General features: G+C 39.6%; 1 protein-coding gene, 1 non-coding gene and 1 pseudogene across 3 annotated transcripts; all 3 read left to right on the forward strand.

Moving 5' to 3' along the window:
- The first annotated feature begins 1,896 nt into the window (after positions 1 to 1,896).
- TRPM6 (transient receptor potential cation channel subfamily M member 6) lies at positions 1,897 to 197,485 on the forward strand. Of its 2 annotated transcripts, none has more exons than XM_023544743.2 (40): positions 1,897 to 2,516; positions 60,146 to 60,225; positions 63,788 to 63,826; positions 76,046 to 76,223; positions 79,202 to 79,415; positions 82,818 to 82,942; positions 89,025 to 89,196; positions 92,209 to 92,377; positions 94,247 to 94,370; positions 98,270 to 98,342; positions 98,463 to 98,563; positions 101,644 to 101,778; positions 102,798 to 102,851; positions 105,460 to 105,600; positions 108,342 to 108,443; positions 110,043 to 110,320; positions 111,617 to 111,845; positions 117,867 to 118,019; positions 134,766 to 134,912; positions 138,252 to 138,380; positions 140,031 to 140,282; positions 141,831 to 142,005; positions 142,510 to 142,624; positions 145,665 to 145,858; positions 150,755 to 150,887; positions 158,726 to 159,873; positions 160,055 to 160,167; positions 161,578 to 161,701; positions 165,470 to 165,561; positions 167,087 to 167,145; positions 167,602 to 167,664; positions 169,152 to 169,177; positions 173,334 to 173,384; positions 175,091 to 175,156; positions 177,571 to 177,857; positions 178,143 to 178,225; positions 179,242 to 179,447; positions 184,256 to 184,307; positions 190,131 to 190,237; positions 193,107 to 197,485. In XM_023544743.2, exons 1-40 carry the CDS (start codon positions 2,508 to 2,510, stop codon positions 193,238 to 193,240), a joined length of 6,132 nt encoding a protein of 2,043 aa, XP_023400511.1. In that variant the 5' UTR covers positions 1,897 to 2,507; the 3' UTR covers positions 193,241 to 197,485. The 2 variants fall into 2 exon arrangements, with proteins under 2 accessions (XP_023400511.1, XP_010585809.1); XM_010587507.3 differs by lacking the exon at positions 1,897 to 2,516 and adding an exon at positions 33,772 to 33,853.
- LOC100659803 (translationally-controlled tumor protein-like) lies at positions 11,729 to 29,787 on the forward strand (annotated as a pseudogene).
- On the forward strand, positions 93,087 to 93,158 carry TRNAW-CCA (transfer RNA tryptophan (anticodon CCA)). Its single transcript has one exon. It is a non-coding gene; the product is annotated as a tRNA-Trp (tRNA).
- Positions 197,486 to 241,945: the final 44,460 nt, after the last annotated feature.

A 241,945-nucleotide genomic window follows, 5' to 3' on the forward strand; every position in this document is an offset into this window, starting at 1 on the left:
TCTTGGTCCATGTACAGATTCCTCATGAACAAAATTAAGTGTTCCAGAATTCCCATTCTTCACAATGTTATTCCTAATTTGTTATGATCCACTCAGTAAATGCATTTGCATAGTCAATAAAACACAGGTAAACATCCTTCCGGTATTCTCTGCTTTCAGCCAGGGTCCATCTGACATCAGCAGTTATATCCCTGGTTTCACATCCCCTTCTAAATCTGGCTTAAATTTCTGGCAGTTCCCTGTCGATATACTGCTGCAGCGGCTTTTGAATGATCTTCAGCAAAATTTTACCACATTTGGTTGGATCACCTTTCTTGGGAATAGGCATAAACATGGACGCCTTTCAGTCAGTTGGCCAGGTACCTGTCTTCTAAATTTATTGGCGTAGATGAGTGAGCACCTCAGTGCTGCATCCGTCTGTTGAAACATTTCAGTGGATATTCCATCAATTCTTGGAGCCTTGTTTTTTGCCAATGCCTTCAGTGCAGCTTGGACTTCTTCCTTTAGTACCATCGGTTCCTGATTGTATGTTACCTCCTGAAATGGTTGAATATTGACCAATTCTTTTTGGTATAGTGACTCTGTGTATTCCTTCCATTTTCTTTTGATGATTCCTGCATCGTTTAATATTTTGCCTATAGAATCTATCAGTATTACAACTCGAGGCTTGAATTTTTTCTTCAGTTCTTTCAGCTTTAGAAATGCTGAGCGTGTTCTTCCCTTTTGGTTTTCTATCTCTAGGTCTTTGCACATGTCATCATAACACTTTACTTTGTCTTCTCGAGTCACCCTTTGAAATCTGCTCAGCTCTTTTACTTCATCATTTTTTCCTTTTGCTTTGGCTACTTGATGTTCAAGAGCAAGTTTCAGAGTCTCTTCTGACATTCATTTTGGTCTTTTCTTTCTCTCCTGTCTTTTCAATGACCTTCATGTGTGATGTCCTTGATGTCGTTCTACAACTTGTCTGGTCTTCGGTCATTAGTGTTCAACGTGTCAAATTGATTCTTGAGATGGCTTCTAAGTTCAGGTGGAATATACTCAAGTTGTACTTTGGTGTGCTTAAGATGATCATGCAGTAGTTAAAAAAAAAAACAACCCATTGTCGTTGAGCTGATTTCAACTTATGGCATCCCTCTAGGACAGAGTAAGACTGCCCCATAGGGTTTCCAAGGAATAGCTGGTGGCTTTGAACTGCTGACTTTTTGGTTAGCAGCTGAACTCTTAACCACTATACCACTGGGGTTCCAAGTAGTAGTTAGTATGATAAAAATTGTTTAGAGAAAAAAGAATAACACTTTGATGTCTTTCTAGAGCCTCAAAGTTGTTGTCAGTTGCCATCCAATGACCTCCAACTCAGTATGATCTTAGGTATTACAGAAGTAAAAGTTGCCTGGTCTTGTACCATCTTCATGATTGTTGGTATGGTTGAGTCCATTGTTGTGGTAATTGTAGAGGCGAGTTAACCAATAAGCATGGCACACACTAGCTTATAGTAAGCAAGGTATGCACGAGCTTAATTGTGCTTCTGTGTCAATCTGTAGTGCACATTTTTGATGTGGTGAGAAACAGGTGAAATTGTGCAGTATAGATTAGTAAGTAAGCACAAGTAAGCCCATGCATACTTTACTTATTGGGTAAATGTCCCTGGGTTATTGTGTTAAACCATCTCATGGAGGGTTTCCCTAGCTTTCACTGACCCTGTACTTTACCAAACAGGATGTCCTTTTCTATTAAGTGCTCTTTCATGACAATGTGTCCAATGTAAGCCAGCCAAAGTCTCACCATCATCGCTTCTATGCAGCATTCAAAATTATGTTCTTCTCATTTTTCCATGCTGCTTGTTTCCAGAACAGGGAGAACTGATTTCAAAAGGGAACCAAAGTTTTTAGGCCTTAGCATGATTAGGAATAGAAACAGGGCTGGGAGAACAGAGATGCTGTAAATGTTATTTATAAAACTTGGGAATTTTAACATGAAAGATCTGAACAATAATCCATATTTTAACTTGGAGCACAGAAAGTAAAAGTAAAATCTTTTTTAACAATAGTTTAGTAACAGCAGCCTCTAAAACAGTTTGCAGGGATTCTGAATACAGCTTTAAAACATAGATGTTGAATTCAGTGTGCTAAATGCCAGCTCAGCAGGTAACAATGTGTTTCCAAAGCACAAGCCCAGGGTTGATAAACTGGTCTCCCTGCAGCTGGAGGACTCAAACAGATGACGACAAGGGTGTTAATCATTTCCCTTCCAGGCAATCTTAGCCACAAGTTCCTGCTAAAAGTGAAATCACCCCTCTGGTTTATGTTTAAAAACTTTTCACCCAGTTCATGCTGCAATTACTCCCTTCTAGGCTAAGCACGTGGAAATCTGCGGGGCAATTCTGTTTTCAGCACCAATTCCATTTATAGCTCCCATAAGCCGGGGTTTATCTGATAGTGCGGTGGATGGAAACTTCAGGATAAAGTTAAATGGCTGAAGGTTGAGTGGAGCTTGTGCTGGCTGTGGTTATGAACAGGGTAAGTGAACAAGCCTCTGAGTTGCTCTTACGTTTATTTTCTCTTTTCCTGGATTTTATACACCATGAAGTGTAGCAGGCATAATCTTACAATTGCAGTCAACCTTTTAGATTTGTTTGGTGTTTGTTTTTAAGTGATCCTAGGCCAGAGAGCAAGAGGTTAAAATGCATAGTTAAGCATACAGGACAAAATTGCTTGAGTTTCCTCTTGGAAAAATCATTTTATTAATTCAACAGCTTTTTTGGTTAACTGAGCTGTTACCGAAGTGTCCTCATGCACTGAGGTAATGTTGGACTGTTCAGTAAATGGACTGAGACATTTTTATATAAATGAAAAGACATGAATAATTTTGATTATTGGGAATAGCCAAGCTAGAAAGTAAATGAAGCATTTGGAGGCAGACATAAAATATCCAATACTTCTGGTTCTAATAGAGATATTGTGCGTTTCTGTTTGCAAGGTAATTTTTTCTTGTTTCTTGAAATCTATTTGAGATAGTTTTATAAACAAAAGCTAGATTGCTTTTCAATGATTTTCTTGCTTGAAAAAGAAAATGATATTTGGGGAAAAAGAAGGACTTTCATTATGAAGAAGGCTGATTTTTTTTCTTGCTCATTTCAAGTAAAATATTATTTCAAAAACAAATTCCAGATTTCTCTTTTTTGATACCTGGAACAATCCTGGGCACATAGGTGATGGTTTGGAAATAGCTGTTGATCATTTCTCTTTTGTAACGTTGCCCCAATATTAATGGATCTCTCATGACATATTCTAGTTGCATGTATAAATGCTCATTAAGTACTAGGTCAGTGATGAATCAAAAAGGAAGCAGAAGACAGAGTCTTTACCTGAAGGAAATTTAAACTCACATCTTTGAATTCATATGAATCAAATGGTTTGCTTTTGGAGAACTTTAATTCAAACTTTTCTCTAATTGTTTAAAAAATTGTCGGGATGACATGCTTTTCACAACGACATTGCTCATCAGTGTCAAATTCTGAAAATCACCGAATGCTAATGAACAGGGTCGTGGTTAAATATCATGGAATACTACATCACCCAGGAAAAAGAATGCGGTGAATCTATGTTTATCAACATAAACCAGTCTAAGTTATATTGGTAAATAATAAAAAAAGTTTTAAAAAATAATAAGTATAGTATATTTCACTTTTGTACAAATAAAGGTGAGTATCTACATTTACTATGTTTGCAGGAATATTCACCAAACCATTTACTGTGACTATTTTTGGAAGCTAGATGAGAAAGTTTACTTTCTACCTTGTAAACACTGGGATTTAATTGGCAGGGACTTTATTTGGAGCCCTGGTGGCTCACTGGTTAAAGCACTTGACTCTAAACTGAAAAGGTTAGCAGTTTGAACCCACGAGCCGTTCGTTCCATGGCAGAAAGATTGGCAGTCTGCTTCCGTAAAGATTTGCAGCCTTGGAAACCACATGGGACAGTTGTACTCTGTCCTACAGGGTGGCTATGAGTCAGAATTGACTCGATGGCAGGAGGTTGTTGTATTTACTACTGAATCCTCAGTGTGTATACCAGTATCTGCCACATAACAGACACACAAAAAAATAGTGTTGAATGAATGAATAGATAGATTTTTGTAATTTTTTTTTTATTGAACTTTAGATGAAGGTTTACAGAACGAACTAGTTTCTCATCAAACAGTACACATATTGTTATATGACATTGGTTAACAACTCCACAACAGGTCAATACTCTCTGTTCCCAACCCTGGGTTCCCTATTACCAGCTGTCCTGTTCTCTCCTACCTTCCAGTCCCTGCCCCAGAGCTGGTGCACCCTTTTAGTCTTCTTTTGTTCCATGGCCCTGTTCAATCTTTGGCTGAAGGGTGAACCTCAGGACTGGCCTCATTACTGAGCTGAAAGTGTGTCCGGGGGCCACACTCTCAGGGTTTTTCCAGTCTCTGTCAGGCCAGCAATTTGGTCTTTCTTTTTGAGTTAGACTTTTGTTCTACATTTTTCTCCAGCTCTGCCTGGGACCCTCTATTTTGATCCATATCAGAGAATTCAGTGGTGGTAGCCGGGCACCATCTAGTTGTACTGGACCCAGTCTGGTGGAGGCCATGATAGATGTGGTCATTAGTGCTTTGGACTAACCTTTCCCTTATGTCTTTAGTTTTCTTCATTCTTCCTTGCTCCTGAAGGGGTGAGACCAGTGGAGTATCCTAGATGGTTGCTCAGAGGCTCTTAAGACCCTGGATGATACTCACCAAAGTAGAATGTAGAACGTATTCTTTATAAACTGTATGTCAATTGAGCTAGATGTTCCCTGAGACCATGGTCCCCACAGCCCTCAGCCCAGTAATTCGGTCCCTCAGGGAGTTTGGATGTGTCTATGGAGCTACCATGGGCTTGCCTTGTATAGGTTGTGCTGGCTTCCCCAGGATTGTGTACTGTCTTACCGCTCACCAAAGTTACCACTTGTCTATTGTCTAGTAAATGTTTTCCGTCCCCACCCCTCCCCTCGCAACCATCAAATACTGTTTCTTTTTGTATGTAAACCTTTTCATGAGTTTTTACAGTAGTCGTCTCAGACAATATTTGTCCTTTTGCGGTTGGCTTATTTCACTCACCATAATGTCCTCCAGATGCATCCATGTTATGAGATGCTTCACAGATTCATCATTGTTCTTTAGCGCTGTGTAATACTCCATTGCCTGTATGTAACACAGTTTGTTTATCCATTCATCTGTTGATGGGCATCCAGGTTGTTTACATCTTTTTGCTATTGTGAACAATGTTGCAATGAACATGGGTGTACATATATCTATTCATGTGACAATTTATTTCTCTAGGATATAGTCCTAGGAGTGGGATTGCTTGATTAAATGGTATTTCTATTTCTAGCTTTCTAAGGAACTGCCATATCGTTTTCTGAAAAGGTTGTATCATTTTGTATTCCCACGAGCAGTGTGTAAGAGTTCCGACCTGCCCACATCCTCTCCAACACTTGTTATTTTCTGTTTTATTGATTCGTGTCAGGAATGCTGGGGTGAGATGGTATCTCATTGTGGTTTTGATTTGCATTTCTGTGATGGCTAGAGACCGTGAGCATTTCCTCATGTGTCTGTTGGCCACTTGAATGTCTTCTTTGGTGAAGTGTCTGTTCATTTCCTTTGCCCATTTTTTAATTGGATTATTTGTCTTTTGTTGTAGAGGTGTTGGATTTTCTTGTAGATTTTGGAGATTAGATCTTTCTCTGATTTGTAATAGCCAAAAATTTTTCCCAGTCTGTAGGTTCTGTTTTTACTCTTTTGACGAAGTCTTTTGATGAGCATAAGTGTTTAATTTTTAGAAGATCCTGGTTCTCTAGCTTATCCTCTGGAGCTCTTGTGTTGTTGGTTGTGGTTTGTATCCTGTTAATGCTGTGTATTAAGTCCTCTAGTGTTGATCCTATTTTTTCTTCTATGAACTTCATGGTTTTTGGCTTTATATTTAGGTCTTTGATCCGCTTTGAGTTAGTTTTTGTACATGGTTTGAGGTATGGGTCCTGTTTCATCTTTTTGCAGATGGACACCCAGTTTTGCCAGCACCATTTGTTAAAAAGACTGTCTTTTCCCCATTTGATGGACTTTGGGCCCTTGTCAAAGATCAGGTGACCATAGGTGGATGGATTTACAGCTGGGTTCTCAATTCCATTCCATTGGTCAGTGTATCTATCGTACCCGTACCAGGCTGTTTTGACTACCTTAGCTGTATAGTAGGTTCTGAGGTCAGGTAGTGCATTCTCCTTCAATAATGCTTTATTTGTCTGGGGCTTCTTCCCTTTCCATATAAAGTTAATGATCAGTTTTTCCATCTCTTTAAAGAATGCTCTTGGTATTTGGATTGGTACTGTATTATATTTGTAAATCGCTTTGGGTAGAACTGTCATTTTCACAATGTTGAGTCTACCTATCCATGAGCATGGTATGTTTTTTCCATTTATGTAGATATCTTTTGGTTTCTTGCAGTAGTGTTTTGTAGTTTTCTTTGTATAGGTCTTTTATATCCATGGTTAGATTTATTCCCAAGTATTTTATTTTTTTAGGGGCTGTTATAAACGGCACTGTTTTCCTAATGTCCTTTTCATTGTTCTCTTTATTGGTGTATAGGAATCCAACTGATTTTTGTATGTTTCTCTTGTGTTGTGCAACTCTCCTGAATCTTTCTATTAGTTCCAGCAGTTTTCTCGTGGAGTCTTTTGGATTTCCTAAGTATAGTACCATATCATCTGCAAATAGGGATAGTTTAACTTCTTCATTACCAATTTGGATGCCCTTTATTTCTCTTTCTTGCCTTATTGCTCTAGTTAAGACTTCCAAGACAATTTTAAATACCCAAAACCCAGTGCCATCAATAGGAGTGGTGATAAAGGGCATCCTTGTCTTGTTACTGTTCTCAAGAGGAATGTTTTCAGCCTCTCTCCATTGAGAACAATGTCGGCCATTTGTTTTGCATAGATACCCTTTATTATGTTGAGAAATTTCCCTTCTATACCTATTTTATTGAGAGTTTTTATTAGGAATGGGTGTTGGACTTCGTCGAATGCCTTTTCTGTGTTGATTGAGATGATCATGTGATTCTTTTCTTTCCTTTTACTTATTTGGTGGATTACACTGATTGATTTTCCTATGTTGAACCATCGTTGCATACCTGGTATGAATCCTACTTGGTCATGGTGTATTATTTTTTGATATGATGCTGAATTCTATTGGCTAGAATTTTGTTCAGAATTTTTGCATCTATATTCATGAGAGACACTGGTCTGTAATTTTCTTTTTTTTTGTGGTGTCTCTGCCTGGTTTTGGTATCAGGGTTATGCTAGCTTCATAGAATGAATTTGGAAGTGTGACTTCCTTTTCTATGTTCTGAAATACTTTCAGTAGCACTGGTGTAAGCTCTTCTCTGAATGTCTGGTAGAATTCGCCAGTAAAGCCATCTGTGGCAGGGCTTTTTTTTGTTGTTGTTGTTTGGATTTTTTTTTTATTACCTTGTCAATCTCTTCTCTTCTTATGGATCTGTTCAGATCTTCAACATCATTTTGTGTTAGTTTGGGTAGGTCTTGTGTTTCTGGAAATTTGTCCATTTCCTCTAGGTTTTCAAATTTGTTGGAGTACAGTTTTTCATAGTACTCTGTTATTATCCTTTTTCTTTCATTTGGGTCTGTTGTAATGTCTCCCATTTCATTCCTTATTTGGATTTTTTGCGTTCTCTCCTGTTTTTCTTTTGTCAGTTTGGCCAGTGGTTTGTCGATTTTGTTGATCCTTTCAAAAAATCAACTTTTGGTTTTGTTGATTCTTTCTATTGTTTTTCCATTCTCTATTTCATTTATTTCTTCTCTGATCTTTATTATTTCCTTTCTTCTGGTGGCTGTGGGCTTCTTTTGCTATTCTCTTTCTATTTGTTCAAGCTGTGTAACTAATGTTTTGACTTTGTTCCTTTCTTCTTTTTTGATGTGTGCATCTAGTGCTATAAATTGACCTATGAGAACTGCCTTTGCTGTGTCCCAAAGGTTTTGGAATGATGTGTTTTCATTCTCATTTCATTCTAGGAAATTTTTTTATTCCATCTATGATTTCTTCTATTACCCAGTGGTTTTTAAGCGTTATTCAGCTTCCATGTAATTGACTTTTTTTTCTTACTCTTCCTGTTCTTAATTTCTACTTTGATGGCATTGTGGTCAGAGAAGATACTTTGTATTATCTCAATGTTTTGGATTTTGTTGAGGGTTGCTCTGTGGCCTACAATGTGGTCTATTCTGGAGAACGTTCCATGTGCATTGGAAAAGAATGTGTACTTTGCAGCTTTTGGGTGGAGTGTTCTGTATATGTCTATGAGATCAAGTTGGCTGATTGTGCTCTTTAGCTCTTCTGTATCTTTGTTGAGTTTCTAGATGTTCTGTTGTTTACTGAGAGTGGTGTGTTGAAGTCTCCTACTCTAATTATGGAACTGTCAATTTCTGTTTTCAGTGCTGTTAGAGTTTGTTTTATGTATTTTGGAGCCCTGTCATTCGGTGCATACATGTTTATTATGGTTAAGTCTTCATGACGGATCATCTCTTTAGTCATTATATAGTGCCCTTCTTTGTCTTTTATGGTGGATTTTGTTTTAAAGTCTATCTTATCTGAGATTAGTATTGCCACTCCTGCTCTTTTTTGGTAGTTATTGGCTTGATATATTTTTTCCATCCTTTGATTTTTAATAAATTTACATCTTTGTTTCTGAGGTGTGTCTTTTGTAGACAGCATATTGCTTGATCCAGTTTTTTAATCCATTCTGTCACTGTGTCTCTTTATGGGTGCATTTAGGCCATTTACATTCAGTGTAATTATTGATAGGTGGGCGTTTATTGCTGTCATTTTGTAGTGCTTTTTTTTTTTTTGTGGTGCTGACATTTTCTTTGTTCCTCTTACTCTCCTGTGCTGAGTTTCTTTTGTTTGTGTTTTTTTTTTTTTTTTCATTTCTTTTGTTTTTGTAGATTTTGTTTTTATTGAGACTTTATGTTTTTCATCTTTATTTTGATGAGTAGATTTGTTAAGTTTCTTTGTGGTTACCTTGAAATTTACCCTTATCTTCCTCAGTTTGAACTAGTTTATTATTACCTGGTATTGCTTTGCCTTCCTCTCCATTAGAAAGTTCTATACCTATCCCGCTTATTCCCTTTTTTATTGTTCTGATGGTGTTGTCATTTACAGCATAACCTTTCTGGTTCCCTGTTGCAATTGTTTTGGTTTTGGATAGTCCTTGAGAATTCATTTCCTAGGTTGGTATGTGGCTGGTACAGTGTCGTGTCCTAGATTCAGGCTCTGGTCTGATGTTGTTTGTTCTCAGAACAAAGGACTCACTTTAATAATTCTTGTAAGTTTTGTTTGGTTTTTACATATTCCCTTAATTTCTGTTTATCTGGAAATGTCCTAATTTCACCATCATGTTTGAATGAAAGTTTTGCAGGATACATTATTCTTGGTTTGCAATTTTTTTCTTTCAGTGTTTTATATATGTCATCCCATTTCCTTCTTGCCTGCATGGTTTCTGCCAAATAATCAGAGCTTAGTCTTATTTTTTCTCCTCTGTATGTGACTTTTTGTTTTGCTGGAGTTGCTTGCAGGAGTTTTTTTTTTTTGTCTTTGGTTTTAGGGAGTGTGATTATGATTATGGTGTTTGTTTTTTGGTGTCTATCTTATACAGAGTTCATTGAGCTTCTCAGATGGTCAGCTTTTCATCGTTCATGATATTAGTGAAATTTTCTGTCAGCAATTCTTCAATGATCCTCTCTGTGTTTTCCATTTTCTCTCCCTGTTCTGGATCTCTGTCCACTCACAAATTTTTGCTTTTGAGTGTATCCCACATAATTCTCAGGATTTCTTCATTTTTCTTTGTTCTTTTTTTCTGATTTTTCCTCAAAGTTGTATCCAAGTGTTTGTCTTCAATTTCACTGATTCTGTCTCCTATCATTTCAGACCTGCTCCTCAGCCCTTCTGTGACACTGTCCATTTCTGAAATCTTGTTGTTCGTCTTTTGGATTTCTAATTTTTCTTTTTGAATGATTTCTAGTTGTGAATTTATTCTGGCATTTTGTTCCTGTATTATTTTCCTGAATTGTTCCATCTTTTGTCTGTATTTTCCATGAATTTGTCTGCATTTTCCATAAATTTGTCTATTTTTTTCCTCTTTTTTGTCTGGTTTTTGCTTCAACTCTTGGATTGCTCTGAATATTAAAGATTTGAATTCCCTATCAGGTAGTTCTAGTGCCTTTTCTTCTACTGGGAAGTGATCTGGTGTTTTATTTTGGACACCTACTGGAACCATCCTGTCCTGTTTTTTTTGTATGTTTTGATATGGTCTGCTGTCTTTGGGGCATTCAGTAATTATTTTGTTTCTAGATTGTAGATTTGTTTGTTAATCCTGCTTTTTATTTTTTTATGTCTGAGCAGGCAGGCTGTGTGTTCTTTGTTGTTTGCTCATCTGTAGTCACGGTACTTTTCACCTCCTTGTCCAATGGGTAGGGCCAGTCATTCAACTATGGTGCAGCAGGGCAGAGCCAGATGAAGGGGAGGGGCTGAGATGGGTTGTTTGTGGCATGTACTAGGGACAACAAAGTGGGTCAGGAATCCGTGCTGGGCAGTTTCCAGTAGGTTGCTCCTGTGCCGCTCAGGGATGTGATGCTCAGTGCACAGTACAGGTATGTAGGAAAGAGGAGGGATGTTGTGATGTGTGAAGCTGATGGGGCATGGGAAATAGGAGAGAGAGGAGAGAGAAGCAGGAGCCAAGAACAAACGAGGAAACAAATAAAGAAAAAAAAAAAAAAGAATGCTAAGGGAGCTTGTCGAAATGGAGAGATGAGAAACTGAGAAATGGAGAAAAGAAAAAAAGAAAAGAAAAAGAGGAAAAGAAAGAAAAAAAATAACTAGATGAAAATTTGGAAAAGAACCCCCCCCCAGGAGTCCGGTGGGCTGCTTGTAGTGGAGAAGCGGCTCCCAGGCTGTGCAGTATAGCGTGGCTAGAGGGGATGTAGATGTCACATGCACCAGGTTTTCAGCAGACAGGAAAAGAAGATAAGTGTAGAGAGAGGAGAACTGAGAAAGGGAAAGATAGAAAGGGAAAAAGGGAGAGAAAAGAGAAAAAAAAAGAGGGGGAAAAAAAAAGAAACGCCCCCCAGGGAACCCACCTCTGTGACTGCACAGTTTGGGGGTGTGGCTCCTAAGCTGCGCAGTGCAGCCCAGCTAGAAGGGGCTCCCAAGCTGCCAAAAGAAAAAGAAAACAAAGAAACAAAGCAAGACAAGGGAAAAAAAGCCCCAGAGCTCCCACAACCGCGGTGTCGCAGGCCAGGGGAGTGGTTCCCCAGTTAAGTGTGGCTTCACAGCCTTTCGGGAAGAAGCAAAGATGGCACATGGAGCCAGGTGTTCCAGAAAAAGGAGGGTGAGGTGGTAGGAAGCACAGAAGAAACCAAAAGAGAGGGAAAGAACCCACACCAGCTCAGGGTCCCGGCCAGTGTGGGCAGGGCAAATCTAAGCAGCCTGAGGCCAAAGCAGTTTTCTTCAGGCCAAGAGACTACAGCCGGAGGGAAGCAGAGGAGGGGGGTGTTGGGAGGAAGGGGGTTAGGAAAGCATATATCACTGGTTACCAGGTGCACTGTCTCCTGCTGGGAGCTTCGTGAAGCTCCTTCTCCTACTCCCTGTCCACTGATCTCCGATGTGGGTGGGGCGAATCCAAGTGGCAGGGTTGCTGCACTTCCTGGCCTCCCGAGCCACTGCAGCCAGCCAGGAAGCTCAGAGGTACAGCAGTGGGGACGAATAGGGGGTGGGAAAGTGTGTATCGCTGGTTACTGGGTGCTCTGTCTCCTGCTGGGGGTTGCTCGAAGCTGCATTCCCGTACTCCCTGTTTGCCAATCCCTGACAGGGGTCCAAGATGGTGGATCCGTGCTGCGTTAGCTGATGGCTGAGTTCTTTATCTCTTCTTTTGACACTTCAGGTTCCAGGAATGACATTTGACTCTGTTTTACCTAGTTTTTCGGGTCTTTGCTGTGGAGGGACAGTGTGGTGCTTCTGTCTATGGTGCCATGATGGCCAGAAGTGTATAATTTTTTTATTATTGTAAAAATATATATAACACAACATTTGCCAATTCAACATTTTTCAGGTGTGCAATTTAGAGATGTCACCTATATTAATTACTTTGTGCAACCGTCACCTACAATCGTTGCCAAATTTCCCATCAATTTCTGTAATATTTACATTTTAAAAAATTAGCATGGGTAATTTATAAGCAGATACAATCCACAAAAATACCTTACTTTTCAAACTATAAAGATGATTTAGAAAAACTTTAAAAGCCTCTAATCCCCCTTCCTTCCAAATTACCTCCTTTTCTTTCTCACTTTTTGCAATGCTTTCCCTTTCCCTGTCTTTTCTAGCTATTTTTAGTTCAACAGAAATGAAAAGGTTATGGAGGCTGTGCTCACTCAAGATTTTCTCTCTAGGCTTCTTACCTTGGGTTTGATGTCCATCCTCAGGAGTCCATCTAGCATTTCAGATTGCTACTATCTTTTTATATCCAATTTGAAGGTAAATACGAGAGAATACAGGCCGCACCCTATGACCCTGTATGTCTCCACTCATACATAGTAGGAATGTGATTTTGTTGCTGGGTATTCTTTCTGCAAACATTTGTGCAGGTCTTAATGGTGGTGTACTACTGTAACCCCTGTCCCTAGACCAAGAACTATGGTATACGATAGGAACTCAATACATGTTTGTATTCAGTACATTAATTAGGGCTTGACTATGGCATATAATCTCTGTGTACGCTGGTGGTTAGAATTGGTTCCAAGGTGGATGGTAGGAGACTGTATCAGTTTTAGATTCTGTTCTCACCTGAGATTCTTTGGATTGCCAATGACTGAATATCTGACTAAAACTAAAACTGGCAGAAGTAAAAGGGGCATTTATTGACTCAAATAGCAATTTGACAGTGGACTAGGTTTGAGAAATAGGAAGACACTGTGCTCAAAATGATTTCTCTATCTGCCTTGTTGTTAGGTGCTGTCAATTCATTTTCACCTCATAGTGGTCTCATGTGACAGAGGAGAGCTGCCTTATAAGGCTGTCTTAGCTGTAGAGTGGTTGGGTGGGTTTCAACTGCCAACTTTTACAGTTAAAGCCAAGAACTTAACTGTTTGTGCCAGCAGGACTCCTATCTATCTATCTCTCTCTTATTCTGTTCTCAGACAGGCTTTCTCCTCGAGATCATAAAACAGCCACCAGAATCTCCAGGAACCATGTTCTTTCAGATTCAAATTCAGCAGAGAAGAGTGAAAACCTTTGCCGAGGCAGTCTGAGTAAACCAAACCATGAGACACTCTGAGTAGACAGGTACCAGCTGTGGCCGAGATGAGAATGTGCTGGTTTCTTGAGTTTCTAGGGCCAAGGGTAAAGCTTCAAGCAGAGCAAGTAGAGTGAGGGTCGTGAGGGGAGGATCCCCAAATAAAAATCAAGGCTGTTGCCTTAACAGAGAAGAATTGATGTCTTGTAGTCAGGTAATGAATGTCAAACACAAAAGAAGATAATTATTTCATTCGCTTCATTTCTACTGTATTTAAATATGAATAAGTTACATATAAGAAGCCCTGGTGGCAAAATGGTTAAACTCCGGGCTGCTAACTGAAAGGTTAGAGGTTTGAACCCACCAGCTGCTCCATGGGAGAAAAGTCCTGGCAATCTGCTCCTATAAAGTTTTCAGCCTAGGAAACACTATATGGCAGTTCTACTCTGTCATATAGTGTCACCATGAGTCAGAATCCTACTGGACGGCACACAACAACAACAAAAGTTGTATATGCAAGAACTCATTCAACTCTAACTCCCTAAAGATGTACGTGCAGATAGCAATTGTTAAGAAGGAGACAGATGGGAAGATGGAGGGAGGAGATTACCTGAATTGATTGAAGCCAGAATCCTGGCCTAGAGCAGTGCTTCTCAAACTCTGCTCCATATTAAAATTATTTGGGAATAATCCTGATTCCAAGGGAGAGAATTATGACAGCATATGCAAAAATTTTTTCAAACTCTTTAGAAATCATAATTGTTGGTGGTAGTATTAGAATTGTTATTCTGAGATGGTTGCATGTGTTTGTGGAATACAATAAATTCAGATATGAATTCAGAATAATGAACAGATATTGAATTCCTCATCTTCTCTGTTCTTGAGTACCAGGATTCTTGGTGTGGTTGGAAAAAATACAGATTTAATATAAAAGAAGTTAAATAAAAATCTTTAGTTCATAATTAGAATTGGGAATTTAACTATGAACTCACAAGGCATTTTATCTCTGTACTGAAAAGGTGTAAAAATAATGGCCAACACATTATAAGCACCTGTGGCACCCAGATTTTTTCAAGACTATTTTCCAGTAAAATAATAAAATAAACCAGGGCTTCTTGGAGAGATAGCTGATTCCAGGTTTGAACCAAGGAATTTATAAGAAATTCCTGGGATATCGTGACATAGTAGATAGTAAGGAAGCTATCAAAGACTACAAGGATTATTTTAAAAGGACAAAGGACTCGGGAAACAATGTCAAGAGGCTCCCACTGGCTGAAGATGGGGCAGATTGAGTTTCAATAATGATAAGAATTATAGTAGATTGTGTATTCATTACCTATTGCAAATTACTTCAAAATTTAGGAACCTAAAGCCACAAACATTATTATATTACACAGTTCCTGAGTGTCAGGAATTTGGATTAGATTAGCTCTGTAGTTCTGTTTCAGGGTCTCTCACAAGATTGCAGTCAGGCTTTTAGCTGGGGCTACATTCATCTGAATCTGGGTCTGAAAGATTTGCTTCCAAGCTCACTCATGTAGCTGTTGTCAGGAGGTTTCAGTTCCTCACCATGTGGGCCTCTCCACAGGGCTGCTTACAACAATAGCTTATCTAGAGTGACTTATGAGAGAGGGAGAGAAAGACAGAGAGAGAGAAAAGGAGAGAGATAGAGGGAAGGAGAGAGAAAAAGAGAGAGAGTGTGTCTCAGTCATCTAATGCTGCTGTAACAGAAATATTACAAGTGGATGACTTTAACAGAGGGAAGTTTATTCTCTCACAGTCCAGTAGGCTAGAAGTTCGAATTCAGGTCTCCAGCACCAGGGGAAGGCTTTCTGTCACTGTCAGCTCTGGAGGAAGGTCCTTGTCATACATCAGTCTTCCCTTGATCTGGGAGCATCTCAGTGCAGGAACCTCAGGTCCAAAGGATGCACTCTGCTCCAGGCACTGCTTTCTTAGTGGTATGAGGTTCCCCATGTCTCTCTGCTTGCTTCTCTCTTTTATATCTCTATTTAATATTGTAAATCTCATCCATCTCATTACATCATAGAGGTACGATTTACAACACATAGGGAAATCATACCAGATGACAAAATTGTAGATGATCATACAATACTAGGGATCATGACCTAGCCAAGTTGACAGATATTTTGGGGGAACACAATTCAATCCATGACAAAGAGATTGAGAACAATGAGAGAGTGCCCAAGACGGAAGCTGCAATCTTTTATAACCTAATCTCAGAAGTGACATACCATTACTTCTGCAGTATCCTGTTGTTCACACAGACCAACTCTGGTACAATGTGGGAAGGGACTATAGAAGGGTGTGAATACCAGAAGGCAGGGAACATTAGGCACCATCTTGGAGGCTGGTTCCCATAGTCTGAAACCTATCCAATATGCTTAAATCTTTGAGTTCACAATAATATTAAAAAATACAAAAACAAAAATAAACCAAACTAGTTAGGCTCCTTCTGAGGATGACAGGGAACTAATACATTATTTTGAAAACTGAGGAAATAATCAAGTTTTTCCTACACAGACTATAGCATCGGGCAACCCAATAGTAGATAAGAGAATGTTTTTGCTTACAAAATTACCTCAGCTAGTAAGTAAAAATGAAATAATAGGGTCGGAATTTTATTATAACTGCCAGTAATTAATGGATATAAAAATTGAACATCAAATTTTGCTATCTGCCTTGAGCATTGTGCTTTTTTAAAGAACTATCTATATGGGATCAAACTGACAGCAGCAACTTAAAAGATTACATAGGACCTTTGTTTGGGGGGGCAGTGCATTTATGTTCATGGGGGAGGAACAACCCAGAAGAAGAGGGTGAGAATGGTTGCACAACTAGAAGAATATAATCGATGTCACTGAATTGTAGATGTAGAAGTTGTTGAATTGGTGTATGTTCTGCTGTGTATATTTTCGACAACAGCAGCACAAATAAAATAATCTAAGAAATTGCTGACAATGAAGAACAAAAACAATTACACGACTCCTGATGAAAGAACACACCATCACTTAGATCTTGCCAAAGGGACTGAACCGCAATCTGATCAAGCCTCTATCTTCAGCTGTCAGTTTGCAGGAAAAGAGGTCAGAGGAAGATGTTAAACTATACCATGAGTATGCAGTCAGCAAAATTCAGACTGGTGGAAAGTATAGGTCAAATGGCCTGGATTACTCAACAGAAAATTCTAAGTAAAGAAAGGGATGGAGGAGGGCCCTGTAGATTAAAAAAGACATAAAAGATTGACTACAGCAGCTGGGGATAAATAACTTGGTTGACTAAAAAAAATGAAATGGTTAAAGTCAGGAGAGTGGAAGAAAAAGATTATTATAAAAGTCAGGATAGTGATTCTTCCTGGAGGGAGGGACAGGGCTATGACTGAGGTGGAGCGTGTGGAGGGGTTTGAATGGCTGACAAATTTCTATTTCTTGACTTAGTAAGTGGTGACAGGGGCAATCACTCTAATAAATCCCTAAGACATTCATTTGCTTTGCGTGGTTTCTGTCTCTGTATTTTATTTTATAGTTAAAGATGTGAAAGACGGTTATTTCTGATGATAATACATGAATGTGGTAAAATATGTAGAAGTGGAAACAGACAATGAAAAGTTAGTCTTCCTCCCAACCCATCTGCCAGTCTCAAATTTTCTGCAGAGATAGCCACTGTTACCTGTTTCTTGTGTATCTGTCCAGAGAGACCCCGTGCATATTAAAACACACATGTACGTATGTAGATACATACATGCATATATATATATATATATATATATATATATAAATTCCCTCTCCCTTTTTAAAAGCATAAATGATAGAATACCAGGCACATGTTCTGCCCTTTGCTTATTTCACTAAATATTTTATTTCAGAGATTTTTCTCTACCACATAGGGCAAAATTGCACAAAAATTACAAAATCAGTCCATATTTCTAGGCTATAATCAACATATTTTAACCTGTAAATAGCAGTTGGCACAAACAGTTAAGCACTGGAGTACTAGCTGAAAGGTTGGAGGTTCAAACCCACCCAGAGGCGCCTCAGAAGACAGGCCTGGTGATTTGCTTCTGAAGGTCACAGCGTCGAAAACCCTATGGAATGCAGTTCTACTTTGCACACATGGGGTCGCTATGAGTAGGAATCTACCTGAGTGTGGCTAACAAGAACAACAAATAGCAGTTTAAATATTCTAAGGATATACTCAATTAAGTCAGTGGATATATTTCTAATTTCTTAATGTGCAGATATCATTCATATTGATTTTGAAGGTGCATATTTCTCATGAAGTTCAAAATGTATACATTCTTTTTCTCACCTGAACTTTCAGCCTAAACAAACCTGCTCACTCTTTGATTCAGACAAGATCACCAGGGGGGAAGGGCGGCTTGCAGAGTTAGCTAAGTGCTTTTTCAGCACTTCCCTCTATGAACTTAGCAGAGAGATTTTATGGCAAGTGTTAAAACAACACACAGGTGACTAACCTTTGTGCTTCTTAGTTGATCACGGTCTGTTTATGATGATAATTTGGCTTAAAGGAGACAGGTTTACAGAAATCCACAGCCTTTAAATTCTAATTTTGGGTTAGTAAATGTTTTCTAGAAACCCTGGTGGTGTAGTGGTTAACTGCTACAGCTGCTAACCAAAGCGTCGGCAGTTCGAATCCGCCAGGCACTCCTTGGAAACTCTATGGGGCAGTTCTACTCTGTCCTATAGGGTCGCTATGAGTCGGAATTGACTGGACGGCACTGGGTTTTTGGTTAAATGTTTTCTAGGCGTCAGATAATATTATGTTAAAAATTTTTGTTTGGTCAAGTGTTTTAACTATCTCTTTACTTCCTTTAACACTTTACAGTCTCTTAAGTAGTATTTGGAGCCCTGGTGGTGCAGTGGTTAAGAGCTACAGCTAATAACCAAAAGGTCAGCAGTTCGAATCCACCAACCGCTCACTGGAAACCCTATGGGGCAGTTCCACTCTGTCTTGTAGGGTCACTATGAGTTGGAATCAAATCAATGGCAATGGGTTTGTTTGGATTTGGTTAAGTAGTAGTTATCAAATACTTCAACATGGGGTCACCATGATTTGGCATTGACTCGACAGCAACTGGTTTGGCTTTTGGTTTACCATAGAGTTAGAGTCCCTGAGTGGTGCAAACAGTTAATGCACTCAACTGCTAACCAAAGAAAAGGCCAATGGTTTGAGTTCATCCAGAAGCACCTCAGAAGAAAGGCCTGGTAACCTATTTCAAAAAAATCAGTCATCGACAACCCTACTCTGACACACATGGAGTCACCGTGAATTGGAGTCAATTCGATAGTAACTGGCTTACCACGGAGTTAGCAATACTCAGTGCCATTGGGTACCGACAAAGACAGTACAAAGGCAGAGAGAGTGTTATGGATTGAATTGTGTCTCCTCAAAATGTGTGTGAACTTGGCTAGGCTATGATTCCCAGTATTGTGTGATTGTTCACCATTTTGTCATCTGATATGATTTTCCTACGTGTTGTAAATCCTACCTCTGCGATGTTAATAAGGCAGGATTGGAGGCAGTTATGTTAACAAGGCAGTACTCAATCTATAAGATTTGGTTTTATCTTGAGTCAATCTCTTTTGAAATATAAAAGAGAGATGTGAGCAGAGAGACAGGGGTACCTCATGCCACCAAGAATAAAGAAGCAGGAGGGGAGTATTTCCTTTGGACCCAGGGTCCCTGTGCTGAGAAACTCCTAGAGCAGGAGAAGATGGGTGACAAGGACCTTCCCCTAGAGCTGACAGACAGAAAAAGCCTTCTCCTTGAGCTGGTGCCCTTAAATCAGACTTCTAGCCACTTAGAATGTGAAAGAATAAATTTCTCTTTGTTAAAGCCATCTATTTGTGGTATTTCTGTTATAGCAGCACTGGATAACCAAGACAAAGAGTTTACAGTCTTGCTGGGAATGCAAGCTATATACACATACGAAACAGCTGGTAATCAAGGTGGTATTATATATGCCTTGTGATTTGGTGACACAAAAGCCACAGTGTATGTAAAACATTTATAACTCTGTGCCATACATATAAATACACATGCATGCTAAATGATGTGGCAAGATGATAACTAAAAAACTGGCAAGATGCAGTGTGGAAAGTATATGAAGGGACAATAAGTCAAAAGCAGTTGAAAGAAGAGGCCAATCTGGTTGTCAGGCAAGACTCTATGCTGCAGAAAGTTCTGGAGCTGAGTTTTTCTTTTTCTTTTGCAATAGTTACAGACTCACAGGATGCAGCAAAAATACTACAGAGAGTTCTCATGTGCTCACATCCAGCTTCCCCAGTGGTACCTCTTATGTAACTATAGCACAATATCAAAGCTAGGACATTGATATTGGCACAATGTACATATTTTACGCATATTTCACCAGCATTGCACGAACACATTAGCGTGAAGTTGAGTTTTGATAATCAAATTCAACAGACAAAAGGAAAGAGTATAAACTGGTGAAAACCAGCCAACTCCTCAGTTGCCATTGAGTTGATTCTGATGTTCATGGTGACCTCGTGTGTGTCAGAGTGTAACTGTGCTCCATAGGATTTTCGATGGCTGATTTTTTGGAAGTAAATCACCAGGACTTTGTTCTAAGGCTCCTCTGGATGGACTCTAACCGCCAACTTTTTGTTTAGCAGCTGAGCGTGTTAACCATTTCTACCACCACTAAGAACCAAACTAAAGAAAGATCAGAGAAAAAGCAAAGCCTCACAGCGAGAAGCCACTCGAAGTATTCTCTTCTATGATTCTTCCAACTCTTAGCCACTGTGTATTTAAAAAAAACCTGCTGCCGTTGAGTTGATTCCGACTCATAGCGACCCTATAGGACAGAGTAGAACTGCCCTGTAGAGTTTCCAAGGAGCGCCTGGCAGATTCAAGCTGCTGACCCTTTGGTTAACAGCCATAGCACTTAGCCACTACGCCACCAGGATTTCCTGCCACTACATAAAAAAAAAAAAAAAAAATCCTGGGTAAATTTACCACATTACTTTCCTCACCAGGGGTCGGCTTGTTGCTGCCTCTTCGCAAATATCACCCAAGTACTCCTGTTCTATTATTTTGATAATCTCGACAGTATCCCTCCTAGAAATAATTTGTTTTCTCTAAGCTAGTTTGTTAATAACTTGCTTGGAAGCCAGAACAGACTTTCCTGTGGAAACTGTGGTACATAGGTTATGGATTCCCTGGCCTATCTCCAGACCTATGTATCTCATAGTGTAACTAATGTCTGTACATTGTTTGAAATTGTTAGACATGGTGGTGGTAGGGCTGGCAAAGAAGAAGAAGGGCTCTAGGGGGTGAGAAGAGGAGGATTTCGGCTTGGGGGCTCTATGCTATGTCTGATAGACTCTTAATAGCTGCTATATACGGTGAGTAATACTGAAAGAACTCCCCCTCCCCCTTTTTTGATACTATTAATTCCCCAAGGTAAAAAAAAAAAAAACTTGCCTAATTCAGGTAGTCACCCATTTTACTAGCAGTTCTTGCAGGAGATAACATAGGGAGTATAGGACAGGCAGCCGATGAGAACTGGGTAGTTAAATACTAAAGAGAGCTTCTAGAGGGAAATACACCAAAATAATGATAGTGGTTATCTGTAGGTGGTGGGACTACTGATGATTCATATTCTTTCTCTCTCTCATTCTTTTTTCCCTTGTACCTTGGTGAATTCTCCATTCCCTACTCAGAAAAATAAGAGTGCTTCTAGAATAAAAGAGATGCATCCGAGTTTTTGAAGCAGTTCCTGAGTATGGTTATAAGGAGAGGAAGTGGAATTGTGTGCTCCTTTTTTTTTTTTAAGGTAAGAGGTGAGGTGGTGTCTAGGTCCAGCAGTCTCATGTAAGAGACTTTAGTGTTCACACAGACACACGTGTGTGTGGGCACACACACACGCATGCACACCTGCTATGAGGGCCTGGTTTGTTTGGCTGAAGATTCAAAACTTAACATAAAAATCATTTGCCTTCCTGTCCGCCCTGACTCATAGTGACCTCACAAGTGTCAGAGTAGAATTGTACTCCATAGGGTTTTTAATGGCTGAGTTTTTGAAAGTAGACTGCCAGGCCTTTCTTCTGAAGCACCTCTAGGTAGACTTGAACTGCCAACCTTCCAGTTAGCAGCCGAGCATATTAACCATTTGCACCAACCAGGAACTCCAAAACTTAACAGAAGAGAGGTACTTAACACTGAGAAGGAAGATGCATCCTTTTCTTAGGTTTCCTAGCGGGGTGGGAAGCTGCCATTCTCACCTTCAGAAGAGACCCTGCCAGAGCGGAGAAAAGAGCCCAATTCCTGCTTGGCCACAAATCTTTTAAATCCTGGGTTTACATCACCATTCTGGAAAAATGTATACAGAAAATCTCATATTCCAACTCTCCTAGTTCTTGAACTTAACCTGGTATGAGCAAGGACTTGTGTTTTTTATTTCCACTACGCAATTACCACTTTGTAAAATACAGGTAGACTGTCTTACCACGGGGTTCTGTTCTGACCGCTTCATCATAAGTCAGTTCTGATGTAAGTGGAATACTTTTTTTTTTTTTTCTTTAGTTTTTATTATTATTGCCTTTTACTGGCAGTATCTTTATAAATCCAATTTTTATTTGTCCTTGGGGGTTGCAAACATTATATCTGAGAATGATAACGTCAACAAATTACACACTGCAGCATTGTACGTAGTACATATTACTAACGATAAGATTAAAGAAAAGACATTTGTTAAGTGTTGTTCATCATAACTCGAATACATTGTAAGTTGGGGACAACCTGTAAGGTAAAACCCGCGAAAGCTGGAACCTGTGTAAGGTGGAAACCTATCAGAGAAGGAAAACGCAAATATTCTCCACTAAAATGAGTGATAGAAAAGTGGTAAGACGGCACCCTGTCAAAGGTGAAAAACTTGTGAGACAGCGAAAACCAAGGCAGTCTCATTGAGTTCTGGCTCTCACAGGTTTCACTGTATTTTAGGTAAATATGATACTATTACATATTTCCTGTTTCTCCTGGTAGATATAATCATGCTGGCGTAAGCATGCTAATGACATAAAAGCTAAGGAATGCTTCAGCTTGCTTATTCTTCGTGCTTTTTTAAAATAAGGAACACTGAGTCCCAGAGAATTTAGATGCTTAGCAATTTGCGTCTGGCTATTTCCTGATACTTTTAAAGTGAGAGAGGGTGATTTGGAGCATGTATGATGCTGTATTAAAGAATATAAGAGAATAAGGCTGCTACTTGTATGTTATTTGCTTGAATAAACGTTTTTGCAGGCTGGCCCATGTAAATGTTGGGTGTTACCAAAACAAAAAAGAAGTAGTTCCTTTCTTCAGGGCATGAAATCTAGTAAAAACAAAACAAAAATCGATGAAAAGATTTAAGTGAATATCCCTTCTGCGATTGCACCAAGGGAAGTCTACAGTATTCAGAGAGAGTGCCGTAATTGTGAAGAGCCTCATGGCTGAGTGGGTGTAGGAAAGGGTGGGGGTGACATGACATGTAGGATGACTATGTAATCATGATATTTTGGGAGTAAAGTGTTGTTATTATTAATCACTGACTCATGGTGACCTCATGTATAACAGAACAAAATGTTGCCGGGCTTGCGTCATCTTCACGTTTGAGTCCATTTTTGTGTAATGCCTTCCAACCTAGGGGATTCATCTTTCAGCACTATATCTGACCATATTCTGTTGTGATCCATAGGGTTTTCACTAGCTAATTTTTGGAAGTAGGTCACTAGGCCTTTTTCCCTCTTCTGTCTTAGTCTGGAAAGTCTGCCGAAATCTGTCCACCATGGGTGACCCTGCTCGCATTTGAAATATTGGTGGCATAGCTTCCAGCATCATTGCAACCCACAAGCCATCACAGCATGACAAACAGATGGACCGGTAGTGGTGAGAATAAAATAGGGTGCTATGAATAATTAGGTGTATGCAAGAGACATAAACTGGGTCTCTTTTGGACAAACAGAAAGTTACGGTGCCACTAGCTAAAAGATGGGACTCAGGAGAATTTCCATCAACCTAACCGGTAGGGAAGGATGGTAGAAAACTGACAGGAGCACCACAGGAGAAAAGATGTTAAAACTGGGCAGTTAGTGGGCACTGTCTTCCTATTTACACTTGCATGATCACGAGGCAGTTCTGTGGCAGGCTTTAATGAGTTAAGATGAGTAGGCAAGAGTAAACAAGATGGAGGGTCATTAGAGAAGTAGACCCTTTTCATTTGGGAGATTGTTAGTCTTTCAGGATTCCTCTTTCCGGGAGGGGCCTGGGCAATAAAGATTGGACACTGGCAGCTGACGAGAGCGTAGTGGAGCCTGGAATGTCATGTCTAGGAGGTGCCACATAGATTTAGCACATTAGTTGATAATTCTATCTGCTATGAGACCTGACTTTCTTTACTTAGAAATTAAAGCTATTTTTTTCCTCCTCCTAGTTCCACAGGGATTTTATGATTCATAGAATAATAAATGCCGTGAATTCGGAGCTCCATCGGAGGAAGGATCTGGAGTTAGTTCAAGGCGCTTATAGTGGCAAAAGTTTTTGGACATGTTCAAGAAATTGCATACAAAATGGGTCATATGTGCTTACAAAACAGTATGCAGACGAAGAGTCAGGAAGAGGAATGTATACTCTGCTTTGGGGCCTAGACATAGAATCATCAGGCCTTCATGTGCTTATGAAAATGCAGGCTATGTCTTTGTGCCCCTACTGGGAAAGGTCAATGTGCAACTTCATTCATTATGATAATAGATTCCGTGATGAAATGCACATAGAATTACTCTCACTCTTATGTTTTTGCTCTTTCTTCATTTATCTTGCTCTTCATAAGTGTAGACAAACTAGTACACATATCTCCTTGACAAAGAGGAGACTGGCATCGTTGGTGTGTGTTCAGTTACACAGCTATAATCCAGTTGCTGTCGGTCAATTCTGATAGTGACCCCAGGTGTGTCAGAGTAGAACTGTGCTCTACAGGGTTTTCAATGGATCATATTTCAAAAGTAGATCACCAGGCTTTTCTTCCCAGGTGCCTCTGGATGGATTCAAATTGTCAACTTCTCAGTTAGTAGCTGAATGTTTAACCTGTTGTACTAACCGGGGACTCCTTAAACTGCTATAACCAAAACAAAGTTATCTAAACTGCATGGTTAAGAAGCATCAGGCTATTCAATGCAATACATTAATCATAAAACATTAAAAAAAAAAAAAAGCACTGGTGCTAAACTTTTGGCTCAAAGAGTGGGACTGTGATGTACACGTTTTATTCAGGAAGAACAAATGAGCAGAAAAAGTGGAATATGGAAATTTCAGCTATTCATCTAAGTCATCCCAAGATAAGTGAGATTCTAATTAATTAAAAAAATTCTAAAATAATAGGATCATATTACACAACACTAGGAAAAAAACAAAAAGAGGAAAACATTTCTTTAAAACATTTTTTCAACATAGTGTTTTGGTGTAGTTGTACTCATACAGTACAGTATTCCAGCTCCTTTATTTACTTGTTTATTTTTGCTTTGCATTATCCTCATTGTGCTAACAACTACATAATTGTCTGTCTAATAATTTCCTTAATTACTCCCCTAATGATAGACTTTAAGTTCATTTCTAAGTTATTATATGGCGTAATTTTGATACAAATATCTTATTACATAAATTTGCATCATATAATATATAGGTTTTTGTGTTTTGGCAAGTTCTAGATGTGTTCTCCCTGGGTCACAGGGTTATGACGTCTTTAATGGCAGACAACGTTTTATTCTTAGATTAGTACAATAGTCCCCATTTTACCAGAACCTAAAATGGCTTAATAGATTTTATGGTTGAATAACCAATTCTGAATTTAATATCTACCTAATTTTTTTCTCAAAAAAGTTTGAATTATTATACCTTCAAGTATATTAGAGAAATCCATGGGTATCTATACCATCAAGTAAACCACATGGCATTTGTTTAGAAAACCATGTAATCTAAAGATCCCATCAGTTCTGGAAGGGTACAGGTTCTTTTGCTCAGCAGACATCTTATTGTGCTGACAGTTAGAAAAAAGTTTAGAAATGCTTTCACTAAAGTAAAGTTTTAAAAAATGAAAAGCTAGCAAAATAAAACCACATTAATAAAAGGAGTCTAGGTTATTTTGGATAGGAACATTTATGTGTAGGAAAGGCCCTGGGCCTTTGGAGTCAGACCTCTGCCACTTACCCACTCTGTGACCCTGGGCAAGCATTTGACTTTTCTAAAACTCAGTTTTTCTTATAAAATGGGTGAGAATAATGTGCTCAATAAAAATAAGACATTTAGGCTTTTCTATCCACTCCTCTGCCCACCCCGCCTTGTGTCATTCCAGCTTCTTCATGCTTGCTTTGAGCTCCAAACTTGATCTTGAGCACATCTAGATGAGATGAGATGAGATGAGATGGGATGGGATGGGATGGGATGGGATGGAATGGGATGGGATGGGATGAGATGAGATGAAAGTTCGCCAACATTTACAAGACCTGGGAGATGGAGAAAGGCTCTGCCTGGATGTGAAGGGGAAGATAGATCTGCAGGACAGATGGTAACTTTGGTAACTCCCTCCTTGGTGGAAATGCCTCCATTGAATGTCACGAGGGTGAAGGTACCCAGAGCATAGCAATCATTGGTCAACACCAGTTATGAATTATCACTTGCAGGAAATCAGCTTCACAAAAGAAATCAACAAAAAGTGCACCAAAGATTACATGAAATCAATCAAGGCAAACTTGAAGAAGAGAGATCAGAAAGAGAGGTAAAATCTTCTATGATGGGCACTACAGAACAAATCAAACACATCCTTGATAATTTCGAAAAGTACCAGTTCTTTATTGGTGAAAACATGAATCCAGGTGGTGTGGTTGTTCTGCTGGAATACTGTGAGGATGGTGTGATCTCATATAGGATTTTTTTTAAGGATGGTTTAGAAATGGAGAAATGTTAACAAATTCGGCCATTACTTGGGATGTATTACCTGTCACCCTAACTAGCTGCTGCTTTTCATCCACACACCAACAAGATTTAGGCAAACGGGACTGGTGTCATCTTGAGCTCTTCATTTATTTTGACCTTAATTAATTACTTCTATTGTGCTTTAGGTGAAGGTTTACAGGACAAATTAGTTTCTCATTAAACAACACACATCTTGTTTTGTGACATTGGTTGCTGTCTTGTTACGTAGTGCTGCTATAACAGAAATACCACAAGTGGATGGCTTTAACAAAGAGAAATTTACTTCTTCACAGTAAAGTAGGCTAAAAGTCCAAATTCAAGGTGTCAGCTCCAGGGGAAGTCTCTCTCTCTGTCGGTCTTCTCGTCAATGTGCCCCTGGACTAGGAGCTTCTCTGCACAGGGACCCAGGTCCAAAGGACTCGCTCTGCTCCTGGCACTGCTTTCTTTGGGGTATAATGTCCCCCTCTTTGCTCGCTTCCCTTTCCTTTTTATCTCTTGAGAAAGAAAAAGGGGTAAAGGACATACCACAGGGAAACTCCCTTTACATTGGATCAGGGTTGTGACCTGGGTAAGGGTGTTACAATCCCACCCTAATCCTCTTTAACATAAAATTACAATCACAAAATGGAGGACAACCACGCAATACTGGAAATCATGCCCAGCCAGATTGATACACACATTTTTTGGGGGACATAATTCAATCCATGACAGTTGCTAATCCTGTGACATGTCATGTGTCAACACTCTCCCCTTCTTGACCTTCGGTTCCTTGTTTCCATTTGTCCAGCTTTCTTTATTTTGACCTTAATTTAATTGGAGTGGAGGCTTTCATTTTTAAGGAAAAAAAATGTGTAGGATGCCTAAAACTAAAATGCATTTAAACTCACACACACACAAAATAAGACATTTAGCAAAGTACCTGGCACAAAGTGAATGCCCAATAAGTGATAATTTCTTCTTTCTCTCATTCATGGCACACATTGATAATGTAAAGAGTATTTCAAGAAGAATATTACAATATTTTAAAAGACTTGCATTTTAGTTCAATGGACTGTATGTATTATTTCTGTAAATTCCTGTGAGGTTATGCTGATTTCAAAATAAAAAGTTGGGAAAAATTGCTAGAGACATGAATCAGGAGTGAAGGGATCAAAGAGTTGATTCCTTCTGGTTAAAGTTCACTTAACCCTTTCCATCTCTCAGTTTTCACACCTGAAATGGAGAAGTCCAATTCTATAGCCCACTAGAGCACTTGTTCTGTGAATAAACAACTGTGGCTCACCCTCTAGGGAGGACATTGTATCCATTGCGTTTTGACCAATGGAATGTTAATGGGGGAGCAGCTTAGGGTGAACCTGAAAGTCACGGAGTTGGGCCCTGACATATTGGTAAGTCACCCTTTTGTTCTGTTTGGGATAAGGTACATGAATTCCTGTGCCTTCAGACAGCTGTTTAACAGGGACCCCAGTTTACATACTGTCATCTTAGGGATTCTAAGCAGGGACCCCCCTCTTCTAAATCTTCTCCTCCCCTCCTAAAACCTCTGCTTCTTGCATGTCTTCTCACTCCAGAGCTGCATATTGTATATTCTTGGAAGTGGTTTGACTCTACCAAGGATGGTTTGAATTTGCAATAGCCACTTTGGGAAACTGGGTTCCCATTTGCTTTGTCTTTTTTTTCATATTTGTTTACTATCTTTTGTATTACTGTTTTGTGTTGTGCTGTTCAAAAGTGTTGCTTGTAATAAGAAGGAGAATCACAGGGTAAAACACAGGCGTAGGCTTTATACGCCTGTTCTTCTAGCTGGCCTTACAGACTGGTGAGTTTGTGATTCTCACCGAACTGGCATCCACCTGGATGAATGTTGCTGTGAGTCATCTATAAAACCGGAGGAGGTTCTTCTTCTGTCTTGATTTTTGGTCATGAGAGCTTGGTTTTGTCCAGAGAGAGTGTTCTGTCTGGTTTTCCACCTGCGGGGGGCACAGTTGTCAGGTTTGCCTTCCAAAGTGGCCAACCGTTAGATTGGGGGCACGAGAACCTTTACAGCTATACAGACCTGTGTTCAAATATTTGCTGGGTTCACATCTTAATAGCTGTGTGACTGTTGATGCTCTCAATGAGAATTTCTGACTTTCAGTTAACTCTCACAGAGTTTGAGGAAAAAAAACGAAGAAAAAGATAATACATTAACTTTTTAATTTATCTATTGCTGCACAACACATAACCCCAAACTTAGTGACTTAAAAAAAGCATCAATTTATTATTTCTCATGATTCTAAGGGCTGACCCTTGCTCAGGTCACATCTCTGATCCAATGCAAACAAATTTTCCTGGGATGTAGCCTGTACCACCTTTTATCTTACAAGAGATAAAAGGAAAGGGAAGCAAGCAGAGAGTTGGGGACCTCATACCACCAAGAAAGAAGCGCCAGGAGCAGAGCGTGTCTTTTGGACTTGGAGTTGATTTAAGACTTTTGCTATGATATGATCGGGTGAATGTATCTTACATGTGGCAAGGGCATGAATTTTGGGGGACCAAACGGTAGAGTGTCATGGATTGAATTGTGTCCCCCCAAAATATGTGTCAACTTGGTTAGGCCATGATTCCCAGCATTAAGTGGTTGTCTTCCATTTTCTGATTTTCCTGTGTTTTACAAATCATAATCTCTGCCTGTGGTTAAAAAGGATTAGGGTGGGATGCAGCACCCTTGCTCAGGTCACATCCCTGATCCAATGTAAAGGGCGTTTCCCTGAGGTATGACCTGTACCACCTTTTATCTTACAAGTCGTCTTAGTTATCTAGCGCTGCTATAACAGAAATACCATAAGTGGATGGCTTTAACAAATTTAAGTTTATTCTCTCACAGCCTAGTAAACTAGAAGTCCAAATTCAGAGTGTCAGCTCCAGGGAAAGGCCTTCTCTCTCCGTCAGCTCTGGAGGAAGGTCCTTGTCATCAATCTTCCCCTGGATTAGGAACTTCTCCAAGCAGGAACCCTGGGTCCAAAGGACATGCTCTGCTCCTGGCACTGCTTTCTTGGTGGTATAAGGTTCCCAACTCTCTACTTCCCTTTCCTTTTATGTCTTATAAGATAAAAGGTGGTACAGGCCACACCCCAGGGAAACTTCCTTTTCGTTGGACCAGGGATGTGACCTGAGCAAGGGTGTTATATCCCACCCTAATCCTCTTTAACCACAGGCAGAGATAATAGCACACAGGAAAATCACAAAATGGAGGACAACCACACAATACTGGGAATCATGTTGACACATATTTTTGGGGGGCACAATTCAATCCATGACACAAGAGATAAAAGGAAAGGGAAGCAAGCAGAGAGTTGAGAACCTCATACTACCAAGAAAGAAGCACTGGGAGCAGAGCGCGTCTTTTGGACCTGGGGTTCCTGAGCGAAGAAGCTCCTAGTCCAGGAAACGTTAGATGACAAGGACCTTCCTCCAGAGCTGATAGAGAGAGAAAGCCTTCCCCTGGAGGTGATGTGCTGAATTTAGACTTCTAGCCTACTAGACTGTGAGAAAATAAATTTCTGTTTGTTAAAGCCATCCACTTCTGGTATTTCTGTTATAGCAGCCCTAGATAACTAAGACAGTCTGAAAACAAACAGTTACAAAGGAATGGATTGGGAGAGCTGAATTTCATCCTTCATTAATTGCAATGCACCCTTGTCTGAATATATGTATGTATATGTGTACATATATACATCTCTTTAAACTACCCCCACTTGTGGAACACCCTCTAGGCCTGTCATAATTTCTATTTCTTTCAGAATACCACTGTGTTTATTTTGCTCCCTTTTTGCCCCTGAAAGGAAAGTAGTGGTGACCCAAGTGAGGGCCACGAAGGAGAGATAGTAATATGCTAGAGTAGTGACGGGTTGGACAAGAAGATTCCCTATGGTGTGGTTTTCTCTTCTCGGTGCAAGAAATAATTTTTCCTGGGCTAAACAGAGAGGCCAGGAAGTATTACTGTGCAAAACCCCCAGCAACCTTCATTCTCCTCTAAGAAAGGAAACCAAAACCATATCCAAATCCAAGCTTGAAACAATTTGCTCCAGGAGAATAATGCACGTATTAAAAATACTCCTTAGTGACCTCTAGTTATTAGGACTCATTAAGGTCTTCATACATTAAAAAAAAAAAAAAAAGTTTATCACACCCATTTTCTCAGCTGAAAAGTTAGCTGGTCATCTCCATTTCCAAATCAATAGGTTTACCTTAAAAGTTGATGCAATATCTTAAGACCTTGTTTGATCAGTATTCAGCCAGTGACAATGCCTACATGACCTATTGGAAGGCTGGAAGACCTAAAAGACCAGGGGGAAAAAAGAGGTCAGAGAAAGGAGAAGAAAATACAGGAGAAAAGAATGGGAAGTAGAAGAAAGGGATGAGAGGGTAGCAACTGAGAAAACAAAGCACTGTTTATGCTGATAAAGGTTACCAGTAGTGCCCCAGGTACTGTCTCAATTTAGATTGTTCATCTTCCTCCTACAAATTTGCAGGCTGGACAATGTCGTATTCATCTTTGTATTTCCAGTGCCCGGCAGGATGCCTGACGAACAGTCTGTGCTCAGGAAATATTTGTTGACCTGAATCAAACCACACTAGACTACTAATGAACATTCTAAAATTTAAATTTCATGGCTAGTCTCTGGGCATAGATCAGAAGACTTTTAGAGACAAGATTTTTAATTCATTGAGATATTTGTGAAAGATACAGATTCCTGGGGGGGGGGGTCCCATCCCAGAAATTCAGGTACTAGAGGTCTGCGGTTAGTGAGTGGGGTGGGTGGGGCCTGGAAATCTGACTTTTAATAAATACCTTGAGTGTTGCTGAAGCAGCTTGGGAACCAACCAAACGAAACCAAACCAGTTGCCTTCAAGGCGGTTCCTGCCCAGTTGTACTTTGATACACTTGGGGATTGGGAACCAAAGTCCGCTTATAAACTAGCACATCAGAAGCTTTAATCCTTTCATGAAGAGTGGACCATATAGATCCCACCTGTATTTCCCACCTCTCGGGTTTATTTGTAAAGTACTATACCACTGACAGTACATGCTGCTGGCAGGAGGGCGTCTGTGTAACTGAAATGGAAGAAACAGGCGTGTGCTGCAAAATTAGTTTTTACAGGGGGTATTGTATGAAGTGCTAAATCAATTGTTTTTTTTTTAAGGTAAAATGTGGATTTTTAAAAATCTTGATGTGTGACACATGTATTCCTCTGGACTCTAGTGGTAGAGTTAGGGGGACACGTATGTCCCTCTGGACTCTGAGGGTAGAATTTTTAGGATGAGGCCAGAAAAAACTCCACATTACCTACCAAAAATTCAGACATACTCAATGATTCAGCATGAATTCCATTAACAAGAAAACATTATATAAACAAAAAATTAAACAGAAAAAGTGATTCATCCATGAAGGGCTTAAGTTCTGGAATTACCCTCTTATTTTGGCTCTATGTACCTTAAAGCTTGATCTGAAAAGAAGCTATGTCCATCCTAATATGTAGATTTAACAAAGAGATAAGCTAGAGGATGGTAGTCACAGTGGACCAAGAGTCTGAAGAATCTTGGGTTCCAAATGTCCAGTCTTCTTGGTGGGTTTGCAGATTTCTAAGAGCTCTCCTGACAGTGCTCCTAGTCCTGTGAAAGACCAACAGGTCACGGAGACATAGGGAGAACACAAATTAGAAGATTACTTGCCTTAGAGGAACTTCTGAGCCTGTAAACTATTTACAGATTGTCAGCTTTTTGAAGGGGATGGTCAAAGGGAGGAATGGCGATTAAATGTGTTCATAGAAAAACAACATCAACAAAATGCCAATACACATCAGATGTTCAAATTTTTTTAAAATAATTTATTTTATTTTTGATATTGTTGAGAATATACAAAGTAGGACATAAACATGTATGATTCAATGACATTGATTACATTCTTTGAGTTGTGCATCCATTCTCACCCTCCTTTCAAATTTTCTAATAAATAAAGAAATACCCATTAAAACCACATTGAGAAATTGGGGGGGAGGGGCTGTTAACTGTATCTGCAAATGGTAGCTCACCGGGCAGAAGGTTCAGGGTGGACCGATGGGGAAGTTCTTATTTTTAAGTCAGTGTCAGGAATGAATAAGTAGCATTGTTATTTACAACACTTGTAATAATGCCAGCATCATCTGTCCACATGCTTTGTGCCACCTGTGCCCATATACAGGGATCCACCCATCATCACTAACCACAGCCTTAATCATTACTGCCTAGCCCAGAAATCCCAACTGAAAAAACCAGAAATAATAAAAACATTTGTATGGTGCTTTAAAGGACATTTTGGAACACCGATGGCATAGCGATAGAGCTGTGGATGCTAACCAAAAGGTTGGCAGTTCAAATCCACCAGCCACTTCTTGGAAACCCCATGGGGCAGTTCTACTCTGTCCAATAGGGTGGCTGTTAGTCAGAATCGACTTGCCGGCAACAGATTTTAAAGCACGTTAAACAATTTCATTTGTCCAGGACAACCCCTTAATGGAAGTGGGTTTATCCAACATCGTGGAGATGCCCAGTATCTCTTAGGTGGTACAAGCAGTGCCGTGAACTTATGTCCACACGCCGCTACACTGACTCAGCCAAGAACGCAGTATCATAAAAATATCTGATGATGGTAAACACCTCATTTGATCCTCAAAATACTCCTTTTGTCTAAGTAAGTTCAGAACTGCTGCCTTTCTTCACAGGAGGTGACTGAGACCAAAAGGTACCGTAACAAATCCACAGGCTGTAAAAGGCAGTGTGTGGAGTTGGTGCCCAGGTCTTCTGACTCCACAAGTCAAAAGCTCAGACAAGTTTTTGGTATTGGGGCCTGCAAGTCAAGAATAAAAGCAAACATGCTGTGGAGGGCCCACAGGTACGCTTAGGGGCCCTAAGGCGATTCCACAGATCTGAGCCCAGGGACCCAGGTGGCTTTGGATGGTACTGGACATGCAACTATCCAACTAGTACCCAGAATAGCTAGCACTTACAAAACCGGCTTTAAGTCTTCTAGTCTCCACCCAAAGATAAAGATCACATCTGAGGTTTCAGCCAACATGGGGCGCTTTATTAAGGGCAGGTCTCACAAGCCTGTTCTAGGAGCTGGAATCGGGCCAGTGAGGGGGTGGTGTCAGCGGAAACCTAACGGGGCCGGGGGTTCAGCCTGTGGTGATGAGGAAACATTGCGGGAGAAGAGGTCCGCTCGCGGCCGGCGACGTGGGAGTCCAGACGAGGCGCGAGTCGGGAGCCGGGCTGAGAGTAGGTGGTAGTTCTGAGCGGCCAGGGACACGTCTCTCCGGCCGCCCGCGGCTGCAGGTCACAGGGGCGGGGACGCGAGCGAGCTGGGCATCGCGGTTGTGGGCGGCGGCAGAAGTGCCCGGGCTGCTACCTGCACCCCTGCGCCTGCCTGCGCACCGGGCAGCGGAGTCCAGAACGATGAGAATGCACATCAAGGTAAACTCAGCCGCTTTCCGCTCCATCCCCTTTCTCAGCGCCGCCTAGACCCCCAGCCTCCAGTCTTCCGTGTTGGCTTCTCCAGACTGCTGGCGCCGAGCACAGCAGGTGGCTCTGGGGGCCTGGAGAGGGAGGGTGCCCCACGGCCGGGCCGCTGGGACAGAGCAGGGAAAGCTTGGGAAAGAAGGGACTTGAGGGAGAGGAGTAAAGATTCTGGCGCTGCCTTAGTCTCTTATAAGACCGGCAAACGTCAAAGTGGCTATCACTTACCTATTTAGTCTGAACTTGCACACATTGTATGTGAATAAGAAATACCATTTATTGAGCACATTGCATTTCAAGCGTTGTACAGGATGCTTGACAAACACTAGCTCATTTTTGCATAGTCTGGTTAAGGGCACACTCTCTGGAGCCAGATGCCTGAAATAGTTTCCCAGCTCCATCACTTACCTATTAGCTGAGGTCTTGGGCAAGTTTCTTAACTTCTGTGCTTCTCCTTCCTCATCTGGAAAGTGAAATGGCTGCTATAATTTGAGGATTAGATAAAATGCTGTAGGCCATGCACTTAGAATAACGCCTAACGTATTTAGCAGGTTCTAATTAAAAGTTTTTTTTTTTAAATTAAAAGTAAGTCAGAATTGACTGCAACTAACAACAAGAAGAAGAGTTTGCTGTTGTTTTTGGGTGGTGAAAACATTTAACAGCATGGGTGCCTTGGAAGAAAGCCCTGGCAATCTACTTTTGAAAAACCAGCCATTGAAAACCCTGTGGAACACAGTTCTACTGTGATACACGTGGGTTCGCCATGAGTCGGAGTTGACTCTATTGGCAACTGGTTTTTAACTGCTGTTATTATTTCATTGTTATTTCATCTTTACAATAACCCTATGATGTCTAAGTATCACCCCCCTCTTCCTTGGTTTAACCCAGAAACCCAGGTTTACAGGTGTGGAAATGGAGCTGAGGGAGGAAATCAGAGTTAAGATTTGAACCCAGGTCAGTGCTTTAAAACACTAAAGAGCATAGATGTTCTGTTCACACATATGCTTTTGATCATGTGTCTCTAGGGAGAAGGTGCATCACCCTTAACTGCCAAAGTGGGAAATGGTTCTTCAATGTCTTTTCCTCTGTAGACAAGTTTGGATGTTTTGTTTTGCATCTGCTTTGGATTTGTCAATGAGCAAGAACGGGTGCTCTGTTAAAAATAAAAGCAAAGATATTTATTGAAGGTTCAAGACAGTTGAAACTGGGGACACACTTGATCTCACACAATGAAACCAAATGCTCCAAAATGGTGGAGTCACAGAGGCATTTTTATGAGGTAAAATACAACATTCTTTTTTTTCTTTTTATTGTACTTTAAATGAAAGTTTACAGAGTAAAATAATTTCTCATTAAATAATACACATATTGTTTTGTGACCTTGGTTGCCAACCCTAGGACATGTCAACACTCTCCCCTTCTTGGCTTTGGATTCCCTGTTACCAGTTTTCCTGTCCCCTCCTGCCTTCTCCTCCTTGCCCCTGAGCTGGTGTCCCCATTTAGTCTCATTTTGTTTTATGGGCCTGTCTAATCTTTGGCTGAAGGGTGAACCTCAGGAGTGACTTCAGTACTGAGTTAAAAGGGTGTCCGGGGGCCATACTCTTGTGGTTTCTCTAGTCTCTGTCAGACCAGTAATTCTGGTCTTTCTTTTTGAGTTAAAATTTTGTTCTACATTTTTCTCCAGCTCTGTCCAGAATCCTCTATTGTGATTCCTGTCAGAGCAGTCAGTGGTGGTAGCCAGGCACCATCTAGTTGTGCTGGATTCAGGCTGGTTGAGGCTGTGGTAGTTGTGGTCCATTAGTTATTTGGACTAATCTTTCCCTTGTGTCTTTGGTTTTCTTCATTATCCCTTGCTCCAGACTGGTTGGGACCAGTAGAGTATCTTAGATGGCCACTCACAAGTGTTTAAGATGCCAGACGCTACTCACCAAAGTAGAATGTAGAATATTTTCTTTATAAACTACGTTATACCAGTTTAGTTAGGTGTCTCCCAAGACCATGGCCCCCAGCCCTCAGTGCAGTAATTCAGTCCCTCAGAGAGTTTGGATATGTCTATGAAACTTCCATGACCTTGCCTTGTCAAGTTGTGCTGACTTCTCAAGCATTGTATACTGTCTTACTCTTCACCGAAGTTATTTCTTATCTATTGTCTAGCTAGTGTTTTCTCTCCCCACCCCTCCTCTCCCTGTTAACCATGGCAGATTGTTTCTTTTTGTGTGTGAACTTTTTCATGAGTTTTTATTGTCCTTTTGTGATTGACTTATTTCACTCCGCGTAATACCCTATAGACTCTTCCATGTTGTAAGATGTTTCACAGATTCATCACTGTTCTTTATGGTTTCGTAGTATTTCATTGTGTGTATGTGTATCCAACATTTGTTATATTCTGTTTTTTTGATTCATGCCACTAATGTCAGGGTGAGATGGTTTCTCATTGTAGTTTTGATTTGTATTTCTCTAATGGCTAGTATTCTTGAGTATTTCCTCATGTGTCTGTTAGCTGCCTGAATGTCTTCTTTGGTGAAGTGTCTGTTTGTATCCTTCGCCCATCTTTTAATTGTATTGTTTGTCTTTTTGTTGTGGAGGTGTGGGATTTTACTATAGATTTTATAAATTAGATCTTTGTCAGATATATCATGTTGTTGTTAAGTGCCATCGAGTTGGTTCTGACTCATAGCTACCCTATGTACAAAAGAACGAAACACTGCCCAGTCCTGCACCATCCTCACAATTGTCGTTATGCTTGAGCCCATTGCTGCTTAATCCATTTCATCGAGGATCTTCCTCTTTTTCGCTGACCCTCTATTTTACCAAGTGTGGTGTCCTCCTCCAGGGACTGATCCCTTCTGGTAACATGTCCAAAGTATGTGAGACATAGTCACACCATCATTGCTTCTAAGGAGCATTGTGGTTGTACTTCTTCCAGGACAGATTTGTTTGTTCTTTTGGCAGTCCATGTTATATTCAATATTCTTCACCAACACCATGATTCAAAGGTATCAAGTCTTTGGCCTTCCCTATGTTATAACTGATTTTTTTCCTCCAGTCTGTAGGTTTTCTTTTTACTCTTTTTGTGAAGTCTTTTGATAAGCATAAGTTTTTAACTTTTAGAATATCCCAGTTATCTGGCTTATCTTCTGGTGTTTGTATATTGTTAGTTATGGTTTGTATTCTGTTTATCCCGTGTATTAGGGCCTCTAGCATTGACCCTATTTTGTCTTCTATGATCTTTATAGTTTTTGGTTTTATATTTAGGTCTTTGATCGATTTCAAAATTGTTTTTATGTATGGTGTGAGGTATGGATCCTGTTTCATTTTTTTTACACATGGACATCTAGTTTTGCCAGCATTATTTGTTAGAAAGACTGTCTTTTCCCCATTTAATGGAATTTGGGCATTTGTTCAAGATCAGGTGACCATAGGTGGATGGATTTATATCTGGGTTCTCGATTCTGTTCCATTGGTCATTGCATCTGTCATTGTACCAGTACCAGGCTGTTTTGACTAGTGTATCTGTATAGTAGATTGTGAGGTCAGGTAATATGAGTCCTCCTACTTTCTTCTTTTTCTTCAATAGTGCTTTACTTATCCGTGGCCTCTTTCTTTTCCGTATAAAGTTAATGATTAGTTTTTCCATCTTGTTAAAGAATGCTGTTGGTATTTGAATTGGGATTGCATTGTCTTTGTAGCTGGCTTTGGGTAAAATTGACATTTTCACAATGTTGAGTCTACCTATCCATGAGGATGGTATGTTTTTCCATTTATGTAGGTCTCTTTTGGCTTCTTGCAGTAGTGTTTTGTAGTTTTCTTTGTATAGGTCTTTTATGACCCTGGTAAGATTTATTCCTAAGTATGTTATTTTTTTAGGGACTATTGTAAATGGTGTTGCTTTCCTGATTTCCTTTTCGTAGTTCTGTTTATTGGTGTACAGGAATCCAACTGATTTTTGTATGTTCATCTTGTATTCTGCTACTCTGGTTAATCTTTCTGTTAGTTAAAATACAACATTCTGATTGGAAGTTGCAAGATTAGGTAAGCAAGAGGTGGGACAATTTCAACGGGGAGGAGCTTTACAGTGATTGGTTGGAAACACAAATGTGGGCTATTTGGATTGGTTAGTTTAAATACATGACCTAGGGGTGTTTTACAGGGTAGTCACAAGGTAATTATCTTAGAACATTTCTGAGGGCTTCTGAGGGGATTCCTTGATGCAAGAGTTTCCCTTAGGAATGTTCTTTCAGTATCCTTAGTTTAACCACAGAGAAAAATGTTTCCTTTGTTATGTACTTTTAAGTCTATCCAAGAGTTTGACAGTTGCAGGGGAAATCTTTTGTTATGTGCTTAAGTCTGACTAAAGTTTTGACTGTGGCAGGGGAAGTAAAAGGAGCTCAGACTTGGGCGAATCATTCTGATAAGATTCAGGTGCCTCAATTTTGGAACTCTCACACAGATTCTTCCATGACTTATAAAGCATTAGATGTTTTGGCTCAATTGGCATCCATTATCTCATCTGGGTTTGGCTGTAATAATCTGTTTGGCTGTTTCTTTGCCTTCCCACCGGGGGTTGTAGACCATTTTAGATGGGACTCAGCATGAGCTTCCTTTTTTGGCCCAAGACTGGGGACTAGTACCCTGGATATTTATTAAATTTGTCTTGATAGATAAGAATAGCAACCCCTGTTATTGAAATGAATAGCATCTTGAGTTGATTGTAGCCCAGAGGAAAGGGAAAAGAACCATGCAATATATTGATGACTTGCCACAATTTTTGGTCTCATTTTGCCCATTTTCAGTTCTCTAACTAATTTTGGGACAAGATCTCTATACCAAAACTATCAAGCATTTAGTAAACACTGTACCTGAATGTCTTGCCTCTTTCTTTTCTCATTGGGTTTTATTTTATCTTTAAAAAAATTTTTTTTTAAATAACTGTTTTTTAGGTCATGGATTTTAAGTATAGGCTAAAGAGCCCAAACAATCTCAGAGTGACTTTCATCACACTTTTGGAACAATCTGACAGTGTTGGAACTGAAAGTGGCTGTCCTACCTGTAACATTGTTATTTCTTTGTATCACATCAGAGTTCTACACGGTAACTCTTTCAGGTAAAAAAAAGCTAACTGTTAAGTAACATATACTGATGTGGATCTCAGTATTTTTCTTTTCACTTTTATTGAAGTTTTAAATACATACAGCTTATAGTCAAATAATTCCGTAAGATTTATTACTAAAAACAGTAGAATCTTCCATTATTTCCTGCTTTTCATTTCCTTTAGCTAGTATTTATTCATGTCTCTAAATAGTACTTATATTGCTCCTCCTTGATTTTTTCAGGTTCAATCATCATATATTGACTTTCCAGCATGGAACATAAGGCTTTAGTTTTCATTACCTTCCCGTTCCTGCCACTCATATGCATCTTCTTGCTCCTTCCATCCATCCTTGGAGTATAGTCATCTCATACTTTTTGGCTATATTAATATTTTATTAGGTCAACATTATTATGCCTTCTGAAACACGAATAAGAATTGGGTTATGTAGTATTCTATGCTTACTTTCCCTTTCTTTTGTTTTTCTTGGAATTGTCTTTATGCGGGTGTGCAGAATTTACTATGGAGTTTTTACTTATTCAACCCCAAATTCTTCATCAGGTGTCTGAACCTCCTCTCAAGATGTTCCAGTGGGATAGCTGTTTTAATCAGTATTACCTTCTTGAATACAGGTTTTCTGGGGCCTTTTGACCTGCTTAGCCAGTCTGGACTGGTTCCCCTTGATGTTTAATGCACAGATGTTATTTTGGGGTCCCTCTTCTCTATCATCTTGGGCATTCCTATTGTCTCTCTGCTGTATTGGATCGTATTTCCTATATTATATGTCACTATGAGTCGGAATCGACTCAGCGGCACTGGGTGTTTTACTCTTTCTTGTTTTCTTCCATCATTTTGGTGAAGCACATACTCCAGTAGCTTTCTGAGAAAGGGTGCATGTAAGGTAACTTGAACTGATATATTCTTAAAGCACGTTATCCTTTGTCTTAGTTATCTAGTGCTGTTATAACAGATATAACCACAAATGGTGGCTTTAACAAGGAGAAATTTATTTTCTCTCAGTTTAAGAGACTGTTGTTGTTGTGTGTCATTAAGTCCATAGATGCCCTGGTGGCACAGTGGTTAAAGTGCTCACGGGCGAACCAAAAGGTCAGCAGTTTGAACTCACCAGCGCTCCTCAGGAGAAAGATGTGGCAGTCTGTTTCTGTAAAGATTTACAATCTCAGAAGGCTGTAAATGAGGCAGTTCTACTCTGTCCTACAGAGTCACTATGAGTCACAATTGACTCAACAGCAGTGGTTTTTTATTTATTTTTTTTTATGTGACAGAATAGAATTACCCCATAGGGTTTCCTAGGCTATAATCTTTATGGGAGCAGGAGTAGGTCACCAGGTCTTTTCTCCTGCAGAGCTGCTGGTAGATTCAAACCACCAACCTTTTGGTTAGTAGGCAAAGGCTTAATTGTGCCACCAGGGGTCCTATAAATCAGAATTTAGGGCATCAGCTGTAAAAGACTTTATTTCTATGTCAGCTCTGTCCTTGTCTCTTTTCAGCTTCTATCCCCCTCGGTTCCCTGGAGATCTTCAAGTGGTGTGGCACCTATCTTCCCCCATTTGTGTTTCCTTGCTTCCGTGCCTAATCTGTTTTTATATCTCAAAAACGATTAGCTTAAGACACACCCTACACTGATATGACTTTATTAATATAACAGAGAAAACTCTATTCCCGAATGGGATTATATCCGCAGGTATAAAGGTTAGTTTTCTAACACGTTTTTTTGAGGGGAGGGCACAGTTTGATCCCTAAAATCCTTCCAGATTTTTTTCTTAAAATATTTCCACTGTTGTTGTTAAAACAAACAAACAAACAAAAAAATCAAACCCATTGCCGTTAAGTCATAGTTAGCTGTTGTCAAATTGGCCCCTGACTCATAGTGACCCAATGCACAACAGAATGAAAACTACGTGGTCCTATTTCATCCCCATGATTGGTTGCAGATCAGACAGTTGTGATCCACAGGATTTTCATTGGCTGATTTTTGGAAGTAGATCACCAGGCCTCTCTTCCTAGTCCATCTTAGACTGGACGCTTCAGATTTTTTTTTCCTTAAGAGATTTCCACTAATGATACACAAATATTTTCTTGTAAGTAATTCAAATGCTACAAATAGAAATTCAAACAGAAAATTCCTTCAACGCCTTATCCACCATTCCCTCCAATCCAGATGTAATCAATCTGTTATTAGTATGCAGTATATTATTTAGGTGTACACAAAACCTTGGTGGCATAGAGGTTAAGAGCTATGGCTGCTAACCAGAGAATCAGCAGTTCAAATCTACCAGGTGCTCCTTGGAAACTCTATGAGGCGGTTTTACTCTGTCCTACAGGGTTGTTATGAGTCGGAATTGACTCGACAGCAATGGGCTTGGTTAAGAAAACAAAAAACCAGACCCATTGCCACCAGGGTTTCCGGTCTTGGTTATGGGTGTGTATTTATTATTATAATTTATATACAAGTGGAATCATACTGTATATATATTGATGTGTAACTATACACTTAATAGTTTTTGGAGATCTTTCCATGTCAATTCTTATTGATGGCTTCTTGAATAATATGTTCAGATGAGTTGGACCAATCAAGAGTATGCACACAGTATTTGAAAACAGTTTTCGTTAACTATGCCACCTTTAGGAGTCCCTGGGTGGTGCAAATGTTTAAGCTCTCAACTGGTAGCCACTAAAGGTTGGCGGTTCAAACCCACCCAGCGATGCCTCAGAATATAGGCTTGGTTGGTGATCTGCTTCTGAAAGGTCACAGCCTTGAAAATCCTATGGAGCACAGTTCTGCTCTGATATACATGAGGTCTCCCTGAGTTGGAAAGAATCTCACAGCTACTAAAAACAATACCACCACCTTTGCACTGTCCTCTTCATGACCAATCACTCTTTAAATTCATTAGACCAATACATATTTATTGAATGCCAAGCTCTGTTCCAGGACCTAGGAATAGACAGTGAATGAAACATATTTTATTTTTGAGGTAGAGCAGGATGGTGAGATCCTTCACAATGATGGAATTGAGCTCAGCTGCAGCTTTAATTTAGCTTTTTGGTTCCTCTCCTAGAGTACCAGTGCCAGTGTGTTAGAGCAGAACTGTGCTCCATACTGTTCTCAGTGGCTAATATTTTGGGCAGTTCTATTCTGCTGTATAGGGTCACTGTGAGTCAGAATTGACTTGATGGCAATGGGTTTGTTTAGGAAACCCTGCTGGTGTAGTGGTTAAGAGGTACAGCTCCTAACAAAAACATTGGCAGTTCAAATCCACCAGCTGCTTCTTGGAAACTCTGTGGGGCAGTTCTGCTCTGTCCTATAGGGTTGCTATGAGTTGGAAACAACTTGATGGCAATGGGTTTAAAAAATATATATATTTTGGAGTAGACCACTAGGCCTTTCTTCTGAGGTATCTCTGAGTGGACTTGAGCCTCCACCCCTTTTGTTTAGAAGTTGAATGCTTAACATTTTCACTACCCAAGACCCCTGTCCTACAGTATAGGCATCATACAATCAAGTTTCTCTTTCTCTGTGTAAAATCATAAGCCCCATATTTTGCATGCCCCAGATCAACAGAGCCATAGACTTGAGATATAGAAATAGATTTTCACAGAAACACCTTATAATGAGATTTGTCCTACACTTTGAATATGGTGATTGTGTCTTATTTCAGCTGGAATTCAACTTTTGCCTGGCATCCATAACTTTTGCCCTTTTCTAGGGTGGATGAAGGGAGTGGCAGTGAACTGCTCCTGGGAACTGTCTTCTGACTGACTTGGTAACATGGCTTTTACCAGGTGCTCTTGCTAGAGGCAGCCAAAATTTTCCATTCCTCTTGATGGTGACATGAGTGTTGTTGTTTCCATTGAAGTGGTCATTTAGTTTGCCTCTGAGGCTAGATTCTTTCTTAGGGTTTTCAAGAGAACATAACTTTTTTCTTCAAGAGCTGCCCAGTCCACTTTGTTTTGAAAAGAGGAAATTTACTTGGTAGCAGAAGACAAATATCTTCCCCAGCGCTGGTTTACCTGCATTTTCCCTGTGGGCGTGTTTGGTTTATAGCCTAAGCCTGACTGGGAAGGGTCATCTGCCCCTTCCTGGCTTTGGATCTGGTTGAAATAGTTTGGGACTGAATGGAGGTCTGGATTCTGACTGTGCAATATTTTCATGGGCGAGATCAGCCTGGTGAATTTGACCGTTCACCATTCTTCCACCACTCCCTAAATTCTGTGGCTGTCTTTCAGAATTTCATTCCAGGAAGACTCAAAGTCCACTGGGGTGAATGACCTGAATGACTAAATTCTCACCTCACTTACTGGTTGTGGACTGGAAGATTCTTACATTTTGTGTGTGTGTGTGTGTGTGTGTGTGCGCAACTATCGCCACTATTTATTTTCAAAAACTTTGCATGCTCCGAACAGAAACTGTACAGATGGTCATTTTTGACTTGAGCAGACCACATGGCCAGGGAAGGAAACATCCCCGCTGGCCAGAAACTTGTGATTCCTGGAGCATATAGTTGGGTAACCTATGGGAAAATGCATTGCCTCTTAGGGAATTCTTTTCCTCTCTGCTTGTGTGCAAATTTGACATTCTCTTCACCTTCCCTAGTGTCTGGTTGTGTTGGGATACCAACCAGAAGGACCCTCTCAAGTTGCCCACAAATCAAAGAAATTTGGGTGAGGTCACAACTTTTTGCTTGTGATCAAAAGATTATAGGGTCTGGAAATCGTATGACATATTTCGGCTGTCCTATTCTTTCCTTTCTCACTGCTTTCCCTCAGCTGGAACCTGAAAAAGGATCAGGGTGTGCTAATTAAAAAAACCCATTGCAGTCGAGTCAATTCCACCTCACGGCGACCCTGTGTGTTACAGAGTAGGACTGCTCCATAGTGTTTTCTTGGCTGTAATCTTATGGAAGCCCATTACAGGCCTTTCTTTCCTCGGTGCTGCTGGGTGGGTTTGAACCAACCAGCCTTTAGGTTAGGAGTTGAGTGCAAATGACTTGTGCCACCCAGGGGCCTCAGCTCTCTAGACATATTAGCAGGGGGGTGAGAAGAGTAGTAACAGGAACCACCGCCACCACCACCACCACCACTACCAGTTGCTGTTGAGTCTATTGGCATTCATAGTGTTACCAATCACCAATCTGACACAAAGAGTCCTTGTCTCTTCCCTAGTAAGAATACACTCAAAAGACAAACTTTATCTTCAGCAAGCTTTATTTCACTTGAGTCAAGCAAAAGGAGTCAGTGGGGTCTAAGTTTCTCCAAAAGATTGACTCAAAAAGGAAAGTGAGGCTAGGGCTTACATGGGTTCAGTGGAGACAACAGAGTAATGAATATTTAGTGGGCTTCTTTCAAGGGGTGGGTACTTCTCAAAATGGCGGTGTATGCTAATTAGGTTGTGCACTCATTTGGAATCCAATGTAGAACCCTCTGATATTCAAGATGGAGTCCTCTCGGCAGCCCTTGGCATCACTTATTATGGGATATAGCACAAGCACACTGATCTTTGGCACTACATCGCCACCTCTGGAGGGCTAAGAAAGGTTAAACAGCGAAACAGTGGTCACATTTTGTTCTTCTGCACATGTGTAGCCTGTAAAGGGGGGAAGGGACTAGAAAAACACTAAGAAGGAGATAGCAAAAAGTTGTTTCAACCTTATCTCATGTTGACAGGGTATGGTTCCTGTTTACCCAGCTTCTAGATAGTAATCTTTTAACAGCTCTTTTGTTCCCCCAGCGCAGTTAACCCTATCTATCTCAATAGTGACCCCATGTGTTTTGAATGGCTGGCTTTTTGAAAGTAGATCACCAGGCCTTCCTTCAAAGGCACCTCCGAGTGCACTCCAACTTCCAACTTTTGGTTAGCAGTGGAGCAACTTAACTGTTTTTACCATCCAGGAACTCCAGTAAAAGGAATCAAGAGCCAGAAAACCCTGTTCTACCCTCTTCTGGCCTCAGGCAAATCACCTCGGTTTCCTTATCTGTACAACAAATAAACCCCAAAACCAAACCTGTTGCTGTCAAGTCGATTCCAACTCATAATGACCCTATAGGACAGAGTAGAACTGCCCCATGAAGTTTCCAAGGAGTGGCTGGTGGATTCAAACTGACGACCAAATTTTTGGTTAGCAGCTACAGCTCTTAACCAAATCAAATAGTCACCTTTTTCTAAGAACCGTGAATCTGTTTGAGCCAGAGATTCCTTTGGGAATTGGAGGAAAGCAAAAAATCAGAGTTTCATACATTCAGACCAGCACGGGAATCCAGCCTGATGGGGACTAAGGCAAACTGGTTAGTGGAAGTTCTGCCTACCCTTAAATTGGCTGCCAACCCTCAGGCACACCAGCCTTTTGTGGGGTGCAGGCCCAGTGTTACATGATTCTGTTTTTTCAAAAAAATACAAAAGTACAGATTCTTTTTGTATGTGAAATTCCTTAGTTTTTATATTTTGTTACATTTCAAAAGATTTTTAAAAACACCGCGTGGGCTGAACAAAACTCATTTGTGGCATGCTTTCTGCCTATGGACTGTTATTTATTTTTATTTGTAATTTTTGTTTTCTGCTCTGGACTTTCTTCCCTCCCTCCCTTCCTTTCTTTTCTTTCTTCCTCCCCCACTTCATTCCTTCCTGTTCCCCCCTCTTTTAAAAAGAATTAAAAGCTCTATCAAAATCTAATTCACACGTCATGCATTTCACTTATTTAAAGTGTTCAATTCAATGGCTTTCAGTACATTCACAGAGTTGGGATTCCTTCACCACAATCAATTTTATAGCATTTTCTTTACCCCCGCCAAAAAACTCCACTTCCGTCAGCTGACATCCCTCAGACTACCATCCCCACCAGCCATAGGCCGTAGGTTAGTAAATCACTTTCTGTCTCTATGGACAGAAATACCATGTATTAGTACTTAATTTTTTTTGTGATTGAAGAATATTCTTTTGTATGGATATACTCCATTTTGTTTATCCATTCTTTAGTAGATGGACATTTGGATTGTTTCCACTTTTTGGTTATTATAAATAATACTGCCATAAACATTCATATACAATGTTAAAAACCTAAATGCTCAGAGAAACATCAAAAATTAGTGTAACAGAGTATTGTGAGTAGATGTGATTTGAACTGGGCAGTGTCAACCTGAAGGTATTGGGAAAGCACTCTGAAGAAGGGATAGTGAAGGCATGTTATGTAGGTGGGTTGGGAAGGGTAGTTTCCTGAAGGTCATTGTAATTCTCCAAAGGAGCTCAATGCCTAAGGCAAAACATCTCTGCTAAGCTGTAGAGCCCTGGTGGCTCAGTGGTTAAGAGCTTGGCTACTAATGAGAAGGTTGGCAGTTCTAACCTACTAGCTGTTCCTTGGGATTGCTAGGGAGCAGTTCCACTTGGCGGCAATGGGTTTTAGGCAAACAGTTCTTTAAAGGCTCAAGGTTCAAAAGGGCAAATGGCCTGGGTGGGTCACCCCCACTCCATGGACCCAGAAATCTGGATTTTAGGAGAATTAAATGGTTTTATATGGATATGTGTTTTTATTTTTATTGGGCATATACCTAGGAGTGGAATTACTGGATTATATAGTAACTCTGTGATTACTATACATATTGTTTATTATATAGTAACTCTATGTTTGGAAACCCTGGTGGAGTAGTGGTTAAGAGTTTGGTTGCTAACCAAAAGGTTGGCAGTTTGAATCCACCAGGTGCTCCCTGGAAACCCTATGAGGCAGTTCTACTCTGTCCTATGGGGTTGCCATGAGTTGGAATCGACTTGATGGCAATGGTTTAAAGACACTGCCACACTGTTTCCCAGAGTGGCTGCACCATTTTACAGTCTCACCAGCAATGTATGATAGTTCCAGTTTCTTCACATTGCATCAATTTCATTTCATAGCGACCCCCTAGGACAGAGTAAAACTGCCCCATAGGGTTTCCAAGGAGTGGCTGGTGAATTCAAACTGCCAACCTTTTGGTTAGCAGCCAAGCTCTTAACCACTGTGCCACCAGGGCTCCATAGTCATCCTAGTGGGTATGAAAAAGTATCTCACTGTGGTTTTGATTTGCATTTCTCTACTGATTAATGATGTTGAGCATCTTTTCATGTGCTTATTAGCCATGTGTATCTCTACTTTGGAGAACTGCTCAGATCCTTTGTGTGGCTCTTTTTTTTGGGTACAGCTCCTGAGGTTTTTCTTCTGAAAAATACACATACTCACCTCTATGCAAAAGCTAGTATGTAATTTCTAGGGGTTTGTGACCCTCCTGACTTATGTGTCTGAGGATACCTACAGAGGGCGTGGTATGTGGCAGGCATTTGCTTGATCAGGAAAGTGATTTGTAAAGCCTGAAACACCTGACAGCTTCAGGGATTGGTGTTAGTGCAAGTTCTGAGGGTACGTGGTGGTGAAGTGAAGTGGTTAAAGACATGGGCGGGAGTCAGGTTGCCTGTGTTGCAATCCTAGTGTCACTTATGAGCTGTTTTGTCTTTAGGTAAATTGCCCTACCCTTCTAAGACTCCATATGCTCATTTGTAAAAAGGGGATACTAACAGCACCTAGGGAGCCCTGGTGGCACAGTCGTTATACTCTCAGTTGCTAACTGAAAGGTTGACGGTTCGAACCTACCCAGCGGCTCTGAGAGAGAAAGACCTGGCAGTCTTCTCCCATAAAGATTATTGCCTAGAAAACCTTATGCGGCAGTTCTTCTATGAGTCAAAATCAATTCGATGGCACCCAACAACAACAACAATAACAGCACCTACTTCATAGGTGCTCTCCTGTGGATTAAATAAGTTAACATAAGCAAAGTGCTTTGCATTGTGTGGGCACATAGAAAGTTCTCAATCGATTGTTAAGCCGCTATTTATATTGTTTTTTACAGAATATGTCAGTGGTCTTTGAAAATGAAAACCCCTTCCTTCTTCCTGAAAAGATAGATATTCTCTACTGCCCTTTTAAAGGCAATGAGGTTTTTGTAAACTGAATTTTGTAATCTTCTCAGAGAAGAGAATTTCTTCCAGGGCAGATTTGCTTGTTTAAACAAGTCCATAGGGTACTTTACAGATCCTTGGCCTGGGTCAGTTAATCCTCTCTAACCTTTGTCCCCACTGTCTGTGTCTGCTTTCGAGTGGCTTAAGAAAACAAAATAAAATGACAAAACAAACAAACAAAAGACCCCTCAGTCTTTGTTCTTTTCTGGCCTAGAGAGTTTCAGCATTCTACACCGGCAGTTTTGCTCTTTGATCCGAAGGTCAAGGAAGTAGATATTATTGGAATAAACTAGAGAAGATTGTCCAAAGTCTTAAAATTTAAAATCCTTGTAACATTAGCTAGAGTTTTTAGAATAGCTTGAAGAAAGGCAAACTAGGAGGGAATCCTGAAGTGGTGAAAACTTTACAGGTTGGATCTTTATCTTGAAAGGGGCTTAGAGGCCAGCCATAGGCTCAGGTTTGGGTCTTTTGCGCTTCTTACACTCACTGCTCTTAAGGAAACCACATTCTTGAGAAGCCACCCTTATAGAGGTTAAATTTCAGACTAAAATTGCAGAATTGCATTTTGCTCCCTAGGAGCTTCAGGTGAGCAAATACCTGAGTGTGAGGAGGAGGGGCTATTTATCCTGAGGGAATCCTTCAGATACTTCTCTGTGAGGTCTTCTCAGAGTCAGAATCTCTGCTTTAACTAAAGGGAAGAACTGCTGTCAGGGCTAGGCTGAGAGCTTCTGAGAGATACCGGAATTACATTATTTTGTCCCTTTTGTTCTCTGACCTACAGACAAGGATGTTTTTTGTACCTGGGTTTGCAACTGAAGGTGGCTAGGATAAAATGTCACTCCTTATAAACACAAAATTATCATGAAATGTTAATGAGCACTTGAATGACACATTCTTAAAAAAAGAAAAGCTTTTTTTTGGGCGGTGTTTTTTGTTTAATCCCTCTTTTATAATTGCCTTTTTGGGTCATTTCAAGGTCTCTTCCTTAGAATATATTTTTTCTCATTTTACAAAATCAGAAGAAATTAAATACGTAAGAAACATCTTAATAATCACAACTCAGTACAAACGGAAGTCTATCCTGTAGTATGGCTCCTCAGTGACTTAGAGAAAGGCATTGTGGGGCAGCAATGCTCCCCTTTCCTTCCTGAATTGCACTGAAAATACAGTCAGCCTCTAACAGCATTGGAACTTCGAAAATCAAGTAACGGCAAGAAGTAGAAATTGGGACAGAAAAGGAGGGTGACAATGGTTGCACACCTCCAAGAATGTAATCAATGTCACTAAATGGTAAATGTAGAAACTGTTGAATTGGTGTATGTTTTGCTGTGTATATTCTCAACAACAACAACAAATTAATAAAATTTAGAAGAAAATAGAAACTGGGGATTTTTATTCTACCAAGTGATAAACCAGACTAGGAAGGCCCGTGATCTACTTCTGAAATATCAGCCAATAAAAACCCTTTGGGACCCAACGGTCCAATCGCGTTGTGCATGGGGTCGCCATGACTCTGGGTTGGACTTAACGGCAGCTAACAACAATAACGACAACAATCTAATTTATTCACAGACTCTTGGTCCTGACTGAATTCTGAATCTCAACTTCTTGGACCTCCCTTTTTCTATAAAAATACCTTTTTCCTTTCAGAATTTTAGGGGAATTAAGTTATTCAGGATGTGAGTTTTTCTTTTTGAACAAAAAATGGTTTGCTTTTGTTGTTAGTTGCTGTCATCTTCAACTCACGTGACCGCATATACAACAGAAGGAAATATTGCCCAGTCTTGTGCCATCTTCACAATTGTTAGTGTGCTTGAGTCCATTGTTGCAGCCACTGTGTATTTTGAGTGCCTTCAAACATAGGGGCTTATCTTCCAGCTCTGTATCAGACAACATTCTGTTGTGATCCACAGGGTTTTCATTGGCTAATTGTCAGAAGTAGATTGTCAGGCCTTTCTCTCTGGTCTGTCTTAGTCTGGAAGCTCTGCTGAAACCTGTCCACCATGGGTGACCCTACTGGTATTTGAATACCAGTAGCATTTAGCATAGCTTCCGGCATCATAGCAACAAGCCAGCTGCCACCGTATGACAAAATGACAGCTTAAAGTAAGATAAAAATCTTGCAGATCTCTATCTTTTAAGTTAAAAATCTTAGAGTGAGATAAAAATCTTAATTTACCTTAAAGATGAAAAGTCTTAAATTAAGATGAAAGACTTAGAGTAGGGCACATTCTCAGTTGATAATTTAGTGGAATTTTCTTGGAAAAGAATCTCCCAAAATTGCATCCTGTGGAAACAAGTTTGTGATACCCTCGGAGGTGATACTTGGTCAAATGTATTTGGGGAATGCTGGATAGTGTATCCCTTCTGTATAGTCATAATACTTGCAACATGCTTATGTGGTCACAACATATGTTCTTTTCTCCCATGTGATATCTTTGTTATATAGAATACACTTTAGAAATCACTAGTAAAATGCTCACGTATGTGCCCAAAACTCACTATGGGTTGGAATCAACTCCATAGCAATGTTTTTTTTTTTTTTTTTTTGCTTGTTTTGGTGCCCAGAACTCAGCTAGGCACCGGGGATACTACACTGAATACAACAGTTCCCACCTTCGGGACTTGAAGTATAGTGGGTCTAAGAAGGTTATGACACTAGAGTCTGTTGGGGTGAGTGCAGAAGGCTCGGAGGTCTTATGGAAGGAGATTCTGATTCAGGCTTGAGAGGTTCCGGAAAAGTCTTCTGGAAGATATGAAGTCTAAATTGGTGAGCAGAGGGGGATGGAGAGTGTTCTAGGCAGAGACAAGAGTGTGTATGAAGACCTAGAGGTGAATTCAGAGAGCTCAAAGTTGTTCATTGGTTTTAGAATGCAGAGTCTAAGGTACAGAGGGGCAAGAGATGAAGGAGAAGGAGCAGTGGCCAGGTTGTTCACTCAGTAAATATTTAATGGGCAGCCAAAATGTGGTAGGCTGTGGGCTGTAAACCTTGTGAAGGACTTTCAAACTTCACCCTGAAGACAGTGGAGAACCATTGAAAAGTTTTAGGTGAGATTGACTTAATCTCTCTCCACTTTAAGAATAGGCATAGTCTAGAGCCTGTAATAAATTGTAGAGAATGGATGGGAGAAGGGAAAATTGGAGGCAGAAAGACTACATGGGAGGCAATCCAGGCAAGAATAATGGTGACTTTAACTAAACAAAACCAACCAAACTCATTGCCATTGAGTTGATTCCAACTCACAGTGACACTATAGGATAGAGGAGAATTGCCCTATAGGGTTTTCAAGACTGTAATCTTTACAGGAGCAAACTGCCACATCTTTCTCCCATGGAGCTTCTGGGAGGTTCAAACCATCAGCTTTTCAGTTAGCAGCCAAGCACTTTAACCACTGCACCACCAGTGTGCCTTAACTTTAGCTAGGGTAATGGTAATATAGCTGCAGAGAGTTGGCAGATGCAAGAGATAATTAAGAGAATCAGTAGGCCTTGGTGATTTATTAAATGGGAAGTAAGGATGGGGAGGAACCAATGATGCTCTAGTTTCTCACTTGGACACCTGGGTATTTGGGAAGCACTTTGGACATATAGGAAGGGGAACAGGGTTTGGTGGGGGAAATGAAGAGTACAGATTTGAATAGGTTAAATTTGAACGAAGACTCTCTTGTTTCTTATTAAACCTGGTAAGATAGATAGAGCAGGTTTTATATACCCAGTCATCAGATGAGTCGGATGAATTGCTGATAGTCAGTGGGCAGTAAGAACATCAACCCAGTCCTCCAACTCCTCTGTCTCTTTTCTCTCTACTATCATCTGCTACTTCTCATATAAAAAGTGGCTTTTGTAGAAATAGAATCAGAGAACCAGAACACTCTGCTTCCTTTGGTTGAGGTCTTCTAGCCTTCAGTTGTCTTTGTAGCTGCTCAATATTCACGTGTTTTCAAAGTTCTAAAGATAATTTTTAACTTCTGAAAATCAAAGCCATTTTGAATGCTTAAGGAGATTGGTCTTTTGGCAATGACACTTTTTATTTTACTTCTTGTTATTATTTTTAAATTGAAGGAGATTGGTCATTATGAAATCTTTTCGGAAGGAAGGAGTGTAAATTAAAAAAGAGAGACAAAACTGTAGTTTCCTAAAGCAATTGAAATGCATTACACTCAGTGTATTCTCTAATGTTTAAAAGTTGCTAATAACTCATACTTTGTGGTGGGCTTGTAAATTGGTATAATCTCTATGGAGGGGATCATGGCAATATCTGAGTTGATCTAGATATTTCATTTCTAGGTACTTATTCTACAGATACACATGCACTTGGAAGCTATACTGTATGTATGTTTCTTAAGAAGAGAAACTATTTAAATATACATCCATAGGTGATTGACTAAATAAATGGTACGGCTTTCATACAAAAAGGAACACTGGGCAGCCCCTGAAAGAATGAAGCTGCTCTATGTGTACAGATATGTAAGGATATCCAAGTTATTGATAAATGAAGAAAAGAAGCAAGATGTAGAACAACTTGCATAATATGCCTTGATTTATGTTTTTTTTTTTTAGTATATATGCTTATGTATATTGAATATACCATGACTGCCAAAAGAATGAACTTGAAGTTCATTCTTTTGTCTTGGAAGAAGTACAGCCAAGATGCTCCTTAGAAACAAGGATGGCTAGACTATGTCTCACAGACTTTGGATGTGTTATCAGGAGGTATCAGTCCCTGGAGAAGGACCTCATGCTTGGTAAAGCAGAGGGTCAGTGAAAAAGAGGAAGAACCTCAACGAGATGGACTGGCACAGTGGCTTCAATAGTGGGCTCAAGCATAACAAAGATTGTGAGGATGGCAGGACTGGGCAGTGCTTTGTTCTGTTCTACACAGGGTCGCTATGTAGGGTCAAACTGACTTGAGGGCACTTAACGACAACAACATGTTTATCTATGCATAGAATATCTTTGGAAGACTACCCAACAAACTGTAACAGAGATTAGCTTTTGGGGAAGGAAACTGGGCGGCAGGAATATAGGGATAAAAAAGGAGGCAGATTTAACTTTTCCCTGTATCATCTGTTGTACCTTGTGGATTCTGTGCCGTTTACAGCATTACTTTTTCTAAAAAAAAAAAAAGTTGCCAGGGCCTGGTTTGGCATGTTCCAGGAGTGAAGGCTTAGAATACAAGAGCTAAGTGCAGCATTTTAATGAAATAACACTGTTTGCTATGTGGCAATTCGGCACACAGTTGCAAAGGGTTTACATGATGTGATTACGATTAGCTTTTTTTAAGGGTGGAGTATCTATTTCTAGGTGCAGCTAAAAGTGCTGATGAACATTTACAGCTGGAAATTACTCTAATAACCTCTGGAGTCATTCACCCAGGGAGAGCAAATTTTCTCTAGTTTGCTGGTAGAGATTATTTACAGGCTAGAGATAAAGGCAAATTTATCCTGTTCTCGTTCCTTCCTGCCCTCCCTTTCTCCTTTCCTCAGTTCCTTCTTCCCGTCTTTTATCCCTCACTCCGTTCCTTTCATTACACCTGGCCCTGACTTATACAATTGTCCAGTGATCTTTAATTACATTTGCTCTTAACCTTCACCCCAAATTTCTCTTTCCTCAGTGTAGATTTCTGCAGAGCCACATATTCTGAGGCATGTGTTGCAAAGGTCTGTTTATTATAGAAGTCTCTGGAATGTTGTATTGCAGTTTTCTCCATAGGGTGTCCAGTGGGATATTAATAGGTGTGTTCCCTACCTACCTTCCACCATCCATCTGCCAGCTTGTTGTACTGTGGTGGCTTGTGTGTTGCCATGTTGCTGGAAGCTATGCTGTTGGTATTTCAAATACCAGGAGTGTCACCCATGGTGGACAAGTCTCAGCGGAGCTTCCAGACTAAGACAGACTGGGAAGAAAAGCCTGGTGACCTACTTCTGAAAATTAGCCAGTGAAAACCTTAAGAATCATAACAGAATATTGTTTGATATAGTGCTGGAAGATAAGCCCCCTAGGTTGGAAGGCACTCAAAATACACAATGGCTGCAACAATGGACTCAGGCATACAAATGATCATGAAGATGGCACAGCACCAGGCAATGTTTTGTTCTGTTGTACATGGGGTCACCATGAGTCGAAGCCAATTTGATGGCAATGAACAACAACAACATGTACCTTAAGTTTAGTGGACCCTTTTTTGAGAGAACTTTTCATATGATTTGTAATGCATAGGACATTTTTTTTTTTTTGGGTGGGTAGGACGTACTTTTTACTGGGTGGTTTTTTAGGACATACTTGGGGAAATGTGCCTTACCATGCTGTCGTAATATTGCCAAGTGCTGGTGATGAAACGGGTGCTCTGAATGCACGTACGTATTTCATCTCCTACCTTCCTTTCTCTCTCTGGGTCAAAGGGGCGAAGAAGCTTTGTTTTGGGGAACTCTGAGGTTTGCAGACTTCAAAACTAAATGGACTGCTACGCTCTGTAAAACACAGAAAGGGCCTTGGGCAAAATTACCAAGAAGGAAAAGTTTGTCATCCATCCTTGGCTGTCCACATCATTTCCTCTAGCTCCCCTGGGCCTCTAAATCCATTTCCATTCTCTCTTGCATCTTCACTCTTTGACTTTTCATTGACTTTTCCATTGTCTACAAAATCCTGGGTTTCTCTACATAAAATAAACTTTCTCTCAACTTTGCCTCTACAATCTAGTGTATAAGAGCTCTGGCACTGGAATTAAATGGAACCCACTCCTTCTCTGTAAAGGTGATAGTAATTCTACCAGTCACAGAGGTGTGAATATTACTTTAGTTGAAACACAGGGAGCACAGCCCTTGGCATATATTAAAGGGTAACTTAATGTTAGCTCTTTTATTTTTGATAACCATAAAATAAATAAAACAAAATCTTAATTTGTTGTTGAGTCGGAATCGATTTGATGGCAACGGATTTGTTTTTTTTTGTTGTTTTCAATATTTATTTTTCCGAGAATATCCTCACACTAGTTCTCGGGTGATGAAAATGGTTTGTGCTTGTGCTACTAGTTGAGAGGTTGGCGGTTTGAACCCACCCAGTTGCACAGTGAAAGAAAGTCCTGGCAATTTGCTTCCATAAAGATTACAGCCAAGAAAAGCCTATGGAGCAGTTCTCCTCTGCATTCCTGGGGTCACCATGAGTAGTCATTGGCTCGACAGCAATGGATGTTTTGGTTTTATTCTTTCACTAGCTGCCGCCTCTGCTTTACAGTTTATTTTCTGAATCCCTCTCAACCTGCTCGCCAAGAGGGAATCTGTTATCTGAAAACTCTAAGAAGCCCCATTGTAGAAATACTTTGGCTAGGGAAGGGATTCATTTATGCTTAGCTACTGTTCCTGGTGGGTAGTGGTTAAGTGCTACGGCTGCTAATCAAAGGGTCGCAGGGAGTTCGAATCCGCCAGGCGCTCCTTGGAAACTCTATGGGGCAGTTCTACTCTGTCTACAGGGTCGCTATAAGTCGGAATGGACTCGACGGCACTGGGTTTGGTTGGTTTTGGTACTGTTGGAAGACGAGTCTTTGGACATTTCTTTGCAATTCCACGCTTTCCACAGGCCTAGGACTGGATGTAAAATCTGATTATGTTGTAGAGTGACACACTGAGGCTGGGACCAGCACTGCGTTTCCCTTCTGCCTTTACTTCCGCCAAATACCAACGATTGAAAAACAACCCCCAGAGCACCGGGTATATAAAGACTGCACTGTCCACGGTAGATGCAGATATGGCATAATCTCGCCACCTCCAACTGCCACCATTGCCAGCACAACTCGCTGCTGCAAGTGGCAGAGGCTGGTGCCTTGGATCTTGGCTCCACATAAATGTGGGCTATCGAATCAGAACCAGCAGACATTTGGTGTCTGTTGAATTGGACACGGGAGTCTCACGGACGGTATATCAAAAAGGACACTAGCACGAGGTAGAACAAAGGGTAACAGTTCTAAATTGAGCACAGTTTGAAACCCTTGCAAATTAAGGTTGCTTTTTTTTTCCCCGCAGTTTTGAGATAAGAGATGGGGGTTGCAGGAGAAAAGCTTCTATGTTCTTGTTATGGCACAGGCTTCCTGTTTACACCTCTGGAGGGAAAACTGTATACATGGGCTCCTGAAGTTCTATTTTAAGTTTGTCCATTTTGTTGCTTGTTCAGCACTCACTGGGTTGGGCCCTGGGGCAACGGTGATGACTGGCAGGGGCCTGTAGCGTCTGGGGTCAGGGGGGAAAGTGGGTTGGAAAAAGTAATTTGTAGTATGCGAGGCACTATGGGTAGGGATATTTGGAGGTCAGGAGGTATTTTCTATGGAAAAAAAAAATCAAAGTTAAGTTCCCAGGCTACTAACAGAAAGCTAATTTTTACCTTTGATATTATCAATAGTAATAATAATAAAACCCAAAATCAAACCTGTTGCCATTGAGTCGATTTCGACTCATAGCAACCCTGTAGTAAGAATAGCTAAGCCTCAGTGAGCCTTAGTAGGTCCCAGACAGAATTCTAAGCCTTTAATTTACCTAATGCTTTTAATAACCCTACCCCTTACCTGTTGCCTGTTGCCATTGAGTTGATTCTGACTCACAGCGACCCTATAGGACAGAGTAGAACTGCCCCATAGGATTTCCAAGGAGTGCCTGGTGGATTTGAACTGCCGATCTTTTGGTTAGCAGCTGTAGGCCTTAACCACCATGTCACCAGGATTTCCTTAACAACTCTAGGAGGTAGTAGTGGTGGTTTAGTGGTAGAATTCTTGCCCTCCATACAGAAGACCTGGGTTCAATTCCTAGCCGATGCATCTCGTGTGCAGCTACCACTTGTTTGTTAGTGAAGGCGTTTGTGTTGCTCTGATGTTGAATAGGTTTAAGTAGAGTTTTCAGACTAGGAAGAAAAGCCTGGCAATCTACTTTTGGAAAACCAGCCAATGAAAACTCAATGGATTACACTAGTTTGATATGCAACTGATCCTGGGGATGGCGCAGGACTGGGCAGCCTTTTGTTCTGTTGTGCTTGGGGTCACCATGAATCAGGGAGACTCAAGGCAGCTGACAACAACATGAGGTAGTATTACTATCTCTGTTTTTATAGATCCAGAAACAGGCATGAAGAAGTTAAGCAAACTGCCCGGGTAGTGCTCCCTGCAGAGTCAGCTATCCATCCTTTTAAAAGAAGGGAGTGGTTAAACACGGCTTGCTTAATTTGTGTGTATAAACCCATTGGCATCGAGTCGATTCCAACTTGTAGCAACCCTGTAGGACAGAACTGTCCATAGGGTTTCCAAAGCTGTACATCTTTATGGAAGCTGCCTGCTACATCTTTCTCCTGCAGAGCGGCTGGTGGGTGTGAACCACCGACCTTTCAGTTAGCAGTTGAGCACTTAACCACTGCACTACCAAGGCTCCTAGTTTGTACATATAAGCTCCTAAATTAGCAACCCTTTTTGGCTCTGTATTTAATGGTTAATCAGTACACGTGAAGCTTAATGATACCGGTTTCTTATCTGTTTCCTTCTTTTTACTCTAAGTTCCTTGAGAGCAGAAACTGTGTTTACCAATTTTTATAAGACTTATTAATTCCCAGACAGAATCTAAGCCTTTAGTTTATATAATGCTTTCAACAGCTCTGTGAGGTAGTATTGGTGGTTCAGGGGTAGAATTCTTGCCTTCCATACCGGAGACCTGGGTTCAATTCACGCCCTGTCCTGTGGAGATGTTTCCAAAGTATTTGTTGAATGAATTAGTGGATTCCGATTATTTCCTCACTGACGGTGAAGACTCTTTGAGGACATACCAACTTCCCTGTAGCACATTCCCAGTGCTTTCCAAAACATGAGGTACTTAGTAAATGTTTGGAGAAAGAATGCACAATTGAAATTATTAAAGTTTTTGAATAGTGGATGGGTCTGGCTTACCAGTTCTAAAAGATTGTCATTTCTTGTAATAAATGGACTTTAAAAGGCCACTGTCCATTTAGTTCATTAGTTCTAAATGCCGTTGACTCTGGATTTTTCCAAGTTTATCTGCTTTCAGTGCTTTGCCAATTTAGTAAATGTTCTGAAATACATATAAAAGCTGCTGAACATGCAAAAGGGGCAAGTGAGTAGAATGGTTTACAATGGCTCTGATTTTGATCCGGGAAGTTTTTCTTGTTTATAGATAACGACTTTAAATGCACAGGAACCAGTCAATCTCTGTGGGTGTTTTTGTTTTGTTTAGTTTTATCCTGTCTTTTGTTTAACAGGATTTGGACCCTGATTATATACTGTTCAGTGGTAGGATTCTCGCCTTCCATGGGGGAGACCTAGGTTTCATTACTGGCCAAGGCACCTCATGTGCAGCTACCACCCATCTGTCAGTGGAAGCTTGCATGTTGCTAGGATGCTGAATAGATTTTAGTGGAGCTTCTAGACTAACATGAACTAGGAAGAAAGGCCCAGTGATCTTCTTCTGAGAAATCAGCCAGTGACAAGCCCTGTGGATTATAGTGGTCCAATCCGCAACTGATCATGTGGATGACGCAGGACCATAGTATATCATTCTGTTGGGCATGGGGTCAGGGGCTGACTTGATGGCAGCTCACAACAGCGGTGGTTCAGTAGTGAACAGGGTTATGCTTAGTGTTGGTTCATATCCACAGTAGTTTAATGTTGAAGTATGCAAAGGATTTCATTAAAAGTGGCCTCGTTTGTAATTACCTAGGGACCTGAGGAAAGTGTGATAATGAAGTTTCACAGCTGGATTTGTCACACGTTTTCTGTCCCAGTGCCCTTCCATCAGTGTTACAATAGGAAGAGGTGTCCAAGAGTGAGGTCCAGACTCCTTTGCACCAACAAGGAGTTTGAACCCCCCCTCGTAGATTCTACACCTCCCTTTCATCTCTGTTCTAATGCACATGTGTGTGTAAAGTTATAACCACACTTACATCCTTATACCATGTGGAGTAAAAACGTTTTCATTTTAAGAGAAGTCCAAGGTCATTAGTCGTTTGGGTATTCTTGTGCAGGGGTGGATTACCCAGTAAGTAAGGTAAGCATGGCCTTACTTGTGCATACTTGCTAACCTGTAGTGAACAGTTTCATATGTTTTTCATGAGTGAAACTGTTCACTACAGATTAGTAAGTGCGCATAAGTAAGGCCATGTTTACCTTGCTTACTGGGTAGTCCGTCTCTGTCAGGGATTATAAATTTGGAAAGAGGCTTTGATTCTATAGGAAGGTGCTGTGGGGTTGGGAGAGAGACAGATGCCAGCTGTATTGAGAGGCAGAATCCTTGATGAGGTGAAAAAATGTGAAAGTGTTCACTAGTGATTAATAAGTAAGCACAAGTAAGGCTGTGCTTACCTTGCTTATTGGATAATCTGCCCCTGTTACTGTGGATTCTGGGTCCTCTGCTTCTAGACTTGCAGTATGGCTTATGGAAGAGCTTGGCTATTACCTGAGTTTATACAACGGGAGAGATTTTGTTAGGAGGAGGACTGAGAACCAGCGTCCACCTTGGAATTAGGGACAGTCATAAACTGCAACGTGAAGCAACAACTGTCAGTGGTGAGCTAAGTTTACAGAACGTGTATTGACTCTTGCTGGGGTGGCATCTCTCCTCTGACACTGTCCAGCTTCCTTTGGAATCTTAGCCAAAGTGGGATTTTATGTGTGCAAACTTTGAAGTTTTGGGAGTTTGAAATTCACTCAGGATTATGGTGCAAGATATGAGAGTAGCTGTTAGCAGATCTAAGGGGGCACATCATTTGTATCTTTACTTTCTTGCAAGGATGTGTGCTTGGAGGCATTTTGTCACTTAAGGTGAGATTATGGTCAAATTATCTTTGGGAATATGTTTAAGTTCTCATTTGGCTTATTCTTGCCTATTTATCTGTAATACCCATCGCAGTTGAGTCGATTCCGACTCATAGTGACCCTATAGGACAAAGTAGAGCTGCCCCATAGAGTTTCCAAGATGCGCCTGGTCAAACTGCTGACCTTTTGGTTAGCTGTAGCTCTTATCAGTATCTGTGAAAGAATGTTAAGGTTGAGGTTGTTAAGGTTGGCCTTAGTATTTTAATCAGAGGCTATATTTCAATACATTTTGCCTATCTGAGCCACTGTGGTTGCATTGCCTTTTCACTTAATTAAGATATTAAAATAATGACACTTTCTGTTTAGTCCCAGAAATCCTGGATTGAAGGAGTATTTGACAAGAGAGAATGCAACAAAGTCATACCCAGCTCAAAAGACCCTCACAGGTACAATATTTTTTTATTTATTTATTGTGCTTTAAGTGAAAGTTTACAGATCAAGTCAGTCTCTCATACAAAAACTTATATATACCTTGCTATTTTTTTTTTTTTTATAGCTGCTCTCCCCCTAATGAGAAAACACGCTCCTCCTTTCTACCCTGTATTCCCTGTTTCCATTCAACCAGCTCCTATTCCACTCTGCCTTCTCATCTCCCTTCCAGACAGGAACTGCCCACATAGTCTTATGTGTCTACCTGAGCCAAGAAGCTCATTCCTCACCACTATCATTTTCTGTTTCATAGTCCAGTCCAATGCCTATCTGAAGAGTTGGCTTTGGAATGGTTCCAATCTTGGGCTAATAGAAGGTCCAGGCACCATGACCTCTGAGGTCCCCGTAGTCTCAGACCATTAAGTCTGGTCTTTTTATGAGAATTTGAGGGTTGTATCACACTCTTCTCCTGCTCCATCAGGGATTCTCTGTTGTGTCCCTTGTCAGGGCAGTCATCGGTTGTAGCCAGGCACCATCTAGTTCTTCTGGGCACAGGCTGATGTAGTCTCTGGTTTATGTGGCCCTTTCTGGGCTCATATTGATCTTGTGACTTTGGTGTTTTTCATTCTCCTTTGGGTTGAGACCAATTGATGCATCTTAGATGGCTGCTTGCTAGTGTTTAAGACCCCAGAGGCCACTCACCAAAGTGGGATGCAGAATGTTTTCTTAGTTCCTTTTGTTATGCCAGTTGACCCAGATGTTCCCTGAAACCATGGTCCACAGACACCCCGTTCCTGCTACACTGGCCTTCGAAGCATTCAGTTGTATTCAGGAAACTTCTTTGCTTTTGGTTTAGTCCAGTTGTACTGACCTCTCCTGTATTGTACAAGTAAAATTTTTAATTTAAAAAAAAAATTTTGTTTTTTTTTTTAAAAGCAGGATTCTTTGGGGGACTGTTTGTGGAAACCTAGTTAGAGATATGACTGGTGAGAGTTTTTTTAATAAAAATAGTTGATTTACCTTTAGTCAATTTTTTTTCCTCTTTTTATTAAAGTAATACATTATCATTGTAGAAAATTTGTTAAGAACAGGGACCTTGTCATTTGGCACTTCACTTTCACCTCAGTGTCTATGACAGTGCGTGGCACATAGTAGGTGCCTGAGAAATATCTGTTGAATTAATGAAGGAGGAAACAGTCAGTCATAATTTCATCACCCGATGGAGGTGCTGTTAACACTGTGGTGTATTTCATCCCAGGCTTTTCTCTTTGATGCACTTGTTCCTCTTGCTGGGGGTGGGGGGCATGACATCAGGGAAATATTGAGGGCTACATACATTCTGTGAGATTTGGGCAAATAATTTACAGCTTCTGAGGGCTAACAATTATTGTGAATGTTTCTTATCCACCACTAAATTGTCTGTGGATCTGATGGCTACTTGGGATACTTTAGGATATTGTGCTCAGATTATACCAACAGTTGATTTTAGTTCCATTTTTCTCCCACGTGTTTTTCGTATGAGCAGATAACCAAAAACCAAAAAACCCAAACCCAGTGCTATCAAGTCGATTCCAACTCATAGCGACCCTATAGGACAGAGCAGAACTGCCCTGTAGAGTTTCCAAGGAGCGCCTAGAGGATCTGAACTGCTGACCCTTTGGTTAGCAGCCGTAGAACTTAACCACTACGCCACCAGGGTTTCCATGAACAGATAAAGGGCAGCAAAATGGGATGATTTGAGTTTGAGTCCTCTGAGTTCTTGGCAACCCTTTGGACTCTCTACTTGGAGAACAAAGTTCAAAAATGCAGCCAGTGAAAGATAGGGGAAGAAAGGTCTATGGAAAATTCCCCAGAGTAATCAGGTCCACGAAATTAAGATTGAGTGGCATGGTCCTTGCCAAAAAAAAAAAAAAAAAAAATTACTAAATACAAAGGAAAGGAAAAATGAACAGCAATATTCTAATTAGGGGAACCACTCTATTTTTATATTTATTGAGCATTTGGTCTTATACTCATTTGCAGTTTAGAAATTACAACCTGATGATTATCAGGGGTAGCTTCATGGGGTCCTTGAAATTCTAGTCCTTTGGGGATGATTAAAACAGAGTGCTCCTTCCCTTTGTTAAATATTTACTAGTCCCACCCTCATTGAATTACCTATGGTTTGTAAGCCCTGTGATTAGAAATTCTCATTTTACCTGTTTACAAAATGTTTATGGAATGCCAAGGTAACCTTGTTTTTTTCCCTTCATCTTTTATGACACTTTGTAATGTCATGATGGCTGCAATGGAAAGCAGATTGAGTCCACGTAGCTCCTTCTGCTTCTGTAAATGGAAAATCAGCTTTGCAACTACCTTGAACCTCATGAAAAGGATAAACTTCAGGTCATTAGCCTGTAGACTCTAGGAGAATATCAATGATCGTAATTCCATGAATAATCAAAGATATAGTAGTCTCTGTTTCTTGTGGGATCATAAAAAAGTTAATATATGACTGTTGTTATTCTTCCTACACTAGCTTTTTCCTTAGATCCTGCTAAGATTCTCAAAAATCTGGCTGTCATGGAGTTTTCTTTATGGTACACAGTTAAAGGGATACAAATTTATCTCTTTTGCTAATGTTTTTTGATTGATTCTTTTGTAGCTCCTAACCAGAAACAAATCTGCTAGATTCTGTGATAATTTCCTTTTTCTTTTCATTTTCAACTTGTTAAAGTGAAGCTTCTGGGGAAAGAGATTCCCAAAAGGCTGGCACGGGAAGGAAAAGTGAAAGGCCTGAATACTCATTTCTGAATAATTTAGAATAACGTGAAGTGATGACCCTTTGTTCCATTACATTAACTAGACTTCTCTGTTAAAATTTCTTCACACCTGAGATATAATTAGTGATATAATATTAACCCCCTACAGCCAGAAGTTTCTTCTGAATCATAAAAAAGAAAGATTACTAAGGATAATAATTATAATCATATCAACTGCCCCTTGTATTGGTAGTATTTTATGGTTTAATTGCTTTTATATATATTTCTTACTTGACTCTCAAGAATTCTGTTATTACCGTAATTTGATACTAGTAATAGCTAGCATTATCATACACACTACAATGTATCAGGAACTGTAAGATACTTTATATATATTATCTCAGATAATCCTTTTAGTAACCTTACCAAAAAGAAAAAAAAAACCAAGCCCGTTGCCGTCTAGTTAATTCCAACTTATAGCGACTCTATAAGACAGAGTTGAGCAGCCCCAAAGGGTTTCCAAGGAGCAGCTGGTAGATTAGAACTGCTGACCTTTTGGTTAGCGGCCATAGCTCTTAAGCACTGCAACACCAGGGGATTGTTTAATCAATGAGATTGGAATCCAGGTATTGTGGTTTCAAACTCAGTATTCTGTTCATTAGATCATAGTTGCTACGGTGTAATTACGTTTGGTAAATAATACGTGGAAATATTTGGGAAATGATATATGAGTACTCTGCAAACCTTGATTTCCAGACCACAGAAGACAACAGATATTTATTGTATAAATATCACATATGTCAGTAAACTAACCAAGATTTTTATTTCATTAATTTAGATGTACTGGAGAGTGCCAGGTCTGCCAGAATTTAGTCAGGTAAGACTTAGATAAATACTGTTACCTTTGTTTTTTAGGCAAGGTCTTTAAACCTAATTGAGACAGCTTCTTCACATCTTGAATGGACTCAATGAATGGGCTTTATGAATTCATTCTATTCACCGTTTCAAGGGAAGTTTTAAAAAAGAAATGTGAATTTTTTTGGAGGAGCGTGTTTATTTGAATGTAAGGATTACTTGAATTACTGAGCCATAAATGGCTACAAGACTTTGGCAAGAGCTTCTACAAATGGAAACACTTGCAAAGCATTAGTCATTAGAATATCATATTCTGTTTGGGTATTGAATATGCTTCATGTACATGCAATGCCGTGTTTGAGCTATGACTTGCAAGTGATGTGAATGCATACTGAGTTTATAAGTAAAGATAATTCTTTAGTGTAATACATATTTAAACAGTGACTTGCCTTTTAAGCTATGTATTTGTATCTGGATTTTACCTTTCTGGTTTTTGTTGTTGTTATTGTTAAGTGCCATTGAGTCGGTTCTGACTTGTAGCGATCCTATGTACAACAGAACGAAACACTGCCCTGTCCTGTACCATGTTCACAGTTGTTGTTATGCTTGAGCCCATTGTTGCAGCCACTGTGTCAATCCATCTCCTTGAGGACCTTCCTGTTTTTTGCCGTCCCTGTACTCTACCAAACATGATGTCCTTCTCCAGGGACTGATCCCTCTTGGCAACATGTCCAAAGTATGTAAGACACAGTCTCGCCATCCTTGCTTCTAAGGAGCATTCTGGCTGTACTTCTTCCAGGACAGATTTGTTCATTCTTTTGGCAGTCTACGGTATATTCAATATTCTTTGCCAACACCACAATTCAAAGGCGTCAGTTCTTCTTCGATCTTCCTTTTTCACTGTCCAGCTTTCACATGCATATGATGTGATTGAAAATACCATGACTTGGGTCAGGCGCACCTTAGTCTTCAAGGTGACACCTTTGCTTTTCAACACTTTAAAGAGGTCTTTTGCAGCAGATTTGCCCAATGCAATGCGTCTTTTGATTTCTTGACTGCTGCTTCCATGGGTGTTGATTGAGGATCCAAGTCAAATGAAATCCTTGACAACTGCAATCTTTTCTCCGTTTATCATGATGTTGCTTATTGGTCCAGTTGTGAGGATTTTTTCTGTTTTTTAACAGGAGGGAAATGAAGTTTCCTTAATTCTAATCATAGCCTGAAGTTTACGTTATGGATTGAACAAGTACAAAATTTATTTTTGTAAAAAATTTTCAAATTCCAAAGTTGAGCAATTCATGGTGAGAGGAAAACATAATCCATAGATATGGGAGGAGAGGGATAGGGTGTCTGGGGGAAGAGGCCCCACTTGGCTGATCTTTCTGTTTTCCCTTCAAATTCTTTTTTCTTTCTTTTTAGCAATTATTTAAAAATTTGTTAAAATCCCAAGCAAAAATGAAAATATGTTGAAAAGAAGTGAAAAGGTGTCATTTACTCCTCCTGTTTCCTACCTTGTTCTCCAGAATCTGCCCCTGTCAAAATCTTCCTAATCTCATGATTTTAGAGATAACAAATGTGAACAAATACAGGAAAAGTCATCTATTTTTCATACTATCTGGAATTAAGGAACTGTTGAAACTTGTATTTTTCATACCTAGCTAGGACCTAGTTTTATTTTTTCAATATGGAGAGCCTGATACAAGTTACTGAGCAGTGCTTTTTCATTTTTGTCTATTTATGATGCCCTCTTTGTCATATACCAAGTTCCCGTCAGCCTATGGCCCTGTTTCTGAGCTAGCTTTTCAGTATCATTGATCTGTTTGTCCATGTCTGTCAAACATTGCTCTGTTTAATTAGTACAGCTTTGTCATATATTTTAATAGGGCAAGTTCTCTATGCTTTATTCTTCAAAAAAAAAAAAAATTTAATTGACTCATTTGGACACTTCTATACCCATGTGATTTTAAGAATTTGTTTGTCAAGTTCCCAGAAAAATCCTCCTGGAATCTTGGTGGTGCTTTTACTAAATTTATAAAATAATTTGGGAGATAGTTGATATCTTTATAAATTCAAATCTCACAGTAAGCTTTAGTTCTTGTTGCTGTTTGCTGCCATCAAGTCAGCAGCCCCCGACTCATGGCAACCCTGGATCGTTGTTATCTGTTGGGTTTTTCATTGGCTGACTTTCAGAAGTAGATCAGCAACCCTTTCTTCGTGTCTGTTTTAGTCTAGAAGCTCTGCTGAAACCTGCTCAGCATCATAGCAACTTGGAAGCCTCCACTGATAGAATGGTGATATCTGTGCTTGGGGTGCATTGGCTGGGAATCAAACCTGGGTCTTCCACATGGAAGGCGAGTATTTGTTAGAGATGTATAATTTGGGCATTCCGAAAGTTATAACTAAAGAGATGAATGTGGAATCTTTTTTTTTTTTTTTAAATATGTGAGTGATCTTTCTATGTGATTACCTTGCTACAATTTAATGAACTGGTAAAAAAAAAAAAAAAAGAAACTGTGTTGACTCATACCAAGTGGATTAGACTAGAAGAGCGCTTAGAGCAAAGTAAATTCAAACTGAACAACAGACCTATCAAAGAGTAGTGAGTTATTGCTCCAGGTGTGAATTTTGGTTGCCTCAATGTACGTTTTGTTTCGAAAAGGCCACAGCCAGATGAATCATTATTTACTTGCATTTTGTGAACAGGTGTGTTTTCATTTTGAAGAGTGATTCTCATTCCAAAAGTTGATACGATTACACATTTCCCATCAGTAGATCTTGACTTCGTGTATTCTGTATATTAGGGATTACTTTTCCTTCTTTTGAGGTTAAGATCCCTTTTATTATGGAACCCCAGTATAGTTCTCCATATTCTGAATTCTTGTTTTCTCTTCATCCTGTTTTCTTGACCCTGTAGGACAGAGTAGAGCTGCCCCATAAAGTTTCCAAGGAGCACTTGGTGGATTCGAACTGCCGACCTTTTGGTTAGCATTTGTAGCACTTAACCACTATGCCACCAGGGTTTCCTCTTGAGTATTACCCTCCCCCCCAAAAAAACAAAAAACCAAACCCAGTGCAGTCGAGTCAATTTCGACTCATGGCGACCCTAAAGGACAGAGTAGAACTGCCCCATAGAGTTTCCAAGGAGCGCCTGGTGGATTCGAACTGCCGATCTCTTGGTTAGCAGCCATAGCACTTAACCATTATGCCACCAGGGTTTCCATTTTGAACATGTTTTTATGTTACTTTTTACACACTCTGAGGTTTTTGTCACCTGTGTTTGTTCTGTCTCTCCAAAGAGACTGTGAACTATAGAATTTTTATCTCCCTTGTAAGTCCTTCCTGTGTGCTGTCTTCCTGTGTGCCGATAAGTATCATTGACCTACTGGTTATCTCTTTGAGGAGTGGGTTGTAGACAGTGGGGGTCGCTACATTTTCCAAGTTACATAATGAAAGAGAAGGAAAGGACATTAGAAACCACCTTGTTTTTTGGTATGAGCTTCAGTGACAAATGTTTAAAATGAGAGTGAGATAAACCTAGCTAGAATTTATAAAACTGCAGATATTTTTCCTTCTACATTTTCAGGCATTTTTCTAAAATGCACGTGTTATTTTTAGAACAAGAAAAATATTAAAACATTTTAAGACAAAGGGTACCTAAACCACTGTCATTTTTGGATTTAAGCGTCATAAGTCACTTTGAGCCTCTGATTAAAGTTATGAAGCCTGTCCAAAGAAAATCCATATTCAAATTTCTATGCTTGCTCTTTAAACAATGTCCTGGTCCACAGTTCCCCATCTGAATAGTAACTCGTGCAAAGGCCTCCCTGTTTATCTTTTTATTTTCTAAATCTATTTACTTGACAGTAAACATATCCAATGAGAAGCAAAAAGGCAAGGAAATCCAGGAAAGAACGAGAGTTCTGTTTCCAAAAAGTTCCAAAGAGGCAATAAACTCACATACATTTGAGTACATGATTGAGAAATGTGGCTGACTCTAGTAACAGTGAATTGTAGCTGACAAACGGAGGTTCCAGAAGAAAACAGCTGAAGTGCAGGCAGGCTAGACCATAAAAAAGGGAGGAACCAGTCATCTAGGAAGCAATGTGGCCTAGCATAGGAGCACTGGATGGGGACAATGGCACAACTCCACCAGAATCTCCATGTCCTGAACTGTTGTTAGGTGCTATTTAGACTCATATGACCCCATGTGACAGCACAGGACTGCCTCATAGGGTTTTATGGCAGCAGGTTGCTAGATCTTTCTTCCATGGAGCCACTGGATGAGTTCGAACTGCCAACCTTTTGGTTAGCAGTTGAGTGCTTAACCATTGTGCAACCATGGCTCCTTTCCTCAACTGTCTATTTTTACTGATTTCAGTTACCCTCCAGAAACTTTGCTGGACTACACACAGACTCTCAACATATTCTCTAGAATGTTGGCTTCCAAACTGGAATGAATAAATCCCAGGGAGTTCAAAAAACAATCCACTGGGTTCCTGGAAAAGAAGTTAGAATTTCTATTTCTATTTTTTTATGTATTTGTTTTTTGGAGGCCTGGTGGTATAGTGGTTAAGAGCTCGGCTGCTAACCAAAAGGTCAGCAGTTCAAATCTACCAGCCACTCCTTGGAAACCCTATGGGACAGTTCTACTCTGTCCTGTAGGGTTGCTATGACTTGGAACCGACTCGATGGCACCTAATGACAACAACTTTTTTTATCTAAAAAATAATTAAAATTTAACTAATATTTTTTTAATTTCACATAGTTCAATAATAAGAAGTATACAGAAGTGTATAGTGAAAAAATCTCCCTCCCACTCCTGCCCCTAATCAGCCCAGTCCTTCCTTTGTACATGGTTCCCACTGTTACTTGTTTTTGTGATTGCTCTCAGAGTTTTTTATACAGATATAAGCAAATAGAAAAATACATATTTTTCTCTTTGTTTTCCACAAATGGTTAATGGTAGAATGGCTTTTTCTCCTAACCGTATCCTTTAGAGATCTTTCCATAACAGGGCATAGAGAGCTCTACTTGCTTTTTTACAGAATATGGATGTATTCTTAGAAGGGAGGATGGCAAGACTTGGTCTCACATACTTTAGACATGTTATTAGGATGGACCAGTCCCTGGAACAGGTATAGTGCTTGGTAAAGCAAAAGGTCAGCAAAATAAAGGAAGATCCTCAAAGAGATGGATTGACACATTGGCTGCAACAATGGCTCAAACATAGCAACTATTGTGAGGATGGTGCAGGACTGGGCAGTATTTCATCCTGTTGTACATAGAGTTGATATGAGTTGGAACCAACCAGACGGCACCTAACAACCACAACAACATGGATATGTCATAAATTATTTAGCTGGTTCCGTATTGATGGACATTTAGATTATTTGCAACCTGTTGCAATTATTTAAATGTTACTATGAATAACTATGGGCCTATGTAATTTCACTTGTAGCTTGACTAATATTTAATATGTGGATTGACATTAATATGTGACATAAATAGAAATATACTGGGGTGTGTGCTCCAAAGATTTTTGCTGTTAACGGAGGGTATTTATACATTTTATTGTGAACCCCATAATTAAAAATCTGGCGATATACACCCCAATACATGTATCATATGTATATTTATTTTAAAAACCATATAAATAGGGCACTGGGTTGGGGTAGTAATATATTACATACATTATAAAAACCAAAAAAAGAGGTATAAAAAGATTAGGTAATATGATCAACATTAAAAATATTTTATTTCAGTAGCAAATGAAACCCTTTGCCCCTTCCAAGATAATATTATTTACAAGGACATGGAAAATCTAATGACATTTCACCTCGTAATGTGGCTTACAGAGAACTGATATGAGGAGTAGGAAGGAGAAGTGTGGGTTCTGCTATTTTCTTATTGTTTGATTGTGCTTGTATTCTTAGTGTTCCATCTTGTGGTTTCTTTTTGGGAAGCTTTATAAATTGCTTTTCCAGTTTTAGGGCTACTTTAGTTGAAACAAGATAATATAATCTCTATATTCATGTAATAGTCACATGTAATTCATGATATGCTGGAAGCACTTGAGTTCATGAGGACAACATTGTCAACCTGTCTCTTCCTGAAGTCCGTCATTGAGACAACTGAGGGTACCTTTTTCAATCTCTGTTAGTAGAAGTTTAATTTCGTGCTCATTTTAAAGAAAACAATATGATGGGAGTTCTAATATTTTCTTGCCTTATGCCAGTGAGTTTCCAGGTATCCCTAACTTTGGGGATCACTGCTTCAGGGTATTTAGTGGAGTCTTGTTACTGATTTTATGTCTACTTGTGTGTTGTGAGGAGCCCTGGTGGTATAGTGGTTAAAAGCTTGGCTACTAACCAAAAGGTTGGCAGTTTGAATCCACCAGGCATTCCTTGGAAACACTATGGGGCAGTTCACTCTGTCCTATAGGGTTGCTATAAGTTGGAATTAACTTGATGACAGGGTTTTGGTATATTGTGTGTGTGTGTGTGTACGTTCATGTGGTGCGGTGGGTCACTTTTGTGTGGCCTTTCTTGATATGGTCTCACAACTCCCACCCACATGACTTGGTGGGACTGTGCAAATAAGGAAATTGTTAGTTTTGTGATAGGTTTAAAAGAGATCCAATTTAGAGAGAAGGGAGGATTCCACCACCACCAAGGAAGAACAGCCAAGAGCAGAGCATGTCCTTTGGACTCATAATCCCTGTACTGGGAAACTACTGGAACAAGGAGACTGAGGGAGAGAGACAGAGACAGAGACAGAGAGAGCTGTAACACTGAAGACGGTGAGAATTGGTGGCAGAGAAATGGCGGCAGGAGAGGTCGGCAGGAAGGGCCTGCAGGAGACAGCATGGTGAGCCTCCTGGCCTACGGAGCAAGAAAGCTGAATGCCTGTGGCAAGGAGGCTTGCTGGCAGAGTAGGGTACTTCTGGGCAATTGATGGAGCTAGGTTTCCTGACCCACAGAACTAGAACTGAATGCTTTCAGGCTGAGGCTTACTGGCAGAGTGGGGTGCCTCTGGGCTAAAAGAGCTTCATAACACTTGCCTGAGCAGGGCAGAGGCTGAGGGCCGGAGAGAGGTATGCCTGTGAGCAGGGCTGCGAAGAGGCTGTCCTGACGGAAGAACTGTATCCTCAGTGTTCCTGAACCTGTATTTTAACCTGTTACTTCCCTAATGAACTCCATAATCATGAGTATTGTCTGTGAGTTCTGTGTGGCCATTGGAATGAATTATCAAACCCAGCAGAGAAGCAGAGAGTGCCGTGGGATGTCAGTTAATGGCAGAATTGGTAAAGATGGCAGAGAGAGGAGCCATGTCTGACCTCTGCCTCATAGAAATCAACCCTGGGCTGTGGATCTTGATTCTCTTTTCCCCTTGTGAAGTTAGAGGAGGTCAGATGCTGCCCCCATGCCATTTTTACAACTTGTTTTATCAATTACTGAGAGAGAAATAATTTAAGTCTTCAAGTATAATTTTGGATTTATCTGTTTCTTCTTTCAGTTCTATCAGTTTTACTTTGTGCATTCAGTTTTTTGGTGCATGCACATATAGGACTGTTATGTCTGCTTGGTGACTTGGCCTTTTTATAATGTAATATCCCTCTTCATTCCCTGGTAACATTTCTTGTTCTGAAGTCTACTTTCATATTGACATAGCCACTCCAGCTTTTTTTTAATTGATTGCATGGGATATTTTTCCATTGTTTTAATCAGTATATGTCTTTACATTTAAAGTGGGTTTCCCTTGAGCAACATATGGTTGGGACTTGTTTTCTTCTTATCCAATTTGACAATTTCTATCTTTTAATTGGTATGTTCAAATCATTTACGTTTAATGTAAAATATTGATATGGTTGGATTTAAGTCTACCATTTATTGTTTTCTGATTTTCCCTTTCTTTTATCCCTCTATTATCCCTTTCCTGCTTTATTTTGCATTATTTTATCTACTAACTTTGAATCGACTCAACGGCAACTTTCTTTTTTTTGGTATTAACTTTTTTGCTGTGTCTCTCGTATTCTTTTTTAGTAGTAGCTCCAGGGATTACAATATACATACCTAATTTTTACTACTTAGGAGTTAATATTTTACCACTTCAAGTAAAATGTAAAAGTCTTACAAACATATTGGTTCCTTTACCCTCCCCCCTTTATAATTATCTTATGTATTATATTAACATATGTTGAAATCTTCACAAGTTACAATTTTTGGTTTCCATAGTCATATATATTTTATAGAACTTTAGAGGAGAAAAACAGTTTTTTATATTTACCTAGATATTTAACAACTCTGTTGTTCTTCTTTCATATCTGAAGTTTCAAGGTATCATTTTTTTTTCAGCCAGAACTTCATTTAGTATTTGTTTTAGAACATGTCTGCTGGTGATAAATGCTTTTAGTTTTTCTTTTTCCTTTTAGTTTTTCTTCATCTTAGAATGTTTATATTCTGCCTTACTCCTGAAGGATAATTTCACAATATAGAATTCTGGTTTGGCAGTTCTTTTTCTTCTTCAACACTTTAAAGACATTGTTCCACTGACTTTGGCCTTTGTGATTTCTGAGAAGAAATCTACAGTCATTCAAATCCTTGTTCCCCTATATATAATGTGTCATTCTTCTCTAGTTGGTTACAAAACTTTTTTATCTTTATTTTTCAGCAGTTTAATATTGTTGTTTCTGGTTGTGGTGTTCTTTGAGTTTATCCTGTTTGGGGCTTGCTGAGCTTCTTGAATCTGTAAATATATCACCATATTTGGGAAGTTTTTGGTCCTATTTCTTAAAATATATTTTCTTCAAATATTTATTCTTTCTCCTTTCCTCCTGGGACTCCAGTGACACAAATGCTAGACCTTTTGATATTGTCCCACAGGTCCCTGAGGCTCTGGGTACCTTTTCAATATTTTCTTCACTCTGCTCTTCAGATAGGATTATTACTACTGATTTATTTTCAAGTTTACTGATGTTTTCTTGTATCATTTTCATTCTGCTATTGAGGTCATCCAGTGAATATTTTTATTTCAAATATTGTACTTTTTAGTTCTAAAATTTCCACTTTTAAAAATAGTTTCTAGCTCCCTATTGGGCATTAACATCTTGTCACTAATTTCAAGTGTGTTTACTTTTACTTCATGGAGTGTGGTTATAATAACCCCCTCCCCCCAAAAAAAAACCCAGTGCCATTGAGTCAATTCCAACTCATAGCGACCCTATAGGACAGAGTAGAACTGCCCTGTAGAGTTTCCAAGGAACGCCTGGCAGATTTATATGGGTTATAATAGTTGCTTTAAAGTCTCTATAATTCTAATTTTTCAGGGTTGGCATCTGTTGATCATATTTTCCACTGAGAACTGGTCACATTTTTATTTCTTTCTTTCCTTTTTTTTTTTTTTGTAGATTGAGTAATTTGTATTGTGTCTTGGACATTTTGTCTGGGTTCTTTTAAAACGTTCTGGAAAATATTAATTTTCTTTGTTTTAGCTGAAAATCAACCCAGTTAGATTTCTACCACAGGTTCTAATCTTTTCTGAGTGGGAGTTCCAATCTTAGTTTAGTTTTAAAGCCTTTGCTGAACTGACTTGGGTCTTTCCTGAACATATGCTACTCAGAGGTTATTCTGAGACTTGAACAGAAGTTTACATCTGTCTTCAGTATTCAACGTCTTTGTTACACTGCTCTGGGTCTGTCTCATGCATGTGCAATTTAGTAGTGAGCTTGAGACTTGTGTGGATTTATACACAAATTAGGGCATCACCTTTTCAAGCTCTCTTCTCTCTGGAATTCTCATATTCTCTGCGATCTGTAGGGCTCCCCGTTTTTGTTTCTTCTTTGCAGAATGATGGGGTTTTTCTCAGTTTTAGCTGCCTATGCAACCACTTCTGTGCAACTCTGTGACTATGATCTAACCTCAGGGAAAAGCTAGGAGACAAAAACGAGTAAACAAAAACAGGGATCTCCTATATTCTGCACACTGTGTTGTTTCTGATGTGTGCTGTCAAGTCAGTTCTGACTCATAGTGACCCTATAGAACTGTCCCATATAGTTTCCTAGGCTGTAATGTTTACAGGAGCAAATAGCCAGTTTTTTTTTTTTTTCTCCCATGGAGCTACTAGTGGGTTCCAACTGCCAACTTTTCTATCAGCAGCCAAGTGCTTAACTGTTGCACCACCAGGGCATAGTGACCCTTTTCCTCATTCCTCTGCCTCAAAAGATGAACTTTTTATTGGAGTTTTAGCCTCTTGTGCCACCACTGCACAGTTCCATGACTGCATTCCACCCTTAGGTTAAAGTTGTTAGAGAAAAGAGAGAAAGAAAGAAGGAAGGGAGGGAAGGAGGGAGGAGAAATGGAAGGAAGGAAGGGAAAGAGGGAGGGAGGGAGGGAAGGATGGAGGAAGGAAGGAAGGAAGAAAAGTAGAAAAGAAAACCCAACAAATTCACTCCTGTACCTAGGTGCCTTCTCTAAATTTTTACTCTTTTCCACTGTCTGCCTATTTTTGTATACTTTTTGGAGTCCTCAGGTAGTTGCCTTTTTTTGTACTTTGAAATGAGATTTTAGTTGTAACCATCAGGAGATACAGGCTATAGTGGACTTACTTCCTCTTGGCCAGAAAAGGTAGCTTGGACTCTTTAGTTCATATAATATGTTTTTGACTTTAGAAATGACAAGAGATTATGAAACACCAACTTACATCAGTTTTCTTTTATATATCATGCTACATGTTACTGAAAAAACCCGTATAATAACAATATTAGAGACAATTTGAAAAGAAAAAAAAAAAGTCAGGAAAGGCCACACCTAATTTTTGACTGTGTTAATGTGCCACACTTCATTAAATAATTACTATAATGAAAAGTAGGTTGTTTTTTATTTCTTTATTATAGTTAGTATTATAATAAATATAAGCTTGGATATAGGCTTTTGTGGTTATTGAATTGTTTCTGAATTTCTAGGATTGGTGATTCTGGATTAGAAGGCAGGAATATATTAACTATTAGTTTGACTTGTCATTGTACTTTAAATATATTAAACAAGTTTTTGTGTCTTCAGGGGTATATGAATGTGTTAATATCCCTTTGGTCTTATCAATATCTGTAACATCCACTTTAATGTTATAGTTTCAAATTATTTAGCTGAAATTATTCACTGTACTTCAAAATTCCATTAATTCACAATTCTAGCAAGGGCAAACATTTTCCTTTGTAATTATTTATTATTTGTTTCTCCTTTACCCTGAATCATTTACAACGTTGGATAAGCTCTTTGTAACAGGTATATAATCTGACATAATTTGACTCAAATAATTTCCCAGTCTGCAAATATATCATTTTTCATTGAACAAATTTCAATTTTTCACTGAATATAATAGATGTTTTAAAGTATTTTATATTTAAATCTCAGTTTTTCCTTATATCTTCTAATATGAGAAATTATCACACTTTCACAAAAATAGTGAGTATAATATGATCTTTTCTGTTAGTTTTTACATAGTTTTAAGGTTTCATCTTTTAATTTGCTTTGTTTTTTTTTTAGTTTATTTTGTTGTATAGCATAACTTATGAGTACTTATTAAATATTTTTCAAAATTGTTAATCCTATGCAAGAACATATATTAAGTCTGTCTTCAAAAGCTTGTTACTTATATTAAATTATTATATAATTTATGCTTATAGTCGAAGTCTCTTTCACATTTCCATTGAATTCTATTTTTACATATATGTGCAATTTTTGTTTTTGGTCTTTTCAAAATTAAAGTTTATACACAAACATGTTTTTGGCATTTTTTTTAGTGAAGTTATTCCTACTGGAATTTCTAGCAGAGTGGTTAAAATCTCTGTGTCTGGAGCCAGAATTCTGTCTCTGAATCTTGGCTTTATCCATTATGAGCACTGTGACCCTGGGAAAGTCACTTAACCTCTCTAACCCTCTATTTTTCATCTATTAAGTATATATGTATGAATTAAATATATTAAATATGTAAATTAAACATTTAAATATATATTTCACTTAAAAACAAATCCAATGCCGTCAAGTCAATTCCGACTCATAGTGACCCTATAGGACAGAGTAGAACTGACCCATAGAGTTATTAAATATAAATAAACACATAGGTATAAATTTTAATGTGACTTTTAAAAATTGTTAATCTCTGTGATCTATACATTGCCTTAGAAAAATGTAGAACAATTGCATCTGTATTCTATTCTGAAATTGGTTTTTCTCCTGAATTTAAGGTGTTACTGTGGGCGATTGATTGGAGACCATAATGGAGTAGATTATTCCTGGACCATCTCAGCTGCCAATAGTGATGAAAATGAACAATGGTCTGTTGAAAAGCACACAACAAAAAGCCCTACAGATACCTTTGGCACTATTAAGTTCCAAGATGGAGAACATACCTACCATTCCAAGGTTTGCGTTTGTGAATAATCCAAATTGTTTTGCTGATATTTAACAAAGGATAGCCTCCAAACGTGTTAGGATCTCCAAATGTAGATAATCGATTGACTTGGTTTGCAAATGTGGTCAAAGTTATTGTGTCTGAGGGCCACTGTGCCTTTCCCAGATGTGGTGTGATCACCTCTTTATTTGACTGGCCTCTTTTGGCAAGCTTATACCCTCTGCAGAAGAGAATGGCCTATTGTCCTTCAAACAGTTGTAATAAAATGTAATGAGACTGTCTTTTTTAAGGAATGCAAAAAACTTGAGGAGTGTGGTTTTAGCTGAAGCATGACTATAGCAGTTACTTGTAACTAGTGGCTGAACACACCTCCTGTGTCCTCGGTAGAGGCTATTTTGGAAAGGAAATGGGAGAATTTCTTTCTGTACCTACTGAATGATAGCACTTGGCCTTTCTGGTCCAGTTTCTCTACTGTCCTTAAAACACATACTAATTTTACTTGCGATTGACATAATATTAAAACGTATTTTCTCTTGAGCATGTTAACCACCTGCTGCCTTATTAGAATAGAGATGGATTTTCATGGGGGTAACTGCAGGTGGATCCCACCTTACAAAAGCTTGGAATCAGCTGTGCCATGGAATGTGACCATCAATTGAATGGGATTGAAACGATAGTTCCTAATAGTACAATCCTGATACAACTTTACAGTAATCTGCAATCCCAGTTATTAACCCTCTTACATTTAACTTCATGTGTTGATGTTTTCTCTCATTGACAGGAAAACTGCCCTCGTTCCCCACTGCAGTCATTTTTGGGAGTTGGCCCTTAAAGACTCCTGGATGTAATTTTTTCATTCAGTTTTAGTCTTCTCCCTTTTTCTTCTGTGCTTATTCATAATCATCTCCATTCACTCACGGCTTCATTCATTCAATAGATCTTTATTGGGTGCCCACACTTTGCTATCCCCCAAGGAGCATAAAATGTTCCATGTGCCGATGTTGCTTACAGTCTAGTGGAGAAACAGGAAACAAATACACAATTGTCACAGAGGGTGATGATTATGAAAAGGGAATACGTTATGCTTTGAATGGATGAAGAGGGTAACTCCTTTTTTGGGTGGTGGTGGGTCATATCAAGGAAGTCATCTGAAAATAGGGACAGCTAAGCTGAGATCTGAAAGACGAACAAGGCATATCGTGTCTCGTGAGGCAAAGGAGTAAGACCATTCTAGGCATAAGGAATAGCTTGTACAAAGGTCAAGGGAGAATTTGATTTATTGAGGAGAACTGAAAATACGGTTAGACAAATCCCTTGATCATTTACATGTTTTTATGCTTAGCATTAGGCTTCCTGTTACAACCAGTGTACCTGAGGGCATTTTATTTAATCCTGCAGAAGACAAGAGGCTATCCTTCATACTTAGATGCAGAATTGCACTTCAGATTTACTTCATATTTATATTGAGCTGTGGGAAAGTTTGTAAGAGCTATATTTTCTCCCTCCACCCCATTCCTCTTCTAGGTTCCCCCCTACCCCGACCTTATTCCACAAGGGAAATGAGGCGACTCTTTGTCAGTAAGATTCAGTCTTAGGGAGTTGGTTTTAAAGGAGGTAGGGAGGAAAGAATGAATCATTTACCTTGACTGTAGTCTTTGCTTGGCTTCTGACACAAGCTATTGTGTAGTAGAAAAGACTCTAGTGTTGATATTTAGTTCATCAAGGTTGCATATCCTGAAATCTGAAGGAGGGAGAAATGTCTTCTAGGACTAAAAGGACATATAGTTGAAAGAGAGGGGCCACTGGGGGAATAGTTGAGATAAAGAGAAGGTACTAAAGAAGAGCTTCCTCCTCTGCCCTCCTCGAGTTTATTATTTGGAGCAACATAAACCATGTCACGGGGGTCACCTTGTATTTTTTCCTACTAGTTAATATTTAGTAAAGCCCGGGTGGCTTAGTTTCCTCACTTGCAAATTGAATCCTGGGTATCCTTAGAGTCTTTCTGTCTCTCACTTTCTGTGATAGCTGCATCATCCATCACCATGTTCAGGAATTCTAATATTTTAAATATGAAATAAAGGGAATATGTTTCAAGAAGTTCAGAGATGAGTGAAAAATTGCTCTATGTTCTGTAAAATAACGTGGTAATTCTTATGATGACCTCTACCTGTGATTATTTTTGGCATAGTTTTATGACTCATGGTTTTTTGTTGACCTTATTTCTTGCTGTAAATCAGATTTACCCTTGTTATTGGTTGGCATAGGCTTGAGGAAGCAAAATCATCTCGACAAGATTTGAATGGTCCCTAGGTGGCTGCATCTGCTGGAAAGACAAAAGTCAATCATACAATAGAATGCAAACGTTTCAGGGAATCCCTGTTGGTTTGAATTTCCCTCATTACTTGTTTCTTTTGGTTGCATTACTAGTCAGAAAAGACTGTTTTGTGAAAAATACTTATTTTGGGGGAAAAAAAGATTTTCAGCGGGGTATGGGTAGATTTTATGGGTAGAATATAAAACTTAACAGTAAATTTGCTGTGCATGTTCCTTAATCTTGTTCCTTAATTGAAATTGTGTGAATGCGTGAAATGGTCAAATACATTAAGAGCCGTAGCATTTATAAAAATGCCCCATTTCACCTATTTCTTAAAGCTCCTTATTAGCGGGTTTACTGAAATAGAGAGTTTTGCCAGTTGTTTGAAGTATTTCTGCCTCACTTCAGACCCCCTGGAGAGCACTGGTGGACCAACCTTGAAAACCAGAGGAAACCTTCCTGCAGTGACTTGTAATTCCCAGAAGGAACTTAAAGGGGTGTGGGATCCTTTAAAAGTAAATATTTCTATTATATGAAGAACAGTTTTTAAAGAGATCTCAGTCACTTCCTTCCAAGTTTGGGCCATTTCACTTGTACTGCTGTGTGCTTGTTGTTTCTATACCTGGCATACATTTGTCTTTATTTTATGTTCATGTATATGTACCTGTCTTCCAGTATATTAGAACTTCTTATGATACCAAGTTGGATCATCTGTTACATTTAATGTTGAAAGAGTGGAAGATGGAACTTCCAAAGCTGGTGATCTCTGTCCATGGGGGTATCCAGAACTTTAAGATGCCCTCCAAACTTAAAGAGATATTCAGCCAAGGTTTGGTCAAAGCTGCAGAGACCACGGGAGCATGGATACTGACTGAAGGCATTAATACCGGTAACATACACTCTTGTGTCTTTTTTTTTTTTTTTTTAATTTATTGTGCTTTAAGTAAAAGTTTACAAATTGAGTCAGACTCTGATACAAAAATTTATAAACACCTTGCTATATACTCCTAATTGCTCTCCCCCTAATGAGACAGCGCACTCCTTCCCTCCTCTATTTCTTTTCATGTCTATTCGGCCATCTTCTGACCCTCTCTACCCTCTCACCTCCCCTTCAGACAGGCAGTGCCAACGTAGTCTTATGTGTCTACTTGAACCAAGAAGCTCATTCTTCACCAGTATCATTGTCTATCCCACAGTCTAGTCCAATCCTTGTCTGAAGAGTTAGCTTTAGGAATGGTTCCTGTCTTGGGCCACCAAAGACACAGGGTAATTATGAGCCAAGAGACAGAAAGGGCCACATAAACCAGAGTCTACATCAGCCTGAGACCAGAAGAACTAGATGGTGCCCGGCTATAACCGATGACTACCCTGACAGGGAACACAACAAGGAACTCCTGAGGGAGCAGAAGAACGGTGGGATGCAGACCCCAAATTCTCATAAAAAGACCAGACTTAATGGTCTGACTGAGACTAGAGTGACCCCGGAGGTCATGGTCCCCAGAGCCTCTGTTAGCCCAGGACAGGGATCATGTTTTTTTGTTGTTGTTATTCCCTCTTTCTAAACTGTGAATAAGGCAAAGTGACACTTAATCCCTTCTCTTCAGCACTCCCAAGAGATGTGGTTTGTGAGGGAGAAACATGAAAAGCCCAGCGAATAGAAAATAAACCCAGAAGAATCGTAGACATTTCCTGGAGTGTGTTCTTACCATTGTCACTGGGTGAACTTCTGACAAAGATGAATGGTCTTTCATGAGATTCAGGCTACCCTGAGGCTATAAAAAAAAAAAAAATAAGGGGCATTAATTCCGTACAACTGTGTAACATGTGTGGGCTTGGGCATTAGCTAAAGTTACATAGTCATTGTCAAGTTCTCAGACATTGGAAATCAGTGATGTGTGTAAAAATTGCATTGAGTGTACTGGGCACGAGCAGGTAATTACATTTTTGATGTATATATATTTTTGAACTACATAATTGCCAGTACACTCAATGTCTCTATTTGCTTGTTGCTGACTCTCTTTTATACCCCTTGAAATTCGCTTCAAGAACTTCATCTAGTGGAATCTTAACTTCTAACCTTAGTCTTTTGCATTGGTGTTTATGAACTGGCTGCACATTAGAATGCTGATTAGGAAATTGATTAGATTCTTGGAGGGTGGAGCTCCAGAAGAATGTCTAATGTGCAGCCAGGGTTGAGAATGGTGACTCCACAAATCTTCTCTAAGCAATCAGTTATTAACTTTGTAGTTTTCCATTTTCCCTCTTTTTTTGGTTTTTCCTTTTTTAATTCTGTCTTAGTTATCTAAAAAAACTAGTGAGGCTATAAAAGAAATACCACGAGTGGACGGCTTTAACAAACAGAAATTTATTCTTTCACAGCCTAGGAAGCTAGAAGCCTGAATTCAGGGCACCAGCTCCAGGGAAAGGCTTTCTCTCTCTCTGTTGGCTCTGGGGGAAGGCCCTTGTCGTCAATCTTCCCCTGATCCGGGATCTTCTCAGTGCAGGGACGCTGGGTCCAAAGGATGTGCGCCCCTCCTCGTTCTTCATTCTTGGTGGTAGGAGGTCCCTCTGTCCCTTTGCTTGCTTCTTTCTTTTATATCTCAAAAGAGACTAACTCAAGATACAACTTAACCCTGTAGATTGACTCCTGCCTCATTAACATAGCTGCCTCTAATCCTCCTCCTTAATGTCATAGAGATTAGAATTTACGACACAGAGGAAAAACACATCAGATCACAAAATGGAGAACAAATGCACAGTACCGGAAATCATGGCCTAGCCACGTTGACACATTTTGGGGGGACACAATTCAATCCATAACAGACGTCCTGGCTAATGCCTCCTATTCAATTCTTTCCATCCTTTAGATCTGCATTAGATGCCATCAAACCTGTGAAGCATCCTCTAAATATCTCAACTGGAAGTGCTTACTTTTTATTTTTGAATTTCTATAGTGTATATTGTTTGCAGCACTTGTAAGATGTTTATACACACTGAAACCTGTGAGAGCCGGAACTTGACTGGGCTGCCATGTTTTTCTGGATCTCGCAAGTTTTTCACCTTTGATGAGGTTCAGTCTTACCACTTTTCTATTGCTTGTTTTAGTGGAAAATATTTGAGTTTTCCTTCTCTGACAGGTTTCTACTTTACACAGGTTCCAGCTTTCTGAGGTTTTATTGTATTGCCTGACAGGTTGGGAGGAGCCTGTGTAGTAGCCCTCTTATCTGGTTTTGAGCTAGAGGGCAGACTTTAGCACTTGGCAACACATTCTGATTTAACAGATAATTCCTCTGAAGCCTGACTGAAAAGGAATGAAGGAAGCAGATGACTGAAAAAAACCAAGTAAAATGAAACCTAGGGATTTGGCCTGGAGTAGTTCATTTTGTACCTTTTATTGAGATAATTATTGTTTCACATTCTTGGAAGGAAATGAGTGTGGCAGAGTTCTAAGTCCATCGTATACTACTTTTATTTCTGGTAGTAGAAGGAAGGGGAGGTAGGGAAAGTTCACATAGTTTAGAAAAAGGTAAACTTAGGCAAGGCTTTTTCTTTGACTGACTAACTGCATTCCATACTTTAACTTACTTATTACTTTTTTGTCTGTTTTTTTACTTTTAAGTTAGGGACAACCAAGGAATACAAATACAATAGTGTGAAGACGATTGAAATAGCTCCTATGAATCAAAGAAATGGGAAATGGCAAATCCCTGGGGCTTCGTTAACCAAAACTCAAGGTCTGACCTGATTCAACCACAACTCTGTAGGGCCTGGTTGCTCAAGGAGTGGTCCATGGGCCAGCATTGTCAGCATCACCTGGGAGCTTGTTGGAAATGCAGAATCTCAGGTCCCACCCCAGACTTGGGGAGTCAGAATCTGCATTTTAACATCATCCCTTCAAAGAAGCAAGGGACACATCTCGAGGATATTTTGCTGGGACAGTGAAGATTAGGGGAAAAAATACTGAGGACATTTATGATGTCAAGGCTGGCCTTGCTCAGGAGGGACAATACTCAGGATATTCTGGTCAGGGAAAAGAAGAGTCAGAGCTCAGTTTGTAGGCAGAAAATGCCCAAAAGGAGGGGAGTATTTTCCAGGTAGAAAGGTCAGTAATAAAAGAAAGAGGTGCTAAGAGAGAGTAGAGGTAGACAAGTTATCAGAAACTAAGGCTTCTGTGCTAGCATTTTCCCTAAGACTGGCCTTTTGTATATACTTGCTTATTTGTCTTTCTGGCAGCCACTGTGTTTTGCATGATTTGTGAGTTAAAGTTTGACTTCTAAACTGATTTTCACAGGAGTGTCCAAGCATGTTGGGGATGCCCTGAAAGCCCATTCCTCCCAATCCTTGCGAAAAATCTGGACAGTTGGAATCCCTCCTTGGGGTGTCATTGAGAACCAGAGAGATCTTATTGGAAAAGATGTAAGTAGACAATTCTTTCACAATCAATGGAAATGAACCTATATTCGACTGCCAACTTAACACTGCACCTGAATGTCTCGTAAACATCTCAAATGTAATATAGGTAGCCCTTGACTTACGACGGGGTTCCGTTCCAAGGACTCTACCGTAAGTCGGTTCTGATATAAGTAAAATATTTTTTTTTTTTAGTTTTTATTATTATTGCCTTTATTGTCAGTATCTTTATAAATCTGATCTTTATTTGTCTTTGGGGGTTGGAAACATTACATATAAGCTTAAATATATATTTTAACACATACATGCATATGCACATAAAAAAATACACAAATCTTAAAAATCTACTCTAACAATGAAAAAGAGTTAGACAGTGTTGGCATTTGGTCAGTTGCGGTAATAACTCTACTGTGGAAGGTTCTGGATCATCTGGATTGTCTCTGGGAATGGGGATGGAACTGCTAGTCAGAAAATTGGTGAGAGTTGTCTGTAGGGTCCTTTTCTTTTTTTCTTTTCATATTTCACGATAATATCTCACTGCTTTCTGAATCTTTCTGTTGACTTTAACAAAGCAATCAGTGTTTAAGTCCATGTTTTCAAGCAACTAAAGCCCCTGATTTAGTTTAGAAAAAAATCCAGTTGCTCCTTTTACTGTAAAATTTTTTGACAACTTCTTCCTCTTCCTCATTATTTCTTTCTTTTTCAGCATTTCTATCCTCTCCAAAATCCAGTAAGTCCTGTTCTGTCAATTCCCCTTCTTTGTAATCTATGAGCTGTTCCACATTGATGATATCAAGTTCTAAATTCAGCATTCTTGCCATATGGACAGTTTTTCCACCAGTCTCTTCCATCATATTATCCTGATCAAATGCTTGGAGCATGTTCACATAACTCAGCAATATTTTCCATATCCCCTACATACATTTCCCTGTACCTTCCTCTCAGAAAGATATACCAATGATAGGATGTACAAAAAAAAAATGGCAAAAAGGAAGGTTGTAAGTGTGGTTCTTCGTAACTCGAATACGTGGTAAGTCGGGAGTACCTGTATGTCTAAAACCAAGCTCCTAACTTCCTACTACCTTCCTTACCCCATCTTAGAAAATGGCAATCCCCTCCTGTGGTTGCTTAGGCCAGGAACCTTGGAGTAATCTTGAAATGATCTCTTCATCTCACACCTCAAACATTATCCATCAGCAAGTAACGTCAGCTCCATTATTAAAATATATCCGGAGTCTGACTTCTTCTCATCACCTCCACTGCTACTGAGGAAGTCCAAGCCACCATTATCTGTCACCTGGATGATTGTAATAGCCTTCCCAATGTTCACCTTTGTCTCCTATACAGTGTGTTCTCAGCATAGTAGCCAGAATGACTCCTCGAAAACATAAGTCAGATTGTGTCACTCCTCTGTACAAAACTTTTCAATGGCTTCTGTTTTGCTTGGAGCGAAAACCAAGGTTCTTGCAATGGCCTATGTGTAGTAAAGCAGGGGACATTAGGGATTTACTCCTGTTTACTTACTTATTGATTCCTTGACCCTATCTGTTACTATAAAGGGAATGGACTTTTCTAAAATGAATAGTGATGCATTAATTTTTCTTTTTAATGCTAACATTTTTTTAATAAAAAAAAATCAGATATTACAAAAGGTACACAGAAGATAGCCACAGTTTATACATTTTGGTGTGTGATCATTATTGAGTTTTTTATTAATACCACAAGTGCATGGCTTTAACAAACAGAAATTTATTCTCTCAGTTTAGGAGGCTAAAAAAAAATCAGGGTGTTGGCTCTAGGGAAGGCTTTCTCTCTCTGACTGCTGTGGGAGAAGGTCTTTGTCAATCTTCTCCTGGGTCTAGGAGGTTCTTTGTGCATGCAGGAACCCTGGGTCCAAAGGAGAAACTCAGCTCCAGACTTTTCTTTCTTTGTTGTAGTAGGTCTTTCCCTCTCTCCATGCTTCTCTTGCCTTTGATCTCTTGTAAGATAAAAGGCAAAGCAGGCCACATCCCAGGGAAGTTCACCTTACATTAGATCAGGGCTGTGACCTGAGTAAAAGTGTTGCATCCCACCTTAATCCTCATTAGCATGTCAGTATAAGTCAGAATCAACTATGGCAACAGGTTTGTTTTTTTTCTGTTTTTAGTCCTATTTCATTAACTTAATGGACAGCTCACTCCCAAATGGGACCATCAATGCAGGCATAAACCAAAAAGAAAAAAACCAAACCTATTGTACAGGCCAGGAAGCTGTCGTCCATATTTCTTGGCAGAGACAAGTGAGCACCTCCAGCACTGCACCAGTTTGTTGAAACATCTCAATTGATATTCCATCAATTCCTGGAGACTTGTTTTTTGCCAATGCCTTCAGAGCAGCTTGGACTTCTTCCTTCAGTACCATCAGTTCCTGATCATATGCCACTTCTTTAAATGGTTGAACATTGACTAATTCTTTTTGGTATAATGACGCTGTGTATTCCTTCCATCTTCTTTTGATGCTTCCTGCGTCATTTAATATTTTCCCCATAGAATCCTTCACTATTGCAACTTGAGGCTTGAATTTTTTCTTCAGTTTTTTCAGCTTGAGATACGCCGAGTGTGTTCTTTCCTTTTGTTTTTCCATCTCCAGCTGTTTGCACATGTCATTATAATACTTTGTCTTCTCGAGAGGCCCTTTGAAATCTTCTGTTCAGTTCTTTTACTTCATCAATTCTTCCTTTTGGTTTAGCTGCTTGACGTTCGAGAGCAAGTTTCAGAGTCTCCTCTGTCATCCATCTTGGTGTTTCTTTCTTTCCTGTCTTTTCAATGACCTCTTGCTTTCTTTATGTATGATGTCCTTCCACAACTCATCTGGTCTTCTGTCACTAGCGTTCAATGCATCACATCTATTCTTCAGGTGGTCTCTAAGTTCAGATGGGATGTACTCAAGGTCATATTTTGGATCTTGTGGACTTGCTCTGATTTTCTTCAGTTTCAGCTTGAACTTAAATATGAGCGATTGATGTTCTCTTCCACAGTCGGCCCCTGGCCTTGTTCTGACTGATGATATTGTGCTCTTCCATCGCCTCTGGCATAGTGGTTAAGTGCTACAACTGCTAACCAAGAGGTCAGCAGTTCAAATCCGCCAGGCGCTCCTTGGAAACTCTATGGGGCAGTTCTACTCTGTCCTATGGGGTCGCTATGAGTCACTACGAATCGACTCGACGGCAGTAGGTTTTTCTTTCCACAGATGTAGTCAGTTTGATTTCTGTGTGTTCCATCTGGCAAGGTCCATGTGTACAGTCACCGTTTATGTTGGTGAAAGAAGGTATTTGCAATGAAGAAGTCGTTGGTCTTGTAAAATTCTATCATTCGATCTCAGGCATTGTTTCTATCACCAAGGCCATATTTCCCAACTACTGATCCTTCTTATTTGTTTCCAGCTTTCGCATTCCAATTGCCAGTAATTATCAATGCATCTTGATTGCATGTTTGATCAATTTCAGACTGCAGCAGCTGATAAAAATCTTCTATTTCTTCATCTTTGGCCCTAGTGGTTGGTGCATAAATTTGAATAATAGTTGTATTAACTGGTCTTCCTCATAGGCATATGGATATTATCCTATCACTGACAGCGTTGTACTTCAGGATAGATCTTGAAATGTTCTTTTTGACGATGAATGCAACTCCATTCCTCTTAAAATTGTCCTTCCCAGCATAGTAGACTATATGATTGTCTGATTCAAAATGGCCAACACCAGTCCATTTCAGTTCACTAATGACTAGGATATCGATGTTTATGCATTCCATTTCATTTTTGACTATTTCCAATTTTCCTTGATTCATACTTCATACATTCCAGGTTCCGATTATTAATGGATGTTTGCAGCTGTTTCTTATTTTGAGTTGTGCCACATCAGCATATGAAGGTCCCGAAAGCTTTATTCCATCCACATCATGAAGGTCGACTCTACTTTGAGGAGGCAGCTCTTCCCCAGTCATCTTTTGAGTGCCTTCCCACCTGGGGGGCTCATCTTCCAGCACTATATCAGACAGCGTTCCACTACTATTCATAAGGATTTCACCGGCTAAAGCTTCTCAGAAGTAGACTGCCGGGTCCTTCTTCCTACTTTGTCTTAGTCTGGAAGCTTAGCTGAAATGTGTCCTCCGTGGATGATCCTGCTGGTATCTGAATACTGGTGGTACAGCTTCCAGCATCACAGCAACATGCAAGGCTCCGTAGTATGATGTGGCGCCAACTGACTGGAAGAGATCCGTATTTATGCCTATTCCCAAGAAAGGTTATCCGACCAAATGTGGAAATTATAGAACAATGTCATTAATATCACAAGCAAGCAAAATTTTGCTGAAGCTCATTCAAAAATGGCTGCGGTAGTATATTGACAGGGAACTGTCAGAAATTCAGGCTGGTTTCAGAAGAGAACGTGGAACCAGAGTTATCATTGCTGATGTCAGATTGATCCTGGCTGAAAGCAGAGAATACCAGAAGGATGTTTGCCTGTGTTTTATTGACTATGCAAAGATATTCGACTGTGTGGATCATAATAAATAATGGATAACATTGGGAAGAATGGGAATTCCAGAACACTTAATTGTGCTCATGAGGAACCTTTACATAGAGCAAGAGGCAGTTGTTTGGACAGAACAAGGGGATACTGATTGGTTTAAAGTCAGGAAAGTTGTGCATCAGGGTTGTATTCTTTCACCATAACTATTCGATCTGTATGTTGAGCAAATAATCTGAGAAGCTGGACTATATAAAGAAGAATGGGGCATCAGGATTGGAGGAAGACTTATTAACAACTTGTGTTATGCAGATGACACAACCTTGTTTGCTGAAAGTGAAGAGGATGTGAAGCACTTACTAATGAAGATCAAAGACCACAGCCTTCAGTACGGATTGCACCTCAACATAAAGAAAACAAAAATCCTCACAATTGGACCAATGAGCAACATCACGATAAATGGAGAAAAGATTGAAGTTGTCAAGGATTTCATTTTACTTGGATCCACAATCAACAGCCATGGAAGCAGCAGTCAAGAAATCAAAAGACTCAGTGCATTGGGTAAATCTGCTGCAAAGGACCTCTTTAAAGTGTTGAGGAGCAAAGATGTCACCTTGAAGACTAAGGTGCGTCTGACCCAAGCCATGGTATTTTCGATCGCATCATATGCATGTGAAAGCTGGACAATGAATAAGGAAGACCGAAGAAGAATTGACGCCTTTGAATTGTGGTGTTGGTGAAGAATATTGAATATACCATGGACTGCCAAAAGAATGAACAGGTCTGTCTTGGAAGAAGTACAGCCGGAATGCTCCTTAGAAGCCAGGATGGCGAGACTGTGTCTTACATACTTTGGGCATGTTGTCAGGAGAGATGAGTCCCTGGAGAAGGACATCATGCTTGGCAGAGTACAGGGTCAGCAGAAAAGAGGAACACCCTCAACAAGGTGGATTGACACAGTGGCTGCAACAATGAACTCAAGCATAACAACGATTGTAAGGATGGCTCAGGACTGGGCAGTGTTTTGTTCTGGTATGCATAGGGTCACTATGAATTGGAACTGGCTCGACGGCGCCTAACAACAGCAACAACATTGTAGAGGCTAGGATTTACAACACATCACAAAATGGAGGACAACTACACAATACTGGAAATCATGGCCTAGCCAAATTGACACATATTTTTGGGGTGCGCAATTTAATCTATGACATGTAATAAAAAAAATTATGTGTGTAAATAGAATGTTGATAGAAATTTACTGCTACAAACCTGCTTCTTTAGCTTAACTACTTATCATAGTATTTCTCCATGGGTTTTGTTGAACTTGTATAGTGAGTCTATAGCTGTAGCTGCTGTGGGCAATAGCTACTATGTACTACTCATGCATAGTAGGACCACATATCGATTCATTGAAAATTATACAAAAAGTAACCTGATCCCTCACTACAGATAGTTTGAGAAGCACTGCTCTAAGGAATAAGTATTATTTTTTTAACCTCTACAGTCTAGAGAGAGGCCTTGGGAGCAGTTCAGCCTGGAGAGTGATTTCGAGTTCTGACCTCCTTTGTCCTTGCTGTCTCTCAGGTGTTGTGCTTGTACCAGACTCTGGGCAACCCCCTCAGCAAGCTCACCACACTCAACAGCATGCACACACACTTCATCTTGTCTGATGATGGGACTGTGGGCAAGTATGGAAATGAAATGAAGCTCAGGAGGAATCTGGAAAAATATCTGTCTCTGCAGAAAATACACAGCCGTGAGTACCATTGGAACTCAGTCAACATGTCCTGCCTGGGGGAGTATGGGGCGGGGGAGCGGGGACTGCTGTGAGCAAGGTGCTCCACTGACATCTGTACAGACTGCTGCTAGCTGCGGTTGAGTTGGACCCTGACTCATAGTAACCTCATGTACAGTAGAAAGAAATGCTGCTTGGTCTTGCACCATCCCCATGCTCTGTTGCAAATTGGACTTGTCATCCATAAGGCTTTCACTGGCTGATTTTCATAAGTAGATTGTAAGGCCTTTCATCCTGGTCTGTCTTAGTCTGGAAGCTCCACTGAAACGTGTCCAGCATCATAAAAACAGGCAAACCTCCACTGACAGATGGGTGGTGGCTGCACTTGAGGTGCACTGGGAATCAAATGTGAGTTTGCCACATGGAAGGTGAGAATTATACCACTGAACCACCAATGCTCCCAAGTCAGCCCCTGTCCTAAAGCAGTCAGAGAGATTAAGTTAACATGGGTGAACACAAGCCAGAAGAGGACAGATTATATAAGGCGGTGCAGAATTGTGGTGATGTTGTGAGAGAGGAAAGTCTTTGAGTGACAATATAGCCAGGGGAGGAAGGTCCTTGTCATCAATTTTCCCTTGGTCTGGGAGCATCTCAGCGCAGAAACGTCAGGTCCAAAGGATGTGCTCTGCTTCCGACACTGCTTTCTTGGTGGTATGAGGTCCCCATGTCTTTCTGCTCACTCGTCTCTTTTATATCTGAAAAGAGATTGGCTTAAGACACTATCTAATCTTATAGATCTTATCACTATAACTGCTGCTAATCCATTTTATTACATCATAGTGATAGAATTTACAACACATGGGGAAATCACATCGGATGATAAAATGGTAAGACAATTATACAGTCATATAAGGGAATCGTGATCTAGCCAAGTTGACAGATATTTTGGGGGGACACAATTCAATCCATGACGTAACCTTTATTGGGAGCCCTCGTGGCACAATGGTCAAGTGTTTGTCTGCTAACCAAGAGGCTGGCAGTTTGAATCCACCAGCTGCTCCCTGGAAACCCTATGGGGCAGTTCTACTCTGTCATATTGGGTCACTATGAATCCACTTGTTGGCAACGAGTTTAACCTTTATTGACAGTGTTAACCACAGGAATTGCTCAGGGATCTATGCAGCACTGTTATGTAAGCCCAGGGAGCAAAGTCTTTGTCTTTCTTATTTCCTGCTAACTCCCTCTCATTGAATGAATGAAAGGAACTCTGATGTTGCGTATAGCCGCAGGTGACGTTTCTACTTTCAAAGACCTTGACGTTTAAGGTTTAGCTGGAAGATTTATGGAGGTGATTCCAGCAGATTGGTAACACTTATTGATCTAAGAAGAACTGATAAAAATTAGCAAAACAGTAAATTAACTACACATACACACACACACACACACACACGAAGAAAGAAAAGGAAAAAGAAGCTCCCGACAAAGGCAAAATACTTATGTATCAAAGCTGATTTTATACAAACGGCGCATTAAGGAGATTTACTACTATAGTCCCACCACGTGCCTATCAGTTTGTGGTACTGTGATGGCTTGCATGTTGCTATGATGCTGGAAACTATGCCACTGGTATTTTAAATATCCATAATGGACAGGTTTCAGTAGAGCTTCCAGAATACAGAGATTAGGAAGAAAGGTCTGGAGATTTACTTTTGAAAATTAGCCAGTGAAAACCCTATGGATTGCAACATATTATGTATTATTTGATACGTGCTGGAACCCTAGGTTGAAAGACGTTCAAAATACACAGTGACCACAAACGATGATCATAAAGATGGCACAGGACTGGGCAATGTTTTGTTCTGTTGTAAGGGGGTTCCCATGATTCAGAGCTAACTTGACAGCAACTAACGACAACTAACTACCTTGTTTATATTTGTCTCTGAAGTGGTCTAAAGGGATTTACACTGGTAGAATGAAAACACTTAAATATTTTGATGGTTTCTTTCATTTCTTTCAACGTGGCCAGGGGAAGTGCTCAGATTAAAGATTGTGAAGAGATACTTTTTTTTTTTCCTTTTCTGTTTTGGTTTTATTAGGAAGCCAGGCTTCTTAGAGTCCCTGGCAGACATTTGATGTTGGCAGAGGATACTTACAAAAAGAAGACTCATATCGTAAAGTTGCTATATGACTCCCTGGCTTCAGACTTTTGGAAATGTGACCAATGTTGCCTCCTGTTGTGTTTTTTTTTTTTTTTTTTTAAGAATGACTCCATAGTATTTTGTTTCCTTTTTTGCCTGCTTTCCTTTAGTAAAGTTATATAAAATCATGATGAGAAACTCTAACAGTGAAGAATGGGAGAGATGAACAAATGAAAGCCCTTGAGGGTTACCCATCCCTTCTTGTTCTTACACAACCACAATTAAATTTTATTGAATTACCAAAAGTTTGATTCTTTTTGTTTATGAGCGACGGATACCCTGGATCCATTTTAACAGGCTGTTTACTTTTAGATATATTTGAAAAATTCCTTAATGAAAAGTTAAAATTTTGTATTTCGGAGTCCCTGGGTGGTGCAAATGGTTAAGCACTCGGCTATTAACCAAAAGGTTGGCAGTTCAAATCCACCCAGAGGTCACTCTGAAGAAAGGCCTGGTGATCACCTTCCAAAAGATCACAGCCATTGAAAACCTTATGGAGCACAGCCTACTCTGCATACGTGGGGTCACCGTGAGTCAGAATTTACTTGATGGCAACTAGTACTTATATTTTAAAGTTTATTGAAAGCTTTTAACTACTTTTTATCAGGTAAAAGCTTGAAGATACTCATACTATATTTATCCCACATTTTGTTTGAAATCCAAGCTCTTCACTAGGTCTTAAAGTAAGGAAGCCCAGGTAAATAAGAGCGTCACGCTAGGGCGAGTAATGAGCATGTATGGTAACTGAAAGACTTGCGTCTGGAAATCACAACAAGGGATCGGCTGACATAGGAATCCTGTTTAATACTGTGGTATCGTTTGTGATCTGAAACAGGTACAAGGCAAGGTGTGCCCGTGGTGGGTCTGGTGGTGGAAGGAGGCCCCAACGTGATCCTCTCAGTGTGGGAAACTGTGAAGGACAATGACCCAGTGGTGGTGTGCGAAGGCACAGGCCGAGCCGCTGACCTCCTGGCCTTCACCCACAAACACTTAGTGGATGAAGGGTGAGTTGTTGCCTCCCTATTTTTGAAATCATTCCTGTATTTTAGTTCTTTAAGCTGAGGCTGGAAGTCATTTTTCAGTGACTTTTGTATTTGTTAACCAACACCACAATGTTCTCCAGCGATGAGAGTTGCTGCTTCCTTAGCTGAAGAATGACCTGCCTTTAACAGGGAAGGTTCAGCCCCATCAGAGCTGGGAGAAAGAAGCAGCGCTGGGGGGAGGGAGGCAGGAGGGGCCCATGCACTTGCACTTGGCTATTGTAACTGAAACAGCCCTGCAGTGAGTGAGGGGACCAGTGTGGGCCCCAGGTCACCTTCATTTGCCATTTAAAAAAATAGCAATAATTGCTGTATTTATTTCTTCCAAATTTGAAGGTAATTGATATCCTGGCCCTGTATAGCCTATGTTGTGCTTATTTGAGGTTTTAATTATTTTCCCTTTTCAAATAAGAAGGTAGTTTTTCTCTAGCCATCCCTATATCCAGTGTGATTCTTCTAGTTTCGTATTTCTACTGTGTAAATAAATACACCCGTTGCCGTCATGTCGATTCTGACCCATAGTGACCCTATAGGACAGAGTAGAACTGCCCCCACAAGGTTTCTAAGCAGTGGCTAGTGGATTCCAACTGCCAACTTTTTGGTTAGCAGCCATTGCTCTTAACCACTATGCCACCAGGGCTCCAAATAAATATAGTCCCTTACAGCTAAGAAGGACCTTGTGGCGCAAGGGTAGCGCGTCTGACTCCAGATCAGAAGGCTGCGTGTTCGAATCACGTCGAGGTCATGGATTTTTTGGAAACCCTGGTGGTGCCGTGGTTAGGTGCTACGGTCAGCAGTTCAAATCTACCAGGCCCTCCTTGGAAACTCTACAGGGCAGTTCTACTCTGTCCTATAGGGTCACTATGAGTCAGAATTAACTCAACTCCAGTGGGTTAAGAGCTAAGATGCTAACCTCACTGATTTACTTAATAGACACTCAGTCACTGCGTATGTTATAACTGCTCTGGGGATCCTTTCCTCCTGATTTCTTTCTCTTTTGTGACCTTAGCCCTCTGCTTCCTCCCTGCTGCCCCTTTGCCTATCCTTTCGCACTTCTACCCATCCTAAAGCCACCCTGGATGTTTAGCTCTTAAATGTTTTGGGGTCTCATCTTTTTGAGAATATGTTGCCCCTAATTTCTGAGGATTCACAGTCCTCCCCACCCCCAAATGTCAGCCTCATAAATGTATAGAGATCAAAGTTTATTAGGGGTTACCAGGGGCGGGAGGGAGGAGGGAGGGGGAGTCATTATTTAGGAAACACTGAGTTTCTGTTTACGTGGATGGAAAACTTGACAACAGACACCGATGATGGTTGTGCGACATGATTCATGTAATTGGTGTCACTGAATTATACATGTAAATAATGTGGAATTTGGCAAATATGATGTTACATATTTTTAACAACAGTTAGCAAAAAAAAAGGGCCCTGGCCCAGTGTCCCTCTTTTTGGGGTTCTGGAAGATCACCCTTGGTGGTGCAGTGATTAAGAGCTACGACTGCTAACCAAGAGGTCAGCACTTTGAATCCACAGGCGCTCCTTGGAAACCCTGCAGAGCAGTTCTGCTGTATCCTGTAGGGTCGCTAGGAGTCAGAATGGACACGACGGCAATGGCTTTGGTTTTATGGGTTTCTGGAAGACCATGCCATTCTCACTTTGAAATCCAGCGTCTTCCAGTGCCACTGCTTCTTTTTGTTCACCTACTCTCTTGGCAGAACTGACTGTAGAAACCTTCTAAGTCAGGTGGGGCGGGTGGGTTTTCTCGTACTGCTGTTGCTGGCTTCTCCCCGTCTTTGGGTTATGTCCAATCACGGGCATCTTTCTCTCTCCTAGGACTCTACGTCCTCAGGTGAAGCAGGAGATCATCCACATGATTCAGAACGCTTTCAACTTTAGCCTGAAACAGTCCAAGCACCTCTTTCAGATTCTAATGGAGTGTATGGCGCACAGGGATTCTGTGAGTAGGATGAGTGCATGCTTTAGGTGACTTTAAAAAATGCTGATTTTCAACAATTGTAATATTTTTATTTATTTTTACAATGTTTTTAAAACATCGACTGCTTCATTCTTAACTTGATTGTATGTAATTCTACTGAACCTGACCCTTAGTCGAGTACACTTGGCATCTTACTGCCAGCTTCCTAGTTTTCAGATCCCAGGGTCTACCTGGGAAAAAGCACGGAGATAAAATAACATAGCAGTGTTGCCGAAGAGCGAGCACATTTAGTGAAGAGCACACATAAACATTTTTAGTGGGTAAGCGAGCAGCTCTATGTCTTAAGTGAACTCAAGTCTGTTGGGTTAGATGCCATACATCATAGTATCCTGAGTAAATGCTGCAGGAGGTCGTTGGGGAGACAACTGGACAATGGGAAGTGTGAGAATATACCCTGAGACAGAAAATGGAGTCTGCAAACTGTGGGCTCCAAACATAATATAGATTAAAGGGAAAGTTTTTAGTGTTTTAGGGCACTTTGATCAAAGCACTTTTCATCAGTGATTTGGATAAAAGTTTGTTGATGATATGACCAGAAAACTTTGGCTGAATGTGATCTTTCCAGAATTTGAAGGCTGGATCAAATTATGTAAGATTTTTGATAGTATTTAAGTACCTGGTCTTAAAAATCCAACTGCACAAGTCTAAACTAGAGAAAACGTGGCTAAACACGAAGATAAGCCAAAAAGTATTGCTACTAGGGCTCCAGTTTGTACATGCACAGGTTTATTCCAAAAAAAATGTGATTAAACATGTTGCTTTGGAGGCAGACAAGTTCTTTCAGTAATACGCTTGTCTTAGTTATGTTATTGTTCAGTGCTGTCGAGTCAGTTCTAACTCATAGTGATTCTATGTACAACAAAACGAAATACTGCCTGGTCCTGTGCCATCCTACAATTGTTGTTATGCTTGAGCCCATTGTTGCAGCTACCGTGTCAATCCATCTTGTTGAGGGTCTTCCTCTTTTTTGCTGGCTGTCTAATTTACCAAGTATGATGTCCTTCTTCAGGAACCGATACCTCCTGATAACATGTCCACAGTACGTGAGACAGAGTCTCACCATCCTTATTTCCAAGAAGCATTCTGGCTTATTTCTTCCAAGACAGATTTGTTCATTTTTCCGGCAACAGAGGAAACCCTGGTGGCATAGTTGTTCAGTGCTACAACTGCCAACATAAAGGTCGGCAGTTCGAATCCACCAGGCACTCCTTGGAAACTCTATGGGGCATTTCTACTCTGTCCTCTAGAGTCACTATGAGTCAGAATCAACTCGACAGCAATGGGTTTGGTTTTTTGGTTTTCTGGCAGCAGAAGTATACTTTTTGTGCCATGAGAGGAAAAAAAAAAGAAAACGATTTTGAGGTCAGGGCTAATATCAAATTTTTAACAAAGTTTGGTGGACATCTTCCCAAATCATTGAAGCTTTGCAAAGTTTATGGGCATGCTGCCCCACATAAAATTACAGATTTTAGGCAGGTCAAGCATTTTAAGGAAGGCTGGAAAGACCACAAAGGTGAGCCAAGAGAGGGAAGACTGCCCAGAAGGCTATGGCAACTGTTTTTTTGGATTCCAAAGAGGGTAATCTTGACAGACTTCCTCAAAAGACACAGGACAATCACGGGGGCTTATTTTGAAGTTGTTTTAAGAAAATTGAAAACTGCATTGTGAGAAAAAGGCCAGGGAATTTGTGCTGAGGAGTTTTTTTCCATCGTGACAATGCACCTGGTCATTTTTCCATGGTAACATGGGCTGTCCTATAAGAATTTCGTTGGGAAACCTTACCCCATCCACCCTATAGTCCTAATCTTACCCATTCAGACTTCTTTTTGTCCCCCAAACTCAAAGAACATTTAAAAGGAACACGATTCGAGTCCCTCGAGGATGCCAAAACTGCCATTTTGATGTGGCGTAAATTGAAGAGCACACAATCCTTCGGGTGAAGGATTAGAAAGATGAAAACACCGCCTTCAGAAGTGTATAGACCTAGAGGGAGGATATGTTGAGAAACAATAGCTTCACATTATGATATTTTTGTTTAATAAAGATTTCTATGATTTTGTAGCAGTACTTCTGGACTTACCCTCGTATATGTGAAAAACTATTTGAAATTTTAGTTGACCTAATAACATCAATAATAACCATATTTACAATTGGCAGTGTGTTTTCCAATGTATTTTTTTCCCCTGAAATAGCCCCATAAATTCAATATGACAGTGGTTGTTTATTTAAGTTTCAGAGATGACGAAGCTGAAGCCCAGAGAATTTAAATAATTAGCCCAGGATCACGCAGTTAAGAAATGATAGAACTGGAAATTGAACTCAGAGATCAAGTTTTATACTCAATTCACTACACTTCCCGTTTCCCAGAATATTCAGTAAGTTAAGGAAAGGACAGATTGGAGAGTTCTCCTTTTTGTTTGTCCCTTCCTGTCATCAAGTGGAGTAATCAATGATGTAATTAATGGAGTAGTTAATCAAGAGGGGGTAGAGAAGGTAGCACAGGTTTCGAGTATTACAGGAATTAGGTTCCTAGCTCCCGTACAGTTGAGGATTGATTCTACTCCTGTGCATGGAAGGGCTGTTGGGTGAAGGGAACAGCATGCAAGGTTGTAGAAACGTGGTTTTATACCTGTATAGGAGATTCCTCAGGGGAGTCTCCTCGTTTTGTAGATGTGGAGATTGAGATTGAGATGCCTTCAAACATGTACCAGAGTCTGCATGTTAGTAACATACTTGGGACTAGAATTGACCACTCTTGGCTCTTTTTGTTAAGCCAGCTCCCTTTACTGTATAAAATACATTTTCCTTTGGAAAGATTGAGATATCTTGGTTTATAGCAGGTGGTTTTTTAAAATAAAAAACAAAGTCCTTAGCTTCTTGGATCAAGTAGACACATGAGACTATGTGGGCAGCTCCTGTCTGGAGGGGAGATGAGAAGATAGAGGGGCACAGAAGCTGGCTGAATGGACACAAAAATATAGGGTGGAGAGAAGGACTGTGCTGTCTCATTAGGGGGAAAGCAACTAGGACTATATAACAAGGTGTATATAAATTTTTTGTATGAGCGACTGACTTGATTTGTAAACTTTCACTTAAAGCACAACAAAAATTAAAAAAATAAATAAAGTCCTTATTGTCTTAAAAAATCAGTTGCATGCCAGGGTTCACAGGACACTTTTGACATCATAAGGATCATCTGTGCTACCCATCGTACTTGCTCATTGTCCCACTTGTGTCATGACAAATCCTTGAGCGTTCATTTCTCATTAAAAAGGCAAAAATCTTAGTTTCTAAGGCTAGGTGAACAGAAGGGTCTTATTTGGTATGCCTTTAGAATGAGAAGTGATTTTATTGACTTTAGGAATTCACACTGGTGTTCTTTTCATTATAGCACATGCATAGTAAATTAACATGTTAGAATCCATTAATTTTTTATTTATTTTCCCCAAGTGCCCATACTTCTTTATTACCCTGTTCTAAAAGTTTTCTTTTATACACCCTCCTCAAAAAAAAACAAAAACAAAAACCCAAACCCATTGCCACGGAGTCGATTCCCACTCACAGAAACCCTGTAGGGCAGAGTAGCACCATCCCGTAGGGTTTCCAAGGAGCGACTGGTGGATTTGAACTGCCACCCTTCTGGTCAGCAGCTGTAGCTCTTAACCACTGTACCACCAGGGCTTCTTTCTCTTGTATAGGTGAAAACAATTTTTTTTTTTTAACTCTATGTCATTTTTCACATTAATGAAAAGTGTTTTCCTCAATTCATTAGCTCAGTAGCGAATTCTATGAATACTTTTGAAAGATTTTCTTTGCTGGGTCTCCCAAATGTATGGCGTTCTGTTTTTCAATTATTACAGATTACCATATTTGATGCCGATTCTGAGGAGCAACAAGACCTAGATTTAGCAATCCTAACAGCTCTATTGAAGGGTAAGTGTTTGAATAGGGTTACAGTTGTTTCTCACTTCCTCTTTCCACATTCAATGGCACTTTGTGTTTTTAAGTAGATATTTTGAATGTAATACATATTTGTTCTTTCTTTCATTCTAGGCACAAATTTATCAGCATCAGAACAATTGAATCTGGCAATGGCCTGGGACCGAATGGACATTGCCAAGAAGCAGATTCTAATTTATGGACAACATTGGAAGGTACAGTGAAAACTAAGTTACTTGGAAAAAAATATTTTGTCACTCTTCGGACATAGATTGGACTGGACAATGGGTTGGAGAGGGATGCTGGTAAGGAGTGAGCTTATTGGATCAGGTGGCCACTTGAGACTATGTCGGCCTCTCCTGCCTGGAGGGGAGATGAGAGGGTGGAGGGGGTTAGAAGCTGGCGAAATGGACACGAAAAGAGAGAGTGGAGGGAGAGAACGGGCTGTCTCTCATTAGGGGGAGAGTAATTGGGAGTGTGTAGCAAGGTGTTTATGGGTTTTTGTGTGAGACACTGACTTGATTTGTAAACTTTCACTTAAAGCACAATAAAAATTATTAAAAAAATATTTTGTGTCTTGGTTTGTTAGGAAGGAGCAAAAGAGAAGATTGGGGGAGATATTGATTGATTTGGGAAAGGCTGTGGAGTAGCATCTGGGTGGCTGGGCGCCTAAAGGCGCCTAGGGACAGATAAAACACTTTTCTCATCCACTTTGCTCCCTGAAAACACTTTTTTCTCTGGCCCTTCCGCCTAATTAAAGCTGAAAAATGGAGATTGGGGGAAAGACAGAATGGAGGGATTTTTAAAATTTATTTGAATGGGAGGATTTTTATATTGTTATTTAGGACTTCATGTTTATCTTATTTTTTATATTTAAAAGTAATAAGTGCTCATAACAGAAATTGACAAAAACAGAGAAAAGAAGAAAGATATTCCATAGTGCTAATGATAATAACTATCAACATTTCATTAAAAAATATATAGTTGTGACTATATACCACAGGTCTACTACTCTGGCCTATAGGGTTGCTATGAGTCGGAATCGAATCGACTGCATTGGTTTTTTTTTTTTTTTTAATTAAAAAAATGAATTATTATTATTTTGGGGTCAAAGTAATACATGCACATTTTTTAAAACATCCAAATGTGCTAAAGGACTACAAAAAAAAAAAAAAAAAAAAAAACCACAGGCACTCTCTGTCCTGCTGCACCCAAAAGCCTAACACTTTTGATATATATATATATATATATTTTTTTTTTTTTTTTACTGCTCTAACATTTATAAATCTCCATAGTTCTAAATAATAAGTCACGTTGCTGTCTTCTGGTTCACCAGTCTTAAAGATCCCTCAACATTTTTGTCTTGTGCTGGCCTGCTACAACCTGGATCTGTTGCCTTCTATTCCTGGTGCTTGTCAGTCATCCATGAATCTCCTGTCATTATCTTGGGAATTCTTTTGCCTGCTTCGTCTGCTGGAACTCCTGTTTTCCCTATCTCATATCTTTTTCTTCATTTTCAAGGCGAGCATCCTTGAGTAACTTTTTGAGGAAGGAGGTATGGGAGATAAATATTTTGAGATGTCTAAAAGTATTTTTTCAAGAATGAGAATAATTTTCCTTCAGAAGTTTGAATCCTTGGCTCCCAGAGCCTAGCATTGCTGTTTTCTGATCTTTTGTGTGTGACCATTTTTTTTGTTCCTTCTCTGGAAATTTTTAGAATATTCTTTTTGTTCAGTGTTTGGAGATTTCACAATAATGGGTGTTGTTGTGAGTCTGCTTCTATCCATTATGCTGGACACATGATTTCAATTTGGCATCATGTGTTTCTATTTATGGAATTTCCTTTTCTCTTCTCTCTGTTGCCTTTCTGAAATTCCTCTTATTTGAATGTTGGACCTTATGGACTACTCTAATTTTCTTATCTTTCTTCTCTCAACTTCCGTATCTTTTCTTTGGTAGGTTTTCTCAACTTTCATTTTCCAGCCTTCTATAGAGTTTTTCATTCCTGGTAGCATACTATTAATTTCTAAGAGCAATTTTTTTCTCTGATTGTCCAAACCCCTCTTTTTTTTTTTTTTTAATAGCATCCTGGATACAGTATTTTTTTTTTTTTTTTGTAACCTCTCTGTGGATATTAATGATAGATAGCTCCTTTGAAGCTTTCTTTTTCATGTATTGATGGCTCCTTCCTAGTTGAGATTTTTTTTTGGTCTGTTTGTTTTGGTGTTCATTATGTAAGGGTGGAGGTTAGAAGGCTCATTAGAAGTTCTGATCCTATAGGTGGAGCTTGACAACTTCGAGCTTCACAGAAGGAGGATCTAGCTGCCATTTGCTGGTGGGACACTAATGTCATCATAAAAACCCACATATCTTTTATATTGGTTACATTACCAGAAAAGATTCTTCTAATTCTCTGCCTCGAATGTAAATTGACTTGCTGCTGGGGTTATGGGAATGAAGTGGGGAAAGGCAACTGGGAAGGTTTCAACATTGAGGCTCAGCATGTATTTATTTCATCCTGGTGCTCCTATGTTGGAAACCCTGGTGGCGTAGTGGTTAAGTGCTATGACTGCTAGCCAAAAGGTTGGCAGTTTGAATCCACCAGGTGCTCCTTGGAAACTCTATGGGGCAGTTCTACTCTGTCCTATAGGGTTGCTATGAGTTGGAATTTACTTGGCGACTGTGGGTTTGGTGCTCCTAGGATTTTGTGGTATAGATCTGATTTGTTCTTCATTTTTTCAATTTTCAGTATTCGGAATTCTGGGGTCTGTTAAGTCAATCACCATTGACCACCTGCTTTCCAACTTCCAAAATGTTGTTCTGTGTCTCCACTCTTGTTCTCTTTGGCCTTGTGGAGCAATTAAAAACAAAATCCTTTTACTGCAGTTTAGTGGAGTTTTGGATAGGAGTAAAATAAGATTATTGTGTTCAATTTACCATTTTTACCCAGAAGTAAGGTACAGTTTTAGTGGAAACAATGTTAAGCTAAGAAAAGAAACCTTGGATTTTTATTAGTATTGCATTAAACCTGTAATTTAGGAAGCACTGAAATCTTTGCAATAGTCAGTCTTCTCATCCAAGGACATGGGATGGTTCTTCATTTATTTAAGATATTTTTATGACTTCGAGTTCACTTTTTTTTTTGCTTTTTTCCTCATCTTGCACGTTTCTTAGTAAGATTGTATTGTATATATATTTCATTTAAGTATTTTTGAACTTAAACACATGAAATTCTTAAGTAATTTCAACTTTCTGAATTCTCTTTATGTCTCTTATTTATTTCTGCCCTCTGAAGCCTGGCTCACTGGAACAAGCAATGCTGGATGCTTTAGTGATGGATCGGGTAGATTTTGTGAAACTCTTAATAGAATACGGGGTGAACCTCCATCGCTTTCTTACCATCCCCCGACTGGAAGAGCTCTATAATACTGTGAGTATTGAAACATATCATCATTTCATCAGTCAGCTCCCTGAAGATTCGTTTACTAATTAGCTTAAGATTTCGCTGTCTCCTTCAATGTTCATGTACTAAAACAGTTTATAGAGAGAGAGACTTCCCGATCCAAGAAGAAACATTCTTATCAATTCTATTTTATCCTATGGTCATTTCTAAACTAAGAAAATATAGTAAGATATAATTACAGTCCAAGATGTAAATTAGCACAAATGGCTTTTATGGAGTTATTGAAAGCATATCAACCTAAGTCCACTTCTGAAATTCTCTTCCTGCAAATATCCTATGCAAACTCTGTTGAAACTAGACTTGCTTAATAATTGTGAAAACACCAATTGCTCAAGCCATGCACCCTACTTGAAATGTCTTCGCTTTTAGTTTCCTTGAATTTTGCCTTTTATTCAAAGACCTATTCAAGTCCTGTCTTCTTGTTTACCCAGTTATCTCCCTATAGTACTAATTAGTTGTAACTGTTTTCAAGGATACGCATCTTCATATTATTGGTTTTTTAGTGTAAGTACCCAGTCTCTTCTATTAGATTGTAAACACCCTAAGAAGAAAGGGCTTATATTGCTATTGAGTTCTTTAGAGGCCTGATTGAATATAGCAAGTGTTCAATAAATATTTGTTTTTAGAATGGAATGGTATGATAGGATAGATTAGGCCAGAAACTTCATATGTGATAAAGCATAATTATAAATTACATGAAATTTGTTTCTGCCTCTTGCCATATAAATTTCATTGAGTTCTTGTCTCTCTCTCTCTCTCTCTCTCACACCCGCACACACATACACACACATTTTGCTTTGAAAATATTTCAATCTAATTACGTCTCTTGGGAAATACCTTTCTTAGAGTCAATTGGCTTAAACTTCATTGCTAAAGATGTTGATGAAAAATTTCAGTATCTCGGTTACTTATACATACTGAAATAATTTTTTTCCCCTTAGCACATGGTAATTGAAGGGGATAATTCTTCCTTTTGTTTATTGCAGAAACAAGGACCTACTAATATGCTCTTACATCATCTTGTCCGAGATGTAAAACAGGTAACCTAATTACAATGGTGTGGTGAGAATTTCTTTGTGTGTTGCTTTAGCTTTGTGATAGAGGCGTTACCAGATTTTGATTTGTAAAATATAGATCTGGATTTTTCTAGTGAATTACCCTCTTTACCTATGACTCTCAATCATTTCTTTACCAAACCACACTTTTATATTTTTTCCTCTTCATTTTTTTTAATAGTGCTGAAGATTTGATCCACCAAATAGGTGACATTAGTTAATAATTATTTCCTCTAAAAAAAATCAATTGGAGACACACAAAACTGCCAATCAGAATTTCATTTCAGCATGATACCACTTTACCACCACTGATGATAATAAAACCAGCTGAAAACAAAGAAACTTGGTGATTCTGTTTTCTTTTTTGGAGGACAAATACATGATTTCCATTGTTAGCATTGTTTTAAACATTGGCGGTAACTTGGGACTTTATCAATTTTTTTTAGTCTAAGCATTGTTCTAGGGAGTCAGGATAGAGCTCATTCTATACTGTCACTAATATTTTGTTCATGGTGTTCTCATTAAGCATTGAGTTAGATTACACTTAAAATATAATTCTTTGATCTCCCATTAGTTATCCAAACTTTGCAAGTTTAACAGACTTTGTGCTTAATTCCTTCTCTTTTAATTACCAAGAACTTTTATTCACATCGACAGAAAATTGAGAGTGCTTTTTGTTTGTCACCATGCTTAAAACCCAGCCATGGCACATTTTACAAAGTTTTTCCTCCAGCAGTTCTTGAAACGGTCATCTTTCTGAAGTCTAATATTTGATGGAAACAGTGTGGGCTTTCTGCATGTGTTGACTTGGTGAGGGAGCCAGAGTCACAGGACTGAAGAGGAAGACATTTAATTGGCAAATTCAAACCCACTGAATTCTGCCTCATAGCTACCCTACAGGACAGAATTGAACTGCCTCATAGGGTTTCCAAGGAGCGTCTGGTGGATTCAAACTGCCCACATTTTGGTTAGCAGCAGTAACTGTTAACTACTACACCACCAGGTTTTCCAGTTGGCAAACTAGTAGTAAGCAAAAGTGTCCATGCTGATGAAGCCAACAACTAATAGGTTCTTGCCGAGCAGACTGGCAAATTGAAGTCAGCCAGACTTGGAGTTGGAAGAACAGAAAGGTTTATTCACAGTTTGCAAACTGGGAGGCAGGCAGGGTCTCACGACCTAAGGCTGCCAGCTCCCTGAGCTAAGACAGATTTGCTTCTTATACAGGGAGTGACATACATATTCATGAACAGTGAGGGAAGGATCTTCAGTCTTGTGATGCATGCTCAGTCTGCATAATTTTTGTGTATGAGTTTTTGTGCACAGCTTTAAAAATACTGCACACAGCCCTAAAAAAATGGTGAGGGCTTGCTGCTGCCGTCCAGGAAAGTTGTATAGTGGGTAAATTTGGAGTTGGCGTGCCTGTGCCTTGGCATCCTGCTAGGAGAAGAGAGGAAACCTGGGGAATCAACCAGCCGTGGTGAAGTGTTGAAAAAGTTTTAACAAAATGTAACAAGAGTAGACTTTTCTGAAAAATAGCTATTATGGTATGGTCAGTAACCCTCTGCCACGTTCACTGAGGTAAATTTAGTTTGAGTTCACTTATATCAAAATGAATTTCCTCAAATTATTTCCTTAAACTTTGATTCTTTCACAATAAAAACAGAAAAAGGAATGAAATAGGTCGAATATATAAGACCGTTGTTTTTGGTGTTCCTTGAAAAAAGTTAATTCGAATGTGAAAAAGGAAAATGAAATGAATCACACACACGTATGCACGTATACAAAACATTTCTTGTTCAAAGCTTAGTTTGCATTATTCACAAGTTATTCATTTCAGAGACTGTGTTCAGCACTCTATGTACTTATAAAAAATTTACCGGGAAGTAGACAATTACAAAGAGGTAGGAAGGTAGGTTTTAAGGGGCCAGAATAATTTTCATTTAGACTAAGACCCTCTCACTTGGAAATCTACAACTCACCCCTCCTACCAACAGTAATATTAGTCTTGGCACAGGCTCAGGGTTTGGTGTCTCATTTGGCTCTGCCATTTGATGTTCCTATTTCTCTTTGTTCTACTTCCTTCCATATTCTTCTTTTACATATAATGTGGGCAACACAGGGAAAAGTGTTAGAACTATGTCAGTGAAGACTAAGGCTAATGATTTAACCCAGTGTTCGTTTCGAATCGTATATATCCAAGTATATCCTTCAGTGATTTTTTTTCTGTTGTAGTAGTTATATTATTTCCAGGTAAAAAATAAGCTTTTAAACTACATTTAAATGTATTTTATTTTAGATTTGTATACGTATATGTGTAAGCATGAGAGAGAGAGCAAGTACATAAGCAGATAACACAGACTCATTCTTTGTCTATGAAACTAAAAAAATCTAAATTAAGGATAAGTCTTTTTTTATTGGGACAAGTGTTTTATATCAATAACTGGTCATATTACTTGATCAATTTGTAAGTATGATTGAAAAATGAATCTACTCTTTGAGGTTGATTTGGTTACATGCTAACATCATGGTGAAAAAGATAGAGAAAAAGAATTGAAAGTTATAATTTGTGACATTTTTGTTGTTGTTGTTGCAGAATACCCTTCTCTCAGGGTACAAAATCACACTGATTGACATTGGATTGGTAATAGAATACCTCATTGGTGGAGCATATCGGAGCAGCTACACTCGAAAAAATTTCAGAGCCCTGTACAACAACCTCTATAGAAAACGCAAGGTAATGTCAATGAAGTAAAATGAAGGATAATTAGGATTTGTAGTTTTACACAAAATGGTTTGAGGAAGTTCAGATAGGATTAGCTTCTAAAATGGACTTTCTGCTCATCAACATTTATTATCTGGTATGTATAAAAAAAAAATTTTTTTTTTATGTATAAAGTACTGTGCTAAGTGTTGTGTGCTGATCTTAGATGGACATAAAGATCAGAAGTTTAGAAACTAGAAGAAACAGATTTATGAGTAACTTGCCATAGTACAATATGTATTACGGCAATAAAAAATGTGTTATATTAAAATACATGCTATATGAACGGCAATGGGTATATGATATATGCGTTATATTGATAGATATAATACGTGCTGTATTGACTAGAAGTAATGTGAGAAGAGAGACGAGAGGCAGATGCAACCAATTCTTTTTTCTTTCTTCTTTTTTTTTGTTTTTAAAGATACAGAGGTTAAAATTTTCATAGGATGAGATGTATAAAACACAATATTCCACAGTCTGGGGTTGACAAATTCGGGGTAATTGTGCAGAGATTATATTGGAAGATGCATGCAGAATGTACTTAAAATATATATTATACATATTTTATTTTCCATCATAGATTTTAAAGTCTAGAAATATAAAATTAAAATGGCTGGTTATTAGATTAGCAGAGATAACATTAGTCTTTTCTTAAAACTGCTGTTACAGACCAGTAACCAGAAAAGACTTATTCTTATTAGAGGACAGGGAAGTATTAGAAACGTAGTTTGGGGGCATTTTTGGTTGGGGAGGAGCATGAGCAGTGAAAGGCATGGTGATGTGGACATCAGTGGGTTTTTGCAGTGACCAGGAGACCTGTGTTGCAGAAGAAGAGGAACTCAGAGGGTTGTTAGAGACGAGGTGGAGAGGTAGTTTGTGCTAAGACCACATGAAGAGTCTAGAATACCAAGCCAGTTTTGACCCTTTATTTGTAAAGAATCAGATGAAGTGAAAACCAAACTTGGCTTTAGGGAATGAACAAACAAAACAAAACTAAAGGTAACTCAAAATCACAAAGAAAATATTCTTTACTAAGATTTCAAAGGCATAGGGATACACTTATGGAGATACCAGCTACTTCATTTAAACAAAATAACCATTGCAATGAGATTACCAGTGGCAGGTGGCAAGTATGAAGACTGACTGTGGCCACGGTGAGTGCCCAGTGGGGAGGTTGTTAGCGATGTTACCTTAGGGACCTTTGTAGAAATGATCCATCAGTATTAAATGACCCATTTCTGTGGTTCTTTTCAATGGAAGGAGTACAGAGATATTGTATTTCATAGAACACAAGACTGTAGTAGTTATGAGTACATGGTTTGGAGTCAGAGAGATCTCAGTTTGAATCCTAGTTTTGCTAATTAGTAGCTCTGTAACTGGATCAAGAAACTTAACCTCTCTAGGTGTCAATTTCTTCATCTATAAAATGGGAATATTAATACCCCCTCTCTAAATTTGCCAGCAGGATTAAATAATACCCCGGAGCCCATATTGCTGCTACATAGAGGGTATAGAATAGCTGTTAGAGATGATAGTTATTATGGTTATTACAATAATGATACGATTAGCTTTATATCATACTGCTGTTGTTGTTGTTAGGTGCTGTCAAGTTGGTTTCAACTCATAGAGACCCTATAGGGCAGAGTAGAACTGCCCCATAGGGTTTCCAAGGAGTGGCTGGTGTATTTGAACTGCTGACCGTTTGGTTAGCAGCCAAGCTCTTAACCACTATGCCACTCATACTATTACTACTACTATTAATTTGGGTATTATCTTTAAAAAGTCTTGATCCCATTACTTCTGTGTCTAATTTTTATCCATAAGACACAAACCAGAAATAAATAAAGCAATACAAAGCTTATGGTTTGGTATCATACATTTTTACCTTAGTCCTTTTAAGAATGCTTCCTTTTTTGTTTCTCATTGATGAGAACTTCATGATGAAAACTGAAAAAAAAAAAAAAAAAAAACCCAAACCCACTGCCATCGAATCGATTCCAACTCATACAGACCCTATCCCACAGACCCTATAGGACAGAGTAAAACTGCCCCATAGGGTTCCCAAGGCCGTAATCTTTATGGAAGCAGACTGCCATATCTTTCTCCCATGGAGCAGTTAGTGGGTTTGAACTCCTGACCTTTCAATTACCAGCTGAGTGCTTTAACCACAGCACCACCATAGCAGTGAATTATGTTGCCATTGCCCCCATCCACTGGAATTCTAGTGGATATATTATGTAACAGCCGGAAAAGTTCCAGTAACTTTCCAACTTAACCTTAACCTTGGAGCTGTTTGTGGATAGGGACTTTTTCTTATCTGTGCTGTGAATCTTTATTGCCTATTCTGAACTTTTTCCAGGTATAAAACTTCCATTGATTCCAATGGAATTTCCACATAGAGAAAGACTGCAGACCTATAACAGAAAACAAGACAGCGTGCTCTCTTAGATGTTAGGAAATTGCAGTGTACTAAATAAGGAGACTCTTGTTAGGTGAACTTTCCTCCAGGGAGATTAATTACTAATCATGGATGAGAGACAGAAATGTCAGATATTTGGTAGGACACAACATCATATTTAGTTTTCTTTATTGTCTAGTAATGCAATGTTGATTGCTACCACTGTAATTTTCTTTTACCATTTTTGTTTTATAAAAAGTAAAATAACAATGTATGCCAGAGAGTGACCAGCTTTGCTCAAATCCTTTCCCAGCCCTCCCTTCAGCGGAGCTGCTCCTCAGGAAATGGAAACGAGTCTGTGGAAAGCACGTTGCATTCCCAATTCATTAGAACGGCCCAGCCTTACAAACTCAAGGTACCATTTACTTGTTTTTAGACTTGAAAATAGCATTGGTTTTGTACACTGAGACTGTTTCTTCATTTAAAGTTGGATAATGAGAGGTACAAATAGAGGGACCATTTACAAGTACCATAAAGAAATGGTGCAAGTAAAGAGCATAACACAGCTGTCCTCTAACAGCAATGAGCAAAGGCTCAGGACAGAGCACTGGCAACTACATGATTGCCTGGGCTTGTACTTCAGCCTCTCTCCCTTGTTTCTTCCTCCACCGTGTCCCAAGAGTGACTCAGGAAGGCAGTCCATGGGCTGGTAGCAGAAAATGTAATCATTAATCCAATTCCCGTAGCTGTTGAATCTTTTCCAACTCACAGCTATCCTATAAGACAGAGTAGAACTGCCCCTTAAGGTTTCCAAGGAGTGGCTGGTGGATTTGAATTGCTGACCTTTTGGTTAGCAGCCAAGCCACCAGGGCTCCATTAGTGCAATACCACACCTTTGTTCCCCTTTTCCCTTCTTCACCTCTCCCTCCAACTGACCTTTTGTATCTTCTTTTTGCCTCTTTGAGCCTTTCTTGAAATTAATTTTAGCCTGATGTTAATGTTACAGGTATGACAATCCAAGTATATTTATGTGTATGTGTGTGAGAGCAAGGTTGTGATTCCCTTTCTCCCCATGTATCCTCAAGTCCGCCTTCGTCTAGGGATGAATGCTTTTGCTCAAGAGTTTCCATGTAAATGGCTACTATGTTGGCCTAGAGGAATGTTTTCCATAGTTCTGGGTTTCAAGTATATTTTATAAATTCACTCTTGGCCATCATCAATGAATGTAAATTCCTTTTATTTAAAGAAATGGAAGAAACTTATGATAATTTTTACTGTAACTCCTTTAATTCCAAATAATAATTATTAAATATTTGTTATTTGCCAGGCATTATGCTAAATACTTGATTGAATTTGGGAGGTGAGTTGGTAGGGAAAGAAATAGTGACAACTGGGAAATGATCCAACCCACTTCTTCAAAGTAATAATTCTAATGCAAAATGGTGAGCATTAAAATACGAAGTGTTATAGACGTACATGGGGAGTTAGAGAATGGCATTTGGGCTCAACTGAAAAGGGTGGGTTTACCAGGTGGAGAATATAATTTTATTATTATATCATCATTACTAGAGGAATAGAATCAGAATAAAGGAGCTCAAAACCTATCCATTTGGATGTGTATGGGCAATACTAGTGGCATTTTTCTAAAGGGAAGGTAATGAATCTGTTTGCTAAGGTAAGGTTAGAGACTTTTATAGTTTTCATTTATCCAGCTGATTGTTATTTCTACCTGTTCTCTTGAGTACCGTAAGGGACACTATTTTAACTTATGTTAAATGAACTGAAGGCATCTCAGCTTAGGGACACTGCATCTATTATATGCAACAAAGAATAGGTTACCTTAAAAGGTCTAAATTTTGTTTGCTAGTTTATAAAGTCTTATTATTATTTCCATCTCTGTTTAGCATTGATTAAAAAAAAATATCTCTAAGGCACCTGTTGTGTTTCATTAGGTAAGTAGAACCATCATACATCTGCTTATTTGGAAACTCATCCCTACTTTATTTTCTAATAGGAAAAGTCTGTTGCACTTCATAAATCAAGGAAGAAGTCAAAAGAACAAAACCTGTCAGAGGACCCCGAGGCTGCTGGCTTTACTTACCCTTACAATGACCTGCTGGTTTGGGCTGTGCTCATGAAAAGGCAGAAGATGGCCATGTTCTTCTGGCAACATGGCGAGGAGGCCACAGTTAAGGCCGTGATTGCTTGTAAACTGTACCGAGCAATGGCCCATGAAGCTAAGGAGAGCAACATGGTGGATGATGCCTCTGAAGAGTTGAAAAATTACTCAAAGTAGGAGTTCTCCCTTCACTTCATAGTAAACATCGACAGTTCTTAGAATGGTTAGAAGCTTTTATCTCACCTTAGAACTTACAAGATGAGTGGGCTTAAAGCTGTGCATTTCATGGACTTTCCTGTTAAGAGGGTTTAAGTGTTTTAGGAAACCCTGGTGGCGTAGTGGTTAAGTACTATGGCTGCTAACCAAGAGGTCAGCAGTTCGAATCCATCAGGCGCTCCTTGGAAACTCTGTGGGGCAGTTCTGCTCTGTCCTATAGGGTCGCTATGAGTCAGAATCGACTTGATGGCAGTGGGTTTGGCTTTTTTTTTGTTTAAGTGTTTTGAAGAGCTTTGTGGAATAAAGGGAAAAGAGGTATCCTTCAAGTTAAGAAACTTGGGTGCTAGTTCCAGTATAGCTGTTTACCATTTGGGCAAGTCAGCTGATCTTTCTGGGCTAAGGCTGCCTGACTATGAAATGTTCAATTGAAGATATTGAAAGTCCCTCACGACTCCCAAATTCTTTGACACTAAGTAAAACGTGCTGTTTACTTTAAGTATCTCAGGTGAGTTAAAACAAAGAAACAAATAAATAAATAAATGCATTGTATTGAGGAACCAGAGAGTGATGGTGGAGACAGAAAAGTTTTTGATTATTAAATTTAGAAATATTGGTGATTTTTAAAATTTTTCTTAATAGTGAGAAAACAAGGGAAGCTGAGTTAATGGAAACTAATGTATAATTTTGATAAAAAGAAAAACAAACTCCAAAAAATGATAATATCTACTTTTCAGAGGAAATACCTTCCTGAAACATCATAAAATCAGAAACCTGAGGGTGTTCTCAGGTCTGGCGTCTTCCTAAGTTGTTTACAGATTTTGTAAAATCTTCAAAATCTATCATATTTTTAAAAATCTTCGGGCGGGGGGGCGGGGAACTGGTTCCACAATTTTCCTTAATTGCTTGTTCAGACTTTGAACAGTCTTTTCTGCCAAGAAATTCTTTATTGAGTCTTATCAAGGAGTCCCAAACCAAGATATGTATAGCTCATTGTATTGTGTGGCGTGGCTTCTTCCCATGAATAGCTCAAGTACTTCTGGTGAAAAGCAAATTCTCTGTACTCCAGCATATATCCTCTAGTCCTTCAGGAAATTAAGAACAGCTGAGAGGCAATCCCCCTAAAATAACTTCTGTAAAACTGAGATTATTAAATTGCTGTTTGCTCTTTTTTTTTTTTTTTATCAAGGCTCACATCTAATCTTTGAGAATGTTTCTGGAGCTCTCACCTGTATTGATTTTCTCTATCATTACAGACAGTTTGGCCAGCTTGCCCTGGACATGTTGGAGAAAGCATTCAAGCAGAATGAGCAAATGGCCATGAAGATGTTGACATATGAACTCAAGAACTGGAGCAATGCTACTTGCTTGAAACTGGCTGTGTCTGGAGGATTGCGACCCTTTGTCTCACATACTTGTACCCAAATGCTACTGACAGACATGTGGATGGGGTGCCTAAAAATGAGGAAGCACTCTTGGTTAAAGGTAAATTTACTTGCCTTATGGAGTTTAATTTTAGTTTAGTTTGAAGGTGTATACCCTTGAGCTCCATTTTTTACTTGTTCTAGAAGTATATCTTCAGGCAAACCAATTAGTATCTCTGATTCTCACAGATGAGTTGGGGTCCTTACCTGTGGAACCTCTGACAACTACTTTGTCTCCTGCTACTGTAGTTTCAGAGCCCTGGTGGCATAGTGGTTAAGAACTTGGCTGCTAACCAAAAGGTCGGCAGTTCGAATCTATTAGCTGCTCTTTGGAAACCCTATGGGGCAGTTCTACTCTGTCATGTAGGATCACTATGATTTGGAGTCGACTCGATGGCAACAAATACTGCAGTTTCTTTTTGAAAACAGGGATAATCATATCTGTTCTGTCCACCCGAAAAGCATATTCAAGTGGAGGTGTTCAGAAGATGTAAAAAGCATATACAAGCATGCAAGTTTTTGTTATTTCCAAACTCCTTTGGCCCTGATAATGACCACAACAGTAACTGAGACTTTTTAGTGGAATTTTTTCTCAGCTTAGGAATACTAACAGATATTAAACTAAATAAAATTAATTTTGGTTGTTCTGCTCATCCAATGTGTTGTTTCAGAGAATACGTGACTGTTTTATAAGGCTCCCTTCACACACGTTTGTTCACACCACTAACCATCTCCGAGGCCCCTATTTCATTATAGTGCAACCTCGTTCCTTACTCTTGAATAATCGAGAGTAATTTAGTTAACCACTAAGGACATTTAATTTTTGACATCAAACCTAAACTTAAAGCTTTAGGGTAGGGTTGAGCCTAAAAAGCACATGTAATTATGAAACAAAATAAAAGGGAATAAAGCATAAGTATTAAGGGGTTTATTTTATATTTTAATATAATTCTCCCTCAAAGAAAAAAAACCAAAAAACCAAACCATCTAGTTGACTCTGACTCATGGTGACCACATGTGTGTTAGAGTAGAATTGTGCTCCATAGGGTTTTCAATGGCTGATTTTTTCAGAAGTAGATCCCCAAGCCTTTCTTCTGAGGTGTCTATGGGTGGAATCACACTGTCAACCTTCCTGTTAGCAGTCCAGCTCTTAACTAGTTGCACCACTCACCGAAAAACACCAAACCCATCGCCGTCACGTTGATTCTGACTCATAGTGACCGCACAGGGTTTCCAAGGCTGTAAATCTTTATAGAAACAGACTGTCACATCTTTCTCCCACAGAGTGGCTCGTGGCTCTGAACCACTGATCTTTTGGTTAGCAGCCAAGTGCCTTAACCACTGCGCCATCATGGCTCCTTTGCACCGCTCAGGGACTTGTTTTTCTCCCTAGAGTTCCCGAAAGTACAAGGTATCCCATACAAATGACTATTCTTAAAGATACATTTTTGATGCACACTCTTTAGAAGGCCCCCCAAAATAAAGATAACAAACTATAAAATATATGAGTTTGCACATTTTAATTTCCACTAATTAAATAACAGAAACAAGAGAAATGTCAATGATTATCTCATGTAGATACCTCTTTAACAAAGTATCAAAAAAAAAAATAGCACTAAATTTTTTCCAGAAGTAGTTCACCTTTAGTCTGTTTCTATTGCAGCCTTGGAGATGATGAAGCAGAGATGTGAATGGGTTCACTTCGAACTACACAAGCTCTGGCAATAAAAAAAAAAAAAAAATTAAATGCTCAGGGAGTGAGATGAGTATAAATAGCTGACAGTTTGAGAAATAACTTTCCCCATGGTCTTGCCCTCTACGTATTTTAGTTTGCTATTGAAGAAAGCAAGAGGTCATTAAACAGAAAGGAAAGAAAGAAAAGACCAAAATGGATGTCAGAAGAGACTCTGAAACTGGCTCTTGAAAGTCAAATAGCTAAAGCAAATGGAAGAAATGATGAAGTAAAAGAGCTGAACAGAAGATTTCAAAGGGTGGCTTGAGAAGACAAAGTATTATAATGACACACACAAAGACTTAGAGTTAGGAAACCAAAAGGGAAGAACATGCTTGGCATTCGTCAAGCTGAAAGAACTGAAGAAAAAGTTCAAGCCTTGAGTTGAAGGATTCCATTGAACACAGGAAACATCAAAAGAAGATGGAAGGAATACACAGAGTCACTATACCAAAAAGAATTGGTCGACGTTCAACCATTTCAGGAGGTAGCATATGATCAGGAACTGATGGTACTAAAGGAAGAGATCCAAGCTGCGCAGAAAACATTGGCAAAAAACAAGGTTTCAGGAACTGACAGAATACCAATTGAAATGTTTCAACAAACAAATGCAGCATTGAAAGTGCTTACTCATGTATGTCAAGAAATTTAGAAGACAGCTTCCTGGCCATCCAACTGGAAGAGATCCATATTTATGCCTATTCCCAAGAAAGGTGATCCAACTGAATTCAGAAATATCGAACAATATCATTAATACCACATGCAAGCAAAATTTTGGTGAAAATCATTCAAAAGTGGCTGCAGCAGTACATCAACAGGGAACTGCCAGAAATTCAAACCAGATTCAGAAGAGAACGTGGAACGAGGGATATCATTGTTGACGTCAGATGGACCCTGAAAGCAGAGAATACCAGAAGGATGTTTGCCTGTGTTTTATGGACTATGCAAAGGCATTTGACTGTGTGGATCATAACAAATTATGGATAAATTGTGAAGAATGGGAATTCCAGAACACTTAATTGTACTCATAAGGAACCTGTACATAGATCAAGAGGCAGTCATGTGAACAGATCAAGGGGATATTCCATGGTTTGAAGTCAGGAAAGGTGTGCATAAGGTTGTATCCTTTTACCGTACTCATTCAATCTGTATGCTGAGCAAATAATTTGAGAAGCTGAACTATATGAGGAAGAACAGGGTATCAGGATTGGAGGAAGACTCATTAACAACCTGCGTGCCTTATGCAGATGACACAGCCTTGCTTGTGGAAAGTGAGGAGGACTTTAAGCACTTACTGACGAAGATCAATGACCGCAGCCTTCATTATGCTTCAACATAAAGCAAAAATCCTCACAACTGGACCTCTAAGTAATCTCATGATAAGTGGAGAAAAGATCGAAGTCGTCAAGAATTTCATTTTATTTGGATCTACAATCAACAGCCCTGGAAGCAGCAGTCAAGAAATTAAAAGACGCATTGCTTTGGGCAAAGCTGCTTAAAGACTTCTTTAAGTGTTAAAAAGCAAAGATGTCACCTTGAAGACTAAGGTGTGCCTGACGGAAGCTATGGTGCTTTCAATCGCCTCATATGTGAAAGCTGGACTATGAATAAGGAAGCCCAAAGAAGAATTGACATCTTTGAATTGTGGTGTTGGCAAAGAATATTGAATATATCATGGACTGCCAAAAGAATGAACAAATCTGTCTTGGAAGAAGTGCAACCAGAATGCTCCTTAGAAGCAAGGATGGTTAGACTATGCCTAACATACTTTGGACATGTTGTCAGGAGGTATCAGTCTCTAGAGGAGGACATCATGCTTCGTAAAGTAGAGGGTCAGCAAAAAACAGGAAGACCCTCAATGAGGTGGATTGACACAGTGGCTGCAACAATGGGCTCAAGCATATCAGTGATTGTGACGATGGCCCAAGACCGAGCAGTGTTTCGTTCTGTTGTAAATGGGGTTGCTATGAGTTGGAACGGACTTGATGGCACCTAACAAATTAAGAAGTTAATGACTTCTTGCTCCCCGTATGTTGTTATTAGCTGCTATCATGGTGGTTCCATGCACAACAGCCCTTATACCAAAAAAGAGACTTAAGTGAAGCAAGATAAAATGATTTGCCCCAAAATATAGAAGTGAGTTAGTAAAGTAGGCTGGATGTAGGTGATCTGAGCTTAATGCCTCTGAGCTGTAGTAAGCCACGTTATTTTCCAGTTTTTTAGATCCTAACTCATCAGTGCTGGTATTGTGACTTTTGGGACCACATTAGCAAATAATTGTTGAGATGTCCTGGTTAGACTAATTCCAAGTGGATGGACACTGGAGGAAGACCATATAGGATTATGTGAATAGGAAACTCATTAAACTGCTTTTAGGATAATAGGCTCTAAGTTATCTCTTAGAAATGGAATATTGATGTCATTGTTTCTCAAGTCATTTGTTCTGCAGTGGGCAAGGGCAACAAAATGTGAGGCCTCATCAGGAAGTGGATTAGGAATGAATTAGTGTAATATTATCACTGTGTGTGCTAACTGTGATGTTTCTAGACCTAGAAGATCACATGTGTTTTGGGTTTTACATCTGAAAAGAAAACAACATACAATCCCATATCAGAACTGGAGAAAGTGCAGAGAACTTTCCCAGGAGATCAAGCTTTAAAATAAAACTATAAAAGGCCATTTCAGCATGAAAAAAAACAAAGATTAACAAGGCTATAACTTTGGTTTATTTAATCATGAATGGTATATAACCAAAAAAACCAAACCCAGTGCCGTCGAGTCAATTCCGACTCATAGGGACCCTATAGGACAGAGTAGAACTGCCCCATAGAGTTTCCAAGGAGTGCCTGGCAGATTTGAACTGCCAGCCCTTTGGTTAGCAGCCTTAGCACTTAACCACTACGCCAGCAGGGTTTCCAAATGGTATATAGTTAGGTTTAATCCTATTTTTGTTCACTAAATTCCAGAACACTAACGTCTATAAGGAATCAATTTGATGGCAACAAGGTTTTTTTTTTTTTTCTTTTTGTAACAGTTTTATTGAGATACAATTCACATACAGTTTGTCCATTTAAAGTGTACAATTCAATGGTTTTTAGTATACTCATTGAGTTGTATAACCATATTGGTTTGGTTTTAAGGTCTATGAGAGAGGTGTGTCTAGCAAGTTGATTTTTACAGCATTTAGTAAATCTTTTGAACCTTTCACCTTGGAAGGCCATACAAGTTGAACATAAAAATTCTTTTCAAAAGAGTACACATAAATTCATGAATGATAGCAATGCAATGATAAAATTGTGGATGCCTGAATCTATACCTTCCTTGAGCTTGACTGGCAGAGAAAATATTTGTGTAGGATGGGAAATGACTCTAACAGAATGTGACATTTGGTATGTTTTTATAGTAATTTTAAAATATGGAAAAATTTTAGTGTGTATTATGTGATATCCATAGTAACTACTAAATGGCTTTTAAAAATTATTAAATCAATATGCTTCAATTTTTTTTAATACGTTAGCAATATCTCAATATTGAAAAAATACTTCTTGCTGCCTTTTTTTTGGTACCCCTAGGGATAAATAATAACAGTGTGGTATACATATTTTTTAAACTTTTAAATGAATATATGTAAGTGCATATATCTGGGTTTTTTAATTTTATTTTTTTACAAAAAATGAGTTACGTTCTTCGTATGATTCTATAGCTTGTTTTTTTTCCCCCACTGAACAATATATCTTGAATACTTTTTTTTTTATTATATTCAACATTGTTTTTGTCTTTTTAATGCTTGCATAGTATTTCATATTGCATAGTTGTCTCACACCAGCTGTCCCTCTGTTGATGGACATTTAGGTTGATGCCAGTTTTTTGCTATTACAAATAGCTCTGCAGCGAACATCCCTCTTCACATTTGCTGGTTCTGATGATCTTTTCTGAGAGAGAAACTTCTATAACTGGAATTGTCATTGTTAAGATGCCGTCCAGTTGGTTCTGACTCATAGTGACCCTGTGTATAACAGAATGAAACACTGCCTGGTCCTGTGCCATCCTCAAAATCGTTGTTAAGCTTGAGCCCATTGTTGTAACCACTGTGTCAATCCATCTCATTGAGGGTCTTCTTCTTTTTTCAGATCCTCTACTTTACAAGCATGATGACCTTCTTAAACTGCTAGAAGAATGAAAAATAACTGGAATTACTAAGTCAAAAATTTTGTGTAGAATTGGGGTAGGAACTGAATTGAGGATGAGCTTGACATTTTGTATACACTTAACATTTTAATTTTGTTACTTGAAAGATATTTGTGCTTTATGTAACCTGTACTATTTATTTTGCTTTGCTTTCTTTTACAGATCATCATAAGTATTCTTTTACCGCCCACCATTTTGACATTGGAATTTAAAAGCAAAGCTGAGATGTCACATATTCCGCAGTCTCAGGACTACCAATTTACACGGTATTATGGTGACCAGAACCCCAGCAGTACCAAAGAAAGTGCTTGTGTGGTTAGTACAGCATTATTATGTCTTACATGTAATGTCACCGTGAACTGAGTTTTCATAATATTAATTGCACTGGAACACACCCATACATGGAATTTGTTTATATGGCAATCTGTTAAATGAAAATTTCTGCTAACAGTGTTTCAGTCCAGCGATGACAGATGATCCCGGAGTTATACAGTTTTTTAAGATGCCTTCTGAATCAAACATTTAGTTCTCTTCTGTATAAATTTAGCTACGTAATACTGTTGTCTAAACTAAAATTATGCAGAAGAGAACTAAATGTTTGATTCAGATGGCATTTAAAAAATGTTATGCAATACTATCGTCCTCCCATGTGTCTGTCAGTTTGTTGTACTGCGGGGGCTTGCGTGTTGCTGTGATGCTGGAAGCTATGCCATTGGTATTCAGATACCAGCAGGGTTACCCATGGAGGACAGGTTTCAGCTGAGCTTCCAGACTAAGACAGACTAGGAAAAGGACCCTTCAGTCTACTTCTGCAAAGAATGCTAGTGAAAACCTTATGAATTGCAGTGGAACATTGTCTGATATAGCGCTGGAAGATGAGCCCCTAGGTTGGAAGGCACTCAGAAGATGACTGGGGAAGAGCTGCCTCTTCCAATTAGAGTTGACCTTAATGACGTGGATGGAGTAAAGCTTTCAGGACCCTCATTTCCTGATGTGGCATGACTCACAATGAGAAGAAACAACTGCAAACATCCACTAATAATCGGAACCTGGAAATCATCAAAAATGAAGTGGAATGCATAAAGATTGATATCCTAGGCACTAATGAGCTGAAATGGACTGGTATTGGCCATTTTGAATTGGAAAATCATGTAGTCTACTATGCTGGGAATGACAACTCGAAGAGGAATGGTGTTGCGTTCACCATCAAAAAGAATATTTCAAGATCTATCCTGAAGTACAGTGCTGTCAGTGATAGGATAATATCCATACACCTACAAGGAAGACCAGTTAATAAAACTATTATTCAAATTTGTGCACCAACCACTAATACCAAACACGAATAAATTGGAGATTTTTATCAGCTTCTGCAGTCTGAAATTGATCGAACATGCCATCAGGATGCATCGATAATTACTGGTGATTGGAAAGCGAAGGTTAGAAACAAAGAAGAAGGATCAGTAGTTGGAAAATATGGCCTTGGTGATGGAAACAATACCAGAGATCGAATGATAGAATTTTGCAAGACCAACAACTTCTTCTTTGCAAATACCTTTTTTTACCAACATAAATGGCAACTATACACATGGACCTCACCAGATGGAACACACAGGAATCAAACTGACTACATCTGTGGAAAGAGATGAAGGAAAATCTCAATATCATCAGTCAGAACAAGGCCAGGGGTGGACTCTGGAACAGACCATCAACTGCTCATATGCAAGTTCAAGCTGGATCTGAAGAAAATCAGAACAAGTCCACGAAAGCCAAAATACGACCTCGAGTATATCTCAGCTGAATTTAGAGACCATCTCAAGAATAGATTTGACTCATTGAACACTAATGACCAAAGACCAGACGGGTTGTGGAATGACATCAAGGACATCATACATGAAGAAAGCAAGAGGTTATTGAAAAGACATGAAAGAAAGAAAAGACCAGCATGGATGTCAGAGGAGACTCTGAAACTTGCTCTCAAACGTCGAGCAGCTAAAGCAAGAGGAAGAAATGATGAAGTAAAAGAACTGAAGATTTCAAAGGGCATCTCGAGAAGACAAAGTAAAGTATTATAGTGACATGCGCAAGGAGTTGGAGATAGAAAGCCAAAAAGGAAAAACATGCTTGGCGTTTCTCAAGCTGAAAGAACTGAAGAAAAAATTCAAGCCCCAAGTTGCAATAATGAACGATTCTACGGGGAAAATATTAAATGACTCAGGAAGCATCAAAAGAAGATAGAAGGAACATAAACCAGAGACTATGTCAGCCTGAGACCAGAAGAACTAGATGGTGCCCGGATACAACAAATGACTGCTCTGACAGGGAACACAACAGAGAGCCCCTGAGGAAGCAGGAGCGCAGTGGGATGCAGACCCCAAATTCTTATAAAAAGACCAGACTTAGTGATCTGACTGAGACTAGAAGGACCCCAAAAGTCATGGTCCCCAGACCTTCTGTTAGCCCAAGACAGGAACCATTCCCAAAGCCAACTCTTCAGATAGGGATTGGTCTGGGCTTTGGGATAGAAAATGATACTAGTGATGAATGAGCATCTTGGATCAAGCAGACGCAAGAGACTATGTGGGTAGCTCCTGTCTGGAGGGGAGATGAGAGGGCAGAGGGGGTCAGAAGCTGGCCAAATGGACATGAATACAGACAGTAGAGGGAAGGAGTGTGCTGTCTCATTAGAGCGAGAGCGACTAGGAGTGTATAGCAAGGTGTATATAAGTTTTTGTATGAAAGACTGACTTGGTTTGTAAACTTTCACTTAAAGCACAATAAAAAAAATCTGTGTATATGTTAAAAAAGGTGGAAGGAATACACAGAGCCATTATACCGAAAAGAATTAGTTGATGTTCAGCCATATCAAGAGGTAGCATGTGATCACGAACCGAAGGTACTGAAGGAAGAAGTCCAAGCTACACTGAAGGCTTTGGCAAGAAACAAGGCTTCAGGCATTGCTAGAATATCAATTGAGAAGTTTCAACAAATGGATGCATCGCTGGAAGTGCTCATTCATCTATGCCAAGAAATATGGAAGACAGCTTTCTGGCCAACTGACTGGAAGAGATCCATATTTATGCCTATTCCCAAGAAAGGTGATCCAACCGAATGTGGAAATTATAGAACAATATCATTAATATCACATGCAAGCAAAATTTTGCTGAAGATCATTCAAAAGTGGCTGCAGCAGAATATCGCCAGGAAACTGCCAGAAATTCAGGCCGGTTTCAGAAGAGGACGTGGAACCAGGGATATCATTGCTGATGGATGTCAGATGGATCCTGGCTGAAAACAGAATACCAGAAAGATGTTTACCTGTGATCATAACAAATTATGGATAACGTTGCGAAGAATGGGAATACCAGAGCGCTTAATTTTGCTCGTGAGGAACCTGTACATGGATCAAGAGGCAGCTGTTCAGACAGAACAAGGGGATACTGAGTGGTATAAAGTAAGGAAGGTGTGTGTCAGGGTTGTATCCTTTCAATCTGTACGCTGTGCAAATAATCCGAGAAGCTGGACTATATGAAGAATAGGGCATCAGGATTGGAGAAAGACTCATTAACAACCTGCATTATGCAGATGACATAACTTTGCTTACTGAAAGTGAAGAGGACTTGAAGCACTTACTAATGAAGATCAAAGACCACAGCCTTCAGTATGGATTACACCTCAACATAAAGAAAACAAAAGTCCTCTTAACTGGACCAATTAGTAACATCACAATAAATGGAGAAATGATTGAAGTTGTCAAGAATTTCATTTTACTTGAATCCACAATCAACACCCATGGAAGCAGCATTCAAGAAATCAAAAGACTCATTGCACTGGACAAATCTGCTGCAAAGGACTTCTTTAAAGTGTTGAAGAGCAAAGGTGTCTCCTTGAAGACTAAGGGGTGCCTGACCCAAGCTATGGGGTATTTTCAATTGCATCATATGCATGTGAAAGCTGGGCAATGAATAAGGAAGACTGAGGAAGAATTGACACCTTTGAATTGTGGTGTTGGCAAAGAATATTGAATATATCATGGACTGCCAAAAGAACGAACAAATCTGTCTTGGAAGGAGTACAACCAGAATGTTCCTTAGAAGCAAGGATAGCAAGACTGTGCCTTACATAATTTGGTCATGTTGTCAGGAGGGATGAGTTCCTGGAGAAGGACATCATGCTTGGTAGAGCACAGGGTCAGCAGAAAAGAGGAAGACCCTCAACGAGATGGATTGACACAGTGGCAGCAACAATGGACTCAAGCATAACGACGATTGTGAGGATGGCTCAGGACCGGGTAGTGTTTCATTCTGTTGCGCATGGGGTCGCTATGAGTCAGAACCGACTTGATGGCACCTAACGACAACAAGAATACTATGGTCAGACTTAGCATGTACAGTAGACCTTATTAACCCCATACGTGATTAAGCAAAATATTCTAAAGCCAAAATAAAAAACAGCTGCTCACCTCTCTATTTTCCTTGTGACTAGTAGAATAAATAGACTCTACTTCTATGAGTCGGAATTGACTCAATGGCAGTGGGTTTGATTTTGGTTTACTTCTCTCAAGTAACGATCAGAAATGCCTCATATTCTTAAAATATTTATTCACAAAGGTACAGGTTTGGAATTTGTATTGATTTTTGTTGGCCTACTCTACAAATCTGCTCACTTGTTGAATCCAGTGGCTCTGAATACTTTTACTTGAGTTTCAAGATTGAGTCTCTTTTATAGGTAACTTGAGCTACTTCTCTTGCAGCCCATCTTCACTTGAAGAGTTTCCAACATGCTGTGGGTGTATTCTTTGCTTTTTATGCCTCAGCTTGGATTATTTCTTATGAAGTTGTCATTTACAGTCAGGTGTAGTAAATATCTTTTTTGGTACTTACTAATTTTTTTTTTTGTAATGTGTTTACCTGGTTTTGGTATCAGGGAGATGGCGGCTTCATAGAATGAGTTGGGTAGTATTCCGTCATTTTCTATACTTTGAAATACCTTTAGTAGTAGTGGTGTTATCTCTTCTCTGAAAGTTTGGTAGAACTCTGCAGTATAGCCATCCGGGCCAGGGCTTTTTTTTTAGGGGGGGGGCAGTTTTTTGATTTCCGTTTCAATCTCTTTTTTTGTTATGGGTCTATTTAGTTGTTCTACTTCTGATTGTGTTAGTTTAGGTAGGTAGTGTTTTTCCAGGAATTCATCCATTTCTTCTAGGTTTGCAAATTTGTTAGAGAACAATTTTTTGTAATAATCTGATATGATTCTTTTAATTTCAGTTGGGTCTGTTGTGATGTGGCCCTTCTCATTTCTTATTCAGGTTATCTGTTTCCTGTATTTCTTTAGTCAGTCTAGCCAATGGTTTATCAATTTTGTTAATTTTTTCAAAGAACCAGCTTTTGGCTTTGTTAATTCTTTCAATTGTTTTTCTGTTCTCTAATTCATTTAGTTCAGCTCTAATTTTTATTATTTGTTTTCTTCTGGTGCCTGATGGATTCTTTTGTTGCTCACTTTCTATTTGTTCAAGTTGTAGGGACATTTCTCTGATTTTGGCTCTTTCTTCTTTTTGTATGTGTGCATTTATTGATATAAATTGGCCTCTGAGCACTGCTTTTGCTGTGTCCCAGAGGTTTTGATAGGAAGTATTTTCATTCTTGTTGCATTCTATGAATTTCCTTATTCCCTCCTTAATGTCTTCTATAACCCAGTCTTTTTTCAGGAGGGTATTGTTCATTTTCCAAGTATTTGATTTCTTTTCCCTAGTTTTTCTGTTATTGATTTCTAGTTTTATTGCCTTGTGGTCTGAGAAGATGCTTTGTAATATTTCAATGTTTTGGATTCTGCAAAGGTTTGTTTTATGACCTAATATGTGGTCTATTCTAGAGAATGTTCCATGCGCGCTAGAAAAAAAAGTATACTTTGTAGCAGTTGGGTGGAGAGTTCTGTATAAGTCAATGAGGTCAAGTTGGTTGATCGTTGTAATTAGGTCTTCCGCGTCTCTATTGAGCTTCTTACTGGATGTCCTGTCCTTCTCCGAAAGTGGTGTGTTGAAGTCTCCTACTATAAATGTGGAGGTGTCTATCTCACTTTTCAGTTCTGTTAAAATTTGATTTATGTATCTTGCAGCCCTGTCATTGGGTGCATAAATATTTAATATGGTTGTATCTTCCTGATCAATTGTCCCTTTTATCATTATGTAGTGTCCTTCTTTATCCTTTGTGGTGGATTTAAGTTTAAAGTCCATTTTGTCAGAAATTAATATTGCTACTCCTCTTCTTTTTTGCTTATTGTTTGCTTGATATATTTTTTTCCATCCTTTGAATTTTAGTTTGTTTGTGTCTCTAAGTCTAAGGTGTGTCTCTTGTAGGCAGCGTATAGACGGATCGTGTTTCTTTATCCAGTCTGAGACTCTCTGTCTCTTTATTGGTGCACTTAGTCCATTTACATTCAGCGTAACTATAGATAAGTGTTCAGTGTTGTCATTTTGATGCCTTTTTATGTGTGTTGTTGACAATTTCATTTTTCCACTTACTTTTTTGTGCTGAGACGTTTTTCTTTGTAAATTGTGAGATCCTCATTTTCATAGTATTTGACTTTATGTTTGTTGAGTCGTTACGTTTTTCTTGGCTTTTATTTTTAGTTATGGAGTTCTTATACCTCTTTGTGGTTACCTCAATATTTACCCCTATTTTTCTAAGTAAAAACCTAACTTGTATTGTCCTATATCGCCTTGTATCCCTCTCCATATGGCAGTTCTATGCCACCTGTATTTAGTCCCTCTTTTTGATTAGTGTGATCTTTTACATATTGACTTCAATGATTCCCTGTTTTGAGCATTTTTTTTTTTAATTAATCTTAATTTGTTTTTGTGATTTCCCTATTTGAGTTGATGTCAGGATGTTCAGTTCTGTGACCTTGTGTTGTGCTGGTATCTGATATTATTGGTTTTCTGACCAAACAATTTCCTTTAGTATTTCTTGTAGCTTTGGTTTGGTTTTTGCAAATTCTCTAAGCTTGTGTTTATCTGTAAATATCTTAATTTCGCCTTCATATTTCAGAGAGAGTTTTGCTAGGTATATGATCCTTGGCTGGCAGTTTTTCTCCTTCAGTGCTCTGTATATGTCGTCCCATTGCCTTCTGGCCTGCATGGTTTCTGCTGAGTAGTCTGAACTTATTCTTATTGATTCTCCCTTGAAGGAAACCTTTCTTTTCTCCCTGGCTGCTTTTAAAATTTTCTCGTTATCTTTGGTTTTGGCAAGTTTGATGATAATATGTCTTGGTGTTTTTCTTTTTGGATCAATCTTAAATGGGGTTCGATGAGCATCTTGGATAGATATACTTTCATCTTTCATGATGTCAGGGAAGTTTTCTGTCAGCAGATCTTCAACTATTTTCTCTGTGTTTTCTGTCCTCCCTCCCTGTTCTGGGACTCCAATCACACACAAGTTATCCTTCTTGATAGAGTCCCACATGATTCTTAGGGTTTCTTCATTTTTTAAAATTCTTTTATCTGATTTTTTTTCAGCTATGTTGGTGTTAATTCCCTGGTCCTCCAGATTTCCCACTCTGCATTCTACTTGCTCGAGTCTGCTCCTCTGACTTCCTATTGCGTTGTCTAATTCTGTAATTTTATTGTTAATCTTTTGGATTTCTGCATGCTGTCTCTCTATGGATTCTTGCAACTTATTAATTTTTCCACTATGTTCTTGAATAATCTTTTTGACTTCTTCAACAGTTTTATCAGTGTGTTCCTTGGCTTTTTCTGCAGTTTGCCTTATTTCATTTCTGAGGTCATCCCTGATGTCTTGAAGCATTCTGTAAATTAGTTTTTTATATTCTTAACTGATAATTCCAGGATTTTATCTTCATTTGGAAAAGATTTTGATTCTTTTGTTTAGGGGGTTGTAGAAGCTGTCATGGTCTGCTTCTTTATGTGGTTTGATATCAACTGCTGTCTCCGAGCCATCACTAAGATATAGTAGTGATTTATTCTATAATTGCTCACTGAGTCTTATCTTGTTTTGTTTTCTTTCAATATACGTGGATGGGCTACTAGATTGTGCTGTCTTGTTTGTTGTAGCCCTTGACTTACTTATGACCTATTACCAGCTGGTTTGGGCTGTTGCCAGATATACATGCCTGAGTCTATTCACTATTCTTGAGTAGAATCTGATTTTGGGTCATCAAGTGTGTGCTGCACCCTAACACCTATCCACCTCGAGAAGTAGTGGCGATAGTTGTGTGCACCAGATTCTATTAGCAGCTGGGGTTCACACTCCAGAGGGGGCAGGATGCTGACAGGCTTCCCCCAAGTGTCAGTGAGGTGGGTGTGTCTCTATTCCTATAGCACCTTGGTGGGAGGGCTCTGCACCTGTACCTTAGGCCCCCAATGCAAGTACCTCTACTGATTGGTAGGTGTCACCCTCCTTAGACCCCTAAGGCAAGAGGCTAGGTGGTCTGGGGGGAGCTTCAGCTCTCAGTTCTCTGTTGTGGGTCAGTTAGGGCTCTGTTGAATAAGCAGAGATATCAGACCTGGGAAACTTGTTTTTCCAGTACATCCACTAAAAAACAATGCAGTCAGATCCCTATCAGAACTGCCTTTGCATCATAACAGCCACCTTGTTCCCTGTAAGGATGAAAGCCCAAGATATGGATCATATATGCTTGGCTGGAGCTGGTTCTGTGTTTTTAGTCCAGTTAGGGATGGATTTTTGGTCCCTGGGTTTTTTGTGGTTGCTTCTCTCAGGCCGGAAGAATGGGTTAGGAAAAGACCAAAAAAAAAAATAAATAAAAAATGGGAAAAGCAAAGCCTCGGAGCCAGAGCCGTTCTCCCTCTGGCTCAGGAAATTCCAATGTTAATGAAGCCGCCTGGGAAGGGGAGGGGAGGGTTCAGAAAAACAGCAGAGAGTAGCACCCCGGAATATAGCCAAAGTTGCTTATCTTGCTTGGGATGACTATTTTATCTGAGATTCCTGAGGGGCATGTCACCTATGTGTACTGGCTGTGTGGAGATTGTCCCCGAGGGTCTGGCCCGCTGAAGCAGCAGTCAGATCCTCCGCTGCCAGTCCAAAGCCCAGTGTCAAGGTTCCCCTGCTGGGACACTGCACTCCTGGCTCCAAAATCCGTCGCTGCCTCCCGGGGACTTCTTGTCTCACCAGCCGCATCGCCGTGCTGCCTCCGCGGACCGGCTGGGCCCCCTCCCAGGGTTAGTTCAGGGGAGTAGGGCTGCGCCCCGTGTTTGCACCGTGACCGGATGCCGTGCTCAGCTCCCTTGTGCCCAGTCCAAAGCCTGGCGCCAATGTTCCCCGGCTGGGACGCTGCACTCCCAGCTCCAAAACCAGTCACTGCCTCCTGGGGACTTCTCCTCCCACCAGCCGCTTTGCCACGCTGGACCGGCTGGGCCCCCTCCTGGGGTCAGTTCAGGGGGGTAGGGCTGTGCCCCGTGTTTGCGCCGTCACAAGTTGTTGTGTTCAGCTCCCCTGGGCCCAATCGTAAGCCCGGCGCCAAGGTTACCTGACTGGGATGCTGGCCCCAGGCTCCGAAAACAGTCGCTGCTTCCCCGTAGTTGTTCATTCTCCGTCTCTGTCACTCAGGTCAACTCTTTAAAACTGTGTTTGTTGTTCAGGGTTCATAGATTGTCACGTATGTGATCGATTCACTTGTTTTTCTGAGTCTTTGTTGCAAAAGGGATCAGAGGTAGCGTCTACCTAGTCAGCCATCTTGGACCCCCTCCTTGGTACTTACTAATTTAATGAGTCATCTTTCTCTAGCATCTCGTCTGATGTGCTTTTGCATTTATGGGGTATTTGTTGTAATATTTAAAAACATTCTGTAAATATTAAGACTAATTCATTATATTTATTTATGGCTAGCATCAGTTCTGATTGGTTTAGCATTCATTCTGATTCTTTAATACCTTTTTCAGATCAGTTGTTAAGTATTTTGACCATCACCCCTGGGTGTGTATGTATGTTTTCCTTCCTTCCTTCCTTCCTCTCTCCCTTCCTCCCTCCCTCCATCCGTACCTCCATCCATACCTCTCTCCATACCTCCATACCTTCTTTTCTTTCCTAAATTTGATAGTTTCATCTGGAGTACTCAGAATCCAAGATGGCAGGTCCATTCTAACCTCTGTAGAATCTGTGAGAAGTTATCCCTTGCAAAGCTGGGGTAAGGAGCCTTGGTGGTACAATGGTTAAGTGCCCTGCTGCTAACCAAAAGGTTAGTGGTTCAAACACACCCAGTGGTTCTGTGGGAGAAAGACCTGGCAATCTGTTTCTGTAAAGATTACAACCTAGGAAACCATGTGGGGAAGTTCTACTCTGTCACATGGAGTTGCTATGAGTCAAAAATCAACTTAACAGCACCTAAAAGTAACAACAAAACTGGGCTACTCAACTTGGCTAGAAGATTTGGCCCTTAAGTATAGACTATTTTTTTTTTTTTAAGTAAAAAGAAGAAATGTAGTGTCTACCTAACCCCTTGCAATGTCACTATATTCACAAGTTCTTAGTGGAGGACTGTTTGGAGCAGAGCACAGAGCAGTCACTTCAAATGGCCTGATCGACAGGTATTAATTACTTACAGAATAAACTGGGCAGGGATGAGTAGAACAGCACACATTGTCATCAGCCTAGGTTCCCCAAAGTTAGGCACCTGTCCAGAGGTTAGATCTTGTCCAAACACACCCAGTTCACATCTTGGGAGAAAAACACCTAAATTTCTGTCACCCCGGATTAAATACTAATTTGACAGTCATGTCTATGTGCCAAATAACATGTACAGAGAGCAGCTAGGGAAAGGGGTTATGAAAGGGGGCAATAAAAGGTAAAAGGGGGTAACAAAAGCGGAAGGCACCCTGTAGGCAAAGGACATCATTTATTGCCCCTGTTCAGGCTATTCTAGTTTTACTGAAACCAGGAAACAGCCCTTCCTCCTTTAGCCCACTAAGGTAGAACTCTGGCATTCTTCAGAGGGCAATCATCTTCCCCCAAAAGCACATACTTTACTTTGTGTCCACCGAAGCCCTGGTGGTATAGTGGTTAAGAGCTTGGATGGTAATCAAAAGGTCTGCAGTTCGAATCCACCAGCTACTCCTTGGAAATGCTATAGGGCAGCCCTACTCTGTCTTATAGGCTCACTATAAGTATGTACATTAAAACCAAAAAAAAGCCAAACTTGTTGCCATCAAGCCTATTCTGACTCATAGCAACCCTATAGGACAAAGTAGAACTGCTCCATAGGGTTTCCAAGGAGCCACTGATGAATTCGAACTGCTGACCTTTTGGTTAGCAGCCGTAGCTGTTAACCACTGTGCCATTAGCAGCTGGGGAGACGATGAGTGGGCAATTATAATTATAATATAATAATTATAATGTGCATCTAACATCCCTTTAGAAATAGGGTACGTACAATCATTATATGTGGAACATTCTTTTTGGCTTTATGAGTATTTAAGCCATTCACGTCTAGTTTAGTTTACTTGTTGAAGTGTTCAACGAAGGAACTTCTGTCTGTCTGTCTGTCTGTCTATCATCTATCTATCCACACACACCAATGTGTAAATATATTGGAAGTTTCTTACAGGTGGTAGAAAATAACATTTTAAGTGAATATAACTTCACTTTTGGCTCGCACAGGTTGTATTTTCTAGTTTCAAAGGAAGGATAAACTTTCACAAACATTTAAAGACTTTGCACATAGCTGGAGCATTCCACTAAGCAGCTGATCCTAAAGGGGGAGAATTGTAGAGAAAGAATTTCTTTCTCAAATGGCAATTAAATATGCTCTTAACATTAAAAAATGTAGTAAGTTCTCATGGTTCCCCTGAAAAATTAAATTTTGGCTCTAATATGAAACTATTTACCGCTGAGTTGACTCTGACTCATGGCAACCCATGTGTAGAACTGTGCTCCACAGGGTTTTCAGTGACTGATTTTCAGAAGTAGATTGCCAGGCCTTTCTTCTGAGGTACCTCCAGGTGGACTAGAACCTGTCTGTTAGTAGTCAAGCACATAAACCGTGTTAACTGCAATTTTGCGGGCCAGAGCCACCTGCCACAGATACCCAATTCCTAAGACAGGGGTGAGGTGAGTAGCAAGAGCTTTAATTTGTATCGATACACAGGAAACAGAGACGAATGATCTCCTCCAAAGCCTATCTCCCCCAAATGGAGACTGGCTCAAAGATTTTTAGGGCAAAATCACAGGTTTTAGGAACTTATGGAATGTCATTCTCTCCTGGGGTGGTTCCAGTGATCCTGGTCCCAAGGTATCATCTCATCTGCTCAGGGGGTGACTGGTCTCTTGAGGTGATTTCAGTGGTCATAAGACTTTCTTAGATCGTATCATTTGCTTTTACAGTCTGAAAAGGACGTGAGTCATGAGTAAAAATTCAGGAACAAAAAAGGAGCTGAGAGGTCAAGACTAAGTTTAGAAGAGAGATAAATGGTGTAGGTCCTATTCATGTCATGGTAGAGCAGCCTGTTCCAACTGTTTGCACCACCCAGGAATTCCTTGGCTGTAATATAATGGTCTTGTTTATAACAACTGCCCATCCAAGTGGCATGGACGTGGCCCTGCTGATTTACTAATTGAATGAATGTTTAATGACTACCTTCTGTGTGCCAGACAAGGAATGAAGTCCTGGGGTTACTGCATTTACTAAGGCAGATGTGACATCATTCAGGTTATTCATGAGGCCTCATCATTCCTCAGTTTAAAACGTTTCTTGAAAAAGCCTCAAATCTGTTCTGTTATGAGTGGATTGCAATAATAGTAACACATTTTCTTTTGTCTTTGAATTTAAGCAGTAGTTATTGATTATCTGCACTGGGTTTAGAATTTTGATGGGCAGGGAGGAGGGAGAGGAAGAAGCACTTTGGCAGGTAAGATTTCATAATGCTAATTAATATCAGGTAATTGATTAGGTGAAGAACATAATTTGCATTGTGTGTTTTGGGTGAAAACACCAAGAGAGGTGCAATGAAGACGCTGTTTTAGATAGAGTGTCTTTGTGCTTTGTCTTTGTGGTACACTGATGAGTGACAATGAATATAATGGAAGCTCTGCTGGTGACAGGAGAAATAAAGGCCATTTTTCTTGAGCTGAAGCTGAATAGAATCAGTTACTTCACTCATTCAGTGAGATTTTCTAAAATTCCTTATTGAAATTTCTAAGGGAAAATCACGTTGTGAAAAGTATAAATCTTTCTAGTTACTAACTCCTTGAAGAAAACCCTCGTGGTGTATTGGTTAAGTGCTACGGCTGCTAACCAAGAGGTCTGCAGTTCAAATCCACCAGGCGCTCCTTGGAAACTCTATGGGGCAGTTCTACTCTGTCCTATAGGATCGCTATGAGTCGGAATTGACTTGACGGCAGTGGGTTTGGTTTTTTTTTTTTTTTGGTAACTCCTTGAAAGAATGGCTTTAAAAAAAATCTTGGTAAAAATATATGTAAACAAAACATTTACCATTTCAACATTTTTTAAAAGTACATTTTAAAAGTGCATTTCAACATTTTTTAAAAGTACATGAATTATGTTTATCATGTTGTACAACCATCAACACTATTCGTTTCCAAATTTTTCTATCACTCCGACTTTTGGTGACATGAGCTTTCTTAGAAACAAATCATAGCGAGATGGCAGAGTGGATTAACCAACGGAAGAAGAAGGCTCTTCTCACTAAGGGTCAGTAGGTGAAGATTAGTAACTGGGGACTGTTTCCTGACTGAGGTAGTATCTGATCTGTGACTTGAAGAATGTGGAGAGAGGCAACAGCATTCAGTGGGAAGGAAGACTGCACGTAGGGGCACTTAGGTGGAAGAAGGCAAGGCATATAAAACAGTGCCAAGTTATATGGTTTGGCTGAAGCCTAGGTTATGGGGGGTGGGCATAACTTGAGAGGTATTTGTAGGAATAGCTGGAAAAGTAGATTGAGGCTCAGTCATGGAGACTGTTGTATGTTTTACGAAGGAGTATAGTTTTTATTTTGTAAATCATGCAGAGCCAATTAAGGTATATGGCCAGAGTAGCAAGGTGACCTACTAGGAAAATTATTTTGCCTCCTGTGTATGGGATGATTTAGGAAGACAAGGTGGAAGAAGGGAGGGCATCGGCTAGTGTAACAGTTTGGGTGAGAAGTAATAAGGGCTTAGCTAGGGAAAGTAGCAAAGGAAATGATGAGGAAAAGACAGATTTTAAGAGCAGAGACAAGTAGGGTCTGAACGTTGGACATGGGTGACAGGGTGTTAGCAAAGATGGCTGAGAGATTGATGGGGAAAATGAGGCCACCTTGAAGGGACACAGGGGCAACTGGAAAAGGAGCAGATTTGGAATGGGAAAGATGAGTTTAGTCTGAGACGAGTTGTTAGATCACAGTGAAAAATATTAAGAAACTTGAATAATGAAATCTATATTACCAAAGCATCATTAAACAGGAAAGATGTAATGCAATGGAAAATAGGCATGAACTGTAGTAGAGTTGAGTGTTGTCATTTTACTTTTATTTTGTGTGCCTGCTGATATCAGATTCCTGGAGGGAGGGAGAGAGAGAGAACAACCTGTGAATGGAATACACGTTTGCTAAGATAAGTATTTTTGCTGCTTCCTTCTTTTAAGGGAAAAAAGAAAAGTCCTGAATCTGAATTTCTATTTCCACATTGTCTTCATCATGGAGTTGGTGTCTTTGAATGAAGCTCAGAATTGGGCTCAATTAACACTTTATAATCTATACCAAACTATCGGGAATAACCAAGAGCTAATGAAACACTCCTAGAGAAAGCAATAAAGAAGTTATTTGATAACAAGGTTATTTAATAACAAGTTATTTAAATTACTTTCTGGAGTCTTTCTGAAGTTGTATAGATGTCATTAAGATGACTTTTCTAATAGGCTTTAAGCTATTTTAACTCTAGGCTGGCTCAGACCTGTTAGGAATGGGGTCACTTCCTACGCCTCTAAGTCACAACCCCAATCCCACTGCCCGATGTGATGCGAATGACTGAACAATCAATTAGGCACTGCAGATAACCCATCTAGATGCCTGAGGCCACAAAAATCACATTTTCCTGAAACTAGATGGACAATTCAAGCAAAATATGATTCACCCCTTGGCTTGAAAAATCTTGCTGATCTGACATTATTAGATAGAAACGTTTTGTGGATAGGCTAAAGAAATGTACTAGTCTGAGGGATAGCAGAGTACATTTCCCTTATTTTCTTTTAATACTACTTTTCAAAAATTACAAAAGCAATAGATTTTCCATTAAAAAATTAAAACCACGCAGAAATCTATCAAGTAGAGCAAAATCTCTTTTGCTTTCCTTTAACCACCCTTAAATTCCCCCTTCTCAAAGGTAACAGGCAACGAGACCAGTTTTTTTTTTTTTTCTTTCTTTTTTGTTTTCTCCTTTTAAATTAACTTCTCTGTGGTCACTCATGTAGTTGTATTCATGCAGCCTCTGCTCATCCCAAAGCTACTCATTGCACATTACCTACAAGGGTTAAGCTGTCTGACACATAATGTGAAGTTAGAGGGCACAGCCCACAAGACCACCCTCCCTTCTGGCACCAATTGTAAATTCTACTCTTAGATTTGATAATTTGCTAGAAGGGCTCACAGAACTCACTGAAAACTGTTTTTCGCATGGATATGATTTATTATAGCTAAGGGATACAGATTAAAATCAGACAAGGGATGAGGCATATGGGGCAGAGTCTAGGAAAGTTCCAAACGTAGAACTTCCAGTTGTCCTCTTCCTGTGGAGTGGAGTGGAGGACAGTATTACATTCTCGGTATTGATGTGTGATGTTGTGCACAGAGTATTGCCAACCAGGGAAGTTCATCTGATCCTTGGTGTCAAGTCTTTACTGGAGCTCCGTGGTTGACTTCCAGTATGGCTGACATCAGTTTCCAGTCCCTTCAGAGGTATCAGTTCCTTTGATACCATGTGCCTCAAATTCTCCACCATAAAGCACATTGTTAGACTTCCTGGTGTAGTCCAAGGCCCCCAGGTAAACAAAGACACTCTTATCAGGCAGGACACTCCTAGGGTTTAGAAATTATCTACCTAGAAGATGAGAATTCTACCACTGAACCACTACTTCCCTTTAGTAAAGAATTTAACTCCATCCAAAGAGAGGTCTGGCTTTTGCTTTTGGCCCTTGGGAGGTAATTTTTTTTTTTTTTTTTTTAAGGTAGAAGATCTCAGTTTGATTCTCAGCCAGTGCACCTCAAGCGCGGCCACTAGCCATCTGTTAGTGGAGGGTTCTGTCTTGCTATAGATGCTGAACACGTTTCAGTAGAGCTTCCAGACTATGAAGAAAGACCTGGTGATTTACTTCCAAAAATCAGCCAGTGAAAACCTTATGGGTCACAACAGTGCCATCCTTTTGTGCCCAGGGTGTCCGTGAGTCAGGGGCCAACTGGATGGCAACTAACAAATTCTTTCCTACCACACACATAAGTTTTTTGTTATGGAAAATTTGATTCTTTCCCTAGAAAAATGCACGTGCAAAGAAAACTTACATATAGTGGCAAGAGGCTCAAAGAACTCTGGAAGCTCACAGAGTCCACTGACTAAAGGTAGAGAACGTCTGCTATAAACAAGTGGGGGAACTGTCAAAAGCTACAGTCCCACCATTAATGCTGTGCCTGGCTTTCCTATGACTCTGAAAAAATGCATCATCAGTTGGTGTTGGTTTTTTTCTTCTGTATTATGGAAATAGTTGTATCATTCATTATTGATTTCACTGGGATTTTATGACTATCAGTAGGTTCCAAAATTACTGATAAAGGAGATTAAACAGAACAGGGACCACTTTTAAATCTTGAGGATTACTCTTACTTTGATTAGGTTTGCTTTTTGGAGATTCAGGTTACAATTCAGAAATACCTTGTGCTTCTTACCTAGTCGAAGATTTATATAATACATGAAATTTTCTCTCCCTTCAAGGCTAAGAGTCTAATTTGGCTGGTGGGTGCTCAGTTCATTTGTAATATTTATTATATTTCTGAATGTTTGTACCTGTCCATATTTAAGCCCCTGACAATAAAAGATTATTTTGTTTATTTTGCAGAAAGACTGTGATGTAGAAAGGGGCAAAGATGAGAAACTAGGTGAAAATCAACACTTAGATTTAAAGAGTGAACCCAAAAGCCTCCCATGGACGAGGAAGGTCTACGAGTTCTACAGTGCTCCGATTGTCAAGTTTTGGTTTCATACGGTTGGTCTCATTGCAACAATTATATACAGTGTTAATTATGGTTAATGATAATGTTGGTAATGATATCATTAATTTGCCAATTTGTGATTAAAAATGTAGAGGCAAAGTAAAAAGAAAAAAAACTGGGGAGGATGAGAAAGGACGTAGAAAAGAGGATCAGAGGAAGAAGCAGAAAGTTTAGAGGGGAAGACCTCCTATTTTGAGAGTGAAAGAACAAGCATTTTCTTCATTTTCTTTCTCGGAGTGCTTAGAGTTCGCCCAGCTGGGACTGAGCATTTGAAGTTTTGTGGAACAACACAATTAACAAGTGTTTGAGGATTAAGCAGTAGGTGGGTGGATTCTTTTCCCAGCTTGGGCAAGAAAGCAGCGGTTGAATCAACTTTTTTGTTGTAGGAATAATGTGTTGTATATATGATAATGCAAGCATTTGCTTTTGAGGACAGTAAAACTTTTAGAGGTCTAATTGTATGAACGAATATTAAATCTCTTATGGACAGTAGAGTTACAGAGAAAGCCTGCACTGTGCTTTAAATGTTTTGGGTGCTTTTTGCATTTATTTAAGAAGCATTTATTTTCCTGATGCTTATCTACACTTAAGTTGCTGATGGCCAAGATTTTGTATTTCTAAAACATCTAAAGTGTGAATATAGAGGGATATTTATCTATATGTGTTAATATTCACTTGATCAACTGTACACTTATTTCATACACATATTTGCTAAGCACATAGCTCTGAATTCAAAAATCTGTTTTCAAAAATCAGATCTAACTTCGTATAATGAGGTTTCAGCACTTTCGTAAATATGCAGCTGAATATCCAGAGACTCTGATGGTAGCTCCGAAAGAATTTTAACCACGTCACATCACTGAGGAAGAAGTATTTAAGTATTTCTTTCCTTAGGGATTTCCAGTGCATGAACTTTTAGAGAGAGGTGCAAAGCTAAGCAACAGAACAGAGCGAGCCAGATCGACCCTCCCTAACACAGGGTGTTAGCAGGGAGCACAGGCATCTGGGGGTACGGTGGTTAGTGCTGGGGCTGTTGACTCAAAAGTCAGCAGTTCGAATCCACCAGCTTCTTCTTGGAAACTCTATGGGGCAGTTCTACTCTGTCCTATGGGGTCACTATGAGTTGGAATTGACTTGATGGCAACAGGTTTTTTTTTTTTTTTCTGATCCCATTGTTAGAATATAGCATGTGTGCTTTATTGAAGCAGTGTCTTGTATAAATATACTAGTGATGAAAAAGCAAAAATATAAACATTTTTGGATCAAGTTTTTAAGAATTGGAAATATTCCAATATTTACAGTGTTTTTGTGAAGCTTAATTTTATCTAGATATGAACACCTAGTAGGTTGCTTGTAACCTTGCTGTCGAGTCGATTCTGACTCATAGTAACCCTAGAGAACAGAGTAGAATTGCCCCATAGGATTTCCAATGCTGTAATCTTTATGGAGGCAGACTGCCATGTTTTTCTCCTGTGGAGAGACTGGTAGGTTTGAACCGCTGACCTTCTGGTTAGCAACCAAGCACTACACCTCTGAGCCACCAGGACTTCTTGGATGAGTGAACAGATCAGCTTAAAACAGTCTTTAGTAACCTAACTTGTTCACAAGTAAAGGAATTTTGGCTTGGTTATCAAGGAGATCATTTGTTGAATAAGTTTGTGGTCTTTGCTTAGACATGTGTCACATTCACATAGTTAGACATTATCTGTATTGGAAAGAAAGCATTATGGCTGAAGATCACATAAGGTTCAAGCCATACAGTAGTTTTTACTGAGCAATTACTACTATCTTTAAGATACACTATTCTGTGCTGGTGAGGTGAGAAGCAGAGAGCGGCAAACATAGATCCTGTCCTCAAACAACTTATGGTCTAGTAGTGGAGAATGTTTATATATATAATGATTCTAATATAAGGCAGGGAATCACAAAATGTAAATAATGAAAGAAGTGTGGAAAAATGGATGAAAGTCTTAAGGCACACCTCAGAGTACAAGTTAGGGCATCACTTGTATTGTCACCATGAAAACAGAAAAATGTAAAAATGGACTGCTTGACAGAACAAACTTGTTTAAATTATGTGTCAGGAGTCATCAAAATTACTCAGACTGTGAGACATAGGCCAAGAGAAGTACAGGATTAATGAAATGGATGTTAACTTTCTTATTTGCTTCCCTACTCCAGCTCCTTAATTCATAGGCTGTAATATCTACTGTGATTGCCTGAAATGCCATCAATTGTATGTAATAACATTATTATATAATCAGAAACAGCTAAAGCCATTCCCTGTGTTATCTGTGCAGAACTAAAGTTATCAAGAAGCAGACTTCTCAAACTTAGAGTTCAAAAAGTTATGACAAATAGGCTCATGGTTAAAATAACATGATTCTTGTGAGGCTGGACACACACACACACACATACACACACACACACACAAGCACACCTTTCTCTCTACTGATCTGGGTTTTTTAACACGAGGGTGGATCAGTGAGTCCTACGTGTTATCTGAAGCTATTTAAAGGAATGCACCGTGTCATGCGTCGTTGGTGATAATGCAAATTGGTGATGCCTTTCTGGTGACACTTTAGCAATATGTGTCACAGTTTTAAATGTGTGTATCCGGCTACTCTACTTCTGAGAATATATCTTAAGAAGATAAGAAAATGAGACAAGATTACAAAACTATTAATCACTATGTATATGTGTGTGTGTGTGTGTACTGTGTTTTAATTCTTTGAGAGATTAAAAATCTAGGTATTATATACACAGTTAGTAATTAAACAAACATTTGTCAAATGTCTACCTTGTGTCAGGCAGAGTGCTGAGTGCTGAAAAAAAAATAGCATCCAACAGTCTTTAATTACAAAGGCTTCACAGTTGGACAAAGTTTTTCTCTTAACCAGCATTTTTTAATCAACATAAAATTTCCGACGATAGTTATATTTGAAAATATGCACCTACTGAGACTGCTCGCCTGGCACACTTGGCACAGGCATTTTCTATGTTTAAAATGGAGGGGAAGGCCTGTGATTCCTCCTTGGCTTATGGTTAGCCTACCAGTGTCCATGTTGGTCTCTGGACATTCTGGTCAGGAGTTAACAGGATGAGGCAATAATCTTCATTCCTGCCGTTAAATTCCAGGCTAGAAATCCATGAATTCTTATGCTTTCCTTGCTGTTAGATTGTCCATAACCTGAGGGTGGTCCTAGTTATATTTTCATGTAATCGCATCGAAGTGCATGTGTGTGTTTCTGCTCAGTTTGCAGTGTCTGCTTGGTATTCTCCATTATTACTTTTACTCACGTCCAGGGAATGTGTATATATCTCCCTCACAGATGGCTTATTTGGCATTCCTCATGCTGTTCACTTACACTGTGTTGGTAGAGATGCAGCCCCAGCCCAGCATGCAAGAGTGGCTTGTTATCATTTACATCTTCACCAATGCCATTGAGAAAGTCAGGGAGGTGAGTTGTCCCCGATGAAAATCAACAGATCAAGGGTGGGGGTGAGACTGGAAGTGCCGACCCTGATTTGCGTGATGATGTTGTTAGTTGCCGGGGAACTGACTCCAGCTTCTGACGACACGAAGTACAACAGAATGAAATGTTGCCTGGCCATACACCATCTTCACCATCATCGGTATGCTTGAGTCCATTGCATGATACAGGAAAGTTATTTGGGGGAAAATCCCGGATCTCAGCTCTTTATTCTTGCCAAATGTCATCTGCTGGTAGCTGTTCTTTGGAAGCAGCTTAGACAATATCTTAGTTTATTAGTAGTCTATCAGTCATCTTCAAAGAAGACGTCTTAATATGCTTATCAGTCCTGAAGTGATATGTGATGTCATCTAATTATTAGTAGACCGTCCAACTATTTGATTTCCGAGAAGCGTTCTTTTGACGGATTTATAACTTAGCATTACTGTATTGTCAGTTTCCTCTCACAGAATGGCACACAAATGGCCCAAGTTGTGCAATATATAAAAAGTTCATTTACAGCTCTTGAAAGATCCTGCAAAACACGTTTGAAAATGGAAACTGAAGATCCCTTTAATGCAAGTCACCTGAGAAACAAAACAAAACTCTCATTTCTAGTTTGCGATGTGTCACTTAAAAAAAAAAAAGAACTAACATTCCCATGCAATAATTGCAGTCACATACAATTATGACTTAAACTGCTTTAGATGTGAACGTAGATGTCTTTCTGTGTCTATGTGCGTGTGTACATTTATTTTGTCCTAGAGCTAACTGTGACCAACATTATGTGCTAAGTAAATACAGTCTTACTGTTATAACTATATTGCCTGCTACTTACTATTGTGGACTTCATAGATTAGAGAATACAATTCAGAAGGGAATTATTATCCAAATTCTGCCATTTCTTAGTGCTTCAGAGAAAATAGGCTTATTACTTTTACATTTCAATTTGTCTGATATTTTGCAGGGATAATTTCTTACAATAGTGAGTTCTAATATCATGTTCTTAGTAATTGGTCAACAATTCACTAGATAGCAGTATTAGGGCTAAAAAAAAAAAAAAAAAAAAACCAAACCCACTGCCGTTGAGTTGATTCTGACTCATAGCGACCCTACAGGACAGAGTAGAACTGCCCCATAGAGTTTCCAAGGAGCACCTGGTGGATTTGAACTGCCGACCCTTTAGTTAGCAGCCATAGCACTTAACCACTACGCCACCAGGGTTTCCAATATCAGGGCTAGGTTACAAAATTCCTTGGTTTCCTTCTTTGCATTCTCTGCTATGCCTCATGAGATGGTTCATTGCAATACTGAAAGTTTTAAAATGTCTTGGTGCTCCCCTTTTGTAGTTTAGGATTAATTAAAAGTAGAAAAACTACGTTTTTGTTTGGACTTCTGACTGACTTTTCAAGTGGCTGGCTGGCATTAATGGTGGCATTAAAATATATTTGTAGAATTATTTAAATATTGATTACCTGAGGATAAGCAAAGCCTCTAAAATCTCCGTGTAATCTAAGGTTTGGCAGAATTCAAATTGCTCTTTTAATGAAGGGTTGATGTTATTGAAGAAGACAATATTGCTGAAACTCTTAGGTTTTACCCCATCCTTTACATTTCTCTCTTTCTTTCTTCTTTTAGGTCTGGATTTCAGAGCCTGGGAAGTTTACTCAAAAGGTGAAGGTATGGATTAGTGAGTACTGGAACATAATGGAAACTGTGGCTATTGTCCTGTTTTCAGTTGGTTTCGGCCTTCGATTGGGTGACCCTCCTTTTCACACAGCGGGAAGACTTATCTACTGCCTAGACATCATATTCTGGTACACGAAACTCCTGGACTTCCTTGCCGTGAATCAACATGCGGGTCCGTATCTGACCATGATTGCAAAAATGGTAAGTGCAGTCTCATTTTATATTCTTATGTGCTTTTCAGTGGTTGTACCTAATATGGTTAACATCCAATAATTTAACTTTTTTTTTTAAGGCCAGGTTAATATGGAATTCAGGGGCAGTGGTGGTTTAGTGGTAGAATTCTTGCCTTCTGTACATGAGCCCCGGGTTCGATTCCTGGCCAAATGTACCTCAAGCACAGCCACCACCTATCTGTCTGTGGAGGCCTGTGTGTTGCTGTGATGCTGAACAGGGTTCAATGGAGCTTCCAGACTAAGATGGACTAGGAAGAAAGGCCTGACAGTCTACTTCCAAAAAATTAGCCAATGAAAACCCTATGGATCACAACAGCTCTATACCATTGTGTGTAGGGTTGCCATGAGCCGGGAGTGGACTCGACAGCAGCTAACGACAACAATATGAGATTAAACCAAATTTGTCTCTGACCTCAGTAATTCCTGAGGGCCAGATTTGTGACCCTCAATAACCATCGATATATTTTCTGCTGGAATACTGAAATATTTCTTTTTCTTTCACTCCTCCCCACTCCCCTAAGGAAAGCGCTTACATAGTGCTTACTATGGGCCACACACTGTTCTAAGTATTTTGTGTACACTAATTTATTTAATCTGCATAAGACTTCTATAAGATGGGTACTATTGTTACCCACCTTTTACATACAAGGAAATGGAGGTTAGGCACATTTCCAAGGACATAAGTGGAGGACCTAGGAATCCAGTCTGAGCCACTTGGCTCCGGTTTGTCATCTGAGGCTGCTGCCCTTGTGTTAGTCTTCTCCATGTGGTCTTGCATGAGGGCCTAAGACCTATGCTATAGGAAGTACAGAATCTCATGGTCATCTATGACTTTTCCTTCTAGAATACTCACTGGCTGGCAAGGGTCAAGTTTTTGAGAATGAAGGGTAGTGCTGAAAACGGAAGAGGACAGAGAAGGGAGAACCTCCAGGATCCAAAAAGATGTTCTTACTTTACACTCCTCTCTTAGACCAGAAATGTTTTCTCTGGTCTTGGTGACATTGATAAATGTTAGATAATGTGTGCTGAGGTAACTGATACTTCTCAGTGATTTAGTACAACTTTATTGCTCCCTCACACAAAGTTTGATGAAAGCCCCGTAGGGTTTTTAAGGCTGTGATTTTTCAGAAGAACATCACCAGGCCCTTTCTTCCGAGGCGTCCCTGGGTGGGTTCAAACTGCCAACCTTTGGGTTAGGTAGTTGAGCATTTAACTGTTTGTGCCACTTAGGGACTCTTACCCTGTCACTTAAGGATCCAGAATTCCTCCATTTTGTGATATAGCCATGTCAACATGCAGCTTCCAAGTTCTCCTATGGCAGGAAATGAGAAGGATGAGAAAGTCCAACGGGACAGGAAGTGACAGAAGTAACTATCACTCCACAGCCCATTGGCTAGAATAGGTCACGTAGCCCCAGCCTAATGGAAGGGAAGATGAGAAATGTAGAGAAGCTCATTAAGTTGTTTTAAATTTCAACTCTCTGATAAAATTCTCCTTGTGCTGTGCTATTTTGTAGGCAGCAAACATGTTCTACATTGTGATCATGATGGCCATAGTCCTGCTGAGCTTTGGAGTAGCACGCAAGGCCATTCTTTCTCCAAAGGAGCCTCCATCTTGGAAGCTAGCTCGAGATATTGTATTTGAACCATACTGGATGATATATGGTGAAGTCTATGCTGCAGAGATAGATGGTGTGTATGGGATTTGCTGGGAGCAGTTGTGGTTCAGTGGTAGAATTCTCGCCTTCCATGCAGGAGACCTAGGATTGGTTCACAGCTGATGTACTTCAAGCACAGACACCACTCATCTGTTAGTGGAGGCTTTCATCTTGCTGTAATGTTGAACAGGTTTCAGTAGAGCTCCCAGACTAAGAAAGACTAGGAAGAAAGGCCTGGTGATTTACTTCTGAAAAATCAGCCTATGAAAATGGTTTCATCCCAGTGTGCATGGGGTCACCATGAGTTGGAGGGTAATTTGATGTCAGCTAACAACAACAACATCGGATTTGCCATCACGTAGAAATTGAACCTTTGTAGATACTCAAAAATTAAAAAATTTGGACAGCCATAATCTGAATGTTAGAAGTGTCAAATATTTGTGGTATTCTGCAAAATTAATGTGCTAAATATTTGTCTAGAGTTATAGGACTGTAATTTATCTTATCCTTCATTTTTTAAAAAATTCCTTATTTGCAGTTTGTGAAAGCAATCCATCTTGCCTCCCTGGTTCTTTTCTTACTCCATTCCTTCAAGCTGTTTACCTCTTTGTGCAATACATCATCATGGTGAACCTGTTGATTGCTTTCTTCAAGTAAGTTATTTTACTTAAATCAAAATGGGGATAGGTATTTTGAGTAGATTTACATGTATTTTGAGAGCATAAACTTTTATTTTTGTGTGGTCCATGTTTTTATTATCATGATTTTTAAATATGGGCATGCAAGTATTGGTAGGGAGGAAGCAGACAATGGAAAGAGAAAAGAGCAATGAATAGAGAAAATTATAATAAAGGCAGAATAAAAGAAGATCATGAGTTGTAGTTAAGCAATAAGTTAGAATGATTAAGCAATAAATTAGAATCATGGAAGAATCCAGTTGACGGAGTTAAAAGCTGGCTAAAGAGTTCTTGGTAACTTTCTTCACTTCTCCTCCAGTATATCTCACTCTTCTTCTGTCTCACTTTTTACTTTTTCTCAGTCTCCTTTTATGGATTGTCTTCTTCTCCCCAACCTTTAACATTGGCACGTTCCGTGGGCTCAGACCTTGTTCTTCTTCTGGTTTCTGGATATGCTGACCAATGCTGACAAACCCCAATTCATATGTCCAGCCCAGATCTCTTTCTTATACTCTAGTCTTGTGGCTCTATCTGCCCCCTTGCATCTCTAGTGGAATGTGTAATAGATTTTCAAATTTAAAATGTCCGAAACGGAATTCTTGATTCCCCCTATTTCCCTATTTCTACTTGTAATCTTTTCTAAACCTGTGGGGAAGACCACGAGTGTCTGTGGCAACTCCATCTTTCCAGTTGTTCAAACCAAAAACCTTGGAGTCATTCTTTGATGCCTCTTGCACCTCTACCTCTAAGCTGTCAGAAATGCCTATTTACTTCACCTTCAAAGTAGACCATCAATCCAGCCAGGCCCTAACCACTCCACTGCTACCATAGAGCCTCCTGACTTATTTCCCAGCTTCTGTCTTTGGCCCCTAGATTCTTTTCTCAACACCGTAACTCAAATGACCCTTTACAAACTTATGCCAGATGATGTCACTCCTCTGCTCCAAACCCTTCCATGGCTCCCCTTTTCCCTTTGGGTAATAGCCAGTGTTTCTGTAATGACTGTAGGACCTTAATGTGATTTTGCTTTGCTGCTGCTTCTCAAATCATGCATCACACTGTTCTTCCCCTCACTCTTTCCTCTCCAACCACACTGGCCCCTCACAAGTTTTCAAACAACACCGATGTGTTTGCACTTGCTGTTCCCTCTGATTGGAGTGCTTTTCCCCCTGACACTAGTGTGGCTCCTTCCCTCACCCCTTCAAGTATTTGCCCAAATGTCCTCTTTCTAGTTATGCTTAACCTTAAGGTTGGATTTAAAAGTGAAGCCTTTTTTCCTCTTGTGATCTCCTGGGCGTGCTTCATCTCCTTTACTTTTCAAAAAAAATGTATACCTGTTTGTATTATATATACAAAAATATTTTATAATTTCTTTATACATTATGTTTTTCTGTTTATCTGGCTTCTCTACTGGAATGTAAACTCCACTCTGACAGGTATTTTTCTACTGTTTTTGCTCATGAATGTATTCTCAGCACCAAAAAGAGCGTGGGCATGTTTTTTTGTTTAATGGACAAAAGGAATCAAATGAGGTGATGCGCAGAAACTAGAATTTTCTGTGTGTTTCGTACATGCCAGGCACTGTGCTAGGCATTTATTCATTGTTTGTATCGCTGAAGAGTGAAAGGTAAGAAAAGGGAGTATTAATTCATGGAATCTAAGTGAAGAAAATAGAGGAGATAAGGGTGGAAGGAGGCAAAAGAAATCAGAATACTTAAAATACGATGGTTGTTTTATTGTATGTATGTGGGAAGGACATACCTTCCCACTCATTGTGAGATTAGGTGATACGTATCATCTCTCTTAGCCCTGCCATTTTATGAATTTCTAAGTTTTGTTACTGTTCAGTTATTGTTTTTGATTTTTCAGCTTTTTTTTTTTATATTTCAAATAGTAAAAGAGGGTGTGTGATGTTTGTTTCTCAAGAAAAGTCAGGTGTCAATAGAGGGGTAAGAAATCCTTACACAGGCAAATCTTTTCACTTTAGTGATGATGAGTACATTGAGAACCAAACAAACTGAGGGACCCCAGATCTGACTACTTGTCCAGGGACTCTTTACAGACTGAATTCTTTATACCCACAATTAAAAAGAAACCTGAAATACACTGTCAAGAATGCCACCTGCTGCTGAGCAGGCTGTGATCACACTTGGAAGGAGAGTAGTATACAACCAAGTGGTTCCCAGACTTTAACATGCGTGAGAGTCACCTCGAGGGTTTGCGGAAACACACATGGCTATAATGCTCAGTATGCTTGTTAATCAATCAGGGGTTACTTTGATTGTGAAAACCAAAAACCCTGTTGCCATCGAGTTGATTCTGACTCATATCGACTGTACAGGACAGAGTAGAACTGCCCCATAGGGTTTCCAAGGAGCGACTGGTGGATTCAAACTGCTGACCTTTTTGGTTAGCAGCCATAGCTCTTAACCACTCCGCCACCAGGGTTTCCTTTATTGTAAAGTTAGTCTAAATAATTTATCTAGCTTCTAAATAGATGCTCTGTTTATTGATTTAGGATGAATTGGTTCTTCTTCCGTGTCTCTTCTTCATTAATACTGCTTCATTTGGGTGTTTAATCTAACAGTTCTCATATTTGACAATATAGCTTCATAAGGTTGATGATACAGATGGATACTAAAGCTATTTACCGCGAAGGATGAATTTACGAAGGGAGCTTCTTATATGAGGAAGAGATGATGAGCCAAGAATACTGCTGAGTTCCAGAGGGAAGTTTCCATTCATTGAGTTTAAAATGTTAGCATTTTTTTCTAAGAGTACTTTCTGCCTTTCGTCATTATTCTGATTAGCGTATTTCATTGTAGAAGGTGATTCATGCATTTTGTTTGGTGGAAGAAGAATTGTAAACCCAGTGGGTATTACTATTTTCATTGACTATCTGCGTGGTAATGTTAAGTGACCCAGTCCTAAAAGTTGGAAAATAAACGAAGAATCTAACTACTATGTTTTAGGATTTTGTATTATAACATTGGCCCTTTCTTACTACAACTTACAGCAATGTTTACATGGATATGAAGTCTATGTCAGATAAACTGTGGAAATACAATCGCTATCGCTACATCATGACCTACCATGAAAAGCTTTGGCTGCCTCCACCTTTTATCCTACTGAGTCACATTGGCCTCCTCATCCGCCGCCTTTGCCATCGTCAAGCTCCAAATGACCAAGAAGAGGGTGATGTTGGATTAAGTAAGTTTTTATTGGCGGGGCAGGAGGGAGAGAGTAAGAGTAAAAATTCAAAGTGAAGATACTGGAGAATTGTAAATAAAATTGATGAGACAGGATGGAAGGCTCTGAAAGCTATTTAACAATAGAATATCAGCTGACGCTCTGTTGTTATCAGTTGTTGTAGAATTGGCTCTGACTCATGGCAACCTTATGTATAACAGAACCATCTTAGTCATCTCATGCTGCTATAACGGAAATACCACAGGTGGATGGCTTTAACAAAGAGAAATTTATTCTGTCACTATCTAGTAGGCTGCAAGTCCCAATTCAGGGCGTCCGCTTCAGGGGAAGGCTTTTTCTCTCCGTCAGCTCTGGAGGAAGGTCCTTGTCATCAATTTTCCCTTGGTCTGGGAGCATCTCAGAGCAGGAACCTCAGATCCAAAGGATGCGCTCTGCTCCCGGCACTTCTTTCTTGGTGGTGTGAGGTCCCCATGTCTCTCTGCTTGCTTCTCTCTTTTATGGCTCAAAAAAGATTGTCTTAAGACACAACCTAATCTTGTAGACCTCATCAATGTAACTGTCGCTAATCTATCTTATTACATCATAGTGATAGACCTTACAACATATAGGGAAATCAGATAAAATGGCGGACAATCACATAAAATGGTGGACGATCACACAATACTGAGAATCATAGCCCAGCTCAGCTGGCACATATTTTGAGGGGACACAATTCAATCCATGACAAGAAGGAAACATTTCCTGATCCTGCATCATCCTCTTAATTATTGGTATGTTTGAACCCAATGTTGAGGCTATTGTGTAGTACCTTCAAGTCTAGGGGGCTCATTTTCCAGCACAATATCAGATAGTATTCTGTTGTGATCCATAGCGTTCTCATTAACTAATCTTTGCAAGTAGATCACCAGGCCTTTCTTCCCAGCCTGTCTTAGTCTGGAAGCTCCACTGAAACTTGTCCACCAAGGACAACCCTGCTGGCATTTGAAATACTGGTGGCATAGCTTCCAGCATCACAGCAACATGCAAGCCACTACAGTATGATAAATTGACAGACAGGTGGTGGATCTGGGTCTACGTAAATACATTGATCTCATTATGTGGTAGTAGTGACTTTGGCTAAGATTACCTAATTCTTTGAAAGAAAAGTATAGTTAGCAACAGAAACTCTGCCTGAGTGTGTAAAGGAGTTATGCCACCTAAGAAACCCATGTCATTCTCTGCTGACCTAGGAACTTGTCAGAAAAACTTCTAGAGAGTAATCCCAGCGACCTATGCTCATTTCCCTGTTGCTGAAAGGAATTAAAGAAGGCCTTGGGGGTCTAAGGGAAATAGATAAGCAAGGTTTTGCTTAACTTATTAACTGGACTCATGGTTCTCTGGTTTCTAATCTATTGAGTATGGAGGTAATTCAGAAATGGATGTTTCATATTTTTAAGACCTTCAACTTTTTTCTTCTTCCTTTTTTTTGCAAAGCTTAAGTCTACATATTTGGAGGTTTTCCTGGTTCATCTTGCTTAGCCAAATCTTGACTACATGATACGACTATCATCAGAGAACATTGCTTATTGTATTTTTGCAGATCTTCAGTTCCTATGAAGCAGTTCCACCATTGGTACCAGACCTCTTAGGTAATCCCTAGATGGAGAGGAAATTGGATGCATAAATCTTTATCCCTGTTCCTATGTTCAAAATACCTCTTGTCTTAGTTGTCTAGTGTTGCTATGACAGAAATACCACAAGTGGATGGCTTTAACAAAGAGAAATTTATTCTCTCACAGTATAGGAGGCTAGAAGTCTGAATTCAGGGTGCCAGCTCCAGGGGAAGGCTTTCTCTCTCTGTCAGCTCTAGAGAAATGCCCTTGTCATCAATCTTCCCCTGGTCTAGGAGCTTCTGAACATAGGGACCCTGGGTCCAAAGGAAGTGCTTTACTCCTGGCACTACTTTCTTGGTGGTATGAGGTCTCCCTGTCTCTGCTTGGTTCTGGCTTTTACATCTCAGAAGAGATTGATTGAAGATACAACCTAATCTTGTAGATTGAGTACTGCTTTGTTTATATTAACTGCCTTTAATCCTGCCTCCTTTATATCATAGAGGCTCACCTTGACCTCATAAAGGTAGGATTTACAACACACAGGAATATCACACACTATGGTAGACAAAATGGTAGACAATCACACACTACTGGAAATCATGGCCTAGCCAAGTTGACACACATTTTTGGGGGACAAGATTCAATTCATAAGACCTCTGAAAACTGAAAATTCTTTCCTTAGTCACTTAGGGGAAGATACCTTTGGGCAAAAGAGTGTGACAGAGAATGATGTGAGAACATTTATTCTCTTTATGCCAGGTGTGACTATTTGGTGATTTTGCTTCAGAAATAATAACGTGTTTGATTACAGGGTGCTGCTGTTCCCTCGACTAAGCATTTTACCTCATTTATGGAGTAAGCACTGTTTTATCTTTCTAAAACTACAAAAGAAAAACTGTGAGTTCCAAAACACACCTGCCCCCAGGGGTTTCACATAAGGCATTGTGGATATTACTTACATACATTCAGGTGAGCCCCTTGGGGACAGGCCATCACTGCGGTGTACTGAGAGAGTGATATGGTTTTGGTCCTGATTGTTGGTTCTGTGAACTATTTTTCTCTTCTCGAGTCACTTGCAAGATTTGTCTTTTCCATTCCTTCCCCAAAGAGACTCAGGCTTTATAAGGGTGCCAAAGTGCAACTGAAGTTAACTTGAAGGCTTATAACTCTACGGTAAATTTTAGCCTTCTAAACCCTGGTGGAGTAGTGGTTAAAAGCTATGGCTACTAACCAAAAGGCTGGTAGTATAAATCTACCAGACGCTCCTTGGAAACCGTGTGGGACAGTTCTACTCTGTCCTATAGGGTTGCTCTGAGTCGAAATCGATTCCACGGCAACGGTTTTTTTTTTTTTTTTGAATAGAGAGCAGCCCTGGTGGTACAGTGGTTAAGAGTTATGGCTGCTAACCAAAAGGTCAGCAGTTCGAATCCACCAGCTATTCCTAGGAAACCCTATGGGGCAGTTCTACTCTGTCCTATAGGGTCGCTATAAGTTGGAATCAACTCCACGGCAATGGGTTTGGTTTGGAAAAGAAAAGCTTAAAATCAAATGCCAGGCGTTAGGAACAGAACCATTGCCGCCAAGTAGTAGAGTGTGAAGTCCCTGGGTGGTGCAAGCAGTTGATGTGCTCGGCTGCTAACTGAAAGGTTGGAGGTTCGAGTCCATTCAGAAATGCCTCTGAAGGAAGCCCTGGTGATCTACTTCTGAAAAATCAGTCGTTCAAAACCGTGTGGAGCACAGTTCTACTCTGGCACACATGGAGTCTCCATGAGTCAGAATCAACCCGACGGCAACTGGTTAGCAGAGTGTGAACTGCTTGAGACATCCTGGAGCTAACTAGGATTTGGCCAGACTTCCTAACACCACACCAAAGAACCTTCCCTGGTCTCACCTTGATCTGGGCTTATAGGATGATTTTGGTAAATTTTCTGACGTATAGAAGTGAGTTTACCCTGAGTAAATTTTCTGGTGTATTAAGTAAGTTCATCCTGAACCCTGGAACATTCCTGATTGTGACATTGCTTCCAATCATCTGCACTGAGGATAAAAACGTTTGCATGTGGGGCAGCAGTGCCACCAGGTGGACAGTCACAAGGAAGCACCACTTCCTGCAAGTTGCACCAGCCACTGGCATTGCTGTTTGGGTTGTTTGCTCTCAGGAATCCACAGGAGGCTGAAATCGTGCCAATTGTGAAGTTTCTCACTCCTGTAAGATTCTTCATTGTGAACCGACATTTAGAGTTGGGGTAGGGGGTGAGGTGACTGCATTTTCTTTTTTAATGTCCGAAGAATTCTTGCATACCATATAAATCAGAACAAATTGTGCACTTGAGTTGGTAACACATTTTACTTCTGAATATTATTTGCTTTTTGCCAATATATTTTCATTTAAATTAATTTTTTGGTCCTTCAATGTACTGTAAAATAATGAAACATTTATATTTTTAATAAATCCCAGAGGACTATAATGGTTCCCCCCCCCCCCCCAATTTAAGTGAATCTATTCAAGGAAGAGAATATTTCTAATTTTACTCTTTTAGCAACACCATTTTACTTTTACATTTTCTGAGTATTAGAAACTTGTCCCAGAGATGATGTATTATTATTCTGTTACGTTAGAGTGAGAGCTCAAGGTCACAGGTGAATGTGAATGGTGACATTTGATACGGAATTTCATTAGCCTCATAATATCACAAAATCGTATGTCTCTTAATGAGCTGATTACACCAGGCAAGGTATATATCCTTGATTGGCCATTGAGTGATAATAATTGTCTTTTTTCAATAGAAGGACTTATTATATACAAACTCGGTGTAACAAGGCAAAACTTTCTTACGTTTGCTCAATTAATTTAACAGACTTTGCCTTCTTCTGATCTTGATTTTAATTTAAAGGTTACTTATTGCCATTTGGGAGGCCAAAACAGTTGGCGGGGAAAAAAGGAAAGACAACCAGGTTCTTTCCCCCTTCCATGTAAATAATAGTGATTTTTTTTGTGTGTGTGAATATGTAAAGACATTGTAACCTTTGAAAGTACTGAAAAGAATACATGAGCACATTTTTAAATTCCCACGTCTGTGTATACAGCAAGTAGGAAAGAACCAAACTGGTATTTCCAGTTGATTCTACCTGCTGCTCCTCCATCAGCCTCAGGAATACACTGTGACAAAGCAGCAAACTCTGACCATGCAAGCTACAGTTTATAATTTTCGACCACTCTGGAAGAAAAGCCACTCTTACCTTGTATCAACTTCCTACTAAGTGTGAATAGTAACTCTTTTTGTGTACCATGCTATGCCCACAGAACTTTACCTGAGTAATGAAGATTTGAAAAAGCTTCACGATTTTGAAGAGCAGTGTGTGGAAAAATACTTCCATGAGAAGATGGAAAACCTGAATTGTAGTTGTGAGGAACAAATTCGAGAGACATCGGGAAGGTAAAAGATGTATCTTTCTCTTTATCCCTAAACTGCTATCAAAGGAGCCCTGGTAATGCAGTGGTTAAGAGCTCGGCTGCTAACTAAAAGGTCGGCAGTTCGAATCCACAAACCATACCTTGGAAACCTTATGGGGCAGTTCTACTCTGTCCTATAGGGTTGCTATGAGTTGGAATTGACTCGATGGCGACAGGTTTGATTTTTTTGGAAACTGCTATCAAAACCTGATTCTACTAGAATGTCTATGAAAGTAGAATGTGTTACTTCAAAACCAAGAGATCTGAGTTCTCTAAAATCTAAAATTCAGCAGCGTTTAATACTCATTCAATCGATACATGTTTACTGGGCATCTACTATGTTCCAGGGACTCTTCCCATTACTAGGGATTAGTGGTGAAAAACAGGCGAGCATCTCTGCTCTAATAAGATTTACATTCTGGTGTGCGTTTGTGTGTGTGTGTGGGGAGGGGTGGAGGACAAAATATAAACAAGTGAACACATAATTTACTATCAGTCAATTAAAGAGCTATGAAGAAAAATAATGTAGCTTGAGGGACTAGGGAACGAGGGAGGTGAGTTGGGGGTTGGTTGGACTGTTTTGGATAGTCTGGTCCAGGAAGGTTGCTCTGAGGAGTTTGAGGAAGTGACCATGTGAGCAGAGACCTGAAGGAGGAAGAGACGAGAGGGAACCAGGCACAGACATCTGGAGGAATAGCACACCTGGCAGAAGAACAACAAATACAGATGCCCTGAGGCGGGAGGCAGCCTGGTGTGTCCAAGCGTAGCAGGCAGGCCCTGGAGGAAGTGAGAGTGTGTGCATTCTTTGGATCGGGAGTCACAGAGTTCATGGGGGCACCTGACCAGCAGTTACCAGGCGGTGAAGTTGATGGGAGCCTCACTGAGGTGGGTGAAGAGAGAATAGAAGGGGAGACAGTAATTACAGAAGCTTTTTTTTTTTTTTGAGAAGTCTTACTGTGAAGGGAAGCAAGTGGGATATGGGGACCAGGTGAGCTTTCATTTTATTTTGTTTCACATGGAGGTAATAAAACACTTGTATGGTCCTGGAAATCATGCGCCAGCAAGGGAGAAACTGCAGACGTAGGAGAAAGGCAGCTAGCTGTTTGCTGAAGTGAAGTCCTTGAGAAGGTGGGGAACAGGAGAGAATATGACCGGTATAAAAGAGGATGCTGGTAGGGTGGTGAGAACACATCGGTTCTTGAGGATGAAAACTTTTGCCCGTGTCGGAGGAAGTGAACATATTACGATCACAGACAGTATGGAGTTATTACTAATTGTAGGTGCGTGGAACTCTTATAAATTCGGAGGACTGCATGGTATTGCATGCACTTTTAGGAACATAGAATTGCTCTGGTAACTGGCGGAAAATTGACAGAAGTTAGCTGTGTTCCTACATTTTTGAACTTACATGGACCTGATTATAAAATGCTACACCTAATTATGCCCCATAGAGTTTTCCAGGGGCAGTTCTACTCCATCCTGTGGGGCCTCTGTGAGTTGGAATTAACTCAATGGACGTGATTTTGGGTTAATCTTTACAGAAGCAGATCACCAGGCCTTTCTCCCTCAGAGCCAGTGGATGGGTTTGAACTGCCAACCTTTCAGTTAGCAGCCAAGTGCTTAACGTTTGCATCACCAGAAAGCCAAACAACCAAACCCATTGCAGATGAGTTGATTCCAACTCACAGCGACCCTATAGGACAGAGTAGAACTACCCCATAAAGCTTCCAAGGAGAGCCTGGTAGATTTGAACTGCTGACCTTTCGGTTAGCAGCTGTAGCTCTTAACAGGGCTCCTCCACATAGATAGATAGCCATATTAAGAAAATATAGCTTTATTTAAAAGTGAATCACGTTAAAGACTTTCTAAATGGTTTACTACGGGCATAAGTAATAACTAGAAGTTCTGGACTTTTTATCGATACCATATTTATGTAAATATATGTTTATGTAGTCGATCAAATTTAATATTGAGAACAAATTTAATATTAGATTTTATTTTACCTAAATGATATCTTGGGCCATAGTTGTCCATGAACTTCCCTTTCTCTTTCCATCTTCCACACATCTGTCCCCTTTACAGTTACAGTCATTCAGCCCTGTGGGCCAGCTGGATTCTCAGTTTCTTGTGACACATACACCCAAATAGGAGGTTACAGAGCCAGGAGCTTCTGCCATGTACTAGCTATATGCCCTTGAGAAAGTTTACTGAGGCTCTCAGGAAGTTAGTCTTCTTATCTGTAAAATGGACATGAAAAGAGACCTACTTCTTAGAGATGTAAGGATTAAATGAGATAATGTAGGTGAACTGTGTGGCTCAGTGCTGGTAGATAGTAATGGTACAGTGAACATTATTATTATTAAATAGACTTTACAAGTTATGAATATATTTCTTTTTAAATACAGATTCCCTTTCAAACTTTAAGAAAAGGGGAATAAATAGATAAGATGGGGTCAAGATTGCCCCCAGATTCTGAGCCAAGATGAGATCATAGAGGGCCCCTTACTTCAAACTATAAACTAAGGAAGGATTTTAGGTGGTCAGTGATACAGACAGATGTACCTTCTAGGTAGATTCCTTTGGTGATGGTGTGGATTGAAGGGGTCAGAGTTAGAACCAGGGTGACCACTTTAGGGAATGATGCATCAGTTGATGAATCACAATGCAGGATAGAAGTGGTGGAATTGAAAGAAGAGATATTTAGGATGGATAGTTCTCAACTTGTGTTAGTGATTGAATGGGGATTGGATGTTGATGTTAGTAACTGGATGGGGAGAGTAGAGGCCAGGATGTTTCTTAGATCCACAGTAGAAGTAATTAAGTGAAAGGTGGCACTACCAAAATAGAGAATGGAGGAAAAGGTGTTGGGACAAAGCAGTTGGCTTTAGATTTGGTGAGTTTGAGATTCTTGATGCCCATTTAGCCAGAAGTGTCTAGGAGGCTTTGAATGTACAAATCTGAGACTTGGGGAAAGTTTCAGCTGGATGAAGAGATTTGGAAGTCATCTCCTTATGGTTGGAAATTAAAACTGTGACAGAGGAGGTGATTATGCCTAGGAAACAAGTTGTTGTTGTTAGGTGCCGTTGAGTTGGTTCTGACTCATAGTGGCCCTATGTACAATGGAATGAAATACTGCCTGGTCCTGTGCCTCCTCACAATTGCTGTTATGCTTGAGCCCATCATTGCAGCCACTGTGTCAGTCCACCTCATTGAGGGTCTCCCTCTTTTTCGCTATCTATTTTACCAAGCATGATGTCCTTCTCCAGGGACTGGTCCCCCCGATAACCTGTCCAAAGTATGTGAGACCAAGTCTTGCCATCCTCACTTCCAAGGAGCATTGTGGTTATACTTCTTCCAAGACAGATTTGTTTGTTCTTCTGGCAGTTCATTGTATATTCAATATTCTTTATCAACACCATAATTCAAATGCATCAATTCTTCTTCAGTCTTCATTATTCATTATCCAGCTTTCACATGCCTATGAGGCTATTGAAAATACCATTTTTTGGATCAGGCACACCTTAGTCCTCAAAGTTGCTTTTTTTTTTAAAACTTTAAAGAGGTCCTTTGCCAGAGATTTGCCCAATGTGATGCGTCTTTTGATTTCTTGACTGCTGCTTCCATGAGTGTTGATTCTGGATCCAAGTAAAATGAAGTCCTTGACAACTTCAGTCTTTTCTCCCTTTATCATGATGTTGCTTATTGGCCCAGTTGTGAGGATTTTTGTTTTCTTTATGTTGAAGTGTAATCGAAACTGAAGGCTGTGATCTTTAATCTTCATCAGTAAGTGCTGCAAGTAATCTTCACTTTCAACAAGCAAGGTTTGTCATCTGCATACTGTAGGTTGTTCATGAGCCTTCCTCCAATCCTGAAGCCACATTCATCTTCATATAGTCCAGCTTCTCGGATTATTTGCTTAGTATACAGATTGAATAAATAGGGTGAAAAGATGCAACCGTGATGCACATCTTTCCTGACTTTAAATCACACAGTATCCCCTTTTTCTGTGACAGAGGAAGTGATTATGCCCAGGAAGCAAGTAGAGTGAGAAAACTCAGTGGGCTGAGAGTTGAAATCTGGGAGGTGCCAACACCTGTATAATGGGTAGAGGTAGAGGAACTCATGGAGAAGAATAAAAATAATTGGCCAGAAGAGTATAAGAAAAACTAGTAGAAGGTAGTATCCTGAACCAAATGCGTATAGAGTGAAAACTAGTGAACTAAACATTTACAAACAAGTAATTCAATAATAATAAAAAACCCTAACACCATTAATCATCATATAATTATGCATATATTTTTTCTGATGTCTAAATAGATGGTAGTGTTGTTGTTAGGTGCCATCAAGTTCATTTCGACTTATAGCAACCCCATGTGACAGAGTAGAACTGCGCCATAGGGTTTTCTAAGCTATAGTCTTTACAGGAGCAGATCTCCAGGTCTTTCACTCACTGAAGCACTGCTGGGTTCAAACTGCCAGCCTTTCAGTTAGCAGCTGAGTGCTTAACCATGGAGCCACCAGGGCTTTTTTCCTTTGGATTAAACAGAGAAGGCTTAGAAGGTATATGGGTATGTAGCTTCTGAAAAATATTCTGGATACTTTCAAGGTCTTCAGAATTTGATTATGAAGCTCTAATCAAACTTTAAAACATAATCAGTTTTCCCCTTTGATAGAGCTATCTGTTTTTACACTGTTTTCCTTGTAGAGGTCATTTCTGAAGAGCTCATAGGTTAGGTATGGGAGGGAGGGAAGAACATTGTTTGGAAGTAATTGAGCAATAATTTGAATAAGGAGGGAAAGGAGGTATCTTAATTTCCTAGTGCTGCTTTAATAGAAATACCACAAGTGGTTGGCTTTAAAGAACAGGAATTTATTTTCTCAAAGTTCTAGAGGCTGAAAGTCCAGTTCTTAGCCAGGTAGATTTCTTCTGTGAGTCTCTCTCTTAGTTTCTTCCAGCTATCCTTGGGTTTCCTTTGCCGTAAATAATCCTCACATGTTGTCTGTCTTTCCCTGTGTATGTGTGTGTGTGCCTTTGTGTCTATTCTAGTCTTTTTATAGCTCAAAAGTGATGAGGTTTAGGAGCCACCCTACAGTGGCATGACCTCCTCCTTGGAGTCTGTAGCAAGTGACAACATTCCGTGACAGCAACAAGACTGGTGTTTGGCCAAACTACTGGGAACCATAGCCTATCCAAGTTGACACATAAAATTAACCATCACAGGATGTTAAAAAGATAGTTGCATGTTTTGTTAGGTGAGGTTGAGTCGATTTCAACTCATAGTGACCCCATGTGACAGAGTAAAACTGCCTCATAGGGATTTTCAGGCTGTAATCTTATATTCTTACAGAATTAAGTGAGTTGTGAAAATAGAAAAATAAGAGAATGTACTAAGGCTGTTTTATATCTTTTTTTTTTTTTTTTTTACAGTATTTAATTGGCTAGGTCCCACTCTCCATATTTGGAGTGCTGGCTTGTTTTTGACTCCATTAGTGTAAGCCAACACTTCTATCTCTGTTCTGTGGAGTAAGATGTTATTAGGTGTTCCTCCACATTAAGCATGTTTGGGTATGTTATACTTGGTAAATGCTGCATTGAAAAAAAATTTAATATAGTAACTCAACAACAGAGAGTTATAGTTTGAACAGGTCCCATCATTATTTGACCATGGAACCTTTTTCAGGAACGTCTATAGATACCTCCCAGGATTGGAAATGTTAGTGTAATTTGTTTAGTGCTCCCTGGGAGTCTAGGAACCCAAAAGAACCTTGTCCTAGATCTCGGATAAGTTACTGGGAGGTACTAGAGTGCAGTGGTTAATGCCATCCAATATGGAGTCAGTCTGTCTGGGTTTGAAGGCTGACTCCATTACTGACCAGCCATGAGGCGCTGGCCACATGACCTAATCTCCTTTCTATGAAAGGAACAATGATAATGCTTATCTCACAGGCTTGTTAGGTGGATTAAATAAAATAATACATGCAGGGCCTTTGTAAAGTTCCTGGCACGTAGTGAGCACTTAGTGACTATTATGGTGATGGTGACAATGATCGTAACGATCCTTGTTAATATCTCATTTTAAAGTATCTTGTCTGAAGGCCTACAATAAAACAATAACCATTCTGGTCTTCCCCCTACCCTCCTACCTTGCTCAGAGGAAATAAAAATCAGAAGAATTTATTTTACATGTCAGAATGACTGAAGGGCTAGAGTAAATCAATGTAGTTGGTGGTCTAGGAATATAATTAAAATGTGTTTCACAGGACATTAAGCTTTAGAAAATAAGTGCCTGTAAAAGCAAGAGGACCCAATTTGAGGGTGACCAGGTTATTCGTCTAACAGGTTCCTATTGTAGTGCGTTACCTGTTGCTGTGAATAGTTGCTGGTTTCTATTGTATCCATTGGCTGTGACTGCTAATGGAACTTAATGAGTCTCCATTTACTGCTGTCCAGATTGCACTGTTTTTGAATTAGATGAAACAGTGAACTGGATGGAGAGGTACTAATTAAGCATATTTGGAAGGGAATATACATATATTTTGTGCTCTTTCCCTCATCATCCTTGCCAATTCTGGTTTTGCAGTTTCCAGAGGGTCAGGAAGCCTTTATTAAGATTCCATTGAGTTATAGAAGTTGAATTGTATAGCAGAAGGAGGAAAGAGATGGCTCCACCCGCACAGAAAATAATAAAAATTGAAAACACCACCCTCTTTATTTTTTCATACCTACCTACAAAGCTCCCAGAAAGAAGAAATGGATGATCTTTCAATCCATGTGACTGGAGAAATGTCCTAGAAAGGGAAAGTCTAACACTGCTTTGGAAAGTACTTGATACAGCGTGAGGTGTTTAGCCTGATGATATAACCACTGCTTCCTTTGCCCCCAAATAAGACTGGGGATCATTTTTTAATTCTGCATATTGTCGTGTCAGCCATAAAACTGTTGGTTAGATTCCCTCGATTGCTGTTTTTTGCTTTATTCCTGTTCATCAGAGATTTTCACTATCGAGAAATTGGAAAGTATCTTCCTTCCCCCCACCAAAAAAAGAATAAAGATGAAGCAGAGGAATAAAAGAAAGAAAGACCACTCTTGAAGGCTGACTTTAAGTACTTTATTTAGGAAACATATATGAATGATAAATTTGTGTAGTACTTGCATAGCTGAAGATTATCTTGTGTTGCTTTCACGAGAATCAATAGCTGGACCTGATAATATTGGGTTAACATTTTCAAAATAATTAAAAAAAATTGCCTCAGACATTTTGTGAATATAGTTCTATTTGGAACTTGGGAATCCTATTTAAACTGCAAACGTGGAGTTTGTTGTTTTGTTTTTTAAGCTCTGTAAAGGCCTCCCCATCTCCCAATTGCATATTTGATCATTGATTCTCTTCCTATCATTCTGGTTTCTTCCTCAGGATTTTCTTTCTTCACCAGAATAGTCCAGTGCTTGCCAAGAGAAGGGCTTTAAACATTTGTCATGTAAATTAATGAATAAAAATGGAAGGATTAATCAGATGATTGAAGGAATAACCAGCAGGAAGGTGGAAATTTAGTTCTGAAATAGTAGAGAGAAATAAGGGCTGGAAATGTAGATTTTTAACTTTTCCTCATTGGGGTGATAATGAAAACTATAGGAGTGGGCAGGATCACCAGACTGGAGTATATATATTGGAGAGAGAAGAAGGAAGGAGATAGACCTAACTTTGGGAAGCAGCTAAGGCTGAGGAACTATCTAAGGATATAAACAGGACAGGAAGAGAGCAAAGCAGATTGCCATCGGCTTAATGTGTTTGTTGGTTTTCTCCCTTCTCTTACCACTAGGGTTACAGAGATGTACTTCCAACTGAAAGAAATGAACGAGAAGGTGTCTTTTATAAAGGACTCCTTACTGTCTTTGGACAGCCAGGTGGGACACCTGCAGGACCTTTCTGCCATGACTGTGGATACCTTAAAAGTCCTTTCTGCTGTTGACACCTTGCAAGAGGATGAGGCTCTCCTGGTCAACAGAAAGCATTGTTCTTGCAGAAAACTTCCCCACAGCTGGAGCAATGTCATCTGTGCAGAGGTTCTAGGCAGCATGGAGATCTCTGGGGAGAAGAAATACCAGTATTATAGCATGCCCCCTTCTTTGCTGCAGAGGCTGGCCAGAGGCCAAAATCCCCCCAAAGTGGAAAGGGGGCCCCTTCTTGAGATTACAGACAGTAGTCTGAGACAGGTTCCAAATGTAAACGATGACCAGAAGGAGCAAGAAACAAAAAATGGTATAGGTGCTTCTGGGGCATCCCTTAATTGGCAAACATACCCAAAGAATGGCCAGTTTCTCCTGGTCCCTTCTAATCTAAAGCAAGTTCCTTTTTCTGCAGAAACTACTTTGTCTCTGTCCAGACCATCTGAGGAAGCAGGGGCAGATATGCTGGCAACTGAACAGGTCGTCCAGAGTGAGGTCCCTACTCATCTGAGTTGGCAGACACCAGTTTTCTCAGACCAGGGGTCAGTAGCAGAACCCAAGGAGCAGTACAAGCCAATCACTCAGGTACCAGCCAAACAAGACAAGGGGGAGCAAGTTCTACCCACTTTGAGTTCCAAACCTGCACCCATGAAAGCAACCTCCCTTCCTTCCCAAGCGGAGAGCATGCGGACTGGAGGTGGATATGTGAACTGGGCATTTTCCGAAGGTGATGAAACTGGTATGTGTAGCATCAAGAAAAAATGGCAAACCTGCTTACCCTCCACTTGTAACAGTGACTCAAGCCAGAGTGAACCCAGCCAGATGCAAAACCAGGCGAGATCCTTATCCGAGAACTCAACAAGATTGGCCCAGTGTAGTGACTGCTCGGAGGTGGGACCCTGGCTCCAGCCAAACTCTTCCTTCTGGATCAATCCTCTCCGCAGAAGCAGGTCCTTCATTAGGAGTCATAGTTTTAGATTCCACAAGGAAGAGAAATTGATAAAGAGCAGTAAGATTAAAAGTAAGGAGGAATTTTTTTTTTAATTGTATTAAGTCCTTTACATTGTTCTAATTTTTAAAAAAATCTATTACTTTAGACTGCTTTACCATTCTCCCCATTTTCTTGGCCTTTTCTGTAAAACAGCGTAGTTTCCCTGTGCTGTCTTAAACTTTCTTCCTCTTGTGAACTATTTTCCTTACAGATCTTTCACAGTCATCAGATATAGGGCCATCGGCATGGGTCAAAGCAAAAATTCTAACCAAAGACAGGAAATTGTCAAAGAAAAAGAAGAAAGCACAAAGACCCCAGGTGCCAGTAAGTCTATCCATATTCTGTCTTTCAGATTTTTGGCAATTGAGGTCATGGCCTATTTTAACTTGGTTTCTCTTTATTGAAGAGTGTCATGTACACAAAATAGTATTTTATGGGAAAGAGTGAAGATACAGACTTAAGCATTATCAGAGAGGATATATCACAGTTTATGTATTTACTCATGTGTTGAGGACTTTTGAGTTGTTTTTAGTTTTTGAGTATTCCAAAATGAACATTTGTGTACAAGTCTTTGTGTGGACATATGTTTTCATTTCTCTTTGATAAATACCTAAGAGTGGACTGTTGGGGTCATATGGTAAATGTATCTGTAAGTTAGAAAATGTTAAAATATTTCCCAATAAGGTTGGACCATTTTATATTCCCACCAGCAGTGTTTAAGTGTTCCAGTTCTTCCACACCCTCACCAATCCTTAGTATGCAGAGTCTTAAAGTGTAGTCATTCCAGTGAATGTGTAGTGGTATCTCATGCTGGTTTCAATTGGCATGTCCGTGGTAATTAATATCGTTAAGCATCTTTTCATGTGCTTATTTCCCATCTATATATCTTTTTTGGTGACATGTCTATTCAGATCTTTTGTACATTTTAAAAATTGGATTGTTTGTCTTCCTATTGCTGGGTTATAAGAATTCTTTATATATCCTAGATACAAGCCCTTTGTTTTGCAAATATTTCTCACAGTCTATGGCTCGCCTTTTCATTTTCATAAATGTCCTTTGAGGAGCGTGAAGTTTTGATTTTGATGAAATCCACTTTTTTTCTTTTAAAGCCTGTGCTTTTTGTATCGTATCAAAATTTTTTGGGGGCCAAACTCCAAATCACTAAGATTTTCTCCTATGCTTCTTATAGGAGTTTTATAGTTTTAGCTCTTACGTTTAGGTCTAGACTTATTTTGAGTTAATTTTTTGTATATGATGATAGGTAAGGGTTGAGATTCTTTCTTTCTTTCGACTCCAAACCTTAAATGTGTTTCCCCCTCAATATCAACGGTTCTCAAAATGTGGTTCCCTCCCAGAAGCCTGCGCATCACCTGGGAACGTCTGAGAACTGCAAATTCTTGCCCCTCCTCCCGCTCCAGAGCTACTGAATCAAAAATCCTGGGGGTGGAGCCCAGCAATCTATGGTTTAACACAGCCCTTCAGGTAATTCTGATGCTCACTCAAGTTTGAGAACCCCTGATCCACATCCTAGTTCTCAGTCATGACTGCAAATAGAAACCACGCTGATGCCCGAGTCCTGCTAGCTTGAGTGATAGGAGTTTTTTCAAAGCTTCCCAGGTGATTTCGATGTTCACCAAGGTTGACAACCACTGCTCTTTGCTGTGGTGCCTCCACTCATGTCACTTAAAATGTTTGCACATCTCACTGTGTTCTAATGAGCGCCTTTCTCTCCAGGTCATAACGGTCAACACTTGCTCTCAAAGTGACCAACTGAATTCAGAGCCAGGAGAAAATAGCATCTCAGGAGAAGAGGAGTGCAGCAAGAACTGGCTCACGGTGTCCAAACTTAGCCAGATAAGTATGTAACAGTCTACCGTTTTCAAACGCTTTGGTAGAGTTTTTTCAATGTAGGGTCTTTAGACCACTGGTGATCCCTTCTCTTATTTTAAGTAGAAACGAGGGAAAGGAAAGGTGATGACACATTCTAAGGAAAACAGCCCTTTTCGGTGTTTTAATTTTTATGAAAGGGTCACATTTTCCATTTGTTTAGTTGAATGGTTGTTAGAATCCAGAAAGGAAAAAATGAGATTTAGATAGTCTGTAACATTCAGAGCTGTTGAACCTGGTTCAGGGTATTTCCTGAACTCATTGCACTGAGTTATAGTTATTTACTACTGCCCGCGTAGAGCGTTTATTCTGTGATCAATATCCCTTAGGCTTAATAATCATGGTGTTTGTAGAAAAGAGAAGAGAATCAACCATTTAGGAATGAAGACTATGAGATGGGCAATAATGTGAATGTGAAATAAACCTGGATAGATAAGAAGAGGGCAGATTATGAAGAGAATGGAAAGCAATCGTGAGAACTTTGAACTTCTTGCACTAGACAATAAGGGATCTTTATGTTTTTAAACCGAGGGGACTATGTGACTGAGGGGTCGTAAAGATTTAAAATTATTTGGAATACTAAACTTAAGATGAAATAGGCATCGTATTGAAATTTATGTTATCATGCTCCTTTAAAGCCCAGCTGTGTTTATGATGTATGTTTATACCAGTAGTTCTTAATTAAGAGGTGGTTTTGCACCACCCACCACTCTGCCACTAGGACATTTGGCAAAGTCTGGAGACATTTTTGGGATGTCACAACTCAGGTGGAGGGTACTACTAGGTGGATATTGGCCAGGAGGCTGCTAAACGTACTACAATGCATAGGACAGTCCCCACAACAGAGAATTATCTGGCTCAAAATGTCAGTGCCAAGGTTGAGAAATTCTGATTTATATTTTAAAAACACTCAATTGTCTCTTAAATCACTGAGAATCAGGTAGGCTTTAAGCTGAAAGAGACATTAGAAATTAAGTCATCGAGAACTCTCTCAGTTTACAGATATGGCTGGAGGACTTAATTATCTTAACCCAAATCACACAGTTTGCTAAAGACCATAATTTTGAATAATCAGTTCCCACACCTTAAGAAATGGTTGTGGGACCAATTATAAATATATTCATTTTATTTATAAATATTATATAATTGTATTATATAGTATTCATTTCTATTTTTTATAAATAGTGCAATTAATATTAGGGTTATTGTATATGGTTCTTACTAGAATTATTTAAATTCTTTCCAATGAATTTCAAACACAGCAAGATATGGGTAACAGGAGCATTCTGGGAAAGAATTTCATTAAGCCAAATCAGAAAGGGAGAGATGACTTAGAGAAATAGGCTTACCCCAAGTAACTTGCTAGTCTGAGGGGGTGATGGTACCCAATATCTTCCCTGGAAAACATCTGGAGTTGAGAATCTCCTTTTTGAAACTTGTCCAAGTTAGGAATTAGTTAAAAAAGAATTCTAAAAATTAAAAATTTGTGTGTATGTGTGTGTGGGGGATGGGGTGGGTGAGAGGTAGGGAGAAATGATGTATTAGGTAGCTCTCTTACACAAGTAAGGTTTTCAAAAAAGTGACTATGAAAAGAACAGGTATATTTTCAGTTTTTCCTATAGGTATTTTATTTGAATTATAATACTGTGCTATCATTGAAACAATGTTTATCATAATTTTATGATATTCAAACATAGTAAAGAATATCATATATGAAGTGTTATGATTTTCTAGTAGAATGTCTGCACTTCTTACATACTTTTTTTCCAGCACAAAGTCATTAGGTGGAAAAAAAAATACAACCATTATCTTCTACATTTAGCTAGTGACTTTTTAAAAAATATATGTTTTGTTTTATTGTTGTTGAAAATATACGCAGCAGAACATATACCAGTTCGACAATTTCTACACGTACAGTTCAGTGACATTGGTTACATTCTTCCAATTGTGCAACCATTTTCACCCTCCTTTTCCGAGTTGCTCCTCCCCCATTAACATTAACTCAAACTCACTGCTCCCTAAATTTTCTATATAATCTTTCAAGTTGTTGTTGTCAGTTTGGTCCCACGTAGACAGTTCAAAGAAGAGCACAATGCTCAAGGCAGTCATTCTTTACTAATTGAGCTAAACTATTGTTTGGGTTAAAGACTACTTCAGGGGATATTTTTGGTTTAAGGCTTAAGGTTTAATTAAAGATTATCTCAGGGCAGTATTTTCAGAAGTTCACCCAACATCAGTGGCTCCAGAAAGCCTGGATTCCATGAGAATTTGAAATTCTGTTCTGCATTTTTCTCATTTTGATCAGGATTCTTCTACAGAGTCTTTGATCAAAATGTTTAGCAATGGTAGCCAGGCACAATCTGGTTCTTCTGGTCTTATGACAAAGGATAACCAGTGACTCTTAATAAATAATGTTTTCAGAATTAATCCAGTCAGTCATTGATTAAGTGGTTAGTGGACACCTACTATATGCCGTCAACTCTGTTAGTGCCATATATTTAAAAAAAAAAAAAAAAAAACTGTAGTGATCATCACCATACTTTTAAAGAAAAGGCTAACAATTAAACCAATTTGATTCCCTTTCTAGCTTTTTTAAAAAGTAACCTTAGAGCTGCTAACCAAATGGTCAGCAGTTCGAATTTACCAGGAACTCCTTGGAAACCTTATGGAGCAGTTCTGCTCTGTCCTGTTGGGTCGCTATGAGTCGGAATTGACTTGATGGCAATGGGTTTGGTTTGGTTTTTTGGACTATGATGCTTAACATTTAGTTCCTAACATTTCAGAACTAAAATTCCACATATTTTAAATAAATCATGAGAGATAGGGGGCAGGGGAAAGTGAATGTAAAAAAATTACTAAAGATCTTGTTTTATAGGAGAGGCTATGGATGATTTGAAAACCCTGGTGATGTAGTGATTAAGAGTTCAGCTGCTAACCAAAAGGTCAGCAGTTTGAATCCAGCAGGTGTTCCTTGGATACCCTATGAGGCAGTTCTACTCTGTCCTATGGGGTTGTTAGGAGTTGGAATCAAACTTGACAGCAATGAGTTTGTTTGGCTGGTTGGCTGGTTGGTTTTATGGATGATTTGGAGTTCCTGGGTGGCACACACTGTTAAGCACTCGACTACTAGCCAAAGGGTTGGCAGTTCAAACTCACCTAGAGGTGCGTCGGAAGACAGTCCTGGCCATCTGCTTCTGAAGGGTCACAGCCTTGAAAACCCTGTGGAGCAGTTTTATTCTATACATATGGGGTTGCCACGAGTTGAAACTGACTTCATAGCAACTAACAACAACAACATGGATAATTTAACTTTTCTTATTTTGATAGAGAAATGTAAGTTTGTTATAAAAGTGAAGGTAACTATAACCCATTGCCATCCAGTTGATTCCAATTCATAGCAACCCTATAGGACAAAGTAGAATGGCCCCAGAGGGTTTCCCAGGAGTGGCTGGTGGATTCGAACTGCTGACCTTTTGGTTAGCAGCTGTGGCACTTAACCACTGGGAAATCAGGGCTCTAAAAATGTAAGTATAGAAGATTAGGAACAGAATATATAACGTTCTTCCACTCGAGAAGATAAAAGAACAAAGGTAACTTGGTAAAACTTGGGCAAAACAGAAAAGGAAAATTATATCCAAGTTTAGAGGAATGTACTGTGTTCAGTAGGTTCTATTTGAGAACTGTAATTTTAATTTAAAATATTTTCATGTGTTCTCCAATTTTTCTTCCTTTTTACAAGGTTTAGAACCTTACGTATATCAGAAGATGAGAAGTAAAGAAATCAAACGACATGCTGTGCAAATCAGTGATTACCTAAAGCAGTCTCAAGAGGTAAAAACATCTTATTTGACAGTTTTTTAATATAGCACTTGCACACACAATTCTTCGGTTCATTGACTGTGTCTGTTTACCTTATTATGTCTTTTTACTTACGAATATATATCTTTTTTATTAGCATTAAATTTAGATCTTTTTTCAAAGCTACCCATTGAATTTCTGCTCTAATTTTTCCAACCCATACCTTATCCTTTCCTTGTTCTGCCTTCTAAAATTTACCTATCCATTTGGTAATTTATTCTGGGGATGTTTAGCATGAGAAAGAATTTAGGAGTTTTTGAAACTGTTTGCAAATATATGAAAGTTTTCCTGTGGAAGGCAAATAAGATCTTTTCAACACAGTTTTAAGGGGTGGCTCTAGAATCAGCATATAGAAGCTACTGGGAGAAAAACTGGAGGAGAAATTGTTTGCAACTAGAGATTTCCAAGGAGGGAATGATTTATTTCTGGAAACAGTGAGTTCTGTAGTTCTTCAAGTGTAGGCTGAACAAACCCTTGGCAGATGTGATAGACGGGATTCGAGCATCACAGGGTGAAGGACCATCAGAATTTCTCCAATGCTGAGATTCTCTGATATTGCAGTCTATCTAATTTTACCATCTACAAATATCTGCCTTGTTTTAGTGCCGCTCACTGTGTGGAAAGCTTGATCTAGTTAGGGTATCCCAAGATGCCCAATTTTGGTCTTACTTTGAACGTTATATAGATGAACTTGGAAAACATATATATACTGACAAACTCAGAGGTTCTTGTAAGAGTGTAATCTGTGAAAGACTTTGAAAGTCAAATGTAAGGCTACTTGATGGTCATTGGAGGCGGGAATTTATGTTCAAATCCTGGCTTTGCCAATTCTAGGTTACAAAGCTATGTACGTCAATTAAACTGCCACCTTCATTAGCTGTATCTCTAAAATGGGGCTAATGCCATTCTTATGAGAATATTGATAATGAGAAACGAAAAGAACAGCTATAAAATTGCCTAAAGCAATGCCCCGAGTGTACTAAGTCTCCAGAAACATTAGTTGAATCTCATAGGAAATAGAATGATGTACACGCGAATAATGTTGTTTTAAATATTTCAATTAGTAGAGGACTTATCATTGCTGTAAACTGCAATCATCAACTGCAATGACAATCTCCTGATGATAGGACATACTAATGTAATCATGGTTGCTGTCTGTCAACTTTGACCTCCATCCCTTCTTTCCTGTCATGACAACTGATCACTCCTTTTTCTGTTAACACTTGCACATTTTACATTTTCTCTTCAGATGTCCCCATAAAAGTAATTTTACTCTGTTAAAGTCCATTACTACATTGAGTTAATTATTCTTATATTGTGTTAACATCAGGCATCTTTCTAGCTAGCGTTTAGTATATAGATTAAAAGAGAAATATTGGACTAGATGAAGGAAAAGAAAAATCCGTTCTCCATGGGGTATGTTTTGTGAACATTTTACTGGAAGTTTGGGATGGCTGTTTTTTGGGTGTACATGTAATGATCTCTCCCTTCTGCTCAGGATCTGAGCAAAAACTCGTGGTGGAATTCCAGGGGCACCAACCTCAACAGGAACTCCCTGTGAGTATTCTAAATTTCTCTCTTTAAGCATCTTTGACTTCCATTTTTTAACCTAATTGGGAGCAAAAGTTTAATATGGCCAGAAAAGGGAAACAAGTGCAGGTCAACTAACAATATTTTTTTCTTTTGTTAGCAAGAATGAAAATCATTTATTCTTCAAGTTTTCCTGTTTCTGGCAATAAGCGCTCACCTCTGTTCCTTTTAAGAATATAATGAGACATACACTCCTACAGCAAATTAAGCATTTGCCTTTTCAGTGCCAAAAATGGAATGATTATTGTGGCTTTTCTGGTAGATAAGATTGTGCATTTGCATGAAGAAGGAAAATAAATCTCCTTTGCCTAAATAAAAAGACTTGGAGTGAAGATCTAATTACATTTAATTTTTAGTTTTAAAAATAATTATTTTTTCCTTTTAGCTCATGAGGTTGATTTTTTTTTCCTTTGTTTTTTTCAGTAATGTTCCAATTGTTTGCCAAAGCCATAAGGATTGGGAGAGAGAGAAAGAGAAACAGAGAGGGTGAGAGAAAGGGACAAGGTGGGGATAGGGCAAGGGAGAGGGGGAACTCACATGCTTATAGATTTAAATAGCCTCCTGGAATTTTATTTATTCAGAGAAATAAAAAGTTAAGCTGTCAGCTACTAACTGAATGTTTGGCAGTTCGAATCCACCCAGAGGTACCTTGGAAGAAAGGCCTGGCCATCTACTTCCAAAATGTCACAGCCATTGAAAACCCTATGGAGCACACTTCTACTCTGACACACGTTGGGTTGCCGTAAGTCGGAATCGACTCAGTGGCAGCTGGTTTGGCTTTTTTGGTTTTCTGGGGTTTTTTTTGAGTTTTATTTATTCAGAGAAGTAAATTTTGAAAACCAGCCAAGCAGAGATTATTTTGTTTTTGTCATTATGTGGATTTTTCCAGTTATATCATCAAATTAGCTATCCACGGAGCTACAGAGTTGGGGGTGGAGGTGGGGAGGGATTTAAACCTATTTACCCCACCACTCTACAGGAGGGCCAGTTCATACTAAGCAGGTAGAAGGTGACTTTCGGTCAGCAGTCAGCTCAATTTGAGACAGTCTTTCCTCTGGAGCTCCCATCACCGTCTCTGTGCAAGCCTGCCTCAAAGGGCACGCGACTGTCTTCACCCAAAGGTTCACTAGTTTGTGCTCATGCAGAGTCGTGGGTTATTGCAGCATGAAATTAAACAGTAATTGTCATTGTACTTTCTTCCCTAAGGACCTTAAATACTGGAGATATTCTTTGAATGCATTTATTCAGACTCGCCTGTGGCCACTTGTGCACTTGAGCAGGGCAAGTAACAATTTAAAGAGAGCTAATTTCAGCCCATGAACGTTTAGGGGCCACGTGGGCTAATGAAACTGATTTGTAGGCTTGTCCAGAGACATTGACAGGCTCCTTTGTAGGCATCTGCTTTGCACAGTTCAGAAACCCTTTAGTTTAATTCACCCAGAACATCACAAACGCAGTTAAATCTTATATATGTTGTGTGATCACATAGCTAATTAAAAAAAAAACTGCTTTCAGTTAGCTTTGAGCATAGTAAATGATTTCCATGACTATCTGGTGCTCCAATTTTTCTATGAAAATAATTGTGGGACAGTATACTGTTTATTGATAAAGATATTGGGCAGATGTAACTGATACTTACCTTTCAAAGATCTTTATATATGTGTGCGTGTTGTTGTTAGGTTGCCATTGAGTTGATTTCGACTCATAGCAACCCCGTCTGACAGAGTAGAACTGCCTCATAGAATTTTCTAGGCTATAATCTTTATGGGAGCAGATGGCCATGTCTTTCTCCTGTGGAACCGCTGGGTGGGTTGGAACTGCCAACCTTTCGGTTAGCCATGAGTGCTTCACTATTATGCCACCAGGGCTCCGAATATATAATCTGTGTTGTTAACTGTTTCATGTACTCTTTCCTTTCTTGATCATTGAACAATTTAAAGCATGATTTAAATAACTTCATTTTTTTCAAACAGGTCGAGAAGTTCAAATGGAGTTGATAGTAAGTTTTTATATTTACAACTTTCATTATTTATTTTTTTTTATCTTATTAATGATTAAGGTTCACTGTCCTGCTGAGATTTTTGGAAATTCTGTTTATGATTTTTGTCTACTATACAAAGTAGGAAGTTCCGTAGAAGAGTAGATGATTGAATATCTTTCTCCAGATAAATCGGGATTGCTACTTGGTTTAAAGTTTTTTTTTATTACATGTGTTTTACTGTGATTCTCCAGTTATTTCCGTGAGCGAGGGCATAACCACTGAGTTCATTTCCTCTGTTCCACAACTCGGTCACTTGTTTTCCCATATTGCTGACTCAGAGCCATTCATGAGATTGTATGCAGATACCTTCTCCTGTATAGTTTCAGTATAACGCAATGCCCAAAATGGCTTAGTAGGGACCTAAGCCATGTGAGATAGCTCCCCGGCAAAGCCCCTCTCAGTAGCTACTCTCAAACTTCACCACAGTCTTTAGGCCCCTTTACATAGCCTTGACCCATCTGATGCAGAGTGGATTTTTTTCTTCTAGTTCCATCTCACTTTTTCAGGTTTTCAGTAATCTCTTTGCAGGTGATTTCTTCTCAGCCTACAAACAGATTTCTATCCAAAAGGAAAAAAAAAAAATCTTGATTTTACCTTTTGTTCACATTTCTACCTCTATCCCTCACCTCCAAATTAATTAAAAGAGTATTGATGGTTGTCTTCAGTCCACTGCCCCTAGTTTCTGCCCCACAACTGTGAGGACACTCCAACTGTCAAATCATATGACTTCTTTTCAGTCTCATCTAACTTGTGACATTTGATCTTGATCATTTTGTCCTTCATGACATTCTTTCCTTTCTATGTTTCTGTGAGGGTCTTCTTCCACGGTTGGCCTTTTCTTTCTTTGTTGACTTGCTCTCAGTCTCTCTGATGGCCTCTTCTTCCTTTACTCAAGCTGGGAATCTGTCATTTACAATCCTCTTCCCATCTGACTGCTTTTTTTATGTCAGCCTCGCCTTCTAACTCCATTCTACCCCCAAGCATCTTTTTTTTTCTTTTCCTTGAGGACTTGGATGCTTTTTGTTGTTGTTGTTATTCTGCTTTAAGTGAAAGTTTACAAATCAAGTCAGCCTCTCCTACAAAAACTTATACACACCTTGCTATGTGACCCTAGCTGCTCTCCACCTAATGTGACATCACTCTCCTCTTCTCCACCCTGCCTTCCCCGTGTCCATTCAGTCAGTTCCTGTCCCCCTCTGCCTTCTCATCTCCCCTCCAGACAGGAGCTGCCCACAGAGTCTCATGTGTCTACATGAGCCAAGAAGCTCACTCCTCATCAGTATCCTTTTCTGTCTCATAGTCCAGTTCAATCCCTGTCTGAAGAGTTGGCTTCGGGAATGGTTCCTCTCCAGTCTCAGACCATTAAGTCTGGTTTTTTTTTAATGAGAATTGGAGGTCTGCATGCCACTGTTCTCCCGCTGCATCAGGGATTCTCTGTTGTGTTCCCTGTCAAGGCAGTCATTGGTGGTAGCTGGACACCATCTAGTTCTTCCGGTCTTAGGCTGATGTAGTCTCTGGTTTATGTGGCCCTTTCCATCTCTTGGGCTTATATTTACCTTGTGTTTTTGGTCTTCTTCATTCACCTTTGCTCCAGGTGGGTTGAGACCAATTGATAAATCTTAGATGGTGGCTACCCTCAAGCATCTTTGAAAGCTGCCTGTTTTGCTCCATGCCACTGTTGCTGCCTTAATACCTCCAACATTTATTTTCCTAGAGAAAAAATGTATGCTTTCTTTTGTTCCTGATTTTGTGTTTACATTCTGTGTGGTTTCTTTCCCTTTGAACTTCCCCATGTTCCTATTGGAATGATCTTTCTGAATGATAAATCATCATCTACATAGAAACCTTCAACGGCTCCCCATTACCTGCAAATGAGTCTTTCTCAATGCTTTTGACTGTCTGGCTCCAGTCCAAATTTCCAGCTTGATCCCTTTCATATTGTCAATATTTCTGCCACGCAGAATATGATCAGCCACTTACTAACAAACACCTCCACGTGGATGCCAACAGCATTTCAAGCAAAATGTCCCATCTCTCTTCTTCCCATCCCAGGAAATGGCAACTCTATCCTTCTGGTTGTGAGGCCAAAGTCTTGAAATCATATTTGGCTTCCATTTTCTCACACCTCCACATCCAACCCATCAGTAAACCCTTTAAAATATATCAAGAATCTGATTACTTTGCTATCTTCATCATTACCACTATGTTTTAAGTCACCATTGTCTCTCCCCTGTATTGTAGTATCACCTCCAGACTATTACTCTCTAATAGTCTGTTTCCCAAGAGCGGCCCAAATAGTCCTTTTAAACTGAAATTCAGATCAAGTCACTCTTCTGCTCAAATAGCTGTCCATTTCACTCTGTAAAAGGAAATCCAAGAACCGTCTACAAGCCTCTATTAATCTGCTCCCCAACAACTCTCCAGCCTCATTTCCTCTCCACTCACGTCAACCTTGCCACATATGGTCTTTCTTAAACATGGCAAGCATAGCCCTGCCTCAGGGTATTTGCTTTGCTGTTACTCTTCATTGATCAGGCCTATGCTCAAATTTCACCTTATCAGAGAGGCCTTGCCTAACCACCCGATATAAAATAGTAACCGCTCTGTCCTCCATACTTCCTGACCCTCTTAACCTGATATATATACGCTACTGTGTAGTATATACACTATATATTACATGTTTATTTGTTCAGTTTCTATTTCCCTTTACCAGGATGTAGGCAGACTTTATCTGTTTTGATTACTGCTCTTTTCTCGAGCATAGGCCAGTGCCTGGCACATAGCAGGTGCTCAATAAATAGGGGTTGAATGAATGTGAACAGAGTCTCATAGCTCCTTAAGCAGTGAAGCCAAGATTAAAACCCAGCTTTATCAGTCTCAAGTGCCCTTATCTTTTAACTATTTCACGCCATTTGTCTATGAAGGCCCTACCTTCTAGGTAAAATTAATATGTTCTATATTATACTACATAGCAAACCATATTGCAATTATAGTTTACATGGCTTTCTCTCCCAGTATATCATTTTTTGACGAGGGTGGGAGCCATGTTTTAAGCATATCTCTCATGCCTAGCATGGCCAGTATTGGAAGCTGAATACTTTTTTTTTTTTTTAAATTACTATTGAATGAATTCAGAAAGGAAGAGTCTTTCCTGCTGATCTTACTTTTTACCGTATACCCCCCAAAGGAGGTGGTTCTTGTTCCTTTCCTTAGCCAACAACAAGAAGCCTGAGAGATCTGTGAAACTAGGCTCATTATGTTGCTTACTCTACTAGGTACAAAGCAGTTGCCACCAAGAGACTGAAGCTCTCCACTTTAATTTTGCTTTTATGAAATGGCAAAACTGTTACAGAGGGTTTCTCTGAAGGCTTGTGATTTAGGACTTGAACAGATAGAAGAGAACCAGTTAAACTTGGAGGAGGTATTGCTCCAAGTTGGTTACACAGTCCCCTATAACCACATATATCCCTTTGTGTTATATCACCCACTCCCTCCTTTGTTTCTGGTATATATCTCTTAATCTGTTGTTATCATTTTGTTGTTATTTTAGGTCAGTGAAGTAGTCTGTGAATAACTTGGTGTTTACACAGTCCCCTATAACCACATATATCCCTTTGTGTTATATCACCCACTCCCTCCTTTGTTTCTGGTATATATCTCTTAATCTGTTGTTATCATTTTGTTGTTATTTTAGGTCAGTGAAGTAGTCTGTGAATAACTTGGTATTAATAATGTCTTTATATGGGTACTGTATCTTCATAGGGAGCTCAGAGAATTGTGCTTTTGGGATGTCATGAAGTGTGATGGGCAGCTGAGTGCCTTCTGCAACCCAGAGGTGTAATTGGTTCAAAGGAAATACATCTTTGAAGCTAATATTACCTGTCTCTCTTCAATTCCCTATATAAATATATTTGGAGATATTACATTGATGATTGGAAGCTGTCAGGATACCATAAGCAATAATGTGGTTAAAGAATATTAGGCAATCTTTTTCAAATACTGAGAAGCCATTCTGATTAACTTGTTCAATAATAACTTTGAAAGCAACATATTCATAAGCATGTATTTATCTCCAGCTGAATAATTAAAATGCCAATCTTCTCCATAATTTCAGAAATCTCAGCCTCCTTAAAAAGCCCTCAAGAGCCTCACCATCATTATTCAGGTAGGATGCGTGTGTACATAGATGCGTCAACTGGGCTAAACATCTGTGGTTCCGCATTTGCAAACAGAAACATGGATGAATTCTGTAATATTGCTTGGCTCCCCACCTGAAGAGTTGTGGTTCACCCTGATGAGAAGAAGATTCAATTTTTTTCTTTTTTTTTTTACCTTGCCACTGATTGGGAAAAATAAATTGCTACGATTTAAGAGAACTTGGATTAAAAAAAAAAATAATAAGTGTTACAAGTTCCAAACTGGGAAGGAAAAAGAGGACCTTAAGATCTAAAGATTCCTTACAAATGCAAAGCCAGCCCAAAGCCAGAGCTCTCAGTGCTTTAGGTTGGGGAGGACGCTGGCCTGAAACTAGTTCTTTGAGGGTTTTATACCCGCATCGGGCCCTCTGGGAACATGGCCACTGAACGAATGCCAACCCTGTAGAGTAAGATCAACAAAGACGTTTTACAAAAATGTTATTAAGCAAAGATGTCAAGGGTCTTGACTCTCTTAAGCAATATCACTTTACAGTGCTTCAGTTGTCTTTCTTTCAAAGTGGGAATAATTGTACTTGCCTTTCCAGAGGAACAATCCGCCAAAGGACTAGTTGAGAATTAAAAGGAAAACACTTTGAAATGCAAAGCAACATAACAACCAACTGGACTCATGCCACTGGGTGGTCTCTAGGGAGTCTCTGCTGTCAATGATTGATGAGATAATAAATAGGCAAGTCTTTTATGCAGTCTAAAGCTCAGTACATGGGTAAGAGCTTACTGGTGCTATAATTACCATTATTAGTATATTAAGGTTATTTGGTTAGAGTTCAGCAATCGACTGCTTTATACTGCATTCTCCTTGGTCGTGAGTAGTGTTTCTGTGGATCCCCGACTCCTCATTCCAAGCCCTTCTAACTGGGTCTTTCAGCTCAGCAGTAATCTATTATTTTGACTCTGGCTGTCAACTTAAGAAAGTCTCTGGTGAGGAGTACTGTAACTCATATTGACTCTGATCTGCTATGATAGGGCTCTTAACAGGAAAACGCAGATCACTTGCTCCTAATTAAAATTAGTCTTCAGCTCTCTCTGGGAAACGAAGGTGAACTGTGCAAAATCAACAGTAGATGTCCCCATAGCCCAGTGTGTGTGTTCAATTTGCCCTGGAAAATGGAAACAGAATGAAGACCACAAACTAAAATGCCATTTAAAAGAAAGTTCCATGTGTTCACAGATTAATATAGGTTTGGTTTTCAGGAGAGTGGAGGTGGTAGTTCTGCTTCAGACCATGTTATATAGTCTCATATAATCTGTTCCTATATAAGGCATCAAAAGACACCAAAGGTATCAAAATACTCCATCAAGTATTATTACTTTTTAAACTGTATCTTAGATAATATTATTGGTACAGACAAAACCAAGAGGTCTTTCTTTGAAATGAAACATTTTAGCCTGATGTGAATACTTTGATGTTGGCGAGGCTTTTTGTAAATTTAACTCACTCCTGCATACTTAAAATAGTAAATCTTTTTTTTTTTTTTCTTCCCTGCGGTGGGTGTGTATATATATATTTGTCATAGCAAAAAATTTTGCCATTTTAACATTTTTTACATGTATAATTCAGTGACATTAATTACGTTCGTTGTGTTGTGCAACCATCACCGCTATCCGTTTCCACATTTTTCCATCACCCTTAAGTAAATCTGTTTTTTGTTTGCAGCCATTGAAAGGAACAATTTAATGAGGCTTTCTCAGACCATACCATTTACACCAATCCAACTCTTTGGTGAGTGCCATTTCTATCTCCTTGAGGCTCTGCCAGGACAGAGGCATAACAACATCTAAGTACCTCAAAGGAAAACCTATTTTGTAGCATTTTAGTTGAAAATTTTGCTTTGCTGGTGGCTATGGTTTAGGGAGATTAATTGCCTAAAATGGAAAACTCTTGTTAACTGCCATGTCCAGCATCTACAGTTAAAATCTAATACCATGGGCATGGGACCTCTACTGAGCAGCCGGTGGGAAGAAAGCAAGGATGTTGCACCTGGCATTCACTGATTGAAGACTGGAAGTAAGTAGGAAAGAAAGGAGCAAACCAACCATGCATAATAAACACAGAAGGAAGTGATCAATGTCAACATGGCAAAAGCCAATAGGCATCTGAAGAGAAATGCTTTGTATATTGTTTTCCTATTTGTTTGTTTTGTTTCATGTCCAGTAATTGCTCTTACTTAAAAAGGAAATGTTCTTTTTAAAGGCCAAAACCGTAAAGAAAAACAAGCTCGCATTAGCCCAGGCTACTGGAGTTTCTCTGCCCTGCAGCATAAAGCATGAGCTGATTAACAATATAACAAGGGTCTTCACCGTTCTAGATCTTCAACCCCCTCACACTGTTTACATGGGGACAGATCAGGTTGGCTTCTCGTCTTTAATGCAAACAAATGCCATCTCCTTCCACTTTTCTCCATAGCGGGTTTTGCCAATCAGTAGCCTAGCTCCAAATCCACTAGGTATTTAGAACTCAAAAGAGATGGTTAGTGGCATTTATCTGGGCACCAAGAATAAATGATTGAAAGTGTGTTACTAAGCATGTTGTTAGCTGTTGTCGAGTCGACCCCTGACTCATGGTGGCTCCATGCACAATGGAATTGGACTGTTGTGATCCATAGGGTTTTCACTGGCTGATTTGCAGAAGTAGATTGCCAGACCTTTCTTCTTAGTCTGTCTTAGTCTGGAAACTCCACTGAAACCAGTTCAGCGTCACAGCAAAACACAAGCCTCCACTGACAGAGGGATGGCGGCTGTGCTTGAGGTACATTTGTTGGGAATAGAACTCGAGTCTCCCACATGGAAGGCAAGAATTCTACCACTGAACCACTGTTGCTCCCTACTAAGCATTACCTGGACATATTTTTTTGATACACAATTAAATGCAAAAAGAAGTGAATGGATTCTTTTTTTTAGTAAATAAGTGTAAAAACCAAAAAAAAAAAAAAAAAAAAAAACCACTGCCGTTGAGTCAATTCTGACTCGTAGCAGCCCTTTAGGATAGAGTAGAACTGCCCCATAGAGTTTCCAAGGAGCGCCAGGTGGATTTGAACCACCAACCTTTTGGTTAGCAGCCATAGCACTTAACCACTACGCCACCGGGGTTTCCAAACCAGTATAGTGTTCACAAAAAGCCATTTGATTCAGAGGCATAAGGAGAAAATTAAACACAAGCTCCACAGAAGCTGTGTACAGAATATGGTACTTCTGATATGAAGCACTGAACATTCTATTGCGTGGAGTCTAGGCTGAATAAGAATTGCTTCCTGTTCAACAGCCTAAAAGTGAAAGCAGTAGAGCATTTTGTACCGAAAATCTTTTAGGTACAATTGAGTTTGTATCTGAGGTTCTAGTTCACTTTAGCAACGTTAACATATTTAATCTTTACAACAACCCAATGAGGTGAGTGTTATTCTCATCCTCATTTTACTGATGAGGAAATTAAGGCTTTAAGTACTTTGTCCAAAGGCACAAAGGCAGGAAGGAGAGGATGGGGGTGTGACCTTGGTAATGTCTCACTCAAACTGGGTTAAATCATGCATTCTGAATGGTGGTAATTCACTCCCAAGGGGGCAAAAAAAATCTTTTTCTTTTTACATATAAATACATATACATACAGTTCATAAAGAGATATACAGGATATCTGCAGTATTAAAATTTTACGGGGGCATAACTGAGAAAAAAAATGTCTGAATAGGTTCCTTCGGGAGATGATAAGAAATATGATTCTCTACAGTTATAGTCTGGAGCCCTGGTGGCACAGTGGTTAAGAGCTTTGGCTGCTAACCAAAAGGCTGTCAGTTTGAATCCACCAGCCGCTCATTGGAAAGCCTATGGGATAGTTCTACTCTATCCTATACAGTCGCTATGAGTCAGAATCAACTCAATGGAAATGGGTTTGGTTTGGTTTTTGACAGTTATGATCTACAATAAAAAAAAAAAAAAAGATCTACAATAGGAACAACTTATTCTTGTATATCCGTTAATGCTTTGTCTATGTCCTCATTCTGCTGTAGTCCCTGACGAGATTCAATTCCCGTTCTCTCTGATCACTTGAGAACCTGAACTGACTCTGACTTGATATTTAGGGTGGCCGTAATGTCCTGGACATAGTCATCTTATTTAACAACTCATCTTCACTTCTTTTTGCAGCAGGAGAAGAAGTGACTGTCTACAGGCTGGAGGAGAGTTCCCCTTTGAACCTCGATAAAAGCATGTCTTCTTGGTCCCAGCGTGGGAGAGCAGCCATGATCCAGGTGTTGTCCCGAGAGGCATTGGATGGCGGCCTCCGCAAAGCCATGAAAGTCATCAGCACCTGGTCTGAGGATGATGTTCTCAAGCCAGGGCAGGTTTTCATCGTGAAGTCCTTTCTTCCTGAGGTTGTACAGACATGGCATAAAATCTTCCGGGAGAGTACTGTGCTCCATCTTTGCCTCAGGGTAAGCCTGAAACTCAGAGGTTAGAGCAGAGATAGCTAGGTCAGGGAAAGGGGAGCTGGCTATATCCCATCTAAGGCCATTATCCCCAACCTAAAGGGTAGCCTGTTATTTTTTGGAGGTGCTGATGTTTTGTTATGTTTGTTTTACAGGGTTTTGCTTTTGGGGTGGGGCATGGTGGGAGCTGAATAAGGGTAAAAATCACATTTGAGAAGCCTCTAGTAATTTATGGTCATTAATTAAGAGGCATGTGATAATAAACCAGTATTTTTATCAATGCTCCTGCAGGAAATTCAACAACAAAGAGCTGCTCAGAAACTGATCTATACCTTCAACCAAGTGAAACCACAAACTATTCCCTACATGCCAAGGTGAGGAAATCCTGATTGCCAGCCCCTTCATTTTAAGTAGTTATTCCCATCAGTCTCTTCTCAGCCTCATTAAAAGCCTAAAACCAATCTTGATTCTGACTCACAGTGATCCTATAGGACAAAGTAAAACTGCCCCATAGGGTTTCCAAGGCACAGCTGGTAGATTCAAACTGCTGACCTTTTGGCTAACAACCAAGCTCTTAACCATTGTGCTACCAGGGGTTAGTCATGAGAAATGCCCAAACTCACCTGGATGTTCCCCATGACCCTATTTTTGGGTTCTTCCTTCCATAGCTCTGGAGACTGGTAAATAGAGACTTAGATTCCCAGGGTACCTTGTCTTAATTCATTGAACTTATGTGAGTGAACATGGGAGAAAGATGTGGCAGTCTGTTTCCACAAAAATTTACAGTCTTGGAACCCCTATGGAGCAGTTCTGCTCTGTCCTATAGGGTTGCTATGAGTCAGAATCGACTCAACAGCAGTGGGTTTTTTTTTTGGCATATGAGTGAAAAAGAGAAGTCTTAGGAGAGGCCATGATTAACATCTCAGTTATGCTGAGCAAGTAGATCCTAGGTGTAGTTACTAATGTCCAGGAACATAATAGAAGAAAAACGTTTATATTTTAAGTGTAGTTTCTTCCTCATATCTTATAGAAATTAGACGCTGTGTAAGAAGGATATCTTGTTACTCACTGGAGTGTCACAATACATTTATATTCATTTATTAAGACATATCATAACCTGGTGCTGAGGACTTATAGTACGGTTTTATTGTTTCATTTACAAGGAACTTAATAAAGCATGGCAAGAAATGTTGGGTTCGATAACTCAAAGAGAAGGGAAGGGGGTAGGCATGGGAAAAAACTCCCAATCTTTGCATTCCAGCTCTTCCATAGGAAGGGCAAGGACATGTGCATTGAGGCCGCACCAGACCAGAGTTAGGTAATCTTACCTGTTGTTGACTGTTCAGTAATGTTGCTTTGTGAGGATCAATGGTTTCTTTTTCTATCACAGGTTCCTGGAAGTTTTCTTAATCTACTGCCATTCAGCTAACCAGTGGTTGACCATTGAGAAGTATATGACAGGGGAGTTCCTCAAGTACAACAACAACAACGGTGATGAAATTGCCCCCAACAACACCTTGGAGGAGCTGATGTTGGCTTTCTCTCACTGGACCTATGAGTACACCCGGGGAGAGCTGCTGGTTTTAGATTTGCAAGGTGATTGATAACATAGGACTTGGAACAGCCAGCACGAGGCAACGTCTAGGAAACATTGAGGAGGGGCTTTATTGATGGCGTTGTCACATACATTTGGCCTCATAAAACACGCTGGCTTTCTTTGCTCAGTGCCATAGTTAAAGTCTTTTAGTGGAAACAGCCTTCAAAAGTATGTGTGCTTGGTTTTCCTTTGGTGTGCTTTGTTTTTCATTTGAAAATGGAAAGCTGGTATCAGCTTTCTGAATGCATTTATTATTTGTGAAGCTGTTCTAAGTGGGAGTCCCCAGACAGATGTCCGAGATCTTGTAAGAACTAAGACGGGCAAGGTATGGAGTTGCTTTATCTAGCTTTGAAGGGAGTTGGGGCCGTTTATTACAGAGACATTGCACAGCTGTGATCATGGGCACCTGCTATGTTGTTCCCCACGTAGATGAAGGGAAAAATACTAGCTGCTTAAAATTTATAGACATCCGACACATTGACCTGGTGGTAAAATGGTTAAGCACTCAGGTGCTTTAACTGAAAATTTGGTGGTTCAAACCCACCCAGTGGCTCTGCAGGATAAAGACCTGGCAATCTTCTGTAAAGATTACAGCCTAGAAAACTCTGTAAGGCAGTTCTGCTTTGTCACATGGGGTCACTGTGAGTCCGAATTGACTCAATGGCACCCAACAACAACAACAAGAACAATGAAACATTAACCCAAATAGGGAATGATTTTTGTAACAAATTTTCCAGTTCTATGGTTTTTCCTTGGTCTTAGGTGCACAAAGAAAATTTAGGTGTGCACTTATACACACGGGAACGTTTAAGTTCCGGGCAATTTTCAGGATTCTGAGCTCATTGCTTTTGCCATTTATAATTTAGCTTGCTCTCTTTGCTGTCTACCTTGATAGGACAGTTTATGAAAGTACACACTCAATCTGAGAGAGGCGGGAGAGCACACTCTTATTTAATGGAAGCCTTTGATCGGCGCATCTCCCCACTATCACCACCTCACATGTGATTTATAATCCTGCAGCACGAAACAGAGTATCTCTGGAAGGCTTTCCTTGCGGGGACAGAACGAAATATGTATTAAGGTCAAAGTTTAGTCCTTGGGCTCATTGATGGGGGGCTTTGGTTTTAAATAAGGGATTTAGCCCAGGAGATTTCATATAAGTTATCTCATTTAATCCCAGAAGCAGCACCTCGAGGTAGATATTATGGGGAATTTTGGCCCAGAAAGTTTAAATAATTTGCCCAAGGTTGCACAGCTACTTATGGGGGAACCGAAATGCAGACTTTAAGCTGGTTTGACAGTCTGTGTTCTTTCCTCTTCACCATACTGACTTTGATTTAAGTTTCATACCTATAAGACATATCCATGGTGTGGTTCACTTAAACAGTTTGGGCCTTTTTCTTGTCCTCTCTGACTTTCCCAGCTCTGCTGTCCTGGGATTTTATGCTGAAAGCAAGGATGGAGGCTGAGGAAAGCTGAGATAAATAGGCAGTCCTATGGCCTTGTTAGCTCTGTCCAGTAAGAATGCAAAGACATTTTGATTGAAATTTGTGCCATGTGTTCAAAGATGCCTATACACTTTAAAACCATGTGTAAGAATTTCTGTGCTTTCAGATTGCTGCTGTTCACAAGGCTGAATTATAATTCTAACCCTCAAACACAATATTTTAGGAAGCGATATAAACAAGGTTAAAACAACCGACATGCTTCAGCTTTTAAACCAGCAAGTACTTGACCCATAGAAACCCAGAGCCCTGATGCCCAAGGCATCTGTTTTGGGAGCTCGAGTTGGGGAGAGGCTGATTACTTGCATCTGTACTTGAGTGTCTGTGCTTTGAGTTTTGGGTGGAGTTGTTTAAAAAGCAAAAACAGGAATAAACAGAAAACCAAACTAAACAAAAAACAACCAAAGAAAAACTTTAAGGAATTAATGATGACTCTTCAGTGTGTTTTGTATTCCACTTGAATAGGTTTTTGTTTAATGATGTTTATGTTTGGGGATTTTTATGTCTCTTAGTAATCCAAAATGACATTAAACAGAACAAACACTGTGTTGATGGTCTTGGGGGAAAAAGGGAATTAACTCTATTCTTTTACTGGGCAATTATGTCCATTACAGAAATAGGTCACTCCAAATAAACTTTGTCAAAACATTGACCTTCAAAGAACAGAACACTGGACGTCATAGAATGAACGTGAAGAAACTGAGACACTTATTAGAGAGTTTAGGCCAATTGGTTAGGCCTGAGTTAATGGAAAAACATGAATCCTATAGTAGTAATTATGAACGTTTATAAAATGCTAATAAGAATAATAGCTAAGGTTTACTGAGTGCTTATTTGTGCCAGGCACTTGGCTAAAAGGCTTATGTGCAGTATCAGATTCAATCCAAACCAAGTTGGAGAGGAAAAAATAGGGAAAATATAATGATGTGTTTTTAAAATCTCATAGGGGTTTTCAGTTCAGTTTTGTATTATACTTAATTATTTGTATTTCTAGTCCTTGGAGAGTTGATGCACACTGTCTGGGAGGCGAGGAGTGGAGATTGAGAGGCTAAGAAGTAGCAGTTGAGGGCGGGTACTCTGGAGTCTCAGTGCTTGGGTCTGAGTCCTGACCCTCCAAGAATTAATGCTATGGCTGTGGGCATCCACCTTCGGTTCCACTTCTCTCATCTGTACACAGGGAAACTCTTATGCACCTACCTCATAGAATTTTTATTAAAAAAAAACCAACCAGTTGCCGTCGAGCCGACTCCAACTCCTGGTGACCCCATATGTGTTAGAGTAGAACTGTGTTCCATAGGGTTTACAGTGGCTGATATTTTGGAAGTAGATCCCCAGGCCTTTCTTCCAAGGTGCCTCTGAGTAGACTCGAAACACCAACCTTTCGCTTAGCAGTCATATGCTTAACCATTTGCACCAGCCAGGGACTCCTATAGAGTTGGTAAGGGACTGAAATGAGACAAGTTCTTGACATATAGTAGCCCCTCAGTAAATATTAGTTATTCTTGTTGTTATTATAAATCTCTGTGTGGCCCTTCAAAATGGAGCTTAATCTTCAGTTGTGGGGATTTTACCCTTTGCTGTGTGACCCTGGAGCTCCTGCTGGTGGATCCCAGCTTCTGCCTCTAAACATTGAGGTCCTGGTCAGCTTGCCTTGGCTCCCTTATGCTTTGAGGGAAAGATGGTATAAGAAACACTTGGACCGTTTATTCCTTCTGTTTCTTCTCCTTTTTACTTTCTTCCAAGGGAATGCCAATTATTAACACAGGTGCTGCCACACCAGGCAGGAAGGGCAACTCTCAGGACAGACTCAGCCAACTTCCCATCGCTTGTCATTATACTGTGGTTTTCAGTCTCTTTTCATTTAAAAATCCTACACAGGAGGGCCTGACTCATCATCATTACACTTGAAACCCAAAGTTTAATTCCCAGCAGTAAGAATTAAGAACAGTTGCATTTCAAATTACAGTCGTCTGTGGCATTCTTTTTTTTTCCTTTTTTTAAGTTCATTGTATTTTTCAAAGAGCTTTTGGAGGTAATATTTTTTGATGCAAAAAGCAATTTCCAGAAGCAGTCAGTATTAGCATCCACATCATCGTCATCGATTCTGCCGCTACAAACGATGTAGAATTTCACGATGTATCCGAAGCTGTTGGGATCAGGACCTAAATTTCTGAATTCCAACCCATAGTGACCCTATAGGACAGAGTAGAACTGGCCCATAGGGTTTCCAAGGCTGTAATCTTTATGAAAGCAGACTGTCACATCTTTTTCCTGCTGAGCAGCTTGTGCGTTTGAACTGCCGAATTATAGTACTTATTAGACCTCTTCTAAGGCTTGCTATTCAATGTATGAATAAAGAAGCACAGGTATTGCAAAACAACAACTTAAAAAATATTTTGATAACTATATTTCAATGTCCTTGGTTTCCTTTGTAATCCTATGTATTTAAATTGTGTGTTTTAAAGCATTATTTTTAGATGATAGTCCCTTAGAGTCACCAAACTGACGAAGGGGTACATGATGCCAAAAATGAACAGATAAACAAATACATACATACACACACGTACATATACATACATACACACATACATATACACACACACACACACACATGCATACATACATAATACCCCTACTCTAACAGTTTATTTTCCTGAGGAAGTCAAATCTTAGGGGAAAGGTCACTATCTATTTGATGTCCCCCTTTGATGGAACAGAGGTTGTACCTGCAAAATCCCACAGCACCTTACACCTTGCTGAGCCCTGATGGACTCACCTAAGGAGACCCCTGAGGAGTGGAAGGAACACAAGCTTTGGTCGAGCCAGCCTGAGTTTAATCCTGCTAAGGCCACTTATGGACTCTGCAACCCCTGACAGACGATGTAATCTCTTTGAATATCAATGTACTCATCAGTAAAAAGAGAATATGAGAATGCTAATATTTTCCTTTTATGATGGCGGAGGGTTAGAGAAATTAAAACTAAAATGTCTAGTATATTCCAAGTGGTTAATGAATGACAGCCACCACTATTAGTAGCTGTGAACATAGAATGAAAACATTTATTTGTGGCCTGGTAGTTAGTCATTAGCAGACTAGAGGTGGGCTGCAAGAATTAGTGACTCGCTGAAATTTTCCAACAGTCTTGGAAGGTTTTTATAGTGCATGCAATCCATATGATACATAGTTTATTACAGAGTGAATGTAAGTTTAAAAACGAAATTAAAATTTGATTATTGTTTTCTTGAATTTCTGAAAGAATGAAATCCCCTTTGCTAAATGAATTTTGTTTCTTTCTTTTGAGGTGTTGGAGAAAATTTGACAGATCCATCTGTTATAAAGCCCGAAGACAAACGGTAATTTAATTTCATGTTTTCATTTAGAAAATTGCGTTTATCACATTGTACGTGTTTTTATAACTTATATATATATTTTGCCTAGATTCTAGAACGGCTTTGAGGCAGCTTACGTGTGTGTGTGTGTGTGTGTGTGTGTGCATGTGAATATTTGTATGTATATATATATACACCAATACAATAAGATTTTTAAAAAAAGACATAGATTAGGAAATGGGGGCAAAAAATATGTCAATAAAATTAAATTAAATCTGAAGTTAGGTTAGTACATATACATTACAAAGTCTAATGCTGTCGTCAGAATTGTGTTGCAAAATTGTCTTTTGAGTTTTTTAGTGGCCTGAAGAAAAGAGACACCTGGGTAAGTTCAGCATCCACTGGTTTCGTGACATGAAAACAGTGTCATAGGAAAGCGCAATTTCCTTTGTGGGCTTCACAATGGGGCATTGCATCTTATGGGCAGTATCTTCCATTACGTGCCTATAAAATGAAAGCTCAGGGCAGTAAGTGTGCTATTCAGTAGCAGGAAATGTATGAAGTCCAAAATGAGACGGTTGAAGATTGAAGCATCAGATGGTCTGACTTAATTCGTGGCTGAAGTTTACATTTTATAGAGGGATGAATGATCTGAATGCCCTTTGAATTCTCATGGGCATTTTATCCCATCACCAGGTTTTGGGGAATACTTGGCAGTAAAGGACCTGAGGTTGTAGCCTTCTGGTAAAGGTGAAGTAGAGAGAAGTGATGGTGCTGATGAAGGACTGGTCAACATGGCAGGCAGAACAATGACAACACAAACCAGCTGCTGTTCAGTCTATTCTGGAGGAGAGCTATGCTCCGGAGAGTTTTCAATGACTGATTTTTTTTGGAAGTAAACCTGCAGACTTTTGTTTTGAGGCACTTCCCCGTGGACTTGAACTACTATCTTTGTTAGCAGTTGAGCGTGTTGACCATTTGCACCACCCGTGGCAAACAGAGGTAGTTCTCTAACGTGAGCGTGCACTAGGATCACCAGGAGAGCTGGTTAAAACAGATTTCTGGGCTCTACCCCAAGAGTTTCTGAGTCAGTTGATTTGGGGTAAGGCCCAATAATCTGTATTTCTAACAAGTTCCCAGGTGATGCTGACTCTGTAGATCTGGAGACCACACTTTGAAAACTGTTACTTCTTCATTTTCCTTAAACGTCTACGCTTAGCACATGGACTATAGAAAAACAATGTAAAACTACATAAGTAGGCAATCCCTAAGCTTTTACTTTTCCCAACACAGGGACTCATATTAAAATATCACTGCCTTAATGCTCTGTTCTTTCATTGAACTATTAGAGGATTAGAGAAAATAGTCCCATCTGTAGGCTTCTATGCAAAGAGGTCTTTCTAAAAGTGTTTAGCTGTTTAATTGGATAGGTGAGCTAGAGAAGATAAAAGTCCATCACAGTGCTCATGATGCATCCAGTTCCTTTCGTATTTGACCATGGAGCCCATGTTGTAACCCTGGGGGTACACATAAAGGTTTTATTACTTTTCACTTCAGCTCTACTAACATGTTTTTAGCTAAAAGTATTATTTTTTCGACAGCCCTGTGTGCCCAAGGGCTTGTAGAAGGAACCTGGTACTATAAGCCCTTCCTTTATAACTTTGCGGTGAAATTTTTTTACATATATAATGAACCAAGTTTATGTGTACCCTGGCTATCATTTATTACATTTTAACCTTGGCAGATATCATTTACCATGACCTGAATATTTCTATCTTTTAGAATTCTAAGATTTTATTATCCCACTTGACAGTTGAGTATTTAATTGCATTCTATCTGGCAGTTGGTCTCAGTTTCTATTAACGTCACCTGAGGAACTTAAAAAAAAAAAGATGCCCAGGACTGCAATCAAATCAGAATCTCTGAGAATAGGGCCCTGATATCTGTATATATATATATTTTTCTTTTTTTAAGTTCCTCATGTGATCCTTATGGGCAAACAGGTTTGGGAACCTCTGTCTTAGGGCAGACTTTATTTTTTACGTCAGGAGTGTAGGAGTTCTGGAAACTGATAGGATGGTATCATTGTGGTCTGCCTGGTTGGTCATCCATATTGGGTGAAGTTGCTCTTCATGGTGACGAGAACAAGAAATACTATTACCTCAAGCTGGTAGGAAATTACATCTAGCTAGTTTAAGGAGGTTCTCATTTTTTAATGTCTTCTGAGTGGTAGGCCCTTGTACCTGAAGTGTGGTCCACAGACTAGCAGCGTCAGTGTCACCTGGGAGCTTGTTAGAATGCAAAATCTCTGGACCCTCCCTAGACCTCCTGAACCAGAATCTGCATATTTCACAAGATCCCCAGGCCATGAGGCATAAATTAAAGTTTGAGATGCCCTGACTTAAGTGAGTGCTGTCCCATATACTAGTTATTTATTTTTTATTTTAGCTTTTTTTTTTTTTATTAACTTTTATTGAGCTTCAAGTGAACGTTTACAAATCAAGTCAGACTGTCACATATAAGTTTATATACACCTTACTCTGTTCTGCCACTTGCTCTCCCCCTAATGAGTCAGCCCTTCCAGTCTCTCCTTTCCTGACAATTTTGCCAGCTTCCAACTCTCTCTATCTTCCCATCCCCCCTCCAGACAGGAGATGCCAACACAGTCTCAAGTGTCCACCTGATATCATTAGCTCACTCTTCATCAGCATCTCTCTCCTACCCACTGTCCAGTCCCTTTCATGTCTGCTGAGTTGTCTTTGGGAATGGTTCCTGACCTGGGCCAACAGAAGGTTTGGGGACCATGACCGCCGGGATTCCTCTAGTCTCAGTCAGACCATTAAGTATGGTCTTTTTATGAGAATTTGGGGTCTGCATCCCACTGATCTCCTGCTCCCTCAGGGGTTCTCTGATGTGCTCCCTGCCAGGGCAGTCATCGATTGTGGCCGGGCACCATCTAGTTTTTCTGGTCTCAGGATGATGTAAGTCTCTAGTTCATGTGGCCCTTTCTGTCTCTTGGGCTCTTAGTTATTGTGTGACCTTGGTGTTCTTCATTCTCCTTTGCTCCAGGTGGGTTGAGACCAATTGATGCATCTTAGATGGCCGCTTGTTAGCATTTAAGACCCCAGACGCATATACTATTTATTTTAACCTTGACACCAAGATAGGAGGTATGCATTTTCAATCCCAGTTCACCAATGAGGAAGCTGAGGCTCATTGAAGACTGTAACTTGCCTGGGGAAGAAGGTCAATGACAAGGGACTAGTTCTTCATTAGAAGAGAAGATGCTTTTGTGGTATAAATTCTAATATTGTCTCAATTTTGCACAGCCCTTTGCCTGTGAAGACAGTTATTAGGCCTTCTCTGCCAGCTCCTGTCAGGCCACTTGACTTACTTCCCCAGTTCAGTTCACTGAGCCTGAGTGGAAGCTGCTTTGTTTTTTTGATAGTTTGGGATTGTATATTTTAACTCATTGCCTTGATAGTTTTGGGTATTTGACAAGTGTGAAATGATGATGAGATGTTCCTTAGTAAATCTGTGTATAAAACAAACAAACAAACAAAAAAACCAAACTCATTGCCATTGAGTTGATTCTGACTCATAGTGACCCTACAGGATGGAGCAGAACTGCTCCATAGGGTTTCTAAGACTGTAATCTTTACAGAAGCAGACTGCCATGTCTTTCTCCCATGGAATGGCTGGTGAATTCAAACCACAGACCCTTTGGTTAGCAACCAAAGGTTTAACCCCTGTGCCACCAGGGTTCCTGTTAATCTATGTATTGATGGCACTAATTAGCATTTCCTTGTATGTGGAACCAAACTACCACCTGCTTTTCCAGTGTTATGAAAAACCTGGAAATCAGCTAGTCATGTCTTTTTTTTTTTTTTTAAATTTAGTTATCTGAGGCTGCAAGAGTCTAAGCAGGCTGTAAGATATAAATGCAGATAAATATTCCTGCAACCCTCCTTCCACTCTTCTCTGCACAGGAAGTGGTCGGACCCCTGATGTACATGTTTTATAGTCATTTTGATTCTCTTGGCTGAATTTTCACAAAGCTTATAGAGGGAAATGATTTCGCATACAGCTTTTATCTTTTGAGAATCAATGCTACGTGTCTAAGTTGAGAGTTTTCATGCTATACTTTGAGGACAGAAATGGCAGGTATGGAATGCAAAAGGGTGACCTATTCCAGTGGGGTCATGCTGGAGAGAATAGAAAAAGGTTGTCTTCAATTCCAATGACTACTACCTTCACCCGGCACTTTGTCGGCCTCGTAGAGTTCTGGTGCTGATACAGAAAGAGCCTGCTCTTTGCCACATTGAGTTTTACCTTATTGCACTGGCTCCTTACCAGATGGACTAAAAAAGAGGAAGAGTTAACAAGAGCCAGTTTATGAAGCCGGGTAAACACCACCAGAGCTGTACTTTGTAAGAGCGATTGAGTGACCAGGAAAGTTAATCCTGGGTGTCTGTTCACTTTGTCTTCCCAAGAGATTTCCTCCACCTACTCGCATCACCTCAGAGCAGAGAGGCAATCTGAGATCAGACTGACATCACCCCTCATTCTGAGCTTGGCACATCTTCAGAGCAGCTACTGTTATTCTGCCAAAAGGAAGTGGAAATTGAGATAAATGTTTCAATTCTCGAATGGAAGAAAGTCCATTTTTACACCCCGTCTCTTTTGAAAAACCACATTCCTCAGAAACGAAGTTTATTGTTTCCTTTTGTGATAGTTTGCTTTTCTTTTTTTCTTAGAACTTGGTATTTAAGAGTGGTAATTGAGTTCAGATTTTAAAATGTGCTGTTTCCACTGTGCATGTCATTAAAATAAAATATTAGCTTTCAAAAAATTTCTTTGGAAGTGTTTCCGTTGTGCTGTGTTTCATGGTGTGTAGAATGTCAAAGTCTGAAGAATGATGGTTGTGCGTGACATGATAATGAATGAACATTGATCCTAGAGTCTGCTAAGGATCTATTATAATTATAAACCCAAACCAAACCCACTGCCAACAAGTTGATTCTGACTCATAGTGACCCTACAGGACAGAGTAGAACTGCTCCCTAGGCTTTCCAAGGTTGTAAATCTTTACAGAAGCCGACTGCCACGTCTTTCTCCTAGGGAGCAGCCAGTGGGTTCAGACCACTGACCGTTCGATTAGCAGCCAAGTACTTTGACCACTTATAGAGTATTCCAAATGTGCCTAACATATATGCTTCTGTTTGTAATTTGGTCACCTACATTTAACATATGTGGTTTACTTCCACAGGCACTTTGTCTAATAGTAGTCTTGTGTTTCCTAGAGAGAGTGCAGCTGTAGCAGTTTGCATGGTAGAAGGCAGCTTCTGGGAGAGCCTTGAGCACTTCCTTCTTTGTCAGGTGTTTGTTTTTGAGGATGTTGGTTATTGTTAGACAAGTATCTGGGTTTGAAACGATGCATATGAATGTTTTTTTTAGAAGATGTGTCCCAAGAGCAAATTTATTTCACTTTCATACCTTACCTTTGGGTATTCTAATAGACCATTTGGTAATGAATGTCATTCTTTCACCCCTTATGCATTAAAAAGGGTCTCGCTGTATTTTGTATTTTGTACGTAGAAATTTTACTTTTCTATCAGATTGAAATGTCTTTCACAGTAGGTCTTGGAGTTGGGTACAGAGATTTAAGTGCATTTGAATTTTAAATTTGCAGACCTAACATTGTTGCCACCCCAAAGTGCTCTGTTCTTTGTTGACTCCTTCAAGTTTACTGGGTTACTACGGGAGACTGTTCGGTATCTTAGAGAATCCTAGTTGAGTTCCTTTTTCTTCACTGTGATCTAATTGATATTCTGATTTTTCCTCTAGATCAAGAGGAATGGTGTTTGGACCAGCCAACTTAGGGGAAGAAGCAATTAGAAACTTCATTGCCAAACATCGCTGCAACTCCTGCTGCCGGAAGCTCAAACTCCCGGGTATGCCCCAAACAATTCTATTTTCCCCTAAGTAAATCTCTCAGAGACCAACATCCATTGTAACCTGGGATGGAGTAGAAAATCTTAATCACATTTTTATCTCATTCACCGTCAAGGCCTAACTTTCTGACTGCAAAATTTCCAAGTCTCTAAAGGGATTAAAAGGGCAGGGATTTACTTCAGGTTCTGCCAAAATGCGATAAAATAACATTGGTCCCGATACTTGTCACAGTCACTCCGAGGGAAAAGTTCCATCAACTTAAATGGGGTAAAATTGGACCGAGGCAGGCCTCTGCCCCTCCCCTCTGGGTCTTGTCCCCTCTCTGCTGATGGCTGTAACATGGGGCCCCAGTATTTCTACTATATTCTTATTTACCTATTAGACACCAAGGAGAGTGGAGAACGAAGGGGAATAGCAGCTGTCAATCACAGTTGCTGTTTTTCAGTACAAAAACCTGCCACTTTAAACACACCTTACACTATTTATTTATTTTTCTCTGATTTGGTGCTCCAATATATTGTCACCACAGAAAATCATCCTAAAAGAAAAGCAAGCAGCTAAAGGTCTGTGCCCCACCCCCAAATTGGCAGTCCTGGCTTAGAGGCTGTGTGATCCCTCGTTGCATTCTTTTGTCTCAGAGGGGTGCTTTCTGTCCCCATCAGCTTGCTCCCTCTTTTTCTTAGGTCATACCAAGCTTGTCCTTAGAGTAGAACTTCACATATTTTAAGCCAAGCAGTCCTTCCGGCGTTATAGCAAACTTTCATACCCTGAATTGGAAATCAGTAAAAGGTCATCATCCATTGTAACCTGGATGGAGCAAGGGTAAATTTACAGGAAAGAAGGACAATTTCTAATCTTGTTGGTGTTAAAGGTAGGAGGACCTCTTGTGGGCAAGACCTGGCAAAAGGCTGGTTTATGGAGAAGGACAACACTTGGCAAAAGACTGGCGTTTGGAGCAGGCCTTCAGTTTCAGTGGGAAGTAGAGAGTCAGCCAGGGGTGCATGGTAAGGGTAGTGGGTATGCAGGATGGAAAGATTGACCTGTAGCAAAGAGGGGAAGGCCGCAGTGCTCAGCTTATAGCTGCCCAGGACAAACTCTCAGCAAACCTCAGACCACACCTGAGCAAAGAGATCAGTCCATAGCACATTGGCTGGTGGGCAGAGCTGACTACTTGGCCTCCTGCTGTGGCAAAGGGAGCCCAGGAAGAGGCTGGGCTGGGCTGAGGGGCATCAGGGCCTCCAGCTAAGAGGCTCTGCAGGAGGCAGGAACTGACAAATATCTGAGTCACCCATGGCGCTCACAGGCAAGAGTTCAGCCCATTAGCTCAGTGTTCACAGACTGACTCATTTTGCCTCTTCCCAGGTCTGACTCATTTTGCCCTAGACAGGGTAGCCTCCCATTCTGGAAGACCCAGGGCCTACCCAGGAGAAAGGGAGGCTGAATATCTGATTTGCTGCTTCCAGTCTTTGAGCTCAGGGAGCAATTCTCTATGATTAAGATTGAAATAATGTTACCTACCCTGGTGGGATTTTTTTTTACCCTGGTGGGATTTTGGAGTCCTGGTGGTGCAGCGGTTAAACACTTGGTTACTTACGACTGGTTGGAGCCCACCAGTCGTTCCATGGGAGAAAGATGTGGCAGTCTGCCTCTGTAAAGATTACAGCCTTAGAAACACTATGGAACAGTTCTACTCTGTCCTGTAGGGTTGACGTGAGTCAGAATCGACTTGACGGCAATGGGGTTTTTTTTTTTTTTGGTGAGTTTTGAGTGCGTAATTCAATAATTCCTTCATTTCTAGACTTAGTCTAAGGTTCCTTCCAAAACCTTAGTTAGCACATCTTAGTGGAAATCAGAAACATCTTTATTACTCAGACATTTGGTAATCTGAATTAAAAAGTTTAGTCTGGAAAAGAGAATTAAGAGTGATTTTCTCTTTTGTTGGATTATGTCTCCCTTTTTTTTTTTTTTTAAAGAGAGGCAGTTTAGGCTAGTGTATGAGCGTATGGTGTCCAGAACTAGCCAGGCTGAGGTATATATGGTTCTGCTATTCACTGTCTCTGTGCCTTTTGGCCTCTATTCCTCATCTGTAAATTGGAGATAATAGCACCTATCTCATGAAAATGATGTGAAGTAATATATGTGAAATAGATAGTGAGTGTTCAATAAATACACCTTGTTATTTAAGTACAGTATTTATTAGTTTTCTGCCCAGACAATCCCCATTTAAAGTCAAACAGCAAGCAAAGGAATACATGTTTAAAGTTAGAAAATTTGAGCAACACAGGACAAAAAGGTACATAAAAATTTAAAGCCCGCCCTCGTTTATATCTTTCTTACCAAAGCTTACTAGTTTTTTTTTACCAAAGTTTACCCCTATTAATAACTTCTTGTGATAATTTTCTTCTTCAAATGAAAGAAGGAGATTTTAGGAAGCAGTGGAGGAGGCTTTTATAGGCGGGTGCCAAGCCTGAAGTACAGCTTTGTTGGAGAGAACTGACCACTGAAATCTAGAGGCCACCATTTTGGCTGACACCTCTGGTCCTGCTTATCATTCAGCAGCAGAAATGCCTTGTTTGCTATTTGCCCTTACTTAACTCCAGCCACGTTTTCAAAGAACAGGATCTTTCCTCCCCACTCCTACCACCAATAAACACATCTAAAGGAGTATCGGGGAGTTAGAATTGCACATGGGCATGAGAGGAGGGGCTTTTAGTTGGACTTGGTTGAGTGTGTGCATTCCACATATCCGTGACCTGGGGATGGAGTCCTTCCTGTCTAAACGCTTGGTAATGCCTAGTGTCTAATCTGTTCGTGTGAAATTATGTTCTAGAGCATTCCCTGTAACTGTCTTAACTGTCTGCCTTGCAGATTTAAAAAGAAATGACTATAGCCCGGGAAGGATAAATTCCACCTTTGGACTTGAGACCAAAATAGAACCAGCTGAAGGGTGTCCAGCAAGGGAAACGGGCAGCGATTCCCCAGAAGACCTCACCCGGTTGTAAAAGGGAGGGGTAAGAAGAAAGGTTGGTGGTTTGAATCCACACAAAGGCACGTCGGAAGAAAGGTCTGATGCTCTACTTCTGAAACATGAGCCACTGAAAACCTTATGGAGCACAACTCTACTCTGACGCACATGGAGTCTCCATGAGTTGGAGTTGGCTTGACGGCAACTGTTTTTTTTTTTTTTTAAGAAGATGATAACCATTGCCTTCCCTTCTTCCCTTCCTTGAACTGCATGGTGACAGGACCACTGATCATGGCAGAGCCTCTGTCAGGGTAGCCTTATACTGTGGGCCTCCCTGGGACACGCCTTCTGAGCCACACATCTCCCCCTGCCCAGACACCTCATTGGGATTCGATGAGAGTTCTCCTCAATATTGACCTCTCTGCAGGGGCTCTTGGCATGTGCTCTTAGTCCTCGCATTCCATGTGAATGCACGTGAACGAGTCAGCTGGAAATACTGTTTCTTCATACCCCGTTGCTTTCGCTGGTCACTCGGAACACTTGGAGCAGAATGTGGGCATTGAAGACCAGTGAGAGGAATTTTTATTTTCTCACTCTGTGTGCAGACCCTGCCCCTCACTGCTATTCATCACCTCACCTACATATCGTATTTATGTGTATATGTGTGCGTTAAAAAGTTATTTGACTTCTTTGTCTCTCCTTTCCAGTAGCACAGGCTTTTGAAAAGCCTGTAGATTGTAGCGCACTCCTCCCGTACAAGCTACCCAGCAAAAAGTTAGCATCCTGGTGAATTCTAGATGGGTTTGAGGTCTTGTCAGCGATTCATACGATGCCTGGGCATTTCAGGTTTCTCTGAGAGAAAGGAAGAGGGACATCTAAAACAAATGCCCTTGTATCTTTTTTTTTTTTTTAATAAGAGAACAAGGATATGTAAGACTGGAAATTATTAAGAAATGTTTTCCCTTCTTTTAAGCTCAGGGTATTATAGGTTAGAGAATTGGCTAAGTCGGTCTGTAAAACACCACTCCCTTTTCTAAAGCCGTGTATATAATATTACAGGTTAAATTACTCTGTGTCAGGCCCTATGGGGAAAGATGTGGTTTCTGACTGAAAACATGTTTCAAAGGTGTTTACTTTGTTCCAGTGCCATTTCACTGGCTTATGTAGAGTGCTGTTTGTATTTTAAGGACTGCCTGAGAACATGTAATCAGTTTGAGGCCTGAAGTGAAGGATTCTAGAAGCTGCACTGCACAGCATGTGGGGGGGACCAGTTGTCCCACTTGCACACTGGGCAGCCCTACCTCAGAGCAAGTGCAAGTATACACACAAGGCGGAGAAGGAGGGCTGGGCTAGCCTCTCTTCTCCCCTCCCCTCCCCCGGCATCTTCCTTCTGTATTATAAAGACTTCCAGTCTACCAGCAGCAAACCTCATGGGTTTGGAAAATTTCAACTTATCTTTGTCTTTAGCCCCTATATTAGCTGACTTCTTTCTGAGCCTGCTTTAAAAATCTACACTCCTGCCATCTGAGGTTATACTTCAGGGAAAATGTAGCCCAGGCAGAGGGAGATAGAAAGTCACAGATTTAGTTTGCCAATGGTTGTGTCTTACGTTCTGAGTTTGAGTTACACAAGGGCTAATTTATACCTCTTTTACTTTTTTTTTTTTTTTACTTTGGCCTTGGGGGTAGGGAGAAGACGGAGATTTTGGTGATTTCTTGGTTGGCAAGGAGGATAAAAATGGTAATGCTTTTTGAGGGGCTTGCCTGCTTTACCCTGTTCTGTGAATCCATAAGGACATTTCCTGGTACTTCTGTCAATGCTGTGTTCAACTCGGGACAGAAGCTGAGTTTGCCTGTCCAGGAGCCACACTAAAGGCATGAATTCATTGGTCAAGTATTTGTTACCTGGAATGTAACTTGAAAGCAAATACATTTTGATTTCAACCTTTTGTGTTGTGTTTTTTTTTTTTCTTTCTTTTCTTTTAGAAAAATCAAAAGAATGACATTTTACAAAAAGATGAATACTGGGATTGCTTACAGGCAAAAATCCTACGTGACACTCTTGATTCATGCATACAAAAGGGTGGGGTATTCACTCCACCTTTCATTCCATTTTATTCAACAGCTATTTATTGTCTTTACTGTGTTAATGGTGAGGCTGCTGTGATGAACGTGGCATTTCTCTGCCCTTAAAAAGCTTAATGTCTCATGTTTCTTTTTGTCATTTTCTGTTTCAAATCTGGATTTCTAGTTGGTGCTAAAAAAGTTGACTCCTGGGAAAATGTCTAATCCAGGGATGTGTCTCATCACTCTGTCAGTGGGCAATAGATTCAGGCTGGGATAAGAGAATTAGTGCAAATAAAAAGATATAGCTGGGGCTGGTTTTAGGAACCACTGAGGAAAAATGGACTGCATACAGCCATATTACATATGGGGTCTGATTCTGGAATCAGAGAGGCAGCCAGGTTCCAGGAGCCATCTCCTGAAGGCATTTCTGTTACTGTTACTGGAGTTACTGTTACTGGAGTTTCTGTTACTGCTCTCCGCTGCTAGCCAAAAGTTGGTGGTTCGAGTGTACCGAGAAGCATCTCAGAAGAAGGGGCTGGTGATCTAAAAAAAAAAACTTCTGAAAAAATCAGCCGTTGAAAACCCTGTGGAGCCCACTTCTCCTCTAACACACATGGGGTTGCCATGAACTGGAGTTGACTTGACGGCAACGTGGTGGGTACTTTCCTGGAATGACTTCTGCCCCGTGGTGTCTTAGAACTTCTTACAGCTCTGGAAAACAAACTCAGATACAGTTTTTGGTATTTCCCATCCTGTTATTCTTTTCTGTGGCTTTGCAAAACAAATACTGGTGACTAAGATTTCCCAACAACCCTTGATTCAATGATTTTTTATTTTTATTTTTTGGTAATAGTTTTGTTGTGGCCTGTTACTGTTGTTGTTTTAAAAGAGATAGACCACTGGTTCTAGAAGTCATGGCACAGATGCCCCTGTCATGTCTTGTTGTGCCTTTCCACCAGTCGCCAGCATCTAGCACAAAGCATGGCACATAGTAAGCTTTAAAAAAAAAGTGTTGAATGAGATAATAAATGCTTCAAATGATAGTGGATTTCATTCACTAGGTAATAAATCAGATTTGCATTTTTAATCAAGAAGGAAACAATTACCAGTTCCTTAAGATCCAACAGAATTCTTTTGATCTCTCTCTGTTTTAATTTTCCAGGAAATAGCTTCTAACAACCTACACTTTGTCTGTTCTCCACCAGCTCTTGCTCTTATCATCATCAGTGATAATGCCAGAGTACAGTCCTTCTTCACTGGTGACTATTGAAATGAGATGATAACTTCCCAGAAACTGCCTAGAAATCATCACTTTATTACCCTTTGAAAAGAAGAGTGATAGAAAAGTCATTTGAAAGATGGTTCATTACCATGCCCTAGGACGATTTCTTTACTCACATCTCTCCAAAGCCTGAGAAAAGGAGGATTATTTTCTGAGGTCAGAATTTGAAGGCCGTGTGTTTGCCTCTTTGAAGTCTTGGTATTTAATTTTCTGTAGTCATTTCTTGGGCAATTTTCTAAGAAACTAGTTGAAGCTAATTTATCATAAGTTAAAGTCAAATGACAGAAAAGATTTTTTTTTTCCGTAACAGCATTTTATTCCACAGAGGTTAGCTTCTGAAGGAAAATGAGACTTAAATAGCATTTCAAATCTCCAGCCACATGGGTGGGTACACAGAATAGAAAGGTTCTGGAAACCACACTGCTTTTTTATTTAGCACAGTTATTACTTTGTGACTTTTTTCCTAGACCATGATGTCCAGATAAGATGTTGTATCTTTGTGAAAAACTCTCCTAAAAATAATTATATTGCTTGCTTAATTTTTCAAAGAAAGACCTTTAGTGCTCAAGGAATAACAAACTTTGGTCTCTCCTTTGCTTTTTTCAGACTTTTGGTATAACTGTATGACATTTGTTTAGCCTTTCTGTTTATCCCTAACTGAAATGGAGATGATGGTTCTTACCTCTTCAAACAGTAATGAGAGTATTTAGAAAGTCCTACGAGAATCTCATTTAAACGGCTTCTTACGAGCGTGGGATCCAGTTCAATAAGTAATAAGGGGTTTTCATTTTTGCTATTGTGTGATCATTATTTAATGTTTGCAGAGGCTCCTCAGTGGACCTGTTTCAGTGTAAACACAAAAGTGATTTCTTCTTTTCCAAGGGGGAAAAAGCTCATTGCTCGTTTTTTGTTTGGAAGCTTAATTAAATACTTCGAAATCCAAACTTCCACCATTCCACAGTGTCTTCTGTTTATTCCGTGTTTTTTTTTTTTTTTTTTGGCGGATTTAGCCTTACCTGGCCAATTCCTTTTACTACCCTCTGCCAGATAAAGGCTCCTAGGAGAAGAAGGAAAGCCCAAAGCTGGCACCATCATTGGTGACGCTTCTGGACATGAAAAGAGAGTAAGTTAAGTATCTTTAAAAAAAAAATTACTATTACTAATTTTGGGGAGAATATACATAGCCAAACAGGTTTAGTGTCTTGATGCTTGTAAAAGTTAATGTTTTATAAAAATTTGAATGAGTGATGATTTACATTTTGTCAATATAGGGAGTATAGTAACAAAATTCTGATCTATAGCTTGCCAGTATCTTCTTTTAGCAACTTTTAGAATGCTCATCTTCTCCTACTGGTGTTTTTCATTGTGGGTCTTTAGAAATTCCATATGCTAAATGAGTCACAAAATCTTCACAGGCATTATGGTAGAAACCCTTTTACTAATGGATGTCCAAATGCGGACCTAACAATTGCCTTTTGCTAGAGGGCTTTTTGGGAATCTTCATTGTCTTCATGTGATTGGACTTTGGCTTTTAATGACTCTTTTGCTTTGCATCTTATTGGCCACCATGTAAGAGACCAAGAGCTTTAAGATGCTTTGATAACCAAAAGAAACCTTTGGTGTATTGCTATGTTCTGAAAGTCTCTACCTGTCCTTGAAATTTTGGAGACTTGAGGATGGCGTGGGGCTTGGAGAGCAGAGGTATTGGTAACAACAGTTAGATATTTGTTGGTACAATACTTACTATTTGAGGAGCCTCTGGCACAACAGTTAAGCCCTTGGATGCTAACGGAAAGGTTGGTGGTTCGAACCCGCTCAGGGGCTCCACAGGAGTAAGACCTGGTGATATATTCCTAGAAAAGAGCCTAGAAAACCCTATGGGGCAGTTCTACTCTGTCACTTGGGGTTGCTGTGAGTTAAAATTGACTCGGCGCCTAACAACGGTGACATGCTAACTTATTGATTTGTAGTGAAAAATAGAACCGGTGCAAACTATAACACTTTTATCAGTCTGATCATCACACTGTGTCCCTGGAGGACATGAAAGTGGAATTATAATCACAGTGTTTCTTGAAGTGCATGGAATCAGAACAAAGAGAGTTAGGTCAATCACGTATGTAAAGATATCAGGCTAAGACATATCGTTTCATCTCATCGTCTCCAGAGGGATCTGCCAGTGGGTGTGGAATATCCAGTCTACAATACTCCGGACTAAATTCCAAAGGAGGCAACAGAATATTAAGTGGCTTTTAGATCAGCCTTGAAAAGCATGGAGGTCTTATGGGAGGTCTTATCCCAGCACCAGAAGTAGCACACATCACATCCTCGTTTTGTTTACATACCACTGACTGGAACTCAACCACAAGGTCACGCCTACCTGCAGAGGAGGCTAGGAAATGGCAGTCTAGCTGTATGTCCAAGAAAAAGAGGACAAAGATTTTAATGAACAGCTAGCAATCTCTTGCAAATGAACTTAGGGATTATTTATTCTGGTCCAATTCCTCGTTTAATTGAATGTGGCTCTGGAAGATGGAGCGTTCTTTAGGATGGCTTTGGAGTGTGGTTTTTTTCCTGTCTACAGAAATATTTAATAAAAATTCCTCTCTATTTAGGACATGCACACGATTGACAAACTGTATCTTCTTGCCCCAGATATCTTCAAAATCTTGTCAGCTATATTTCCTTTTATTTTTTCATAATTCATTTATAATGGCTCAATCTGTTGGACACAAAAAGTAAAATCTAATTGGAATGAGAGCTGACTTTATTGAGCACTGTTAGTTTGATGACAGCTATAAAATATGTCCATTGTAACTCTCTCTCACTGCTTGACCCTACGCATCTCTCTCCTACCATCGCTCTAAGCAAATCTTGGGAAATTAAACATTTCTTGCCCTCCTTCCTAAATTGCATACAACCAGCCAGCAGGCAAAGAAGCAGTGAGGTAAGAGGAAAAATTTACATAAGGAAACTATTAATATACTATACAAAGGAGAGTGCTGTGGAGAATGTTAATTTATTTTCTAAACTGAATGATCATGCTCACTGTAAGTTTTCACCGTGGCGGGAGCTAAGTTGGAGTTAGGAATCTAGGAATCTTGGATATACACAAGAGCTGGGAATAGACCACATTTTATGAAGAGAGTTAATTATCATGTACCTTTTCCACAAAGTAGAAGACCTTAAAAGGTGTTCTGATTTTAAAACTTGGGTTTATAAGCCTGAGAATGATTTTTAAGAGTCATCTCACATGATTTCTTGGAAGGGCATTGGGTGAGAAATTGAAACATTTTAATGATATGTTTTAATTTATCAAATTTTAAAATAGATGACATTTCTAGGATCTTTTTTTTTTTTTTTTTTAGTGTAGATTTATGATCTACTTTTTCTTAAGCCCCCTAAAAACCTTGGCTGACAGAGTGTAGGTCAACAGGATCTTTTTGTAACAGCCCAGTGACTGCTTGATTGCTTTATTGATCCAGTCATTGATTTATTGATTTAATTAATATTAACTTAGCACCTAGCATTTGCCAGGCACTGTGCCAAGATTAGTAACATTGGATGCCTTCCCTCAAGTATTTATAGTTCCAATGAAAGTCAACCAAGCCAACCCATTGCCGTCAAGTTGATTCTGACTCATAACAACTCTGTAGGACAGAGGGGAACTGCCCCATGGAGTTTCCAAGGAGAACCTGGTGGATTCAAACCACCAACCTTTTGGTTAGCAACCATAGCACTTAATCCCTACTCCACCAGGGTTTCTATTAGAAGACAGACATGTTAAACAATTTTATTCCATCAAGAGCCATTGAAGTCAAGAAAAGGAGAGACTTTCTCTCTCAGGAGGGAAGGGAATGCTTCACAGAAAAAGATAAGAAGGAGTTTACTTGGTGGAGGGAATAACATCTCCATGTGGAGAGATGGAAATATGTTTCAGGAGTGGTGAGTAGTTGTGTGGTTAATTCCTAGGGCACTTACAGGGTAAGGCAGGAGAGGTGCTAGGAGGTGAAGCTGGAAAGAATGAGTCATTTAAAAAAAGCCTGTAATTGTAAAGAGTTACATTTCATCTTGCAGAGCAAGGCGTAGGAGATTAGGGAAGGTTTTACACAAATGATTCTGAGCTACTTAATTCAACAAGCATGTGTTAATCGTCCACTGAGTACAAAGTACTTGGCCTTGGAAGTATAACACCGAATAAGATGTAGACGCTACCCGTAAGGAACTTAGAATTTAGTGAATGATTACAACCAGTAGAGAAGGCACTAAAGGTATTTTTGGAAGGGCTTTAGTTGCTAGTATCATCAACCTCTTCCGTATTCATTCATAGCACCATCACAATCATCGTTATTTTTGATGTGGCCAATGGAAATTTTCAAAATGTTATGTCAAGTGTGTCTTTTGAAAACATCGGTATTTTACTGATTATAATATAGAACCCATGTAAAAACTACGCACTTAACAAGCAAGCCAGAAAAGTTTCCTAGCCCACCCCAACCAGATTGCTCCCTCCCCATGCTTGTCCTATATAGGAATTCTGGAGTAGCCAGCTATTACAGACATTACTGACATGACATAAATTGTTGCTCTAATTTATGTGCACTGAGAGATACACCAACCCAAACCAATTGTTAGAGGACAATGTGCTAAGGCCTAAGAGAGAGGGTACACATAGTAACTATCATCTGGCACTTAGCCTACAGGCTGAGACCATGTGGTGAGGGGAGGCTTCCTGGAGAAGGTCTGCCCTGAGTCACAGGGAATGAGAAAGCATTGGAGACGAGGAGTGAAAAAGGCATTTCAAGCAGAGGCGACCCAGCCAACAGGAGTGGTTCCACTTGACAGGAGCATAGCATTTCTGGAAGGACTGCTCAGGCAGCTCTGTGGAGGAAAGGATGGAAGCTGAGGGTGAGAAAACTGTATGGTTACCCTGATGAAGAAAAGATTTTGAAGAAAATGTTCCGGCTCATTTCTCCAAGATCTATTCCTTAACAAAACAGCCAGTGGATTCAAGTGAGATGTGGTGGGAGAAAGGATTCACTTAAAAAAATTAATTAGTTAATTATTTTTAAAAAATTACTTAATTATTTTTATTGTGGCAAATATATATGTAACAAATCATTTGCCCTTTCAACCTTTTTCACATGTACAATTCAGTGACATAAGTCATGTTTATCATGTTGTTCATCCATTACAAAAGGGTGATGGGAAAATTAGAAAGTTCACCTTTGTTGATTCAATATTTAAAAAAAAAAAAGCCACTGCCATCGAGTTGACTCAGACTCATAGTGACCCTATAGGACAGAATAAAACTGCCACATAGGGTTTCCAAGGCTATAATCTTTACAGAAGCAGATTGCCACATCTTTCTCTGGTGGAGCAGCTGGTGGGTTCCAACCACTGACCTTTGGGTTAGCAGCCGAGCACCTAACCATTGCACCATCAGGGCTCCGTATTAACTCAGTATAGCTCTCCCCAAAGTGCATTCTCCTGCTCTAAGAAATCTCATAAAACAGTGAAAGTCATGACCCCTGTATAAAATGCCAAAGATTTCTTCTGCCCTCATTGGCTTTTCAAGGTCATTGGCATCTCTTTTCATGATCTGTATGTCCTGGTCTGAGAAGTTGAGCGTTGCATATTTAAGACTGGTTGACTTAGCTCAGAACGCATGGACAGCCTGGGTTACTAACAGACCAATTTCCACTGGACCCAGGGTCCGAATGTGGAGACTCAAGAGAAGCTGACCGAGAAAAAAACAAATGAAAAAGACCGTAGGCGTGCATGATTTTAAAAGTTGGAAAATGGATTTGCCCCCATTTAATTTTTGCAAAGAAAACCAAGTAAAAGATTAATAACTGAAGGTTACAGGCCCTAGCAGGGAAGTGGCATTTCAGTTGACTGGACAGGGCTTTTTATAAAGCTACAGGCCCTTGGCCCTCTTCTCACTGGGGTCTCAAACACACACACCATTTAGAGGGGTGTGAGGCATCTTGGTCTGGTCACTGTGCAGTCTGTGCTTTCTTTACGAAGACAAGGCCAAGAGTTTACCTAATGAGGTGAAGAGAGATGCAGTGAACTGTTCCTAGTCTTAGCATGACATTTTCTAACCACAAACCTTTCACAATATCCTAACCAGACACTGTCTTCCAGTCCTTTCTCTTTTCCTGCCTATATTAACCGACTGACCCTATAGAACATTTGTGGGTGGTGGGCCTGATCCTGAGGTTTCAGTTTCCTGACCCCGGCCCCTGCCAAAAGCAATTCTTACATCATGAATAAATGTTTAAATTGTGCATCTTTGACTGGTGTATCTTTGACTCACACAGAGAAAGCATTTCATCAGGCTTTGGAGAATTAGCTGACAACTCTGTATTGGCCTCCAGGTGAGGGAGGATTCTACTGCCCAGGGCTCCCTTCATGGTCACTTGCTGCCCAGGATAGGGCATTTTGGTGCTTTTCGGGAGGGAGAAGGCCATGTAAGGCCAGGCAGTACCAGCAGCCCGTGCCCCTCTCTGCTGACACAGAAAGCCTTCATGCTTTCTCATCTTATTTTTGGCCTCACACAGGTACAGTAACCTCCCGCCGGTCCAGCCGTGATCAAGACAGTCACCCAAGCCTCCGTGATGAGCCTCCCAACCCCAGCTAGGATCTGAACTTGTGGTCCCGAGAGCAGGATGGATTAGTGCTCAGGGCTGCCACGCTGACTCCATCAAAGCTTTTCTCTGCACATCTCCATTTTGTGAACAGCTCTGTTAACCAAACCTATTATCTTTCCCCCTTGGTTTTCAAGTTGAGAAAGGGAAAGCAACTTCTTTAATGGCCCACAGATTGATGATTAACATTTTACATGTCCCTGCTGCTAAGTAAAAGAACTGCTTTGTGGACAGTGAAAATGCCTAGGAGAAGGAAGCGGGAGTCAACTTGGTTTATTAAGTTGTGCTGCTTCATTAATCACAATCTTTTTTTTTATGGCAGTGCTTCAAGGCCCATCCATTGTACTTCTCGGGAATGGGGTAGATCAAAAACAAGTGCTTTTAGCGCACCTTTGACATCTGGCATAGCAGCCGGCTATCTGCGATATTGCTCTTAAGCAGTGTGGGGAGCTGCATTTACTGTGACCATGCTGGCCCCTCTGATTTAAGCTACTGCAGAGGGCCATGAATTACCGTAAAGGAGCTCCGCTGCAGAACTCCTAGTTTTATGCCGGACCCCTGCCAGCTTCCCGACTTTATGAGTATGAACAATCAGACAATTGAACTGATTTGACTTTGCCACTCCTGGAGTTTCATTGCCTCGAACCTGGGGATGTAATGATGGCAATGCCACGCTAAGTGCTGCTCTGACTAGCAGCGGCGCCTGCTGCCCGTTCAAGTAGGGCACCCATTCTTGTTAGCTGCAAACGGCTCTGATTTGCAGCAAGGGGGAAAATAGATTCCAGGCAATCAGATTAACTCAACTCTGAATGTTATTTTCATTTAACACTGTGGAACCAGGCAATGTCCCAATTTTTTTTTTTTTTTTTTTTAACGGTAAACTCATTAAAAGGCAGGGTTCTTTCACAAGGAGTGTTATGGTACTGGTGCTGAAGGCACCTGCCAAGTCCTGAAACAGATTGCAGATACGCACACACTCATATAAACGTATGCACATAACACACAGACATGCCTGCTCTACAGACAGATTCAGGCTCAACTGGCGGTCGTAACACACACAGGGCACCTGGTTCAGACATAGCCTGAAACCGAGTAATTTGTAACGTTTGAAACTCACGTTAGCTCTTTGTGTGAAACCGAGGACTACTGCTAAGATTTCTGTATTTTACACTTTCTGGGACAGAGGACGTATTTACTTTCAGGATTCATTACAGGTAAAATAAATTTCCTCTAGCATCCTTTAAAAATAGTGTTATATTTGTAAAAACACAATCCGAGGGTTACTGTAAAAATTCAAACAATGCAGTCGAAGAACCAAAAAGGATGTGAAAATCACCCACTGTCTCACCAACCCCAGATCCCTGTTATTGGTTGTTTAACCATATGTCTCTCTTTACTTATGCACATTGATTGATGGGTTATTGATTGATAGCTTCATTCATTCAACAGCATCTATTAGCAAATCTGAATGTTATAACGGTATGGAAAATATGGTCCCATTTATATAAAAGGACGGGAGTCCTGGGTAGTGCAAATGGTTAAGGGCTTAGCTACTAGCCAAAATGTTGGCGGTTTGAATCCACCTAGAGGTGCCTGAGAAGAAAGGTCTGGGGATCTACTTCCAAAAGGTCAAAGACATTGAAAACCTTATGGAGCACAGTTTTATTCTGAAACACATAGGGTCTCCATGTCAGAATCAACTCGATGTCAACTGTTTTTTTTTTTTTTTTCTTTTTTGGTTGTATGAAAGGACACACACACACACACACACACACACACACACACACACATGCATATTTAAACAAAAACTCCCTGAAATATCAGGCCTCTATGTTCTGCTTAACATCTCAAAACCGAAAAAACCAAACCTCTTGCGGTTGAGTCGATTCTGACTCATAGCCATCCTGTAGGACAGAGTAGAACTGCCTCATAGGGTTTCCAAGGCTGTAAATATTTATGGAACAGACTGCTACATCTTTCTCCCTCAGAGCAGCTGGTGGGTTCAAACTACCAACCTTTTAGTTAGCAGCTGAGCTCTTAACCACTGCATCATTTGGAGTCTAGTAAATACCTCAAATGATATCAGCCTTGAGCTCCTGATATTCCTCTAAAATCTACTTTTCCGGAAGTCTCCCCATCTGAATTAATGCAACCCATTCTTTTGGTTGCTGAGATCAAAAAAATTGCAGTCATCCTCAATTCCTTTTATTCTCTTAATAAATCCCGTATCCAATTTATTCTACCTGCAAAATATATTCAGAACCTTATCAATTCTCAGCATCGCCAGTACCATCATCGTACTCCTGAATTATTGCAATCACCTGCACATTGGTTGCCCTGTCTCTTCAATGCAGTTTTAAGGAAACTATATCTTTTAGGATTGCCATATGCTTTGTGTTCTTCAAAAATATGGTGGCAGTAAGGTTGGCAGTTTGAATCCACCAGTCACTCCTTGGAGACCCTATGGGGCAGTTCTACTCTGTCTTATGGGGTCTCTATGAGTCTGAATCCACTTGACAGCAACAGGCTTGGTTTTTTTGGTTTTGAGGTGTTTTTGAAAGAACAGGCATTTAAAACTAGATAGGTCTGGGTTTGAATCTTAGCTCTGCTGGTTACTAGCTGTGTAGCCTTATAAAATTTACTTTTGTTTTCTGAGTTTCTTGATTTCTTCATATGTAAAGTGGGGCTAATAATATCTACTCTTTGGGATTTTTGGGAAGATTGAGATAATTTACACAGAATAACTAACTGAAAGGTTGGTGGTTTGAGTACACCTAGAAGCATCTTAGAAGAAAAGCCTGGCAATCTACTTGTGAAAAACCAGTCGTCGAAAACCCTATGGAGCACAGCTCTACTCTGACACACATAGGGTCACCATGAGTAGGAATCCACTCGATGGCAACTGTGGTTTTTAAACTAGGGACAGTGTGGCATACAGTAGGTGCTCAGTAAATATTAGTTCTCGCACTCCGTCTTGTTAGTTCATCTGGCATAATGTTACACTTCTTCCCAGGGCATACAAGGCCCTTCCAAATTGTAATCTAGCTTTTTTAGGCTCAGCACCTCTAAGCTGTCACTATGTATCCTCTGTTTCTGCTACAGTGCATAGTCCATCCTTCCCCAAACACACCCTCCCTACATCTCCACAAGGACATACTTAAGGCACTTTAGGAAAGATGCCTTGGAAGTAAATACGAAGCATCATAAGTTACAGAGTTGACACAAGGCTCCTGTTCCTTGCTTTGAAACATTAAACAATCTGTTTTGAAGACTAGCAAACATAAAAGGCGACTACATGGAAAGTGGAAAGCTTAGGATTTAAACCCTTCGTCGAGTTCTGAAAATGAATTCAAACATTTTCTGAGCATCTACCATATTATCATCTACGGCAATGATGGTACAGAAGTGAGATAGACGGTTTCTAACTTAAAAAATATTTATAGTCTGATTTGAGAGACATATTTCTAAGCTGATAATTACAAATGATATGATCGTTTAGTTATCCCTTCCCTCCTCCCTTCCTTCCTTCCCTTATCCCTCCCTCTTCCTTCCTTCCTTCCTTCCTTCCTTCCTTCCTTCCTTCCTTCCTTCCTTCCTTCCTTCCTTCCTTCCTTCCTTCCTTCCTTCCTCCCTCCCTCCCTCCCTCCCTCCCTCCCTCCCTCCCTCCCTCCCTCCCTTCCTCCCTTCCTCCCTCTCTCTCTTCCTTCCTTCCATCCCTTCCTTCCATTTTTCTTTCTTTCCTATCCTTATTGTTCAACTCCTTCTCATGGCATTCAGACCCTTCACAGTGTGAGCAGCTTCTTTAGGCTCAGAAACTCTCCCTCTTCATTATGTATCCCAGACACAAAAATAGTCCGTCTTTCCCCCAAACACCTTTCATGATACCATGCTGCTAAGAAAGAAGCAAAAGGGCACTGCGGGCAGAAGGAATAGCCTGCTCAATGGCATGTGGACCTGAAAGGCCACTGTAGTTGGAATGCTGGCTAATGATAATAATTTCAAACTGGTATTGATTTCAGAGTATGCACCAAGTACAAACCTAAGCATACTTGTTGACTTGCAATTCTGTGAGATAGGTGCCATTATTTTTTTAATTTATTAATGAGAAAACTGAGGCCCCTAAAAGGATAAGAGTACTGCCCAGGTAACATAGTGAGAGGTACAGAGTGTGTGACTTCAGTGCCACCTCTTGTCCATACCCTATAGTGGACACGAGGAAGAGAGGACACCAAATAGGCACCTGGGGTCTGAGTTGTAAAAGGCTTTGTATGCAATGGTTTGGACTTTATCCAGGAGTCGGTAAAGTCAGAGAAGGCTTTACGTTAATGGGTGATGTGGTCAGACCTTTAAAATCTTGTTTTTAGGGAAGAACTCTGGCAGCATTGTTGAAGGTGTGGTGGAGGGGTCACAAACACAGTTAGAAGGTTATTAGAATCGTCTAGAGATGGACTAAAGAGGACCTGACCTAGGGCAGTTACAGCGGACATGGACACAGGAAATGAGAGTTGAGAGCTACTTCTGAAGTGTATTGGTAGGTTTTAGTGATTGGGTAGGAGTGCTGGGGACCAGAGGCTTGAGGATACCTCTGAGTTTTCTATCTTAGGAAAGTAGAAAGGTAAGAAGAAACTAATAACATTTGAATCGTAGGCACTTTATAAGACACTTCTTCCACAATTTTGAGGTAGATGTTAAGCAGCTTGCCCGGTCATAGATTGCCATAGGTTTTCCTTTTTGACTGTTAGGGAGCGGGAGTCACAGCTGTAGCCAAATCTAGCAAGTGTATGAGAAAGTAAAACATGCGTTATAGATATTTCTTGTTTTTTTTTTTGTTTTCCTGCCTTTCTTTCCCTTCATTCTATTTTTTTCTTATTTATTTGTTATCTTGAGTTACTCTGCATTTTTGTAATTCTTTTTGGAAGGAGGCATTTATAATAAATGAGTGAAAATAAGTTCTAAACTTGTATTCAGACTCAGATCATTCTCACTCCAAGGCCAATGAGGGTGTGAAATACTTTCAGTTCTAGGTGCTCATTATCAAGCATTTCAGTTTGTTAGTAGACATTCTAAAAGTCACTTCCTTTGACATCCTTCGAATGTAAACGCACATGGGGAGAAGTAAAAAATGGCTACTTCCTAGTTTTCTGGGTAGTCAGGGTAGAGGGAGCTAAGTCCTTGCTCTTTTCAGGGCCAGAGGGAGAACCCCAGTGAGTCCTGCTGGCTTTGACTCGCTATTGTTCCTCAGCTCTGCTCCTCCTCTCTATCCCTGCTACCACCATCCTTGTTTTCGTCTTGACATTTCTCACCTGGACAACCACAGGGGCCACCAGTTTTTCTCCCTGATGCCTTATATTTGTTTTCCACATTGTTGCAGATTGACTACTCAAATATGCGAATGTCACAACGTTGTTAATGTCCTTCCTGCAGCCCACCAGAGGCTTTCTGTTGCCCCTATAACAAGATCTGAACTTTTTGTCCTGGCTTACCAGTCCTCTTTACCTCTTCAGACCCCTGTCACACTACTTCCTGCCTTATACTTCCTTCGTCTTGCCTTTGCTATGCTGCCTTTCTGGTCTGCAGTCTCCTTTCCCCACCCTCTCTTTGATGACTAAATCTTATCTAGCCTTTTTAAATGCCAAAACCACTCTATTGACATTTATGCATAGTCAACTGCACAAATCTTAAGCAAAAAGATTGATGCATTTTGATGAGTGTACACACTTCACGTCCTGTGACATCCTCCTGATGGGTAGAGGGTTGGACTATCTTGATCCATAGGATTTTATTGGATGATTTTTGGAAATAGATCACCAGGCCTTTCTTCCTAGCCTATCATAGTCTAGGAGCTCTGCTAAAACATGTTCGGCATCGTAACAACACACAAGCCTCCACAGACGGATGGGTGGTGACTGTGCATGAGGCGCGTTGGCCAGGAGTCAAACCTGTATCTCTTGCATGGAAGCCGAGAATTCTACCACTGAACTACCCACTGATCATGGGGATGACGCATAACTGGTAAGTCTTTTGTTCCGTTGTCCATGAGATCACCATGAGATGGGGGCTGACTCAACGAGAGTAAACAACATACGCTTCTATAGCCATCATCCAGATCCAGAGAACACTCCCATCACCCCAGAAAGTTTTCTTGTACCTTTTTCCAGTCAATCCCCAACCACTGCCACTCTTCTGCTTTCTCTTACCATAGATTAATTTAGCCTGTTCTTGAATTTGATATAAACAGAGTTACAGAGTACATACCCTTTGTGTCTGACTTCTTTCAGCTACCATGTTTGTGAGATTTATCCATGTTTCTGTATGCATCAGTAGTTCTCTCTTTTTAATTGCTGGATATAAATACTGTATGTAGTGGTATCTCTTTAGCTTTAGTTTGCATTTCCCTGGTGTCTAATAGTGTTAAATATATTTTCGTTTGCATATTAGCTTATTTCTTTATAAAGAAATGTTTTGCAAGCGGCAGGTTTGGCTCATTTGTGAGACATGAAATCAGTTTGTTGTTGTTGTTAGGTGCTATTGAGTCGGTTCCGACTCGTAGCGACCCTGTGTACAACAGAACGAAACACTGTCAGGTCCTGCGACATCCTCACAATCGTTGTTATGCTTCAGCACATTGTTGCAGCCACTGTGTCAATCTGTTTCATTGGGGATCTTCCTCTCTTTCACTGACCGTCTACTTTACCAAGCATAATGTCCTTCTTCAGGGACTGATTCCTCCTGATGACATGTCCAAAGCATGTGAGATGCAGTTTCGCCATCCTTGCTTCTAAGGAGCATTCTGGTTGTGCTTCTTCCAAGACAGATTTGTTCATTCTTCTGGAAGTCCATGGTATAGTCATTAATCTTCACCAACACCACAATTCAAAGGCTTCAGTTCTTCTCTCTTTCTTATTCATCACCCAGCTTTTGCATGTATATAAGACGATTGAAAACACCCTGGCTTGGGTCAGGTGCACCTTAGTCTTCAAGGTGACATCTTCAAAATGAAATCAGCTTAGTAGTTTGTAAAAGCAAAGAGAAGAAATATGTAAGGAAATAGAACAAAATATAATAAAAAATACCAGAGAATCACACATATTAAGGATGTCTTAGTTATCTAGTGAGGCTATAATAGAATTACCACAGGTGGATGGCTTTAACAAACAGAAATTTATTCTCTCACAGGCTAGGAGGCTAAAAGTTTGAATTCAGGGTGCCAGCTCCAAGAGAAGACTTTCTTTCTCAGCTCTGGAGGAAGGTCCTTGTCATCAATCTTCCCCTGGTCTAGGAAATTCTCAGAGCAGAGACCCCAGGTCCAAAAGATGTGCTCTGCACCTGGCACTACTTTCTTGGTGGTATGAGGTCACTTCCCTTCTCTGCTGGATTCTTTCTTTTATATCTCAAAAGAGATTGACTCAAAATACAACCTAATCCTGTAGATTCAGTCCTGTCTCATTAACATGACTGCCTCTACTCCTGTCTTATCAGCATCATAGAGGTAGGGTTTACAACACATAGGAAAATCACATCAGGTCACAAAATGGTGGACAACAACACAATACTGGGAATCATGGCCTAGCCAAGTTGATACACATTTTTGGGGGACACAATTCAATTCATAACAAAGGATAAGTGTTATTTTATGAAACCTTTTTTTTTCAGTTATTTGTATGAGTGTGTATAAATGTGTATGTGTGTACACACACCTCATATGTAAAAAGAGTTTGAGAAGGGTTAGAAAGCTCAATGGGGTGCTATGTTAGCCAGTGAAGGATGGAGAATGCGTTAGAATGGAATGAGCAAGCAGAAAAAACACAATTTAACCTTCTTTGGGAAAACTTACCTGCTTCCCAGATAAAATTGCGTTAAGTGCTTCACCTCCGATTTTATTTTGCTAACGTTTTTACTGAGTGTTTTGACTCCTAAGGATTTCGCTTCTTCCTGTTTGTGTTTCCCTTAAATATCTACCTCCATTTTTCTTCTATTTTTAAAGCTGTCTTTCGTTGAGTGGTTAGAGAAAAACCCTCAATCTGTGGTAACTTTTAATGTGGGAATTTAAACTCTTCATTGCCATAAATAGATGTATATTGATAGATTTCTCCCTTTTATGTTTTCTTTCTATTTTATTCTGTATAGTTGTTTTTTCCCCCTCTTTATCTTCAATCATAATTTGTTAGCTAAACATTCTTAGATTTCATCTTACATCTTTTATTCAACATTTTTATAAGTCTTTCACAGGAGGTATGATCTGAGTCATAGCTAGATGTGCTTTTAAATATTTTGAGTGGTTACATTAAAGCTTTCCTTTTTGAAAGAACATTCTTAAGCCTATACTATTCAATAATTAAAATCAAAACATTTTTTTCTTTTTTATAGGTGATGAGTTTAGTGTCTTTAAGAGCTATATTCTTCAGTTTAATTTATTCTGTGGTTCCACACCATATCATTTGAAACAAGAATTCTTTTTAACATTTTTAGCATTCAATTTTGTAAAAATAGGTGAAGTGATTATTTAGATCCACCAACACTAGCTTCTGTGATTATATTTCAAGGGTTATTTTAAGCAATGTAGTGTAAGAGCTAAAAGCGTGAAATTTGGAGCCAGAATTCTGAGGTTCAAATCCTGGTATCTTCTTTTATTGGCGGTATCATCATGAGCGATGAAAGTGAACCTCTCTATGCCTCAGCTTCCTCACTGGAAATGGAGAATAATAATACTACCTCACTGGTTTGCACAAAAAGAATTAAATTGTTAATATAAGCACCCAAAATGGTGCCTAACACCTAAAAAGCATTATTTTTGCTGTTGGCAGTTGCCACCAAATCAATTCCGATTCATGACCACCCCATGTGTTACAGAATAGAATCGCTCCATAGGGTTTTCTTGTCTGTAATCTTTATAGTAGATTGCCAAGGCTTTCTTCTACAGTGCCATTGGATGGGTTCAAATTACCAACCCTTACATTGGCCAATATAACTCTACGGGAAGTTCTACTCTGTAACACATGGGGTCGCCATGAGTCAGAACCAACTTGATGGCACTTAACAACAATCTTGGTGACATGAATGGTTAAGCACTCGACTAATAACCCCAAAATTAGTGGTTTGAACCTACCCGGAGGAGTCTTGGAGGACAGGCCTGGAGATCTGCTTCTGAAAGGTCACAACCTTGATGACGCTGTGGAGTGGTTCTACTCTGGCACATATGGGGTCACCATGAGTTAGAATCTACTTGACAGCAACTACCAACAACAACAATCTTAACAGAAATAGATCGCCAGGCCTTTTCTTTCATGGTGCTGTTGGGTGGGATTGAACCACCAACCTTTAGGTTGAGTGCAAAACAAGCACTATCAACGATTATTATTCTTTTCTTTTTTTTGACTCATCTTTCAATGTCTCCTTGTAAATGTCTTTGAAAAGTGTCTTTTTCTTTATTCAGGAAAAATATGTAGTTACTATTCTCTTGCAATCTTTCATACTTCAAGGTGATTTTTTTTTTCTGCATCTTTACACAAAAACAAGAAATTGTTATAGAAGTTTTGGATAATAAATGTTTATTTTTTTTCCCCTTGAAAGCTGATAAATAGTGTTTTATTGTTGTCTAGCATTTATTGTTGCAAAAGTCAATGCAAATTTTGTCCTTCGATAGTGAATTGTTTTATCTTTTCAGATTAATTAATTCAATAAATATTTATTGTGATGATTCTATGTATAAGACATAGTTCTTTGCTCTAGGTACATGGCAGTGAGCCAAACCTCATGGAGGTGATAACCTCGTTGGAGTGGGGAGAAACAATAACCCCCAAAATATACAACAAATGCTGTGAAGAATAGTATATCAGGGTAATGGGATAAAGAGTGAAGTGGGGATGGCTCCTACTGTAAATAGACTGGTCAGGGGAGGCCTCTCTTAAGGCCTGAAAGAAGAGAGGGAGTCAACCCTCTGCACATCTGGAGAAGAGCATTGAAGGCAGAGGAAACTGCAAAATCAAAGGCGCTGAGGTGAGAGACACTATGAGTTGGAATCGACTTGATGGCACTGGTTTTGGGAGGTGAGAGAGCATTTGGGAAAGAACAGCAAAGAGGTCCCAGTGGCTAAAGAGGGGTGAGCAAGGTGTGGGTGTTGGAGGAAGTGGTGAGTGGCAGGATGGAATATCAAAAAAGTTGTAGGGGAAGACCTTATGTTTTGAGGAAGGCCTCTTACATCTTGGGTTTCACTCTCAGTGAGATGGAATCCACCGGAAATCTTTAAGCTGAGGAAAGACATATTATGACTTGGGTTGTAAAAGGTTTGCTGGGGGTCCTATGTGGAGAACAGTTTTCAGGGACCAAGGGCAGAGCAGGAGCTGAGGTAGGAGACTGTTGCTATCGAGAAGGGTGGAGGTGACGGAGAGGAAGTGGGTAGACTGTGGACATGCTGTGTTTCAAAGGAAGAGCACTAGGTTTTGCTGATGAGTTGGAGGCCGGAAGAATCCTTTCTTTATTTTAAAATACAAACATTTAATGCATTTATTTGGGCATGGACCTCCTTTTAGTAAAATGTCTAGATCAGAGTAAGCTCTGTCAGTTTGAAAAAAAACACTTTTTTTTTTTTTTCCTGGTATATCCTTGATTAGTCCTCTTATTCCATTTATTCTGTTTTCTTTCTTCATTGGTCAGATGTCTATGATTTGTTTGTTGTATGCAGTTGCTTTTTTCTTCAGGTCATTTTTGTCTCTTCACTCTTTTTATTGTTTTCTCTAAGAACTTCTCAGGTTTCTCCCCATCTCTTTTTTGCTCTCTTGCTGAGTTAATTGGGTATTTGGATTTTAGCAGCCTTGAAAATTGCACTCAGGGCTAGGCAGTCAGGTAGGTGGTCACCTCTAAGTCAGGGTCAGCCAAAGTCTTGTGGTTTGAGGCAGGAAGGACATGGTCAAAGGCAACATTGGGCCCTAACCTTCAGGCCTAGCGATCCAGGCAAAGGGAACATAGAATCAGGCCTGGCCTAGGAGCAAGAAGTGGTTGATGTTTGCCTGTCAAAGGTTAATGCTGGGTCTTTTAGATGATTTTGAGTCAGCGGACAGGGTTCGAGCAGCCCCTGCTGTTGAGAATAAAGGTAGGGAAATAAATAGGAAATGATGGATTCCAGCACATTGCCCACTGAAAAACACAGATGAATCTTTGAAAAAGTTATGCTTCTCACGAGTCAGAGCGGAAGAAATTGATAAATTTGACAGCACAGATGAATCTGTAGTTAAATTCTCGTACTAATTGCTGATGTCTTTTTATGGCTCTCTCTTCCTTAGCCCCGTAATCAGGCCTGTCAACTGTTTGCCTGTTTTATACCTTTTGCCGAAGAAGCAACTTTTGCGATCAATTCAAATTTGTTTTGATTAATTTCCACCTTTATCTACATACTTTTTTTCAATTTTATGTGGGTTTGTTATTTTAATTTCTTAAGCTAAAATCTTCATACATTTTAAATATTGCATTCTGAAACTTATGAACTTATAGTATATGTAACTTATAGCAAAAATAACTTATAGTAAATATAATCTAAGTTCCACTTAGTTTATATCCCATAAATATTGATACTCAGAGCTCAAATTATTTTTATTTCTAAATCATTTGTAATTTCAGTTTTGATTCCTCTTTAGTCCAAGAATTGCAGTATGTTTTCACAAATCACGTGCCCGCATATAAACGTGCCTAGAAAAATATTGTGTGAGGGGGTTCTGCAGTGGGCAAAAAAATCTTGTATTCACTTGCCATCTGTGTATGAATATGGTACTTAGAAGTTTATTTTTAAATTTTTACATCCTTTGATTTTTGGGGGGGTGTCTTTTTGTTGTTAACTTCTAATTTTATTTCATTATGATGAGTAATTTCTTCCCTTTGGAATTTATTAGATTTTCGTTGTGACCTAATACACAGTCAATTTTTATGAATGTTCCATGCTTTTGAAAATAACAGGCATTCTTTGTTTATTGGGTACAGAGTTAAATATTTATCTATTAAATCAAACTTGTTAACTGTGTTATTAAAATATTCTCTGGATTTTTTTTTTTTTTGAAAAAAATCTATTTGATCTTGTAAGGTCTGAGATTTGTGTCCACTATTTTTAAATTTCTCCTTAGAGCTCTAACACATTTTGTTTTATATATTTCAAAACCATATTGTCATGTCCTTAGAAAAGTAGATGTCTATAGTATCTTCCAGGTGTAACTTTTTAAGATACTAAATACTCCATATAATTTTCTTTTTTTAAAATTTGTTTCTTATTATTGTGCTTTAGATGAAGGTTTACAGAGCAAACTAGCTTCTCATTAAAAAATTAGTATACATATTGTTTTGTGACATTGGTTACCAACACCATGACCTGTCAACACTCTCCCTTCTTGAGCTTGGGTTCCCCTTTACCAGCTTTCCTATCCCCTTCTGCCTTCTCACCCTTGCCCTTAAGCTAATGTGCCCATTTTGTCTTGTTTTGTTTTATAAGCCTGTCTAATCTTTGGCTGAAGGGTGAACCACAGGAGCAATATCATGACTGAGCTAAAAGGGTATCCAGTCAGGCCGGTAAGTCTGATCTTTTTTGTGGGTTACAATTTTGTTCTACATTTTCTCCATCTCTGTCCGGGACCCTCTATTGTGATCCCTGTCAGAGTAGTCAGTGGTGGTAGCTGGGCACCATCTAGGTGTGCTGAACTCAGACTGGTGGAGGCTGTGGTAGTTGTGGTCCATTAGTCCTTTCGACTAATCTTTCCCTTGTGTCTTTGGTTTTCTTCATTCTCCCTTGTTCCCAAAGGGGTGGGTGAGACTAGTGGAGTGTATATTAGATGGCCACTTACAAACTTTTAAGACCCCAGACACTACTCACCAAAGTAGAATGTAGAACATTTTCTTTATAAACTATGTTATGCCAATTGAGCTAGGTGTTCTCCGAGACCATGGTCTCCACAGCCCTCAGCCCAGCAATTCAGTCCCTCAGGGAGTTTGGATGGTCTATGGAGCTTCCATGATCTTGCCTTGGTCAAGTTGTGCTGGCTTCACCAGTATTGTGTCATACTGTAATTTTCTTGAATTTCCTTTTGTCTGATTAATATTTCTAAATCCTTAAAAAATCTTTTTGTCATACGTTATCTAGGCATCTTTTTCATTTCTTTATTTTCAACTTTCTTGTGTCACTTAGTCTTAAGGTTCTCCTTTAAAACACCATATACTTAGATTTGAAAAACTAAAACAAAAAACGTGATTTGTAACTCCTCTTTAAAAGGGAGAACTAACACACATCTATTATAAATTACTAATATGTATAAACTTATTTTTGTGTCATTTTATTCTATAATTTCTACATATTATGTTTTCTATTATTTTTCTTCCTTTTCTTGCCAGGAATGCAGTGTTTTCCTCCATACATTTAAGTCTTTAATGCTCTGCAATAAGAGTTTTTGCTTTTGTTCATACAGGCTCTGCACTTCTTTGTTTTCTTATTTTGCACCTTAAAAATATACTTTATTTTTTAGAGTAAATTTAAGCTTACAGAAAAGTTGCACAGAAAGTACACAGCATTCCATATACCTGCACACAGTTTCCCCTATTATTACAGTCTTGTATTTATGTGGTACATTTGTTACAATTGTTGTTTTTAGTGCTGTCGAGTTGGTTCCAACTCATAATGACCCTATGTGCAACAGAACGAAACACTGCCCAGCCCTGCACCGTCTTCATAATCATTGTTATGTTTGAGCCTATTGTTGCAGCCACTGTCAATTCATCTCATTGAGGGTCTTCCTCATTTTCACTGACATTCTACCTTACCAAGCATGCTGTCCTTCTCTAGGGTCTTGTCCTTCTTGATAACATGTCCAAGGTACATGAGATGAAGCCTTGCCATCCTGGCTTCCAAGGAACACTCTGGCTGTATGTTTTCCAAGACAGACTTGTTTGTTCTTCTGGCAGTCATGGTATATTGGTATATTCAGTATTCTTCACCAACACCATAATTCAAATGCATCAATTCTTCATCAGTCTTCCTGATCGATTGTACAGCTTTTGCATGCATATGAGGCAATTGAAAATATCATGGCTTGGGTCAGGCACACCTTAGTCTATAAAGTGAGATGTTTGCTTTTCAACACTTGAAGGAAATCTTTTGCAGCAGATTTGCCCAATGCAATATGTCATTTGATTTCTTGACTGCTGCTTCCATGAGCGTTGATTGTGGATCCAAGTAAAACAAAATCCTCGACAACTTCAGTATTTTCTTTATCATGCATGACATTGCTTATTGGTCCAGTTGTGAGGGTTTTTGTTTTCTTTTTGTTGAAGTATAATCGATACTGAAGGCTGTAGTCTTTGATCGTTATCAGTAAGTGTTTCAAGGCCTCTCAGCATTCTGCAAGCAAGGTTCTATTGTTTGCATATTGCAGGTTATTAATGAGTCTTCCTCCAATCCTGATTCTCCTTCATGTAGTTCAGCTTCTCAGATTATTTGCTCAGTTTATAGAAGTAACAAACCAACATTGATACATTATTATTAACTAAAGCCCATAGTTTACATTAGGGTTCACTCTTTGTGGTGTACAGTTCTACAAGTTTTGACAAATGCATAATGTCATGTATCAACCATTAGAGTACCATACAGAATAGTTTCACTTCTTTAAGAATCCCATGTGCCTTATCTAATTACTCCCTCCCTTGAACCTCTGACTAGACCTTTTTTAAACAGAAAGTAAATCTGTTTTGCTGATTGGTTTGACATTGAAGACTGGCTTTGCCATTGAAGTTAATTGGCTGTACCTTTATTTTTTATGACTCAAATGAGCTAAATATTTAGTTTGAAGGTTTTGATGAAAATAATGTGTAATGATAAGATAAACATTTTATCAAAATGTCATTTCAATAAATTGTACTGAAATTTAAAATATTTCAATTTCCCCAGTCCATTTCAATTTCTAAGTCCATCAGTTTAGATAAGTGCTTCTAGGTGGAGAACACAGTAGGTGACACTTGTTTGATAAGCTTTGGTAACGCCTCTTTTGGTGTGCTTCCAGAAACTGAGAAGTGAACAACCCTAATGATAGTAACAAATCCACAAGGGGTCCACGGTTTTCCAAGCCTTTGCTTTCAACGAAATTGGAAGAAGACCTCCTAGTATTGGTAACTAGTAGAACATTAATTTTTTTTTTTTACTAGTTCAAACTTATCAAGCTTGTTGATCTTTTCGTAGCATTATTTTTTTTTATTTCATTGATTTTCTGTATTATTTTTCTATTTAAATATTTTATCATATTTAAAGTGAAAGTTTGCACAGCAAATTAGATTCCCTTTTAACAATTTCTATAGAAATTATTCAGTGATATTGGTTACATTTTTCACAATTACATTTTTCATCATTCTCTTTCTGGCTGGACCATTTCTGTATGCTAGTTTCCCTACCCCTTTACTTTCTCATCTTTATTTTACAGCATTTAGAATTACATAGATGATTTTTTTTTTAAAGGAGCTTATTATTCACAGGTGATATTCTTTATTTTATGAGCCAACCTATTATTTAGCTAAAAGGTGACCTCAAGGAATAATTTTGGTTTAAAGCTAAAGAGAGAGGTGGGGCCAAGATGGCAGAGTATTCAGATGCTTCCAGTGAACTCTTTTACAGCAAAGGCCTGAAAAAAAAAGTGAAAAGATTACATTTATGACAAGCTAGAAGCCTTTAACATCAAACACAAAGTTAGAAAATGGACTGAGCAGCAGGAGGAGGGAGAGATGGTTCAGAAGTGGAGAGAAATTGCCGGACCTGAATCACCAGGGAACTCTCAGGCACCATTCCCAGGAATGGCTGCGGTGGGCTGGTGGTAGTGTTCGGCTGCAGTTTCCTCAGGGAGAAACAGCCAGCCTCACAGCCTACTCGCACCTCCAGAACCAGAGAAGAAAGGTGCTCTCAGCAAAAGCTAAGTACTAGTGCATATTTTACCCCACCCCCTTGCCCCAAGGCCGGCTTCAGCGGCTGTTGATTTCCCTGGGCCTGAAACAGGTCCTGTTGCGTGACCTGAGCCATTTTCCCTACCTTGGAGTAGGAATAAATTCACAATTGGGGAAAAGATAATCTGCCAGCTCCACTAACCTGGGGAGCTCAGGACAGAAGTGGCTCCTGTCCAGGCATAAACGGTCTGTGGACTTTGAATACCTTTACCCCTGCATGGACCCTTGTGGGTCTATTTCAGGAGAATAGGCCCTTCTTGGCAGACTGCAACTGTTTCAGATGTGTGGAGGGGATGTGGGTGTTTGATGTTTGACACCACTTTGCCTATTAAACAGGGTCCTCACCTGCCCACATCAGGGGCCTAAGGACTGATGGCTCCACTCAGGTCACCCAGCCACTTGTGGCGGGGGTCCAAGGATAACTGGTACCTTCCAGTCCTTATAACCAAAAGCACTGGGTGCTCAAGCTCTGTCTGCAGAACCCACCCACCTGTGTGCTCTAGGGAACAGAGACACGCTTTCCTCACAGACACTTGGGGGATGGTTGTCAGTCCCCTTCCTTGTTCAGAGTGTGACCCCCGGCTGCCACCAGATACCACTACCTACACCAATCACCCTTGCCCCCTAAGACTGTAAGACAGAGCCTGTACCACACACTTGATGACCAACTACCTGGACACCTGAGCTGAATCCATACATGAAAAGTGAATGGACTCCTAGGCTCATATACCTGGTAATAGCTCTAACCATCTGGTGACAGGATGTTAGAGCTTTCAAGGGCAAAAATAATCAAGCTAGCTTACTCAAGCAACCTATTTGGGCATATCAAAACAAAACAAAGCAAGAAACTAGGATACAGCAAGTGAAGATAAAATAAACTAATACAATAACTTATAGATGGCTTAGAGATAACAGTCAATATCAAATCACATGAAGAAGCAGACCATGATTACTTCAACAAGCTCTCAAAACAGGGAATCGAGGGATCTTCTGGATGAAGGTGCCTTCCTGGAATTACTGGATGCAGAATACAAAAGATTAATATGCAGAACTGTTTCAAGACATCAGGAAGGCGATCAGGCAATATGCAGAACAAGCTAAGGAACACACAGATAAAGCAGTTGGAAGAAGTACAGCCAGGATGCTTATTAGAGGCAAGATTGGTGAGACTTTGTCTCACATGCTTGGACATGTTATCAGGAGGGACCAGTCCCTGAAGAAGGACATCATTTTGGTAAAGTAATGGGTCAACGAAAAAAAGGAAGACTCTCAATTAGGTGAATTGACACAGTGGCTGCAACAATGGGCTCAAGCATAACAGTGATTGTGAGAATGGTGCAGGATGGGGCAGTGTTTCTTTCTGTTGTACATAGGGTCATTACGAGTCAGAACTGACTTGACAGCACCTAACAACAACAACAACATGCATGCACACACATACTTGTATGTACATATGTCTATAGATACATCTATCTGGGAATACATATACCCACATATTCATATACATACACATGTTTGCCTGTATACATATTTGTGTTGCCACAAACATATTTTTTGTTTGTTGTTGCAAAATTATGTTTGCCATATCCTTTATCAAACACGTCCTTTTCTCTTGTGCAGTTCTTAGTGATATCGCTTACTTTGGTCAAGCTGTGTGTACTTCACCCACATTCTATGCTGCATTTTGCACTTCTATTAGCAAATTTATCTGCTGGTATTTTATAGAACCCTGGTGGCGCAGTGGTTAAGAGCTTGGCCACTAACCAAAAGGTTAGGAGTTCTAATCCACCAACCGCTCCTTGGAAACACTATAGGGCAATTCTATTCTGTCCTATAGGGTGGACGTGAGTTGGATTGACTCGACAGCAATGGGTTGGTATTGTATAGTATTTACTACTGTATCGAATGGCCTTATTTCCCATTTCATTTCTTACTGTTACAGTACTTAATATGTAGATTTTTGCTTATTTATCATCTACACAGCCCTCTAATGAAATTGTCTTTTTAATTTGTATAAAAAAATTATAAAAGTAGCCATTTGGATTTTCTAGATATGTTGTTGTTGGTAGGTGCCGTAAAGTCAATTCCAACTCATAACAACCCCGGGTACAACCAAAAGAAACACTGCCTGGTCCTGTATCAATCTCACAATCCTTGCTATGTTTGAGCCCATTGTTGTAGCCACTGTGTCAGTCCGCCTTGTTGAGGGGTTTCCTCTTTTTCAGTGACCCTCTACTTTACCAAACATGGTGTCCTTCTCCAAGGACTAGTTCCTCCTGATAACATGTCCAAAATGCATGCGACAAAGTGTCCCATTCTGCTTTCTAAGAAGCATTCTGGCTGTTTTTCTAGATACATGATCATGATATTTAAAATACAGAGATGATTTTTTTCTAATATTTATTATGATTATCTAATTTTCTTTGTCAGGTGTACATAATTTCCTTCTTTTCATATATTGGAGTTTTTATTAGGAATATCATTTTGGTAGCTATTAATAAAACTTTATTCTTTTACATCTACTTGAACCCAAACTTCTTAGGTGGAAAGTTAAATTTATAGCTTTTGAGAAGTATTTTTCTCGTCACTGTAGATGCAGATAATAATATGATATCATATGTGCATATATATATTTTAGTGGGAGAATTTAATAATTTTATAAATGGCCTTAATCTTGAATTTATTATAATGTTAAAATCTAACAGGCTTTCTTATATTTCTCAGTTATACTTTACTTCATTTTATGGTGGGAAATTACTCTACCTCTGAATTTTGGAATTCTTTCTTACAAATATTGACCAACTTTTGTAATACTTATTTTCCACCTCTGGGGTTGTTATGATGCTCAGATGGAAGAATTCTCGCAAAAGACATTGAAAGATGCAAAGAACTCTACAAGTGTTAGTCACTAAAAAAAAAAAAGTGTTAGTCACTATTAAAAAAAACTAACTTTTTTTTTTATTACTATGTATTAATTTGTGTTTGATCCTTAACTTGGCCACCCTCACCACAAATTTCCTTTTTCATTTATCTACACCTTTTTCAAAAGGGATATGAATTTTTGTGGGCCAGGGACATAGCAGTGATATGGGAATTATTTATTTAGAAATGAATTACAACATACAGCTTTCTCTTAAAGCAGGCTTTGGGGCTTCTCTTGGCTGGTGACTCTGACAACACATCTGTGGAATTCGTGCTGCCCAGTGGCCATTCTGGTCACACATTAAGCTGAGCAGATGCTTGCTTGAGCCCTAACCACCTGGCAGGCCTTTGTTGACTTGGCAAGAACCTCCAGACTGGGAAATCTGAGGAACACATTTCATTCCAGCTGAAGACAGGATTATGGGTGGATGATTTATGGTGAGACCCAAGGTTTGCTATAGACACCAATCAGAATGGGAAACCTGGGGCTTTGCATCCATCAGGCATAAGGATCAAGAGCCAGGAGGTGAATTATAGATTAAAGCTGTTTCACCAGCTGGTGAGAACTCACAGTTGAATTCCAATACAGGTAGAGCTGCTCTCATTAACAAAGGGTAATCAGCATAGGCTTTTTGCCAGAACTTTTGCCTATGGAGTGCAGTTCTACTCTGAAATGCATAGGGTCACCATGGGTTGGAACTGACTCAACGACTACCTGTTTATAGTTTTGTTTTGTCTATAAGGACACTATCATTGAATGAGGTAAATAAAGCCTTGGAAAAAATACCCTCGATTTCTCCTAGGTTGAGAGTTTCATGAACCACTTCCCAAGGAGAAAACCAGAGAGCTTCAGAAAGTCTTCTCCAGGTTCATGGTCCTCAAACGTGTTCAGGTGGCAGTGCTCCTGGCACTCATATTGCCCCTTAGAGAAAAATCATAAGGTATCATCAAATATTACTATCAATTATTAAATAATTTAATGCATTTAAATTTTATTGCATCATCTGTTAAATCCTAGTATAAACTTAATATTAACCAAGCAAGGCTTTCTTGTCCTAAGAGATCTAGTTTACATGCAATTCTACAAAATCCACTGGGCCATCTTGCTACTGAAAATTTCTCATTGACCCTTTGGCCCATCAGTGCCCAGATTTCACGGTCTCATTGACTCCTTTCTTGATGTCTCCTGCCTCCGTTTCCTCATGTACTTTCTCCCATGTGGAGAGCCCTGGAAACTCGGAATGCTTTTCCTCCGAAACTTACAAGTTCAAAGCCATTAAGTCTCAGCAGAGCTGAGGGTTTTCTATTTAGTAAAAACCATCTTCCTGAGCAAGTAGTTATTGCAAATACAAATATTGCTTCCCTAGTACGTTAATATAGATGATTGGCAATTAGTCCTAACATTTAAAAAAAGAGATTTATATGAAAAAACAAATGAACTATTTGATCCAGCTTGTGGATGGCCAGTTCTATGAGTACATAGTCATAGAAATATTGAGCTATAAATGAGCTTCTCAGGTAGGCACTCCAGATCCTTCATGACCAGCCCACTTTTGACCTTTTTCCATTCATCTCCCACCATTGCTTACCACGCACTCAATTATCAAAGGGGCCAGATAGGTAGGAAATAAGCAAAGAAGAAAGCTAGAGAACATGTGTCCTGTCCAAAAGGGATAAGCCTGACTGGATTCTAGTCCATTTTTCCAGTTGGGAATGTGAGGACAGTGTTGCCCAGATGGTCTGATTTTTGTTTTTTCACAAAAGAAACTGGAAATTCCAATTTTTAAATGAAATTCCTAATTAGATATATGTCTTATTTCCTTAGTGCTGCTGTAACAAAATAACCAAAAGTGGGTGGTTTTAACAAACAGAAATTTATTTTCTCACAGTTTAGGAGTCTAGAAGGCTGAATTAAGGGCATCAGCTCTAGGGAAAGGCTTTCTTTCTTGCCAGCTCTGGAGGAAGTCCTTGTCTCTTTTCAGCTTCTGTTCCTTGGTTCCTTGGAGATCTTTATGTGGCATGGCATGTATCTTCTCCCTTCTGTGTTTGCTTGCTGGGGGCAATATTTGGGATATAGCTGCTAGTTGTCCACATTTTAGACATCATTCCCGTCCTTCCTTCCTTCCTTCCTTCCTTCCTTCCTTCCTTCCTTCCTTCCTTCCTTCCTTCCTTCCTTCCTTCCTTCCTTCCTCCCTCCCTCCCTCCCTCCCTCCCTCCCCTCCTCCCCTCCTCCCTCCCTCCCTTTTTTTTTCCCTCCCTCCCTCCCTCCCTCCTTTTCTCTCTCTCTTTTTTTCCTGGCACTTACTAGGCACTTCCAGGAATATCCTTTCTTCCTTACCCATCTGATGTCCTCCTTGTCCTCCTTCAGGAATCAGTTTAAATGGCACTGTTTCTGTTGTTTCCCCATTCTCTCCTATAGCTATTTGCAACAAATTACTCCTTCATTTCAGTTCCCAGAGCCTTCTCTCTAAATTGTTGTTAGTTACTGTGAAATTAATTCTGACTCATGGTGACCCCATGTACAGCTGAGCTAAACATTGCCTGGTCCTGTGCCATCTTCATGATTATTGGCATGCTTGAGTGCATTGTTGAGGGCACTCTGTATTTTGAGTGTCTTCTAACCTGGCGGGTTCATCTATCGCTGTATTAGACAATGTTCTGTTGTGGCCCATAGACTTTTCATTGACTAATTTTTCTAAGTGGATCTCCTGGCTTTTCTTTCTAGTCTATCTTAGTCCGGGAGCTCTGCTGAAACATCTCTACCAGGGGTTACCCTGCTGGTATTTGAAACACTGGTGGCATAGCTTTGAGTATCATACCAGCATGTAAGCCACCACAGTACAAAAAACTGACAAACCTCTCTCAAAATGTATCACTGTAACCAAATAAGAAATGAGATGGGGACATTACAATAGACTCAATTGAAATAAAAAGGATCATAACAGAATTCTATGAAAAAATTGTACTCCAACACATTTGAAAACCTAGAGGAAATAGGCAAATTTCTAGAAAACACACTACCTACCTAAACTAACATAAGAGATAGAAAATCTGAACATATCCATAACAAGAGAAGAGATTGAAGAGGTAATAATAATAATAAAACTCACAACAAAAAAAAAAAGCCCTCACTTGGATGGCTTCACTGGAGAATTCTACCAAACATTCAGAGAAGAGCTCACACTATTACTACTCTATTTCAGAGCATACAAAAGGTAAGACTATTCCTAAACTCATTCTATGAAGCCAGCATAACCCTGATACCAAAGCCAGGCAAAGACACTGCAAAAAAAGAAAATTAGAGACCAATATCTCTCACTCAAAAATTCTCAACAAAATTCTAGCTAACAGAATTCAGCATCATATATTAAAAAAAAAAATGGGATTTATACCAGTTATGCAAGGATGGTTCAACATTAGGAAATCAATCAACATAATCCACCACATAAATGGAACAAAATAAAAGAATCAAATGATCACCTCAAATGATGAAGAAAAGGCATTTGATGAAGTCCCAACACCCATTCCTGATAAAAACTCTCAATAAAATAGGGATAGAAGCGAAATTCCTCAACACAATAAAGCACGTCTATACAAAACCAACAGCTGACATCATTCTCAGTGGAGAGAGGCTAAAAGCATTCCCCCTGAGAATGGGAACAAAACAAGGATGCCTTTTATCACCACTTTAGTTAGAGCAATAAGGCAAGAAAAAGAGATAAAGTACATCTAAATTGGAAGGGAGGAAGTGAAACTATTCCTATTCTCAGATGATACGATGCTATACATACAGAACCCTAAAGATTCCACAAGAAAAATGCAGGAACTAATAAAAAGATTCAGCAGAGTTGCAAGATACAATATCAACACATGAATTATCAGTTCGGTTCCTACACAAACTAACAAAGAGAACTTCAAAAAAGAAATCAGGGAAATAATGCCCTTTATAATAGCCCCTAAAAAGCACTCATCTGCCAAATACACAAGGAAAATATTAGCCTGAAGGACCAAAGAACCACAGGAACCAGAGCTTCCACCAACTTGAGCCCAGAAGAACAAGATGGTGCCTGGCTACCACCACGGACCACTCTGACATGGATCACATGAGTCCCAGACAGAGCAGGAGAAAAATGTAGAACAAATTTCAAATTCATACACAAAAAAAACCAGACTTACTTGTCTGACAGATGCTGGAGGAACCCCCAAGAGTATGGCCTTTGGACACTCTGCTAACTCAGAACTGAAACCACTATCAAATCCCACCTTTCAGACAAAAATTAGATAGGCCTATAAAACAAACAATAACACATGTGAGGAACATACATCTTAGTTCAATCAAATATATGAAACCAAATGGCAACTCCTACCCAAAAGCAAGACAAGAAGGCAGGAAGGTACAGGAACTGGATGAATGAACACAGGGAACCCATGGTAGAAAGGGGAAGAGTGCTGTCACATAGTGGGGATTGCAACCAATGTCACAAAACAATATGTGTATAAATTTTTGAATGAGAAAATAACTTCAGCTGTAAACTTTCACCTAACCCACAATAAAATTGAAAAAAAAAAATCACTTGTCTGTCAGTTTGTCATATTGTGGTGGCTTATGTGTTGCTGTGATGCTGGAAGCTATGCCACTGGTTTTTCAAATACCAGCAGGGTTTGCCATGGTAGGCAGGTTTCAGTAGAGCTTCAAGACTAAGACAAACTAGGGAGAAGGAGCTGGCAGTCTAAGTCTGAAAAAATTAACCAGTGAAAACCTTATGAATAGCAGTGGAACACTGTCTGATATAGTGCCAGAAAATGAGTCCCTCAGGTTGGAAGGTGCTTAAAATATGACTGAGGAAGAGCTGCCTCCTCAAAGTGGAGTCGACTTAAATGATGTGGATGGAGTCAAGCTTTCAGGACCTTCATTTGCTAAACATGGCACAACTCAGAATGAGAAAAAAACAGCTGCAAGCATCCATTAATAATCGGAATGTGGAATGTATGAAGTATGAATCTAGGAAAATTGGAATGATATGCAGCACATAAAGATTGATATCCTAGACATTAGTGAGCTGAAATGGACTGGTATTGGTCATTTTGAGTCATGCAGTCATATGGTCTACTATGCCAGGAATGAAAAATTGAAGAGGAACTTTCATCCTCAAAAAGAACATTTCAAGGTCTATCCTGAAATACAACACCGTCAGTGATAGGATAATATCCGTTTGCCTACAAGGAAGATTTATTAATATGATTGTTATTCAAATGTATACACAAACCACTTGGGCCAAAGATGGAGAAATTCAAGATTTTTTACCAACTGCTGCAGTCTGAAATTGATCAAACATTCAATCAAGATGCATTGATAATTACTGGTGATTGGAACTTGAAAATTGGAAACAAAGAAGGATCAGTAGTCAGGAACTATGGCCTTGGTGATAAGAATGACACTGGAGATTGCATGATAGAATTTTGCAAGACCAATGACTTCTTCATTGCAAATACCTTTTTTCAATAACATAAACGGCGACTATACACATGAGCCTTGCCAGATGGAATACGCAAGTTTCAAATCAACTACATCTATGCCCCAGGGTTGTATCCTTTCACCATATGTATTCAATTTGTATGTTGAGTAAATAATCAGAGAAGCTGGGCTATTTGAAGACGAAAGGGACATCAGGTTTGGAGGAAGACTCATTAACAAACTGTGTCATGAAGATGACACAACCTTGCTTGCTGAAAGTGAATAGGATTTGAAGCACTTACTGATGAAGATCAAAGACGACAGCCTTCATTATGGATTACACCTCAATGTAAAGAAAACAGAAATCCTCACAGCTGGGCCAGTAAGAAACATCATGGTAAATGGAGAGAAGACTGAAGTTGTCCAGGATTTCATTTTACTTAGATCCACAATCAACAGCCATGGAAACAGCAGTCAAGAAACCAAAAGACACATTGAATTGGGCAAATCTGTAGCAGAAGACCTCTTCAAAGTTTTGGAAAGCAAAGATGTCACTTTGAAGACTAAGGTGTCCCTGGCCCAAGCCATGGTGTTTTCAATTGCCTCATATGCATGTGAAAGCTGGACAGGGAATAAGGAAGACCAAAGAAGAATTGACACCTTTGAATTGTGGTGTTGGCAAAGAATTTTGAATGTACCATGGACTGCCAAAAGAACGAACAAATCTGTCTTGGAGGAAGTACAACCAGAATGCTCCTTAGAAGTAGGGATGGCTAGACTATGTCTCACATACCTTGGACGTGTTATCAGAAGGTATCAGTCCCTGGAGAAGGACATCGTGCTTGAAAAAGTAGAGGGCCAGCGAAAAATAGGAAGACCTTCAACAAGATAGATGGACACAGTGGCTGCAACAATGGGCTCATGCATAACAATGATTGTGAGGCTGGTGCAGGACCAGGCAGTGTTTTGTTCTCTTGTACATAGGGTCGCTATGAGTCAGAACTCTCTCGATGGCACCTAACAACAACAACAACATGGAAAGAGACAATGGAGAAGGTCAATATCATTCATCAGAACAAGGTCAGGGATCAACTGTGGAACAGACCATCAACTGCTTATATGCAAGTTCAAGTTGAAACTGAAGAAAATTAGAGCAAGTCCCCGAGAGCCAAAATACAAACTTTAGTATATCCCACCTGAATTTAGAGACCATCTCAAGAATAGATTTGATGCATTGAACACTAATGACCAAAGACCAGACATATTGTGGGATGACATCAAGGACATCATACATGAAGAAAACTAAAGGTCGTTAAAAAGACAGGATGGAAAGAAAAGACCAAAATAGGTGTCAGAAGAGACTATGAATCTTGCTCTTGAACATAGAGTACTAAAGTGAAGAGAAGAAATGATGAAGTAAAAGAGCTAAACAGAAGATTTTAAAGGGTGGCTTGAGAAGAAAAAGTAAAGTATTATAATGAAATGTGCAAAGACCTGGAGTTAGAAAACAAAAAGAGAAGAACATGCTTTGCATTTCTCAAACTGAAAAAACTGAAGAAAAAATTCAAGCCTGGAGTTGCAATTTTGAAGGAGTCTGTGCGCAAAATATTAAAGGACATAGGAAGAATAAAAACAAGATGGAAAGAATACACAGAGTCATTATGCCAAAAAGAATTGGCCGACATTCAACCATTTCAGGAGGTAGCGTATGATCGAGAACTGATGGTATTGAAGCAAGTAGTCCAGGCTGCATTGAAGGCATTGGTGAAAAACAAGGTTCTAGGAATTGATAGAATACCAATTGAGATGTTTCAACAAATGGATGCAACGCTGGATGTGCTCACTTGTCTATGCCAAGAAATTTGGGAGACAGCTGCCTGGCCAACCTACTGGAAGAGATTCATATTTATGCCCATTCCAAAGAAAAGTGATCCAACAGAATGCAAAGATTATCAAACAATATCATTAATATCACATGTGAGTAAAATTTTACTGAAGAAAATTCAAAAGTGGTTGCAGCAGTACACCCCCAGGGAACTGCTAGAAATTCAAGCCAGATTCAGAAGAGTATGTGGAATGAGGGATATCATTGCTGATGTCAGATGGATCTTGGCTGAAAACAGAGAATACCAGAAAGATGTTTAGACCAAACCAAAACCAAACCCATTGCCATTGAGTCAATTCTGACTCATAGTGACTACATAGGAGAGAGTAGAACTGCCTCATAGGGTTTCAAGTAGTGGCTGGTGGATTTGAACCACTGACATTTTGGTTAGCAGCCTGAGCTCTTAACCACTGTGCTGCCAAGGTTCTGAAAGATGTTTACTTGTGTTTTAATGACTATGCAAAGGCATTCAACTGTCTGAATTACAGGAAATTATGGATAACATAGTAAAAAATAAGAATTCCGGAACACTTAGTTTTTCTCATGAGGAACCTGCACCTAGACCAAGAGGCAGTCATTCCAACAGAAAAAGGGGATACTGTGTGGTTTAAAGTCAGGAGAGGTGTGCATCAGGGTTGTATCTTTTCACCACACTTATCCATTCTACATGTTGAGAAAATAATCTGAGAAGCTGGACTATATGAAGAAGAACGTGACATCAAGATAATGGTCCCCAGATACCCTGCTAACTCAGAACTGAAGCCACTCCCTAAGTTTACCTTTCAGATTAGACAGGCTTGTAAAACAAACAGTAACACATTCTGAGGAATGTGCTTCTTAGTTCGATCAAGTATAAGAGACCAGATGGGCAAAACCTGCCCAAAAGCAGAGATAAGAAGGCAGGAAGGGACAGGAAAACTGGACAAATACACACAGAGAACCCAGGGTGAAAGGGTGTTGGAGAGAGGGCTGACACAATGCAGGGATTGCAACCAATGTCACAAAACAATTTTTGAATGAGAAATTAATTTTGCTCTGAAAACTTTCACGTAAAGCACAATAAAATTAAAAAATAAAAAATGTATCACTGCACTTGACTGCGAGTTTGCCTACCTTGCTACACTATGAAAATCTCAAGGACAGGGATCGTGTCAAACATCTTTTTCTCCTCTGGACTTGGTATAGCATGTAGCACATAGTAAGCACTAAAACAATATTTGTTGAACAAATGAGAGACATAGACATGACTCTGGGTATGAGGCCTGAACTCGTATCTTGTTTCTTCTTTACTTCTCCAACTCCCCTTGTACACTTGATCAAAATGCCTATCTTTTGGAAATTATTGTCCCTGAACCTTGGAGAAAAGCAGAAAAGCAGCTGATACAATCTATGTGAAAAACTAGTGTGAAAAAAATTGACCGGTTGTTTTGAGCAAATGTCTGAACTCTTTCTTTGAAGAGTCTATTTTTAAAGAGTATCTTACCTCAGAGGCTATTGGGAGCAATTGGGCAGGCATTTGTTCCTGCAGAGGTGGACGGAAATGTATGAGCACTGTAAAAGCTGGAAGCCGGCTAGAACTGTCTAGCTAATATCTGGATTCTTCTCTGGAATGTGAATCAGAAAGAGCCATCTGACTTCTCCCTTGAAACAGATTGGATAAGATTTAAATTCTGCTAAGAAGTAGAAGAATATCTCCCAAAGAATGGTGCCATTTAACCCTCTGAGTGTTGAGGTCTCCACATGTTCAGATATAATTACTTTTTGAAATTTAAATCCTAATTTCAGGGAGGAACAGTGTTTTAGAAAGGAGAATTTAGAGAGAGAAAACTTAGGGCCTCCCTCCTCTCCATTAACCTGAAATAATTAGTTTTAATACAGAAAAATCAATAAAAATGAAGATTTTTCTCTTACCTGAGCAAAGCAGAAATAAGATGTATGACAAGGGGTTATCTTAATAGCTAACATTTTTATGACTTTTGCTTTCAAGGATTAGAAACATCTTAGGGCTTAATGGCTTTAAGCACAAGACAGCAAAATCAACAGTTTCTATGTGTTTTGTCTTAGCTTGTCTAGTACATGTACTACAGTGGATTGTACAAAGAGTTAACATGCTCAGCTGCTATCCGAAAGGATATGAGTTCAGGTCTCAGGCCCAGAGGGCACCTCGGAAGAAAGCCTAGTGATCAACTTCCAAAATATCAGCCATTGAGAATACTACGGAACACAGTTCTACTCAGACACGCACGGAGTTGCCATGATTAGAAATCGACTCAATGGCAATGCATTTTTTTTTTTTTAGTACTCGTGTAGGGAATTTCATGGTGTAATGAATAAGAATTCTCTGGTCAATGATGTGAGTGTGGGATTTAAGGAGTGGAAGTTTCTGAAGACTGGGAGGCATGAGGGCTCTTATTTATTTTGGAAAAGTCTTAACTGACTTTGCTTTCCCCACTCACCTACTCCCAACCCTCAATCAGCCCTGTGTTGTACCATATCTTTCCAATGAGGAAAATTCAACTGGCATTTTGTTTAAGGACTACAGGATTTTCAGTTCATAAAGTGTGACGAGGATGGAGAGTACTGAGGAGGAAGGGTTTAACAAGTCTAGATGTTGCCAAGTGATAACTCAGCATGGATCACAGCTCCAGTAAAACAACCCTGCCACTTAGTGTCTCTTCTGCTGCTGCCTGGAGCTCTAGAAGGATTGTTAATTCCTTTTTCCATCTTCCTGAATAAATATTTTTAGCTGTCTTTTAGAGGGTGTTGCAAATTCTCTTAGTTCATGTTTGTATACATAAGTGGGTCTTTTGATCCTGGGAAGAGTACATGGAAGGGTCAAGAGATTTGGGATTTGCTAGCAACTAAAAGCACTTACTGTTGAAGATCAAACACTACAGCCATCCGTATGGATTACACTTCAACATAAAGAAAACAAAAATTCGCACAACTGAACCAATAAGCAACATCATGATAAATGGAGAAAATATAAAAGTTGTCAAAGATCTCATTTTACTTGGATCCACAGGCAATGTCCATGGAAGCAACAGTCAAGAAATCAAACAACGTATTGCAATGGGAAAATCTGCTATAAAACACGTTTAAAGTGTTAGAAAGCAAAGATGTCACTTTAAGGACTAAGGTGTGCCTGACCCAAGCTAAGATCGAAGCAAAATTGATGCATTTGAATTATGGTGCTGGTGAAGAATATTGAATATACTATGGATTACCAGAAGAATGAACAAATCTGTCTTAGAAGTACAGTCAGAATACTCCTTAGAAGCAAGGTTAGGAGACTTGTCTTATGCACTGCGGACGTGTTATCAGAGGGACCAATCTCTGGAGAAAGACATCATGCTTGGAAAGTAGAAGGTTAGTGAAAAAGAGAAAGTCCCTCAATGATATGGACTGACACAGTGGCTACAACAATGGGCTCAAACATAGCAACAATTGTGAGGTTGATGCCGGATGGGGCAGCATTTCGTTCTGTTGAATACAGTCACTATGAGTTGGAACTGACTTGATGGCACGTCACAACCACAACAGCTATGTTTGAATCTCTGAATTCCCTTTTAATCCATTTACTTCTCAACTGCCTCACACAGCGTTCTTGGAATGACTTAGTCCTCCTATCTGCTCTGTTTTTTTCTGATGCTGTTTTGACTTCTTTCCTTTGGACTAGGAACAAACTGTATGATTTGGCCAGAGTAAGTGTTGTGGATTGTCAGTCCATAAACCCAGATGTTGAAGAAGTAGCTTAATTTTCCTTAAATCAATTTAGAGTCCCATCATTTCTTTGAATGGGTGGGAAATCACAAAATATCACTGGAAAGTATGCTATGTGAGTGGAGGAACTTTATTATTTTATCCCTAAAAATTGGCATACTGACTGGCCTTAATTGTTGCTCACTAAATTAAAGCTGAATGATTAAATAAACTGATGCTACCCTCACATGGGAGGACTCTGTAGTGTCTACCTATTGGGATTTAGTGCTTGTGTTCTAGAGTCATCATAATCATTGCACATTTCGTGATGACACAGCCTTAATGATAGAAAGTTCCCTTGTCTTGTAGCCTGTTTGGAACACAGAAATATTTGCCAAGGCAAAGACCACAGGAGCTTTCAACAGCTTTCACCTTACAAAAATTCTCGATAAAAGGAATTACAAACAGCCTTAGCAATAAGCTTGAACTAAAAACAAACAAACAAACACACAATCAAACCTGTTGCCATCAAGTCAGTTCCAACTCACAGCGACCCTAGGACAGAGTAGAACTACCTCATAGAGTTTCCAAGGCTGTAATCTTTACAGAAACAGACTGCCACATCTTTCGCCTGTGTAGTGGCTAGCGGGTTTGAACTACTAACTTTCAGTTAGCAGCTGAGCACCTAACCACTGTGCCACCAGGGCTCTCTGAGCTTGAATTCAGAGGTGGAAAAATCAGAGAGGGTAAAACACAGATGAATATATAAAAAAATTTCTTCCCATAATGAACAGAAATTGTTGTATAAATCACACATAAAATTTTGGATCAGGTGTTCACTTCCTGTGGGTTACTGTACACAAATCAGGTGTTGCAAAAACCATGTTTAAATGCAGGCATGACTGATATCATTGGTATAAAGACAGGCTCCCTGATTGGTCCCTGTGTCACTGATCTGTTACTGGTTGTACTAATCGGGTTATTCAAATGAATGAAACCTATCTTTATGAGAAGATTAAATTGTGAGAAATGTTTGGGATAAGTGAGAATTTTTAGAACATGCAAAAAAAGACTGGGAGTGAGGAGTGGAAGATGTATCTATTTTAAGGTGTTAATATGACAAAGATAGGTTTGCTTAGTTTCAACAAGCAGAGCTAGGTATATTGTTGTTGTTAGATGCCCTGGAGTCAGTTCTGACTCATAGCTACCCTGTGTACAACAGAACGAAATGCTGCCCTGTCCTGTGCCACTCTCACAATCATTGCTATGTTTAAACTCATTATCGCAGCCACTGTGTCACTCCATCTTGTCAAGGATCTTCCTGTTTTTTGATGACCCTCTCCTTTACCAAGCATGATATCCTTCTCTACTGTCTGGTCCCTCCTATTAACATGTCCAAAATATGTGAGACAAAGTCTAGCCATCCTCTCTTCTAGGGAGCATTCTGGCTGTACTTCTTCCAAGACAGATTTGTTCATTCTTCTGGTGGTCCGTGGTATATTCACTATTCTTCACCAACACTATAATTCAAATGCATCAATTCTTCTTCCATCTTCCTTATTCATTGTACAGTTTTTGCATGCATATGAGGTGATTGAAAATACCATGGCTTGGATCAAGTTAACTTTAGTCATCAAAATGACCTCTTTGCTTTTTAATAATACTTTAAAGAGGTCTTTTGCAGCAGATTTCCTCAAATAAATCATTTGATTTCTTGACTGCTGCTTCCATGGGCATTGATTATGGATTCGAGAAAAATGAAATCTTTGACAACTTCAATATTTTCCCCATTTATCATTTTGTTGCTTATTGGTCCAGTTGTGAGGATTTTTGTTTTCTTTATGATGGGGTGTAATCCATATGAAGGCTGTAGTCTTTGATCTTCATCAGTAAAGTGCTTCAAGTCCTCTTTGTTTCCAGCAGGAAAGCTTGTGTCATCTGGACATCGTAGGTTGTTAATGAGTGTTCCTTCAACCCTGATGCCACCTTCTTCTTCATATAGCCCAGCTTCTCAGATTATTTGCTCAGCATACAGATAGAATACATACGGTGAAAGGATACAACCCTCATGCACAGCTTTTCTAATTTAAATCCATGCAGTATGCTCTTGTTCTGTTTGAAGGACTGCCTCTTGGTCTATGTACAGGTTTAACATGAACTCAGTTAAGTGTACTGGAATTCACATTCTTCTCAATGCCGTCCATAAATTGTTATAATCCACACAGTAAAGTAGGTAATCAGGGCTAAAAGATACGGGATTTTGACTCACTATTAAGTGTGTGATACTAGAAGCTATGCCACCACCAGTGTTTCAAATATTAGCAGGGTCATCCATGGTAGACAGGTTTCAGTGGAACTTCCAGACTAAGGCAGACTGGAAAGAAGAACCTGGCAGTCTATTTCTGAAAAAACTGGCCAGTGAAAACCTTATGAATACCAGAGGAACATTGTCTGATATAGTGCCAGAAGATGAGCCCCTCAGGTTGGAAGGCACTCCAAATACGGGGGAACAGCTGCATTTCCAAAGTAGAGCACGTCTTAGTGACATGGATGGAGTCAAGCTTTTGCTGATGTGGCATGACTCAAATTGAGAAGAAACAGCTGTAAAGTCCGTTAATGATCAGAATGTGGAATGTACTAAGTATGAATCTAGAAAAATTGGAAGTTGTCAAAAATGAAGTGGAACACATAGATACTAATATCCTAGGCATTAATGAGATAAAAAGGACTGGCACTGGCCATTTTGAATCAGAAAATCACATGGTCTGCTATGCCAGGAATGACAAAGACAAATGGTGTCACATTCTTTGCCAAAAAGAACATTTCAAGATCTGTCCTGAAGTGCAACACTGTCATTGATGGGATAATATCCATTTGCTTACAAGCAAGGCCAGCTAATACAACTCCTATTCAAATTTATGCATCAACCACTAATGTAAAACGTGAGGAAATTGAAGATTTTTATCAACTTCTGTAGATTGAAATTGATCAAACATTAAATTAAGATGCATTGATAATTACTGGTGATTGAAATGCAAAAGTTGGAAACAAAGAAGGATCTGTAGTTGGAAAATATGACCTTGATGATAGAAATGACACCAGAGACCACATGATAGAATTTTGTAAGACCAATGACTTATTCATTGGAAATACATTTTTCCACAACATAAATGGAGACTGTACATGTGGACCTCACTGGATGGAAAATATAGGAATCAGGTCCACTACATCTTTGGAGACAATAGAAAATCTCAATATTGTCTGTCAGAACAAGGCCAGGGATTAACATTGCTCACATGCAATTTCAAGTTGAAGCTTAAAAAAATTTGAGCAAGTCCATGAGAGCCAAAATATGACCTTGAGTATATCCCACCTGAATTTAGAGACCACCTCAAGAATACATTTGATGCATTGAATGATAGTGACCAAAGACCACAGAATTTATGGGATAACATCAAGGATGTCATATATGAAGAAATCAAAAGGTCATTAAGAAGACAGGAAAGAAAGAAAACACCAAAATGGATGTCAGAAGAGACTCTGAAACTTGCTCTTGAACATACAGTAGCTAAAGCGAAAGGAAGAAATGATGAAGTAAAAGAGCTGAACAGAAAGAAGGCTTCAAAGGGCAGCTCGAGAAGACAAAGTACGACGAAATGTGCAAAGACCTGGAGTTAGAAAACTAAAAGGGAAAGACAAGTTCAGTATTTCTCAAGCTGAAAGAACTTAAGAAAAAATTCAGCCTTAAGTTGCAACTTTGAAGTATTCTATGGACAAAATATTGAATGATGCAGGAAGCATCAAAAGAAGATGGAAGGAATACACAGTCACTGTACCAAAAAGAATTATTCAATGTTCAGCCATTTTAGGAGGCAACATATGATCAAGAGCGGATGGTAGTGAAGAAACAAGTCCAAGCTGCACTGAAGGCATTGGCGAAAAACAAGGCTCCAGGAACCGGCAGAATACAAACTGAGGTCTTTCAACAAATGGATGCAGTGCTGGGGGTGTTTGCTTGCCTATGCCAAGAAATTTGGAAGACAGCTACCTGGTCAAGTAATTGAAAGGGGTCAATATTTGTGCCCATTCCAAAGAAAGGTGATCCAACAGAATGAGGAAATTATCAAACAATACTATTAATATCATAAGCAAGTAAAATTTTGCTGAAGATAGTTCCAAAATGGTTGCACCAGGATGTAGACAGGAAACTTCCAGAAATTCAAGCCAGGTTCAGACGAACATGTGGAATGAGGGATATCATTACTGATGTCAGATGGATCTTGGCTGAAAGCGGAGAATACCAGAAAAATGTTTACCTGTGTTTTGTTGACTATGCAACGGCATTTGACAGTGTGGATCATAACAAATTGTGGATAATATTGTGAAGAAGGGGAGTTACAGAACACTTAATTGTGCTCATGAGGAACGTGAACATAGACCAAGAATCATCATTCAAACAGGAAAAGGGAATACTGTATGGTTTAAAATCAGGGAAGGTGTGTGTTAGTGTTGTAACCGTTCACCATACTTAATTGTACCCTTTCACCATGCTTATGGAATCTGTATGCTGAACACATAATCTGAGAAACTGGACTGGATGAGGAAGAATGTGGCGTCAGGACTGGAAGATGACTCATTAACAACCTGCGATATGTAGATGACTCAACCTTACTTGCTGAAAACAAAGAGGACCTGAAGCACCTACTTAAGAAGATCAAAGGCTACAGCCTTCAGTATGGATTACACTCTCAACACAAAGAAAACAAAAATCCTCACAACTGGACCAATAAGCAATATAGTGATAAATGGAGAAAACATTGAAGTTGTCAAGGATTTTACGTAGATCCATAATCAATGCCCATGGAAGCAACAGTCAAGAAATAAATGATGTATTCCATTGGGCAATTCTGCTGCAAAAAACCTCTTTAATATTTTGAAAAGCAAAGAAGTCACTTTGATATTGAAAGTGACCTGATCCAAGTCATGACATTATCTATTACCTCACATGCAGGCAAAACCTGGACTATGAATAAGAAAGACGGAAGAAGAATTGGTGTCTTTGATTTACAGTGTTGGCAAAGAATATTGAATATACCATGGATTACCAAAAGAACGAATAAGTCTGTCTTGGAAGAAGTAAAGCCAGGGTGCGCCTGGAAGCGAGGATGGTGAGACTTTGTCTTATGTACTTTGGACATGTTTTCAGGAAGGAACCCCTCCCGGGAGAAGGACTCATGCTTCTTAAGGTAGACGGTTAGTGAAAAAGGGGAAGACCCTCAAAGAGATGGATTGACGGAGTCGCTGTAAAAATGGGCTCAAGCATCATAATGATTGTGAGGCTGGCGAAGAACTGGGCAGGATTTCATTTTGTGGCACATAGGGTGGCTATGTGTTGGAACCAACTTGATAACACCTAACAACAACAGCATTAATAAATTAATGAAAGAATTACCTTTTTTAAAAAAATGGAGTGGGCTATTTTGGGTGATAATGAGTGCAAGAGTAGAGTTAAAACTAAATGACAGTCCATAAGAACAATTTGTATTTCGAAGCTGGGTTTAGTATATCAGTTGTAATGAATTTTATTCTTTATTGTTATTTGTATTATGTCTTTGTTTCCTTGTATACCTACCATTCTAGGACTTTGACCCTAGATTCCACAAGGGCAGGGTCTGTATCTGCCATATTTCGCTGTTGTATTCCCAGTGAACAGTGCCTGGTATATAGTAGCTGATCAATGATTATTTGTTGAATAATTAAGTGAATAAACGTTTACTGAAGCATCTGATTGGAAACTGGATGGGAGACTTTCTTGAATTTTTTTCACATTCGTGCCATACTGCTACATTTCCCCCCAATACTGTTCCCTTTTCCTTGTGAGCACACAACTAGACTACGTATTTCAGCTACTTTGCTGTGATGTTGTGCGGTGTGATTAATTCTGATTGGTGGACTATGTGCAGGGCTAGCCCATAGAAACCTATGTGTAATCCTTTGTGCTCTCTCTGGCTTCTCTCGTCTGCTGACCACATGCAAGAATCTAGTAACAAATACGGCTTCTAAGGCAATTTGGTCCCTCGCTTTGACGCTGCATCAAGAACACATGATCACAGCTATAATGGCTTCCATTTCTTAAAAAGTAAGACCTCTAAAATTTCTTACCTATACTGTTATATAGCTGAAGAAGTAATCAGTTTTGCAGATTTCCTTCTTTTTGACTCATATTTTGTAATTTGAGCAAACCTCCAGACTGGGGAATTTGAGAGGGACAGGCAAGGTCGCAATTTTATGGCCAATTTACTTTACAAATCAGACTTCTGATGTCCCTGCTTTTTGTTTCCTGCCCAGATGGGTCTTCTGTTAGTGTCTGTGAAGATACACCTACTCCCTAAGAGCTACTCCGGTTCCTTCTCTTATTAAAAAAAGAAATTTTTTTTTTTTTTTTTTTAATAATTATGGTTAAATCTGTGAACAAAGGAAGGGAAGAACATTTTTTCCAGTGTCCTGCCAATGGGCTGCCATTTTCCCTCTTGTTGCTTATGGTGAAAAACTTAACTATATCTGGTGCCTTTGCTCAAGTGTGATTTGGTCAAGGGCAGAACAAGTGAAATGACAGCAAATAGATAGTTGTGTGGCTAAAATTACATAAGGAGAGTATACTCCAATTCATGTAATTGACACGTTTATTGAATGCTTACATTGTGCCATGCCCTGCTCATGAACTTGGGGGATTTAAAATTGTGTGAAACACAGCTGTCAAGAAGTTTACAGTGTCTTAGAATAACATTTACTTAAGCAGCTAAGCTTAGCAAGTTCAAGTTCAGAAAATAATGTGAGAGAAAGCTTTTTATAGCATGGTGGCTTTGTAATCTGAGACATCACCCTGCAAGACGGCATTAGAGGGTGTGCTTCACTTCTCCCTCATCCTTAATTGTCAGGGGATTTGTAGCCACCTGGAGTAAGGGACTAAACCTCAGCTACCCCTTTGGTACTTGAAAAACTGCATGTATATTAGCTGGTATGGTTATGGGAAAATATTGCTGGTTCTTGCTCGTGGATAAAAAAGAGGATTTATAAACGGAACAACGTTTTGTGCACACAAAGGACTTAATCCATGTATTATGGTAATGCTATCAAAGTTTAACAATTGTCATGTCATCTGGTCCAACCTGAGTTAAAATAGTAAGGTTCATTTTGTATTTCAATGCTGCGTAGATCTAGGTTTTTGAAAAAACTTTAGACAACTCTCAGTAAAGAGTTCTGGGATCAAGAAGACCTGGTTAGAAACCGAGGGAGATAACTGAATATTCTAGCAAAAATGCCAGTACAGCAGGTTTCTGTCTCTGAGTCCTCTGAACAGGGCCATACAGGATCTAGGTGGCTTGAGTAGAAACGTTACTTTAAATATATTCCAAGGGTTTTCACAGGTTCTAAAGCCTGAAATTGAGAGAAACTTTACAGAAGGCTTTCTAAGGCCTGCCTCGTTGTATGGGTCATTGCTTCCAGTTTTAAAATCAGCTAAATCTTTACATTCATTAAACCAAGTTGCTATCCTTGGACATTTCAGCTCTAGAAACCCCAACCTGCAGTAACTTCCAAGCACCTAAAAAATTGCCGGCCTCTCTTAGAACTCTGTTTTCAACATCACTGAGAGTCTGTCATGATCCTCAATTGCTTCTTAACGGCAGCTATTCAGTGCATTCGTATGTGGGTGAGCATGGATTTCGGTGGTGAAGTAGCTTTATAATGTGTTGTTAAAAAAAAAAAAGTCAGCCCTAGAGACTTAATCATTAATTATTTCCTGGAAGCTTTCATCAGATGTAGGGATTGCGACATCTATTTCTTACCTTCTGCAATTTGTTTCAACACTGTTTGCAGGATCTGATAGCTGGGGCTTCCTTTTAATGAAAGTGCTGAAGAGAGCTATTATCTTTGAGAAGTACTGCTCTCATTTTAATTGCAACTTGGTAAGCTATTGGCTAGAATGAAGTCTGGGTCTTTCCTCAATGAACATTTCTAACTCAGGTCAAAGGCACAAGAATTTCCAGGAAAAAAAAAATCCCTTTTATTTACCAGAAAAAAGGACAACTCTGTAGGTAAGAACTTAATCAAAGCCAAATACATCTGTCTCCTTTACTCCTTCCTTGTTCTCTGTGGGGAAAAGAAAACCACTAGGCAAGACTTTTTTTCTTTTTCTTCTTTTAATTTTGTTCTGCCTTAAAGGAGGGAACTTCATAAACATTGATTGTCATTTACAGAAAACATTCAGAAATCATGTGAGCATTATCAGGGAATGCTAACCGTATTCAACTAATAATTTACAGGACATGAAATAAGGACAGAAACCTATTACATTCTAAAGCAATATAAAACTCTTCTTTAATTGTTAGGGAGTGATGTTTTATTCTAGTATATTTATAATAATAATAATAAAAAACTCAATGCTTACTTTCTAAGTGACTCAGGCTGCAGTTTTACTCACATACACAGAAATTAGGGCTTATATATGAAACAAGGAGAGAGAGATCAGAAAATTGTAGATTTTAAAACTATATATGTCACTGGGTTTATTTGTAGGTTGTCCTTCGCCTCTATAGGCCAATCAGAATAATACACAGTAATAATGCAATTAAGTTCCAGAAAAATCACTGATGACTCTAGGAGGCATTATTCTTTTTTTTTTTTTTTAAAGTATAACTTTTATGCTTTTCAGAGTGAATATTTTTATTTTATATACTTTCAGCAACGCAACGTTTGTGCACCACCCACAAAGGAGTGCATGCTTAGTAAGGGATGCCAACTGCAGCCGTCCCACGCTGCACTCAC

Source organism: Loxodonta africana, chromosome 9 (assembly GCF_030014295.1).
Source record: "Loxodonta africana isolate mLoxAfr1 chromosome 9, mLoxAfr1.hap2, whole genome shotgun sequence".
Lineage (NCBI taxonomy): Eukaryota > Metazoa > Chordata > Mammalia > Proboscidea > Elephantidae > Loxodonta > Loxodonta africana.

Excerpts from the sequence above, each read along its gene's own strand:
- TRPM6 (XM_010587507.3), top strand. Across the intron at positions 160,168-161,577 it reads CACAAAGACCCCAGGTGCCA|GTCATAACGGTCAACACTTG; the intron begins GTAAGTCTATCC and ends CTTTCTCTCCAG. Across the intron at positions 167,146-167,601 it reads AACCTCAACAGGAACTCCCT|TAATGTTCCAATTGTTTGCC; the intron begins GTGAGTATTCTA and ends TGTTTTTTTCAG.